Consider the following 254270-nt stretch of genomic DNA (forward strand, 5'->3'; position numbering starts at 1 on the left):
AAGATTTCACGTTTTTAGTTACTGTAAGCAACACTCTTATAGCCCTAAATGCAGGGTTCAGTTTCAATTATTATAACCCGTGTGAAGAGGAATCGCTTTTTTCATCGGCAGCGGTAGCGACAGTCAACCACAAACGTTCGACTGAATATTGTCAGCTTCGATTAGAAAGTCGTCCTTCTGAGAGCGACATTAATCGTTTGCAGCGTCTAAAATCAGTGTCCTTTCAGTTATTTTATCTCATCCCGTGCCTTTTCTGGAATTTTCAAACCAGTACAAATAGTTGATATAAACTTACCAATGAAAAAAGGTTTCCCATTATAATAGGAATTCTAAATATTTCTGCGAATATAAACTTTTTGTTTTATTATACTTTATAAAGAGGTAAATGAACTTTCTACATCAAAGAGTATCATGAAATATGAAAATATACAGATAGTCATATTTGATTTACTAAAGTTGCAAAAGAAGAAGACGTACGTGACTAGACGAAGAATAAGAAACAAAAATAGAACTAGAGACTATCACAATGCTTAAAATTTTACTGTAGAAATAAAATATATTAAACACACATTCCATTATTCACAGGTATTACTTCATTTAATGAATATCAACAATTCAATGGCGACTAGATGTTTGCAATGTTTACAAAAACAAACTAACTTTGTACAATGTTTCTCCCTTTTTTTCTGATTTCCATTTATTTTATCGACTTAAATTATGGGTCTCTGGAATGGTTACCACACAGGAAAAATGCGTACTTCAATTTTATTGTCTTTAAAGAAATTTCGAAATGTTTCTATATTCAAAGATGTTGTTAACAAATTGAACAGATTTAACACTTCCTATAACTTACAACGCTGACAGATTTTTCTCTATACTAATATATGCTTCGAGACTCACTCAGAGTTGTATCTAAATTAGCCGAAACTTTCGTAGGGTCTGCGATGAGTTGCCCCAAAAAACTGTCCCTAAAAATCTAATACTATCATTATTTACAACAAAGTGTACCTATTTTTTTCATTATGCTTTTGTATATTTAATGAATGACCGTAATTTAATCGGGCCATAATATTGGTTTATCCCATGTAATTATTAAGATTGCTTTTGGAGTCTTTCTTTCTTTTAGAGTTTGTGTGTTTGTTTATCTTCAAAATTAAGTGCTCTAGATCGGTGACTCCTGTATATTTCCGCTTCATCGCTACCAAAAAGTGAGCAGGGCAAACAATATAATGCATTTTTTTATAAGAATAATAACAACTATTTTTGGCATGAATCTCTTGGAAAATTATCTTGTGTAATTTTTTCTCCTACCTAAATATTTATGATTTCCTATAATAATAGGCTAGCTGAATGACGAGTGGGACCCAGATGAAGAAATTAAAACAAGAATAGAGATAGCCAGGAGCACGTTTTTAAAATTAAAGCCGCTTCTCCCAAGTAATGACCTTAACCTGAGAACACGCTGGAGAATAACACAATGCTATGTTTTAACTACCCTACATTATGACGTTGAGAGCTGGACTTTGAAGGTCTTCAGCATGCGTAAGGTTGAAGCTTTTGAAATATGGCTCTTTAGACGGATCCTTAAAATACCATGGACGGATCGGGTGACCAACGACGAATGAACAGAGAACGAGAACTATTAACCCATTGTAAAGAGAAGGAAAGCTTCTTACTTTGGCTACATTTTTAGAAATCAAAAATATGTCTTGTCACAGCTCATCATGAAGGGAAGATAGAAGGCAGGTGCCGCCTGGGTAGAAAAAGATTTTCATGGTTGAAAAAGATCGTGAGGAATTCCAAAGTATGATTGCCAACCTTCATTAGAATGAAGTAGGCACTGGAAGATGAACAAGTTTACAAAATTTTTATTCCCTGACCATAAGTTATAAATGATTGTTTATTTAGTAAAACGATTATTTCAAATAAAGGTTATCGATTTTTTAATTATAACATATGCAGTTGTTTCTTCACAAACAAATTGCAACTGTTTGTATTCCAAATGGCTCTATATATATAGTTCATAGCTTTTGAATCATTTTCATCCCTGATTTCTTTATAATTTACCATTTTCGCTCGTATTGCAGCTTCATCACATATTTTTAATTTTAAAAATAACATAAGATGCTTTTTCGACATGCTAAATCCTTGATAACGCTCCCCAAAAATTCTTAAATTTTGAAGAGGGCCCTCCCCCTGTTCCTCACTCATACTTCTCTAGTTATCAGAGAAAATATTCAAGTGTGAGTGCAGAAAATTAGTCTTCTATTACATTTTTACCCCTATCAGTTACTTTTTAATTAGTATACTTTCTGTCTCTGATGACGATAACTTGGATATGGAAACACGGCGCAGATAATGTAATTATGATTGTTGGTGTAGTGGTATATGAGAAAAATCGTACGAATTACTAGAAATGGAATTCCAACATCACTTTCATTCTCATTTTCTAATATATTTTGATTAGAATTATTGGGACAAGTTGGATTCAGAAGATCTTTTGATCATCATCATTATGCCGTTGAATCTCTTGGATTATGAATAGCGCTTTGCGCGTCTACCAATCCTTCTATTGGAGTGGATTATTCCCTTATTCTTTCATGTTTTTGCATTTTACTTTCCAGCCTACCTTTTCTAGGACTCTTCCTCAATGTGGTTTCTCTACGTATCTATCTCTTGGCAGGTATCCATTGTGTTATCCTTCTCACCATTTCTGTAGGTATTTGTTCTCATGATGTGTCCTACCCAATTTTGCCTTTATGCTTTGATATACCTTATTAATGTTTTAAATATTTTTATTTGGTTCTTTTTACCGGTATCTTTGTTTTTGAATTATTTTCCATTTTTTCGAATTGTTCGATATTCATTTCGCATTATCTCTCTTATTCTTTATTGTGTGTGCTAGTCTAGTGCTAGTCCTAGATAATTGAAAGAGGATAGAGTTTCAAATGCGTATTTCTGTGTTCTGACTTGACCTATCCCTCTTTCGTTTTATCTCGCTATATTTATGTATTTGATTGTCTCTAGGTTTATTTCTGGCCTCTATTATTTCTTCTCTTGTATTAGCCAATATTTTTACATCATCTGCGTGTGCTACTGCTCTTATTACGTTCACTAAAATCATACTGAACAGGGTTGGAGAGATAGAGTCGCCTTGTTTGATCTCTTTGTCCATATTTATTTTTTCTGTCCTTGCTCCCAGATGACTGACTTTGGCTTTATTGCTTTGTAATATAATTTCTGTTAATATATTCAATTTTCTGAGTTTATTTGGTGTTTCAAAACATTTTTTGTCTATTAATTAAGTCAAACGGGCTTCAAAAATAAATAAACATTATGTGTTACCATGTTTTTTTTTGACTATTTGATCCATTGTGTAGATCATCTGGTCTGAACCCATCTAGGCAGATTGTCTCGATGAGTTGATGTATTTGTCTTTTTATTTGTTTTCCTTCATATTTTAACAGCTCAACCTCTATTCCATCTTTTCCAAGGGCCTTCCCATCTCGCAGATTTTCCTTTTTCTTTTTCTATCTCAGTTTTGTTTTTTCCTCTTATTTTTTTGTCATGTCTGAATGTCTGTCCACTGTTACATGTTTTTACGTCTTTGATGTTTTAGAGATCTTCATAAAATTGTCTCATATTTGTTTCACGTCCGTTTTGGTTTATCTTTTCTAATTTATATTTAACCATGTTAAATTTCCTGTTTCTTCTCCTCTCTTAATCTCTTCTGAATTGTTCTTCTCTTTTATCGATCCGTCTAATTCTTGCCTTGTTTATTTGTTTTCTAGCTTCTTCACACTCTTCGTCGTACCATTCTTCATTCATATTATTGCACGTTTTCTTTGTTAATACTTGTTCTGCGCTTTTTACTTTCTTATTTTGTAGTTTTTCCATTGGTTTTCTATATTCTATCTATTATAATCTCATTTTATATAGGTAATCCAAAATAATGAACGAACAAACTTTTAAAAAATCTATGGGGTTTCTTCTCTTCACCTGTCATCTGAGAAAAAAAAATTATTTGGCTGAAGCAAACAAATAATAATAATAACGTGATGAAGTATTTCTGATACTTTTTAGTTTATGTAAGGTAGTTTCACACATTTATAAACATTTGCTTCGGGGTAAATAAAAAATGACAAAATCTGTAAGTAGTGTTATCTAAATGTGTTACAAATGAAATTGTTATGTAACGTTTCATGTGCAGTAAGATTGCTTTGAATTCTTTGCAAGAATATATGATTTTCATGAAAGAATAACATCTTTCATAACCATTTCATATGTTTGTGGAGCAAATTAAAGTTTTGTTTGACTCAATAAAACGGAATTATTGAAAATAAAACCATAAAATATTCATCGCTCACTATAATAATCCAATTGATTCTCCATCAAATACTATCGTTCAATACACTAGCCTGTATCTTGAGGGAAATTTCAGTTAAGTTATAAAAATGATATAGAAAAGATTCCAGTTCTTATCGATACTATGTTGCATTGACCTACATTTTTAGACGATATCGCTCTATCAACGTTGAAGGCTAATAGCTTGAAATTTCATGTCTTTATTTAAAGTTTAAAGGATATAATATTGACTGAACTTTATCATCATGTTTTCACAATCACAGAAAACAAAAGTAAAATATAATGACTATAATCACGAATATATACAAACGTAGCAAGGAAAGAACGAGGTCATGCACACACTATGCGAAAATAAATAGTGTTTGATTCCCTTCACAAATAATTAAAAGAAATGGGATTTTATGTACAAAACCATTAAAGATGGGAAATGAATAATTTTCGACTTGAAGATATTAAAAAAGTTAGAATATATATTGGACTTGAAATCTATATATTGACTCTGACTAATTTAACTGTTGTAAACAAAATTCTACTAACAAAATTATTATTGAGACAACCAAAGTTATATTTTATATTTCTGCTATATAGACACCTAATTTCTATAAATTTTTGAAATAGTTGAGATTTCACGTGGATCAAAAGTATAAATACGCATATCTATTCACATGCTAAGTAGATAGTATGTTTTCAAGAGGAAACAAAGCTGTCTGGTAAGGAATCAAGAGAATGATTGATGACATAGCTCATAAGAGAGTTTGGAAAACAATAACTGGTGACCTGAAATACAAATAAAAACCAAAAAATAACAACCAGATTAATATGAGCTCGATTCAAAATATGGGATGTCATTATACAACATCAATTATAAAAAGTAATAATCCAAGGTGTTAATCAATAAAATTTGTTCGACCAATATTGCAGTTAATAATTTGTTTATTCGTTAATATTCAAGTAGGGTTTTATTGAGTTGACATTGTTGTGACCGGCAATTTTTATCAGCTTTGCTTTTGTACACTACTTTTGGACAATCGACCAATGGCGGTCGATCTATTGGGGCTGATAACTACTTATTAATTATGCAGTTTAACCCCCTCAATTCCGACCACCTTGAAATTTTAATATTTTGTATATGCTGAACAAGAAGAACTTTAATATATTTTCCGAGCTTTCGACTAATTATGTATTCATCTTCTGTGAAATAAATAATTTGATTTTTGATATCATTAATGCTTGTATAAATTTTTAAAATCATAGAATTTAAAATTCAATATTCAAATTGACGTTGAAATATTCTAATATTTCTATCAAGGTTAATATATTTCCACGCAATATATTTATACACCTTTACCATATATAAAATCAGTTACACGTAAACTTTCTGGAATCTTTAAACAACACAATAATAAAATAGCATACAGTCAAACACTTAATATTCAATCTATTTTTACTAACGAAAGAGATAAAACACCAATCAATAAATTGCCTAACATAGTATATGAAATACCTTGTTTAAATTGTGACAAAAAGTAAAGTGGTCAGTCGGAAAGGTCACTGATCAGTCGGATAATTTCCCACAAGAGTGATAGCAGATTATATCCTGATAGATGTTCATTAGCGACTTATGTCTATCATGAAGGACACAATATGAATTATGAATCTGCCAAAATTTTGACAACTGAAAAAAACTACAAAAAACGTTTATTTTTAGAAACAACATATATGGCCCAAAATTATCAATACATTAGTTAAAAAAACTGATTCAAATAATCTTAGTGTAATTTTTGCACATTTTTTAGAATTTGAAAAAACAAATTCTATAAAAATTCAACGCCATTAACAACCAATTAAACTCACCTAACCTATAAATTTCAACTTCAACTATAACGACCTAATCTATAAAATTTATTGTCTTTTATATTTTAGCCAATGAATATTCAACTACATTCATAACGACCTAACCTAATGAAATTTAATGTTATCCATAAATTTACCAATCAATAATGAACATCATTCACTACAACTTATCCTTATCTAACCTATAAAAATTCAACGTCATTCATAATCTAACCAATTAAAAATTAATGAAAACGTGGCAACGAAACACCAAAGTGGACTAACTTTAATATATTTTTTCGCGCATTCGAATACTTATGTATTCATCGTCTGGAAAATAATTAATTAAGATTTTCGGTGGTTTTGGACAGTATAAATAGGATTAAAAATTCAATATTCAAATTGATGTTGATAGAAATATTGATTGATTGAAATATTGATTCAAAAGTTTCTTAACACCCCCTCCCGCCCCTACTCGCAACTCCCTTCTGAATTTTTTGCATTGGAAAATAAAATAAAGACATTGACTTAATTTTAAGGTAAATATATTCATTTATTCCTTTAAAAAATTAAATAGAAATCTAACCTAACTAGTCAAATAATCCTTTTCCCCCCGTCCCTACTCACAACTTCTTTTTGCATTAGACATTCATAAAGTATAAGTAACACGCTACTAAAATTTTATATTTTTCAACCTAAAAATACTGATGTTTCTGCGCCCAACATACACACACACACACACGCGCGCGCGCGCTTGTAAAATTAATTTTTATATTTGAGCCTCTTTTTGACATCAATTTTTCAAATAATCTGGACTAACGTTCTTATAATTTTCTATTAAAATGACCCACCTTGGCAAGTCTTGTTGAATGCAGGGTTATATTCTCGATTTGTACATAACCATCGTAGTTATACAAAAGAAGTCAGTCAAGAAAGCAGTATCTTCCCCACCTCGCCAAGCTAATTCTACCGCGGCTGTGTGATTGAATTCCCATTGCAGCCCTTAGGGATGTTTTCATTTCATAACTTTAACGTTTTCGTTCTTTCTACAGAACTTAAGGATGTCGAACTTTGTTTCCTTTTACATTTGATTGCAGTTTTCGTCGTACAGATTGACGGAGAGATCGCGCTTTTTGAAATACAATACTTTTGAATGGATTAATAATAACTTTTATTTCTTTATAATATTATCCTTGTAAAAGTTTACTTGATAGATTCCACATAGTTTTGACCGTAGTTTCTTTAAACTCTGCACCATCTTTTATTCTCCTGCTCACAGCCCAATCCTTTAAAATCAATGCCAATTCTTCCGCCGTTAGACAACTCTAAAGAACTTACAAGAATACTGAGGCCTCATATTGAGTATAGAAGCCGAAAATAATGGTAGAGAAAAAAGATGTTGATAGAGGTAATCAATTGTTATCAAAACTTTGAGTAAAAATTTATATATATTTATGTTTGGAGTAATAATCGTTACAGCAAAATATATTTCATACATTAATTATCCATTTACTCTATATAAAATGCCACAAGTATTCTCATTGGATTTGAATTGCTACGTGTCAGCTATTATCACCTAGGATCAATTGTGAAAACAGCTTGAAAAACTTGAAATCTTCCATAACATTTAAATTAGAATATTTTTTGTCGAGCTTCAAATTAATTGCTGTAGACATCGTTAAATGATTTCAATACAGACGAAGAGTTTCAAATTCTCTTTCGATTACATTGCGGAAGTCTAGAAGGGTGTGCGGTCTTTTTGAAGGCCCTACAGGAAGATGAAATCACAGGTTATCAGATCACATGAGCGTGCTGGCCACTCAAGGAATCCTCATCTACCTATTCATTGTCCAAAATAAACATTGAATTACACATAACTCGCAATGCACGATGCTCCATCCTGCATGAAATGACGGATGTTCGCCAATGTTGGATCAATGTTCATTTGTTCAAATTTACAAGCATTTCTGAATCATTTTTGTCCATGATGTGACCCTCAAAGAAGTATGGACCCACAAAACCTTCCGCAAGTATACTTGCCCGATTTTTCGAGAGCATTGCTTTGCTGTATATTGCTTTTATTAGGAAAATTTCAAATCTCAAATCTCCTTTCCTAATTCTTGGAGTTTTAGTAAGTTTATGGAATGTTATTTACTGTTTATTCGGTCATTACTAAAATTTCCACAAGTGAATTTCTGTTTCTACCACATTTATATTTATTGTTACAAATTTAGACAAAGTCCGCTAATCCGATTTATCCCGACGCTTCCATTTACAGAGACTTGATTTTTTTATTTTTCTTTTCCAATAACTTGGTTGTATTCGAAATGAATGTTTTCTTATATTCCCTAGTTAAACGTTGGCAAGAATTCGTTAAATTGATCACTATAATTGAATTAACAGGAATGTTTGTGAACATGTTATTGATTTTTGCAGTTCTTCATAAATGTCAGTCTATAGAACAAAGAAATAAGACCACAATTTACTAAAATAAGATAAGAAATTTATGTGACTAATCCGTAGATTTGCTGCAAAATGAGTCACTTAATGCTTAATAAATATACTGTTTTTTTCCAATCTATACAAATTTTCAAAATAGAAAATGTTTCAGTAAAACAATTAGTTAATTGATAAGTTGACTTTATAAATGTCGATATTTCACTTGTACTTAGTTACCGAATATACTGCTTACTACAACTACACCAACACACAATTATACGATGAAACTGCTTACCTTTGTCTTTTAAAGCAGGGTCTACACCATGCTGGGGTAGGCCGGGAGGGCTGACCCGGGCGGCCTAAGCCGTGTCGATCCCAACCCGCATAAAGTAGGTACAGATCAAAGGAAGCCGAGCCGAAATCCAAAATCTTCTTTGACGTCTTTTTGGGGGCTGATTTAAAGCGAGTATCACCACAGCCATCGCTGATATAGCGACGTCATATTCGGTAATCATTTTGAAAACACTAACACTTTAAGGACACTCTAAAAAAACTTCTAAAAACTACTCTTCAACGAAATCACCAGTCTTGGTGTTGAAACTATAATGTAGGTAGAAATAACCCGATCGGTTTCGTTTTCGGTGGGGACGTCGTGCCGGCCCAAGCGTACCCACCCGGCTTAGCCCACCCGGGTCAACCCGCCCGGCCTACCGCGGCATAGTGTGGACCCTGCTTAACAGATTACATCAAGGAAGTGGACAGCGTAAGGCTTATTACTACCCAACATTCCAAGTACATTTTTCTGTCGATATGTCATAATATATGTAGACCATTATATCCCAGAAACAAAAATACAGTCAACACAATGGATTTTCTCATACTCACAAGCAAACAAAAATCGGATCTTTAGCAAATAAGATCTTATACAAAATGCTTTAATTGCGTTTTAATGTTCCATTAGTAATTGTTGCAGAACTAAGTAACAATATAGAGAGAATTGCTTTTTTGTCAAAAAATTGTTACAATTTTTAGACAAAAGCTTGTAAAAACAAACATAAAAAAAATAATTAAAAATAAAATAGATGAAATAAAATTTCAATATACAGTATAAAAATAATTAGTAAACAAATCCATTAGAATAGAAGTCGTTTACAGAGTAGAAGGCACTTTCCAGTCAATATGCCCTCAGATTATTGCGGAATTCTGGATAAGATGATATCGATTTAATTTCAATTGGCAAGTGATTGTGCATTTTTTTTGTATTGTAATATATTGAGCCCTTAACTAATTCTGAACGTGGAGTAGGTAGGTAGAGGTCGTGCTCCACGTTACTAAGCGAATAGCCGTGCAACGACTTTTCTGAAATTGGAGAAGCGTGCTTACGAATTAGGAAAAGGAATTCAAAGATGAAAAGGAAGGAAGAGTCAGAATTTCTAATCTTTTAAAGAAGTCCCTACAGTGAGTCCTGATGTTGAGTCCGAGTAAATAAAACTTTGGTTTTAGAAACATTGAGACAGAGGTTAGAATTGCACCAGGATTTAAGGGTGATTAGGTCACTAGATTTAGTCCTATGAAGTGCCGTGAGATCAGGGCTGCTCCAAGAGAAGCTAGTGTCATCTGCCACTGATGACTAGATAGACGATGTCGTTTATAAATAGAAGAAACAAAATAGAGCCTAGTACTAAGCCTTGGGGCACTCCACATTCTATTGGTTTGCAAGATAACATCGTTGTGTCAACCCTTACAAGCTGACTTCTGTTGGTAAGGTATGACTTAAACCATGCGAGAGGTGTTTCCCTGAAATCGTAGTACTAGTATTTATTAGTTAAAATTTTAAAATTTAAACAGTCGAAGAAAAATCACAGAAAGTTATTGCAGTGGAGTGATGGCTGTTTAGGCTAGAGTAAACATTATTAAGAATTTTTTTAACCAATCTTTCTATGTTCTTAGATAACGTGGGAAACAGTGCAATTGGGCGATAATTAAAGGCTTGTTTTTTATCTCCTCCTTTGTGCAGAGTTATAATTATAGCCCGTCTTAAGGCAATTGGGAAAGTGCTATTTTCAAATGAAACGTTAATTAAAGTGCCAAGGAAATTTATTGTGGACTCGAAAACTTTTTTAATGTAAGTCCATCATTTCCAGAGGACTATTAATTTTTGATGTCATTAATTGTACTGCGAACCTCTGTTGAAACTACGGGCCTAAAGAAGAAACTGTAAGCTAGCATTAGCATCAGGTAGATATGAAAGCGGATCATGAGAAGGAGTTATAGAATTTGATAATTGCCTCAGCCACTATATTCACCAGATCCTGCTTCTTCAGATTGATATTTATTTCCAAGCTTAAAAAAATGGCTTACCAGGAAAACGATGCCAGACAAATGAGGAGATGGCAGGGACAAACCCGTATTTTCGCGAATCACTCAAAGATTATGGTTCAGAAAATTGGTTGCTGGTTTAATGCGTTGAATGGAGATTATATCAAGTAACTTTTTTACTTAAAGTGGCTATTTCACTAAAACTTTCACGAATAAACTGAACGTTATTTCGTCAAATCTTTAACGACTAGATTAAAATATTTAAATACCAATAAGGACTAAATCTACAGGTTTTCACTTTGTTTTATGTTCGCCCTATTAATCTTACTGTTAATGATATTTCTAGAAATAGTAGAAGTACTGTCACTAACGCTGCCAATAACAAATTAAACGGATTGATAAATGAGTGAAAAATATTATTATTTACTGATGTTTGAATGAGAATATATTTGTACAATAATTTTAAGAAATTTTAAAGTCTAGAAAACGATACGCAGAAATTAACAATCAAGTATTTATCAATTTAAAAACACATGGAATCTGCGCCACGTGATTTGCGATTTCGTTATATTCTTTAAACTCTAATATTCCTCAAAATTTATTTATAGAGCTATATTTAAATATACTGTATCAAAAATGTGCATAACGGACACTGGATTGATGAGGTGATGAAAAATTCTATTATAGTTGTCAGCTAAATTGGAATAACAAGAAAAATACCAATTTATTCTGTTAAACTCAGTTACTTTATCTTTATAACTTTCTACCCTTCGTGTGTAAAACATGTAGGCTGGGCTTCTTTTTTCTTTATGTCTTTTTTCAATAATTATCTCAATTTCTTTCGATTCTTCGTTTGTGATAACATTTTATTTAGAATATTCTCTCCATTCTCACTTGATTTTGTCTATACGGGTCTTCCTTGGCCTTTATCTAGTTCGCTTCTTATTGTTTTGGCTTCGAATATTTTTTCTATCACTCTTTCCTCTTAAAAATTCCGAAAGATCTTAGTAGGTTTCATTTTTAATATTTGTCCATTTATTTCTTTCTTCATATGGTAAAATTGGATCTCCTCCTCAATTTTATGGAGGAATTCCATTGCTGTATCTTTTTTCTTATGTTTTTCGCTGGTCCATCACGTAGAAATGGGTGTAATTTCCCTTTATATTTTTAGGTATTTCATTTTCACCTATTAATGATGTTTCGATCGAATTAAATAATTTTCCTGCGCTTGTTGTCCTTTCTGTGATTTCTTTGTCTAATTTTCAATATCCCACTATCTTTTAACCTAGATTGTCAAAGTTTTAGTTTTCTTTTTCCTATTTTGATATAATGCATTTTTGCTTCCGCGCTTCTGATAGTTGCCTTGGTTTTATTGATAAATATGTTCATACTTTATTTTAGACGTTTGGTTGTACAATTTGAGATTGAGATTTGAGATTCCTATAACTTTTTTTATTGCTTTATCTTCTATATGCCTTAACTGCTTCATGTGGTTTTGTCTTACACCATACATATTCTTGATGTTTCATGTTTACATTATGATTTTTGATGTTGAACAAAATTGTAATGATTTCGTTAGATTTTGATCAATTCCTCTCTGTTCTAATATCATTCATAGATCTCCTCTATTTATTGTATCAGAGGCTTTTGTAGATCAATGAAATTTTTTTTCTTGTTGTTTATCCGATGTTTGTCTCATTATTAATATTACCTCTATTGGGTAGAAATCTGATTGTCTTCTAGAGTACCATTTAATTTCTCCTTTAATCTTTTTTTGTGATACTCAAAAATGGCTTTGTGACTCCTTTTCAGTATAGTGATTAAAAGATTCCTGTTTGAAAACTTTAGGGAACTGTCGTAATTTTCATTATATTATTCATTAGATGTTGTGAGTACTTTAAAGTATAGTATTTTTATCATTTCCTCTTTTAGGTATTGTTCTATTTTCTGTTTTTCTTTACTTTCGTCTTCTCTATTAAAAAGATTTTTGAAGTATTCTCGCCACATTTTCATAAATTAGCCTTTCTTTTTCTTTTGCTCTTTTCACTTTGTATTTTCCATATTTTTCTTGTCTTTTTAATTTAAAAATCTTTTCTGATCTATATTTTGGTTTCCAGCTGCCGTCTTTCAACTTTTGTTGTTTCACAGTATGCTGAACTCACTAGTGCAAGTATATTGCACTGGATAATTAAAATAATTATTCTATATTAGATAAGAGAATCGTTTTCTAAAATCTTCTGTCGAGCACACCAATAATTTTCTTTTATTACTAAATTTTAAATAGCTCGTGTTCGGTTCATCAGACATAGTTGCAAAAATACAAGATACAGTAATTTGTTCTTCAAGTTGCATGCCTGAAGTGCGCATGAAGTGAAACAGATACCCGAGACGCTCATTTAAACGAACAAATTCAGCGTCGCAGTGTTCCCAAACCAACGCAACAGTTGCTGTTGAATTCGCGAATCTCTTCCTTCTAACGCGGAACGAAAAATTTTGAATATTTAAAAGTTCTTAAGACAATCATTTTGTTGGATAGAGAATTGTTTTTTTGGGATATTTTACTATATTTTTATGTAAGTTCATGCATGAACTGTTATTTATGTAATTATACCATGTTATAAATATAGGAAATCGGGTATTTAATAAAAAATATTTTTTTATGCCGCAAATAAAAAGCATGCAAAAAATTCAACGTCACATTAAATAGATAAAATTGAGGTTACGGCAAATGGCAAACTTTCTATATTTTATGGATTTAAATCGTTTTTAATAGGTATGATGCTATAAAAATTGGATTCCACTTAAACTCCAATTATATTCGACACAAAATCCACAATGGCTCTACAAATGAATTCAGAACGATGTTTGTCGTATTACACTGACTAAATTTGTGTGTTGTGTTGCTCCAGCAATATTAATTCAATAAAGCGATTATAAAATCATAACTATTGAAACGGAAATGATTTTGTTCTTTATTACGTATGTGGTGCAAAATAAACTTTCATTATCAAATTCACTATTAAAATATTTGATTTGATTATTTCGAGAATTAGTACCTATTAGACCTGTAATTGAGATTATAAATATCCAATCCACCTGTTGTTATCACCTCAGTTGTACAAATTCAATGGCTGTAATAATGTTTGTCCTCCTTATTTTTGTCATTATCTTGTATCGTTAGTTTCCCAATTTTATTACTATTAGTATAATGAGAGAGAAGAAATGATTATTCTTCACTCAAATATATACTTTTAAGTCTTATACATTCATATATATATATATATATATATATATATATATATATATATATATATATATATATATATGTTGAAGTTTAATTCACTAAATCACTAAAACTTTCCGGGATCATTATTATTAAAGACGAATTCTGTTTATAGTGAATAACATTCACTGCATGCATATTCAATGTGCACCATAGGAAGAACTCATAAATGATGGACTTTCTCTAGATACTTTAACAGGCGTTAATAACTAAACAGACTGATATTTATATAGAATGTGCAATAAAGCTCTTTAAGCTTCTGGTGAAACCTATGGGTACAAGGCTCCGTCTAAATGCTGGTTGTTTTAGGAATTCAATACCATCAAAGTCTGCGATCTTATTCACACTATGTGGTTTAACGTTTCTTGTTGTAAGAGAACCAGCTTTAGGTTAACTAAATCAGGATATTTCTCCAAAATAACCTCATACATTGACATCAGCTGTCCTCAATATACCTCAGATAGCTTGATGATTAGAAATAATCTCGAAGTACATTAAACCTTAATAATTCCACCAGATACAACACAACATTTTCCTTTCGAATAGACCTCTCTTTGCGACCGGTTTTGGTAATTGTATGTAGTACGAATACTTATTTATTGATTCATCAGTTCTCCAAGAAATGTTTGATTCTGTTTTCATACCTCCTTTAAGTATTTTCAATAAATAATTACAATTCATGATAATTTTCTTCAGAATGTCTGTTTATGGTGAATGACATGTACAACGATCTAAAAACTTACAAATCTCTTATACTATAAATTTTATCCAATTAAGCAAATAGTTTCTGTTGAAAAATCGATTGAAAAATTCATGTTTGCTACCTATAGATTGTAAAGATTGTCCCTGTAAATGTTATGTATTGTTACCCATTAACTAGTGACTCCCGGAATATCCTGTTTATTCTGTTGAAATACTTTGATAATTTTTATTTTATAGTTTTCAATTGAGAATTTCTCGTATTGTGAATGATCAAAATCCTTTTGTCTCCGATCGTTATAAAGAAAATAATCGAAAAGTATACATTACAAATAGCAACCATCTATACGTATGCTATAAATATTGTTATTTTTGTCTTATTATCGTTGTTTCAAACTCTATTTGCTGAACCAACAACAGAGCGAAAATGTTATTTGATCTTCATCCAACGTACTCCCATTTTGGCGTTTATATAATAAAAATGATTTCATGCGAATTAATTCAGCTGTAGCTGAATTATTTACTAAATTTGCATACTAGATGGCAAACTGAATTAGAGCCATTTTTCTAGACAACTGTTCCATTTCCAGATTCTCTTTTTTTTGGAAAATATTCAAGCCGAACATATGCATGAAGTTGAAATCATGAGTTTTTCCGGAAAATAAAAATGTAGATATTGTTATTTTAGACCGTGAAAACTCACCAGAACTTTTGTTGTTTCAACCATCACCGTCACGTTCTAAATGTTAGTATAGTTTCAGATTATGACAGAATCAACAATGTTTCAAGTTTATTTAGATCATTATTACAGATACTTTACTTTTTTTGATCTCTATTTCAATGCGACATTTATAGATATGTAAGAATACTTTCAATTCAATTATATTTCTCCCATACTTGGAATGCCATCTACGCGTAATACCTATGTTTTAAGACATTCATTCGAGGTTTCTATAGTTTTAACATAATTCGGTATCTTTCCAACTTCATGCTAATATTATTATACGATTCTTGGTGATTCTTATAATTTATTTGTGTCAACTTATATATTTTCGTAGTATAAACAACAAGATATACGACCAGAGAAAAGTACCAGAGGAATGGAAAGTAAGCATAACGATCCCCGTCTTTAAAAAAGGGGAAAAGAAAGACCCAAATAATTATAGAGGGATCAGACTCCTAAGCACGACTTCAAAATTACTAACAAAAATTATTGCAGAAGAAATCTCAAGTAGCGGCATGAGCGAAGAACAACAGGGATTTAGAAAAAATAGATCAACCATAGACGCTATATTCATCTTAAGACAGATTGCCGAAAAGGCCATAGAGTACAATAAAACCGCGTTTATGTGCTTCATAGACTTAACAAAAGCATTTGACAGAGTGAGATTACATGACGTCATTGAGCTACTAAAAAAACGAGGCGTAAACCAAAGGACAATAGACATCATTAGGGACAAGAACAACGGAAATAGCACATATGTAAGAGTAAACAACGAACTCTCCAGTAAAATGCCAGTATCAACAGGGATCAGACAAGGAGATAGTCTCAGCCCAATACTCTTCAACATTATAATGGACGAAATCATAAAAGAAGTCAAAACGGCAGGCAGAGGATACAGAATGGGAAAACATTAGTTTAAGATAGTTTGCTACGCTGATGACGCGGTTGTGATATCTGAAGATGAGGATAATCTGCAAAAACTGCTACACAGATTTGAAACAGTTGCAGGAGAATTCAATATGATCATATCGAAACAAAAGACACAATCCTTGACAATAGCGAGAGAATCAAGAAGATGCAAACTAGCAATTTATAATAAAAGTGTAGAACAGGTTATGTCTTTTAAATATTTAGGGGTTAACATCACGAGCAATAGGAACTTGAAACAAGAAGTCAAAACGCAAACAACAGCAGCATCTAGGATATCAGGATTCCTTCGAACCGTGATATGGAGGAATAAATTTTTAAGTATCGAAAGCAAAACACGGATATATAAAACTTGTGTCAGACCAGTAATGACATACGCCATAGAAATGAGGGCGGAGACTGCAACTACTAAACGGATTCTTAGAACAACCGAGATGAAGACATTACGCTCAATCACAGGGAAAACACTAAGAGACAGAATAAGGAGCAATGAAATCAGAAGAATATGTGACGTTCCGGATATAGTGAGATGGGCCAGAACTAGAAGAAGAGCATGGAGAGATCATGTCAATAGAATGAACAACGATCGACTGGCGAAAATCGCAAAGGAAGAGAGACCCAATACAAGTAGACCGCCTGGAAGACCACCAAAGCGCTGGTATGAGAGCTGGTCCTCGCAGTCACAACTTAGGCTGCCTCTTTGAAAACACAGTCTTAAAATAAGAAGAAGAAGAAGAAGAAGAAGAAGAAAAGAAGAAGAAGTAGTATAAATGTGGCCAAAATAAACAACAAAAAGTACTAACTCTAATATATCCCAAGCTTTCGTATACTTATGTATTCATCGTCTGGGAATCAATTAGTATAAAATTACAGTGTGATAAAATTTGTAATATCTTTCAAAAAACATTCGTTCATCTTTTCGTCATTCATTGTATTCTGTATTAGCTGTAGTATATTGTATTTTCTTAACTTTCTAATCTCCTTGTCGTGGATGATATTCTGTTATATCTAGCTGACAAAAAATTGTTTTTTAAATAATTTTTGATTCTCTTGTCCGTTGCTCTTGAAAATAAATTTTCCATAGTTCAGGTGATTTATGGAATATTTTTTCAATGGATTCTAAAATTTGTGTTCAAAGCAAGCATTAACTTTTTTCCTTCGATTACCTTAACTTAACTAACAAACAGTTCTGCTTTTGAATTCCGAAATCTCGATGTAAACATTGTTTTTGGAAGAAAAACAAATAAGAAAGAGCTTGAATGAACAATAATTTAAGTATAACAAAAAGTGGATAGTGTGAAAAAGTCAGTTGTGTGCATATGGGTTTGTTTAAGGAAGAAACAGAAATATGTGGCTGCTAAGTGATGAAATATCAACGGTAAAATAATAAACTAACAAAATAAATTTAATTTACAATACTACAATATTCCGTCGATGGGTTTCCAAACGATGAATTACTGAATTCGTGGGTAGGCTGACACTCATACATTCCTTCTCATCCGGTTAACTTCTCACAGGAGATCCTCTTAAGTGCGTACTACCAAATCCTATTTTATAGACTTTTCCTATAAAAAGTTAGAGCATTGGATGGATCTGCCAGTATAAGAGAATTTGACACAAAACTGTATTGGTATACATTGTACAGTTTCTCTTGATTGATTAATATCGTTGTGTTGTGCTCATGTTTTTCTATCTTTTTGATTATATATAGTCTTAGTTGTTGTTAATTTTCCAAACTGACTTTCAATATATGTTGTGTATAACATTATGAATCTATTAATGTAATGTAATTGTTTTCAAAATCTCATAAAGACTTGAAGCGTTTCATAAGGTGGTTGCTAGCTACAAACAATACTAAATTTATTGCAAGGGATTTATTATGCAGTTGAAATGATCAAATCAACAAAAATTATATATTAGAATATATTTGAAAATATATATTTACATCAAGCTTTAAACTCTACTTGCTTACATTTTAAGAGAATAAGGAAATATGTGCTTTCACAATAACTTGAATACTTTTATCCTGATAACCATATAATTCATAAATTTCCAAATTTTTTCATCACTGTTCTGATTTTATTAACTACTTCCAAATGATTCAAATGACGTGCAATTGATACCATTCATATTGGCCAGTATTTTATGGAGGATGTCATATTAGTAGTTCAGGTCCAGAGAAGTCGACTTAAATTTGTTAAAAAAAATAACATTTTCGCGAACCAACAACTCTTTCACTAAGAATAGAATGGTCTACCTAATCAAATCTTCTGACGTACACAAATTACTCGAAATTGCTTCACTTTGGAGTAAAATATGAGCAACGTGATAATAAATAATCTTTCATATAAACTTCATCTTATAAGATGAAAAAAATGTGAGTAGTTTCTCAAGTTTGGAAATAATTATAAGAACAACGGATCGAAAAAATTAATGTGTCAAGAATATAAAAAATTTCATAGGATGACTACAGTCTACAGCTATAATTCGTGATGTCACAAAATTGGATTGTGTGGGTTGATGAAAGTAAACCATCGAATTATTTGTGTCCTTTATCTTGCCTTGCCTCGCTCGGCTTCTGATCATTATCGGTTATTCGTCGAAGTCAAAAAATGATATATGAACACAATGCTCTCCTCGGAAGATAGCACTAGTATTAGGATATAAACTTTGAACTTCAGTTAACTTCGTCGAAGCATCGTTACTATGTAGATTTTTCATTTCAGCCCTCAAAGTACACACTTTTTTTAGACTCAACCTTAAAACTCTTTTGCTAATATACTATATATTGTATTTTTGATTGTTCTTATAAGCTTGCTTGTTTGAAATCACATTCTAAAGTGAAGTGTGACTAGGAAATATGGTTGTTTCATAGATAAAAATTAGTTGAATGAGTGCTTGATTATCCCCATCCTTTTCACTTGTTTGTATGGAAGAAAAACTAAAATATAAATCTTCTGCACCTCAACACCCAACAAACGAATTGACGGCTATGGGGATATTTTATAGTTAGATAGGAACAAATCCTGAGCAGCTGTGCATTAATCAGATTACTTCTACCCCATTCCAGAATGTATTCAAGTCGTTATTGATGGTGATGATCTGGAATTTCTGGAACCGTTGGCGATATTCATACTGAAAATACTGTTCACACCACCACTACACTAACACTAACAATTATACCGTATCAACTCTGAAGATGATAACTTGGTTGTCGAAACGCGCGTCAGACAGTATAATTCGTATTATATATATAATACAAATCGTACCATTTTAATTTATTTAGAAATTGGTTATGCCAAACCCTGTCAAAAGCCTTCGATATGTGCAGAGCGATTTCTCTTGATTCCCCATATTTCTCTATAGCTTCAGTCTATACGTTGGTGGCATAGACTAGGAAGTCCCCGGTTGATCTATGCTTACGGAAGCCGTACTGATGGTCGCTGATGATGTTAGCAGACTCAAGATATCTCATAACTCACACTTCTATCCCTACCAATAGTACACTCCTACTACTTGTTAAAGAAAACCTACCAATATCATCGATTCTGTTCCAAAATATGCGCCATCATCAAGAGTTTGTACAGCTGGAAACTATATTTTAGATGGTCCATCTTTGGCACTCTATAAACTCAATGTTTTTGTTCTTACATTCCGAATTGTTCATATTTCTATTCAGGTAAGATGATATAAAACAATTAGTATAAAATGCATAAAATATTTGAAAGGTTATCAGCTGGAAATTTATAAATTCATAATGGTTTTTGAGGAAAAATTATTATTCATATGTTGTGTAATAATGTTACTTGTAGTTTGAATGTTATTCATGAGTGTATTTATGCAGTCAAGGAGTCAAAGGAATATTGATTAAAACATTATATGCGGCAAGGTGAAATAATATACAGAAGTTAATTATTTTGCAGAATACTAATTTAATATGCTGCAGCTCTGCTGTAACTATATGTGTTGAATAGAATGAAGTTTATAAGTATATTCATATAGTCGACTTGCAACTGAATGGTAATATTACCAAATAATGTTGATACTGTTTGCAATAACAACTCTAATTCAAGCATAACATACGATGTTAACTATAAGTAAAAAGAAAGTTTTCAGATAATTATATCGATTTATTTCTTGACAAGGTGACATACATCTATTTGATGGTCCATTTTTTCATTGTTTTGACGTGAACTTCTCCTTCTCCCAAATCAAGTCTAGTGGACCCGGCGTTCAATTGACATCCCCACAAAGTGATACATCGCCATTAAAATTGGTTGTCTGGTACCATCTTGTTGGAACAACATTTCATTAGACACCGTCACTTCTGATCGTTCATTTTATATTAGGCTTATTGTCTATGCTTTAACTGATCAGTAAGTTTGGTTAATTGAACCTTGTAAGCGTTTAAATTCAAGCTTCTATTCAAAATCATCCAATTGTTCAGTACGACATGAATCGAAGTCCTTCTATCTTCTAACGCGATTGTCTTCCGCTGAACGAAATGAACAAGCATGCTTGGCTGAACTCACATCTCTTAAAGACCCGGTTTGTTGAAATTTGCGTAGAAAATCTCCCGATTGTGGATACATTTGATCGATTACTGTGACGAAAAAATTCGCGTGGTACAAGAAATACGTTTTAATTTGGACAATTGCTGCTTCAATTGTGTCCTTTCATGTTTGAAGATTTCAAAAAATAGAACAAAGAAATGTTAAATGAAATTGGACAAGAAACTCGTTGTTAAAGTATGAATAATAATTAAAATTTGCATTTTCTTCCTTTCTTACATGTTATAATTCAGATATTAGGGATATTTAAGATGGCGGGCATAATTAAGTTCCATCAATTTTGTTTTATTTCCTCTGGGAACTCTTTAACTATTTATTAAAACTAAACATTAATTGATAATATAAATCGTAAATATGTAACAGTAGTAATTGCAAGTTTGACGTTACCGATTCATTCTATTGAATTTTGTTTTGGATGCTTTTCATAGCCAAACATTCCGTCAATAATATTACCCTGCGGCTTGACGTAATAAACGCTTTTACTGATACAGTTTAATTTCAAATATAAAGCCAGTAACCTACGCTATTTCTCATTTAAACGTTCATAAAAAAGTGACTATTTTTAATATAGACCAATAAGAAACAATTTAATTATGTGAGTCGAACCCAAGCGACGATAAGTAGAAGGTATTAACAAATTTTAAATGGGCGAAAGGAAGATTCCATTTACTGATCAGTATAAATTGTTTCCAAAGCCGCTTATTTTGGAACAACGTTATAAAAATTTTGTTACTTTACGTTAAGCTGCTCTAAGAGGCTTGAAGTAAAAAGAGCCTGATGGAATACAATCTAAATTTCGATTCAATTGCCTGTCAGAGGCGGTACATTAACAATTCAAAATATAAAAATATGAAAGTTACAATTGACCGGATTCAAGAATTCCAACAGTTTCAATTATATAGGGACAACAATTAACAATAATAGTGATAAAAGGCTTCCCAATGAAAGCGGAATAGTAGGTTGGAACAAATTATTGGAATCGAGGGTACACCAGAAATAGGCAAAGATACAAGTATACAGAACATTAATTAGATTATTAGTAACATAAAGTTGGAAAATTAAGTAATAAAGAGATAGGGAAAGCTTGTTATGAGACACAACTCATCATATACAGAAACAAAGAAAATTAGCTGGGGTATATAGATGAAAAAGTAGTATGTCAATAAAGTTCTTTTGAAAGAAAGATGGGAAGGGTAAAAGCACCGACGGAATTGTAGGTGGTAAGAGGTAGAAATAATGAATTTGAATAGAAATAAGTGATGAAGGATAGAAGTAAAACGCATAGAAGATTAATTGTAATTGTAATTTTTTTAAACTAGTACGTGAAGTATGGAAAGATAACGGAAAAACAAACAGTACGGGAGATGAAATATATTGAAACATGTAGTGAAAAGAGGAAATAACTGAACATGTATGAATATTCACGAAGAATGGATGAGAACATATTGGAGAAAAAGGAGGAAAAAATGAATAGGACCATCTTATGTGAAGTTGAGATCGCTATAGGAGAAACAAATTTGACTTTTCATTCAAAAAACAATTGATTTGTACGTCAATTAAAAAGCTAAGAAAAGTAGAAGTCACTATAGGTTAATTTACCGTATATTCTAAAGTAATATAGAGAGAAATATTGAATTAATTGGATATATTATTTCAATGAAACATTTGCTATGGTTACGGCAAGTGCAGATAAATTGAAAATGCTCGTGATGTTGAAAATGACAGATTAATTCCGCAATGGTGATTACTTTGTCATTTGGCAAAATGTTAACATAAATGCGACATTTTTAATGCTAATATGAAGAGTACTATTTTCATTGTTAGGTAAATATCAATTTTGTTTCAAAATAATGACATAGTGGAAAGTGATTTCAGAAAAAAAAATAAGTTATAGCAAAGACAAATCCGTATTTTGCATCAAAATTCTAAAGGTTATTTTCTGTATAGTTTACAAATAGTGGAAACTAATTGTAGGTAGGACCTTAGAGAAGATTATACTGAAATATAATAAAGCTTGAAAATATAATGAAACTTTGTCGATAAAATTGTACAAATTAACTTAACTATCACTCCTCTATTGTGGGATCCCACTTTTTATATGATTTTGCGATGTTCCAAATCATGATAGAATCTTCTGTGTCTAGGTACAGTTATCTTTTACTTTCAAATACATCTGGAACAATAATTCAAAGTTAACTCACTAGAAGGAGCCACCTACATAGATAACGTAGATACGGCTGTGTCACAATATGTTTTTGCGCAGAACTTGAATAGAAGCGACCGCATTTATTGAAGAAAACAGTTTTGTTCCAAATACATTACCATTTTTCACCTCATCCGCCATATTTACATGATTTCTTTCCCTCCCTTCTTGTTACCAAACGTGAGAAAAGATTCGATAAAAAAAGTATTTCAGACTAATTTAGAGATTATACGTGTATTTTGCTTAACTTCAGTGAGACTATATCTTGGATATTTTGAAACTGAGCTGAGTATTGAGTGAAAGGTAATTATATTGAAAAATAACTTTTTGATTGACTTTTTTGTTAAACTACCCTCGTATACATATCGTGCGATTACGACTGTTTAATAAATAGTTTCGCAAGGTCAGCCTTTTTTATAAAAAAATCAATTAAACACAGAAAAACAGAGAACAGAGTCACGTATCGATATGAATAAATTCATAAGACTTTGAATACCGTTTATTACAGTATTATCCCATAACATAACACAAATATTCTCAACGAAATATCTTGAAGTTATAAAGAAAAGAGTGACATGAAATTAAAAGTCTTCAAAGAATTCCGTAATAGGATAGAAATGAGATAAAATGGTATCGTCAAAGGATGTCAGCTCCTTTACGGAATATTTTTTTATAAATATCTTATTTGAGTTTTATATTCTGTTTTACCATTGTATGAAATTTATGTAATTCCGTATAAATTGACTACAGAATGTTTACGCTTCCCTTCCTGGGTATAATAATGATTTCATACTAGGATTCATGGAAGGAGCAAATGTGACTTTATTGAGATAAAATTAATAAGAAAAGATCAAACAAGATCATTTTCTGTGATATAAATCATTTCCAGTTTTTGTATGAAGCTTTTTGTACTTTGCATATTACGATGACAAATCCAGAAAGTATTAAGCTGCTCTTTGGTTCATGAAAATGTTTTTTAATATATATAAAATATAGAAGTTAAATATAACAAATAAATAAAAAACTGAAAGAACTGTGAAACCTTGTATTTCTTTTCAATCTCTTTATACTTTTTCGAAACTTAGAGCATTATTTTTCACTCTCTTATGTTATTTTGCTTTTGTCACTTTTCTTATTAGTCTCATTTTGTTTGCTATCGGTTCCCATTTGAACTTATCTATAATTATCTCATTTCTTACCTTGTCCATCCTCGTTTTTTCTTTTATTTTCATTAGTTGCTTCATCGCTGCTGTTATTATTCCACACTGTTTTACTTTGTTCATTATTCAGACTCCACTTTCATATGGTCAGTACTATTTGAAACGAAATATATTTCATTAGCACTTCTTACTCTGTTCGCTATATCAATGTTTGAATTTTTATTATTTCTGCTAATGCAGTTATTTGTATTTTATTGATGACTTTTTAATCTATCTTTTAAATATTCACATGTCTGCCCTATGTAAATTTATTCAAATTGAGGTTCACAAGCCAAGAATATTACTATTTGATTGTGTGTATGAAATCAAAATAGACATTTCCGATTATTAATGAAACAGTATTAAGATAAACGTTTTTGAGTAGCTCTAAGTTCAAAGTAAACAAAGAGATTATCGATTCGATAAAAGTATTCGGCTAATTGAGGTGATCGAATGCTAAATAAATTCAAATTTCCCATCAATCACCGCCTAGTAATCTAGATTATAATTATACGAGAATAGACAACCAAAATTTCAGCACATACATTATCGAAGATAATCAACAACCTATTCGATATATGTTTGTTTTTAAGCAGCATATAATTCAAATAGAAATTTAGAGAAAATATATTCTGTCAGTTATTAGTCCAAAACGACAGAGTGCACTGTTAGTGATAAAGAAGATACCATCGATTAAAAAAAAAATAAATACAATCGAAGAGGGAGAATACAGCATAGTGAGATTGAGAGAAGAATTTAGGTAAGAAGAAAATATACCAAACAATATAGCGATTAGTTCATTCAAGTACAACAGCTAAATTCTCACAAATATTTGATTAAACAAACAGTTTAGAATTGAAAAGGGGAACTTTTTGATCCACAGGATTTATTAGAAGTCGACCAACAAACGTACTTCGAACAGCACATAATACTGACAAAGTAGCAGAAGAATATTAGATGACCCAAATAAGACTAGAATAACAAATCAGTCAATTGATGCTCTAACAAGTGAATACATTCCATAACCATCCATGGTTTCTATTAGAGTAATATGAAACAAAACGATCACTGCCTCAAGATGCATAAGACCTCAAAGCTCCATCAGCGGCCTCAGGTTTGAGAGAAGCACAAGGCATCTAACCAGAAGCTAGGGCCCCACTTGAATATCCGCAATAGCGCACCTAAAATGAAAAACCTCAAGAAAAGTCGAACTTCAATGGCATAACAACCAGTATGCAGGTGTCCGAAACATGATTTTTATAAATATTTAAAAAAGAAGCGAGTTTTTTTCACAAAAGTTATAACTTTCACAAGAAGATTTATTTAAAAATGGAGAACATGTTTGCAATTTGTGACTTGAGTTGCATGAAGTACAAGTCACTGTATACGACTCGAAGGACTAAAAGTACGATCCGGTGTTGTGGACCTTTCAGTATGATAGTTTCTATGATATGAATAGAAATCTTCCTATTCTATACAATTTTTAATTCAGTGCGAAATTCAAATGTCTGCTCAAATACATACTAAATATATTGAAAAAAAAAACCTCTTCTAGATCCTTCAACTTTGAAGTAAGTACCATAATCAAATCAATCCCCTTATTTCTCTATAATTACGTATCATTAACCTTATTATCATATTATTACTTGATTAACGGAATAGAAAGATTTGAAAGTAAACTATTTGCCATCGTGAGTTCCTTCTATTAAACGCAGTTAATTCCCACGGGAAAGCAATGAACTGCGAAAGCGAGATCTTCCAAAAGCAAAATGTAATAAGATTTCCTTGGGAGCCGTTGTTGTTCGATTTTCTTAACGCTTCAACTTGGGAATTTGAGTGTATCTCCAGTAAGCCAGAGAAATCGTGTGAAGCTGGATCACATTTTATTATTAAAGATCAGTTCTAATGATATCTATAAAAGTATCTTGTGAAAGTTGTAATATTATAATATCAATATAAATTCAAGATGGATACAAAATATGGTTCCTGAAGTACCCGGCCTAACCTAAATATGGCGGTAGCTGCTTGAAAAATACTATTGCTTTGAAAAGTACACAATTTATACAGCATATGTTTCAAGTTTGAAGACGCCACGTTGATAAGTATTTGTTTGGCAGCCATGAATAGTGAACGTTTTCAGTGAATTTGTAAACATGAAAAAAATGGTCATCGCTATGTGATAAAATACTTTTATTTGAAAGGCCTTAGTCCAACAAATATAGAAGCTGAATTAGATTCTATTCTGGGTGGGAGTGATAAATAGTAAAATATTGGGAGCACAAGAATCGTTTTGTGGGCCTTGACTCTCTCAATAACGAACCTCCATAGCATTTTGTTCCTTGACTAGGAGCACCATCCCGTAATTCGTATATTTCGGATATCAACCGTGATACTGTCTTATCATCTAATTTTTGGCCTCCCTATTCTTCTCGTCTTCTATTCTTCAATATTTACCACTCTCTTGGCATTCGGGAGTGTTATAAATACGTTAATTATGTCCAAACCATTTTCTTTGAAATCCCCTTGTTCGTCAGTAAGCTGAGATTTGAATAGTAGACCCAGTTTATATGAATGCTGTGCAGTTTGTTATCTATTAAATTAAAAAGTTACTTGACGATTGTTACTTCCATAAAGGTTCTGTTTTCTATTGCAAGGTCTAATATGGTTCAAGTTTTATCCACTGAAGTCCATTAAATAAGAGTCATCTCCCTCTAGTTTCTGTTATATTTCTACGAATGACACCATCAGTTTAGTTTAGATTCTTGATATCATTGCAATGTCATCAGCATATGTTGATTTGTTAGATATTGTATATTGTCGGGGCTTATTTCATATTTTTCGTATATTTCGTTAATTATATGAAATTTTTCATGAATGTAGCGTTAACTTTCTCAACACTTGGTTATCTAAATGCAGCAATAAATAGGTGATTCACCCTAGCAGTTAAATTAACTAACCCAAAGATCTCTGTGAGCCAGACATTATTTCATAACTTAATATCATAAATTTCAAATTGTTCTGGTCGTAGCAACATTCTCCAGTAACTTCAAAACCACAATAATTTCATACTTGTGTATTATTTGAAGTGGTAATTACTACAATTAACACAAGAGAGGAAGATAAGGTTAGCATCTAGACTCATAAAATATGAGTTAATGCAGAAATAATGGATATTCATAATCTAGCATGCAATTAAAATTACCGGCGAATACTTAGGAGAGGAAGAGGAGTACATTATACTTAAAACGAGATAAGCTTTCTCGGACCATTAATCTTATAAACGATTATCCCAGTTTCAAAAATTGGCGAACATTGATATGAATGAAGTGAATAGGATTGAATTCATATAAAATTGTATAAAACTTTTAGGTATGTGTCAAGTCGATTGTAATGTGAGCGAGAGCAGATCTTTACATCTACAAGGTATATTCACAATTTAAGTTCAGATTCAATATCACCGGCAGTTGCTGCTGCTATTGCAGTTCCGATCATTCACGGAATTTACTTTGACTCAAGTAAAAGAAATGTTCCACTTTTAGATCGCTGCTGCCCACGTGTTCTTTATAATCTCAGTTTTAATGGAAAATACCACTGCTCGTGAAATCAGATCTATGATTCGTCTTCTAAATGCAAAGAAATTTAAATTAAGTAGAATTTATCGGAGGACAAATTACAACGAGTAATTCAATGAATATAAAATAAGTCAAATAGTTCAATGGAAAACATTATTAAGTGCCTGATCTCACACTGTGAACGTGAAACGAAAACTGGGCAGGCAAGTATTTGATTTCCTTCGGACATCAATTTTCCAATTCTGAACAAATATTGAATCCCATATCCAAAATCAATACCAACATTATTAAGCAGTAAATTTAAAAAGAAATAAAAGACTGTATAAACCACTATATGATATTGGCGGACGCTTACAAATCACCAGACGGAGTAGTAGCAACCATCCTTACCCTAAACACTTGCTTAAAATAAAATTCCACTTCTACATCCACTGCAGAAATATATGCAATACAACCTGCACTCATTCATATTGAGGAATCAAAGAAGTTTCCATCTCTAATATTAACAGATTCACTTAGCTCACTTCAGACCAACTCGTATACGAGGTCTGGCTATTACATAACGAGACTGGTTACGACAAAGGGTTTTATTATAAAACTATTCTACATTCGACTCCTCCCCTTAAATTTACTCCCCTCCTCTCGCCACACACCTTTCCATACGTTTTTACCATTGATCGAAGCGGTGCTGGAAGTCTTCTTTGGTGAGGGGCTTAGGAACTGTTTTTTGCTTTACCATCGACTCAAATCGGGTCCCTTGCAAAGCAGATTTTATTTTGGGAAATAAAAAAAAATCGCACGGTGCCAAATCTGGTGAAAACGGCTGGTGTTTGAGCACTGGAGTGCGCTTACTAGCCAAATAATGCCTCATAGATAGCGCGTTTTGGGCAGGTGCGTTGTCCTGGTGCAAAATCTTTCTCGCAGTGATGACAAAACTGACAAATAGTAAGACTGGTTGACAGTCTGACCCTCTGGAATCCATTCAGTCATCACCATTCCGTTAATATCGAAATGAACGATCAAAATTGCCTTGAATTTTGATTTGCTCTTTAGGCTCACACTAAAGCGCTAACACCAGTCAAAAACAAGCGCACGAGATAGAAAATTGTCCACATAGGCCTCTTGCTACAATTTGTAGCACTCAGTCGGAGTTTTTTTCAATTTAACGAGAAATTTGAGTCTGATATGTTGCTCCTGTTTTTCGTCACACATCGGCACGAGAAAAAATATGTTCATTTCAAACCGCTACTGCACAAATACTATAATAGTTACGGAAACTTGTGTTGAGACTTGTATAGACGAGATATCTAGATACCCCACCTGTCTAGGGCGCCCTCTAAGCGCGAAGTCGCGTATACTAACAACCCAATTACCTTACTGATCAAAGCAGAAATATCCGACTAACAAATTGAAGAAGCTACCATCGAAATTGTGTTTACATTCTGGTATGGAAGCAAATGAGGGGATAAACCAGCGACTAAAGTTTCTTTACATGACATGAAATGTGAAACTAGTTTTGAGTGCGTGGCAAAACATATAGAGTCCAACTCAAAACAATCAGTGAATCCTCGGCCCTAACCGACACCAAACATGCCACACCAAGAAGGAATGTCACACTAACGACTGGGTCATAGCAATTTTTTTTATATTTATTTACCAAATTTCTTTACAATCTATTTCTAAGTGGAACAATAAGTGAATCGCATGTGACTACAGAAAAATAACATGTAGAGTAGAACTCTAGCTCTAGCTGGATTCCATATGTCCACCAATAACTTATTCTCGATAAATAGTTGTTATTTTCTGCCAATTATCCAATATAGTTTACTAAGTTTATACCCCAAGCTATTTTTTTTTCAGTGAAGAGGTGTTTCCTCCAAGGAAGTCTACTATAGTATCTTCGCGAGGTCACGTGAATGGAGTTGAATACCATTGTTGTAGCCTGTCGAAATTTCCTTCAAGAATTTGTGATGCAGCTAGAGGATCTCGTTGTGGAGATAGTAAATCAGCATCATCGGCATATGATTTACTTCTCTGTTTGTTTTCTGATGTGGGTAAATCAGATGTATATTGAAAATATAGTAGCGGTTTCAAAATGCTACCAAGTAGAACACCTGCTTTGTGTAGATGAATCGAAAAATGGTAGCATTTCAATCCATAAAAGTCTTATAACACCAACTGAGATACCAAGATAATAAGAATGTTGGGAACGAACATATACTGAGTGTAAACAATATGAGGTCACAAGAGAGAAATACGACATTTCAGTGGATGCAGCGGACACTCACTACGTGAAATCATCAATATAGAAAACATAATTGGTGATTAGTGATTCGAAGGTTGATAAATATTTGTAAAATGTACTTTAACATAATGTGTATCTTCTGTCGTTAATAATAGTAGTTGAAGCGACTAGAAATAATAAACAAAGAAGACTCTACTATATTGAACTATTCTCATTTTAGAATGATATAATGCGGAAACAAAAACATAAGTTTTTACATAATGGTTTCTTTTTATAATTTCATCATCTCGAGATTGAAGACGTAATCGATAACATTGTCAGACATATTATTCATTCTATTCTATTCAAATAGCCATAAGCAACTACTGAATGAATAAAATGAAGATATATTGGAATATAAAGAATATATACATTTTTAAAAATAGGATAAATTTATATTTTTCTCTTTCGAAATATCCATTTGATAATATAGGGATGATTGAATATCGTATACTATCCATTTTATCTTTATTTGTCCAATTTTGCGACTTCTTTTGTCGATTGCTGAGCCGTTGCATACATACCCAGAATCTACGCTCAAAAGAGTAGGTAGTGATAAGACCAGAAAACCTTTTTTCTGTGTTGTATCGGATATCGAAAGTAGGTTGATAATAGAGAATGTCCTTAAAGAGGATTATTCGTATCAAAATAGCTTGACTTTAGAGGTTTTCATTTTATCAATAATTGATGAAAATTGTAAGACAGATTCTATTGAAATACATTGATTGTTTTAGAGGCTTGTTGTTTGAGCAAAAAGGTTATATTTCGCAATCCAACAATATTCTCAACGAACAAAGCAGCTTTAAAAAACTATTGCAACAGTTGGAATGAAATTTAAGAGATTAGGTGATTAAGTCAATATGTCGGTTGTTGATTATCCACTTCACAAATTTTACAAACACGAACTGTGTTGTGAGCACATGTACACGACATTTATTTTGGGAAACAATTATCATTTAATAATAAAAATGATTTAAAGAAGCTTCCTATGGAAAGTTGAATTATCTTCAATCAAAAAAGTTTCATGAGATAAAAGAAGGGAAATTGATCAGAGCCTCAACAGGACTTACAAGAAACTAATCTTTGTTGTCCATCAAGAAGCTTCCAAAGTAGTAAATTGATAATATTGTTGGTGAGGACGTGGAAGAGTTTTCAGATCAAGTTTATGTAAGTAAATACTAAAAATTCATCCTCTACAACTCTGCATATACAGAGGAAACGTTCTGATGCTTTAGTCTAACAACTTGGTGACATATATTGAAGTTGGTTTTGAAACTGTACCTATTTAAGATATAGTTAATCCAAGAATTGAAAATATATGATTAAATTTTAATTAATGAATTTTATGAACATTTCGGTCTTAGAAGAAGCCCATTATCAATGATATGGGCATATAGGCATATGAAATTTTTGAGTAGAGAATATGCTGTATTAAAACACCTGCATTTTCCCAAAGTTACGGTTTGGGTGACATTTTCTTAAAAGGACATAATTGGCTTGTACTTTTTTGAAGATGCATGCCGTGATTCAGTTGGTATCAACTTTGTAGAATATGTGAGAATGCTACTAGATTTTTTAAACCAAAGTTACATTATTGAGAAGGTTATGATATTAAAGCATGCAGCACATCCAACTAGAGTTAAAGAAATGTTCCCAAATAAATATCTTACCTAGAGGAGATATTCCATGGCTTCTACCTATACATCTCCATTTTTTTTCTAGAAATGAAACTCCCATCAAAGCAAAACATTCGTGAGGTAATGGTTGAGATAACTTGCGATATGTGTCAAAGAAAAACTCTCAGGGCCAGCTTTTCTTATTTTGTTTATTTTAGTTTGAATAAACATTTGTATGAGTACGCCCTGCTTTCATATTTCATAAACAAATGATATATAATGTCAAATACATTAGCTTTGTAGTAAAATCACTTTTTTATATTTCCCTTTCAGAATATTAACAATAGTTTGGTAATTTTATAGAAAGAAGATTGAATTTTATTCAAAATAGACATATAATAAAGATGTTGGACGAACCTAACCACCATGTAAAATAATTAGAATTCATTTGATTGTTTTTTAAATTCTTCGAAATTGGGTAGAAAAATATATTCTCTTTCAATATTCATTTATCGCTGTCAATTAATTTACATTCAGACCGTATTTATTTTTTAAGCTATCTCAGATTTTTTTTATTGAAATTCTGAAATACTCCACGAAACAAATCGTCCAAGAAAGATAAATGACTTGCAACCACTTTTTCGCTTTACATCCCTTAAACAAATTAGCAATTTGATTTTCATCAGAACTTCGGCGTATATCGTTAACGTTTTATTCATAAATAATAACGTCTTTCTAAGAAATATTTTTGACGTTTCGACTTTCTTTTCTCTTTTATATAAATATAACCTGATATTGACATCAAGATATATAAGTTAATAGATCATCTATCATATTAAAATCAAAACAAAATCTGTTTCAACTATACAAAGATTTTATCTCGTTAATTGTTCTTGTGAGATTCTCAATCAGAAGTCTACGGGACGCCCAAGATCAACAAGAACAGATGACACGATTCATTTCAATTAGAGCTTCAGTTCAACGTTATCCTGGCTATCGTCTCGCAGTAGATCAGCCGAACTTGTGGTATCTAGAATATCTTCGTCGAATGTTATCGAAAGATCTGAAATTACATCCGTATAAAATTCAACTTGTGTATACATTACAGCCAAATAATTTAATTTTGAGACGAGCTTTTGTTGGAATACTCCGACGATGCCCATTTTCACTCAAATGAGCATGTCAATAGACAGATTTGGGCTGCAGAGAACCCACGTTTGGGCGGCCATATCAGCGCACGGATTCATCGGACCCTATTTTTTTCAAAATCACTGTCACTGTAAATTCTGAACGATACATAGCCATACAAGATGGGGCGACATGTCATATTTCTAATGCCTCTTTGGCGGTCGTAAGCCAGATGTTTGCTGGGAAACTGATATCTCGCCGAGGTGACATTGCATTGCCGCCTAGTGCGGACCTAACACCAACGGATTTTTTTATGTGGTTATACCTGAAAACTAGAGTCTACTGCAATAACCCAACCATGCTATTCAGTCCAACAGCCGAGAAGAAATAGCAGCAATTCCCCGCGCAATACGGCAGCGAGTTTTTACCAAATTGAAATCTAGATTCGAGGAATGTTTGCAGCGCGATGGTGCACACTTGGATGATGTTCTTCTTAAGAAATGAGTTTCCCAGATGTATATTAAAAAAAAAAATAAAAATTGTATGTGGATTATATTCAGTTTTTTTATTATTAGTTTTTTAAATTCGCAAATCGTTCTGGCTATAATTTCATTCAGAATAACAAAATTTCAATATTGAGTGGAAAAACTATTGTAGTTATAGTCTATGTAAAAGCCCTTGTATTATCAATTGCTCAAGGTTAACAGTCATTTATTCTGACGATTATTACTCTTAAATTCAAGGCATCTTGTGTAATTTTAAAATTCTTTCGTGTCTAGCCTAGCCGGCTTGGATTGTGTTACGACCATTTAAATTGTTTTCATTAAACTTAATTCTACATCATTTCAGATCAGAAATATTTTTTTTCCAATTTATTAAAGCAACAATAAAATGTTCGTGATAATATCTGGTGAACTATTTCAAAAAATATGGTTTCTCAACGCCGTTGCCACTTTGCGGCGGGAAGGCATTTCCTTTAGGATAATTATACTGAAAAAATATTCATCGAAGAGCGAAGAAGACAGAGTTGTTGTTAATTTTTATCTTTTTTATAGCACAGCGATTGAATTGGAAAAGGAGAAATGGAAGCCGATCGATAAATGGCCTATTTACATTTTATAACCTCACGGTTGATGGGAACGTTTAAATTTTTATCGTTTCAAGAATAAATCTCCGTAACTGTCTCAGTTATATGGTCCAATTATTGTTCAATTCTGGATAATTGAGATTTTGAAATTAATTGTTTGTAAACGAGCTAATAAGAGTTTCGCCATATAGCCAATATTTTAATATGAATCAACTTCATTTTATTGGGAAAACAGAAAATTAACGTCTGAAATTGATTAGTGACTATTCTGCTCGTTTGAACTAATCTATTCACTTTTGAATAATAAATAGAAAGTACAGCATTTTTGCACAGAGTTACGTTTTAGCAATTGATTAGCAGATCCCAGACTCTCTACCAGACTACATAAGGGAACGCGAGTTCGATAGGGAAGAGGGTGCGCTATATCCCTTCGCTGTTACCTCGCTTCGTGTCGTTTTTTCAGGCACGAGTCCAAATACAATGAAGAGCGAGGCTAGACAATCAACCACACTCTCGTTATAGCTTCCTTATCGTTGACTTCTGCTAGGGGACTAGTTTTTTATCCTGGTGGAGTAGAGTAACGATTTGAACTCCACTTTTATGGAATTATTTCAAATGAAACCCCAAATTATCCTTATCACAGGATAAATATGAAACGAAAAAATTAAAAATTAGATAAGTACAACAATTATTTTTTCACTTCTTTCACGCAGCTCATAACCGAATAAATCGAGAGTGAGGAAGGCTAGCAATACTGCAACAACCCCTTGTAAAGACTCGTGTCTAGAGGTTCTAGATTCGGGCAATATATATAATCGGAGTACTGATTGAGGTTCGTATCTCTTTGGACTTGCAACGTCGAGGTTTCGTTGCATCTGTTATCTACAGAACGTTTTGGGAGTTGTTGGTGTAAATATCTAAATAATCAAAGAAGCTACCTTACTATCATGACACGTGTCTTTGTAATTGCGGTAGGAGTGCTAGCCATTCACACTCTCCATTTTTTTCAGTTGCATGCTACGTTTCTACAATCATTAAAATTGCTTGCTGTGCAACAGACAACATAAAAGTGCGCGAGTGCGAGAGTTTGTATGATGCATACTCTCACACTGGCATTCCCTCGAGTAGCTTAAAAATTTATCATTCAGTTAGACATATTAAATGAGTGAATAAATATTGAGAATGATTGAATTTTGATCGATCAGATCAAAGTTTTGCTATAAATAACATGTAATAAAGTGAATTATATTCTTTTATATGATCTTATTAAATTTGATTTTAGTTTCTATTAAGTAACAACCGAAATATTTTTCATATTGAAGGGAATTGATCAGTCGACGGATTTCGTCTAGATTCTTAGGCAGGCGTAAATAATGAAGTGACTGATTTAATTACATACTCAATACCTGATACTTAAGTTTGGATAAGAGATTGGTTTCTTAGAAAGTAATTTTGTTTTTATTATCACCAAGACAATATAAAAGAACAATTTTTTTTATTCAACTGACGTATTGGATGGAAAAAAACATTATTTTGTAATTTACAGTTACGATAATTACGTTTTTTAAAACAATTTACTAGTTACTGCATCGATTTGATTGAATTTGCATTCGAATTGATTATTTCATCACACCTGGAAATTTTTTCAAATTTCATATGTTGAAAGTATGTTTTCATTATACACTGAAAGTAGTAACGAATTCTTTATCTCGTGTTGTGAGTGTTATTTGAAAGAAATACGAAGAACGTATTATTACAAATTATTGTCGCGCCAACAAAAGATATCAAACATGGAAAATGTTCACAATTGATACTGTTCCACTATTCAAATATCTCTGTGAGCGGAAAATAATTTAATGCCGGCGACGATCTAACCGACGTTGTGGCTTTTCAGTTTTTCACCAAACTCTCATTGCTAGGTTTACGGAAAGCTTTTGTTCAAATCCTTGAAATATATGAGTCTTTTGTCGTAATATCAAACTTTATCCATGAAAGCATATTTCCGTATTCATAGGAATATGTAAAAATGAAAGAATTACATATTTAAATTGAGCAACTATCCGTTTCATGGTCGATATAACTTATAGCTATAAACCTTACATGTATATAAATTTTTATTGAACAAAATTAGGTTCATGGATGGAGAATGGCGAATGGTTATGTGTTTCTAAATCAATAGTAATAATACTAGATCCAAAGTAAGAATATGTGCCACTCGTTTTGGTACAATTTTCGCATTTTTGATTTAATTAGTGGCTTTCTCTCGTTGTATACTATCTGCACAGTCATTTTACTAATTACTGCTTGTCATGCATTGTTGTCAGCTTCCTAAAAACGAACACAAACTATTTCCACAATGCTACACATACGTTTCAATTGTGATAATTCGACTTAAAAATGCTGTTTGGCGTATGGGATAAAATTGCATAGTTATATGGATTGTTTTTATGTAATTAAGTGCAGAATTATACTCTTTCAGTGGAGACTCTGTATGTTTGAAGTAACTCATCAAGTGCTCTTTTGCATATTCAACTGCTATGCCGTCAGTGGTTTTGGATGCATCTGCATATGCATGGTGAAATGTGAAAACTTATCAAGACTAGGGGCAAATGTTTTCTTAATCAGGAGAGGAGTTTCTAATTGTTAAATTTGCACATTGAAATGCAGGAGTTCTAATTTTGTTACAAAGAAGATTGGTAGCAATGAGCTTAAATCATTAAATCTTTCACTTTTTATTAACAATTCAAACAAAGTAAAACGCATTCCTCTATAATTTGTAGTACAGAAAATAAACAAGTGATTTATTAAAGAGCAACTGAGAAACTTATTAGTCTTCAATAAACTTATGAGTACAACAGAAAAATCACTTTCACTTTTTTTTTCGAATGATATACGAATTTTCTCATACAACCGTTATCTTGAATAATTAATCTGCCCAAACTTTGTCATAATCGTAGGGAATTTCTAGAAATACGGGACTTTTCTGTATACCTGTATATACCTTCGTTGTAATTTAATTTTCTACTGGTTTTTTGGTTTTGTTCCTTTCTTTATCGAATAACCCTCAAGAAAAACGATACTTCTCAAATGGATATTGGTTTTATTTCCAACATAAAAAGTTTGAGTAATCAAAAAAGGTTTTACAACGTTGTTAACTCATTTTCAACAGATTGTCAATACCATCAAAAGGATAACACGTACAGACAATTTGGAAGGGATGCTCAAAAATTGCCCTTGTAGCCACCGAATCCAGAGGGAGTTATATTGATAATGTTTTTATGTTAGTCCCTTTTCTCAGAGCCACTAAAAAAGTTCATAACAAAATAGATTCCATGCTTTCAGATTTATTTTTAGAATTAGAATAGTTAATGTTATTTCTATTTTTTTACATAGGTATACATAAAAATGTATGATTTTTCCAGGTAATTTCCACGGAAAGAATAAATCGTAGCCATTTCCTTTTTATTAAATGTTGCATATGGTTAAGTTTTCTATACAATTTTTCTACATAACTTTTTCGTTGCTACTTTTTTCTTGCTTTCTCAATTCTTATCTTATTTGAATCCGTATCTAGCTAGGCTTTGCACGTTGTTTTTAATCTTCTGTTGATGTCCTGATTCCCAATCTGTTATTTTCCTTAGTGTTAATGTCTCCGTATCGTCCTAGTCTGCGTGCTATTAACAATGTCTTCATGTCTTCTCCATTATTCTCGCTATTCCATGATTCCATAATTCTTTCTCTGCTGTTTTAACTAGTCCGTAAATTTGTCTTTTCGACCCCTTCAATTTATTTCTTGTGTCTTATCATATTGGTGCTTTATGTTCTGTCATTTTTGTTGTGTTTTTTTTTTTAAAGAAATCGATTTAAATATTTTGTTCTATTTTTATGCAAACAAGGACAACTCTTTCGATAAAATTTTGTTTTTCTTTTCATGCTCGAATAAAATTCAATTCAATTAGTTTTATTTCTGGAAATTAGAACAATTTTTGTAAAATAAATCATTTTCATTAGTCTTTTATCCAAGTGAGGAATCCAATGTAAAATAGCCTCGGTAGATCAATAGTTCACGAACGCAGCTTACATCTTGTTCGGTAGATCTAATCGCTATAGAGATGTGAATAAAAAAGTAAATTTTTCTGAAAAAAACTCCACTTCCAAACTATATTTATTATTATATAGAGAGTTAATTACAAAATTTATTCTTAAATTCTTTATTGCTAAAATCTATAACAATCAGTCTTTAAAATTCATTTAAAATAGATGCTCATGATAACAATATTAAAAAATGCCTAAAGGTACAAAAATATGAACAAATGTTGGTACTTTCGAACCTAGTACCTACTTCTAATGATTAGCTGAAAATTCTGATATCGAGTAAACTCAAAATACTAAACTAAAGCAATATTGAGGACTAGCTATCAAAATATGAGATGATTAGTACATCTAGGAATTCAGAATTATAATTTGAAATAATTTATCTAACTTTGCATCATAAATTTCTAGCTTATTATCTATGAATTGCTTATTTTATCGATTGAAAAAGAGACAACAACCTTCCAGCTTATTATTTGTACAAATATATTGTTAACAAGCCGGACATGAAATCTATTTGAAACGGCACTGATAGGGATGGATGTTCAAGGTCGTAAATTAAAGCAAATAATCCAAGGGAAGAAGCATTGGACTAACTCAACCCTATCCATCCACCACATTAGAGTTGACCGAACCCTAGAGTATTTTTCATGCGTAACCACCTTAACTTAGTCCATTCTAAGGTTTCTACAAAGTATTACATCATTCATTTGTAATGAATAGAAAGTATCATGAATCTATACTTCAAAAATAATTTATAGCACACCATTCATTAGATTTCTAAGAAATTTTGAAATACATCTATTTTTGTTCTATTGTTAACATACAAGATGTTTCTAAATCCATGCGACAAAATTCAGGAGGTGATTGCTCGCATGAAATTAAAATGGGTCTTTCCTATAACAAAATTTCATCAACTCATACCTTTCCAGCTAGTGACTAAAATAGAGTTCTAATATTTTTCCAAAACTTTAAGTGAAACTAGAAATTTGAAATTCTGTAATTTTCGTACACACGCAAAGGATTAAGATCATTTCCAGTATCTAACATGAATCGTATTACATTTTACCTACTACCAATATTGAATATCAAATATTACGATACTAATATGAGCTTCGTAATGAGATAATTTACCGCACTAGTTGAATAAATTCATGAATAAAAAATTAAACCTCATTTATTATAATAATTAAACACAACACCTGTATGTTTATTCCAGCTGACGTGGAGGCAATTGAAGAATTGTAGTTTTCAATTTCAATTGAATTTTTTGTAGAAACGATTTCTCCTCCTATTATTTTAGTAAGTAACTATATTTTTTTTGTTTTCTAAGGATGTTTCTACATATCCTTCAGTGACACTAGTGAATTTCCATCCACCATGTCTCTTCAAAATTTGCATATCAACACCAGCATCAGCAAGTAGGGATGCTGATGATCTAAAACAGTGACCTGTATATTGTGATGGATTTGGTAGCTCCAGAAACGTTGCTATTTCTTTTGGAATGCGCCCAAAAGTATTGATACCAATTGGTTGAGAAAAACATTTTCCATTTTTATATAAAATAAAAAACCGGTCATGGACTATATTTTGAGGTCGAAGTCGAACATATTTTCGGACGTTATTCAAGCAGTCAAAACCAACGATACTTCTTTTAGTAATAGCTAATTCTCTTTGAATTTTAGTTTTAGTATTCGGTATTTTGTTCGTTATGAACGTTATTTCGTCAACTACATCACCAATATTTAACTTCATCAATTCTTCTCTTCGGCAGGCGCAGAACACACACACGATTAAGGAAACCTATAAAAATAATATGCCGCATGACAATGTCACCATATTTATGTATAATCTCACCTCCATCATCAAGAATTGATCATCATTGGCTTCTTTAAAAAATCTGTGTATATTTTCCTTTGAAAATATACTAGATTTTTTCGGCTTGTGACCACTTTTCCGCTCCAAAAAAGCCAATAGCTGTGAATATTTACTTATGTCTACATTTTTCTTCACAGATATCATTGTTCTCAGCATACTATAATGCCTTTTCTTTTTCAGTTTTCCCTGCAAAATCAGCTATAAAATTTTCTCCGATATATCACGGACTTTTTTTGAACTACACCAGTCTTCGAATCGCTTATATTCTTTTTCGTAACTATTGCGGGATTTAGCGGGTACTAGGGTTTGTATTGTGTTATTTGCAGCAAGTTCTAAATCAGAATTCACACTTTCATAGTCGGAACTCATGTCGATACAATTATACCAAACTGAATTGAACGCGTCAAAATTGACAGTTCGCAAAATAAATCAACAATGAGCGCAACGCTTGCTTGTTACATGATTCTAATATCATTAATTTCAGGAATATTGACTAATTTGGAGTAAATAATTCACATTATTGGTAGTAGGTAAAAAAATGTACAATATTCGTATCGTAAATTCATATTACGATACTCAATGGGTTATTATGACAAATTTCCCATCTCATTTCGTAATATGAAACTTTACGACACTTATATCTTAAATATCTATCACATCGTTACTGTTTTCTTCTCAATTTATTAAAAAAAATATAAATAATAGTATTTTTCACTTAACTTTATAAAACTTCATCTTTCTTATACAAAATTAATAATTTTGTCTAAAAAAAAAAACAAAAAATATGAAAACTAAAATGAAATGTAGGGTAATGTGTAGGTGTAGGGTAATGTTCCGAGGACCCAGGACGGTCCAACCTAACTGTAAAATATATTTAAATACGGTTCCTTGGTCTCAGGGACTGGATGGAATGGGTTCCTCCTAGTGAATACAATTAGGGTGTTCCATACATCCATACAAAAAGGATCTATTCTCTTGTATAACGAACTGCGATTGTTTCCAAATTTTATGGTGAACACACTATTAATTACTACTACCTCACTAACACTCATATTGAGCTGTCAGATGCGTGTTTATATAATAAAATTATAGTCTTCAGATATAGAAATTAAACATGAACATTCTCTTTACTGACTCCACATCTTCATTGATTCTTCATAAGACTTCACAATACTTCCAAGTGATTTATTTTCTGGATAAAATTTTCCATTTTGTAGAATCTATAATGCTACATGTTAAGTTATACACTTATTTTAATGAAAATAAATTTCGTCATTCTTTTACTACATTTCATTTCTATATTTGGATTAATTTGAAATTCCCTTTACAGGATGCTGGCAACGTATGTAGAATCTCACTAGTAAAACAAGCAGTTCACAAAGAACGCGTTTAAAATCCTGCGCATTCCTTTCTCTCTAGTTTTAATTATAAAGTCACGCTATTTATTCCTACTTGTACCATATATCAGTGCCTCTGTTCTATTTTTTACATAAATGTTTCCATTTCCCGTGAAATTATAAAATTTCACATCCATTCTCATAATTTTTTCTTCCATTTTTTTTTCATTATATCCCGAGAGTGAATTTTTTAAATTTCGAGTTTCTTATTATTACAATGAAAAGCGTTTTGGTATGTTTAATATATATTTTAATCTCCTGAACTCCTTATGTGATCCACGATATGTACGAAGACCAAGATTGATGTTTTAATCATATCATTTCATGCTGTCACATAATTTATACTTATACTCTGGGTTTCTTCGAACTCTAGTCTACATAATTCGTCTGAAGTTAATCGCATTTCTCTTCAAGCTGTCCTCTTGTCTGTATATTGATCTCTGATTTCTAAAACGATTTTGTACGAGGTGTTTCATAAAAAATTAAGTGTTGATGTAATAATAAAATGTAATGAGAATAAAAAACGTTTTGGACCGTTTTTTATTTCGTCTATCTTTATCGTCGTAAATCGTCTATTTAAACGAACAGATTTGTCCATTTTGCAATTTCATTTTAGCTTTTGAGATCGAATCACGTCACGAGCCTTTATTATCCTAAAATCACTTTAAAATCATTCATACCAGTCATAAAAAGTCTACTACATTATTACTATAGAGAGATTTTAATATTTTATAAGCATCTTTTTAAAACTCAATGTTAATATCCTGTTCAATATTCATGTTTCACTAGAGACACGATCTCACTGAAACTCGTGTAGTAACAGATGACCCAAATTTGTCGGTATTTGTCTCGAATCATGAAGGCATCCAATATATAGGTTGAAATAAACACAAGAAATTGTATTATAAAAATGCAATCGCTGATTTTTTTATCAAACTCAAGTCAGATAATATTATTTCTGACTTCTGTGCTTCAGTAAATGGAGAGTCCCGTAATTCCCTAATTTGTCCCGCTGTTTGTCCCGTATTTCCACGAGTAACAGAAATAAAAAAAAATAAATGAAAAGTTACATAAAATGTTTTAGTAAACATTTTATTATCCCGCAATAAAGAACCAACCCCATCACGCCACGTATTTTAAAAAGCTTTTTCTTTTATAATATAGTAAATTTAGGCTATCAGTATTGCTGTTGGACTCTTTATACATACAATGAATCATGAAAAAAAAAAAGAAAAAGTTGTAGCACCGAAGATATGCTAAAGAAAAAGTTGTGCGTATTCAGGGAGGAGAGAGTTAAAGGCTTAAACCATGTACAGGTAATGTTCACAAGGCCTCATGCAAATATTGCTATTGCTCATGGAGGTCGTAGTGATGTTACTCAACATTCACAAAGTGGAGAACATAAAAGAAATAAAGTTACTGCCACTTCCAGTTCTAAACTATATGATGACTCAAAAGTGACCACCAAAGTTTTTTGCGGAGGAACTGAAGCTATTGTAAAAAATGTACTGGGCCCAATGTATACAAAATCTGTAGTTAATGATTTATTTTTTTTCTATTTTAACAGACTCATCGAAGAAAGGAAATAGGAAGCTGCACCAAACTACTTGACTTCACATAAACACCTCATTAAAAATCTGATACTATTATAGATTGTGCTAAGACTTTACAAAACATAATCTAAGTTTAAGCTTTTTCTGCTAATACTACAAATGCAAACATGGGTAAGAACCAGTCAGCATTCACTTTGTTGAAAGATAAAAATCCAAACTTGTTGAAAGCAGGCTGTTTATGCCATGTTATTGATACGTTAGAAGTTGACGTTGAAGCAGTAGTCCTAAAAATGTATTAACATTTTTCTTCATGCGCTGTTCGGCGAGATTCTTTGAAAGATATTTGAATATATTGATGAAGAGTACAACTATAAGGATCTTTTTAGGCATGTTATTACTCGTACAAAGTGGTTTAGTTTGGCACCTGCTGTTGGTAGAGTTATTAGAAACTGGTCAGCTTTGATGGCATATTTCTTTTCAGAAAAGAACAATGTTCCATAAATAGAAAAATGTTTTTTTTGTCAGAAGAAACTCTATTGAAGTAAATGAACTTACTATAGTTCTACACTTTATTAGTAATGTGTCCGTGGTCTTTGAAGCTACCAGCAGAATACTGCTAAATGGACTAATGACAGCAGGTGAAATTTTTGATTTAATGGTTAATTTGGTTAAGTACGTAGAAAGCAAGGTAAATGATAGGTTTTATTGGTCCTTTGTATAAAAAACGTATAAAATAGTTTGATTTTTCTGAAGAAAATTCTACATCATAAGACCAATGAGCTTAAGTCATGATTTGATTTTCATGATTTAATTAGAATTGTGCATCAGCTTCATATTGAAAATGACATAGTAGACAATATATTAGAAATTTTTGATTGTAACGGATGTCCTTAAATATTTAACACAACAGAAAGAAATCGATGTTACCTCTGAGAAAAACATATTCTTAACTTCACTTGAAGTGAACGGATATTAGAAACAGCTGCACATCTGAACTTATCTAGACGGAGCTAATTGTAGCAATTAATTTTTTGATGAGAGCTGTTCGGATTATTTTGAAATATTAGAGTTAACAAGAACAAACAAAAAAATTATTGAAGCAGTGCAATCTAACAACAAATATCAATTTAATGTATACCACAAAGTGAAGTTATATAGCTATATTACTATTATATTGTTTTTTCAATTACAAAGAAAAGAAAATGAGTAAAAGCTATTTTCATACTCTCTAAGTTGTGTCCTTTTTACCGAACTTAAATTTGAATTATGAAAAAGCTTTCGCTTAAAAAATTTTCTATTTAAAAAAGAAAACAGTTGATTCAAACCAAACTTTCGTTTATTTATTATTATATTTTAATAATTTGAATAGAATTTGGTTAAATAATACTTACTTTATTAATATTAAGGTCCAGATAATACATTTTAGGAAAATGCGTTTAAAAGGTTTTTTTACAGCCTTATGTTTCTTTATTTCTATGAAGATTTTACCACTCTTGCTTTTCGAGAGGGGAGGGTAGATTGTCCCGTATTCAGCAACCAAGAATCTGGCAATGTGTAGGCATGTCTTCAAATGTTTGTTTCCGTATGATTTGCATAACTGTACCAAATTATAGTGAAATTAGATCCAGAAAAACCTGTATATTTGTCAAAGTTAGACAATGGGAAATTTTTTTGCAAAATTTGTTTCCATAAATACAAATTGAATGAGCTATTTCGAAATCACATAATTATTCACAAAGAAACAATGTAATTTATGTATATTGATGCTTTTAATTTCTTAAATCCAACACAGCTGGAATTAATGGAATTTTTGTTTTGAAATCTTGTTACCCTTATCGCGAGCTGGTGTTATAGGCTACTTAGAATTTATGATTCAAATATACTTTGAAAGTTATGCTTTTATATATTTTCTAATCATCATATCACGATCCCTATATTATTGAATACAGTCATGTAATAAATATTTAATTGTAATGATATTGAAAATGAATTAATTGGACTTCTTCTGAGTTTTTATAAAAAAAGAGAATGAACTTTGTGACTAATATCAGTAGTCGAATTTTCAAACAAAGACAACTAAATATGGTAAAAATACTTACACATTTGGAATTTGATAATTTTCAATATCTAGCCTCTTCAGGGGAGACAATCGAAATTTTTCAAATTTCTCTATTTTCCTTGGATTGCATATTTTGCTATTTTTCACGATCGAGATAAGCACTCATCTCAATATCCATTCTTCAACTTTAATATCATCTGCGATATAAATATTTATACTTCTACTTGTAGCTTATTAACTTCTACAATTCACACTTCCTCGGAAAGTTGTTACCATTCTTTGCAAGGATATAATAATATTAGAAATTGAAAAATATATTTATACAGTCTTCGAAAGATATTCTCGTTACATACATGAATATTTGTTTAGGAAGAATATTCTTTGTACAAAACATAAAAGAAAACTTTCAATCTCTTTGGTTAACAAGATAATTCGTTATTCAAGGAATTTATTTTGCATGAATAAGTATATAAAACCATTAATTTTTATAAGAATTAAAAGTCGTATTGAAAACTAAACTCCTTTCTTTATAAAACTTTTTAATTAATCTTCGCGTCTTCAATAACTGATGTGATACCAAATTAGATAAAATACTATACCTGGAGAATATTTCTACTACGTTCTCTATGTTATCTTAAGTTCTATGAATCATTTAATAATGTAGAGAGTGATAAAACCAGCTTAGTTAGCTGTACAGGACAATCAAAAAGGTTTGGCCTAGTCCTGTGTATCAACCTATTAAATACCGGTACCAAAAATGGTGACATTAAAACCAGTTTTTTTTTTGGAAATAGTTTGTTCACTTACAGTTCTACATAAAATTAAATGAGAACAAATTATTTGTCTTATATTTTTAGAAGAGTCTTATGCGAAGATTCACGAAATGTAAAATTATTTTGTGTGATATGGTTCAAAACATTCTACGTACAACGTAACATTACATTTAAAGCAAAATACCTCTGTACTGCCACCTTCTATGATTATTTCTGCATGGAATCCAGAGATTTTTTTCTTCGTAACCAATGTCTGCAGCATGCGCTTTCCGTTCTGTATAATTGCTGTTGATTTTTAAATATGGCACAGCAACTAATTATTGCTCCATATCCACGCATTGGTAACAGCCATATCTATTATACCAATAAATATTGGCCAGCACCAGTTTTTCCTTGGAAGTGAATTACATATTTTCCCAATGAACAATCTTGATGATCAACTCCTCCCATATGCTGGCAGATTTATTTCTCCTTTCCTAGGACTACTCCAACGACTAGCTCGTCCCAGTGGCTCAATATCGTCGTGGTTCGTAGCCATGATGTATACTTTGATTGTCAAATTTATAATTATAAGAATCGAGTGCTTCTTTTCTTAATAGTTTTGAAGATTTTAGTGAGCACATTTTTGCATAGTTCTCGCGTATTGTACCCGAAGCCCCAAATTTTTAAAATGTATTGGCAATTCTTGATTGGAAAAAAATTATTAAAGTACACATCGAAGTACTCTTTCCAGAGAAATTATAGTTGTAATCACTAGAGCTGCAAAGTGCCCAAAATTTGTAGCCAAATCTAATCGGCTTACCATGATGAAATGTTTCAATCTACTCGTTTTATGGCCATTATATTTAACAATCATTACATCAATGTAGAATAAACTCCCCACTGTTGATAGACTTTGTTGATGTTTTGGATTAGAGGACGCAGTTTGAAATATTTATTTTCAGAGTCTACGTAATCGTCATTGGTAAAATGTAAGACTCATTTTATCTATAACTAGGTATTTCTTGACATTGCTTTGTTCACAAATGCTAAGCCTAGATCTCCATCAATTTCAATTCAATATCAAAATTGAAGTCGTTTTTCACACTATTTGCATAGTGGATAGTTTCGGAGCGAACATGTTGACGAAAATCATCGTCTAAAATTTGTTTTAATAGTTGAAGCGGTTTAAACTTAGCTTCACTTAAAGTTTTTCATATAACTTTTCAACCTCAGTTTGCCCAGACTCAATAGTTCGTAACATGTTTTTTTAAACAGGAATTTTTTTATCCATTTTGGTTCAACTTTTGTTAGTTTTCTTGTTCTTCTACCATAACTAGTAATAAATAATCTTCACCAGCTTCATTTTCTGGTCTCTAGTTTTCAGCTTTTTCAGCTTTAGCTTCATTCGACTCTTGAGAATGTACGTGCATATCCAAAGTACCAGAAATATCATTTGTATCCACCAGACCTACAGACCAGACTCACAAAATCAGGTTAGGTTAGGTGGAACCACAACCACGTCTACCGAATCTATATTTCCCATATTCCGCCAAAACAATTCTAAGAAATTTTTTTTTCGCCATTATCTACGTCAAGTTACAGGTCAAAAAGAGCCTTTTTATATTCTATGATTTGAACTTACCTTAAGAAATTAACCGATGAAACATAACCACCAATAAATAGAGACAAATCTCACTTGTCAAAAGAAAAGAGTTGAGCGCACGCTTGGATAAATTTCGCTGAGGATCCTGGTTACCTAAATATATGACATCTAGTTTTATCAAAGAAACCAAGATTTATTAACATTCTATTGAATAAAATAGCTATGGAGTAATCCTCTTATAAAGAATCTGTTCATGGCGTAAAACTGGTATTGCGAATCTATTTGGCAAAAATGCAATGTATTAATGTGAAAAATTACGCAATAATTTGCAGATTTTTTTAAATAATAACTTCAAGAAAGAGTATAAATTAGTTGTTCTATTTATTTGACATTGATATGTCATGGGTTGAGTATTGCGTAGCCGTATCATAAGATTTTTTACTATAAGTACCAATAAAAGTGATAAAATTTGTTTTATTTCTATTTCTGTAATCTCTTTCCGACAAATCCGACAAATTTCACCAAAAATACGATATTAGGTTTTTCCATATAGTAGGTTCAAGTCTATTCTTACCAGTTTAGTTGAAGCTTGCAACGTGGAGTGTACAATCCACTGTGAATTCTAGTGTAATTATTAATGGTATAATGCAATGTAATCGTCAGAAAAAGGGTTCTTCCAGTTAATGCAACAAATAAATATTTAATTGTTAACACTTGCAGACAAACATTCATGTAAAAGTATTGATGATACAGTGGAATTAGTAGGTAGTACGATTGGTGTTGGTATTCTACGAATTACACATTTAGTAAATTACTTAGGTAAATATATGGGTTCTTCTTTAGAAAGAATTTCCGATGGTAGACACTCTATGGAAACTCTTGAAAGAAAAATCATTCCAGAAAGTATATGTTGATAGAAAGAAATTGTAATATGGAGGAGAAATAGTAGAAACGAAAGTAGAAATATATTCTATTTATATAAAACACAAATCAATGAAGTACAAGCATTAAATATATATTGGCTTTATGGAACTGTTAGTTTTTTTAGATAATTCATCTACTCATCTACTGTTTCAAATCTACCAAAAGGAAAAGGGCGCAGATCAATAATAGCTCATATCAGTAGATCATACGGTTTTGTTAAAGGTGTTTTATTGACTTTTGAATCTACTCGTTCCTTTGACTATCATGAGGAAATGAATGCTGATATTTTTCAAGTATGGTTCGCACAATTAATATATCTTCTTCCTCAGAAATATATAATATAATGGGTAATGCAAGTTACCACTCGAGAATTTTAGATAAATTTCCCATTACCAAGTGGTTAAAAAAATTACAGAATTAGTAAGTTCAAAAAATATTGAGTTACGTCCCGGTTCAGTGAGAGAAGAACTGTATTCTTCGTATTTCTTTTATAAATAGAAATAGAAAAAATATGAAATTGGTGAGATTGCAGAAAATCGTAAAATGACGGTGGTTATATCTCCACCATATCATTGTGAAATAAACCCGATTGAACTGGTATAGACACAGTTGAAAGGAAAAGATTTCTAGAAAAAATAATTGTTTTTGAATGAGTGAAGTTGAACATCTGTCTGAAAATGTGGAATTTCGACAATATACTGATGAAATGATCCCACTCATTGTGATTATAGGTTGCAGCGGTTAATTTTCTGATTTCGATTCTAATTTGGATTTGTGAAAAGTAGCTTCACTTATAATGAGTTATATCAAGTTTTCATATTGAAATTATTCTTTATGAGGCGTGAGGTTGTGCAATAATCACCCTTTGGAAAGGTTTAACTTGATCTATCAACTAAAAGAAGTGATACGCCTATGGATTACGAATGCTTCTTCATTTTATTACTCTCTCATTCATACAAATAGACTATAAGAACGGGGCATCAATCAAATGACACTTAATTAATTGGTTAAAAGAGGTCTAAAGGAACCAGCAGCTACTATATACAATATGTAGTGTAGTGGAATCTTGTTTAGTCTTCATAATATCATTCAATGGAATGTTTGGACAAATTATTGAATGTATTTTTAATTTCCATTTACATTTCCATTTTACATACAATCGTTCGTTCTTATATTAAATTGATAAAAGCTATCAAAATTTACACAAATCCAGATTTATAGCGGAAATATATGAAGTTAATGGTTTCTTGAAAAATAAGAGTCGATTGCAAATAACATTCTTGAGGAAAACAATTTACTGTGAACGATATAGTTCAACACAAAGTTAATACTTACTGAACTGAATCAGCATCTGATAATTTCATGGCTTGAAACAAAGTTTCAGTCGATTTGCTTTAGGTTTCGGAACACTGATTAAACAAGTAAATTGCAAATCTCCTTTCTTCTACAATTTCTAATCCTGACACGTTTCTTGATGATTACCAGAACGTTGATCAAAAATCGATTGTCCGGAATAATTAACAAAGGAACTAGAAATTGTAATTTGATTCGATGTTATGTAGTAGCTCTGATTAAATTTGTATGTCACATATTTTTTGAAGATTAGATTGCCTGCTCATGTTCACACATTAAATTTTTAAATATACTGAGAGTAGGAGATTCTAAATTCCTTTTCCGCAATATTAGATTACCAAGTTTACAATCTACACCTAAAAGGAAAGTTATGAATTTATATGAAAATTTTAACATCTAGATAAAGGTAACATATTATTTTCGTTCTGCAAAGCGGAGAGACCTCCATGAGAGGCAACACTTATTTGTCATAATGTTTGTTTTACTAATTATCCATACTTTTTAATGATGAATCATTATTGTTTCAATAAAAATGATAATTACAGAGTATTTTATTCAATTTATCTATTTATTTTGACTTTCCAGATATACTATAATGTTTGGAGTAGGCCTTACTAGTACAATCTGGAGTGTGCGTACTTATATCAGGATCAATAGTTTATGGTTTATCTCATCGAGCTTAGGACAAATTAGTTTGGACAAGGCTATACTAGTTAATCCTATCGTGTATAGGAAAAACTAGTTAAGCTTAGTCAAATCTAGTTTGTCCTGAGGTCATCAGGTTTAACCGGTAACATAAATAAGTTTTCACTTCATTATTTTTTAATTTTCTTCATAACGTTTATCCTTTTTAGATTAAATGATTTCAATAGTTTTGGATTCCATTCAACTAAATTATCTGGCACTAGTAGCTTTTTAAGCAGACGTACAGCAATGTATTTGTCTAAAATTCGCCTGATTAAACTCAAACTATGTTTTAGTGTGGTTTCTGACGAAGTTTATTTGACTTTAATAGACGTCCAAACGGCTGATTTACAATTTAAATGGACTCTCCTGATTTTATATTGATGTTTGTGTTTTCTTTGCATTGATAAAAAGTTAGTTTCAAATTTCATCATAATTTGATGTCTCATTAATATATATTTTTCTCTATATCCTATATTTTCATGTGCTATTATATCATTCTTATAATATTATGTTCACTCAATATGATATGAATGAAAATACACTGAAAAATATATACCCCACAAAAATTATCTCATCACCCATTACTTTTTAAATATTTTAAATAGGTTGCCTGTTTTTCAAATTTTATGATTATTACGAATAAAAACGCCAATAGATACGCCTTTTGCCATTCATTTTTATCAGTTTAATCTACACAGGACGAAAAGTTTGATTTAAGAAACATAGAAATTATCAAAAAAATTGTACAAAGCATCTATACAAAAAAATGAACGGTGCTTAAGCTAAAACCAGTTATTGAATTTCTAATAGCGTGTGTTGCCGCCCCTCGCTCTAATTACAGCTTCCATTCGTCTTGGAAGGCTTCTAAACAGGTTCTGGACATACCCTTGCGGAATGTTTTCCCAGAAGTTAAAAAGAAAATTTTGAAGATCATGTAGTGTTCATATTGGTGCCGAATGTTGCTGAATTTGCCATTCTAGATGGTCCCGACATGCTCTATTGGGTTAAGGTCCGAGCTACGTGCAGGCCAATTCAGTGGGTATCTCGACCTTTTCTAAGTACTGCCGAACTACATAGAGCACCACATGGGGCTCTAGGATATTGGATATGTACCAGTCAGCATTTAGTCTTCCATCTTTCACTAATACTAACTTCGTGCGACCCTTGAAAGAAATTCCTCCCCAAACAATGATAGAGCCACCACCAAAGCTTTCAGTTTGACAAAAATTAACCTGATCGTGCCCGTTCACTACGTCGCCTATATACTGGTACACTCCTATCTGATGATTACAGACAAAATCTTGATTCATCCGTGAATAAAATATTGGACCAATCTTGAATATTCCAATTTGCGTGTTTTCGAGCAAATTCCAATCTTGCTACTCAGTTCTCTGGTAAGACGTGGACTTCTAGCTGGCACTCTAACTCCTATACCTGCTTTTCTCAGCCTATTTCGAACTGTTTGTAGGTTTATTCGGACATTACGAGCAGCTAACAGATCTGTTTGCAGCCTTCGAGCGGTGGTATGCCTAATTCTTAACGCCGTTAACCTCAAATAACGATGATCTACTACCGAAGTTACCCTTCCGCGGCCTTGTCCGGGTCTTCTGGTTAGCTGCTCTGTTTCTTGGTAGCGAATAACAACTCTGGATATGGTGCTTTGTTGAATTGAACATCTTGTATGAGCGCCATGATTCTAGCGGCTTCTTCATTCGTCACGTCTTGTTAAATGTTGAGGCACATCCATTATTAACAAAATAAATTTTAATTTTCACTATACAATAACACAATTTGCTTGGAAAATTCTCGATCTCAATGCATTCTCCAAGACAGAAATGATTTACTCGAGCATTTTTGCTTTCAAAAAAATTTGTAAGAAATTATGATAATTTTTCACCCATGATAAGAAACCAGAAATATCTATTGAGTTGATGCATATACAGATTGTCCCAAAAAACTAAAATTAAGTATTAAAAATACCCTAAAATATCAGTGATGCGATAATTTTTGTGGGGTGGTTATTTTTCTGTGTGTATTTTGGTACAATTGGTAGTATAATTTGAAATAATGCATGCTAATGATGACAAGGTCGGTACAGTATATTTTGAGGATATAGGTACTGAAATGTATGAATGTTTGTCTTAGAGAAATTAAATCTTTAATAATTGAAAAATCCGATCTTAAGTAAAATTTTTATATATGAATCTAGTTCTTTTTCAATGCTATAAAGTTTGTACGGCCATCTGTAACATTTTCGACCAATGTTAATGATACTTCACGTTATTCTTCTCAAAATATCAAAATAGACGTTCACGTATGCGAAAATATTCTCATCTAATATTTATACTTTATACATTTGAATCTTTATCACTATACATTTCACTTTCAGATGTATCATATATTCTCCACACTCCTTTGGATGTTATTATTTTCAAAGAAATTTGTACCTCACATAATAATATCTCTCTCCTCTTTAAAAGTAGGTACTATTATTTTTTTAGCTATTTACATCCCATGTTATAGATACTCAGGTTTAGGCCTTTCTGTATATTATTTGAAAAATAATATAAGCAGTTAATCTTTTATGTTACTATAGTATCAAAAAATTACTATTGATCAATTTATAGCATGATTATACTGAGCAAATCATTTCTTACATTTTTACATTTGAGACAAAGATAAGGAAGTTATGAATAATGAAAGAGAACAAACAAAAACGTATGCTGATTTATAAGAATACGTTCACAAAAAGATCTAATTTCTTACAACCTGGATGAATGGAAAAGCTAAGAAAACGTTTTTAATATAAAATCATCCACAGGTGAATGAATACACAGCTAGAAATTTTTTATAGGAATTTATATGAAATCGTTTACATATCAAACCAACTCAAATATTCACTAAAAACTATTTAATTTAAGTTTTGAAATATTAGAGAAAAGCTTGAGACATCAAAAATAATAACATTAATTAGGTACCTTTAAATAAAAAATTTTTTGAATTACCAATTCCTCCACTTCAGCCTTTATCTATTTATTAGAACTATGTGGTATATTTTCAGGACAAACAGTGTGTGAATAGGGATGAGAATAATAACTATAAACTTAATGAAAGTATTAATTCTACAAGAGTCGGGTAGTAAACCAAGCAACCTTTTTTGTTATTAGTACCCATAGGAAGTGCCCATGAATTCTAATTTTATAGTTCCGCTTTATCTAGAATTTTTTGTCAAAAAATTAGCATATTTCGAAGCATATCTAAGAAAGCAGCTATTCAGCTTTTACGATTCAGATATTTTGTAAAATAATAGGGAGATTATCCTATTAAGTAAAGTTAATTATAATAATTTAAGTATTACGCTCTGAAAACATGATAGTTCGTGTGTTTGTTCTTAGCTGTTTCTTTGAAATTTGATAAAACCAAATACATCGAAACATTTAATAAATTTTTAAAAATTTCCAGCTTTTAGTTTCATTTCGTAGATTCTCAATATAATTATAATAAATTATCAGAATTTCATTGGAATTCGACCATAGATTCCAACAAACTGTTTCCTTTCTTTGACTTCAGCATACAATCTTTCAATAACTGAAGAATGGTATACGAACTTAATTCATACAGTTGCATAGATTTTGATGCAATAAATTGGGAAGTGAGTAGATGACGTAGAAATGATACTATGACATAAAAAAAGTTCTCATATGACCACTCCTTTCTGAGTTCTGAGTTCTAGACATTTAAAGGTGCCAAATCAGAGCTTGTATTCAAGTATATTATCTAAAATATACTTTCTAATATTATGAATTTTTTATGGATGATTAATGCCCAATAGTTAACAGTCTGTAACTTTTAGAGTGACAACCTTGTACAATCTAAAGAAACAAAATGAATTTTTAATAGAATTTTCAATAAAAATGTACTCTATGTTTAACTCGATAAAATTTATGTACATATGTATATTTTTAAACACAAGGAATGAAACGATCGATAGAATAAACTTCCATTGTGATGCCATAAAGCAGAATTTTGGAATACCCTTCCAAGTTCAAACTCCGGAAGTGTGTGGAAGTGCAAGGCGCTCACACTGAATATTTATTATAATTTTTTTTCTGTTTTTATTTGATGAGTTGTAGGCTAACTAAATTTTCCTCTCCACATTTCAATTTTTTCCTCATGTACACGATGTTTGACAGTATGCAGTTCAATGTTTGTTTATGTTTTAATACCTCTTGTAAGTATTTTCAATAAATAATCACAATTTATGATAATATTCCACAGAATGTCTCTTTATGGTGAATGGTTTTGTCAACATGTACCATAAATTCGTCGAGTTAAATAAAGAGCACTTTTTTGTTGATAAATTAAATAAAAATTAATTTTTGCTTTATGTTTTACGGGTTGTCCCTGGCCTTCGAATAGTAGTGCAGTGCAATTATTTCAAATACACTACATGGACATACGTGAACATTTATTGAAAATGCATAATATATAATTCAGAAAATACACTTAAATAAGTTCTGAGTTCGCAACTTCAAATGCCTATAACTCAAAAACGAGGGGTTGTATGAGTTTTTTTTTCATGTAACACAATTAATTTAACGACATATACTCACTACCAAATTTTTGTCCCATATATTAGCTTCGTACTTATGAGGAATAGTCTTGTAACTAGAGCATTTTATTTTCAATAAATAAGCATACATTTCCTTGATTTTCATTTATTTTGCGTTCATGATACCACTCGAGTAAACATCCGAGTTTGTATCTCTATTCAACAAGTTTTGTTCATTAAGAGACTTTCGTTTTCGATAGCGGCAATATTCAAGGATGAAGAAATGTGGATAATAACTATATAATAAGAAGGCCTCAATTTATGTATCAGTTTTTTAAATTTCAGGGTAAACGGAAAAGAGTTGTTCTCTATTTAAGGACGCTTTTTATTCAAAGCAAAAATATTATAAAGATTTTATTGTTATGAACAATAGTTCATGACTTGTGCCGTGAAGCCAATCCTGTCCGGTTGTAATGGAATTCTAAAGTTTCACGCATTTACGACGCTTTGATGATTGTTTTATCACAGCAGATATTCGTTTGTCAGTTTATTTTCTAGAATCTTTGAGAAATTCGTTTTGGGTATGTAAAGGATTTTGTTTAGCGAAGTTAGTTTATAATAAATAGTCATAGTGAAAGGAACGAAATAGAAAAGTAACTAATTAATTATTGTAGAAATGAGTTAGTTCTAGTTTTGGTGCTTAAATAAAATAAGTAAGGAAAAGATAGTGCTTAAAAATTCACCCCACTGATAGAAATAGTATAAAAAAAGAAGAAAAACATTGAATTGTGATTAAATATTTCTCTAAGTAAAATTCATACATTTTCATGAAATAAAGTTTGCTTAATATTTTTACTCTGAAAAAAAAAGTTTCAAGGTCTGATCCATCGCGTCAAACTTCCTTAAAACACTTATGATCCTTCTTTCATGAGTTTTTATTTATAGCTTTTCATATGTCCATGTTCTGTGGATATACATTAGATACATAAGTAACAACTTGATGGAATTTACCAATTAATCATCCAGTTTCTTGTTGAGTTTACCTTACAGTATCTTTTATTTCATTTAAAATAATGCATATATACTTATAAATTAAATTCAATATTGTTATGCTTTCATTTAAAGTTATATTAATTCTCTTTCGATTAACATTGTTGAACTATAACCCAAAACTGTAAATGAAGTACTAAAGCCAAATATACATACCTTTGTTTCCGTTTAATTCCAGAATCTACTAGAACTATTAATTACCTCAACTATACGCAAGAACAACAAACTAAAAACTTAATTAACTTGATAACTTGCTGTCATACACGGAGATGTTGGTTTAACAATTTAATACCAAACAGCAGTTCACCCTTTATATTATATATATTGTATAGTGTATAGTGACCCTTTCACCGCACAATGCATATCAAACCTGACCCCGTAATATAGACATATGAATAATGGATTGTCAACCCTCAAATGAGCTAACGACTTTAATGTAACTAATATGTTTGACTAATTATGGAACTGCCCTTCGTGCGTATGATCCATGAACTGAATTTATATAAATAAGAGACAGAATAACTGTTATAATTATATAAGTACCTTATAGATTTTGAGTCTTATTCGACATGTGACTTATATTAACTCGTGGCCATAAATAACGCACCACCCTTTATTTTAATATCAAAACCTAAAATGTTAATCTTTTTTTCAACCACAAAAAGTTAGTGTCTTGAATGTTATCGATTAAATGTAGCAAAATTTCTTTTCAGCAAAACTATTTTTGTGGTTTCTTAAAATTTTAATTTCATGCATATTTTGTTGTTTCTTTTATTCTATTGTTGTACCAACTTGTGGACAGCAATAATTTAAGTCAATCAAGGTGTGTTAAAGTCAAGACTAGTTAAACAAAATATGAATAGACTTAGGCAGTTAAGTGAACGCGAAACTGAAAGAATAGCCGAGTTAGTTGGGAGGGAAAAAGTTATTATGTAGTGGCAAATCTGTTTTGCGTACACCACACAACCATTGGCAGATTGTTGCAAAGATTTCGAGACACCGCTTCACATTCTAGGAGGCCTAAACCAGGACGTCCTTCAGTTTTAACTCCTCGAGATGACCGTTTTTTGCAATTAAATTCATTAAGAAATCGGTCAAAGACAAGTGTCGAGCTCAACAGCCTTTTACGAGAATCCCGAAATGTAAATATCTCTGATAGATCAATAAGACGACACCTTCAGAATGCTGGCCTCCACAGCAGAAGAGCTCTTCAGGCACCTTTCCTAACCAGGCAGTATCGTGTTGCTAGACTAAGATTTGCAAGGCAGCATTAAGATTGGAATTTAAAAAATTGGTGCCAAGTTTTATTTACTGATAAGACAAGAATCAGTCTAAGAGGTCCAGATGGACGTAATCAAATTCGAAGACAGCGAGGAGAAAGATTTTGTGGCGCAGTCTTGTATTATTCCCAGGGAGCCGTTCCAAGAAGGGTCTATCATGTTTTAGGGAGGAATTTGTTTTGATGCCCGCACAGAATTAGTGTCTCTTCCTAGACCCGTCCTTGATGCAGAAAGTTACATAAATGACATTCTTGAAAATCACGTCGTTCTTTTTGGGCCATTTATTGGTGATAATTCCCGTTAAATGTATAATAATGCTAGACAGCACGTTGCGGCAGATGTTCTGGATAACCTAAACGAAGTAGGAATTCCTAGCCTGGACTGGCCATCAAGAAGTCCAGATATGAATCCTATCGAGCATATCTGGGATATTTTAAAAAGCCGCATTCGTCGTCGAAATCCATTTCCTCACAATTTAAATGAGCTTGAGCAAGCGACATTAGAGGAGTGGGAGGGAAATGTTAGAGCACCTAATTGAAAGCATACCTAGGAGAATGTTAGCAGCAATTTCATCCAGAGGCGGAAATACACGCTACTAGTATTTTAAAAGAAGGAACATTATTGTTTAGAATGCAAGTTTTATTTTTAAGAAAATTTCGTTTTATTGCATTGTTTCTATTTTTATTTTTCCGCTCATCAAAAATCACTCAAAATTACTACAAATTCCTTATTATTGCGTCAAAATGATTAAAAAGAAGTTGAACAATAGATATATTAATTTAAAATCATTAAAAAAATTATTCTCAAAAATCCGGGTGGTGCGTTATTTTTGACCACGAGTATGTGTACGTCTACTTCATACATCTGAGTTAAATTATGATAATAGAAATGATGTTACGACTAATACTCATAAAGTAGAATCTTTTCAAAACTAAAACAAATTAAAGTTTCCAAAAAATATTTACTGTTCTCTATTGATAATATTATTTGCAGAAGATTAAATAATTTCATAATAACGGTTCCTGATATACAACTAAAACAAAAAATATAGTTTTTAGATAAATGTCTTTCCGAATTCCAGTTTTGATCATTTAAATTTAGTACTAGCTGTCCCCCGTCCGCTACGCGTGGCGTAAAATATAGATAGAGCTATTAAATTTTGTTATAAGTAGAATATAAACGGATTTTACCAAATTCTCGCACGCGGATGATAAATTAGAATCTTATAAATTAATGATTTCACAAAAAAAGAATAACACAGTTTTCTGCATCACCCATGAGATGCGATAGGATGTGTCCCCTTTGTTTAACATGGCGGGATCCTCTGTAGGCTTATACCATGGACGCCAGCATTAATACCATTGTTTGGAATAATTCTTTTATATCTAATATATAGCATGGGCTCAAATCTTTTCAATACTTCTCAATTTATTTTCTTACTCAGGGATCCCGCATGGACCAATGTATTTTTGCATATAACTTAAAAAATAAATAATAAGTTAAGTTATTTTGACTTTCTATCGACAAATTATACTCATGATTCATTTATAAGTGAATATCAAATATTACAGTGAAACTAGATTTCTTTTTTGCTTTAACATGATTTTATTGTAATAACTTTAAAAAATGGTAAATACAATTTTCATAGATTTAACTTCATAATTGAGTTGAGATTATTTGTAATTGCCTGGCAGGCGGAATTTGATTGAATTTGTTTTTAGTCCTGAAAATAATATTTGTATATAACCAAGTTTCAATTTTATAGCAGCTACAGATTTGAAGTAAGAGATTTCTTTTATACTTAACGCCCTCGCGTTGTGTTGGTGTTATTTCGTAAAATTTGTTTTTGGGAAATTTTATTATTTCAAAACGAATATCTTAACCAAGTCTTTAATCTATAAGAGCTATAAAATAAAAACATGAATTTTTTTAATCCAACTCCCCCGCAATTCCTTCATATGGTTCAGGAGATATCGTGATTACTACAAAAATGGGATTATTGCTTATGGAGTTATTCTTGAAAAAACCAGTCTTCTATTTTCTCGATATGACAAACATTTTTCCTTTTCAAATTTAGCAATTTTTAGTAGTTGGAATTTTGTAGAGTTTCTATTTTCAACCAACTAAAAATTTCATGTTTCGTTAAAGAATTAGAAAGCTGCTTTACTAAAAATATATTATGGTAAGGTGAATTATCTATTATTTATAATGAGTTTCCTTGATATGGTTAGAAGTTGATAATATATTGAATTTTTACTAAAATTTTTTCTTTAATCTTTTTGTTCTATTGCTAATGACAAATGGCTGCATTGAGTTTAGACCTTTTTCTGTGATTAGAAGCACCAACTGAGTATATATAATCGGCGTTTATACTATGTGCATGTATTAATTTTTATTTTTTCAATATACACACATACACACACATCTGCTTAAATCAATTAGCTAAGAATTTCGGTGTGTTGAATTCGATTATTTTGAAAAACATTAGATTAATCAAATTCAAAATTCAATATTCAAATTGACGCTTAGAACAAATATTTATTTGAATTTATTCTAGTTACTATGAAAATCGTTATTAATTTCCATTCATTATATTATGGGAGACATTAAATTCTTTATAGTTTAGATAAGAGTAGGTTTTTGTGAATGATGTTGACTATTGATTTGTTAGTTTATAAAAGAAATTAAATTCTTATAGGCTACGTCGTTATGAGTGGAGATGACACATTTATTGATTCGATTATGAATGACATTAAATTAGGCCGTTATTAGTGAAGTTCAATTTAGTAGGTTCGGTAAGGTTAATAGGCTAGTTGACAAAATTCGGAAATTAGTTTAAGACTATAACTTAGCAACTATTTCACCACAAAAATATATTATTTTAAGAAAAATAGCTTTTTTATGTTAGTATTTTGAATTTTTAGAAATGAACTTGAAATTGACTGCAAAAAAGGCCAACATGTCATGGCGTCTTGAATGACGTTACACCTCACGAAACATCTGTGTTTGTTAATGACAGTCAATTGTGTTTTTTTATAAATAATGAATTCCTCGAATAATGAATTATAACTACTGTATAGTGCCCCAATGTGGAAGTACAACGATAAAAACGTCAGAAAAATTATTCATATACGTTCCAAACAATAAAGGAATACAAAGAAAGTGGTTAAAAATGACAAAGAGGCGATATGCTCTTACTTTATCAACTAATTCCACAAAATATTTCTGTGAAGATCACTTTGATGTATCAAATAAAGCTTGATGTATCTATTTATAATTGTATAGTGAGAATGAATTTTGAAAAATCTACCATAATATACCACACATAGCATATAAAACGTTATGATATAATTAAGTTAAAGTTATTGAAACTATTGTATTCGCTAACATCAAAATCAGTTAAGTATTTTCATTCCACAGTGGGTAAATTCGACTCTCTGACTGGTAACTGCTAATTAAATAAGACTTTGTTTGTTCTTCACATAATACCTAAATATAAGTTTTAACACTGCGGACTTCCAATGAACAAAAGTAGTTGTTTATTGCAAAAAAATTGTAAAGCACAACGGCGTTAATTTGGCTCAAATTACTGCAGTTTGCTTTGTTACATCCTGATTCCATGGCAAATTATACCTGTCTTTCAAGATTAAACTAATAAACTTTATACGAAAATGACAGCTAGAACATAGCGTTTCGTGAGGTGTGACGTCACGCTTTTCTAAAAATTTTATTAATCTTTTATTATTTTTGTAGAAAATTTGTTTTTACTAATTATCATGGTTAATCATTAGAAACTCAAAGCCATCCAATTTATTCTTACTGGAAACAAACCTATTGGTTGCCGATGGCGTTGAATTTCTCCTACAAAATTGATCAAATTAATAAAGATGTGCATATATTAATCCACTAAGAATAGACGATTTTTTTATTTGTCAAAACTGGCAAATTTATAATTTGCCCTTTATAAATGTCGCTAATGAACACCTATCAGGATATACTTTGCTATCGCTTTTGTGAGAGATTATCCGATTGGTGAGTGACCTCTTCGACTGACCACTTTACTATTTATCATAATTTAAACAAGGAATTTCATATACTATGCAAGGCGATTTATTGGTTGGTGTTTCATCTTTTATTTTAGTAACAATAGATTAAATATTAAGAGTTTGACTGTACCACAATATCATATCAATCAATAATATCTCAATATTGTGTTATTCAAAGATTCTAGAAATCTTAGGAGTAACTAATTTTATATATGGTGAGGTGCATATATAGGTGAGACAGAAATAGATATCGGTACGATGTCAAAGTCAGTGTCATTTCTTTTATACATAATTCGTTTAAAAGATATGAAAATTTTCAATATTAATGTCCCGAGTGCATGTCAAATTGTCGATAATTTAATTTTCTCGAGTGCGCGAATGCGCACGAGAGGAAATTATGAGACAATTTGACATGCACGAGAGGGCATTTTGGCAGACTATTTCCTGAGAAAAATTTAATTTAAAATAAACAATAATTGTTCCTTTTCTTAAAATATAAAATTAAAACCAAATGATGTTTATTAATCCTAGACGAAAATTTGGCACTAGTGCAAATTATCGATAATTTGCACTAGTGCAGTATTATCGCTGAAATTTGATCGTTGCTAGGTAAACATAAAATATTACAGCTTTTTGGTTGGCTTAAATTTTTCGAAGGAAATAGTCAGTTAATTAAAATTTTATTATCTTCGTTTCTAATAAATCTAGTGTCAGGAAAGGGTAACGATTTTTCAATATTCTCCTCTTCTTCTTCTCGCCTATCTTCACATAGGCATCGAAATCGAAAACGTGGACAATGACAAAACTTCATGGAAACGTCCTATCGACTTTCGAAGTCAAAGGACATACTTGACAGTGGATAAAGCAATAGAGACACGGTGACAGCTATTAAAGTGGAACGAACCAGGTATGCCGTACATGTGTACATACCACATGAATTAGCCTACCTGAAAATATTATGACAACCAATACGAAGATGAAGATGAAAGTCTAAAATGGAAACAAGAATCAACAAAAGGATGTTAGTGCAGGATGAAATTTGAAAAAGTCGAGGCTCATATATAGTAAATTGAATAGAAATTGATTTCCTCTTATACTTCTTTCTCATTCTCTATTCAGGGATCTTGAATTTTTAATGATATGATTCCATTTAGACTCGGAAAATGTTTGACTGATTCGAGTTCAAGAATAATTAAAATTTAAATGAATGCATTTTTGAAAAAATAGCTGAAATAACTGTTAACATTTCATCTATTACCCTCTAATTTCATAATGCTTCCGATTGTCATCGGTTAATAATTTTATTATAAAGGTTTGTTCTTCCGAAAGCGAAATAATTCATAATTTATATAAAAAAAGCACTCAACACATGTTGAATCTACTAAAATTTGTGATAACGAATACACAGGACAACCCTACATCGAGAAATATACAAGGATGATCCCCATCGCCAAATGCAGATTTTCAGAATTTTCAGACCATCTTTTTATTTAAGTTGATTACTTCAAGATGACATCGCCATATATTAATTGATCAATAAATTTTCAAAACGATCTGATACTTCTTGGAAACTGTCCGAAACCTCCAAAGAAATACGGAAAGTTGTCGAATTATTGAGAAATTACTTACAAATACACCATGAAAGTAATGCAGGAGACGTAGTAGCAATTTAAGTGTTAAGAAATTTGATATACTATTTTTTATCCAACTAGTAAGATCAGTTTTATCCTTTAGTGCGTTCTAAGCTTCCGTCTATGTAGTCTGAAAGCTTTCTGGTGAAATAAAAACTTTTAAACAACTTCCGAAAGTTATATTCGTTGATAAATATTCGAAAATTCTTCTTGTAATGATCTTCCTTTCAATTGAAACTTAACTACAAGCTGTGAAAGAGTATTCATTAGAGATCGAGGGATAGGTAGTGATATCGCTTTGGATGTGTTCAGGCTCGATTGATCCTGTTTGTATATTTCAATTGAACTTTTTTAATCATAAAATATTATTTTTTTCACGTATAGTATCACAAAAGCGAAACAAATGTCATAATTGATCATATTTTTCTTCAAGTTAACAGAAAATTTGTTGCAATACTGTATATTATTGATCGAGGAAATGATTCTATTGTGGGTATGAAACAGTTTTTTTTTCATTTTTTATTTGATCCTGAGCTAGCTTATCGTGCGGTATGTAGTTGTCATGGGGGTCACGATATAATTTTTCCTCCACGCCTTTCTTTCTTCCGTTTGCTCTTTTATTCCTCCCTGTTCTATGCCCTTTATTCCTTTTATCACAGCAACTTCTACTATATTTTCAATGCATGCTTTTCTTGTTCTGCATCCATAATTTTTACCTGCTGTTCTGTATTCCAATGTAATGATTTTTCCGTTGCATTTAATAATTTACCCACTTCTCCTATTTTTTATTTATTTCCTGCTGGTCTTTCATATTATAGTAATTTATTTCAAAATTATAAAGTTGCCATACTCGAATTAAAAACTATTGTTTGAAATGTTGTTTACAAAGTGTAATGGATTGATTCAAAAAGTTTCTAAATGTATGTGTTCCATCGCATATGAATAATATAATTAAATTATGTCTATTCGCATATTTCAAATATTTCACCAATAAACTAATAGTTATAATGTGGTTTTCTGATCATTACATTATTCCATATAATATTTCAAAATATCGAAAAAAGTAATTTACATAACAAGTTCGACGGTATTACTTTTTGGGAAGTTCGAAAAAACATTTTCCCGTCATGTTATCTACATAAAAAAAGTGAAGCACATTTCTTCATGAAGCAATGGTTGCTTCGTTATATTTTACTTATCAGATCACGACACTTTCATTTTAAACACTATTGTCTATGAATACGAAAAATCATGTGTTAAAATCCTGTCAACCCTGTCAACCTTTTTTATATAAGAAAATGAATATTTAATAAAACGAAACCTTTTCCAATATCCTTTCGCATCAAATAAAAAATATCTACTTCGAGTATCACGAAGGATTATTCGTTTTTCATTGTTTGGGTCGAATGAGTAAAAGTCGAATGAGATCCTTATCCGCTATTGGGATTACGTACCTATATATTAATTAACTGTAATCTTACAGGGATGGTTTCATTGTCAGAAAGATTTGATTTGGTAGTATGTAGTTTGTAGTATTTTATATAATACTCTAGGAGTTTTAGTCAGTACAGTAACTGTAATTTAGTTTTGTTCAGTGTTTTTGTGAGGAAGTAAACTAAATTCTAATGAACACGCCCAATTATCGGCGTTGAAAGTTTTAATTGGGCTACTTTGTCTAGCTCAGCTTTAAAATTTTACCCTATTGCCATATCCAATCAGTGGCAACTCGTAATAATATATTCTAATATTTTCATAAAAATTTGCCTTGTTATTGAGTTATATTAAAGCAATGCGTAAAATTGATAATACGTACAACAAACATTTTCGGAAAAATCTGTGCTTAGACCGTTGTGAGACAGGTTTCTTTAACCCTACTCGAGCGGGTAATGGTGCTAAGCTACCATCTATGAGAAATGCATGAACGCTTCTAAGGCCGTATCCTTTCTGGTCAAAGAGATCAACTATATCTCTTGTAGTTCGGAGAGGTGAAAACTGAAAACAATTTGAGTTTTTATGAGATATCATCTGTGGACGACGGTGGGATCGATCTTTGCTATGTACGACACGATCTTTGAATAGACGAATATGAGACAATCATTTCGATGTTAGAGCTTGGAATGGTCTCTAGACGATGTACGTAAATGGTGTACATAATAAAATATATGAGTATAGAATGTGCCATTCACCATCGAATATCAAAAACTGTTTCTTCGAATGAAACTGTTATGAAAAGTTGCATGAGTAAATTTATTCCATATACTTTTTCCGTTGTAATGGGATTAAGCTTCTCAAATAAAAAGAATGTATTTTAAGAATTGATGAATAAATTTGATTTCGTATAATTAAAGGAATTAAAACGTGGAGCTACTCAGAAAGATTATCAACTCAAATCATTTTTTGAATTATTTTATTGTTATAGCTCTTATAACTGAGAGAAAAGCGAAATGAATTCTAATGATAGTAAATTATTGCAACAGACTTGGGAGTCATTAAGAAACATGTGCTTCACGTAACGAAATTTTAAAAGATCTGGAAATAATAGAAGTACAATGAACAGGATGCTGCAAAATTTAATGAGAGAATCGTGAAAGATGCTCCAAAATCAGGACGTCCAGGAATAACTACTCTGTGATTCACACACTATATAAGCTAGAGGATCTGGGAACAGTACGTTTTGTTTCTCTGTTTCAAGAGTATTCCCAATAATTTTGGCCCACTGTCAGAATAATAGAAATTTGACCAAATTACACACTACTCCAAATAAGTGATATACAAAAAGGTAGAGAGAAATTATCAGAATTTTTCCCTGCTCTACAATGGTTAACTAAGCCACTCATCAGTCAAACATCACAACAAAAAGCTCTACAACGTTAAAGTTAAGAATTATAAATAAGAATTGTCGACAGGTATGATTATAGAAAAAGCTTCAGCGTCCTCTCATATATGGAAGGTCAATTTTCAAACTAGATATGTTAAAGTAAAGATTTTGTAAAAACAAAAATTATCTGCCTATTTCTGCCCGTGAAAGCATGTAGAGTGATACCAAATTTGACGTATTTCTTCTACAAAGTCATCCTGAACTTAACGAGGAAAAAATTTTTTTCAATGCTGACAACTCCAAGCAAGCTTCATTTCAATATAAAAAAGATAGAGTAAATGGGAAACGAGGGGATGGAAAGGAGTATATTTGCACCAGACCCAGAAAAATTCAGCTCTTCTCAAAAGAAACAGCAGAGATAATCATTGACAAATACTCGTACTACATGCAATCCATGATGCATAAAACTATTGTTATTTGGTGCTGAAATAGTCCAGAAGTTGATTCTCCCAGTTGGAATATTGTCGGATGAGGCACAGGAAAGTAGAACTTAGACTTTCAGGATCAGACACTCGCAGAAAATATCTCGTACATGAGCCTGGAACCAGAGAAAAAGCACCTGGAAATCAGTGATGTAGTTAAGGGACTGTTAGTCCAATTTCCTTGAATTTGAAATCGTTCAAAGTGAACAACTTTGTCACTGAATTTTCAATTGTAAGCATCATTTAATTTCAATATACATTTCAAATATCAACTTGTTGCAACTTTCATATTAACTACCTATCATAAAATTTTCATGAATTCTTATCTTGCCAATAGTAATTCAATTCCTCATCAGTTCATTAATTTTCTTGAAAATTCCAATTAAAACAGTTCAACTTGATGAATTTTTTACTCTGAGTCTATTGAGATTTATTCGAAGCTCAACTTCACAAAATATTAGGAGACAGACGTTTGAAATATTTTTTTTATGACAATCCAAACACCAAAGTATTTTCAAGCGAAGCAGTTTTGTTTAAGAGATTTAGTAAATCGTTACAATTATCGCTACTGGACAAACCACACCCAGCGTCTTAAAAAATTAATGTTTGGGTAGGAATAGTCGGGGAAAGATTAATTGGTACTTATTTCTTTCGTTAAAATTCTGCTGGCATTTCTTTATATGGCGGTGTTTCCGGACCTAATTGCGCTATTTTCTAATGCAACTGATAGGAAAACCCGGCCACCTAGTTCATCTGATCATAACCCTCTCGACTTTTTTCTAAAATAGACTTACGTAACCGGAGAACTTAAAAGATTTAATAGATGAAATGAATCGTAAGTCTCCACATATGACGGTTTATTTGTTTGACTCATGTCAAAAGACGTGAAATAAAATGAATAGTTTCATGTGTTTCCACATGATCATTGTACGTTCTATGAATTTTGTACATTACTCAATAATAATCTTAATCAGTAATACTCGTGACGTTACATATCTTCCATATATAGTGAAGAAAATAAAAAGTAATAAGAATCTTAAATTGGGGCGCTCCTGCGATTGCAAGTATTCCTTGGGGCTTCCTTCATATACACTCGGTTAAAATGCATTAAAGTTTCCAAACTGCAGCGGAAATTATAATTTCTAATTCTATTTATAGAATCTGTAGGACCAATTCAGAGAATCAAAATCAAATTTACATTTTATGACATTTTTAAGTATTGGAGAGTAGTTTGGAAAGAAATATGCTTTTGTGGGTCATTTAGCGAACTCGTAATAAGAAAAAAAGTTTCTGAAGTTTCTTCTTTATGTTTACATCAAATATTACTTATGCGGGAGTCGAAACTTTCGATTGTTATGTTAAGTATAAGAACTTAAACTTTGTATTACTGAAATTTGCATTTTCGTGCTTGTAAATCAAGAAAAAAATATATTCAAATCCAAGTTGTTACTCCTATCCGTGATATATAAATTGGAAATTAACCCAGTGATGGGAAAATAATACAAAACAATTGCGTGGTTGTGAAAAGCACGATCAAGATTAATGTCTCCCCGAGTTTCTATTTAAAAAACCACTCATCATAAAAGTGTTACTTCGAGAAAAAAAAATCACCTTGCAAAGTTTCTCATGATTAAATATTTCGGCCTATTCTTATTTCTTTAAAAATTCGAGGCACACAAAGCATAAAATGATAATATTAATGATGTTCTTGACGTTAAATTATTTCGAAACATAGGTTTTTTGGAAGTACACCATTTTGGTAGGAGATACCAGACATGTTAATTATTCAAACGTTGTACACTTCTCGAATTCTTTGTTCTGTACTCTTTTTTTCTAATTTATATTTCACGCAGATGGGATCCAATTATTTGTTCACTTTCTATAGCTTTTAAAACCATGAATAATTGCATAACATCTGAATTTCAGCTGAATTTTCCAATTGATATAGGTTGAACAAAAGGTCATTAATTTACCAAAGAGATATTTAGTTAAGGTAGACATTAGATTATACATTTATTATGACAAGATAAGAGAATGAATAGACAACATGGAAGTGTGAAGGAAAATAAATAAACCAAAAGAATTTTCGAAAAATAAGAGCGGAATAATGCAAATAAAGAGCAAAGATGAGCATTTGAATGAATATTGTTACAAATGATAAGAAAATAGATTCAAAGCTAAAAAAAATCTTCCACATATTTGAGGGAATCATCTGGAAGATATTGACAGTGAAAATTGGGATGGCGACATCAAATAGAAGTAGAATAAACGGAAATTCTACTGGTTTGATACTTGAGAAAAAAATTTCAAAATAAGATTACTCAGCTTGGAAAAGAGGGAAAGATAACTGAATCGGTCCGTGAAGAATATTTTATGGAGACATATTTGCAAAATGTTGAATGAAGAACATGTATTTGCATTCTAAACTTGCCCTAAGTTTTCTTATTACGAAAAATCAATATATGAACTAGGCTAATCAAGTCAAATATCCGAGGATAAATTAATAGACTACCTAACAGAATTATTCAAAAGAGAAGGTAATAATTAGAAAACCTACATATCACACACAAGGACGTGGGGGTTACCAATCAATCCCTGATGACCTTATAGAATAGAAAATATTCCGGACAGGATAGACTCCATATTGAACTAATGAAGTATGGTGGGCAACATCTCAAACAAGTACTAATATGACAAACGAATACAATTATACTTATGCTGGACAAACAAGATAGAAAAAAATCGACTAACTACAGGGGATTAAATCTGCTGGATACAACCATAAAACTCGTCGACAAAATTATTAATAACAAAATTAACTCGCTCGCAACACTAGGAGACGAGCACTGAGGATTGAGATCAGGAGGATCCTACGTAGATGCAGTAGATGCAGTACGTGTGTGACACAATCCTGTGCTATGCCGATGACGCCTTGAAAAGTGCCGAAAATGAAGATGATCTTCGAAGATAAATAAATACGTTCGAGCTCTTAACAAAATAGTACAATATGACTCTCTCGATTGAGAACAGCCTATGCATTACAATACCAAAAGAGCCCATTCAATGAAAATTAGGACTTGAAGGACAAATAATATAACAAAGACGTAGAAGGGCAGTACAAGTAGCCAGAGCAAATGATGCTGCTGGATGTCTTTAAAACGTCATATGGTGTAAGATAAAAGACAAAGGCCTCATTTACAAAGCAACATTTGGACCTATAATACATTGGAAACTAGGCCAGAATCATCAGAAACGAAACAACACAGACGATCGTGTGGCATAGATAATATCAATGAATGGGTACTACAGCGTAAAAACAATGGAACCATCATATAATTTGAATGACAAACGGAGTAGTAGTCGAAATGAAAAGCGAGAATGAGGAGAGATATCGAAGAAGGAAGAAGCGATAGATCTGTTATGGAAGAAAGGAAAAGAAGAAGCATAAAATTTGTGTATTAGTTCTATTGTTTAATGATTATCACGTCACTAAGAACTTAAACATGACTGGCTACGAAACTGACGTTGAAAAAATCTTAGTTTACATTAATCGTATCTTTTTTATATTAAATTTGGTTATACTGCTACAAAAAATGTAGATAAACTATCAATAATAATGTATGAAATTCAAAAAAAAAATCTACGAGACGGGAATATGGGTTGAATCATCCTTTTCGATCGATCCCTTCGGCAGCAAAATTTTTATATACTTATCGTAGTGTCATAAATAATAAAAATTATAGTATCATATAACATCTTAAAGGAGTTCTTTAAACTTTGCTTTTAAAGTATATGAATAAGATTCATTTTCACGTGGAAATTATACCGATGATTTTAATTAATTATTGTGACTCCATTGAGTAGAGTATCATGAAAAAAACATACATCTATTTCAATAAGTGTTTTAAGATTGAGAAGAGTTTAAATATTTCAAAATTCTAATCGAAATCGTATCGCGAGATGATTATCGATATATAAAATGGCAGAAGATATGAGAAGGTGAAGAATTTACAATGTTGCATATATTTAGTGATTCGTTTATTATAATAACTTATTAGTATCGCTCTCTTTTTGTTAAGCATCTTAGCTTCTAATGAATTTATGAGTAGGTAAACTGAATGATCAACTTATCGTTTGTATGTTTATATTCTTTCAAATTGAATTTCTGTCACCAATAATAGGAATATAAACCAACAAATAAATATAAATCTATAACAAGATAAGACACTTTCATTATAAACATATTACATTCCCCTATTTGTATTGAGATAATTAATTAAATACTTGCTCTTTGACATATTATGCTTCTACAAGGGTTGAAATCGATTTCACTGTATAAGGATCTTCGGAAATTTCGAATAGAATCATACTGTAGTGAATTTCTTCTGCTTTGGTATCCCTTGGAAATTTCGCAATTTAGCTAGAGGAAATGAACTTTGAGAATCATCTAGAATAACTATAAATGTTAGTAACGAAGCTAGTGGTTTATTTTTATTTTCAAGGCCCGAGAAATTTCTGTGTCAGCGGAACAATTGGGAGCTATAATATCACTTACGTATTGAGAATAGGAACCAACCAGTTTAATTGATAATTTGAAGCTCGGTAAACTATAATCTTGAGTTCTAATATCTAATTAAGTCGTTGATAATGCTTTCATATAAAAAACATTCGATAAGCTATGAAATGGAATTCAGCGAGATGAGGAGAATTCCTAACTATTCATTCATCTCCATCGATAACATTAAAATTTTATCTTTGGAATGAAATAGTGTCTTCATCAGGCTTTTCAAATTGTACTTGTTTTAGAGTTATGCATTACCCATTATCATTGGCATTATGTTATGAGGTAAGTAAGAATGAGTCCAGTCTTTGTTATGTGGCGAATAAAACAAAAAGTTATTGATGTAAGGTATTTAGGATCAACATTTGACCAAACACAAAGTTAACCGGACAACTCGACTGACATTTTTGTCAAAGCCATAGAAAACACGTTGTATCCGTACAATTTGACGAAAAAGGCAAAGAATCCATAAATATGAAACACCCATTATAAGATAATAGAAAAGCTTATGATGAAACTAATGAAGGTTTTGTTTTAGTAGCTTTAATTTGAATAGATGCAGATGCCAAAATGTTGCTAAGAAGTCAAAGCGTAATTACAACGTAATGAGTAGAGTACATTGTTTACAAAGAAATTATTGAGCAAATAGAAAAGCTGACAAAACAAGACGACTGCAGCTAGGTTTGTCTCTATGAAACTTTCACTACAAAAGGTATTTTGTATCTTCATTTTGTAATTAGAGCAGGAAGGTAATATTTTAAAAAAGTGAATGTTTGGCGTGTCGTGTCTTACGAGCTAGGAACATCCTTTAAATACACATTACAGCATTATAGCCGCCCTGCTCATTCTTCACAGAAGATTCATGTTTGGGTAAACCAAATAGTTCATCAAGTATGTATTCCAAATGATGGTGAAGATAAGTTGCTTTTTGATAATTCCGAAAACGTATTGAAAATGCGCATCGCCTAACCTCTACTGTGAGGTTTTAAACTTATTCAAATATCACTAATTAATGTTATGCCAATAATCATAAGCTGACTGTATCTATGTTTTTTATTACAATAAAGATTGGAAATTATAATGCTTAACTTATCTCGAAATTTGATGGATAACGTTGATTGTAAACTTGATTGTAAGCTTTCCTTGATAACTCTATTTATTAATTTCCACAAAAAAGGTACTCTAGTCTTCAGAAAATGTGACTTTCCAAATTTATACACCATTTATAATGAGTGTAAGAATCGGTTTTTCAGAACACACTGTAAAAAAATTAAAAACTAGTAGACTACATAATATATGTAACATTATTGAGACAGTGAATTATGTTCAATATTTTTCTTATTTTTTCCTAATCTCGTAATGCTGAGATATCCGATGTCTGTTTTTGGATGATCAATTTAACAACGTTGACAAACATCAGCAATATTTTTTAACACAAATTGACTTATTTGTCACGTAGCTATTTTCAACGGAAAAAGATTTCCACAAACTCATTCATATCTATCAAGATTTCAGTCATTTGAAAGCAGTTTTCGCAAGAGATAAAAGTTGAATTTTCATAATAATACGCTAGGGACATACAAATAAACTTGTAAGAATCGTTTGTATGCATGAAACGGCTTGAAAAAGTTTTAATTGCTTTTATACGTTTTTGCTCAATCTTTGCAGACAGGATAATATCACTGCTTAGTTAAAATTAGCAGAAAAAAAACACTTTTCCTCTTGAAATCATGGTAAATAATTGACTCGTCTAATACAGCTGAACTATTGCGTTGTATTATTGATAGAACACAATTTTATAAATTTAATCACCACATTTATTTCATAGAAGAATCACAATATGTTTCTAAGCATAAAAATAAATGGATAAAAGGTGTTGATAGGAAAATTATTTGTGGTTTCGTTATTTAGTTCATATAAATAGTCGAGAGAAAGTATCACAAAAATGTATGAATAACGATGTTAACATTACATCATTTTTCATAATTTTTTTGTATTTTAATATCTAATATTGGGGATAAGAGACTTTACTTACTTCTATATTTATTTAATTACAAAACATAGACTTACACACTGAACTATTCACTAACACAACTAAGCTATTCACCAATACTTACCTTACTAATCCATTTAAGTACACCGTTTGGTTTAGTTTTCACTATCAGGATTTGTTCACTATGAACTCAAATTGTTTTATTCAATCAGTCCGCATGTTAGAAACATTTTATAAAAAATTCCTATTCCAGAATCTTCGATTTCCTGGAAATCTCTACCGTACACAAACAAGAAGGCCTTCTCAGAAATTGTAATTATAAAAACTGTCCATACATAATGTGAACAGGGTACAAAAAATTCACCTAGCGTAAATAGGCAGACCTAGTAAATACAACAAAATGACCCGGCGGACACATTGGGAATCTGATGGTTTCCAAATTCATAGGTACCCATGAAGAAGTTCGACTATAATCTATCTATATTTACAAGTCTCAACTCAGATCTGACAAAAATTCAATTACCTATAATACCCCTTTGGCCCTCGGCTTCGAGATCATTCACTATTTCTATCCATTTTTTCCCATTGTTGACCCCATTTTGACATTCCTTCACTTCCATTATTCCCAAATCTTTTCTAACATCTTCTAAATCCTTTTTTTCTTGGTCATCCTCTTCTATCATATATCATCATCATCGTTTGCACTACACATTCTTTAATAATATTTAATTCCATCGTAAATCTTAATTATTTTGCCGATTTTTGGTACAATCTAATTTGAAATTTTCGCGATACATCTTTCGATTATAATATATTTAATACCTGTTGCTCTACTGCTGTTTTGATTCATAAAATAATTTCTTCATGATTTGCAATCATTTGTAATTAGTCTACTTCTTGTTTTGTCCATGAAATTGTAACATCTTCTTTTTTGTCTTAATCGTGAAAATGAATTGAGTTGAAAACATTGTAGTTATGTTATCAATTGAAGATAATACTCCTGACCTCATATCATTAATATAAGAAACTTGCGCGATACAGAATGAAATGAAGAGCGAACTCGATTGATTCGTGAGTAAACAAAAACCCTTTATGCTGTTTTATTAAAATTTGTCTAGCGAATACTTAATCCTTTTCAACAAATTTTCGGTATTATTGAAGAAAATGGCGTATTGTTGACTTCAAATAAAACATTAAGGGAACTTTTAGAAATATAAAGGAAACTTTGAAGGATCAATGTTTAAAAAGAGCTTCTGTTTATTTAAGGATTCTTCATTGAAGAAGAATCGTTGCACATTCAATTCTATTCAATGATTGTTTTTTAATTTTTTGTAGTTAGGGAAATTTTCCCTATTCAATTATAATATAAAAAGAACAGCTCAAGAATGGTATTGATGAGAAATCAATATTACTTTGATCAGGAATAAGAGTTTGAGAAAATTGAAAATGAATAGAATAATAATATAGTAGACAGAAACGTCGATTACTAGGTAATGACATTACTTCAATATTCTAATTATTTGGGTTTTATTTGTTATTTTTTTTCATAATATCCATAAAATTATTAAAAATATTCCTATCCCTCCATTTTTATTTTTTTGTTTTATTTAGACTGTAAAATATGAAGATCATACTTTACAATTATTTTTCAACTAATGCAAATTGTTTTTATTTGTATTTGGAAATGAACAAAATAAAATACCGGACTTACTAGATTTCTTTTTATTCAGAAAAGTATCGTAAAATTTTATAGAAATCAAGGACAATTACAGTTTGTATTCAAAATATTCAGCAATTTTCGTTAAAATAAGTGATACGAAGCTATGTCTTTCTTAGTTGAAAAACCCATCAAGTGAAATTTCTTTAAATTGAGTAACAAAAAAGTATTAATGCAAATATTAGACTGGAAAATAAATGAGTACCAGCTCAATTCGAATTAGATAGGAAAAGAAAACAGAAAACCTAGAAGATGTTGATGATGGTAACGGAATCAGGCAGATAGATCTATCAAAAATGATGAAACACAAAAACCTAAAGATGAAAACGTAAAGATTAAATAGGAATCACTTATCTCTTACCATAAAAAACTCACAACTGGTAGAGAAACAGACTACTTTGTCTGGATAGCCATTACAAACCCAAAAAGCAGATATTACCAGTGCCTTCGATCAGACATGGTAATATAAGCGAAAGATAACTAAGAAAAAACAGAGTCTGGTTCAAACCCAATAAAATAAATGTCAATAATAGCTTTAGTGGAGTTAACAACCATGATCAATAGAATATGGGTTAGTAATTCCAAAAGAAGTATCAGTGAAACGTAAATCCCAACAATTCACCAAAATGTCAACCAATACAAATGCTCCGATTCATATCGAAATTATTTGAAAAATGAATACTTTGAAAGAAAACTAAAAACTTATCCCAAATTTTCAGTTTGGCTTTTGGCAAAAAAAATCTACAATAAGGTAAATCGTGACACCAATTTAAGAGAATCTGCATTAGAAGTGAAGTGAAGTAAAATATTCCACAGTATTTTTGGATGTGATCCAGTGACAGAGTTTAGCATGAAGACTATGCGTAAGCTAAACAAGATATTGCCCAATCAATATCCTGAAATACTGACATCGTATGTTTCACATAGCAAGGAACTTATTTAGGGTCTATTTTCTATTCCTTGTTCACCAGTGGATATTCCAGATATAGGAGAAAACGTATATAATAGCTATATTCGTAGATAACACTAAATAAAAATAAATCAATGCCAAAAGGGGAAAATTCCACTAATCTAGTTATTAAATGAACTTTAGATTGTGAAATCACACTGAAAGAATAAAAATCTGAAGATCTAACGAATTAGGGAAATTAACTGAAAAGTATTGAGCCCCTTACTGATAGAAAAAATTATGAAATAATCAGGTGTATCTTTGGATGTTGAACTCATAAGAAAGAGCATGTTTTAAAGAAAAATATTGAAATATATTATTACTTAATATTTTAATATTTAATCGGTTAATAAATCCTGTGTGACTTTATGGAATCCAACTGTGGTGATGTATAAACATCAATATTAAGAACAAATTTGTTCAAAACAAATCTTCAGAGAAATTTAGATAAAGAGGAAATAAGGAGATTATTTGGTAAGCACGCTGCCCGAATACATCTTCAGAGGAAGAACTATGGAGACTTTCTCTCGGGTTCGTTATTTCTTTTTTCACATGACAAATAATGTTCAATCATCATCACTTCAAATTCATTTCTCTCCATATTCACTCAACATCGATTTATTTTCCTTCATATGAGTAGAAAAACCAAAATATCTGTCAGATTCACATAAAATTTTGAAGATGTCAGAAATATGAAGAAAATTAAAAATATAAACACCATGTTGAATGTATTACTGAAAAAGTTACTAATTTTTTGAAATATCCTCGTATTTGGAAATTTCTTTGACCTAACTTCCATTACATCAGAATTATATAAGAGAAAGGAATCAATTCAAATACTAACAAACACGTTTCATGAATCACCCTACGTATGTTTCGCTTCCAGCAGAATTTATGAATCAACTAGAACAATTGAGCACGTTCGGAGTTATTGTAAAGACACCTTTACCTGGGTAATAACATATCAGGTAGCAAGATCTATGGTGGGTTTTTATAAAACTAAATGGAAATAAGATGACAGTCTAGAATGTTTTTTTCTATTGTATCTTGTTTGGGAAACTTCCCACGGTTTCCAACTATTCTGCGACTACCGCAAAAAATGAATGGATCTAACGGACGAGCTGGAATTCTGCCAAAACATTCTTGATTAACGAAACTATGGAAAAACTAAAGAGAAAAAAGTTATAGAAAGTTGGGCTAATTGAGAATAGTCTCAATCTGTATTTATATTTATTTCTTGTTAATTCAAACTCCCATTTCGATTACCAAATATAAGTAGAAATCAAGTAAGCGATTAAAAAAATCAAGTTTATATGAGAAAATATTTCCAGTTGAATATTCTCAGATAGAATGATTACAACTATTAAAAACAGGACAAGCTCGAAATAGATGGTGCTTAGAACTAAATCAGGTTTAATATTATTATTCGAAATGAATAGTTAAAAATGAATACATTGTTCTGAAAAAAACTACACTAGGTAATCAATTGCACCATAAGTATAGGAAAAACAGAGTTCATTGATCTCAGTGATTGTTCAGGAAAAATAATCAGAAACATAATGATACACTTAATATTATTGACAACGCAAGAAAATGAAACATTTCAGTTATTATAATGAGTAATTCATATTCAAAATAACATTATCATGCAGATACGATTTCTGTATATTCTGTTCATTATTTTCTATTTATTATTTCATAATAAATAACTAAATTGTAGGTAATAATGTGTATACATTTAAGGGGTCGATTTATCATTGTGAAGCTGATTTCATCATAGATCTTATGTCTTGGTAAAACCAAGTTACATCTATTCACTATTGTATTGACATTGCATTCCGAAATTAGGTTTAGAAAAAACTTATATAAACTATAAATTGTATATAGTCTATAAAGAAAAAATTAGTTCACTTTTCCCAAGAATATCTTCCCGTTGATTTGAACAGGAAATATCTAAGATATAACAACCTTGAATACAGTGCAGATAGAAGTTCATTAAAACGTGAAAATAGTGTTGAAAACTGCTCTGATGAAAGGAATAATAATCATAAAGTTTCAGTACAATTCCACATCTATTGACATTTCGACACTAGATCCCATTGGTAGGCTTCGACGGAACAGGCTTCAGCGGAGGACACCGCTAGATAAGTAGACTTCGCTGTGATCAACCCCATAGAATCACAATAATTTCATTTACTCAAACAACAACACTCGTTTTGCTGCCACTTGGGGAGCAAGAAAGCTGATTCCCCTGCCAAACTGGGATTAGTAAAACCATAAACCGCTAAGAAGTCTGCTCCCAAGACATCCTCCACGAGAATAGATGGAAACACCTTGCATGAGACAAGGTAAGGTACATATCAGATTAGAAACTATGATCAGCTGATAGGTTGATTCATTTGTCTATGGTTTTTTGAACTTCCTACTTCCTAAATGGCTGCCTACTATTAATTCCCATGAACAGCATCATTAATATTTGATTAAAATTTTCCGTTTCTATACTTTTCAGCAATTCAGCATAAAAATAGGTTATCGGTTTTAAATTTAGGTGTAAAATCCGTAAATAGTTGATAACTGCTCAATAACAATTATTAAACATCTAGATTCTATTATACAACTAAGTAAAAATCATCATTCAATAAAAAAGTGATAAAAATCAAAAGTTCTTGTAGATCATGTTTCAAATTTGAAATTTCGACCGAAAATTGACCGTGACGTTCGGAAATTGCAATCGAAATCTCATTCTGGGCTAGGGTCCGCAATTAACTGATCTATCTGACCCCAGGCTATAGTATCCGAAAAGTCCTATAGATGGGTCTGTTGAATGTCTTAACAATGCCGTTGGTACATGAATGATAAAGAACTGCAAACTACGTGTTAAGTTTAAGCCCATGGGCAAACCTTACAATTTATTTAGACTAAAACCAAGGTATATGATTACCTTTCCTAAGAACCTTAGCTTTCGGTAACGGTTTATTAGGAGGCATATGTGAGTAACTGTTCTTGACCACCCACTGTCTTAACCATTGGGTATCCTACGGGTATGTCCAGAACAAGATGTTGACAATATGAAAGGTGAAGATACTGATTAGAAAAGCAAAAAGATACTTGAAAATAGAGTAGTAAATTGAAATGATTCGAAACCTAAGTTCTAGTGAATAAACGATTAATATTGAGAAAAAAGGGACTGAAGAGCTAATTCAACTGAAACAACACATACCTGCCTGTCGTTGAAATAATTATATTTTATACCTATTACTATATTTGACATATAAGTAATCTTCAATATGAAATATATGAAATTTTTTTGCTTCTACTATTTAGAACTTAGAAATATGACATGTGATGTTATTACAGATGATAATTTGTTAGTTAGAATTCTTGTGACATACGGTAAAACCCATTATTTATATTAAAAATGTCATATTTGTATCGAGGTCGGTTGCTAAATACATCTATTTATTCAACCTTTCTAGTCAATATAATATAATAAAAATAATTATCAAATTAACTTTTGTTAGAAATACATGCTTCCGTTTTTCACATTATAACAGCGACTAGTTATTAAATAAACTCAGATTATTTTACTCCAGTACTGAAAACATGTTGGGTAACAAATTTTTTGACAAAATAATTTTTGTAATTCTGTGGTGTACAACAGGGAATCCGGTTGCAGTGAAAAGTAAGTCCTACGGGAATTTTATTAAAGCAACTCGTTGTTAGAAAATACTGTCAAAACATCACTTCCAACGATTTGTTTATGAAATATAATGAAATTTTCATTTCTTAGTTTTAAGAAAATAGGACAACCCTGAAGTATTTCTTTGGTTTAGTTAAATCAGAATTTATAGCTGAATTTTACGGAAATATTTCGGATATAAAAAAATCAAATAACGCATTTGAACGTGATTGTTTGGAACATTGTGTTCCAATGAAAATATGCAAACTAAGCTGTTAAGGAAAGTGCCTCTTTGATCATTCAGCTTACAAATCGACTCGTCTCCTTCATACTTAAACAGAATATATTACGTGCTTTTTACATTATCTTAGCATAAATTCAAGTATAATCAAAGCAGAAAAGGAAATAATTTCACTCTACTTTTTTAAAATGATATACTCACCGCCATTAGCAGTGATACACTCAGGAGAAGTAATTTCTTGACCCTGATATCAACGTTTTATTGTTGACTTTGTTCAATAGTTGTCAGAGAATACCAGATTAGAAAAGTTCGCAAGTTTGGGGATTTCAAAATCATCATCATGGTAACAACAGGGACAAACAGATGCGTACCACCAATGGTGCATTCCACCTAGCACTCACGACAATCATGTTCACGTCCACGGTCTTTCTTGTTCCAGTTAGCCCAGATCGTAATATTCGTAAATCCAAGTGGAATATATTATGAAACCTTTTGAGCGTTGGGGTCAATAATAACAAAAAATAAAACAAAAAACTTGAGAATTACAATTTGTAAGTCATTGAATTTTTGAGTTGAGGATTAAACTAAATTACATGGTGGTCCGTCGAAAGTACTTATAATATCCCTTTCTGCATCTAATAATGAGATAGATTCACATAAACCCATCATGGATCATCGTGAGTGTTAGTAATAACATTAATGACCCTAATGATGGTAGTCCCCATGTGGAACGCCCAAAAGAGTATTTGAGATGATGGGATCACTTAGTGAAATAGATCATAAGTATTAAATTTTTGTAAAAATTTGCGGCTGATTATTTTAGAAAAGAGCTTAGTCCTGCTTATCATATCTCCTCATTTTAATCTTTGGCCTCTTCCCATTCCATCTATGATTACAGCTTCCAATAACTGCAGACCACTGTGTGGTTGACCGTTTTATAAAGAGTTATGGAAGCGATGTGATATTGGGTTTAATACTGAAAGGTATGTGTACAAGACTATTTGAGAAATGGTTTGGTCGATATTTGAAGTAGCCCCTAGTTACCATATTCAAAATCTGGTGAACATATGTGGGATATGATGAAGAGAAGATGGTTCAATTTTGCATCTTTCTACATAAATAGTTAATTCTCGGAGATTTATACTATATCCTTTTGTTGATAAGTATAGGTATAAGTCAGATTGTGATCACATTTTTTTTGGCACATATTAATGAAATATCATCATCCTATTTAAGAAGGTTATGACAATACCAAGAAATCATTACTTATGGGTATTTGTGACAATGTATGTCACTGAGTATATTATTATCCAGGGGAGCGTTCTAATGCTACATTTTGAATCGATTCTTGGTTGTATAGAGGCGTATTTGCTCTATATAAGTATATAAAAGAATTAGTGCATGAAAATGTTTGTAGGTAATTGTGTTGTCCGAAACCTGTCCTGATATCAGATAACATATAAAAGATTAGATAGTTTGATATGTGAAAAAAGCCATAAAAAACGCTATAGATTCATTTACTTCTACCTAGATATGTCATGACGATACCTATAAATAATAAAAAATTCATATCAAAGCAAAAATATTGTTGTTTAGTACATTGCTTGACTTCATTCGAACTAATTTTCAAATTATAAAAAATTACCAATTATATCATCACAATTGCAAAGAAGAAGAGCTTGTTATTAAGAGTATTGATAATGCAGAGAATTTCAACTAAGATCAACGACACGAAAATTTTTACTGAGTAGCATAACAAAAAAAATATTATTCATTAGATCATTATTGCATCTTCTTCGAACTAATTTATAAACCGTAAAATATACAGGGTGTTCCGGGACTTGATCCAGAAAATTCGGGAGTGAGTAGATGACGTGAAAATAATGGTGTGACGTAAAAAACTTTATTATACGACCTCTTGCTTCTGAGTTATAGGCCCTATATCAAAACTTATATTTAAATATAATATTTTCTAAATTATACATTCGAACATTTTGAATTTTCAATCGATGATTACGTATGTCCATTTAGTCTGCTCGACTGAATAAAAAATAATTCTAACTTTTACAGGGACAAGCTGTACAATCTCAAGATAGCATAAATGAGTTTTTGAATCGATTTTTAAACAAAAAGGTACTCTTTGTTTAACTTGATAAATTTGTTTGCCATAAAAAGACATTCTGCAAAAAATTATTATAAATTTCAATTATTTACTTAAAATACTTATAGGAAGGTATTAGAACACAATCAAACATATCTAATTGAACTACAGATTGTCGAACATCATTTTACTTGCAAAAATGGAAATGTACAACACCCTGTTTATGCATAGCAACACAACTGCCTCAAATTACAAATAATTGCAATGCTCAATGATTCATTTTAACTGCTGTTTCTCTAGGGTACATATAAAAAATTTTTGAAATTTTTCAATTGTGAAACACACTATTCAAAACAACAAATTTCATATTATATTTGGGTCTATTTATAGAATATACAATTATTTTCCTAAAATTAAATTTTAGAAGCAAGTATTATAACAACTGAGGGGGATACGCCAAATAACCAACAGTGGTCTCTTCCTTTCTTTGATAATAATTTCGGACTTATCTCTAATGGAGCAGCAATAACACCATCGCCTCCACGAGTATCAATTGTATCAACACCACCACCAACACTATCGACAATTATCGGTAGGACAAATAGTATTAATATAGCTCCTCCTTTTGTTTCTAATAGTAATATGACTCAACCTAATTCACAATTACCTCCAGTACCTATTATCAACCCTACGGCTACTTCACCAGAAATAATAGAGAAACCAACAACAATCCATCCGATTGCGCTTGTCGTTGATCCAAATTATATGCTCAAATATTTGTCAGTTGTACCTACAATTACTTCAATTAGTGAAAAATCTTTCAATGCACCACCTCCTAACAAATCTTCATCTTTTGTTGTCGATCCATCGTATTTTCTCAATTTTACTACTGGGATTTACCCTCTAGTATCCACTACAGTTACTTCTAGTACTACGGTAGTTTCTACTACTACAATTCCAATAAAATCAAATACTACAACTGAAGTTACTGAAACTACAATAATTCCCGTCAACGTTTCAACTACGGTTTCTAGTACTGTAGCTACTACTATATCGTCTACTGTTTCATTGAATGAAACAACTTCATCTTCATTAAATAATACATCTTCAAATCCATTGTGTACTAGTACTTCTTCGTATAGGCCCCTTGGTCTCGATTGTGACTATAAATCAACAGAAGTCGTTACCACTGAAAGTACTTCTGACAATTTTCAAATAGAAGTTCCCGCTGTAATTAAATTTGATTTGAATATAACATCTATACCGAATTATATAGTGAATTTAACCCCTGTTACCCAGAGTGACTTAGATATAATAGAAATAATCAGTTCCTCATCTAATAAGTTAGTATCTTCAATAGAAACCTCCTCAACTTCTGCAAGTACTGTTAATATCGATCTATCTGACACGGAACTTAATATAGGATGGAGGAGTTCGTCGGTATTACCAACATTTGCAACTGCTCCGCCCCCACGGAACAAAATATCTCAAAAAAGTGAGTATTTTTTTGTTGAATAAAACATACATCGATACTAGAATATCACTGGGGAATTTACAGTGCGGAAAAGCCAAATTCAAACGATATATCAATCAAAGGGTATTTAATGTTCAAGTTTGATGTATTACGAGATTTTTTCGAGACAGGTGTGCCAGAAGACATAATAAATTCATTATTTGGCTTTTCCATAATGTTTGAATATATCTTCGAAAGAATTATTGATGATAAATACTAGGTAATGCAATTTGGAGATACTGACTTTTTTAAGATGTATGAGACAACCAACTTTGGGAAATATTATATTCATAGGAATCAAATTAGTTTGATTCAGGTGTTGATATTTTACAAAGCCACTTTTTTTGAATTCGTAACATATCAAGTAAATTCTTTTTTACGTATGTTGTTAGATTGAAGCTTAATTTGATGTAGTATAGGTTATGTTGATAGGCAACTGAACGTTCGTATTTAGTTATTTAATTCCAAAATCTCGCGTTCGATTCCTTCTTCGTTATTCAGTCATATAATAGAATACATATCTCAGTTTCAATATTGGAATAGTATGTTAAGATCTAAAGAGAAATCACTGAATTCAATAGAGAAATTTAATATAATATAGACAAAAATTTTCTATGAATGAAAAGTAAGGCTAGAATTTCGGCATTTTATACTAAATTGTGTTCGTGATTCAGTTAATATGTAAATGAATGAATGAATTGTATATAGTTGTAATGATATCAATCTATAATTTATGATATTTGTAGTGTTTCGAAGGAAGAGACTTACAGCTATCGACAATTTTTTACAGTGAGAATGTGTAATATTGAAGTAAATTTTAATGGTACATGTAATTAACATATCGACCTTCGCTATGATCATGTATATGAAAACTGACAGAAAAATTAATTATAATCAAATTAATGAAAATAGAATGTCATGCTGGCATCTCCGAAAAGAATAATAAGTGAAGTGAGACTGGATGAATATTTGAGAGAGATTCATGAAAAAACTGGGGGAAAAAATTGATAAATAAACATTTGAATTCAGAATTTTGATTATCGTAACTAATGGAAATAGAACTGTGAGCTAAAATTTTTTGATAAACGTAGTAATGAGTAGATAAATCGTCTGTTTAACTGAACTTTTATATGTAAAATATGCTATAGAGAAGTCGATAAATAAGATATTTGCTGAAAGGTATGAGAATAGACTAGACAGTCTATAAAATAAAGGGTTAAAATAAAATTAAGCCCAGTTTAACATAATTTGTTATCAATAGTTATCAATGTAATTATATTATCCATCTACCTACATATGTGATCTTAAAGATCATAAAGATCTAATAAACTCATAAATCAAAGTTTAATAAATCCAATTCTGAAAGAGTAGATCATTAACCTACAAAATATTGCGAATCCTTTTAGATTACAGGTATACCAACTACCAATTACTATATACCAACATATATTCCTATTATATTGTATTTGTGGTGAAATATCAACATTTCTTTCAAAATTTGTATTTACTTATATGTTTACATCACATTAATTAAGTTGTGAGATACGAGAATTATCCAAATACTGTGATTAATAGTTGAATTTCCAAAAGTAGGGGACCCTATCTACCGCATAATTTAATTATTCCTTCATATATAGGGTCAAACAATAGTTAGATGACTTGGTAGTGAACACCGAAACAAAGAACGTCCTTTTTCTTCTTCATCGTAAGTAGGACTTGTATTGTGTTTGCATCAATGGTTGCCTAGTTGCAGCTGGAAAACCAGCTTTCACACTAACTTGTATGTAACGGGATGTATTCGGTTTTTCTTCCTTTGCAATCTTTGCCAACCTGTAATCTGACATTCTATCCACGTGGTCTCTTCATTCTTCTCGTCGATTTCTCGCCCATCTCACTACATCCTGGATGTCACATATCTCCCTTATTTCATCATTTCTCTTGTGTAAGTTAGAATTTGTGAAAAGTTTGGTGATAATCATACTGAATACACTGTTTACACATCACTACACCAACACTCATAATTACATTATCTGACTGGCATTTCGATAACCAAGTTATCGTCTTCAGATGTTGAAGGTAAACTGTTTTTTATTCAGCGGATTTCTTGAGATTTTGGTGTATAGTCCTGTTTCGATTAAGTTGTGGAGTCATCACAACTAAGTTGGAATTTCTGGAACCTGGTGATATTTATACTGAATACACTGTTTGCACCACCACTACACCAACACTAACAATTACACTGTATGACGCGCGTCGTGGTGTAGTGGTGGTGAAAACAGTGTATTCAATATTTCTCTTGTGGTGTCCCGCTAATGATCTCAACGTTCGCATATCATTAGTTCTTAAAAGACGATTAGTTATGGTAGTTTCTGCTCTGGTCTCATACAGATCTTGTATATTCCGACTTTGCTCCTGGTAGCCGTCTTATAACATATTCCAAGTAAATGTTAATAATTATTGATGAAATATATTAATAACTGCTCAATATGAAAATTGTACTTCTTGAATATGAATATTTATCTATGTTTTCAAGTTTTTTCGAAATTTCTAATTGTTTGTTCAAAGTTCATTGATCTACAGAATGTGCTGAATACTATAGCACTGGAAGAAGAGCTACCAGAACATCGAAAGTACAAGTTTTTATTATTAATGGTGAAATTTCTAAACAAAAAGAGTTTCCTCATATGGTAAGTTTCAACTTTTTTGTATGAAAATAAAAAAAAATAATATAAAAATATGCAGAAAAGCTAGAAGCTTCATTTAACAGAGTTAATTTAAGAAAATTGAAATTTTTAATAAACAATTTGGAAAGTCCAACATTTTCACTAAAATGGATCTAAGTTTTGATTGAAATTTTAAGGCAGCTTTGGGTTATGGTGCAAAGAATGACAATCAGTGGTTGTGCGGAGGAAGTTTGATAAGTGAAAACTACGTTGTAACAGCAGCTCATTGTTTATCAACTAAATCTTTGTAAGTATACTATTTCCAGTTGAGGTGGCTGAGTTTAAGTTGTAATTCATGTATTTTTGATGCAATTTCTAGCTCTTGCTTGATCATTATTTCTAAATAATGGTAGCAGCAAAGTGAATCTGAAGCACATGTTTTTGTTCTCAGTGTCTGGTGCGAGAAGAGAAGAATTTGAAAACTTGGAATTTTGATTTGATAATAACGTCCTCATTTATTTGATATTTTTGTAATATTTGCTCTAGATCTAAAACATTCAATTGTAGCTTTAGACCAAAATTGGAGAGTATGATTGATCAGCGGGTACAAGCCAATCAAATGAATACATCGTAGTGGAGAGGTCATGTCGCATATGATATTACGTCTCGACAAAAAAATTTATTTTTTTTTGCCTCAACATCTCTGAACAATGCTTTAACCAATCAATTCTTTATTCAAAAAGAGGCTATTTCATCATCGAATACTCACGTGAAGTTATGTGGATCCTCACATCTAATATTTGATGTCTACTATATCTTTTTAATATCACTTTGAGGTTCTCTATCACAATTTTTGTGGTATAACTACCTCTTTCGAAAATTTTCTGTGATGGATTTCCTCACAATTAGTGGTGGCTCATGTTTAGCAATGTTTCCATCAAAGTTTACCTTGTACAAGGCTTATCGTCTCTAATTTTATCGGCTTCTGTACTGAAACTATGGATCCGTTGCCATTGCCACACAAAATAAAATATGAACCAGGTTTTCACTATATTTGACTAATCCAATTTTTTGTTTTCGCAGAAAATTAGCATTTTTCAATTTCCAAAAAAATTATGAATAGCTTACACAAATTCAAAACTTCCATTAATTTAACCGTGTTGAGAGACTGTTCACTAAAGTAACGTATTCTTCGGGCCTCACATCTCATTTAGAAGAGTCTAGGATCTACTATTGGAAATGTCGCTTTAGTCATGTCTGCAAAGAGCTAATTTCAATGCCACACAAAATTATATAAGATACAATTTTCACGATATATACCTATTCTTCGACATATTTTTATCATGCCTAGATTGAAACAATGAGCAGAATTTAAATCAGCCATAATATAGGTTGATTTTAATAGCGCATAAAGTTTCCATTTTCCAGAACGACTTAGAACTCCCTCCTAACCGTCTCCAACCTTCCATATGATCATGCTCCAATTGATCAATATATTCATTGTATCTCGAGACGCATTTGGCGAGGCATTTTCTTTATCGATAAGGTGTTCCAAAATTACTAAAAAAATTTTATCTCTTCGTCCAGCAGATGACGTAAGAGTGTGGAATATAATCCTTCTGTATATTATGTAGAGTCGGTATTTTCTGCTATCCTCCACTGAGGCTCAAAATTTTCTCAATTTTCTTCTCCAAAACACAATGCGATCATTGTTACATAGCAATCAGTAAATTTTTCAAAAATTTACGCACTAAACCACTCACAATATTGATTGAATCAATACTGGCGATAGTGACGGCGAATATAATACATATTGAGACATAGTCAGAGAAACGCGCTGCAGCACAGAGCAGGGTAGTTTTTTTGTTTCGTATTCGCTGGAGCGCGCGCAAATTGTGGTACGAGACAGAACAAAACAGCCCAGCGCTTGGACTGTCTCGTACTTGTGACCTAGGCACAGAAACTGTGTTAGATTGTTCACCAGCAATGGTATATGCTAGAATTTGATATTGGATCAAGAAATTTGAATTGGTGCGTGCTAATTCGGTTTTTATGATACCAGTGATAGTAAATATATGATAACTAAATACAAGCAATACATCTTCGAGAAAACAACCTGAATTTGTTGATGTTGATGGACTTTGTGTGGTTAGAAAAAAATATTTCCCTTTATAATCACAATAGCTCACATTGCTTTCCAATATACGAAAACCTAATCGAATATCGGACATGAGCCGGATCTGTTTTCGAGAGGCATCATCGGCATCGGATTGGAAGTATATATGATATATTATAAGTGTCCCAGCCTTAACGTTCTCCAAAAGATGAGTGTGATGTGATAAAAATATATGATAATTTTCAGAAAATGTCATTTAAATTACGAATTTATATATTTTTTTTATTTCTTTGATGTAGCGCTTATGCAAAAATCTCTTCTGCCCAAATAATATTTTCAAGCGAAGTCTTTGCTTCTGCGGCATGTGTCGGTTCAAATAGAATGTTTGATGAACACACGGAAATCTTTCTTTTTCATTGTAACTACTAAAGGAAAAGAAATAAAAATTTGACAGCTTTTCTTTTGAATGATGGTAGTTGAAATTTTAGTTTTAAAATTTCCTCATTTTATTCGTATTTGAAATCCCTGTTTTCAATTTCATTTAAATCGGTTTTTCTCATTATAGTAGACCCATATTTTGGAATAATCTCGACTAAAACAGAGAGCTTTATATCTACTGTAAAAACCAAACTCAATAGGTTTCTTTGGAATGATAACTGCTGTTAATATTTACTAATGTACCTTCGAATAATCCTTATATCAAACTTCGTCATAAGATTTGTACAACTTGTAGATTCTTCCATCCTCGTCAACGAATAAAATGTAATATATTCTATTTTATCTATCTCTAATAGCCTTTTTGTAGTTGTGAAAGTAAATAAGGATATTAGAGACTCATATAATCCCAAGTATCCCATTGAAAAGTGATAAATTACTAGAAAGATATATTACAGAGTTTGGAATGAATAATGAATCAATATTCGTACCTAAACGCGCTTTGCTACAGGACAAGTCAATATCTGTGATGATTGATTTAATTTTATATCAGATACAATATGAAGTGATAACATGATGTGCTCTCTTGTTCACCCTGAACAATGTGTCGTAAAATTCGTCGTCTTAAATCGTAAATCTTGTCATAAAAACATGAGCCACAAAGAATGAGTCGTTTATATCGTTATTAAATTCATTATGTTTCTAATCTAGTACAGTCTTTATTCAAAAAGAATGCAATTTATTGTTTAGGAATATGAATTCTGTTATATTTTTCGCTCCTTTTCTAAGTGTTCTGGTTATCAATGAAATCTCCACTCAATCCTTTTATTCCCAGGATATCGAGCGATTTGTAAATATATGAAAATCTCCTTTTCTTTCAAGGCTTCTGACTTGTTGACAGTGAGGCGCTCAAATCATTCTATTGAAGAAAAAAATCGTGATATTTGATAATAAATTCAACTTTTGAGACTACTGAATTTACTCTTAAATAGTATTATTTGATCAAATTTTTATTTTTACTATTCGTAATAGTCCATACAACGAATTTCGAAAGATATATAGATGAAAATGTTTGAAATCGAATATTTGAATTAATAACGTTGAGCTATGAAGTTTGAAGGTTCAATTTTCCGGTGAAATTTTGGAAACTATGCGTACTTAGTCGAAGTTTCCAATGTTTAGTATTGTCTCTTAAAAGTATGTGACATTGGAGGAAATTTACTTTTTTCACCATTTAACTTTATAAATATGTATCTAACGAGTTAATGCTATCCAGACCGTTGCAGAACATTAAACTCTTGTATATGTACTTATATGTATAAGTACGATATGTACTTTAGCCACACAAACACGCTCCGGTATTCCCATAAAGTAATCTTGTTTACGATAAGTCTCACACACTTCATGGTAAATCGAAAGGCTTTCGATTGGTTAAGAAATGGCCGATAAACGGTGACGCAATTATTTATTCTTTTGCCAACTGATTCCTTTATGACATCGGGCTCGAACTCCATGAAGATATCAAATGCCTTAACGTACTGGTCAACACTAATCTGAAGACGACTGGAGAAGTGTCGACGCTCCCTACTCAGAGAATCAGCCAGAACGATCTAAAAAATTGTATGTCGACGCGTCCCACTCAGAGAATCAGCCAGAACGATCTAAAAAATTGTATGTCGACGCTTCCCACTCATAGATCAGCAAAACAATCTAAAAAATTGTATGTCGACGCTTCCCACTCAGAAAATCACTCAGAATGATCTTAAAAATTGTATGTCGACGCTTCCTACTCAGAGACTCAGCCAGAACGATCTAAAAAATTGTATGTCGACGCTCTCCACTCAGAGACTCAGCCAGAACGATCTAAAAAATTGTATGTCGACGCTCTCCACTCAGAGACTTAGCCAGAACGATCCAAAAAATTGTATGTCGACGCTTCCCACTCAGAGAAGCAGCCAGAACGATCTAAAAAATGTATAGTGACTCAATTACACGTATAGATCTAAACTCTTGTGCATGTGAAAGAATTTAATTTGTATGATTTAATATGTATGATTGATGAGAAAATGTTTGTGATTGAAGGAAATGTGGAGAAAGGTAGAATCTACCGTTGTTTTCAAAACATTTTTATTGGAAAGTAGTCTTGAAGGAGGCCGCATTTTCACAATTCTTTTCTATTTAATTTTTCTTGTGAGAAATATGATGTATTTTTGAATGGTAACAACAGTTTTTGTGTTAATTGTATTTGGCTGGAGGTAAAATTTTGCTTTTGTTGGACTCCTTATTTCAGAGGTCCCGTTCAATACGTTAGACTAGGAACAACAACTTTACAGACCGAAACCTTACAATCTGAAGATTATAATGTGATTCAGAGAATTCCATATCCAAGTTATGTAGAAGGTCGCCAATATGATGATATTGCTCTTCTTCGCCTGGATAGATCAGTAGAGTTTTCCGACTATATAGCTCCTATATGCCTTCATTCATCAACTGTTCCAGACGGCGTTAAATTAACAGCGACTGGGTGGGGAAGAACTACTCCTACTGGAAATACTACAGAAGAGTTAAGAAAAGTAGAGCTGGACATTATTTCTTTTTATGTTTGTCAAAAAGCTTATAGTGTAGCATCAAAGGAGGAGCTACCATATGGTATTGTGGAAAATTCGCAAATTTGCGCTGGATCTTCTGACGGATCTAAAGATACATGTCAGGTATTTACTCATATTAAGAAACATAATGAATAAAATCAATTGTATAAGATTGAATGATAACTTCTAATACAATAAAGTATCGGAAAACTTTTTGAATAAAAAGGTAATACATGGATAGCGATTAGGTTTTTTATTGAGGAAGGAAATTTTGAGAAATTTCTTTTTCAAAATCAAAGACTGATACAAATTTTGATAACGTAAGACTATAAAACACTGTCAGAAGTTTATATGTATATAACTAATAAAACCTTCTGATTTTATGAGACATAAAACGGAATATAAACTTTATATGATGAAAATAAATAGAAATACTGAGGCAACATACTCGTATTAAGTGATCCAAATTCAATAGAACTGCCTAATCTGGAATCAAATGTAGTGCACACAAACTTTCTTGAAGCGTTTAAATCTATACACCTGATAATTCAAATATAAATTTACTTTTTAGGGTGATTCCGGTGGGCCACTTTCTTTAGTACGAGAAGGAAGATTGTATTTGGTGGGAATTACTTCATTTGGAATTGGTTGTGCTAAGCCTGGAATTCCTGGGGTATATACTAGAGTTTCACATTACGTACCTTGGTTAGAACAAACAGTTTGGGGGCAATGATGAATTTTGTGGTCCTTTCACTTGGATAGCTCATTTTCATTTATTATTGTGAATAGAAAGTCTAATTTGACAAAATATTGGTCTACAATTATGGTTAATTTGTTGTAATAATAAAAATAATCGAATTCTATTTGCATTAATACATGATTTTGGTATTTTTTTCATATTTGGTGTGAGTCTGAAGAATAAGCCATAAAATTGTCGAATTATTATAACTTATTTCATCTCCTAATGCAGAAATACTACCCTTATCCGAAGTAATTTTTTTAACGAAGTGAAAAATGCATATTAATGTCCAGGAAATATGGACCAATCATTCTACTTGCGTAATTGGGTTTGTAGTTGCAGAAGCTGACGGACCTTACAAGGTATCCTATGAATCTTGAGAATTTTGATACTTGTACGTGTACTTCACTACACTAGTTATCAGCTTATCTTCTATTTGATAGTATAGATAGTAAAGAAAAAACATATTCACCAACTGAATTGATTTTACTTTGATACAGAAAAATGTCTGTCTATCCACCATAATTTCGAAAATCAATACTTCGAATATGTATTCCGCCGTTTTTCAAAGGGGAAAACAACTACTTTCCTGGCTAATGCCTCGACGAATTTTGAATTACAACCTATATGAAGAGCATGTTGTAAATCAACCTTTTGGTCGATATTAACATTCCCAATAACTCGTAATTGCCTAGAGACACTTTGATGATTCCAAAAGAAAATAAGTCCATCATGAAATATACCACAACAACTTAACCAGTTAGTACAGCAACAATATAAACGCAACAATGAATGAAGTTATTTCTCTGTACTCATTTTGCAGTAATGGTTTCCTGCAGCTCGTGCTGAAAATTAATCTATGTGAATTATAACAAACATTCTCAATTCATAACCATGTCATTCAATTCTTTGATAGTTATTAGTACCTTTCGTTTCATGTAAGAATAAACTATTTTTGGGTTTGTTAAAATAAGAAAACAAAAATTCTATTATTTTATCAGTTTAATTCCTAGATTTCCTACATTCTTAACTTAAAAATTCACAATTATATAATAGAAAGAAATTCTAAAGTTAAATACTACTTATCCTACATTCTTTCGCCTTTCATCCGTGGTACAAAAGGATTGTCCCGATCGTAAAATAAAGTTGGTAACCTATGCACCGTCATCTGATTATCGATCCAGTTCCTGAATTCTGTAATATCTACGTAAACGCCTGGTATATTCTTTTGGGCACATCCAATTCCCCAAGCAGCCACACCTACAACAAGAGTGAAATCTAGAACTTATGTGCTCTTATGCTCTATGTCTTAAAGGATCATTTTCAATGGGATGAATAGGCTCTAATTACTTGTTTCTAGACTCATTCTGCTTAGCTACACTTGAGATACCTAAATTCTATTGTAAAGATCGTCATCAAGCTTGGACGATTTTAAAACAAGTAATAGTAACATAGTAATTAATAATGACGGAGAATTCTCCATTTTGATATGATATCATACTCCTCCATTAAATACATCGTTGCCGATCGAGTAAATAAGCAACCTAACCTTAAATTAGTGCTAACGTGCAGTTTGTTTGTTAGTGGCTTTTGCATTATCCATATTTGTAAGGAAATCATTTTTTGCAAGAATGGAGGCTGCTCAGCATTTAGTTTATAAGCATACTTTGGAAAAAAAAATAATTACGTTGATTGGTAATCATTTTACCACCGTCTCAACTACTGAGCAATATTTAAATATTTAAAGTCAAGTAAAGGATAATAAGAGAAAGAACCAATGTAATGAAAAACTGAGCTACCAAAATTATAGACGTCTAAATAGGTTTGGAATTATAAAGATAGATTACAAAGAAAGAAAATCTTATTGCGAAACGTAACAACGATGCTTCATTAAGGTATTATTACTTGTCAAAAAAGAAGATTACGTATGGAAAAAAAAATTGCTAAAAGGCGTCATTGAATAGTATGGCTATTTCGGCATCTGGCGTGTCTAGTATGGACCTATGGTGATATGTCCAATTATTTCGGCCGCGGGCCGAATTCGCCTTGTGCCTCCAACATAACCAACAAAAAAGTATAACATACCTGCAAAGTAGTATCTCTCTGGGTCATCATTCCATGGACAAACTAATGGACTACCACCGTCGCCGTTACACGCATCTTTACCCTCTTCACCTCCAGCACACATGAAGCTGTGGTGTAGTTCGAAGAATTGCCCAAGTCTAGTATTTCTTAGTAATTCTTGACATTTAGATTTGTCGATATAAGGAAGGTCGACCTTCTTCAAAATACCTTGATACACTCCTTTTTTTCCATATTTATTCTTACCCCAGCCTGTGAAGTAGCACCGATTTTGAGAAGTGTGTTGGTAACTTTGAGGTGGCAAACAAATTGTGTCGATGTTTTTAGTCAAATTAACAGCTTGTCTGAGTTTAAGGAAAGCAATATCGTTGAATAAGGCTCTTGCGTAGTAGTTTTCATGAAGTGTGATTGATTCTACTTCTACTTCTTGAACTGGATACACTTCAATTTTTTTGAGGATGTCCCATTCACCTGCACGAACTTTCCATCTAAACAAATTATTTCATTGTAATAGAAACTTTCATATACTGTCATATATCAATTTAATATTTGCTCCTCTCGCAATTTTGGCAGATGAGAATTTTGCTAATCAGTCAGAATTGGAATCCATTCATATAACGTGTAGAGTGAATAATAACTAAGAAATACTGTGTGTGAAGTATCACATATTACTAATTACCTCTTAGTCATGTCAGCTACACAATGAGCTGCTGTAATAACTGCTTGTGGATGAATCAAAGCACCGCCACAAACAGGTCTATCGTTAGGGGCATTGGGTTGTGTATGTATCGAGACCATCCAAGGAAATTCAGCATATTGAGCCTCGTTATCTTTAGTACCTGTAATTTGAAACTCCACTCCGTGTACTCTTCGATAACCACATCCTCTGGGGTCGGTAGTTTCCGTAGGAGATGTATTTGGATTCGTAGTAAAACGGTTATCCGTAACCGATTGCTTTTTACAGCAGACAAGAAGAGCATTACCACATGGTCCGTCATTTAACCTGCAAATTTCAATTAGAACAAATGAAAGAACAAGATGATCCTATATATGAACGCGATTGGAAATTATTATTATTTTGAGATTAAGGAGGTTTTGGGTGGGTTCTTAGTCATCACAACAGTAACAAAGTGATGTGAAAACTTTTTATGAATTGGAAAATAATAGATATTGATGATAAATACCATCAAAAGCATAAAAATGCTTTTGAGAACTAGATTATACAAACTCGAATTGATTTTACCAAATAAACAGTAAAATAAAAGTTGGTGGAATGTAAAAGTTGTTTTCAATTAATCCAAAATACGAAACAAGTTTCCAACACCCGGAAATTCATAAAGTATTTTTCATTAAACATTATTTTTATGTGAGGAATTTTGCATAATCCATATAGGATACTATCAGATTATATCAAATATCAAAAAACAGAATTCACTTCTATAATTTGAAGAATTATTGTGAGAGAAAATTCATCGGGCTTTGGGTATGTCATTAAATTTATATCTTTTTCCGTTTTAAGCACCCATTTTTCATGAGAACATTTTGTAACTTGTAGAATGTATAGAAATTGGCGTCAATATTGTACGACGCTTGTTTTGAAATACATTAGGGACGGAAGCGTTATTGTCTAGCGAAGAAGAATGGATATAAGTGAAGAAGACAACTCATACAGAATTTTCAATTACTGCAATATACATTCGCTTATAATTATTGACCCATCAATTGTGGATAAACTGAATATTGTAATATCCACATAATGATATTTGACGAAGCTGTGAAATGTTTGGTGTATCTACACGTTTATAAATAAATGAAAGGCTTTGATGACATAAATTATTTCTCGCAGATAAAGTCAAATCAAGTCGTGACGATTCTAATTCTGCTCTCCAGTAATAGAAGGAAAATTTCCCAAAGAATCAATTAATGAGACAGGTAACATAGCAGAAATCAAAAACCTCCAAAAGAAGTGACAATCAAAATAAGTGGGAAGTATTAAAAATGAACTAGATAGATTAAATGTATAATGAGCACAAGAAGAGAAATGATTAGGATGAGGAGTTTCAAATACTCATGTATCATTATTAGTGAAAAAAATGAGGTCGAAAAACATTAGTGACCAGAAAAAAATTAGAAATAGAGCATACTGAAAAATGAAAAAGCAACTGATATAAGAGAGAACAGCGTCAAGTGAACAAATCAAGCTAAATATTTACGAAGCAGCCATTAAACTTTGTTAGAAATGAGAAAACTGATAAGATAATGGAAATATAAGGAGGAAATGACAAGTATAAATTTGGCAGCAACCTATAATAGGTAAAGAATTGGAGATCGATGGAAAATAGATCAAAAGGACTTCCAATAATAAGGTAGGAAGAACGAAAAAAAGACAAATACTCGTAAATTTAATAATCAAGTCATTAGACACAAGATCAGCAAAAGTAGAACATGGAAGAAGCTATGAACCACAAAAATCTTTAGAAAAATGGAGGAGACGAGGAACTATCAGAAGGCAATTAAGTCAAGCATTTTGCAAACATTTACAAATTAGTTTACAGCTTATTCTGAAACAATAATAAATTTTAATTTGAATTTGGCATGGATTCTACTGTAAATTATATTTTCAATTTCTAGACAATCTCCATTTCCTTTCCTTATTAACTGTTTCCTTATATCTCTCGTTTGTGTGTGAATTTTTGTCGAAACGTGTGAACTATCGGAAGCTTTGCCCACAATGGGTATTGAAAAAAAAATAGAATATGATCATAAAATCAAGCGTATAGATAATAATTCACTTTCACAAGACTTTTCTGGATCACATATTGACAAGCAATAAAGGATAGTTTATGGAATAGCGAGTTCTAAATCGATCAAGAAAATTAAGTTGAAATAAACCTCTTCAGTATGAAAAATGATTTGTATCATGCTTTGTGATAATTATTGACCTAACTTAAGTGTCACTAGACGTTATGAAAACTTTGCAATGTTATTCAAAATAAAAGGTGTCGTTGTATACTACTAATGCCTGTCAACTTGCAGGTTATCTAGCCCGAGAGCATTTGGTTGAGAACAGTTCCATCGAGAGATCAGTAACTACCACATGCTCTTTTATTTGAGGACGATAACTGCCTCAATAATTAATGAAAATTATGCTGGATATTAGATTGAAGTAATATTCCGTTAAAGCCTGTCGTTTCATTTTGTCAATTTCCAAATGGTACTTGAATTATGCCCCTCTTTTCTGAGTACGGTTTTAGGTATAAAAGCTTGTTCTTTTTTATCTCTTCAAGACTCAGTGTTGCAAAGAAATGTGGTAGGCTTTAAATCATTTCAATTCTGTTTTTAAAGTATGGCACACTATTGCGTTTCGTTCTGCTGGAATATAAAATTCTCTCCAGAGTTCAAAAATTCTTCCATCGTGGATAATACACTCTCTCATTTCCTCTCATTTCTTCTACAAAGGACACTACTTCTATTGTCACTTATAAAGACTTCAAAATTAGACTTACCACTCCCTTTCACAGTTTTATTTATATAGGCGATGAAGGTTTTCTTTGGCCCAAATAAAACTATACGTATCACACAAATTAGTTTTCCAAAATTCCTACCTCATAAACTTGTACAAAGAGAATCCGAACATGTGGATATTGAGGTTTCTGCAGCAGTATTTTATAATGATCTCAACTGGCCATAATTAGTATACATTTTTAGTTTCATTATTCTTTTGAAGGCTGTTCTGTCTTTATAGGTGGTTTTTCTTTTATTTCTTTCACATTATATCTTAATATGTTTAATAATTCTATAATTTCAGTTTCTTCTAGTTTTGTCATCAATTATTTGCCCTTTGCCATTTTTCATTTAATTAAATTAGCTACAGCATAAAATTATGATATTCGCTGCCCTCGATATGGCATAACAATAAATTTATTCAAATTATGATTTTTATATATTGAGAATATATCCCACCTCTACCAAAATTAGAGAATATCTTTTATTGTCATGTAAATAGTTACTATTGCAGTATCTTTATCAGTTGCAAATTAAAATTAGAATTAATTTCAAATGCCTATTTTTCAACAGTTTTTCTTTTCGACTTATGACTATTTGAGCTGAGTGAATGAGACAGAAATTGTTAGTTGACGAATTTTGTTTTTAACTTACTTCAATCACCTTCACCTGTATGTATGCTACATTGTTTCTTTCCAACAAACTTCTTCAGAATCTATTTAGTTCATTAACTTGAAATGATTAGATTGCATCAAAATTAGGTAGGTTAATCAATAATTAATAGTAATTCAATAGAATTTGATTAACATCAAAATCTTTCATTTATAATAGAATAAGAAATAATGAGATAATTATAAAAATTCTATCTGGCTTAAATGATGTTAACAAACTTTTTTATTGTGAAACTTCAGCCAGAATTTGAACTTACAAACTTTGTATAAAAATTTTGCTCCAATTTTCTTGTATTGCTTACGGAAAAGTGAAAAAAATTTGGTAGAGAAAAATCAGAAACACATTTCGATATCAAATTAAAGAGAGCTCTTGAGGTTTTCTAAATTGTATTCATAATTAAGTATATGTTATCCAAAGTCGTTATTCAAAATATCTTGTACAAATTTCAACTCAATTATGTAAGCTTCTGTTTTCAATTGAAATAGAATAGCATTACCTTCTTTAACGTGTTCGGATTGAAGTTAAAAATTTTGGTAATGTGAATATTGAATTAAAACAGTCATCGTTATTGATCGAAATATTCATCTAATATTTTAAATACTAAAGTTCAATAATTATTATGAATCATTGACACTGGTATGAACTAACCTGATATCAATTATATTAACCCCATTAGTATTCAGTTTTCCATCGCGACATTGAAAAAAAGGTACGCAAAAATATGGACACTCCGTAACTCCACTGGGCATTTCATAAGGATTTTTCGGTGTAGAATCATCGTTAATAGGCTGGAGTGATACTGTAGTAGAAGTTTGTTTATCTTCGGAATGAAATTCGTCCAGTATTTGATTGACTTCTTGTTCTAATTGTCCATTACAAACACGTAGCACGAAAAAATTTAAAAAAAGAATGAGAAATCTTGTGGTCATTTCTATTCACTTAAATAATGTATCTCATATAAAGCTAACTAGCAGCTTGTCTGACTTCTTGTATACTAAACGTTAAAAACAAAATTTAATGTAAACGGGTTTCACAAACTGGTATCAAGAAACTAATGACCATGGTATATCTCTTATTAATGATGTTATGGGAATGCATATCAAATTTTAATTAAGAGAAAGAGACTAGATTCAACAGTTTTCGTGTTTTACTGTTATTAATTTTTAATTAATTTATTTCTATTATTGTCTATTAAAAACCTCTAATCCGAAAAGTTATGATATTGTAATAACCCGACATTGTTCTATACTAAGAAAAATATAAAATATCGCATCACTATCACTAATTTACAAAGGTTTTGATTACCAGCTGAAAATTATCGATTATAGTTGACTTAGGTTACACTTACACAAAAGGAAAGATGAAAATGTTCTTAGTAAGAACAAATATGGTTTCTCTTATTTCAGATCAACAGTAATCTCCTACTATTATATTGGTCTCAAAATCCCTGATAGAATTCTTCAAAAATTCTTTCTCCATTTATCATTCTTCATAAGTTGTCAGAGAAAAATCATACGTACAGGAAAAAGCCAAAGACAAATCGTATCCTGTCTGTTATTTTCCAATAACTCACCCACAGCCTCTCATAATTTTGTACGTTTTTCCATTGGCAGATAAAAGACTTTCAAACCAATGATTTTTTTTAACTTTACGAGAACCAATGAATATCTCTTCTTCTAGTTTTACTTCTACGATCTTTATATCTGAATATTTATTGGTTCGATTATGAATGACATCATATTTTATAAGTTAGGTCATTATGAATGGAGTTCTTTTCACAAAATCTCAAAGATATGCATAGATTAGTCTAAGATTATTTAAATCAGTTTGATGCATTGATCATTTTTAGCAATATATATTGTTTATAGACGTTTTTTGTAGTTTCTCTCAGTTGTCAAAACTAGAGCAAATTCATAATTCATATTGTATCATTCATAGTAGACATGTGTCGCTAATAAGCATCTGTCAGGATATAAACTGCTATCACTCTTGTGAGAGGTTATCCGATCGGTGAGTGACCTCTTCGAATGACCAATGTATTTTTTGTTACAATTTAAACCAGGAATTTCATATTCTATGTTAGGTGATTTACTTATAGGTGTTTTATCTTGTATTTTAATGAAAATAGAACGTTATCTTAATATTGTGTTGTTTAGGGGTAACTGATTTTATTTATGTATTATACAGTGCTTTTCAGATAAAAGTATCCACCTTTAATAACTTTTGTAATACTGGTATTTAGAAAAAATCCAAAAACACGTCAATTTATGCTGGAAGGGGCAAGCATTATGGCTTATTTAAACTTACTGGAAAAGCCACCCCCTCACCCCTAGCAGCATCCCCTTTATTTTTTTAAATTACTTTTCATATTTTTTATGTAAAATTTGGATACTCCTCTTTGAACTGATTTCAAAAATGTATAATACTTGTAGGTTTAAGTGGTTAGTTTATGAGATAAACAATTTTTCTTTTAAGAGCACAAATTTTTTACAAATTATTTACTTTCACCTTATTTGCCTGTACTAAAATGGGTTGTAAAACAGTTCAAACTCTTTAATCTTTTTAATTGTGCTATTTATTCTACTTAAAAAATCCAAACAACAAAAAACTCTACTTTTTATTAAAATTTGACATTGTCAACTAGAATTTGTAGTCACTATTGATAGTGTAATTTGATACATTATTTATTTTGTTTCTCTGAAATGGTTTACTCTTTGCAAGAAAGAATTGAAATTGTAGGTTTATACTACCAAAATAATAATTGTGCAAGAGCTGCTGCTAGAATATTTAACGAATTACATGACGAAAGACATGCAACTCATAAGTATGTAATTCAACTGATGGAGAAATTTACCACAACAGGGTCTGTTTGCAATAAAGTGCATAAGCGAGAGGGACTCGTAAATAACGAAGCAATCCAAGTGGCAATTTTAGGGCAAGTCAGCTTAGAGGCTCAACAACCCCAATCGTTGTCAACAATAAGTAGAGCGATCGGTGTTTCATCTTCTACAGTTTTCCGAGTTCTACATAAATTCAAGTACCACCATTACAAAGTTAAGTTGGTGCACGAGTTGAATGAAGATGATTTTTATCGTCGTCTAGAGCTTTGCGAATCAATGACGCAAATTATCAATAACCATCCACAATTGTTAAACAATATTTGCTTTTCTGATGAATGCTCATGGTCATTAAATGGCTTAGTAAGTAGGCATAATTGTAGATATTGGGCTGAAAGTGATCCACATATTATGCGTGAATTCCATACACAACATCCCCAAAAGTTAAACGTTTGGTGTGGTATCCTAGGTGACCACATTGTTGGACCTTTCTTCATCAACGGAAATTTAAATGGTGAATCATATCTTGAGTTACTCAGGAAAGGGGTTGACCCACGTATTACAACAATAATAGAAAATGATGATAACCTTTCCGAAGATTTACTGGTATTTCAACAAGACGGAGCTCCCCCACACTATGCTATGCCTGTCCGACAATTTTTAAACGAAACATTCCCCGCTCGTTGGATAGGTAGAAGGGGGCAGATGATGGAGTGGCCACCTAGGTCACCGGATTTAACACCCCTAGACTTATTTTTATGGGGGTTTTTAAAAACAAAAGTTTGCTACCCAACCAGAATCTTTGGATGATTTACGAGAGAGGATAGAAAATGAATGTCGACAATTAAATCCAGCCGTATTAAGCAATGTCAGAGAGGCATTTCAAAATAGATTATACCATTGTATGGAAGTGAATGGTACTCATTTTGAACACTTATTGTAACTTCACAATAAATAGCACAGTTAAAAAGATTAAAGAGTTTGAACTGTTGTACAACCCATTTTAGTACAGGCAAATAAGGTGAAAGTAAATAATACGTAAAATTTGTGCTCTTAAAAGAAAAATTGTTTATCTCATAAACTAACCACTTTAACCTACAAGTATTATACATTTTTGAAATCAGCTCAAAGAGGAGTATCCAAATTTTACATAAAAAATATGAAAAGTAATTTAAAAAAATAAAGGGGATGCTGCTAGGGGTGAGGAGGTGGCTTTTCCAGTAAGTTCAAATAAGCCATAATGCTTGCCCCTTCCAACATAAATTGACGTGTTTTTGGATTTTTTCTAAATACCAGTATTACAAATGTTATTAAAGGTGGATACTTTTATCTGAAAAGCACTGTATATAATACATAATGTTTTTGAAATATTTATATTCAAATCCTATTTTACATATTCGTCGTCCAATTTTCTCAGCATATAATCTGCATCGTCCTCGTCGCAAATTATAACTTGGTCGTCTGCGAAACGTTGTTAGTAAGTTGTTATGAACTTATCCTTAAATAATGTTGGTGATAAACTGCACCCTTGTCTCAAATCTTTCGAATAATAGAATGGTTTGGATACGGTACTTCCTACTCCCTCCTAAAGGGCATCCACTAACGACACTAATATTTTCTGTTATTTTCCCATACACAGAAGAAAAAAGAATATTTGGCGAATCCACCTTTAACGTACACATTGATTCACAGCTTTCTCTACAATGTACTGCGTGTTCCTTAGGTTTAGACAGTTTCTTATTCCCGTTTCGCAATAAAACAACTTTAAGACTGAATTTCGAAGAAGCAACCGATTAATTTCATTCTGTTTCATTATAGTTTTGATTCTTTGCTTCAAATGTCCTGGGACGGTTGGAAACCAAATCCAAGAAGTAATGCTTCAGTTTTGCAGGGATTCCAAGAATCAAATTTTATGTTCTATAGTTTTCAATTAAAGTTTTATTACGCACAGTAATATGTTTTATATTTCCATATAAAACAAGTAAGTAAACTGTTTTATTTTGGATATACTGTATACATGAACTTTGGCTCTTCCAAAGACACACTGTATACTTAAATCTAGTCGTAGCACCAAACATTGTCAATCTACTACTGGAAAAAATGATAGTTTTAATAAAAGAATAGAATAATGTTTTTTAACAAATTGAAGGCATTCTGGGAGTCGTTGGAGCCGCACTCATTCTCAAGGATTGAATTTAGTTTGGTCTCCAAAAAAGTATCTCAAAAATGGAATGAAAATATAGAAATATTTTGTCATGCGACTAACACATTTAACTAAAAATTAACTGGTCGTACGAGTTCCATTAGAGATTTTTGATTCTCTTATCTAATACTATGTTATGACACGCATGAAAATGTGTTACAAAGAAGCTTGATATAATAACAAAAGGAGGTGAATAGTCAGTTAATTGAAAAATTAATGATGCAAAACGTAGTTTTTCACATCTCCGAATCATCTAACAATACGTTTTATAATAAAACCGTCTGTTCCATAAACAACAAGGGAAAAAAACAAACGAATTCAAGTACTCTCAAAGTTCAGAGTTGTGTTTATCCCATTTGTCTTGCTAAAAACCGGCTTCAACCGTTTTAAGTATTACAAATTTACATAGTGAAGTGTTTTGATGAAAGTAAATTCATATACCGCTTCAAGTCAATAACATTCAATTCAGAAATTGGTAGATTGCTTTTGAATACATAATTGACAGACAAAAGTACCTAATTCCATTCTATATCAAAACTGGTTATATTTGAATCAAATAATTAATTAAATACTTCAAATCAATAACAAATCTTACTGTGAGGGTCAAACAACGAATTAATTATAATATCAAAAAAAGGTTATTCCAAACGTGAAAAAAATTGACAAAGAACTTGAACAAGTTAATAGAAAATACTGGGGAGCTTGAGAATAGTAAAATGGAGCGGAAGATATTTTAAAAGGGATGTGAGTCGAAAAAATATTTGAATATATTGAAAGTAACAATGGAGCATATACAGTAAGACTCACAAAACTATCATTTGAATTCTACGGTGTTCTAAAAAGACATGTAAAGTTCTGTATTTGCATAGGATTTATATAAAATCTCAAATTAAATAGAAATGAGAAACTTCAGGAGAAACATAAACTGAAATACTGATTATAAAATAAAATGGCTGAATAAATTAAACCAGAGAGGCAGTTATTTATAATATCGAATCGTCGATATAATAAAAAGCAACGCGGATGCTTGGAAAATAGATATATACTGCTGCAAAATTAGCAGTAAACGTATATTTATTATCAAATATGGAAAAACAACACCTAAAAAAATGTATATAAGCAGAGGTACATGACAATAATGTTCAAGGGGGACAATTTCTAGGCAAATAGAAATTGGGGTTGAGTGTTACATCATTTTAAAGCTTATTTAACTTCATAATCTGAATTGGTGAAGTTTTTTTAATGTTTCTGGTATAATATAATAAAATGGGAAAAGGAATCTGAGTCAAGCGAACTTAGCTTTCATTCTATTGATCCTCTTGGACTAAGCTATCTGTCAGAAAATATATCATTAACTAGAGGACTTCTCAGAAACTATGATCAGGTTAACACGATCGTGATCTGAATGTACGGAAACTAACGACACGTTAATTGTTCTTCGGACCCGTTAGATCCGTGGGTAAATACGATCATCTAACTGGTTTCATTTGCCTATAGTTTTATGGAATCGGAAAATTATTTATTCTCCTCACATAGTTGCCTAATATTAATTTTCATGAGGATCGCTATTGATAAGTTACTGAGGTTTGTGGTTTCCACTTTTTCGGCATTTCATCAATAAAATAGCTGATTAGTATAAACCTTTCGTGCAAAATTTGTATGAGGGAGTAAATCTTTGATAACTGCTCTATAACAATCATTAAACATCTAGAATCTATTACACAACTAAATAAATATCATGGAAGAAACAAAAAAGTTATAGAAATCAAAAGTTCTTCTAACTTGTAAATTTGGAATTTTTACCGAAAATTGAACGCTACTTTCAGAAATTGTTATTTGAATCTCGTTCTGGAATCTACAGGCAGCTGAAGATTGATCCACCTTAACCCGTGTTATCGTTTCCAAGAAGTCGTTTCGAAGTGAATCTCAATCATGTTAGTAAAAATTTTTGGAATATATTTAATTCGGGATCACCACTTAGATTTTTCTCAAAGAATAGCGGTCCAATAATACTATTTCGAGTTATATCAGTCCAAACGCTCATTTTATTTGAAATCTGTGTACAACTTGTGATTTCACGTGTTTTTAATATGCCCATGAAATCTTAATACAAAAATTTCTAGTTTCGTTTTTTTTTTTACTTCGTTATCATTTTTCGTTTTTTATGTCACATGTATGGTCACAGATCGTGTTCCGATCGTGTAGTCGGCTACAGGACGCGTGTCGGCTGGAATTTGTAATAGTATTTTAGAGTTTTTGCAGTGTTTGTTTTTTTTACTGAATTCGCAATAATGTCAGGTATAAAACCGGAATAGGTCATTGAAGCAGTCAGGAAGTATCCAGTACTGTATGACCAAACCAACCAGCAGTACCGAAATGCCATCTACAAAGACATTATCTAGAAAAAAGTTGCGAAGGAATCAAATGTCAAACGTATAATACAGATTAGAATATTGTCCTTACTTATAAAATAAAGGCATAAATATTGGTGAAATCTTCATTTCATATAGGACATGAGAGCTCGTCCCCTACGATCCCACAACGATCCTTTCTTTGCTAGTGTGTCCCGATCTTTAAATATGTAGGTAAACCAATATTTTATTTCGTTGCCTTGTTATTTCCATTGTTATATCTTTTGTTTTAAACTTTATATCGTTACCGTTTTTGTTGATATAAAAGTTTTCAACTAACGTATCAAATGTTGCATTCTAAATAATACCCTAGGCAACAGGAACTAAATTAGAACTCTACAAATACAATATTCTACTTTTCAAGGAAGACATTATAATTTAACAAAGTTTAATTCAAATCTCCGTCAAAAACCAGATCGACCGGATACATTAACTGATTCCGGGACATATTTATGATACAAGTTAGTATTCAGTTATTTATCATTTTCATATCATTCATAATAATTGAACATAATTTCGATTATTTCGTGAAGTATAAACAGTATTTGAACAATAATGAACGCTTATGTCAAGATGTCTAGAATAATGAATAGAAAAAAATTTTAAAATGTGTAGAATTCTATATATGGATTATTTTTTCCACTTTATAACTACAAAAAAATTACCGTCTTTCTAATAATACTAATCACTTTTTTATAACAAGATCTCAGTTCATACAAACGATATCTAGTACTTAGAACTTATTTACATATTGCAAGTGATTTATCGCGAAAGGCAAACTGTGTTAGAGTAAAAATATATTAAATTGACATTGAAAATAATACTTAATTTAATTGGTATAGGTATTTTGGAAAAGTTGTACTGCAATCAGGCTGCGATATTATTAAATATGAACTTTCTATTAAACGATATATTCGCTGCAACAAAAGTTCAAAAGTTTTCCATGTTCCACAATTCCGGATATGCCCCACCAAACAAATAAAAGAGACTTCTCCAGATGTAAACCCGGCTTTGGAGTGGGAATGCGTTTGGAGAGAGCCACTGCCTTATTCATTATAAAATCAGAAAAAGAGTCACTTTTTATCTCCAACTATTCGTTAAAGCGAGACGATGCATATAATTGATTGGTTAATTTTGTCATTGGTCGACTAAGGTTGCTTAGAAATGTTTGTCGATTGTATGACATTAATTTGCTTTAATTTCTGCTTATAGCTGATTATTTCATCCCAAATTTCAGAAAAGTCTCATAATCAATTATTCATAGTCAACAAAAATTATTATTGCTAATATACTCATGAAATACTCCTTTTCGAGATATCTCGGCAATCCATAATACATATTTCCAGCATTTATACCATTATGAATCGGATTACATTTCACATTTTTACTGTGTTTCACTCAATCTATTAAAAAAGAATATGAATGGTGTTTATATTTTCCCTGCAGCCGAAGTCAGGGCTGCTAATTGAGCCCCCGTATAATGTAACAGGAATATTGAAATAATACTCCTTTTGGGAGTGCGTAAAAATTACAGAATTTCAAGTTACTCAATTTTAGTCACCACCTTTTAAGGGCGAAGTCCTAGAATTGGGTGGGTTGAAGAAATTTTGTTATAGGAAAGACCCTGTATATTGAAAATAGTTGAAAAATGAATGTGATAATAAGGAATAGAGACAGCATAAATAAATGGACAATTGATAAGATGGAATTGAGAATAAGAACACTAACATTTATAGGGTTGAAAGCTTGTATACTTTTGACAGGCAATTTCTGAAAAGCTACATCAACTGAATACGTTCTTTCCTCTGTTTTTTGGTCAATAATTGATGTAAAATATGGATCTATCTGAATAGAAGGAAGCAACCAATATTAAGTGTGTTTCAAACAACTAGAAATGTTATAGCATTAATGAAACCATCGCTTTTTCGACCAATTAGACATAATATGTTATTAAAATTTGAGTTTATGGATAATTATCACGAAGCACTATAATAATGATAGGAGAAAATATAATTTGAATATTTTTCTTTGATTTTTGTGTTGCTTTAAATATAAACTCAATGTTTTAAATAAACAAAGGTCAAACTGATTGCATAATAAATGTATAAACAATCATACATCAGTAGTGAATAGATGTTCCTAGCAACCATCCTCAATTTAATAATAAATAATCTTTAATACTTAATTCATTTATTATTCTTTGGTTCATGTTCAGTAGTTAACCGTCCTGTTGTACGATGTGAGTTGTTATAAAATGAACGGTCTCAACTATTTGTTTAATTTGTGATGTGGTTTATTATAAGAAACTTTCAACTTTTGGAGGTAACTAATTCCCTGGCAGCATAGGTGAATACATTTATATGATAATGAATATGTTGTTTTGGTTATAGATGGGTTTTTTCAACTAATACATTTATCTCTAAAGATTTTAATGTAAACGTGATTTTTTGTTTTTCCGCAAAAATTATAGTGAAAGTCAAAGTCTGTATAATGGAATAGACGATCATGATTTTATGAAATTCTTCACTTCATTCTATAATTATTGATTGACACAGTAGAAATTACCGGTTAGAGAAAAATTATTATTTTCACTGTATTATTCATCATAATTGAATAAATATTTTTTCTATTGAAACCAAATGTTGAATATTCATAGGACTTTTTGTATTTTTATTCAATCAAGTTGTGATATAGAACAATATATAAATGTCAATAGTGAGGTAGTTTTGATTTTGGAGCATATTATTTTAATATAGGTAATTACTTTCCCCGAAGGAAAAAACACTATAGTCTAAGAGCTTGTCGCCACTTCAACTAAGGTACTTCTACAAGGCTGAAACTTTTTCAATATATTTAATATATTCAAACTAGGAAAATAAACTTGCCAGATGAATTGCTAAGTTGCAAATATCTGCAAAATGTTTCTAACAAAAAACAACTTTTCATATAAATGATGGTTTTCTGGAAAGCTTTTGACCTAACAAAGAAATCAGACCTTTTTTTTTGGTTCTCGACAGATAACCGACCTGTCATCATGACGATGTAATGATTTTATCACGTCTAAGAAAATGAGATTATTCTGCACGGAGTAGATACTTCAGACACACTTTCGAGTGCCTAAAACTTCACTTTAAGTACCACTTACCAATAAACACTAGCGCGTAAAGAAACATACTTTGAGTAGTAGTGCATTAAAAAAATTATTTTAAGGTCTCCATAGCGTTGTGGTTTGAGTATAAGGCTTACATGCGGGAGGTCCCAGATTCAAGTCGCGATCATTTCATTTGTTTTCCACTTATGTAGTAATAATTATTTTTAGATGGAATCTATGCATGCCGAAAAGGACAAATTTAGTTATTGCACAAAGTGCACCTTTAATATTAGTATTGTTACTAGTTGAATTCGTTAATTGTTGTATTAATTTGTTCTAGTCTTGATTAGAATGTTCAAAATATTAATAAATATATAATATATTTTATGAGGAATCAATAAAAGAGTTATAGTTTCTTATAATAAAATATAAAACTTACTCTACGCAATAGTGCGTGAAGAAAATTACCACTAAACACTAGTAGAAAAAATATTGTATGCTGTTCGCGTGTAAATGTCTTTGACATATGTCGTAAAAAGGATACTCTACTCATGTGTTACATAAATGACTATTTTGGCTCTTGATGTTTACAAAATCTATGTATTAAGCTGATGTGACGTACAACTGCGCCAACACATCGAAAATATCGAGTTAATTGTTAAGTATCATTCATTACTTGAGATTATTGAGTTTCTAAGATGTTTGAATTTTATGCTATCTTAGTTTTATCTTCTGATTGGATCGGAATTAAGTAAAAATAAGAAGTTTATAGATTTCATTCATATTTTACAAAAACCATATAAACTCCTTTGAATAAACGCACTTCAAATATTGAAAAAAAAAAAAAAACATTTTTCTTTCCAAATACCTCTTCTTTTTTCCTTTGCAGTCATTTTTCTGTTTGTAATCGTCAATTTTAACGTAAACTGCCGACGATTACTCCGCCCAGACAGATTTTTCTTAATTCTAAATTCGACGACCGTGCATAAATTAGTATATTTTTTTCAGTTTTAACGACTAAATCTGCTTACAGAAGAGTTATCTAATTATTCTTTCCAACAATTTCACAGGAAACTTTTAGTTAGAAGCATTTTTTATCTTTATTGAGGAGGTATGCTAAAAGCTACTCGTTTGCTTCATCAAAGGATTCAACAAAAAATAAAAATTCGTACTACATAATGACACGAGCTGATGTTTTGTTTTCCAGCTTAAAACGATCTGCTACAAATTAAAAATTACTATCAAGGGATAAAGTAGAGTGACAAACTTAATCATTTGGGTATAAATTTAGATCGCTTATAAACGATATAGTTTAAGAATTTTATTTAGTATTCGAGAAAATTCAATTTACCTAGGTACGAAGTGTGGCTGTTAAGTAACGAGATTAGCGCTGCTATAGAATAAGATGCGCGAAATGTTGACGACTGCTAGCTGTTTAGTCTAAAGCCTACTCTTTCGAATGCGATATCTACCATGTCTGTATACTGCTGGTTTTTGTTTTACGGGAAAAATGTGAATGTGATGTGAAATTTCATATGAAACTTGGAGAAATTGCAACTGAAATTATGATTTATTAAAACATGTATATGGCAATGAGTTTTTATGCCGTTCACGTGTTTTTTAGTGGCTTAAGCGCTTTCAAGATGGCCGAGAAGATGTTGATTCAAGTTCGAGTCGTTCTTCCACGCCAAAAACGGGTGAAGCTATGGAAACGGTCAGTAATCTTGTTCTTTTCATAGCTGAATCTATAGGAATTAACAAAGAACGTGTGTGGTGTATTTTATATCAAAAATTTAACATGCGAAAAGTGTGTACAAAACTGGTGCCTGAAATTCCCAAATTTGAATAACAATAAGTTCACAAAAGTATTTGTATTTCCACTTTAAATGCGATTATTTGAAAATATAATAACGCGTGACGAAAGTTGTGAAAGAGAAAGCAGCGTGCGTCCTAAAGGAACTTATAGAAAAAGACTGGACTGTTCACTGAATATTCGTGTAGACCAATGTTGTGGTAGAGGAGGGGTATATATTAGTGATAATAGAGTAATTCAAGTACCTAATATCAAAATAAACTGTTTAATAAGATCACCAATATTGTTATTCAATAGCCACACCTCCAATTGATATTGCGACTTTCTGCTACCGAAGCATATCTTTTATTTTCAATGACGATCATAGGGTAATCAAGAAGTTCTATGAAATTTTGTACCCTGGATTTCTCCAAGACACTTTATCATCCTTTCCTGATAGTCACGCTGCAACCATACAAAAGTGGAGTTTATTAATTTCTGGACAGGATTTGATTCCTTTATTTGTCTTACTAGGATTTTCTCTACAATTGAGCGACTTTATGATATTATCCATATGAGGCAGCATCAAATGTATTCGCAAAGAAGTCACTTCCCAAGCATCTGGGTATATCAGTGCATCTATTTGTCATATTGTAGTTCTTGTATTTAAATTCAACATTCTTTCAACGACGGATCGATTCCACGTAGCCCAACAATCTGACTTCTCTTAGTCACTTAGGTAGAGCAACTGACCTGTGCAAAGTACTTGAAGTCTTTTCCTAGACACATAAATTTTAAAATCAAAACCATTCTTGCTAATGATTGAATCACCTCAATAACAATCAAAATAATTAACAAATAAACCTAAAAATTGGATTTGTTTTCATTTTGTGGTGTTTGGGTTTTTTTTGCCGAACTGTATATTCACGTGTCCCATACATTGTTTCCCAGAAACGATGTTTATTACTTCAAATATCTAGTGCGGTCATAACTGTAAATAAGTAGTAAAATTTGTCTAGTTCATATAATTTCGTTGGCGTAAAATTAGTAACATAATTATCCTTATTAAAATATGTATGGCGTGTAATTTCAGAGACGGAATAATTTCTGAATGGACACTAAATCAACAAACATAATAGTTATTTATGCAACAAGTGAGTAAAGTAATACTTTTTTTTTACGAGTAGGAAGGTTTGACCAATGGCAATTCCTACGAGTGAAAAAAAGTTACTTTACTTACGAGATTCATACAAAAAATTTTTCTACGTCCGTAGACTTATAATAATTCGACAAAACTTTTAACAATTTTTATTTTGTAATCGTAATAATAAATGTATTGAGAGAATTATTAATTTGAAGTGAAGAGGAAGTTACATTACTATTGGTACTTGAAATTAACGAGTTCAAAGGAATAACATCGTCTATAGTTGTATTAGTACTTATTGGATTGTTGGTAGGATCCTAGGAACATTTACAATGTTGATTGAAGTCGAACTAGTTGTTCCCGTTAAAATTTTCACTGCGGATTCCATTTTATTTTTTATTGAATCGTCTACGTTACCGTCCGCAACTGTGCTTCTTCAGTTGAATTATATCACCACCGGAATCTACTATTAGAGACTCCGAAGAGCGTCGAAATGCCCATGGTAGTTTTTTGTATTGGGTCAATTAGTTAATTGAAATGAATTTTTGAAAAATAATTGATACCTACAGCTTGGGTTTCGCATTTTCCGTTTCTATTCTGCAAAAAGATATGATCTATTTTGACATTTGTGGGTCGTAGTTTTTTATATTTTTTATGAATATTTATCAAGTTGTCAGATATTTCACCAATAAATCAGTAAATCGATGTTGAACTTGAGTTTTTGTATTAAGTACAGTGATAATTAAAACATTTCCGGTATTATTAATATCGTTACACTTCATTTCATATAATTCCTCCCTCCGCAGAGCTCTTGCGATTCCGAATATTAAAGCAACCTGGAAGATACAAATACTGCTTACATTAAAATTTTTTGCTGTCATACCTTATCCATGAGATAATGATCGTCTGGAGCTTGCAACAGAAATTTATTAATTTCTTCATAGGCAAATGTTTTAGATTTCTTCGGTCTATATCCATCTGATTTATTTTTCAAATCTGCAATGAGTTTCGAGTATTTACTTATGTCTACGTCGTTATTTACTATTAGGATGCCTTTCAATTTTGAATAAGTCGACCAAAGTGTTGAAGACTTCCACATTTTGGATTTAGTTTCAAAGTAAGCTAGTAACATTCTTTTTGTGAAGCTGTTTATGCCTTTTTTAGTACGCCAATCCATAAAAAAATATTTTCCTTTAAATAATGTTCCCTGGATTTCTCAGTGAGAAGATTCATAGTTGTTGCAGCTGCTGATTCAACATCTTCTGGTGGGCAGTTTAAACTTTCTTCACTATGACTCTCATCACTAATAATAATACTACACTCCTTTTAGACACAAATAGGACTTTCTTGAACGAATATCAAGAAATAAAAGTGTGACAGTTTATCGAAGAAACGAATTAACATGAGAAAGAAAGCGTTCACAGCCCACTATTTTGATAAAATCATTTTAAAACTGCGTTAAAAAATGACACGTTGCGGCACTTTTTTTAACGAAAAATCGTGAAAAAATGAACCACTACGGTACTTTTTTTCACGTTTTTTGACAGATCCAGAAAGTACATCCTTTATGAATGCAAATGAATGAAAAAAAAGTGAATATTATAACGGACTTAAAAAAATAATATTTAATAATATGACACACTTTATATAATATAGAAATACAATAATTTGTTATCATATTTTTTCTGAGATTCTCGTAGATTTTTTTATCTGGATCAAATCCGGTGCCTAATAATTTCGTTCGATATATATTTCAATTTAATGGAAAAAATCATACGTTTTCATTTTATATGCTTCGACTCCTTTTTAGGCTACTATCTCCTTGCCAACCTGTAACCAGTTTTATCATGGCAAATGACACCCATTGAGAAATATATCTTCTTCTTTTCGTTTCTTGTTATTTATGGCTTCATTTGCCTTTACAGTGATTTTTTGTGTATATGAATGATGTTATTATATCAAATTTACACAGTATTGTTGAAGCGACATTGAAAAATTATATTGAAGGCTGAGCGTTTTAGGTACTGAAAGGTTGGATCATAAAATGTTCTTAAAAAATTTGATGAAATTTCAGACGTGGCCTACTCTAATAAGATATTTGGAGATGATATTGTGATAAAAGAATATTTATTTTTGAAATATTTGTACTTGATACTCACAAAATCAATATGAATGTCTTCAACTTAAGTTTTATCTTTTTATTGGAAATTAGTTATTGCAAAAGGTAAAAATATTGACATGTCGATTTATCTCGGTCTTCACCCATTTCATAATTATATCAATCAATAGATCATCTACAACAGGAATATTGAGTTTGTTCCAAAGTTGTCATATCTCAGAAACAAGTATTAACCGTTGATTCAATTATTCATGAATGGTTTGAAACTTATGAAGAAGAATTATGTTTCTCTCATTGCTGTTTTCATCATTGACAGCTTTCTCGTTAGTTATTGCCGATTTTTCCTCATTTTGATGACCTTTTAATCTTTTTTCTGAATACTTAGATCTCCATCTTATGTTAATAGCACCTGAATTATTATAAGGTACTTGATATATAATATGTTTTCTTTTCGTTGTAATATATATATATATATATATATATATATATATATATATATATATATATATATATATATATATATATATATAATATACGGTATCTAATACTTTTGTAGATTTTTTTAGTAGGAACTACATAGTTGGAAGTCCCTAATTGACTGCTTGGCATATTCCACCTAGTTAAGTCTGAGAAGGGCACAAACTAGACCTTAATGAGTCGCATTAGGACAACCACATCACCTTAAGGATTAGGAAATTCAGGGGAAAAAATTCTTTCAAATAGAATCAGTCAACATTATCAAAATACAAAGCTGATAATATTATTGCTTAGAAAAAATATATTGTGTTCTAATGAAACAACAGAAACCGATCATATCTATCATAATATAGACATCAAACTCATATAGTATATCTATAATCCTGAAAAGAAATCCTTTCGCAGATACATACTTTCAATTTAGATCACACGTATTATTTTAGCAAATAGAAGTAACGCACACTGTGTAGATATTTCTAAAGTGATTACTCTAGTGATTTGTTGAAGCAAAATTTCTCTCGAAATTGATATTTACTTTTATCTAAATTCACATTTAGAGACACTTCATGTGGTAGTTTCCTTTGCACTTACTTGACAGCTATATTTTCCACCACGTTTTATAGCTGCTCAGAGATATTGATCAATGATTCTTTTTTCCTTTTAAGACATCCGAATAACTTCCAACAACTTTTCGTTTTCAACTATTTTCCAATAAATAGGTATAGTGAAGTGAAAAATGATGAATAATTTTTACATTTAACTGGAGGAAGATATTCATACGGATTTACGTGTTTCACAATAATGATAATTATTCCATAAATATAAAATTTCCAGCCAGTCACTCAATTTTTTCTCTTATCTAATTATTCGAAGGTTCAGTTCAATGTTTCTTTTTTTTCCTAAAATTGTTGGAATAATTTATCATATAGCTACTCTTATCGTACAGTTTATAAAATATTTTAGGGTTGCCTGACGGCACGTAATTATAAGTTTCTCAATGTTAAAAATGTTTTCGAGATTAAACATTATGACTATGAAATATAATGATATTTTTCAGTATTTCCGAATATTCTTTCCATAAATACATGTATTCCTATGATATATTGATGTTTTAATTCAGCAGAACTAACATGTTTCATAAAGTTTAACTCTCATGATGAACTTCCTCCAGAACTTTAGAATAAAAAGCCATCAACTGATTTCTTATTCGATACTTACCTTTACATACGAGTAAACACATTCTTTTTTATCATTTGAATAGTTTTGTATTAACTCATGAAGTTTGGTTCTCCTGTCATCTAATATAAATAAAATTATTATATTTAATTTGAATGTGATAAATTAAGTTATTTAAATAATTCATCGATCAATCATTGTGACAAATTACCAATTACCACACAATACTAAATATTCACTTTTGATGTTACCTTTTTACCGCCCGGATAACTTGTATCGTTCTTGTATTCAATGTTCAGGTAACTGTTTTATTGTAAGATCTTGCTATGGTTTTGCAATATATCCAGAATCCAGAACATTGTGTAACTTCTATGTCTAGTTACAGTTGACTTATTTTTCCAGAAACTTCAAGCACAATAGCCCAATATTCCAATAATAGATGGAGCCATTCACTATAGGCTCGATAGAACTGACTAAATTTTCTTATCTATCTATTACAAAATCAGTTGAAGGATTGAATGTGAAACATATCAAATTTGAATGAATTGAAGTTCTATTGTAACAATAAACAGGAGCTTTGGGATAAATTAGAGGCCTTTCTGATTAGTTTAAGGGTCACAATAATATGAAAAAAATCAGAAAACAATGTTTTCAGTGAGTGATAAGATTGAATAACCAATTATCTTACACAATATATTATTTAATTTGATCTATTATATTTGACTTTTCTAAGAACATTAATTCTGATCTCATTATGTAATTTTTGTATATTTTATCATTATCGTTAATATCATTACAGCTACATAAGTGTGTGCGGGTTTGATAAGCTAAGAAAAAATCATTTTGTGTGTTTGGATTAAGACTACTCATTGAAAGATGTAGGCTGTGTAAAAGTTTTTCAAAACTTTTGTAACTTTGTTTGTTATGGACAATTTTTTCCATCGAAAATACTAATAATGTTATTACAATACTTTACTTAACTATGTATGCGAGATTTTCATATTTTGTTCTGTTCTCTATATTGGTTTTTCTGATGTGCATGGCAAATAATAGGTTAATCGGGATCGTTAACCTTCTAATAGATCTGTCGTCCGCAATTTACAACTAACAGAGGCCGATGTCCTTTGGAAAGCTAATCAGTCACTTTGACTTTAACCTTTTAATGTCAGCAAAAATTGATATCTTTTCTGCATTTCTATTATTATACGTTGATGATAATTCTTTGTGGCTATAATCTGGTCCTGAATCGCGTACATTAATCACTGCATTCAGTTGTCCTTTTTCAAGCTATCAAGCTTATAATCTCTGCCATATACCACGGTAATTATTACATATCTTGTGTCGCTTTCTAACTTTCTATTTATAGATACTGTTGTTGTGCAGTTCTAAGTATTGTAATGTTTCCATACATTTCTTTGACAGCCATGTCCAAATGTGAGTGTGTTTTCGTTTCAGTAGTTATAACCCAAGGACATTAATAATTGTTCGCAAAAATTTTATAACAGATTTCGAAAGGTGATCGCTTGGAAACAGACCCAAGCCGTAGGCCGTAAGTTGCTTATAAGTAACAATTATTGATACTCAAGGGCTACTCAGATAGTCAATATTTTTTGCAAATTATAGAAAAAATACAGAGAAACAGTAATTTATTCGAAGGTGCAATTAACAACAATAGAATTAGAAAAGTTATGTAAAGATCCAGACGTGTTAGTTTCTGGAAGTGATGTAGATGTATAGGCGTGCTGTTCATAATTTGATTATGATTTTTTTTCCAAGATTTAATAAGGGTTTTATTGAGCTAATATTGTTGTGACCCGTGATTTTTATGCGCTCTTACTTTTGTACACCAATTTTGAACAATCGACGAATCGTGGTCGATCTGTTGGGGTGATAAGCAACTTTTTTTCCTTGCTATTCGAGCCAATCGCTTTGCCAGACGATTTTGTCAAATTCCAAATCGTATTTCCTCCAATTATTATCATATCATTAATCATTTTTGGATTTTCAGTGACGATTTATTCTTGGTAATAATGTGTTGATTTTGATATTTGAGCCCTTTGTTGATATCAAGTTTTTATATAATCTGACGAGACAAACGTTGCTATCGTTGCTTTCTATTGGAAATTTGCTTACAGTACATTATTGAACCACCTTGCGAGCCATATACTGTATCTGATGGATCGCACACTTTCAGTCGACAATCATCCAGTACGAGTGCTAATTTTCTTCAACATTTTTGTCGTAACCTCATTTGATTGACTACCCAATATTTTACTGTTAATTAACGAAGGAGCAGTCTCACTTAGAGTAGAATCTAGTGTAGCTTTTATATTGGTTAGGCTAACACCTTTTAAATGAAAGTATTGTATCACTTAACGATGATCAATTTTTTCCATGTTCACAAATTTACAGAAAACTTTAAACAAATAGCTGTATAGATTGTGTACTCTCTAAATCAGTGGTATTTTTCAAACAACTACCAACCAAACAACTCTCTAGACCAGGTAATACTTGGATCATTTTCGTATTTACTTAAGGTTAAATAGAAACAAATAAATTTAGTGAGGGCATCTCATTCGTCGTTTTTTAATTATTCTGCCACACATAGTTTTTTTCTGTTTACTGACATTACTGAAAGAACTTTAAGTTTCAACCTAAATAACCACTTTTCCGAGAATCTACACTCACATCTTCGTAGCTACTTGAAGCAAATAACTTCATATATCAATTAATTTTATAGTGATCGCAAACTATAAATTTTCTAACGTTATTTCACCACAAAGTATCTTCTAAATTACAAGATCTCATGCAAATGCCAAAGATATTATCCTGTCTAATATAATCACTTTGTGATAAACTTCCAAATAAACGATTTGTCATTTGATAGTCTCTAATTTTCCTCGAACAACTGACTTATCTGAACTTGAAGCTATTAGGTAAATTAATTAGTGACCTATTTGTGAGAAATACTATACACACGTATAGAAGTGTAGTTTATCAGTGTACTCAATTGATTGTTTATAGATTCTACTGTTAAATCCTTTAAGAATTAACGTTTGATCTTATATTTCAGTTCAGCTATCTTGTACTCCAGAAGGCAAGGAAATATATGAATTTTATTCTGATAATTTAGGTGTAGAAGATGATTGAAGAATATATATAATTGTCAAGTTTTCTTTGGCACATAATGTATTTTTTGCATATTTGTTATAGTAACTTTAGACAGAAAAAACCATGGGTTTACAAATGAGTGTGTTTATAAATGGGAATAGTATAGTATGCAATAAGTGGAGAAAGTTCAAATTATTGTCAGTCTTAAGAAAAGTACGTTCTCCACATGTTGTACAATATACTTTTTCTTCAACTACACAAATTTGAGAATTTGAGTAAAGAAGCTTGGTATTCATTTTTACGGTTAGTATATCTAAACGAACTAATCTGTTAAATATTTCGTTTCAAATTATAGTTGATTTTATATATAGACTGTAGAAGTTGATGGTCGTTTGATATTTTTATTTTAATATGAAGTTCGACAATTTCAATAGAGCAGAATATTGTATTAGCATTAATTTTATTATTATTAGAGTCATTGACGTATCTTTTACCACAGTACGGAATTACCAGAGTGATTTAATGTTTATTTCACTTTAATTGTTAGCGAAGAACGTCTGAAGCAGTGACCTGTATATAAATGGAATGGTTTTTTAATTTGAAAAAACTTTCAATAGTGTTTGAAATCCTACCGAATTCGTTGAAACCAATTACGTATATAATAGGTACATTTTATATAACAATTTCGATAGATTATCGTCGCCTATTTGGTTCTATTTGTTTTTCAGGATATTCCAAAAATGTGACGGTGAAGTAGGACACGATTTTCTGACATTCCTGTCCACTTTCTCCCACAACAACGCAATCGGGTTGAGGTTGACGGCCAAATATTTCTATGCTCTCTTCCCTTCCAATTCTTTCAAATCCTTTTTGCACAGATTCGAGGAATGCTTGAAATAGTTGTTATTTTGGTGATAGATAAATTTTGTTCCAATCAGGCGCTGACCAAAACGTACTACGTTTTCCTTCAATATTTTTTACAGTCCTTTCTCCAAAACATCCACAAACCATCACCAAGTTTCATAACATCATACGGATCTGATATCCGTTTTTCCTTTGACTTCCTCTTACATCCAAAAACCTCAAACTTCGACTCATGACTCCATAAAACTGTCTCCTATTCTTCATGCGTCCAATTTTTATGTTTTTTGGTCTACTGCAACCTCTAAATTTCTCTTTATTACCACCCTTCAAAAAATGCCAGCTTTTCTCAATTTCTCATTCAAGCTAGAAATACTGAGATCCTCCTAAGCTGTTATCTCTGGGCCGTGAGTCGTCGATCACGTTTACTGATCAATACAAAACGTTTATTCTCAGCGGTTGTGGTATTCCGACTCCGCTCTGGAGGTTTTCTATCGCCAAAGCTGCTAGTGGCATATTTTTTCACGTTGTAGTCCACTGTACGTCGAAGTATTTTTAATTATGTATCAATTGTATGGTTTACTTATTTTAAAATTCACAAATCTGAGTATGCGACAACAAAAACAATCCGTATACGAACTTCTCAAAAAGATGTCTAGTCCAAAAGATATAAACAACATCACGTTCTTACATCTCTTGCATCTCACAGGTCTAACTGGGACTAAACTAGAATCATAAATAGGAAGAAATAATTCACAATTAGAGAGTAATAAACAAATCAACCGATTCTGAAAGTTTTTACTTGTTGCACTCACCGACAAAATATAAAAATGCACTAGTATAAAGTAAACATATAACAGACACTATTATTTTTGGTTTATAAGACATCGTTTCGACCTTCGCTCGACAATAAGAAAAAGAAATTGAATTTAATGATTGACTTATGAGATGGCTAATGACTTTTGACCGGTAGTGTATATTATGAAATTTTGTTGTTATCGTAAACGTTTTTGGGTCTTATTTTTGTGTTATTTTTAACAGTGATGCTGAATTTTGGAGTGCAAGAGACTAAATGAATATCTTTGACAATTAGAACCATCTTAAGTCTCGATTTTTCTGGAACGAGAGGGATTGATAGATCACCCCTAAAGTCTGAGCATCCCTAATGCCAAAGAAAGAAAGTAGTAGATAAGAAATGATGTCCTTTAATCTAAAAAACAAACTAAACTGAAAATTCACAAACAACAGAAAAATTTGAACAAAAAGCTTGTGGTTCCGTGCAAATCATTATAAAAGATAATTTGTGTTTGATTTGTATGAAATTGAAAAGTCATATTCATGCAGATCCATGCTCAATTGCCAAAATAACTACAGAAGAACATCGGTCAATGGCTATGATACTAAGGCTAAATCAAAAGTTCAGTTCTAAATTATAATTATCTTGCTCTTAAAAATACTGTTAATATTCATTAATGAGGCTGTAACTATCGCTTTCTTTTATTGCGACTGCAAATTGCAATAAGAGATTGTTGAAAGTAGAACATATATTAACATATTATTTGGCAAACATCTTTATCTCATAGTTTCCAAAATATATTTTATAAAAGAAACATTCGCATTATTTGTCATTTTATAAAACAGGACTTGGTTGGTTGATACATACATAAGTTTAGAGTCTTAAGGTAGCTTGACATGATGGAAGACAACGTGCAAGATATTGCATGCAAAGTATTGCAAGTTCAATGTATTGCATAGATAAATATTTTATTTAATATTTGTGTGCGGTTTAAAAATGAAAATAATAGAACTAGGTAAAGTAAACAAGAAAAAAGTGGTCAGTTCATCACTAGCTTTAATTATAACTCCTGCTACTTTGCTTTTGGAGTGTGATAGATAGAAAAAATTATTAATCAAACTCCTAGCCTCAAATTTCATTTAATATTTTGTACCTAGCTTAACAATGAAAGTAAAGTTGTACGAAAGTTAGCTGATCTGTTGGGCCAAAAGATTTCTCCCTAGAACTGCAACTATTGCACACAAAGAAATGACATCAAACCAATAAAGCTGCAAGTGGGATATCTTGCATGAAACAATTAGCTCAACTTCATCTGCACATGCTTTTGATCAAGAAATATTGCGTCTTGCTTTGCATTGCACGTTGTCTTGCATCATTTCAAGCAGCCTTTATTGAATTTTTATTAGTGACAGCCATGATGCAATGACTCGAGACATGCGACGTGCAATATTCGTCTATGCAAAGCGGCCTTTAATTTTTAGACTTAGCGAGAAAAATGTGTGTGATAACAACCTTTTCATGGTTATTTTCTGACGATTTGCCGTGATTTTCAGGACTTTTTTCTCATTAGTAATATAAAGATTTCAAGACAGCCGTCTAAAGAATGATAAAACAAAATAAAATAGTCATTTATATCAAGCAAATAATGAAAACACCACCACAATAATTCTACAAGAATTTGAACTAATATAATAAAGATTGCGTCTCAGACTGAAAAAAAAATTATTCTCACAGCTACATAAATAACTGACAGTTGAAAATAATAAAGAAACGATAAGTTCGGATGGGAGTGAGCGAACATAAATTTTTCAAGTTGACTCGATGGCCTCATTTGTTTTTTTATTAATACACAGAACGTGCATCGAAGCTATTTTTATGTCGTTTGAGCAAACTACGGTTTTATTAATATATACGGGGTTGAACCAATGATTAATTTGAAGTTATATCTAGGTGATCGACTTTTTATCCAGACTTACCTAAAATCGTTATAAAATGTAATTCTGACGGTACTTGACTAGTACAGATTCAGGGTTTTGCTTTATTTCTGTCCATTTTAAATAATTATTTGGTGGTATTCGTATAATTTCGTTTATCACACTTGTTGACGGCTGCTTGATTTTGGCGTATTTACCAAATGAAGTTCAATACTTCATTTTTATCCTAATAGCATTACTTAGAGAAAACAGCAGTCTATGCTTCGAATAGTTTATTTAGTGGAATGTTTTGAAGTGAATGAGTTGAGGGTTTCAAAATTGAGAAACAATTGTGTTGAGGCAAATGCTTGGCACAAATATTATTGTAGTTAATATTATCAAAAATTACAAATTATTAGCTTAGCCGAACTAACATTAATGATGCCCAATGTCAAGAGGGTGTCACAAAATTGAAAAAGTACTGAAAGTTTTGATGGAAATCCGCGAAGTCAAATTATTCATCGTACGTTAGGACTTGTTTACATCAATGGTTGCTTAGCTGCAGTTGGGGTAATGAAGAACAGCTTTTATACCATCCTGGTGATCAGGATGTATTCGGTTTTTCTTCCTTTGCAATCTTTACCAACCAGTCATCTGAAATTTTGTCCACGGAGTCTCTCTATTTTCTCATGCCGATTTCTCACACTTCTCACTACATCCTGTTTTTAAAAGCCGCTTAGTTGTGGTGTTCTCTGCTCTGGCTATCTGCCAGAAATATTCTACATAAATCTAAATGAGAATTTCAGTCTGAAGAATAATTGATTATTCAAAGCGATGTTTGGAGATGCTTAGTTTAGACAAACTACCGAAAAGGGCAAGTCTAGAAAAATGAACATTAATTAACAGTAACTATAAAAGTGTATTTTAAAATTTTTTTAGAAGAAAATCACTAAACAACGGCCCTATTGTATTTCTATTGAAATTCAATGGATTGCTTCTGTACCTGCCTTATTCTTCCGGTGAGTCTATTCTTCAATAAATTATAGTATGAAAACATTAAACAACGCACTTTCAGCAATAGGCAAACTGAAAAGTAGAAAATAAATCTCAGCATAAGAATAAAATATTGATGATAAAACTAATTTCAATATGGAATACTGTGTGCTTTGTATGATATTTTTAAACTAACTATGAGTTTCATAACCAATAGATCTGAGTCTGGAGTGATCCCCCAGTCCTAGGGATGCCCAACTTATTTTTTCGATTGATGAAAATTAATTGAAAAGGACTTCCCTTCCCATCATTCTATTTCTTTCCCATTTTCTTGATAAAATCAAAATGACTCAATACGATAAGTTGGACGGTAGTGTTTCTCGGTGGGTCTTTTATATTGGTGACCGAAATATAAATTCACCAATAGATTCAGGACTCGATGTATAATTTTAACTAGATTCATTCCGATGCTCAGAGTTAAATGCAAAATGTCACAGAAAATACCCCACTAGCTTTATTTACCTACAAGTATATAATAAAAAGGGGCTTTAAGAATCCTGGTGAATCTAATGAGTATAATCAGATATCTTGATGAAATTATTGCACTGTCGTCAGTCTTTGAGAAGTGTGGGGAGTTTGAATTGAATCTAATCGTAAAAAATAAGCCAAAAAATCAGTTACAAGCAATCAAACTTAAGATACTAATAAAAGCATGTAGAAATGATTCAAAGAAATATTAATTAATCCGGTTTCCGAAGGACATGCTATATTTGTTCCAAAATTTAATTGTTTGGAATTTACTATTCTGATATATATGATGTGTATATTTCACCCTTAAGTAATTGAACTAATAATACAAAATCACCTATAACTTGCAAGTTCTCGGTAATTCCAGCAATTCCGCATCTTCCTCGACTTTCATTCTCTTTGTATATAGTTCGTTCTAGATCATATTTAGTTTACACCACATCACAAATCAAATATTCATCTGTTTTATTTTGTTCACTGGAATTTCGCCTCTCCTATATAGAGCTTGTTCAAGTAATTGTTTATTATTATTGCATACATTATGAAGAATTGTTGTAATTGTTATTTGTAGATACAATTCTTATTGACTTTATCTAATTAATCAGCCAGGATGTACCTGCACTTAACGGTGTTTTTCCTAAATCCATCGAATTCTAGCTTATTACTATTTTTAATTACTAAAGTATCTAAAAATGGTAACTGTCCATTATTTTCCATTCAATATATGAATTTCGTAGATGGATATTTTGAATTAAATTCCAAAATGCATTTTTCTACGTTTGCCATAGCAATAATTTGCAATATACACGGTATAAGAACAATAAATTGTATTCTTAATTGTAGCAATTTCAATTTTTGATTGAGCTCTAGTTGTTACATTTGAAATATATCCAATTTTCGAGAACTATTCTCACAAAATCTTGCTACGTCCCGGTAAGCACATAATGGCAGTTTTAATATTGGATATCACATCAACCTCACCAGTATGCGTAACCTCATGTCGTAGTTTAGAGCATGACAAAACCAATTTGTGTGACGGATAGGATTTTTCCAGTCTCTCGCTCCAGCTTTTAGTGTTATATATCGTTATATCTCCATGATAGGTACAGAAAATGTTAATTAAGGTACATTTCTATCACAACAAAACTTATTGTGAGAAGTAATGCAATTTATTACATTCAAAAGCCAATTGAGTGGAAAATACGTCTTATGAACATGTCACGAACAAGCAAACCTATGTGAAAGGTGAGGATATGAATTAAAGGGAAATGAAATTAGGAATATTATTTGATGTTACAATAAGTAGAACTGAAAAGCACCGACTTTCCAAACAATAATTCGTGGAATTTCAATCTAAAATTCCACTGTCATTATAGTAAATTGAATTTTCAGTCAGTTTTAGATTCGTATCATCAATTTATCACATTACGTTTATTATGAACAGGGATTTATTCAAATAACTTGAATCTAGAAATCATAAATTTAAGTAAAATTTGAATACTTATCTTCAGTCGATAATTCAATAGAAACATCGCTTCTATAAGTTACGTATAGTTTTTAGAGTTGTTTTTGTTTCAAAAATCATTATTTCGGAATACTCATTTCTTCCAATTGCCTTATCCTTCAAAAGTGACGCTAGTAAATCGCTGATCACTTCCCAATTCAGCCCCAATATTGCATTTTCTAGTTGAAACGGTAAAGAAAATGTATTTTTCTGTGGTTGGAATGATTCAACTCATCCATTAATTCGATTTCCTTTTCGAATAAATATTAGCATCTTGATGAATTAGATTCCATAAACATGAAGATAATGCATTCAAGACGTATCTTGTAATTCATTCAAGCCCAAAGAGGCGTCGCACACATAATGGATCTTGGATAAATTGTTAATTTTTAAGCCTCATTTGTACATCAAGAAGTGGAATTTGGCTCTTTGTAATCAATTATTTCACACAAATAATTCTATTATCTTTCATTTTATCTCAACCGAATGGCAAACTCAAAACTGTCCTCATCAGCAACATCATCTGTAATTTTCCCAATTATCCGGATGAAATTGAGAATACATACAATGGAAATAACTTGAGGAGAGTCTCACGTTGGAACGTAATTTGTAACCTTGAAAATTTCAGTTGGAAACTCTTCTTCAGTTAGTGGTATTCAGTTGAAGTATATACTACTTGAACAAAAATTATATACCAAACACCACTAATCAATTATGTGGTGATAATAATTCTAGGAGGCTGAAGTATTCTCTATCCGTATTCATGATTACGCGAAAAATGAATTTATTTGTTACAATTAGACCTTACTGGATGTAAAACTGAATTTCAACCATCTACAATTTTATTCTCTTTCCAAGACGGCAACATTATTCTGATAACGTATTTTCCAACTAACAATTAAAGTTTTTCGTTATCCTAATTACTCACAGAAGCATAATACTCAAGAGAATCAATAAATAAACTAACGAAGAACATTTCTAATTCTTCATCTGATGTGAAATGTTATTGTTTCACTTCTAATTCCACGCTGACGTAAAAGTTTTTCTAAAGAATGAGTCGGTTTGAAATTGAAAGACGGTGTGCTATAACCGTTTCGTATATTCTCAGTTTGCTCGTTCATTACCCTTGCCTCGAACTTTGGAGTGAATCAAGGATTTATTGTACTCATTGTATAATATAGTAGCAACCTCCAGATATTTAAGACTTTCAGTTGCTCCAAGTTACAAATTACTCAATTGGTCTGTGTTTTGTATCGGTACAGTCGATCAATGAATATAAATATTACTTGTGGCAAAACATAAACCAAGATAAAAACTTATCAATATTAATGATTACTCGGTTCCGCTGCATCATAAAGAATCAATAGAAAAGTACATGACATGGAGAATGTTATTTCATTATTTAGAATATTAATAACATTGAAAATTTTTGCTATTATCGTTGCTATTAAATATAAATTTACATATAAGTCGTGCAATTTATTACGAAAAATCATAATATATTCTCAGAATTGGTTCTATGAATTTTATAAAACAGTGGAAACAGAGAATGATTATCTTTTTTAGAAGACTGGTCACAGCAATTCAAAAACTACTAAATTTGCAAATTTGGAAAAATAGCTTCGGGAGTTTTTGCAGTGTACTTTTGAAAATACTCATACTTTGTTTTATAGTTTTGTGAAGCTCAAAGACTTCAAGGATACAATAAAGTTTTACGTAAAAAACTATTATGGGTTGGCCAGAAAGTAATTTCGGTTTTGTATTATGAAATAAAGCCCTTTTGTTAACAGAGAATAGTTTTCAATCAATTACGAGTATATATTTTCCACTTTGCTCAATGACCTTTTGCCATCTTTCTGGTCCTCATCAGCAAAAAACTGAATCAGGTGTGATTGAATCATCGTCATTTGAAAAGTTTGACCATTCAAAGAATTCTGCAATCTTTAAAATAAATGGTAATCAGATGGTACCAGATAAGGACTGTATGGCAGAGGTGGCATTACTTTTCAGCTAAGCTCCAGTAGCTTCCCACGGATTGCAGAAGATGCTTGAGACGTTGCATTATCTTAGTGGAACACTAAACCTGAAAATTCTGGCCGTTTCACATCAGAATTGATCGTTTGGTTTATTGGAAGCAGCTCAAAAAACACAAAACTTTTTTGATCCCACTAAACTGACAGCATGAGCGTTATTTGTTATTTTTAAGCTTTTGATGTGGTTTGTGCTGGTTCATCGTGTTTGCTCCATGATCGTTTTCGAACTATGTAACTGTACAGGATCCATTTTTCGCCGCCAGTGATGATTCTTTTCAAGAAAGGGTAGGTTTCATTTCTTTTAAGGTGCATATCGCAAATGTTGATTCTTTGTGTTGAATGAATTTCTTCCAAGTCGTGAGGTACCCAAGCTTCTTAACTAGCCCAAGACATTTTAAGTGTTTTCCTGTTGTTCCATGTGATACATGTCACCTTTTCCCAACCTTTCGACTATCTTCTCCAATTATGACTTTGATTTGGTCATCATCAACTTCAGTAGGTCGACCAGAAGGTTACCGAGGGAAAAATCTCCAAATCGGAATTTCTCATACCAATTTTAACTATAACTGTAACTATTAAGCACCTTAATACAGGATATATGTGTAAAAATCTCATTTTTAGAATATTCATAGTTCCAAGATCCATATTACCAGATAGGATGATTCCTGAGAAAATTATGAATTTCATTGCAAATATAATATTTTTCAATTACTTTTCTATTTATATCTAAGTATCTACGTACAATACGCAATGAGCTTATCTCCGTCTATATACTTTCTCGAAGTTTTATTTTCCATGATGTGAATTGTTTTCCATTTCTAATTCCATAATACCCCAGATAAATATTAAGCATTTGCTGTCAAGGTTTTTAAATATGAATTCCAAAATAATTGAATAAAAACATTGTAGATTTTTTAAGCGTTACATAGTTCTTTTCTTTCTTGTGAATGTTCACTTTAAACCTCTATTCAATTATGTTCGATTTTGGATATCAAGAAAGCATTTTATAGAGTTACTTCAATATGACACACACATGGGAAATAGATTCAGATCTTCTATTGAATTTTTTATTCTCAATTTCAAAGGCAATTGTTTCGTAAATTACATCAGTAAGCTTCAAGCATTATTTAGATTTAGAAATGATATAAAACATTTGTATTATCTCGGAGAAAATATGACGTTATCAGATTTTTTCGAGATAGTTCAAACATAATTTCGTAATGCATTTTCCATGTTTGACTTGAAGTAATAAAGAAGCATTTACAATGATTGAGTTATTTCTGAATCGTCACTTCAGCGATATCAAAGTGAAACCGGAAAGTAATGCAACTTCTAACTAAGTTTTTGGATTCGATAAATAATGTAATTGCCTTCATTATCACAAAAATTTGTCACCTGGTGTTTAAATTTTTAATTCCAGACCGATGAAAATCAAATGATGTTTAAATAAATTATCTCGTGATGTCAATTTAAATATCACTAAAAAATTTAGAGAATGAAAATCTGAAACAGTGCCTCTCACTCCAATTAATCGATATCGTAATTTCATGCAGCTTTTTTGTTGACAATCTACAAATACTTATCGATTCAAGATTGGTTCACTCCATCTTGACTGAAAAATTTTACTAACAGTTTATTCCAACACTTCAAAATAAATAATTCCTCATACAAGCAACCCAATATTTGGAAGGGCCTTTTTGGGATATAAACCAGGGTTCGCAGTACTTCGTGGTGATTTATTTGGAGAAAGCCACTGCCTTTTTCATATTGAATTATCATATCAGATCCATTTTCTGTTTACATCAATCAAATGGCAAAAAAACTATTACGGATGATGCTAGATTTGTTTTGTTCGGGTAGATTATGGTGGACCTAATTGTTCTTTTATGGTCGACTGATGTTGTAAAAAGTTTTTTAGAGTTTCTTGTTATCTGACATGGATCTGTATCCACTTCTGCCTTCAGCAACTCATTTTCAAATGTTGTTGGTCTTCTTGATAAATAGAGTCATACACATCGAATCTACCGAATCTAAACTTAAAGCACAATATTTATACGTTTAATGCGTTTGAATAAATACCTCAAATGCTTTTGTTGACATTTAAATAGATTTACATTAAGAGGAGGTAATTAGAATAAGTCTGTAGAGAGTGGGAGGAAAATTGAACGAGAAGAGTTGATAAAAAATGAAGTTAAACTGCTATTATTTCGTTCCGTTGAGAAACTGATCAATTATTACCTATTTATGATTTATGAATTTATGATACGAGTGAAATTAGTATAACAAAGAATAATATAAAAAAATATGACCTAGAAAAACAATGTAAATGGAACTTGTTACTTATTTCAGATCCTCAAAAAACTCTAATTAGTTAATATCGTAGTTATTCATTATCATTTTCTGGAATCGAGATAAAACAGAAATTTTCTAGTTGGAAAAAGATTTAGAAATTTTCATTATATAAATTAAGGAGATTGGGTTTTAGCTGAGCGTAGAAGGTTGTCGGTCTTATTTACTTTTTAAAGTTGTTTAGAAAGGCTCTGAGTTAATTGGTTTGGGTTTGTTTTGCTTCCGAATCAAAGCAGGTTTGCTCAGAATTATTTAAGAACCACTCCGTTCACTCAGTAAGCTTTTTTATTCATCGAGCTTTCTAGAAAATTAGTATATAGGAAATTTGTATCACCAATTAGAATTATTCATTGTTATTATTAATCAAACATAATGTGATATACCATTTCAATCTAAAATTGAATGTGCAAAAAAGATTATACCAGGGCGTTTTATCGAAAGGATGATTTTTAACAGGTTGACCATACTGAACACACTGTTCAAACTACCACTACACAAACACTCACAATTAAACTGTCTTCAGTTATCAAGTTATAGTTTTCAGTTCACCTTCCATTTCAACTTAGATGGAGAGCACATATTAATTTTAGACATGCTAATTCTGGTAGTTATTAGAAAAAGCATTGAGGAAACATGTAGAAAAAAAATGATGTAATAGCTTATCATTGTTTTTCATGTTGAAAAACAAATTTACAATAATATTAACCTGAAACCGTATTATAATAAAATAATAATTAAGAAAAAAACAAAAAACCCGCCTGCATGGATAACTACAATTAAAAATCAACTGAAAAGACTGAAACAAGATGAAAATTCAATGATAAGGTATTTTGAAAAAAAAATGATTAGGTACTTAAAACCAGAAACATAAATTGAAATAGTACCAAACCAATGTACCTGCATATTGTACACTTCTAAATGTACAATATGCGGGGACATTGGTTTGGTACTGTTTCAATTTATGTTTCTGGTTTTAAGTACCTAATCATTATTTTTTTTAAAATACCTTATCATTGAATTTCCATCTTGTTTCAGTCTTTTCAGTAGATTTTTAATTGTAGTTATCCATGCAGGCGGGTTTTTTGTGTTTTTTAATTATTATTTTATTTATGTCTTTTTAGTTAAGATTACGTAACCGGATTAATTCCTTGAATGAGTTTGTGTCATGTGGTTGATTAAGCAATTTGTTAGGGTCAAGAGAACTAATAGCAAGTCCGGAGAGAGTCTTCACTCTGCTCAAAGCAACGTAAGCTTGACCTTTTGCAAATAAGTTTCTACTTAAATCTACAACTGCTTGGTCTAAAGTTGTGCCCTGTAATTTACGCACCGTCACTGCCCAGCATAAAATTAAGGGTAGCATTCGTCGCTCGATCTTGTCTTTACCACGTGAAGTATCAAATTCTGTAGCACAAGGCTCTATCCGGACTCCAATACCAGGTCGGTTCCCTGTTATATTTGGGTCATCGAACTCCACAAATACTGCTTGTGGCAGTTCTCCCGGCTCCAACTGCTCTCTGCGTAGTGCTGGCCAATCTATACGTTGGATAACACCCATAGCACCGTTAACCAGCCCATGGTTAACATTGATGTTCCGTCGTAGCATGGCTCGAGAGCCTACACCTAATTTGAGTTGGTTTGGTATACCACCTGTTTTATTGGGATCTTCAGGTAAGTATTCCTCTCGTAGTTTTTGACCATATGTTTTAGGATCCAATGATATGTCTACAGCACTAACGGTGTATACTTTTGTGAGCTTTTCTAACTTTTCTGTCATATTCGCGTTATATGCATCAACCAGTCTAGTTGTTAGGAAAATTCTGACAGCTTCTCCATCGTCAAATGGCCCTATCCAATACCAGTACCTAACTAGAATTTATATAACGCTCCCTCGGGAAGTAAAATTCAAAACTAAACCTAACCTAACTCGATAAGTATTTACATTTTACAACTTAAGCTAATTCACGAACGAAACGAATGCGAATAAAATACAAAACTAAATACAAGGTCTTAGTGAACCTATAATAATTTATTATGATATTGTAACTTTCTACCAAATAATGAATATATTTAAATCGCACAAGACAATTATAATTATAGTAACAACGTAGGTCCGTCCTCGTAGTAAATATATTAGTCTTAGATCACAAGAGTCACAACTATACCGTGTTTTAAAAACCTAGTGGCTTCATCTACCAGAATTGTTTGTTGTGCGCTGACCGATGCTCCATAATAAGTAATATTAAGAAAACACAACGATACCGCGTTTAAAATACCTAGTGGTGTCATCTATCCGCACAGGTCTGAATTATTTTAATTAGCTATTTCTTATCGTTCCATTTAATATCAAAACTGCAAATTATATACATATTTACAATCAGTGTTTAAAATCCCTCATTTTGATACCAACTCGATATGCTTGGTAGTAAAATTTTTTTACCTCACAACATGGCGTCCAAAATCCGCCATTTTGGTTTTTTTTAAATGTCTCATATCTAAGAACACTTGGGCTCATGAAACGAATCTAACGATACCTTAAATGTGAAAATCCGTTTAGCAGTTCTGGAGATATAAGGTAATAAAGAATATTACATACATACAAGATACGAGTTAAAAACATAACCCTTCCTGGCAGTCGGGTAAAAATAGTTATTAATGGCTATTTGAATAAAAATGAAGCAACTATCGTAGAATTTCTAACGAAAGAATTGCAATATATTGCATGAAAACATTACATATGAAAAAGCTAACTCAAAGTTATGTGTCCTGATGTTTGATGCTGATCCAAAGCTTATTCGCAATAAAACTAGAATGATTGTTCGCATATCGTATTAAAAGTACTTTCTTCGTCAATATGTCACGGATGAATAAACTTGGGTAAACTATTCTATCACAGTATCAAAAATATTGTCCAAACAAGTTACTTTATTCGTAATGGCAGATACAAACGCATATTAGAACAGTTACAACGTTATATAAAACAGTAATTTGAAACTATATTATATTTTTTAACAAATCCCACCTCACATGCAGTTATTTGAAAAATTATAACGAGAAGTATATGGCGTGTACTTTTGGTATAAGTTGAAGATATGCCGAAAAACTTTGAGAGATCCATACTACAGAGACTATACTTCATTGATATAACCACGTATCAAAAATGTTATTCATTTTCAGAAAGAAAATCGAAAATATTAACATAATCTAATATAACCTAACTAAAAGTGGTACAGTGGATAGTGAAACATGTTGTAGCTTGGGAGAACTGGTTTCAAAGCCAAGATAGGAAAGAATATTTTTAATAAAAACTCAATATCAACTATGATATTGCGATAGCAGTGGCAGCGTCATCGTCGTAGATTGAGTTGTGAGAATCGAAAATTCATAATAACTAAGAGGAATTTTTTCTAATAAAATTTGAGTGCATGGACGGTTATGGTTAATTTCACAGTACATTTTATACTATTAAAATTTGGGAGGGTTTTTTATTGAATGATAAATATCTCTGTATTTGTGTGCGTTTACGAATTTCACCCATTCCACCCAGTTGTTATTTCCAGGATGTAAATATGTTAATCAAGCTTCACCTATGTCAAAAAAGTTCAACAAACCGAAATAATTGTGAAATAAAAAGTATACTGCATCTCCAATTTGTTTATACAACATAGAAAATGTACTGGACGAGTAGTTGATTATAAAAAAATTTGGTACAAAAGCTACAAAAAAAAAAATAACCATAACGGTTTCCCATACATGTAAATCATGGGAATTAATAAAACCGTCACGTATGAAACCGGCTTCATCAGTAAAAAATACTTTTCTAACAAATGTATTATCAAATCGTTGTTTATCTAGAAACCAACCAGCGTAGGTCAGTCTTGCTGGGTAAGTCTTCCACGGCACGCACTTTCTGAATATAAAAGGAGTAAAGAACTTCCTCCTGGATTTCTGATTTCGCAACTTTAAAGGTCTATAACTCAGTAACGAGGAGTCGTATGAGAAAATTTTTGTCACTTCCGAATTTTCTACATCAAGCCCCGGAAAACCCTGTATAGGTTACTACCTTGGTTATCAATTTTAGTGTGAACAGTAAGGAGATAATTATAGAGCATCAAGTAATCCAGTGCAATGGCAGAAGGTTAAAGTTGTAATAAAATGGTCAATATGGTTAGAGGTTTGAGATTATATTTGAAGTTCAAACTATGTACGCTATACAATCAGACCAATAATTCATATATTCAATTAAAAGTTTTCTCCACATAAACTCGACAAACGCAACTCAACTTAAGGGAAACGAGAAACTGAAATTTCTGATCTCACTTTTCGTAACTCACAATGAGAGTCCCCATAATTAATTTATATTTGCGAGTTTCTCAATATAATTTAAGGTCATTTCTGTCAGAATAATAACCCGAGGAGTTATTATATTTTTCAATTAATTGAATGAACAAGAAAATCGGGAGGAGAACTAAATTTAGCTAGAGATGGGAAACAATGAGTAGTCCACTTCTTTTTGCAACTGAAACTAAAGGCATGTTTTCTAATGAAGTCACTTTTTGAAATTTATTGAAATAAGGGTATATGATAAAGTAATTCAATTTTTTTATAAGAACAAACAATTTCTATAATAATTTTTTACCAATAGTGAGGTATTTGTCTTATCCTTTTGCTTATAACCTTCAGATAATTCTGAAATCTGTATTGACATCACGGCTCCACTTAAATCATTTTGAGATCGTCGTCCTTGTCACTCAACGTTCCGGTTTCGACTTGTCGATGGTCGCTCTTCTCATGAACTGATTTTTCATCAAAAGGAAAGTGAAAGCATACATCTTCGTTAAAATTTATAGTGACCAAAGTGAGTAAACGATGTTTGTATCATGAGTGGGTAACTTTTTGTGTACCGATTACGGTTCATTTCTCAGACGCAGAAGTTCTTCATTTCAGTTCTAGAATCTACATTTAACAATAGAGCTGTTTATAATGATAATTTAAACCAAATAAGGTTTAAATGTACTGTGTTATATAAACGAATTATCATTTTCTGTGTTTGGAAAATGAAAAAACTGAGTTTTTTCAATACTTTTGTTCACAATCCGGTATTTCAACTATTGAACATAAAAAAGGTGCTCAGTTCTATAATTCGTGCCCACCTTCATTCAGTGTAATCACAGCATTAGAACTCACTACCTTTGTTACAATTTTGATTCTAAATTATGAATGAGTAATTATTCTAATATATATATATATATATATATATATATATATATATATATATATATATACTTAAATTGAAGGTTATTTTAGTTATGTCAAATTTTTATTTCGATAGGTTTTGTAGAATGTTTGGAATGTTAGCTTGTAAGCCGAAGATCCACCTATGATATGATCGTTCGGTATGAAATACTGAGAGAAACTCCATGAAATTGATCAATTGAATCGTAAAGCATCTATTTGATCTTATTTGATCTTTCAGTCAATTTGTGAAACTCTCGTTGCAGATTTCCTTAAGGGTAATTACTTATGAAACATACTTATATGTTGACTTATAAGCAGGTGTCCTTACAACTGGTTTTGGATAAAATGCACTTCTTAGATGAATGATATTTAAACCTGAACTCTAAAAAAGTATCAAAAAGTTATTGTAATATTCAGTTTTTCATTTTTCTACATTCGTTTGTGTATTTTTTATTTTGATACTCTATTTTGTCACTTTGGTGAAAGTAATTGAACAAAATGGGAAATATTGATGTCAAAATTAATATTTTTTGCACAAATAAATTCTTTTGAGACTTGATATTAAGCCTCTACATATGAGATATATGTCACATGTGGAGGATTTATTTTATTTTATACCTAATTTTACCTAATACTACCTAAATTTACTAATAAGATTCAATAAAATTGTTTTTAGAAATAATGCGAAATTAATTATATTTGTATGCTTATTACCTGAAATTTTGTAAAGTTTGAAGAGTAATTCTATTTTTTCTATGACCATATATCTTTTTAATAAAACAATCGATTTCCTAACAATGTGAAAGTTGAATCTAATTTATTTAACTGATCCATGAAAAGGAAAGGACAATTGGGACGTTTAGCTAAAAATGATTTTGTGCCAGTGTAGAGACTTCATATCAGAATTTAAACAACAATAAAATATGTACACTATATTAAAAAAATATCATATTTTTTCTGGACAAATTCACTCAAATTTGTCTTATGATATCAAAACATGAAGTAGTTTAATGAACGGCATTTTTTCACACTCATATCTCTTGGGGTTATATGCTATTCAAGTTTCGAATGAATACAATATACCGTTCATCAAAGACTATTATGTTTGACACTACTGTTACAAAGGACTCCAGATAAAATAATAGCCTCAATACTTGAAATTTCACGTTTCTGCAAACAACGACTGTTTTTATTTGCATTTATTTCCAGATAAAATGTTCCACAACGAAATGTATTGATAGAAAGGAAACATTGTTTATAAAAGAGAAAATGTGACAATGAATATAATTTGGGTTTCATCCCATTGAAAATATTTCTTAAAAAAATGATACAGAGTTGTTCAATGCAATTATGCTGTTGTATAATCATTGAAATCACCAAGATGATGCTAGTTATTGCTTGCAAGTGAATCAGTGCAATATAGATCTCCGAAAGTGTGCAGAATCCATAGCCTTGGTATTCATATATCGGATTATGGATCTATGTATAGGTCTTTCAAGATGAGTCAAATCCAACAAAAGTTGTTCGCGCACGAAGCACTCCGAAGTAAATGATTACCACCGTTCCATTGGAGCAACGTAGAACGGTCAATTCTAAATGGTATAATCATTGACATAGAAATCGCAACACCAAGATAATGATAGTCATTGCTTGCAAGTGAATCAGTGCAATATTCATCTAGATCTCCAAAAGTGTGCAGAATCCACAACCTTGGTATTCATATATCGGATTATCAATTGGTGCCCATTTTTAAATCTGTACAAAAATCCATGTATGTCTTTGATCAAACCATAACTCGACATATGGGTGATATTCAATTGCAAAACCTAAAAGTCGCACGTCCGTAGCTAACAATCATTCTACTGTCTACATTCTATACATACTATCTACTGATTGATTACTGCTGTCAGTACACAAATATACTGGATGATGCGCGTTTTGAAAGCCACGAAAGAACAATGATCTTCGATACGAGGATCTATATTCCTGTTTAATTCAATGAGAAAAACAAATAAATTTCTTGAAATTCAACCTCTAAAAGTGAATAGGTGGATATAGGTGTCCATTTTGTGCTTGGGCTAGAAATTTGAAAAATAATGAATTCGTTACTAGGATTTTTCCTAATGGGTTAAAAGTCCTCCAATTTCCCTTAACGCGTTTCTTCTGATTACTAAAGATCATTTCCTTCAAATTCATTACCATTTTATGACTCAAATAAATTCATCAGTTCAGAATAGATGGATGTCAGAATCTCAAGTGAAAAAAGCATAAAATTTTCAGAAATATTGAATAATATAAGAAAACATTCTATAAAATCCAACTATGTTATTATTTATGATAATTATACAAAACTACACGAGCGAAGCCACTCCTAGTTAGGAATAAATACACATATTGTCGTGTGATAAGATTTATAACATAATACTACTCTTCTCGTTCGTGAGAAGCAAAAAATGATCAATCCCTACCGCTTACATTTTGATAACATCAAATATTCCACCTTCAGCATCCCCTTCTTGAAATTTCTTAGAAACACAAGGTAGATGGCATTGTTCATTAATATAGTATTTATCTTCTATACTGCTCTTCAAATTTAGTTAAGGAATTCGTACTAAATAATTTTTTGAATGTATGTGCAGATATTCAAAAAGATATTGAAGGTTGAAAGTAACAGGTGAAGTTTCCTTATCCATCATATTATAAGTAGTACTTCCTAGGGCTGGTGTACTTGTATTATTGTTAGCATTCCGTATTGTGCAGTTCAGTATTAGTTTTGGTGACAGGTATCTTGACTAAAAGAAATCCGTTGTACTTTTCTATATCTGCTATTCTTATGAAATCTAAATTTGGTGAAAAGAAATGAATGATTTGGCTCTCCTTTCAAAAAAGTTATTTCGTCGCTTTCTAGTCAGTAGTTTTTGAACCGGCATTTCAGGTAACCTTGTGGATGAATTTGATGTTCAGATGATAATATCAGATGATATTATGGTGCCCATTCTTAGGTAAGTTTGAGTTAACAAAATACACGAAAATCACAAATGTGAGAGAGAATTTCTAAAATTCTTGTATTTAGTTTTCAAGGTATCAGATGCTTGAGAGTAATTACTTTTATTATTTCTCAATATTTTCCATAATTTATGTAAAAGTAGTAGGCACAAGTATTTGATCTAACGTATAAATCAAAAAGTTTATAATACGCAAATAAGTAAAATTCAATGGCAATCATATGAAGTTCAATGCGTTTCTCAATCCATGTCTTCAGAGCATTAGGCACTCGATGTATATATCGTCATCTTCTAAGTTTGTCCAGCACATGCTTAATTGGTGATAAATCTGGAAATTCTGGGGAAAAGGAGTGAGATGTAATGCGCAATTTGGTGAAAATACTCCAAGGTTTGTCTGGATATAGCAATATCTTCTAGAAAAGTTCAATTTTGATGAAGAATCGAAAGAATTCTCAATATTTTTTGAATGTTTCTTTGATATCAAGACCGATTTTATCCGAGGAAAGATGGAAAACTTTGATATCAAGGTGAAATCCAGTTGATGAGTTGATAAAAAAATGTCACATTGTTTCTATTAGAAATTGAAAATTATAACACTGCCAGAGTGCGTCAATTGTTTTAATAGCTTTCCAGGTTTCGGATCAATTTTGTGGTTCGTTGTGTGGAATACATTATGGAGAGGGGTGGAAATGTCGCCAATATGCAATTTATTCATGATTGTGTATCCTTTCAACCGGAAAGTTGAGTGTAGCTTTAACTGACAACACTATTTCCCTAGCATTCGTTTGGTATGATACGATATCTCGTAAATTTGAAAAGCTTTACTAAATATTGATAGCGCAGAAATTTCATCAGAACAAAAAATATTTGGAGAGCTGCTACTTAAATTTTGAGATGTGATAACACTGTTGTGGATATGTCAAATTTGCCATTGCCATCATGAAGTATGAAGTTTTAAATGGTTAACTTGCTCAGAATGTGTTGCTATGTGAATGGTTTATAGATACTTACAACATTCGTCCTGATCAAAAAATTGAATTGAATCACGAACATTTTCGTTCGAATATTTTCTAAGACTTTCGACGTGGATGAAACCAACAGGGGTGTGCGAATCAACTCGCTTTTTTTATATTAATGGAGCACCATGTCGAGCCATAGTTTTTCGCTGATTTTCTGAATCAAATCGTTGTCGTACTTCAATACCGGATGATTTTCGTGAAGGTCGTTCAAAATCGGCTGTGCGTAAACTGATATTGCATAATTATTTGGTTGTCAAAAAGATTTGTTCGATCTTGACAGACGACGAATTATGGATCTATGTATAGGTCTCTCAATAAAAGTCAAATGCAACAAAAGTTGTTCGGGTACGAAGTACTCCGAAGTAAATGATCACCAGCGTTCCATTGGAGCAACGTGGAACGGTCAATTCTAAATGGTACATCTGCATTTGTTTGCCAAAAAACTGATCGCAGAAGACGGATCATTCTCCACAACGAAAATGCGACCTACTACACAACAGTTCAAAAAAAACATTTGGGAACAGTCAAAACATCGAATTCATAGATCCTCCACTGTGCTGTCTTTGGTGGCTCCCAGTGATTTCTTCCTATTCCTGAAGGTCACAAATAAATCGCGAGGTCAGTTTTTCTATAACTGAAGAAGCGGTTGATGCGTTCAAAGATCCTCAATCAGAATGGAAAAAATGCTTTAACAATTAGTTCAAACACATGCAAAATTGAATTGAAGAACAATGAAGAATATTTTGAAAAACAATGATGCCGTAACCAATTACAAATATTTGTTTTGATTCTTTTATCTCAAAACTCAAGTAAAAACCTCTCGTACATATAACAGAACTCGAATGAATTCATTCCAGCACAAAGTTCTTCTTTCGCTTATATACAAAATATATAAGTTGAGGATAGATGTGAGATTTCACGTAATTTTCCAATGCTTTCGTAAAATGGGATTCATGTTGTCGCTCTCAAACTATAAAATTTAAATGAATTGTGAAACAATATTCAGTTTTCGAACTAAATGAAATCTAATGTTTACGATATAAAATTCTGTTCAATGTTCATCAATTTAAACGGTTTGCTTTAAACTTGTTGTAAACCTACTTTCAAATTACTATCAAAGAATTTTGACCTCCTTCTCATCTTATAATATTTGATAGAAATCGTTTACTTTCACAAAATTCCAAAACGTACAAAGATTTAAGTGATGAAAAAAATAAAATAAAATGCGAAACTCTGATTGAAAGCTATTCGTTCATCAGATTAGATTGAATTTTGACGCAGTCAAATTGTAATGCTCAGAATACGAATGGATACTTTATTTGATAAGTCGATAACATTTAACATCTGTTTTTAAACTGACATCGGTATAGTGAAAATGGATAACATTTGGTTGTCAGTTTCGTATTGACTACGTTCTCAAATATATATATATATATATATATATATATATATATATATATATATATATATATATATATATATATATATATATATATATATTTGTTAGTTAATCGAGCCTATTTTCTCCAAGTTATCTATGTATTTATATGAGTCTGTAGCTGGTAATATTTTGATCATATTCATTATGATAACAAATTCTCAAATATTTCATTCAAAACTACTTGTGTAGTAGAAAGAAAAGAAAATTTTCTCCATTTGTGGTATTAACTTCATTGTATTTATGTATGACCACTACTCACGTTTGGTTACATCATTAATAACTTAATTTGCCATTGTCCCACATGTCTTTTAGAACTCATTTTTGTTTCAATTAATCACAAAAATTTCTGTTCCTCTTCACAAAATCTTTGGAACAAGACGTGCACTTTCAAGGGTTCATCACTTACTTTATTTTTATCATCAAAAAAGGAGGAGAAAATAATTTTTTGACAGGTACAATAAATAGCCTAGAATGCACAAATAAATGTCTTAATTCACATTTTTGGAGTTATCCAAGAATATAAATCTATTGTTGCACACTGAATTCGTCCTGCAGAAAGGTTTTAAATTGATTTCCGAATAAGTAAATTTAGGACGTATATGGTCTTCATGCACTTCACTTCTAAAGGCAACTTTTCTTTTTTGGTATTCTTATTAGGTACTCTTTCTAGTATTACCATCATCCTTTTGTGATTGTCTTTGATTACAAATCAATAAGTTGACTTCAAAAGAAGTTTGCTGTTCCAAATGCTTTGCCTGTTATTTTTTCATTGATTAGAGTGTAATTTATGCAAATCTGATAGAGATCTATGAAGTCTTAAAGCTTTCGAATAACACTATATTTGGTTCACATAAAACTTCAAGTAATTTAACAACAACCTAAAGCACAATTCAAATAATTCCTGGAAAGAACAAGCTTCTATTTATATCTTGGTAATAAAATTAGTTGTTTCAAAACAAAATACGATTTTAGAGATTCAATCCTATAAATGAAGAAAATTATAATTCAACAAATCCAAATTTTCAGACAGAGATTAGATATGTTGCGAACAACATAGTAACTTATTATTCAGAGGAGACATGGGTCAATGTTGAACATACAGCAGGAAAAGTTAACTTTGGAGGTTCCACAACAGGTTTCCAAATACAAGTAGTGGATTTCCGAAGTAATGTAAAATGATCTTTACAACTATAAAAACTTCACGACACCGTTTCGAACTAGAATTCAATTTTGTTTTGCAACTTGTTGAAGAACAGTCTATTTTTGTATCAAATAACAATTTGTACCATAGTCCCTGAAGTGAAGATATTCTCAGTACAATCAAAGCAAACTTAATGTGATAACTATCGACTAACAACATTCCTGGCTACGGAATATAAGAGACTGATGTGGCGTTCAAGGTGCGGCAATAATTATTTAACATACAAAAGAGAGGTGCCTTCAGATAATAGATTAGAAGTTTTGGACAAGAAAACACTTACACGCTGCAAAATGTATGGTACTTGAAGAAGAAGAAGAATTCAACTATATCAAACGCATAGCAATCAATAAATTAGCGATGGAATGGAACTGTTATTTTAGTTTCATAATTGCAGTATCATCGCGCATTTCAGCACACGAAAAGATTTTCGTGGATCGTCATAATAAAAATCAAGTCTTATAGATTAAGTTACAAGATGTAGAAATATGAGAAAATTAGATTTTCTACTAGATGTGATGTCGTGAATCAAATTGAGAACGATGAAAGTGAGAACGATAGTCTTATTGATGAAATTTGAATCATTACGTCACTATTGTTACAGACAAGCTCACGAAAAAGGTCGTCAGGATGGCCTTGTATAGCTACAATGAAATTTTAAAATTCGGCGAATTCGCGGCGCCATTCATTGGTGTTTTTATAAATGGTGGATGCGCCTTTGAAGAAGTTTTATTAGTTTATTACAGTAATTTTATTAAATAATTTATAATAAAATCTATGTATTTATTTCTTGTGTTACTTTTTATTCTAGAACTTTGTAGAACTATATTTGTGGTACATAAATAAGTTTATGTAGCACAGTTGGTTACTTTTAAATAAATAGTCGTATTGAAAAGAACGAATTAGTGAAAGTAGTTGCAGAAATTAATTAAGTGATATATATATATATATATATATATATATATATATATATATATATATATATATAAATTATCATAAGTTAAGTGTATTGTATAGTGTGTAAATAAATTAAGAGCGTTAGTGTCAGTGTGTATTAATTTAACCCACAAATAGAAATCGTATAAATGAATTAGTAAAACGTTACATTATAAATATCTCATATTTGTGAAATATCGGACATAGAAGAATGTTTTCTTGTGCTTAATAATTTATTTCAAATCAAGAATATAAATGGCTAGGAAGGACGAAGTTTTTGATAGCGTTCCGTGGATATACCAATTTGGTTTAATAGAGATTGTTACAGATCATTATTTTCATTATCGTATTTCTAAAATACGTCAATGAACGTTTCTAGTGACTTGCAGTGTTAATGAAAACAAGAAAATCAATTTATGGTTAAATAACATTCAACATGCAAAAATATTCTCATCATCCCATTCATTGAACATAAATTCACTCAAGTGTCATAAGTAATATCATTTGATTCTATTGAAGGATAAGAAAACAATTATATCTCTTGGTTTATCAACAAAATGATATACGATTTCCTACTTGTTGCTTTCTTTATAATGATTTATCTATTTGTACTAAAGTAGAAATAGTATCAACAAGTATTTTCTATCAACTTTTATGGAGGAGTACATCATGACATTTGGAAGCTATCTAAATAATAATTTGAAAATCCCACATCAGTACATGTAGTTCATGTAAATAGTTTGCTTTGAAGATAAATCTATATAATGATTTCATTCGATTGTGATTCGATTATGAAACTTTCGGTTCCTTGAGTTAGTCATTGAATTGATTAAAGCTAGAGACATCAATTTAATGAAATAGTAGTTCAGGCAAAATAGGATTCAACCCGAAATTTAAATCGGTGCTTCTGATTTTCCAGATTTTCAGAGGTTTCCAGTTACTGAATGAACCTAGCAGGAAATTTTGGATCTCAAAAAGATTTTTAATATCTCGTAAATATCTCGTAAAGTGAAAGGAATTCGAAAAAGACTGTATCGACAAAAATGTAGAGCACAAAATTTTGTACAAAAAAGGTCTGCAGTCATTTTTTCGTTGGAGCCACTATTTCTGAGTGAATTTCCCCTCAATTCCGAAAGCCGGAGCATCCGCTCGTAAATTTCCGCCAGTTGGAATTTAACCCAATTTACGTTCCAGACGTACATGAGAACTCCTTTAACTCTTAAATAACTACTTCGTTTTTGAAAAATCAAAATGCATCATGATCTATAAGATATCTACTTTCTTCTCGGGTGAGCTAGTATATTTTTAGACTTACATCATATAAACAAGCTAATCCAACGAGAGATTTATCGTTCGTGTTATTATCAAAATTTTCATGTATATAAAACACATGAAGTACTTCTTGGTTTCACATGAACTAACTTTCATGTACACTATCTTCTTTCTCGGTTGATTTTTAATCAAATATTGAATAGTTCTCCTTTCACAGAAGTGTGGCTACTCATTTTGTGCTCTGCAGCTTTGGCTCCGGCACTTTTTTTCGAATTCTACATAGTTTTCAAGATTTAAAATATTTTTGAACGTTCAAATTCATTTCATAATGGAAATTTTGAGATTAGGAAAAAATTGAGAACTTTTTAATGCCGAATGTTGTGCTCCACATTTTTTATCCCGGCAGTTTGTGTCGAAATTCTCATATTTTTTGAGTTATCGGCAATTCAAAATCTTTTTAAGTACATTAATCCATTTTACGTTGAAAATTTTGAGATAAGGAAAAAATTCTTGGAGACTAATCTGTGAAGGATTTTGCGCCGTACATTTTTTGCCTCAGCACTTTTTAGCGAATTCCTCCTAGTTTTGGAGTTATTCGGGATTAAAAAATTTATGAGTGTATAGACCCAATTTAAGGTCAAAATTTCTGAGGTAATGAACAAATATTTGGGATAATTTTCTGTAGAGAATTTTGTAACTCACATTCGAATACCTCATAGTTTAAAAATTTTTTGTCAGTAACAAAATTTCGAAAACTAGTGCTTGTAATTTTTTTAACAGTTTTATTTAGTATCAAACAATCTGAAAAATCAAAACAGCCTATCATCACTTCCCAGAAAAAATGCATAGTATTTCACATTTTCCAACATTTAGATTTCGAAAACGAATATCAACATGTCACTGCGATAATTAATTCCACAGAAAATATCCTTCCGCTCTCTTTGCCTCCTTTTAAAACGGAAGGAAAAATTTCAAATATACTCACTGATGATTAAAGGGCTTATAAAGTTCTGAAGTCGTTTTAATGCTCTTATCTTGAACGTGAATTTAATCATAATTCATAGATAATCATATATCTCCACTGCCAACTGTCAAGGAAAATCATTACAATGGGAGGAAAAAAATTTTTCTCATGGTGCGACACATAAAATGCATTTATGAAATATTGGAGTTTTTAGGTCGTATACAATTCTAGGGAAGCCCAAGGGGTTGAATGGGGATTTACTAGAGCGTGGGGACCTAGTGCATTGAGAAGATTAGGTGATAAAGATAAAAAAATGTCATGTAACGCATATCATTCAGGTGAGGGAAGTTATTGATATCATATAATTCCCATGTGACCCTCATTGCAAAGTTATATTAGACTGTTAACAGCATTGAGTAGTGGTAAGTAGGAGGCGGTCCAACCAACCTGGGAAGTTAATTAGGAGTAACATAACCTTAAAGTTTAACAGTTTCTTCTCTGTCAGTTCTTTTGAAAAAAAATATTCTCAAACCATGGATAATTTAATTCAAAAACTTTTCTACTGTCATCATTTTTCATAAAACTTCATTTCCAAGGTTAACTAAAAACATTATTTCAGCAATGTTATTCAAAGTAACAAAAAAGTCAAGAAATGCTATGAACTTATTATATTGGATGGATATTTCATTGGTTTTTCCTTAGAGAACTGTAAAAGTGTGCAAGAATATTGGAGGTGGTTTTCCAGTTCTGTGGTTCCTCATAGAGAAACGTTTTGTACTGTTAGAAAATGGGCTTGGGAAACAAGAAATGTTTTTGGTATGTATCGAGAACGTCCTGTTCAAATGGGTAAGCAAGAACTTATTTTGGATACCATTAAGGATTATGGCATATTAGCAACAGAAATTCTATCTAAACAAAGTGACATATGAAGATCATCTATATCCTGAACTATTAGATGAAATTCAGTTTATCCATATCATGCGTAAAATGTGGAAGAATTGATACTTTAAGATTTGGTTCAGCGAGCGAATTTCTGTCGATTTATTTTACACATATTCATTTTCGAATAATGAAGCTCGTGGAGGTATTACAAATAGACATAACTTTTAAGAGTTTTTGGGTGAAAATCTCCATTTATAACGTAAGTTTAAGATCAATGTTCGATTATTTGATTGAAATAGGTTTTTTTCCAATCCTACTTTTTCAAAATACTCATCCCGTTTCAATCAACGATTTGCCATTATAATTGAGATTGGAAAATTGTTTTATGCATGATAGAGTAACACGTCATTGACGTAGGAGACTCATTGAACCTCCAATATCTAAATAAGTGAATTGGATAGGGAATTAATTGTCCTCAAATTAGCTTCAATGGAGAATTACAATCCCGAGAAGAATCCTGGAATCGTATTATATCTAACTAAAAAAATGATCATTAGCTTCTGGCTAGAAGCGAAAAATACTTTTGTGTCCAAGATAAAATAGTGATAATTATCAACAATTTCCCCAAATTATACAAATTCATGTTTATCTACAATATTATTAATTTGCTTTCCCATTAAATTATTTTTATTGAAAATTATTCTTCAATTTGTTAAATATTTAATAAAATGTATAACTAACTTTGTGTGCCAAAATTTCTTTGAATGACCTGAAATTACAAGTGTAAGAATTAAGGATAACAGCTGTGAATTTTTGAGGCTAGTTAACCCCTAATTAATTCCCTAGAATGGTTCGGTTACCTTTCATGAAATAACACCACCATTGCCGTCGTTGAATCTGTAAAATTCTTAGTGTTTGTTGTGGACAATTCCTTGAAATGGATGTTACATATTTCCGCCTTATCTAAAAAATTGAGTTCCTCTTATTTTGCGCTGAGATCAGTTCCCAAAGAACTGAACATCCACCTCCTTAACAGTTTATTACGCCCTTATTGAGTCGCATCTCCGATATGGTACGATTCAATTCTAGCGAATCTACAAACTACAGAAGAGTGCTGTTAGATATTCACTCGGTCCAAACAGTAGGGCATACTGCAAGACTTCTTCAAGAGATTAAAAATTCTGACTATTCCTTCCTTATTCATATTTGAATTCTTTTGCCTCTAATACGTAAGCACACTTATCCAATTTCAGAAAAATCGTTGCACGGCTATCCACTTAGGAGCACGGAGCACGACCTTTACCTATCTACTCCACGTCCAGAATTAGTTAAATGCTCAATATTTTACAATGCAAAGTTATTTTTATGTTTGTTTTTCAGTTTTTACAAGCTTTTGTCTACAAATTGTAACAATTTTTTGACAATAAAGCATTTCCCTCTTTCTCTTTCTTCTTATAACTAACATTATCCAATGCAGTCAACAGTTTATTACATTGTACCAAATTCAGTATTTTAAAGTAAAAAAGTTTGTCGAAATTGCCCCAAATCTTCATATTTTCGTCTCCTCTATATACCTCGATTTTGTGTCGGTTCTTATGGGAGGCACCTTGTATATCACCGTTAATAATAAGAATAAATCCAAAAATTTGCTGAAATTTTTGAAATGCGAACATAAGGGTGAATCATCATGATTCTTGAAATCGGAACTTTCCATTTATCAGAAGAGTAGTTTCAACTTTCACCTTTCGGCTATAGAATATTCACAAACCCGGCTTCACAATCAAAGGAAATATCAATCATTTCGAATGAATCATGTATATGAACTTTTGATAGAAATAGATATCTGGCTCTTAATGGACTCCTATCACAGTATTCATCAGATTTAATATACCATATACTCAAGACTCAAGAATGATGAGCAAATTTAGAATCGAATAGTTTAGTTTATATGCAGAAATTTATCAACACAATCTGTCGATAACAAATTTTGTATTCTGTGTTTAGAATCAACCATAGAACTGCTAACAAAAATTAATACTAGTGAAGCATTTATTATGAAATTCACGGCAACAATGTCTTGTGATATTAGGTAAATACACTATTAAAAAAATAATGAATGCGCAATTAGCGGACACGCCATAACTTTTACTCATCGGCTAAAAGTGGAGAATGCGCCTGAAGACCACCTTTAAATAATAAATAATTAAAGGAAAGAAAAAATTTGTGTTTACTGACTTACTGACATTATGATCGTATTTTATTTTGTATTGACCATTGGCTGACTGTAATGAGATGCTAGAGAGATAAACACCGACAGTTATTGATAGAAACGATATTCAAACAAACCAAAATAGAATAAAGTATGTTTGTATGAAATAGAATAAACTGAAACCCAACGATCTAGTGGGATAAATTTACCTGATGCTTCGATTATATATCAATTCATTATGCAGCATTAATTACTTGAGGCTTATTATTGAATATCCAGAGTGAATTATATCCTATCAATATCCTATTAATCGCAAAAATAATAGAATCTAAAGGTACTGAGTATGATAGATACAGAAACAGAACTGATAAAAACATCATATGTAGGTCAAATACTGAGAAAATTAGCAAGTGATTGAAGAATGTGACATGATAATATATAAAATATTTAAATGGAAAGTAAGTAAGGAGAGTCGAACTCTTGTATCAATCATCGTATCCAAAATAAAATTATTGAGGGAGAAATATATAATAGATGACACCCTGTATATTATTAGTCTCAATAATTTCGTTCAATACACAAAACAAAATGATTTCTAGTGAAAAAGTCTCCCACAAAAATGTGTATGTTGTTTGTATTTATTCCACACTATACAGGGTGTCCCACGACGGGTTAAAACTATCTGTATATGACAAAATACTTATAGTGAAATCATGAATATTTTTACGTTTGGGTTTCCGGTTATCCGGAAATCGACTGTAAATTCGTTATTTCAAATAAAACACCCTGTATATCAATACATTGAAATCTACGTGAAATTTCAGTAGACTTTTTCGAAAAAATGCATACTTTTCGAGTTATTAATTTTTTTTGTAATAAATTTTACATCTGCAGACCCTTATAAATTATTTTTGTTTCCTTTGCTCTAAACAAGGTCACACGTATTTGAATCTATGTTGAAAATTTTTTATTTAATCCAGGATGCCTATAAAGAGTGTTCAAAGTTTAACTTCATAAATATCTAATTTCTCTATTGTTTTTCTGCATTCTGCATTGATACAAACACTAAGAAATAAAAATGTATATTTCTTCATCTTGTCAAGGTCTGTAAAAATTAAATCAAATTGTACTTACTAATCCTATTCCAACTTTAGTCGTTTTCTAGATATTTGAGGCTTTGAATTATTATTGTATTTTTTAACAAGTTAAAATGACACTTATTCAACTATCACTAGTGATTTGTTGATACTTTCGAAAATCTTCGAAATGGCTCGTTCTCAATTTAACAACGAATAGAAAAATTTAGACCATCTCCAAAAATGTACAGACTATATTTAATATCTGGATAACAATAAGAATTAGATACAGAAAATATACATGAATTTGCCTTATTCTGTACTCCTAAATGCATTAATATAGAAAAAAACTGGGTGGTTCTCTATAAAAAATTAACAAGTTTGAAAATTATTAAGTTTAACTTTGAACACTTTTTATACACACCCTGCATAAAATGGAAAATTTTTAAAAAAGATTCAAATACGTCCGATCTCACTAAGAGAGAAAGAACAGAAACAATTTTTATATCTTTAAGGGTATCTTCGGAAAAAAATGATTTATATGTTTCTTCAACCGTCCAATTTTTAAGAAAAAAATTAAATTGAAGCTCGTATATATGCATTTTTCGAAAAAACATTTCATACAAAATTATACTGAAATTTCACGTAGATTTCGAAAATGTATTAATATACAAAATGTTCTATTCAAAATAACAAAGTTACAGTCGACAGAACCAAAAGTAGGCCATCTTTGAACATATTTTAGATCGTATCCGAAAACTCAAACGTAGAAGTTTTCATGTTTTTACTATGAGTATTTTGCACATATTTTACAGATAGTTTTAACTCGTCGTGGGACACCTTGTATATGTTATCCTGATGAAATAAGAAAAATAAGAAAACAAGCAAGCACCATATTGATTCTTTATTTTATGCGGAAAATTCTTCCGAACATGGAAATCAATGGAAAAAAACATTATTGCTTCGGGCTCACGGAGAAATATATTCAAAAATACGAACGAAACCAAATATTCAGCAAAAGTTTCGTATTACTGAAATTCTGAATATCGATTTTAATAAATTATTCCCGTTCCAAAATACCTAAATATTTATATATTTATATCTTTTTCAGATCCTGTCACAACTGCAAACATCTTCAACTCCAAGTTAATATGATTGCAGCTTCCTAACATTCGAATTTACGAGACGTTTCGTATCCTGTAAATTAATATGAACACCTCATTACTTGAAGATGAAATATTCAGGACCAATCTCACTATAGATCAGTGCAAAGCAAAGTATGCTACTGAAACTCAGAATTTATCGGAAACTCAGCCCCAACGATTTTGTAAAGTCATATCGGATAGTGTTTTGTGTTGGCCACCTACTCCTTATAACAGCACTGCTACAATTAGATGTTTTTCTGAGTTATTCAATATCAAGTATGATGACACACGTAAGTATATGGTTTAGTTTCTAATATGTTCAAATTATTATCATCTGTCTTTCGAAATAATCATAGATATTCATATGTTTTGTAACTTCTTATTTATTTCATGTTTTTGTTACTAAAAAGTCTTAGGTCTTCTATGTTTGAAAATTAGTTTTTGAAACAGTAAATAATATGACTTGACATTAACAACATAATATACAAAATAAATTATCGAAATATTTTATAGAACTAAAATCTAAAACATTCAAAAACATGTATACATATAATAAACATTTAAGTATTCATAAAACGAAATAAAAGGTGATGAATACAATAAAAAAACTGCATAACAAACCATGAAATATCAAAAATACCTGGAACGGGATGGAATTCAAAAAACATACAATAAAATTGGATTTTGGAGTAGAAATTTCAATAATAAAAAAGACCTGACCAATTTGTATATCTGTTTTATGAATTTCATCGATTTACTAATTAATTTTTGCCATTTATTTTTGAGATATGAATAACGAAGAAAATAGATGCGAATTTTGATATTAATGTTATAGGGTATCTATTGATCAATATAATTATACAATTTGTTAATATCAAATCACATTTTGATAAAGATCGAAATAGGTTAGAACGTCAAAATTTTCATTTGTTTGGAAAACTAAATTCCAAACAGTGAACACATCAAATTAAGAGGATTTAGCAGAAGAGTTATTTAGATATATATCTATCGAATAAACTAAAAATATTGGAAATAATAAGGAGAAGGGAATAACATCAACAATTCAAAATTATACACCGGCGTGCAAAAAATTGAGGTCACTTTTAAATTTTCATGTTCTTTGAAATTTTACGTTTTCAGTATTCGCAAACGTTGTACTCTATACTAAAGAAAAATGCATTTTTTTTCTTGATTTATTGATTTATTCTGGAAAAGCAACAAATTAACATTTTGGGCGAAATTAAACATTTTGTTATTAGGGAAGATATGGAACTTGCATTGATGACTGCTTGAAGTCGGCCCGGCATACTTTGAATTTAGTTGCGGATCACATTCTAGTCGATGTTATCCCATTCCTGCAACAGCAATCTTCTCAGCTCCTGGGCAGTTCTTGGTACTGGTGTGTGTCTGCAGATCAGTTGTCCTAGCTCGTCTCAGACATCTTCTATGGGATTCATGTTTGTGCAAATTTCCTCCATTCACTCATATTATGAACAAGGTCCCTTGCTTCTTTCCAGTTTATTGTTCGTTCATTCATTATTTCTGTTATAACCGTATCCCACGTTGTTCTTGGTGTACCTCTTTTTCCGTTTTCCCCCATTTTTGCTTTCCATATTCGTTCTTCATTCATTCGTTGTATCCCCACCATTTTAGTTGTCATTCCTTATATAAGCTAATGTAGGTTGTTTACATCTATGTTTTCTATTTTGATTTTTTTTGTGAATTACAAATAAGATCACACAATATTGAAATGAGACTCTGAATACCAGTTTCTTAACTCCAACAAAAATACTCGTTAATCAAATCGATCATCGAAGTCAAGGTCAATGTTTTCTTCGATTGTGAAGGTATAGTGCGATCAAAGATCGTTCTGTTTACTGTGAACTGGATCTTGAAAGGTGTGAGTTTACTAAAGCCCTTAGACAATATTCTTGGCGTTAGGAAGGTCGCGACAAAGCAGATGAAAGCCAACACTAGAAAAGCCTTCCAGTAATACGTCCAGTTAATCGATACAATGTATGTATGAATGCATTGTTAGATAAAAACATCATTTTGAATCGAGTCAAAATAATATCACTTCTCCATGGTCACATATCATGGTCAATGAACTAACAATTCCTTCTCACATATTCTTATAGTCTAAAGGTATAATCATGTTTAACGACATATTGAAACTATCAAAATAAATAACATAAATTTCCCGCTGCTCATATTAGATTATTTTCAATATTAACAATGATGTTGAACTTAAAGAGATACGATGTATTTGAAATTCGTTCAATCTCATAAAAAATTATCCAAACGCACACCTTTATAGTAAGGATATTATTGAAATATTTCTATACCTAACGAGAAGCCTCGTTTATTATAATTTATATGGGGTAAATATAAATGAGATTAATAAATTCTTACCGCATTCAAAAGGAACTGCACAATGAATTAGGCTTTTAGCTAATGCTCTGATAAAACATTCTGTGTTTGCCATGCTATTTAATTTTCTACTTACCTTAGAGCATACGGTAGTCCAAGTTCTGCTCGGTTATCTGTATGGCCTTCGGGCACTAAAGTTGAATACAATTTTAATTTTCAGATTTCCTGGAAAGCGGAACGAATTTTCTTTTACAAAATATGAATTCAAATTAGATAATTTCAATATTTTAATTGAAAATCACGTAAAAATGAAGAATCTGGGTAATGGAAAAATATTATGAGGTCTTCTCAATTATTTCCAATTTCTTCCTAGCAATTTTATTTCTATTGAAAACGTTCAAATACATTAAACAAATAGCTCATGTGATTTAGTGCTAGAAAAGTCCTCCAAGGAGTTTGATCATGAAATTTTCCACAAGCATTCAATATAAAAAGAAAGATACTGAAGCTTTTGATGAAACTTTCACTATCATCAGATTTATAAAATCGCAGAGAATATGATGTATAAAACGAAGGAAAAATAATAGTTAAAAAAATAACAAAATGGAAGTCTGTGGATAGTGGAGTAATACCCAAGACAGAAAAAAATGGGGAAAAATAACGGAAAAACCAAAACATGAAGGAAACTAGTTTGAAAAAAAAGAAGAATGAATGGAACGTGGATTGACTCATTACAAGAAACGACTCAAAGAGCTCTTATTCTTAATGAAAATACTATATATATACAAACCAATGTCATATCTTGGAATGAGTTATATCCAATTTTGCTAAAAATATGAACAATATTCAATTTAAATGTATTGAAAGGCGAGAAAAATGATTAGGATTACTCTAAAAAAGAAGTGTTCCTTTTTTTCCACTGTCTGTTAAGAATATCATCTCGTTGTCAACCCAGTTACAACTCAAGCATGAAATTTCAATTTAAATTCTGTATCGAACAACGTTGTTTTATTTTTTTTTAGTGTGACTGAAATATCTGGATAAGGCGTGCTCTTTTACATTCTGATAGAAAGAATTTTCATTTCTTCCAATAATATTGTATATCCCTCAATTAAAACTTATATTTCGATTTTTTTCAATTTTTATCAAGTACTGAATCTTGGAAAAGGGCGTTATTTGATAACAAAATATATATGTTATTTGTACACAAAATATCCCGTTTTTGTGTAACCTGTTTCCCAAATAGTACAATCACCTACAAATTCACTTAAACTTATTGTTACGATTTCATCTTGTTCCTGGAGTCAATCCTGCTTGGATATAGAAGAATTCTAAAATTCGGCTTCGATGAGATACCTGGAATTCATTTGATTTTTGATTTTATAGCAAGCAATTGTTTCTTGAATAATTTTTAGGAAGGTCTATTTATTCATTTGGTTTGTTTTTCTAAATCTTTGGGGAGTATTCTTTGGATATATAAAGAGTTTATGTTCAGTATATGATAAATAGTTGTAGTGAACAGACCGAATTAGTAAAGTAATTTAAGTAAATTAGCAGGTAAACAGTTTACCTTCAGTCTCTGAATACGATGGTTATCGAAACTCGCGTCAAACAGTGTAATTGTGAGTGTTGGTGGTGTAAAGAGTGTATTCATAATGAATATCGCTAACGGCTCTAGAAATTCCAACTTACCTAGACTTTTTGATATGTTTATTTTTATAAATTGTGTCTTCTATTCTAAAATTAGTTTTTTTTATAATTTTTGAAAGAGATAAAAATTTGTCGTTTCTAGCTGTTGCGTTCTTTATCAAAATATTTCAAATGAAAATAATCTCTCTGTAATTTCTTAAGGAATATGATTTTGTGAAGATCCATGAAGATTCATGATATATCTGCCAGGTATAGTCACTTATCGCTTCTATTCTATCAACTCGGGAGTGAACAATGAATTTTTATGTCTGGAAAGCTGAGAAACATTTTTTATTGAATATATTCCTCAGAACCTAATCACATTCAGTTTTATTATCCAACTATTGTTAAGTATACACTCACAGTTAATAGCTATTTAGTTAAAAGGTCATATAATATTGTTTATTGAATGTTCCCGTAGATTTTGTAATGAATGACAGCTCATTTTTGTCTCTAACGTACATCACAGACAGGAAGTCAATAAAGGAGCTCCGAAGCCCATTACAAAGCGAAGTTGTTATGAAAATAGCAACACCATTTCTGCTTATTGACTTTGAATGAAACACTATGACATAATACCCTAAAAGTTACATGGTGTGGCGAAGATGAATCTTTACAATTTCTATATTTCTTAAAAGAAATTTATGTTTGTTTCTACCAAAATTACTCCGAAACCTATGCAATTATTCTGCATCTCTTATTGAGAAGCTTTCAAGAACCGGCGACATTGTTAGCAAGTTATCTATTCGGATATTTTGCTTTTTATTTGACAATAAATTTGCATGATTCGATAAGCTCATTCCAACATCTACCGAGGTAACTAGAACATATTCAAAGTGAATCGATTCTGAAAGTTCGTACCTACATCAATTTCAATGTGTCCTCTCAAAACTTCATGAACTTTCTCGTTCATTTTGAAACTACTGTTTAACGGTTAAACAGTTTCTATTTACCAATGACACCTAAAGCTTTTGTTAACATATTTTGTGCCTTTGCCATAACTTTTTTAACTCGTCTACATTACATCAGAAAATTCTCATCTAATATGTAACTCTGTTACAACCATAAACTGAACAAATCACTTCAACTAAATTTATATAATTTAGTTTGTTGCCATGTTTCAAACATCTATTAACAAATCTTAAAATACGATAGTGATCAGTTTACTCTAACTGTCGGCATGCTATTAAAAATGATTCACAATTTTTGAGAATACTTTAGAGTTCTATAGATTTTTATTTGGGGAAATATTTGCTCAAATTATGCATAAGCATTAAAGTCTAGTCGTTCATCAGAACGATGGTTGACCGTCTAAGTGTAGTTGAATTTTTTTCGATTCATTGAGATTTTTGCATTTTGACTTGTGGAATTCTGTTCCGCTACAGGTTTTACAGAATATTTTTTCATTGTTGTGAGCAAGCTTTCCGTCTGGAAATTAATCAAACTCGAATTACCCTTTGGCATTTTGAACTTCTCAGAAACAATATTTGTAGCGAAAAATTCAACGTTCAAATTGATAAACTATCGGTCACTGATGACGTGGTGAGGTGATGGATTAATTATTAAACAAAATTGCAAACATCAACCCCTATCGTATCTATTAAGAAAATAGATATAAACCCCTAATTAACTACCTGCATTATTCTACTCGATTAAACCGGAAAGAGGCGCTAACTAGACAATAATGGGTTGCATTAGGTGAATTATGAAATTCAGGTGAAAATCTATTCATTCCATCAAAAATTCTTCCAAATATGTATATATTTATAGAAATGTGCATAAAACTGACAAACTGTCCAAATTGGCATATGGATTTAGCATAGAATATAAGTTTAATTACTCTAGACTTCACCAACATTTCAATATGTCCAACTTAATTTTGATTAAAAATGAACGTGAGTTGCTTCTCAAATCATCGATTCATTCAATATCATTACATTGTCCAAGTGTCAAACTCCGGAAATCAATTTTTTCACTAGCCACACTCTATTTCCATATCACCATTAATTCCCGTGGTTGCACTTGGGATGCATTTTGAAATAAAAAAAAACTCATTAGAATCTCTAGCTCACACATCTCAACAGAATAATGAGATTACTGTTATATTTCTGCATTTTTTCATCTACTAGAAAGGCGGATTGCTTTTGAATCTCGAAACCGACATAAAATATGGATGTGCTTCCAGCTAAGTGGTGAAACAAAAACAAATTGTTTGTACTTCAACAATTTCAACAGACAGTTAGTGACTTATCAATGTCATCTAATGTAATACATACTCCACGTTTTTGCTCTCGAAGGAATAAAAAGATAAAATACTAAAAAGCGTCCATATAAAAATTCTGAAAAAAAATATTTCATGAAATAAGTCAACTTTTCTAACAACATACTAACTGTTTAAAGTGATAAATACGTTAAGGGAGAATCAAAACCGCAAAATGAAATTGAGAAGACCACGATTTTATATTTAAAGAGGAAAGTAACCAAAGGTGAGCTAACATTCTGTTTTTGTCCCAAAAATAAAAATCAATTCAAAAATTAACAGGCTTCATAATACATTTAAAGAAAGATTTAAATTTAAAATTCTGATTAAATTAAATCTCGCGTTTCATAATTGTCATTTAGTCTAATTGTTTATTTAATTTAAGTTCTAAGGTAAAGTCGGAAATGATTTACTCCAGCACATTGAAGTTTCCTTTAGCGGTAAACGTAAGTTGGGAAAAAATGGCACAATTACTATATATCATGCTTCATCAAGTTCGAGCTCAAGCTAATCCGAAGAGGAAAATATTGTTCGGAGACAACATAGAAAAATCTTCTTGGAAATATACGTGCTCAATTTTCACTAACATCTTTATATATCTTCACCTCATCAATCAATAAAAGTATCCCCAAAATTAGTATTATGAATTCTTTTTGCATTCATTGTTAATAACGAACTTGGATTAGAAAAATATTATAATTGAGAATAAATCATGTGAAACCTTTAATAGTTATTATTACAAAGTAAAAAAACAATTGTTGGATAAAACGTTTTTAACGTCTTTAAGGAGCCTTTACTCGAGAAACCATATTACAAATCGGTTATGGGACCATTTCAATCTCAAGGAACCTTCAGTTGAAGTGCCAGCTAGGGTGAGATTATGACACCGGTTTAAACACTGGGTTCTTCAGTATCGCAGCAAGAAAGGGAGACATAATAGATTCTTTGGATCGCATAGTATACAAGACCCCAAATCTATATATACATACATATCTTCTTAATATCGAATTAAATTGCAAAATAGACGTAACATATCTAAGAGATGTTCAAATATACACATACTTATAATATTTTGTAAGAAATTGTTCATTTTATAAGATCTGAAATTTCTAATATGAATAGCTCAAAGAAATTACTCAGTTTACAAAAATCACAGTTCTTCTGCTGCGTTTTCGGAAAAAAAATCCTGACAAAACATACCCGCTGCACCGGCAGACTCAGGAGCTTCTCTTCCTATGGAGTATCTGGTTAACTATCTGATCAAACTCGATATCTTCTTCACCTTCATTTTCTTCAGTGTTCCTGGTCTTGTTTTTCTAATTTCTTATTTTACTTTTCTTTTGTTTGTGTTAATTTTTTTCGTCTCATTTGTTTCAATAAGGTCATTTCTACACGACGACGAAGTTATAACTAAGGCCACAGTATATCATAAAGAGTTCTAGACCTATACTGCTGCAATCAATCCCGGAAGATGAATGTTCATTGTCATATGTTTGTTTATGTCCAGTTCCTGAAGTAGATTCTTCTGTTTGAGTGTCAGGTCTCAATGGAGGAGCATTTTATGTTTTAGGTCTAGTCCATATTTAGGACCCTATTCAAGGCCCATATTCGAATATCTTCACCAACATCAACTTGATCGTGCACTTTACAAATCATGTATAACAAACAATAAATCATCTGAAATTCATAAAATTGAACTAATACTCTACAATAAAACACAGTTACAGTATTTAGATCTTTTCTAAGGTTGCAACACAAGTATGGCCGACAACTCGCACCCGACTGACTGGAAAAAATTAATAAGATGTTAAAGCGAATGAATATGATAGACGTTTGTACCCCAGATCAACGCCTATAGCGTCTTTTGATTGTTGATTGTTGAGAATTGAACTAGTCCATATCAAAACCCCAACTCCCATTTAGTTACTCCCGTCAAGATGTGTCATGTTTTACTACTAGTAGTGTAGTTATATATAAGAGATAATAGACACACGGAAAACTTGAAGTTTAAGTTGATTGTAGCAATTTCAGACAGGTAATTGCTAGTGAAATGAGAAAAGTTGAACCATCTATCTCGAGTTGGAAAATCTTCAGCAATTTATATATTTTATTTTATTAATATTAGACGTAAAAATTTTTATTTCGCATTATCTCGTAATGACCACCCCGCTCTATCGTATTTTGATATTAATGAAAATCAATTGATTGCATGGGAAATATAATATCATTAATTATTTAGTACATCATTGAATTCGACGCAACTATAGTTGCAATTTAATTAAGTGAAAGATAGAATCACAGAATTTCGGAGAGCACTAATGCTATTGGGACGTAAAATATGTTTATTTCGAAATATGAATGAAGCCCCTGGTTTCTCAACAATGAAGCTATTCATGATCTTTGTGTATAGTCTACGCGTGAACAATTCGGATGATTCACAATGGGAATATTAAAATCTAGTATGGCAACATTGTGAAAAGTATTACTTTAGAAAGAGACATCAAAATTCATTTAATATGTATTCTTCATTAATAATTCCATATGAATGGATCAATAAAACAATTTGAATATCTAGAGATTTGTTGTTTATGATATATTTCATTGCTTAATACGGCGTTATACGAGGGCTACTAGTTGAGATAGACAAATAACAAATATTAATAATTTGATACGGTTTTATTGTTTTTCAATATATTCTCCATTAAGATCAATAAACTTTTGCATGTGATCCAATTGTCGAAGCATTTTTTCCATTCCGAATGAGGTACCTCCAAAACATGTGGTTTGAACACATCAACCGCTTCTTCAGGTGTAAAAAAACTTTGAACTCGCAATTTATTCTTGATCTGCGGTAATAAGATTATTTTTGTGGAGAATGATTCGTGTTCTGGTTTCCCTAATTGTTTCAAAGACTTCTCGCCAAGAAATACTGGTGTACCATTCTGAATTGACCGTCCCCCTTTGCTTTAATGGAACATTGGTATCATGTTCAGTTATGCCGAAAAAACAGGCGATCATTTGCGTCGAAGTGCTTCGTACGAATAACTTTTGATGGATTTGGATGGTCTTGAAAGACCCATACAATCGACTGTTGTTTAGTTTTGTGTCCATATGCATGGATCCATGATTAGTCGTTTATCACGATCTTATAGACTTCCTTTGCTCCAATCGACATGAGCTTTTTTGTGTATGTGAGTGAAACTAATACCCAAGTATGCCTCAATCTTACGGTACAACACATGAAGATCTTGCAACATCAGCTCACGCAAAATATCAATGTTTTATAGCACAACAGCCGTTTTTGATCGAACTTCACGAAACGTATCCTATAGCGGAGTACGACCGCGATTGAGAAAGCACTGTAGCTCGAGATGGTGCTTCATCATCAAAATTCGAAGATAATTAATCGGCTCGCTGCACTTGGTTTAATCCACTTAGTCAACAAATTCATCGCGCGAAAATGTTCACGCTTCAATTCCATTATTAACCATGATGAATGTTTAAAGTTTCTGTAAGCAACTCAAATAACGGAGTACGATCACTATTAAAAATATCAAACTTTATGGTAACAATGTCAGATTTGCCATAATCACATCAGTGTTGCCATATCTCAAAACTTAAGTAGCAGTGGAAGCTAAATTTTTTGACAAAATTCATTTAATACAAAATCTATGATGATAATCATTTGACTTTAATCTAGAACATTGAATCATCATAATAAATAGAGAAAAACGGAACGAAACCAAATCAAATTACTACTAACTATATTATATTGCCTTTTAGACTAAGTACTGCACGTAATGGTCTTGGCATACTATCAATTAACGTTTGGCAGTGAAGTGGTATAAACCTGGAACGATTCTTTTGGGACTTGTTATGAGCTTTTTCTTCATTTAACGTATCGATGTTTTAATCGGTGAGAAATCTGGTCCTCTAGAAAACAATTTTACGAGTGGAACATCTTTTCAATAATATCTAATTTTTCAATTTCTCAGCAGTACGAAAAGTGATACCATTAATAGAATGTATGTTTTCAATTTGAGATGTTAAGCACATTAAGGGAGTCATCAGCATTCGAAATACATTTCACGAAGTGTGTTTCAATTTATTAGCTGGTATGGATACCATATCAAAAAAGAAAACTTCACTTTTTATTGAAGCTAATCGTTTAGAAACAGTTTTCATAACACGACTCCCATTTTTTCAACGCATATCAGATGATGAAAGTCTATTCAAACTATGAAATAATGATTCGACTACCGATCAAAAAAAACTTTCTAGGCTCCAGAATCCAGCTTTTTGGACGTTAAAGCTGCGTCATTCCATATATACAATACGTTGTTCGAATATGTAGTATGCCAATTTTGAACACTGTTAAGTTGCTTTTGGAATAATATGGCTTTGTATGATTTCATAATGTTTCTAATGGCATATCTTGACTTATTAGCATTTTCAGCAACTTAAATATGAATCAAATAAAACTGTGCCATTTTCAATAAGTTCAGACAACAACATCAATGCTTCAAAAAAGAAACAAAATTGGATTCTTTGGATCATTGAATATTTTTATTCATTTTACAATATCCACTTTTATTTCTAGTAAACAGAAACTGATCAATCAACTCAATTTATAAGGGGACATTAAACGAAAAAAAGAAATTGTAATATCATGTTTTGAGTAGTTGGGTTAACTTCTTTGTGCCATACAGAAGACATTTATCTACTATTTTATACGAGGATTGCAACTCAAGTTTTGAAATATGGTAACACTCATGTGAATATGTCAAAACTGACAGTGCCACAATTGAGTTTGACACTTTTAATGATGAACATGCTGTCGTACTGTTCACCATTACTAATTTTGAATTGGAGCATTTTAGTGGCTCTGCTGATGAGATATTAGTATTAATATCCATAGTTGCAAGGTATAATTGCACAGTAAATATCATGCAAGCTTTCTTGGGTAGTCTATCATATGAGCGGCCACTAAAGGAACTAAATTTTGTAATGAAAAATCCAGCTGGCTATTATATTATAATCGTTTTTATATGGACAAGGAATCTGGCTTGAGAGAGCTGGACGAATTGTGATTCTGTACACATTTTGAATCTTCTAAAATTGATGTAAATATCTCTTTTTTTTGCCATCATTAACAGATCTAGCAAGGAATTGAGTCTTGATATGAAACAAGATCTCTTTGTATATGTCATGAAAGGCATACGTATTTTCTGGAAATATTTGATGCATAGATTTTGTTTTCAAAAATTATATTTGAAATGGCTTACAAATTAAATTTCTTCTCCCATAATTTCATTATACGACAATATGAAATCAGTGTGATGATTCATTTATCTATTAACACCTATAATTGTTTTTCATTTTTTCAGAAAACGCAACAAGAGAATGTCTTTGGAACGGTACGTGGTCTAAATCCAATTATTCAGCTTGCAGAGAAATCATTGCGTTACCTGCAGATGTTGAGACACAGACAACAATCTACTTTATTGGATATACGTTAAGTCTGGTAACTCTAGCTATAGCGATGACTATATTCACATATTTCAAGTAAGTCCATATATAACAATCACATTGGTTTTATTCCTCTTGACAATTTTCATGTCTAATGTATTAAATACATTAAAAATGTTTAACCTCTATCACAAAGTAAGGTACGCCTGCAAATGAATCTTTCTTCAGGTCTGTATGGCCTCACTTCGGTTAGTAATAAGTTGTGTATTTTGTTGCTGTGTATTATTCAATCCAAATCTTTTGCTTTAGCAATCTGAATAAACTTTTTCTAAATGAAAGTAAATTAGTTATTCCTTTTTCCCATCTTCACTTTCTGCTTCATATTTCACGAAACCGCATCCTTTCATTTACACGACGATTGCTCAATAGCGGCTAATTATATACGTTTTCTTGCTAGTGTCTGGTGGAAAGTTTTATTTGTAAATCTCATTTTTATTGGAAATTGTTGTATATTAAAAAAAAAACGTAGTACTGAACTATTATTTCATTGTTGCACAGTGATTGTGTTAATAACATAGGAAACAAATTAAATTCATTCTTCTTTTATAATTTGTAATGTTTCCTCAAGAATCTTCCAAGACGATTTACCAGAAAAATATCTCAGATTTGTTACTGAATGATTCATATTTATTTCGACGAAATCATTAGTCTGAGTGATTAAATTAATATAGTATTATATTCGACGACAGAAGGCTTTTATTGATTGAGAAGAAGAGAAAAACGCTGGGCGTCATTTGTGACGTATTTCCTCGTACTCGTTATAAAAAATGAGGAAAACCAAAAATTAATGGAAGTAGTGATATCTGTATTGTTCCAAAATTTTGATTCTCCCTTCATCATAAAATCACTCTTTCTCTGCATGGGTTTTATAATGGCAACGCTGTCGAAAAAGAGTAAAACGAAGCATATCCATGCTTCAGACTATTTGTTTCATGATAACACGTGCTCTTCGAGTAGACAGAATAAATAACCGATACAAGTTATCGCTTTTTTTGTTACATCGTTTATTGGATCATGAAATAATGTTGGCCTAATTTCAACAACAATTTTCGAACTCGTCGCTACCAAATCGTTCAACAGTATGAAGGAGTGACACCCGTGATTTCTTTCTGTGGGTCTTCTCAGGGACCACGTTTGCAAGACCGAACCGCAATTGAAGAAAAATTCGAAACTCCCAGCAGGCAGCTTGATATACTTCGCCGGACCTGCCTATCCGTTGAGAAACGTAGCCTTAAATGCATTGATGGGCATCAATTTCAACATTTACAGAAACCGTTTTCGAATTCCGTTAGCACGTAAAACTTAAAAATTAAAATTTTGTTAGCTACCCTAAGCGGTTGCATTGATTCGAAAATAATTATATAAATCAAATCTCAAAGGAATTTATTATAAATTGTCGTTATTTGCATACTTTAATAAATATGCCAATATTATTTGATTAATTATATAAATTAGTTCACACTAAATAAATTACTAGCTTTTAGCTGCGGCTTAGCTCGCATAGAAGGCACTAAATAAGAGAAAGAGATCATTACAATGGAAATGACTCCATATGATTGAAAGCAAAAGTTATACTTTCTTACTTAAAAATTAAGTTTTTAAGAGCTCTTCTGGTTCACCAGATAATTGAAGTGAAACTTTACCGCAAGAACAGCACATTCTAACAGTTTCATCTCTCCATTTGAAAGCATTACAATAGTGACATTATATATTGAGCCAATAACAATCAAAAGATGATTATTTAATGCCTAAGGATTAGTCAGTATTTGATAGTACTAGGTTTCAATATGATCCTTCAATAACAATCAAAGAATGATTGCGATATTAAATTGAAGGATTATATCGAAACCTAGTACCATTAAATACCGACTAATCGTTAAGCATGAAATTTCGACGACGCGTGATCTGAATTTCTACATTATGAATTATTCTTGTCTGCTATTGTTCTGGCGTTTCTATCTCTCTTCTAGCTGCCTGCAGCGTAGCTTGTCTTGTCTAGAACAGAGTAAGAATGAAAACCAAAGAGTAAGATATAAAATAATGAATAGCATGTAATCAGAAAAATGACACCTACCACAAAAGTTCAAATAGTTCTATAATGCATATAAAATAACAATAAATAAAGAAAAATTCCTGAAACTATAGTCAATTGCATTGGATATTGACGTGACAGTCGGTATTACAGTATTCAGGTCTAGAACTTCATTACTGGAATGCTAGATGGCGTTGAAGAAGTTATATTTTGAGATTTTTTGACAAATAATCGTGTTATATTTCGAAAAAAATAATTTTTTTTATAAAAAGTATCCTATGTTATTTCTAATACCTCCAAGAATATGTGTACAAAGTTTTATGATGATGGGTTAAGTAGTTTTCGCGTGAAAGCGTAACAAACAAACTTACATTCACATTTATAATATTAGGTAAGGATCTTATATTATTCTAAAGTTTTTCCTCTTATTAATTTTGCTGAAACTAATTTCGAACCATGTATGTAACGAGTGTATTGAATATATATTTTAAAGTAGACTTACGTTCAAATTGAGGATGAAAAACATGAAATAAAATATAATTTAAATTTCCGGATATTGTTCACAAAGATAGTTAATATTATCTAACCCCAATATCCACCTAAAACCGAATTGAGGATAATTCTATTTCCTCGACAACCTTCATAACCTTCATAAGTTTGGATTAATTCCAAGAAGCACTTCAATTTCCTTTATCTGGACGAAGCTCATTGCACACTTAAGAGAAATTGTTGCACCAAGAATAAAAGAAAGTAAATTGACTGCAGTCGCTACAGTTATTGTTTCTGAGAATAGTTCATTGATAAAAGTTTAAAAATATACGATATTTATTAACAATAATACTTCAAAATATCAATCGTAGTGAGCACAAGTGAAAAGGCTGGTGAAAAAAGAAAACAATATCCTAAAATAAACATTGATCAATGACTTCAGTTCGATACTATTATTTGTTAATATTCAAGGATGGTCTGAGAAGTACCTGGCTCAAGAGAGAAAATACGAAAATTTTGAAAAAAAAAATATATTTATTTTTCTGCTTTTGGCTCCACACACTTTCCCAGCGACGTTCAATAGGTTAGATGAATCGCTGAATCTGGCGAATAGGGTGCATAAAGTAACAATGCAAACTTAAATTCATTAATTTGAGCCATGTGTGAGCTGGTGCATTGTCTTGATGAAACAACACTTTCTTCTTAGCCAATTGCGGCCGTTTTTGCTTTATTTCTTCTTTCAAACGTTGAAATAAATTTGCAAAATACTCGTCGTTGATATTTGTTCCATTTTCAAGATATTGAAAGGAAATTATCCCACGGGTATCCAAATATTTGTTGTTTTGATCGTTCTTTTGTTTCGGGTGTGAAGTGATGAACCAACGTTTCATCCCTGCTTATGAAAACATGGCTTTATTTTTGTAAAACATTGTCAAACCCTCGATGGAAATATCTCAACCACGCTGTTTTTGTTGCATTTCGAGCGGCATCCATCTTGCGCACAGCTTTCTCATGGTCAAATTACCAAGCCATACCTACTATGTCAACTAGCTCGCACACGTTGAGTCGACGATCATCCAGTACCGATTTGCTGATTTTATTTAGCATTTTTGGGGTCGTCAACTCATTTGGTCAACCACTGCGATGCTGGTCTTCGAAAATCGTACGGCCTCGTTTGAACTCTGCTCCCCAATATTTTACTATTGATAACGGAGGACCACTCTCAACCAGAGTAGGATCCAGTTCGACTTTTATATTGATTCAGTTAAGGCATTCCAAATAATAATATTGTATCACATAACGATGATCAATTTTTTCCAAGCTTACAAATTCACTGGAAACGTTCACTATTGATGGCTTCCAAACAAATACTAAACAACGTGACGTCTTCAAACTTGAAATATATACTGTATGAATTGTGTACTTTCTAATACATTAACTGCCGCCATCTTTAGGTCAGGATACTTCTGGGACTATCCTCATAAGCAGATTCAGTACCTAAAAAGCTCTTATGAAAAATAAATATGGAAATATCAATTTATGTATGTAAAAATGCAATGAAATTCATAGTTCCGAATTTTCTTCTCGACATCAATTATGTGATAGACGGTTACAGTCGTCAATTCCCTCTTTCCCAGCCATACTCGAGTACTAGATCAGTCGCTCTGTATCAATCAATTAAATATTCAATATTTCAATTATTCAATATCCAAATGTTTCATATATAAAAATGTTATATTGTACAAAAGTTAAAGAAATTAATCAACCTTATCACGTAAATGAGAATTTTATTGTTATTTTCTCAATGTCGTGAACTGTACTTTTTCTATGGATGTATTGTTTGAACTTTTTTGTGTGCGAAACGAGGTTCAAAATTAAGATGCATATCAGTTACTTATTCTACTCACTCATATTTCGATTATAAGTGTAATTAGTAGTTATATAATAATTATTATATTCAAGCTCCAGTGTCGCTGGAAGCCGAATCAATTCTGCAGCACTTTTCAAAATTCTGTCAGTTTCAAAGTAATCGATATCTGATTCAACAACAATTCACCTTGTCTTGCATTCTTTTACCCGTAAAGTTCCTACACAATTGACCTAACTCAGAAAAATAATCAATCTCTCGCAAAATCTGTTTCTTATTATCAAACCCCTCTGCCAAGCAAGCTCCAGGAATTAATGTTTCGCTATCGTGTTATAGCATGTGGTTGGTTTCATGCAGAATTCTAGCTCTACTGCTCAGTAGCAAAACCCCTATGCCATCAAGTTCGAATTTCTGAGATGTTCCCTGTTTCTAAGTAGTGGAAAAAGTTCAGACAAGAATGTGAAAAACCAACTGATAATCGAAAATTATTCGTTAAGTCAATATTTTATTAGATGCTGACTGTAGTAGAGTTTATTGCCAGTCGAAGGTGAGTCTTCCCCATCTCCAGATATTAATGGTGCATTGGTCGTTGGTGCTGATCAATAAGGTGATTATAGTGACCATTTTAAGTGGTTTATCTTCGAAATTTAGTCGAAAGCTTCATTTTTCAAGTCTATTGTGAATAATCGTTCTAGTTCCAGTCGTCGAGTTATTTCAACTCAATTAGTTCACTATTATATAACATCAGTTTCCATCACAGGCGATCTGTGTCAGTCACAACAATACTTAAGGATTATCCACGACGCATCATACGAAAGTTTTAGATATTAGTTCATCAATAAACGAAATCATTCTCAAAATCACTGATTCAATTCGCGTTTGAATTTGTTCATTGAATATTCTAAGTATGTTATTAACTGATAGGCTAGAGTAGTATTTGAAACTTTTCAGTGTGAGTGGATTTTAGTTGAATGTTAATGAGGAAAGTTGAGTAACAAATGCAGAAATGTCACAAGTTTTGAAATTACTTCCCCCACAAAACTAGAGGAGATAATAGAATTGAGTTTCATACCTGGAATAGATGTTTTATAAAATTCATTATTTTCAAGAAAATTTCGATTTTTGTTTATTTAGTAAGAATAAGTTTCACTTTCTTTGACTAGTTATTAACAAATTAAACTGAAATAATGAAAGTAGATGATATGGTTACTGAAAAACGATCGCTTAAAGAGAGATAAACACTAAAAACTAAAATTCCATATCCAAATTCTCAGTCCCGACTTCGAAATTCACAAATCAATTATTACAATTTTCTACATGCATCAATTCCAAGTCGCCTGAGGAAGAAATAGTTTTCTTGGATCAATATAATGTGTTCACAAATTTTTTCGAAAGTTCGCTGATATGATTTTTATTAACATTGAAGACAATAGAAAATCCACGGTGAATATAGACGACGATATTACCGAGAGAAGGAATAAGGGAATTAAAACTGAATTTTTAATACGCTGATTGTCACCATGAGCCCATTACTGCTTTTCCTCAATCATTGGCTTGCAAACATTTATAGGAGCTGATACTGTGAAAAATAGGTGAAAAAAAATTATTACATAACTGGAAATTGCGTGGATATATATATTGATTAATAAATATGATGCATTAATATTTCAAATCCAATTTCAAAATTTCATTATGAGAGGAATTAATTGTCGAAAATTAGCCCACTAAATGGACAGGGCAGTCAGTTCTGTTCGGGTATAATAGAAGAGTTTAAAGTTTGGAGAATGCGTCAGTTCTCTAAAATCTATTGATATTCGTTTTTCACATGTTTTTGTATATACAGCGAATAAATTCACCCAATCGTTAGAAAAAGGTCAAGAAAATAAGAAAACTAATCCACTATAACGGTTTTTGAACTAATTATTGAAATATATTTTTCAGCCTTATCTTCATCATCATCTACTATTTGATTTATTGTCGAAGACAAGCTTTATCAAGATTTACGACAAAAAGTTCATTGCAGTAAATGATGGTTTCTCAATTCACTTCATTTTAAATATTAAATTGAAAACAGTCTTAGAAGAATTTATAACTTTTAGGAAAAACTCACTTTTCTATTCACGTCACCATACTGACAATAGGATTGTAAGCTGAGTTTACGAATCATTAGTCTTCCAAAGATATTTTACATTTGGAAGTTATTTATTTGACAAAAAACCTTCAAAAAATATGTGAAATTGAAGTAGATTCACTATTATATACTAGCATACATCTAAAATAGAACATATACTCGTAGATATCAAGTTAATTAATTTATACAATCTTATAAAAGTTTCACCAATTTTTTGAATGAATCAAATGTTCTTATCAGAAGCGAGAAATCAAGGAGATAAATGAACAAGCAGACAGTTAGACAAGTTAATTGAGTTAAAAAGAGTGTGGTAAGACATGATGAAAACATGAGGATAGAAGACTTAACGAACAATATAGAATAATTTAATGAAAAATATAAGTTACAATAAACAGAGGACATTTGGAAGAATGTTTACCCTGTACAGAGCGAAACAATCTAAATGAATATTGAAATGGTCTCTATGAATTGAATTGAGCTATCGGGCGTAATTACATACAGTATAAAATTAAGATCAATTTTGGTTAAACAAAAAGTCACTGCATTATTGTTTCATTCTATATTAGAATATTACTACTAGTTTAATATCAAGATGCTTATTCCAATTATTCCGGATATTTCAGAATAAGAAATTGTATGTGAAAAAACTAATTTTACACTTATTCAAATGCAATTGGTTGATTCAATCCATATTGATTGATTTATTCGTTGGTATCACTAGGATTTAGATGATATGAACAATACTCTATTATATCGATTTCATCATGTTTTTCATCGTATCCATAAATAAAGATTACAGTATTATTATACAAACAGATTTGTTGGAAATTATTACTTCAACTGTAGCAATCAACGTAATTCGTAAATTTATGTAACAATGTGTTTGTTAATAATCAGCGAATTCGTTTGATTTCCTTACATTTTGCTCGCATGGCTACTTCCTCGTTTATTTGCGTATATTGGTTCATATTGAGTAGTTTTCAACTTAGTTATATATGCATTGGTCTATGTTATTACATCAGGTAATCGATTGGAGGAATGTTATATTCATTTGGTCCCAAGGGAATATCTTTGTAATTTGATAAGATCATGAAAAATTGCTATTAATAACAACGTTCTTTGGTAATTCATAAAAAAGTATTATATCCACTAACTAGCTATAATTTTTCTAAGGCGACAGACACTATACGAGTATGGTTCCAGAAGTCTTTGACCCAGTAATGAAATCATAGAAATTCTGAAAAAAAAAAAATATATTTATTTCTCAACGTAATCTTCATTTACCGCCATTCACTTCCCCCAGCGATGTTCAAGTTCTATACCCTTATGTAATGAGAATCGTCAAGCTCAATCTTTGACCACTGAGCCATTTTTTTCAAGTCTGGGAACAGAAAATGATGCGATGGGCCAAATCTGGTGAAAGAGGCGTATGAGGTAGCACTTCAAACTCCAATTTATTAAGTTTGGCCACTGCAATACCAGATGGGTGAGCTGATGCATTGATGAAACACTTTCTTCTTAGTCAAATACTGTTTTTGCTTGATTCTTGGCTAAAACGTTGAAATTAGTTTGTATATTACTCGCCGTAGGAAGTCTTTCCTTTTTCAAGTTAATCAATGAAAATTATCTATCCAATTACCCGATGGAAACGTCTTCACCACGCTGTTTCTGTTCCATTGTGAGCAAACGCAGCACACATCTTGCGCACAACTTTCTCATGTCCAAATTTTTAGTTAATCTGCGATGTTCCGCACTTTTTGAAATGCCTAATATGCCTGTCGACTGTATTCAGTCGACCACTGCATTGCTGGTTTTCGCAGGTCGTACGGCCTGGTTTAAATTATGCCACCCAATATTTTACTACTGATGACGAAGGAACAGTCTCACCTACAGTAGAATAGCTTTCATATAGGTTGGGCTAATGTCTTTTAATAAATGTATTGTATCATATATCGATGATCAATTTTTTCCATGTTTACAAATTAACTGAAAACGTTCACTATTTAAGACTGTCAAACAAATACTAAGTACGTGGCACCTTCCAACTTCAAACATATGCTATATAGATTGTATGCTTTCTAATTCAGTGGTATTTTCAAGTAACTACTGCCATCTCTAGGTCAGGTCAGGTACTGGGACCATCCTGGTATTTCAAAATAGTTTTATCCAAAAAACTAAGATTGCACATATGGTGTATTATGTTTATCAATAACAAATAACAAAAAACATGTTTAATTATGTATGAACTTCGATTTCGATACTTATGATGCCATTCAAAAATCGTCAATGGGTTACCAATAGTTCAACTTCGTATGTCAAAATTGTAATTTTCACATTGTCCGTTGATTTTCCCCGTGACTCACTGTTAGCTATTTCTAAAGTTTAGTTGTAAACGACGATGCCAACAGCATCTCATCTTGCCACTTAACAAACTTGAAATGAAATTGATTTATGTGGTCATTCAATTCTGAAATACATTAGAACCTTCGAAGTTTGCAACTGCACACTTCAAAGGCAAGTTTAAATTATTATCAGTTGAATTATCACATGGATGTTGGAGAGATTTCATATTACAGGTATGCATAATGACTCAAAAATATTGAGAAAATTTGTTGTCATAATGAAAAATAAATTTAATAATCTTTTTCATCCTATATTGTAAACAACACATTTTGACACTGTTTTAAAGAACCTAAAAGTACCAAAAAAGTATCGGTTGTCCTTGTTAATAATGCACTTTGAATTAACTTACCACACATAGGAAATACTTATAATTTTGTATACCATTAATATAAAACTATCACAGAATTATAACAATTGAGTCATATCAAGTGATGAAGATGATAGATATTGATAGTATAATTATTAGTACTTAGAACATTGTTGTGTTTTGTGAATCATATATTGGTTGACAAATTGCAGTACTACGATTCTAGGGGAACACCTCTCGCAGATTTTAAGTCATATCTTAGCAACATAAGTTAGTTTGTAAAGGTTAATCTAACGGTATCTTCTAGAAATTCAATAAAAGTTGGACGGCTCAAGGCTCAGTACTAGGCCCTATATTGATTCTTCTGTCCATTAACGACCTTGCCTATCTATACATCAGCGGTGAAATATATCTCGTTGCAGACGATAAATCATCGTACGATTCTTATCTTGTGTACCGCAACGTTTCTAAAACTAAAGTCTTGTCATATAAAAATATTGAAATTATTGTCTCTTCGTACCATAATTATATTTGGATTTGTAAGCACGTTTTTCCTATTTCTCCTACAACCACGTTCAGAAATTAGTTGCAGGCTAAATAATTTACTATTTGAAACAATGCACAATCATTTACCAATTGAAATCAAATCTAAAATATCTTTTCCCTCATTCCATTTGAAAGTATATTAATTGGAAAGTATTATCAAACGCTGGTTTGATAATAATATTGATTTTCAATACAGTTTTTCATATATTTTAGGATTGTCGTAAATCTAATTTTCTTACCTGGTTTATTAAATTTGTTCTATTTTGACAATGTGACATGTATATTACCTATAAAAATGTCGGCAATGTACATTTTAGAAAGTATTATCTTATTAATTATATTTTAGTGTGTATATATTATATTCAAATTTTATTTTGTGTTTTCATTTAGTTGTTTGTTGTGTTTGTTTTGTAGTTATACACAAGCTTATATACACGAAAAATTGTTTACAATGTTTTAGCAATGAAGCTAATTTAGAGAAATGTTTTTTCGTTTTCTGTTAATTTATGTGAAATTTTTTGACTCTCTATTTCTGTTCTGTTACTTGTAGTACGGGAAATTTCTGGCTCCGTTATATGGTATGAAATGTTATTTGCAAACTAGCTGGGGTTCTCTTCCTAGTTCCTCTGCCGATAATTCTATATCCATTTGGCTGTTATACAAATCAATAATTCCAATTTCTGTCAATTTTTTATACCAAACTGTCAACTTAAGGTTGTTGATGAAATGACAACGGTTATAATGCTATCTAAACCAGTAAAAGCTATCCAGAACTTCAAGAAAAGAATGTCGAATCAATGAATATAAATCAAAGCCTACAAGATGTGATAACATTTACTTGTGTTAAACTTTATTGCCGGTAAAATCGTTCTCGACTTGTAAATAAAACTTACATTCCCTGTAGTATAACCAATTTTTATACCTATTTTCGTAAATCGAAATACATAATTGGTGATCACAACAAACAAATGCCGATATAATAGTAAATTATATTTCTATATTCCAATAAATCCACGTATCTTTAAAAACAGTATTTTGTTGGTATTATATATTGCATGGAAACGTTCTCAATTTCCTGTTAGGAGAGATTAATTACATCACATGGTTATTTGTAGTTTATTTTACAGGTATTTGCTTTCAAAAGGTGGTAAACAGACCGTTGCTCTTTACAACTATTTCCATTAGTATTATAATTAATTTGAGATTGAAAATATACACTGCAGGCATATCTTCAATATTTGTTATTATGCCAAATATATTTCTAGAATTCTAATGATTGTTGACTTTATATAAAACAAATCATGACGACATTCCTATTATCTGACATACACATACCCATAAAAGAGATGGAAAAAAAGATCATTAGTAAGTATACTTCAATTGCGAGTATACGTATCAATTGCTCCGAGTAATAAATTTGTAAAATCAAAACTCACTTCGCTGAAGTTAACAGTGATACTGCAATTGATAAGAAATTTGAACAAGAATGCGAGCTTCAACGCCTTCAAGGAGTCACGACAGATTTATAGGATTAAGTGCAATGTCGTGTTTGGTTGACTTTTGGAATGAAATACAAATTTGGGGTTGAGGAGCTGTAGAAGTGAATGTGATCTAAATACCAAATAAGAAATAAAGAGAAATAATACCAAATGGTACAAAGATTGTCCCAATCCAGCAAACCAAATCAAACACTTGGATAGCTTTTGCAAAACAATATTTTTCAGAAATATATGCAACTATAAATGTATTAAGTTCAACTTGGAGAGGAATTATCGCAAATAGAAGATTACCATCTTATCAAATAGTTAAGCAACTGTTAGAACTTTGAGCTACAATGTCATAAGATCCAAGCTGATTTGGGAATGTTGGACTTGTGAAATGCATCAAGAAAAAAGAAGTTAAGTTCAGGTATTTTCCAAGTACTTCTGAGGAATATGCTATAGAGCAATGTAGAGTTTGAGGCAGAAAAATATTATTATTACCACAAATGGTCGACTGACTATCAATTTATGTGAGAACATTTTGTTAATAGTTATAGGATATTCAAAGCACACCTGAAGATTATCAAATCTCCAACCATATTCTCTAAAGGGCTAGGAGACTACGGAATCATAAAAAATTATACCAAGGAGCATATCGAATAGAAGATAACGATGTTTTGGCTAGTGTCATCCGATGTTTCCAGCTTCTGGAATTGTAATAATAGATTACTCCCAGTGCCACAGCAAAGGGGTCACGATAGGATCTATATACACACTATTCCAAGTTATTTCTTCTGGAATCTGTTCTCAATAAATAAAAAACAAGTTACTAAATTTCCATTCAATTCATTTGAATATTGTACAAAAATATAATATGTCACCGAATAATCTCACAATCAATGTGTCGTATTTGAGATTTTTCTGCTGTTGTTTATAAATCACTTTTGAATTGGTACAGTTATTTTGAATATTTTTTAATGAAATTTAGAACTTTCATTCAGTATACTATGAGCTGATTACTATTTATTCTGTACTTCATAACCATGTAAATAATTCACCGAAAGATATTTATTTATTTTTTCAGGGAACTACGCTGTTTACGTAACACAATACACATGAATCTGATGTTATCGTACATACTCACGTACTGCATGTGGATTGTTACTCTAATATCGGTAAGTGACATTTTCACTATTCCACACAGTAATTATTCTTCCATACTAGGTAAATTACAAACAAAAAATGTGTTATTTCAATAGTTGCTTCAACAGAAAGTATAGAGAAGAGAGAATCGATTCACTCCAATTAAAATCGGTTGATGAAGTCATCAGTAAATGGATCAGATTGCCGACTAGCGTAGTAGACTCAGTTGTTTGTGTGAAATACAATATATAAAATTCTTATTTAGCTAATCAATCTGGAAACATTTTCAAAAATCATCGTAACGATTTGTCTTAGCAGAAAAACAATTGGATCGAGCAGGTTAATAAATTGTAGTTATGAATGGTTTTCTCTTGGTTTTGGAAAATACGATTCCCGCTAGAAATATTTTACAACAAAGTATATCTAACAAAAACTGGAGCAGTATCGTTTCCGAAAGATAGGCTTAATATACAAGACCAAAGGAATCAGGTTTTTCACACAAAAGTTTCATCAATATTCTATTATCACCCTTCAATTACCAAACTTAGAATATGATATTTGGCTTAAAATTTAGTCGTGTTGTCGACTTTTAAATGGTTAATGGTTAATAATTGTTCCAATTATTTTTTCTGCAATTTCAAATGCTCTATTTCCAACTTATAAAGTATTTCAGATATTTCCAAGCCAGTTTTGTCAAAATATCATAAATTGACCGTTCGTTGATTGGAAGAAAATGACGAGCACTTCAAGAAATATATCAATCAACAACTTTGCATTTTTCATGTCTTTACGTTGACTTTAGATATACTATAAGACCAGGAACCAGCAGTAAAGTAAAAAACTTTTGTTATTCAACGCCGATTTTCATGAAACTTCATGTTCAAGCTCTACTTACCTCTTTATTCCAAATCTACCCTGTGCCAAACCGGGCTTTTTATATTTTAGAGGTGTCGTAAGAAATAGTTAAGAATTTAAAAATCCTCAATTGTAGCATCTATTTCAGTAAAATAGAGTTTAAATGTATTATTCGTGAATCTTTTGACATTCTCAAACACGTTTATGATCAATTAGATTCCTAAAACTACTCCAAATCATCCCCTAATCGTGTGAAAGAATGATCTCAATGATTCTTTTATAATTGAAAATTATTAAAAAAAGTTTTTATATTGTTGAGAATATTTCATCAGTATTTTTAAGAAGTGTTGCTTTTTAAATATTTCAACCCTTATGAAACCCACTTTCAATGACCAAAAATTTCAAAATTGCAGTTGAAATTTTTTTCAGAAATAATAAACCTAACCTAACCTAACCTAAAAATATTTTTGAAATTAAATAATTTTTCATTTCGAAAATATAATATGAAAAAAAAAGCAGTTGGTTCTTCGACAATAACTCGCTCAATTTTCAAGAGAGAAACTTTTATAAAAAAAGTATTTTTTGTAAGGGATTTCAAGTACTCAAACGTCATATTGATTGAAGCTTTTTTCAAAGCCCGGTTTTGAAAAGGGTGCAGCTCAAAGGGGTTGCATAAGCCACATTTGGTAAGTGAATGCAAACTTTGAACTAATGTATATCATTCAATTTTTATAATACATGATTTTAAAAAAGCTCAAAGTGATTGGTAAAAAAACCCTAGAACTAATATCTGAAACTTTTTCTCATAGCATGAATAGTTTTTGGTTTATTAAAGACGAATTCATTATTTTTCAAGATTACGGAAATAGAATGTTCAATTTGATCAATTATTTTTTCTAAAACAATAATACATAAATAAAGTTACTTACAAGTTGATTACGATTAATTTCAATTAGGGTGGTAATGGCGAGAGTATAATTATTACATTTAAAAAAAAAAGGGAATAGAAGAAACCTTATTTATGTTATAAATAAGTCAACTTTTTTTGCGAAAGAATTTTGACAGTGCTCATTTTAAAGATCCTTTAAAAAAGATCTCTCGCATTTTTTTCCGAATGTTTCTATCAATTTCAAGTTATTTGAGGTTAAATGTTTTCAATTAAGGGGTTCCCAAAAAATAACCATCCTTCAATGAGCAATAACTCCGTTATTATTAAATTTACAGAGGTCCTTAGAAATCTAATCTCTTTGTTTTTTCAGCTACATTTTTGTTTTCAATTATTTTGCTGAAAAATGGAAACTTTTTAAGTTATTATATACTATATATATATACTATATACTATATACACTATATATACTCTTATATACTATATAAGAGAAAAACATTGTACAATAAAAGTTATTTAGAATTAGTCAATCTATCGAACTACGAGATTATTTTGATGAAATAAATTTTCATCTCCAAGAAGTGGCTTTCGCCCCCGGGCAAAAGCACCGTTCGGCACAGGGTAGATTTTAAAGAAGGTTGTAAATACTACTTTAATACGAATTTTCAAGGAAATCGACCTCGATTATCAAAATTCCGCGAGAAATCGGCTGGTACCTGGCCTATATAGCTGATATGTTCCACAATTAACTCTAACATAAATCAGCGTTTATAGTCAATAGTCAACCTTAGTGATTGATATTTTATCTTCGTTTCTACTATTCGTTGTTGTAAGAATACATTATTTTCATTCTTGGTAGAAATTCAAACTAAATCAAAACGACTAGAATTTTATTCATTACGTTGGAGCTCTTTAGAAATCTCATTCATATTCCATGAATCAAGTCCCTTTTCCACTCATCATTCTCGTCTCTTGCTTAAATTTCACATCGAATTTATTTTGTCCAAGAGAAATATCTCCAGTTCTAGCCTGCCTTACTAGATTTCCTATTTTCTATACTTAATATTGTATTACAAAATATTTTTAATGATAATTCTAGGTCTAATTTCTTTATGTCTTAAGCTACTTTCGATGTCTTATAATTGATGAAAACCAACATTTAATAAAACAATCAGTAAAAAAGGGAACCATTGTTGAGAGAGTGTGAGAGATATTTGTATCGAAGTTAATAAAGAACAAAATACTCAACATATGTAAACGTGATTCAACAAAATAGTTTGCTGATAGAATTCAAAATTATACAAATCTTTGTTTTCCAATCATGCTTGTTTGTTTCAGTTGAATTTTGGAGGTAGCATTCTATGTATATTCATCGTAACATTACTTCACTATTTCCACATCACAACTTTCTTCTGGATGTTTGTTGAAGGTAAGAATAAAAACATTAAAAGGCATTGCTGACATTCTGTAAACATTTTTGTTAACATTATTATTTCTTATCTTATACTAATTAAATCTGACAAACACGATTCAACAAACTCAATAATCATTACACGGTTCATACAGAGTGGAACAGCCAGTGGAACACCAATTTCACATTTTACGACGTGGAAATGTCATACTTCTACAACTTCCAAATTTACAAATTTTGTAATATTGTGATTTCATTCTCTTAGCTTCCTTCTAATTGTAGAGTTTTTTTCTTATACCATTATCCAATGTGGAATCAAACAACATAGTAAAGTAGTTTTTGATAAACTATATTTTTCGTTTTGTGGTGCGTAATTAAATAAAGATGACGGTTTTGCGACGCGTGAACACGCGACGAATAATTGTCTATGCGCAAAATAGGGAAACTCCAAGTTGATTCCACAAACTTCCAACGACTATCCTTGCGACTTATTTATTGTCATCGCAAAGGCCAGACATACCGGAAATTGTAAACGTTTAAAAGCAAATGGTGAATCCTTTAGAATCATCGGTACAGGAGGGATCAAGACATTCTCATCTGTATTTTCCCTTTATGATTGTTGCCTCGATGACGTTATTCATTACACCACACATTCACAGCCAGTCTTGTTCTATTGTACAGTCGAAGTTGATTAATGTAACGCAGCATGATCTTGCTTTTAACTGCAAATTGTGAAGTGGTAATCTAGGTGATGAATTCAAATGGGAATAGTTGACTACGTCATCCTGGTTCATAATGGGTTGACTGATTTGAAGGATACCAACTGTCCCGACAATTCTGAATGGTCATATTGAGATCTTCGACATCTTCATTTCTCATTGCTAATATCGCTCGTTCACACGTTGAATAAGCTCTTTTTTTGAGTCCGTGATGTGACAGAAATCGGTGGGTAATGTGATGAATCCGGTCGAGGTGTCCACTGCGACTTTATTATATCCAATGACTAACAACTGCTTCGCAGATATATATGCAGTTTTCAAAGGATCACTGAACTAAAGAAACTTCGCGCGCACATATTAGTTGGTTGTCAAATGTCAAATATTATCGTTGCGTCCAGAAATTTTATTTGTGACAAAACATGAAGGAAAAACAAAACTATTGTTTCCAATTAATTTCGATCATTTTCATATTTATTCACCTTTTTAACCTTCTCTGAATTTCCACAAATATTTCAAGACCAAAATTAGCCAAATCGGTCCAGCCGTTCTAGAGTTTTAGCGTTATTTATGTGTACAAGAATACATGTTTCTCCTTACTGTATCTAAGTTACGTAGTATTTTTTAGCTTTAGTACATCTTTTGTTACTTCAGTCACATCAGTTTTCGACCACAAAATATGTAGACATAATTTTTGTTTATGCTAGATAATAGCAAAGGAAATTGCCTGATCGTCGAACTTACAGCCATCTAACATTTCGGTCAGTTTTTAATTATTTGTTAGAAAACAGTACTTTTCCCAGTCGAAGAACAGAACGTCATATAAATGAAGCGCAGGAAGATGATATTGACGCTACTATGAACGCTAAAATAAGAACTAGAGAACTAGTTAATAGCTAGTTAATCAAAAGTAAGTAGAGTCTTACAAAAAAATCATCGATATCCATATCATAATCGAATGGTTCAGCGAGTGTATCATGCAGATGGAACCCACGGGTTGGAATTTTGTATATGGATTCACAATCTGTACGATGATTTTCACTATTTACAGATGAAGCGCAATTTATGAGAGATATTATAAATAAAAATAGCCATGCTATTCGACAATGTAGTTACCAGCTGAGTTTATCGGTTAACGTGGATTGGTGTCTTAAATTACCAATCAATAGATCCTCACTTTTTTAGTGGTGCTTGACAACGTGAATGTTGTTATCCGAGGGATGAATTTGCAGCATGATGAACCATCCCGCACGTTTTACTGGCAATGAAAAAACATCTATACAATGTATAAGTCAACAGGTGGATAGAACAACATGAAGGTCCTATTTCATGGCCTTCACGTTCTCCTGATTCTCATATTTCAGGATGATTGAAGCATATAGTTTACACAGTGAATATTAATAATCAACAATAAACAAAAATGTGTAGAGTCTGCTAAGTTCCCTTTCAAGAATCTAATATAAATTATTTTTATTCCGTTGCAATTATTGTATTTTTTTACTTCTTATTTATACGTCTCAACTACATAATTTTAGTTATTGTTCTCAAATTATGGCTCGTTATTATTATTACTGTTTTTTGTTGTTTGGTGTTTGTTGTTATTGAATAGATATTGTATAAGGCAACAGGTGGAGAGGACGACGTGAAAATCCTATTTTGTGGCCTTCAAGCTCTTCTGATTTCAATCCCATATTTGTGGATGATTGAAGCAAATAGTTTACACAGTGAATATTGATAATTAACAAAAAACAAAAATGTGTAGAGGCTGCTAAGTTCCCTTTCAAGAATCTACTACAAATTATGTTTATTCTGTTGCAATTATTGTATTTTTTTCAGTTTTTATTTATACGTCTCAATTACATAATTTTATTTTGTTCTCAAATTTTGGCTCGTTATTATTATTACTGTTTTTTGTTATTTGGTGTTTGTTGTTATTGAAAATTAGAAACAGTTCATCATTGTAGTAAAAAACTCGAAATTCAATACATTTATCATTTGTTCGGTTATACCTCGAAAAAGTTATAACAAGATAATATAAACAGACTGTAAATTTCGATAATACGTATAAATTCCGTATTTGAATTCACTTAGACGACTTTACGAAATTGCGTTACGCTGTCACCTCTTATTAGTGACATCAAAGGCATGCATAGGTACATATTAGATTCTACTTTAAATATACCCACACGCAATTTATCAACCGAGACAGCTGTCGGCAATGATTACGGAATATATTAATTCTCTCATTATTGATTGAATCCAACATCTTTTAAACATATACCCATTCCTTGACTCAACCGTATTATTAAATAAATTGAAATTTCGCTACAGAATCTACTTAGAAATACATTTTAGTGAGTATAGAGTTGTATTAAGGTATCAAAAACTTATTTTAAATAGACTACATGACTGTTCTAAAATAATCAACTCCTCTTGCTGGCTAGCAAATACAGTACAATTTATCCTTTTTTGGTCGTAAATTTCCTCAAAAATTATTTTATATTCTCATCTCCTCCCTCACCAAAAAGCAACTGATCGACATAAATATTCAAGAAATGTATCAACTCAGTCACGGAATATCAATAACAAATCAGACGTTATAAATTTATTGTGCGGCAATTTTTGAATCAAAATTCGAATGAATAAACATTGAGTGGAAGTGATTGTAGGAACGGGATATAAAGAGTTGATGGATTAAATTAATTTACAAAACGGAGAATGAAGATAAATTAACTAGTGATTGTTCTAGAAATAATGGAAATTGAAACAATAGGGAATGTGATAAACATCATAAAATAAAACGAATAATGACATAACACAATAGGAAAAAAAATGTGGATACCTCTAAAAGATATTACATTTTTCTCGTTACTTTGTTTCGTTGTTAGTTTGTTTGTGAGTAAATTCACAATTTTAATATGGTATACTTTGACCCCTTTCAACTATAATGAATACTTATTTCAAATGAATGAATTTTTCTGTTATCAATAAACTATTTTTATAAATAAGCTCCCTCTCTCAATTAATTGAAATAAGATTAATTTTACTTAGATATCTTCCTTATCCACTAAATTTTCTTTTGACTCCTTAAAAACTATTTTATAGCGAACAATAACAGCATGCATTGAAGTTTTATGTATGACTGTCAAAAATGCAAAGAAGCAAATAATTCTGGAGTGCTTGTACAACCAATAATCATCCGTTCGAGGTGCTTTAGGAGACGTCAATAACAAAGCACGAAGATCATTTTTATATTACCTGATATTTCAATTTGCATAGTGGATAATTTCCTTGTAAACTGTAATTCTGTTTGTATTATGACAAGAATTATTCATCATCAAAGATTAACTGCCAATATCTCGTAAAAGAATATTCGAAAATCAATTTTTGTTTGGTGTTATTGCTTAGGTATATATGTTACAATGAGAATGGAGAATAGAAGGAAAAAACCATTATACAAATGAATGATTGAGTCTTACACACATTGTTAAAAACGGACACTGATTCCTTGATTTGAATAAAATCAATTTTGGAAATTTCAACTACATTTTCTAAGAAAATAAAAATCAAAATAATAATCTACAGAGAAATGAAATCCCTAATACAATTTTTGGGGAATTATATAGATTCACTTAACGTTAAAGTTGTAAACTGTATCTAATGCTTGTAGCATTCTCCTGAGGGAAATGGTGTAGAGGGCACTTCATAACATTCGCGATTGTAATTAGAAAAACGTAGAACATTCCATGTCCCAAGTCTGTTATAAGGTCTTTTTATGAGTACAAAGTCTGTAACCTACAAAAAAAACACAAATACCAAAACAATTCTTGAGAAATACTCGTCTATTATTATTTTGCTTTAGAATAATAGTATACAGGTGTCAATTCAAATTAATGAATCGTTGATATGAAATGGTAACCCTTTCACTATTATCTTTATAAAGTGTGTAAGTTTGAACTACCAAATAGAAACTTCCCCACTCTAATTGAGAAAAATTATAGTTATCAAAAACATCAGACTATTCAACAATATTCTAGATATGACTTAATTCATTTTGGATATTTCCAATGACGAAATTAATCTATTCTCATTTCTCATTCTTCCTTTCTCAATACATGGTTGGTTTGGACACTATCTGGGTATCTTGGTGGCAACTTAAGAGCTCCCAATCTTATCTATTTGCGTGGAAATATAGCTTGAGAGACCCTCGAACAGGACTCGCGAAAGGAATAGCTGCGAGATGTGTCTAATGACTCCTCGAGACATTAACATATACCGAGCTAAGAATAAATATTGAAGAATTAATTATTTTCGTAAGACTTCCAAATTTGGTACTCCGTTTATAGTTTTAGCAAAGAAGATTGGTCATTCATCACACCAGAGAAAGATATATTTATCTGGTAATACCATAATTAGTTCATGAAGTTGCAGTATCATCTTCCCATAATTCCTAAAGAATTGAAGTTGGAAATCATGAGATACCATATGATATATACGTCAGTATTTTCTAGAGTAGTACATCCACCACTTATTTGACAATTAGTTCCAACTCAAATGGATGTAACCAGAGTAGTCACTTTTTATTGGCCAAATGTGGCAGCTATTTCTTTAATTTGGCATCGAATCGGCCCAATAATTCGGAATTTTATTGCCATTTGACCTTTTTGTTCTTCTTTAGGTATTTGATGTAATCATAGCATGTGAATTCCAGAAAACTGTGGCCATGACCTTTCATTCAATTATACTATGTTTCGACTATTCCTCGATCTCTAATGTGTAGGTACCAGTAGATTCATATTTCGTCGACTATCACGAAACAATGCGCAGATTCCTTCAGCGTTCCCCCAATACAAGATTGTAGACTTTTGTTATGTTATCTTTTGGTGCATCTTGACATGGCTTATGAAATCACGATGAAATTTCTTAAGCGAATTTTCGATGGTCATTATTGAAGGAGAAGTATCAACATACATATCAACATAATATCCAGACGCTCTTTGCAAAAAATAAGATTGACTGACAGACATTGATATTTTGCAGCATAACTACGAATCCGATTCAGGGATAATTTGGATATTAGCTTTCCACGAGAATATACTACACAATTATGAATTGTTCTTGAAGTACGTTTTTTTATATATAATTAGGTACCAAAAAGTAATTTGTAGTAATTTCTACCACCGATATTATCAATAAACTTTCTAATACAACTAATGTCAGAAATATTAAAGCTCATAAAACAAAGTGCGTAAAGTGCGTTCTTTAAATTATGCTCATATTGCTTGCTAACTCTTCATTCTATAACAGAAATAATGAGTACGTCACTGATCTAAGAGTATATCATCGAAAACAATTAATTCCCGAGAGGCGGTTACCTCGTTGATTACAGAACCTCCCCATACACAATGTTTCTAACTAAGTGTTTGTATGCTACTTCGGATAACATTTCTATTTGTAGCATTTCTGTCTTCAAGATTTATTTTTTTATTGTCCAGCCCATACGAATGAGGAACTTGTAAAATATATTATAAGATCATGTGAAAATTATTTTTAATGAAAAAAAATGCTTTTTAAACAGCTAACGCACTTTGACTCTATCCAAAGTCATCGTTTTTATTCATGTTAAAGACCCGGTGTTTCATTAATAGGAAATGATCAAGATTTGTTTCTCTGATTTTGTTTCTAAGAATAGTAGGTGTGTTATCATTTTTATCGATTGTAGTTTTAAGAAAGCTAGCTACTGTTTGGTAGAACTCCCATAAAGAAGCACACCATTAGTTGCAATTTATCAGGATATTGTACATATGCAATAATATAGTGATCTACAGAACGTTTGTCCTTCCACCACTTTTTATATATACCGTGTGTGCCATCATTAGAAAGAAATTTAGATCGAGCACTCAGGCATGATGGATGTCAATTATTTTTTGGATATTGTGTTTAGTTTCCTTCTATGAAGGGATCTGCACTTTAAATTGATCAATTGTTTCGTAAAAATAACTTTGTCTGAATACTACATCCAAATTCTATTATTTTGATGTAATATTGAAAATAATGTGCTGGGGAAATTTAACGGAATCTATTGACGATATTGAAAAATGTAAAATTTATCATAATTTTATTTCTCTTCTTTAGGAAAAAGATAAGCGTGTTCAATAATTCGCTAAAAATCTAATTCTTATACTTCTGAATATCGTGCTGGACTATATTTTGTGGCCCATTCTTCATATTTCAGTATACAAAGATTTCATACAATCATTGGATAATAAATATTAAATAACAAATTGACTTGGATAACAATTGTTGGTTTCCAAATATTCAATGAAATGTTTTGCATTATTTTGTCGTATTCACTGGATGATAATGTCCAATTTATGTCAATTTCCCTAAAGAATCCAATTCCATTACTTTTATAGAGCATTGATGCGAAATAAAGTACTGGCTTTAGTCAAACGATTTAAAATTTCAATTTTAACCGAGTGAACATAATTAGTAATTAATGCTGGTGTTTTTCCAGGTCTCTACCTTTATATTCTGGTCGTGGAAACGCTCACTAGGGAGAATTTCAAATTGAGAGTATACGCCTTTATAGGATGGGGTGAGTTTTGCTTAAAGTTCGAAGATTAAAGTTCTGTTTAAGAAATTAGATCTTTTAGAATGGTACCTACTGATAAATAGAGTTTTCAAGAAGTAATAACTAGAAATAAATTAAGTTTCAAATTTCCCACAGTTGAAAAGAAATTTTTTCCTCATGAGTTTTAGTAGGTGTTCCCTTTTATACATAAATATACAATGGTATACATTGAATCGTTCAAATTAAGCTCTTTTGGTTTGAAGGAGAGTAGCTCAAATTATATCACTACCAACTACAAGTTATTACATTTACATTTATCTGTCCCTATCATATACTCATTTTATATACTCTACAATCTGATCTTTCCAGCTACTGTACAGTTTACCTGGAAATATTTCCTCTTTATATTTCATTATGAAATCTTGTTCATCCCTTATCCGTTACCATAATACTTTTAATATTCATTATATGCTTCATAGCACGTTTGAATCCACTCTCTTATCTTATTTATTGTGTAATTATTGTATCCAAGTACTCAAAGATATCGAATATTTTAATTAATTTGTCTTTACATGCTCTTGATGCTAAACATACTTTTATTAAACTGTCTTCTGTTGTTTATTCTTGATAAAATTCTCCTATTACTTTAGAAAGTATCTCCAAAATTCGGTTTACTATTGATATATTTGAATCATTAGCATATGATATCGTCAAATATAATTCTATACATATTAAAAGTCCTTATTATGCCATCTACTTCCATGAAGAACAATGCCGCTGAGAGCAATTATTTGTTCTTACTTATCCCAGGGTATCATCAATTTCCATTCCAAGTATTATTTTTTCTGTATACGTCCAAAACATTTTTTTTTATAATTCAAAATTACTCCGTTTTGTCTCTAGTACCTCAATGAGATTTTACATATTGTTTTTTGGTTTCGGTAATTTTTAGTTCTTATGCATATTCTATTCTTTTTTGTAAAATTAACACCATGAATCTTATTCAGATGGATAATCACACGATTGAATATTGGTGCTTGCTGAATGACCAGCTGTTTCTGTTCCAAGGTTATTTATTTAAAAAACTAGAAGAAACAATATTTGTATAGTTGTTCAAATACATTAATTTTATTTTATATTTAGCTGCTTCATGGGTTGTATTATCTTTCTAGTTCCATTTAAATCTTTCAATTACAATGTTATTGTTTGGGTTTTCTATGTTATTCTCGTCTATGTTTAATATTGATGCTATTCGTATTATCTATTCCACCTCTTTCAACTGGTTTGAAGGTTTTCACCATAACGATTGTTTTTTTGCAGTTGCTAGTCGCTGTTCTATTGTTTACTATCACTATCATTGGATACTCCATTTCTTGTTTCCTGTAAATATCTAAAAATATGCAGATAGCTGCAAATTCGCATTTTAATTATTCCTGTTGATTTCATTATTCCCTGGAATTCTTTGTCCACAATCATGACTCCGTCAATGGATACAATTTTCAAACATTTATTTTATTAATTGTGATGAATGGAAACCTTTTTTATGGATCATAAAATCTCCCTATTCAATTCATTTTATTTAAGTTAAATTTAGTAATAAAAACCTCAACTGTTTTCGCCACATTAGTTTTAACGTCTTTTTTATGTGATACGAAAAAAATTAGAGTAATTGTGGGCTTCGCGTTTAATATTATAAATCTATTACACAATTCACTTATAACAAGAATTTTCCAAATACTTCATTTTACATTTGGATGTATTGGTAAAAATTCCTTGTACCAATTTCTTCGATTTCCAATTACGTAGCCTCATTCCATTGCCAATCTTTCCCTTCAGCTGTTTCTTTTCCATTTTTCTATGTTGTTTCTACGTTCTTATTCCTGTTCCACTTGATTGTTTCGCCAACAGATCTTTCCTCCGAATTGTCTTCTACTAACACCAAGATGCATAATACAAGAGCTGGTCTGAAAGTAGCTAGACTGTTTTTTTCCTGCGGACATGTAGACAAGAGGCAATCTGCTTGCATACGGTTGGAGAAGATTGGAAACACCAGAAAAATCGTCAGTCAGCTCACTGCTGTTAAAGAGAGCAGATCACTTTTACTGTTAATGCTTGTCTAAACGCCACGTTACGTTTCATCATGAAGCGATTACTGGAGGCAATGAGATTCATGATATGAATACGTAGACCTACGGTTATGCTGTCATGGCTAGAGTGGTTGTTTTTAGTGGCAGTATCGAGAAGGTAGGGAAAGAGTGGAAGACGAAGACCGCTTTGGACTCCCTGTTATCATAAAGATCAACGAAAATGTGTCGCCAGTGAAAAATTTATTAGTATTAGTAGGATGAATATCAGAGTTATTGCTGATGAATTGAGCATTCCTCAAACACAAGTTTTTGAGATCAGATAGAAAACTTAGCTATGAGGAAAGTTATCTTTCAGGATCTTCTTGGTTATACCAGACTTTTTCTAGTCCCAAGAATAAAATAGACGCTCGGGAGAGGAGGTCCAATAGACCGAGGCGCAGGAGCCGAACAACATTCCGGTTCAAACGTTTCTGGAGGAGTACGTAAACTGAAAACTTGTTGGCAGGAATGTATAGTTGCGGGAGAGTGCTATGTGTAAAATTCTAATGGTTTTTACTGTTTGAATCCTACTTTCAGAACAGACACGATATATAGATGTCGTTATTGTTTCAGAATTTTTTTTTGGTAAGTTGATAGTTTTGATTTTAATTTCTCTTCATCATTTCGGTTTTATATCTGTTGATAGAAGGATCGTAGCTGAGATAATATAAGCATCATAAGTTGAATTAGTAATTTCTTGGGCAATTGATTCCTAATTAATTGAATAATATCAATTAAAAGAACTGGCCTTTCTTGGACTCAATAAAAAGCAATTGTTTCTGTTCTCAATAATATTTTAGTGTTAAATATACTTTTCCAATGAATTTTTCGATTCTAGCGCCATTTATAGATTTAGTAACTCTGCACCAATATACATTTGTCTAATTGTCAATTAACTCTAACAATTCATTCAAACCCATCTAAAAATATCTATTATATTTTTTCCAGGAATGCCGATGATTTTTGTACTGATATGGGCTTCGGTCAAATCTGTTATTCCTGCTAATGATGACCTCGCGAATACTGTAAGTATACATATGAATTTTTGCATATAGACTGTCGCTAATCGAGTCGGAGAAAATCGATTGTTCATATCGCTGCCTTGCTTAGTTCCTCCAAAACTGCCTTTATATCAGTTTCTAGCGTTATAATTCATGGCGTTTTTTGTTTATCGTGGATAACGTTATTACTATAGTTCACTAACACAACTGAACCTACAGAGCTGCGTCCAAAGTTCGCTAAGTACTGACATACTATAAGGAATTTCGAAATTGATTCGTTAGCTTCAAACTCTATCCTTATCATGCAGCAGCTATCTCTTTAACGTCCCAATAGACCTCCAATTAATAGTTATCTCTGCATTAACTAAGAAATACGAGAAACAAATGTCCTCTATTCTTATTTTGTGCTCGCAGAACTGGATTTTCAAAACAAATATTAGGATTTTACTGTAAAGACTGACTGCTAGTATTCTAAGTTTCCAAGGTCGATTTTTGACATCCCACACCTAATTTTATTATTTGTTCTCCTCTTCGAAACATATATCAAATAGGAGAACGTGCAGATTACTTTAATTACTTTTAATTGTCTTTTTTTTAAATTGAATAATATGTAGTTATCAGCTTATTCGCAATTCTCAACTTTACATTATCACACAACACAGGGCATCCGTAAAATAAAAAAATATATTAGAGAAGGTCAATGAAAACAACAAACAGATCAAAACCCAATTGGGGTTTACCAAACTATCTCCAATACTAACAGGAATTTGACAAGGTGACAGTCTGAGCCAAACTAGTAAGTTTCTGGAGGATACTAAATGGGACGAAGATCAATAAAAATATTGTTCTATACCGACGACGCCAGGAAGACCTGCAGCGTTTGCAATATCAGTTCCAAGCAATAGTGGAAAACCTTAATATGTAGGTATCTGTAGAGAAAATAGAATCAATGATAATAGTAAAAGAACCTATAAGATGTAAACTAGTTGTGAACAACAACTCCATTCTCCACTATAACCAATGTACATACTTAGCAGTCAAGATCACATGCGACAGAAAGTTACAATAAGAGATCCGAACCTAAGTAAATAAAGACTCAAGAATTTCTGGCTACCTGGGGGACCTCATATGGAAAACCCAATATAAGTCCATCGATAGTAAAGTCGAGAGGACACAAAATCACGAACATGCAGCGATGAAAACATTGAGAACTTTTGAAGGAGTGAGCCAAATAGATCAAATAAGGAGCAAAACTATAAAAGAAGATCTGAGAATTCAGGTCATAGTACTAATCACGAGATCGAGATTATGTCCATAGAATGATGGGATATCGATGGGCTAAATGTGCAAAGGTTGAAAAACATACTTTAAGGAGACTCCCGGCCAACTTCCCAGTAAATGACTCGAAAGCTGGATATCTACTTCTCATGAGGCTGAATGGTGGAAGCAACAAGACTGAGTCTCAAGAAAATAAAAAGAAAAAGAAAAAAACATTATCTGCATAACAAAACGTTTTTTGTTCGAAAATATGATCACTTCCTAATATAAGTATAAACCGTTTTTTTATGAGTGAATTCATTTATTTAATTGCTGATAATGTTATATAGTTTCGAAAAGTTCATGGAATGAAATATTCATATCAAGTATAGACTAGTATTGAAAGGTTTATCATTTTAATTGCCAAAGTAAATACAGATGAGGTTAATTTTGACGTAGTGCGCGCTGATTGGTTAGCACTCCAAGGCGTTGACCGTATTAAGTTAAGTTGAAAATACTCTTTATATAACCAATTATATCTAAAAATGGTGAAAAAATTCAATTTTCATTACTTCAAAAGACGTCTATGCGATCGTGAGAGAGTACGATTCATAAATCTATCAATATTAACCCAAAACTGAATCGACTGTATGGGTCTCTCAAGACGAGCAAATCCAACAAAAGTTGTTCTCGCACGAAGTACTTCGAAGTAAATGGTCGGAATAACTAGACATCTCATCATTGTTTCATTAAAGCAACGTGCAACGGTAAATTCTGCATAATACACCATCTTTCATTTGCCAGAAGTGTTCGAAAAAAATCAGAGGAACCAATCGAAGAAGACGAATCATTTTCCACCATGACAATACCAGCTCTCGCCACATCAGTTCAAACGGTTTTTGAACAGTCAAAACATCAAATTGATAGGTCTTTTGCCATACAGTCCTTTCTTGGTACTCTAGGATTACTGCTTATTCCCGCAGATCGAAAATAAATTACCAGGTCGTTTTTCTACACCTGAAGAAGTAGTTGATACATTTAATTCACATGTTTTGGAGGTACCTCAATCGAAATGGTGTAAATGCTTCGACAATTGGCTCTATTGCAAGCAGAAGTGTTTTTAATGAAGAATATTTTGGAAAACGATGATAGCTTGATTTGATTTAATAAATATAAGCTTAAAATATAAGATTAACACATATTTTAATCTTCTGCTTATTTTTTTGGGATTTTTAAACTACTTACTACGACTACAAAGAAACTAAAATGTCCATAGATATTTAATCTGAAACTGTTGCAATTTTGAAATATTTTTCATGGAATAACTCAGATTAAGCTTGTCAATTTTTTGTCGACGTTTATCACACGAAGCTGAAATTCTATTTCTAGTGTTATTACTTTACAAAATAGCAAAACTCATATACTTGTAGCTGGAATTCCAATATACATGTTCGGAGTTGATATGTAGTAGATATGACTTCTTTTATCAACTTCCGATTCAATTAAAAACAAATGACAATTAAAATCTACTGTACATATGCAACATATCTTATATCATTTTCAAATGAATGTATTCCGAACCAAGTTTCACAATTACACCTTAAAACAAAAAAAATTTACTAGAGTCATCAAATAATACAGTGTACAAAATTTTGTAATTAACAATAGAATATAGTTGAATCTGCAAAATATTTGATATACAATGCAAGAGAGGTAATAAATTCTTTTATAAAAGATCCTTCAGGAGTGATACGAGTGGGCAGAAGGAGAGTTTAGAGAGTGGTTTAGAAATTCAACCTATAAAAAAAATCACCTGTTCTGATATGCTGTAGATAAAATGGAAATTAACATTTGGAAAGGACAGGCATTCTAAGAAAAACTATTCAATCAGACGAACTTTTCAGCCATTCACTTATTAACTTATTGATGTATGTTTGAAAAAAATTATAACAGTGATAATCTTAAATTAAATTAACAGAAGATAATTGTTGGTATACACTTAATTTTTCAAACAATAGTTCATAGTCGAGAAATAAATGAATCATTCAGTATTATGTCACCTCTACAGTCTTAAACAAACTTCACACCCTTTAACTAGTTTTTCTTCGAGTGACAAAAAAGTTTCAAGGCAAAGTTTGTGAACCGTTTTCTTTTGTTACTTAGCTTTACGAGCCTACTTTTAGGGTGAAAGTGTGAGGAATTTGCGAGAGCCGAATGAAATCACACCAAATTGAATATGAGGAGAAAGCTCGAAGCCAGAGAACTTCAGAACTCCCAAAATGATTTTCAAGAGTTTTCTGGGAACAAAATACTTTTTATAAAAAGAGCTTGAACACTAATATCCATTTATCATTATTTGTTGGAAAGATTCACATGAAACGATATAAAAATTCACAATAATTCACATAATTTCTAAAATGCCATTTCAAAGTGTCTCTTATTTGGGTCTCTTATAAGGGTAGTATGAATATTTTACATCACATGTATCATTCCTCATATTACAAAATTTCCCGAGTCGACCCTCTTTGGAAAATTTAACCTTACAAGATGGTAAGTAGAAATGTTTTTTTTTGTCAAATTTGAATGCTGATAGAATAAAACATTACTTCAAATTCCATGCAATAACAAAGATCTAGTTACAAGTATTTTTTCACCACTACCTTTATATTATAAAAGGGTTCCTGATATCAGTAACCCTCACCTGAGTTATGAGATTTCTTTCCAGAATTTAGCTTTTTAAAACAAGAATATATCATATTATAGTAAGCTAATCTCGGTGAAATATTTTTCCAATCTGATAATTCATGATGTAATTATTTCGTCATACTACTTTAAAAGCTCAAACGTAAAGTAGGAGAAGATCTGAGTTATACAGCTGTTTCAAAAATTCATAAATGTCGGAAGTCAATATTGAGCTGAAACGCTTTCAGTTAATTAAAATTTAATACAGCTCCTTCACCTTTGTAACAGGATGTGCTAGATTACGATATAGTTTTTGCATATTAGATAATTAATTCCACTTCAAAACAGGTGTAGCCGAATAATTTGAAACTGTTTTATGAACCACAGATTATAGTATAATAGAATATTATTCGCGATATTATCAGCAAATAATGACGGCTATTATTCCTGTAATTTATCGGGAAGTAAAATAGTCATTACTAGCAAATCAAATACTATATTTCATTTATAACTATGAAGAAAACTGGATTTTCTCTGCCCATCATATCATAAATCATGTCAGTTGTGATGAATTGTGATATTGTTAACTTGTATGATATAGTTAACACTGTTAATTAATCCAAAACAAAAACTTTGGAGAAAAATATTTTACAACGTAATTTCCTTTTAACTACATACACTTTTCTCGGATAAGTCAATAAGTTCGATATCCTTTTCATACTAAGAATTGTCAAGCTCCTCAAAATAGCCATCAGCTGTCGTCATCATCTCTTCATTTTTAAAAAATCTTTAACAGAAAATAATCCGATAGAATTAAATCTCGTAAATATGCCACATAAGGTGTCCAAAATTTAATGCATTAATTTTGGCCATTGTAATAACGGATGTGTGTACTGATGCATTAACTTAATGAAACACCAATTTCTTCTCAGTTAAATGCGGTCATTTGTGCTTCATTTCTTCGTTCAAACGTTACAATGAGTTCCCATATTACTCGCCGTAGATATTTTTCCCTTTTTCAAGATAGTCAAAGAGCGCAATTAAAATAATCCGACGCAATGACATTGTCTGCTGATGGAACGGTCTCTGACTTCTTTGGCCGGTTCTCCCTTTTCAGTCCATTGCTTTGATTGTTCTCTGGGGAACATTGCCCAAAACTAGATAGAAACATCTTCCCCATTCTGAGCAAACGCGGCACCCATCTTGCGCACAATTTTCTCATGTTCAAATTTTTAGTTAATATGCGATATACCGCACTTATTGGAATGCCTACAAGGTCTGCTAGCTCGTACATTTTCAGTCGACGATCATCCAGTACCGCTTTGTGGATTTTCTCCAGCATTTCTAGAGTCGTCACCTCATTTGGTAGAACACTACGATTCTGGTCGTCGCAGGTCGTACGGCCTCGCTTAAACTCCTCTACTTAATATTTTACTATTAATAACGAAGGAGTAGTTTGACACAGAGTGGAATCTAGTTCAGCTAGTTCCATGTTAACAAATTCACTGAAAACGTTTACTACTGATGGCTGCCAAACAAATACTAAACAACGTGGTGTCTTCAAACTTGAAACATATGCTGTTTAGAGTATTTCATAAACTGGATTTTTTAAGCAATCTCTATCTCCCTTATCTCTAGGTCATGCCAGGTATTTCTGGTATTTCTCATAAAATTCCGAACTTAGGTAATAAAAAATTATTAGAAAATTTTTCAATAAATTAATTTGTGGTCTACAGGATGAACTTTTGAAACTTTTGAAACGATTTAAAAGAAAATTTGACATGAAGTGCTCGTGGCTTTCCTTGTTTCTATAAATTTCGCAGAAATCATTAGAATGAACTATCTAGATAGCTTTGTATTAGTGGCAGGTGTATTGATTAGAAGAAGTCTCTTTTAATTTTCTTTTTAATGGATGGTCCCATTCAACCCATGATTATTGCAACCTGTAGAAAACTACTAAAATATTTTTAAATTTCATTTTCGACGTAACTTGAGTACTTGCTGCTGTTTCTTAAAGAAATTAACTTAGTTCCTCTGATATAAAGCCTTGATTTTTTTTGACAATGCCATTCGTACAGGTCCTTCAGAAATGGTTGCAGTAGTGATGTAGTTTTTGTTTAAGATAGCAAAATACACATTTTCTGTTTAATATGGATTTGATGGTATGCGACGAAAACATTAATCCGCTAGGAAGCTCGAAAACGCTGATTTTTTCAGGGTTTGAGCTATGACTTAACTGAAAAGTTTTTTCTGAACTCTATTCTTACATCTCATCATGCAAACTTTCCATCGTTTGAAACAGTGCTGAAAGTCTTCTTTTATCAGTTTCTTCAGAACCGTTTATGATGATGATTATCTCATCATTTCATGATCTATTATATTGATTATTCATCAATTCCTTCAAATGAAATGATGTGTAATCGGTGATATATTGTATAATATTATCGATTTCCTTCATGTTGTCATCTGCTATTGATGCAGAAGTCAACTCGGGTGATAACCATCTAAAAGGTCTTCTATGACTCATAATTCATATGAAATTATCAGAAGTTTTTGCAGAAAATTAACATGCGCGTTTGTCTCAATAATGATACGTGTAACTTCTAAACAATATATTCATATACCTGTATAATCAAACAAAAAGATTTTAATGGTGAATTTGAAGGAATATCTTTGTTGTTATAATTGGTCATCTCCCCAGGAAAACAAAGTTTTAATGTTTGTAATATCTATATTGTCATTAGTATTATACACAAATCCCATCCTTATTAGACGTAATAGGAGGACCTTATGGCAGACAGGAATGAATCATGTTAGTTCAATTTTTTTTGGAAAAATGTTTAAAATATCCATAAATAAACTTTTGTGTGTATAATCTATTAATTTTTTTATTTCTGCTGTGATTAAACGATAATGATTGCTAATTATAGCAGTCCCTTGAAATATAAAATTTGCCGTTAATAAATGAATTGTATCGTCAAAATGTTTTTAAAGAAAAATATTGTTACTATATGTGAATATTCCATTTTTCCACCATTTAGGTATTCAGGATTAATGGAGAATACATTATACATAGAGAGTTTTCTGTCTGCTCATCTCATAGGGATGTATTATAAAAAATAACATGTTTCTAAATTTTCTAGTAATATGTAAAATTTATAAGATGTGGTGTACGTGTTGAGGGTTTCAATTTTGAATGAAAAATACATGAGTAGGAGGTACGTCTTTAGTGTGCTTTAGTGAGAGAAACATTTGAATGTATTTGACGCTGATACAAGCATTTCATGCAAACTAGAACTCTTGATTAAGTTTGATGGAAGTTTTTTTTAAACAATGTATGTCGTGATATATCGTGACGTCTCCAATGAATTTTCACCTATTACGGACGTCAGAATGAATTAAAATTTCTCAAAAACGTGGGAACAATATTATTGAAAAATTTGCTTATAGTATATAACGGAATGGATAATAGCATTTCATTTTCCAGTTTTAGATAAGGGAATTAAAATTTCTTACTATTGAACTTACATTCCAAGAGGTGGGAAATCATTTTGTATTATATTGAGAAAACAGCATGAATGATTTTTTTGAATGGCCATTCAGTTAGTGGACGTGAGGCTATGAAGTTTTATCAAGGCAAAGTCTATTGGCCTTCATGCACTGGAATACTGCTATTGAAGTTTGGTTTTCCAGAGGATTTCCCTTCGGAAATCAATTCCATGTGAATCATCTTGTTTAGACAAACAGCGGTTAAACTGCTGGAGTCTTCCTGCCCATCTACTGAGTACACTGAAACAGTGAGAGATTTAATGTCCACCACGGCGTTCTGCACGCAAACATGCGTCTGATTTTGTACTTTCTGATCAATCTGTGAGAAAAATTGGCTGCGAAGACCTACATTTATATCCATTCAAATTGGTAATTGTACAGAAACTCTACAGAAACAGAAAGTCACTACAATTCCATTAGGCACACGTGTGTTTCTTATGGATGTAGTTGTTTTTGTTTTTTATTAATGTAACTCGTTCCTATTTTTGCGGTTCCACTGATAAACAAAATATGCGCTATTATGCTGACTTGAATCTACCAGGATTGTATAAAAAGCTTCTACATCCACTTTAAGTCAGAGGGGTGTGCAATTTTTTCAGCTTCTATTATTGGTCACTAATCCTTTGAAGGAAATGTCGCAGTGTCAATGAGTTCGGGCCAGTATTCAAACATGTTACGGAATTTTTTTTACTGCTAGACGAGTTGATCTTGAAGAACTTTGGTTCCAACAAGATAGTGCAATTAGCACAGTATAAATGACTCCTTTGAGGCAACACTTCCCAGAGGCCTCACAAAAACTCTATTTCTGTTTTTTTCCTTGTGATTTTTTTCATGATTTGGAGAATAAAATCTAAGAAAAAATTGGAAGCGTCATGAAAATCGCCATAATTCTGTATTCTCAATATATTGAGAATAAGGAACGACACCCTATATAATTTGTGAACCTACATAAAAAAGCCAGAGTGAACGGACTGATTCATAGAGCGAGGAAAATTTATCTCAAGCTTTCTCAATAGACCAATAATGTTTACCTGTACAGCAAGGAACAGTCAGGATTACAGAAATTGGAATTTAGGGTAGTATAGCTAGAAATTTGATACTGGGAAAGTTTTCAAATGGTGCATATAATATTTTCGTTAGTTTAATTAACTAAATATCGAATCAGTCATAATAAAACGAAATTTTGTATAGTGTTGGTTTGTATGGATATAATGGGGAAACTCATTTGCATACCATAAAATATACATTATGGTTAACATCCATTTAGATTTGGAAATACAATCTCATTATTTTGTAAATCGGTAACTGAATTTGAATCGAAACCATTGTTGGACAGATGGAATTTGTTTTAATTTCGGTTCTATTAAAAAAACATCAGTCTGCAACATCTACTCAAATTCAATTAAATCCTGATAGCACATTCCAGTCAATTACAAGCTCATTAGGACATATTGGACAGAGTGTTTGTGATCGTTCGAAAAGACATTGACAGAAAAAGCAATTCGAAATAAAAATAATAAATGAACAGCCTTCAACTCGAAAACTATTTTAAAATGTAGTAATGGCGAATGGAATGGTGTCATGAATGATACATTTTGATAAAAAGCTCAAAAATGTTATGCTTGAAATATGTTTTCCTAGTTATAACCCAGGACACAAACAAATCAAGTCAGAAAGACGGCGAGATGAGAAGAAAAAAGAGAGTAATGAATTTGAAAGAGATAGAAAAAGAAGGTTAATTGAAAAAAAATACTTATCAATTAAATATATCTGGAGACAGCTTCAAAAGGCTTTGGTAGAAGCAGCGCACTTTTGTATATAGAAGCAAAAGCAGAAATATGAAGAAAATATAGCTTGATGAGTGCAAGGTAGCATTTAATGATAAAAATGGCAAACCGCATCTGCAGAACTCTAAAAAAACACTTGAAAGAAAAAGACAAATCATTATTACTATAAACAGAGGAATTTCTTTAGAGAAACGAAGTAAGGGTAAGATATGATGACAAAAGCTAATTATTGTAAATACAAAGAAGACCAGGAGTCACAAAGGATAAACTAGACAGATGGGCAGGGTATTCTAAGAAAATATACAGGAAGTACCGGGAGATAATGGGAATCGAAATGATGGAAAACTAACTTAAAAACGAACTGATGAAGGGTCAGAGAAAATGAGATCCTCTCAAAAATAGGATATGAAAAATGGTAGTAGAGTTATCGCCGATTTGATAAGAAATAGGCTAGGGAAGTATGCATATAATTGAAGAATGCCATGAAGGTTTTAGAGCAAGGCGATCAACAGCTGAAGTTGTTGCGAAAAATTCGGAAAATAATGCTGTGTCTTAAAAAAATGCCCGTACCCCTCATCTCTGAGTTATAGACCGTTAAAATTGCCAAATCAGACCTTTTTTGATATATGGATTTTTAATGGATGATAACGTATGTCCATTTAGTGTGTTTGATGGAAAAAAAAATTCTACGCTACTATCTGAAGGCTAGTGGTGGCTCATACATAATAATTAACAATCTACAACTTTTACAAGGACAACCTGTACAATTTAAAGATAACAAAAATGGATTTTTCAATATCTTTTTAAGAAAAAAGTACTCTTTATTTGAGTCGATAAAATTTATGGCTTAGGAGATATATAGATTTCTAGATCGTTGCACATGCCAAAAAAACCGCTTAACATAAAGAAATATTATGAAAAAAATTATCATAAATTGTAATTATTCATTGAATATATTGAATTAAAACACAATAAAAAAATTTCTAATTGGGCTGCATACTGTCGAATATCTTGTTATTTACCTAAGAAAGAAATTTAAATCTAGAAAAATTTATTGGTTGGTTCAGGAACACCCTGTAGAACAGGACATAAAATGTATGCCTACATATTTACGATCTTTACGACTCAATACAAAAATTGACTTGTATGTGATGCGAGCGAAGTTTCATACATTTCAAATCATCATATGGAAACTTTGTTACAGTTTTTACCAATTTGCACGCAAACTGCTAAAAAAAGATGAACTCTGATGTATGTTAAAATGTTGAAACATCATTTAGAATGAAGTATCAGTAAACCGCCGTTTCTATCAACATAATCATGATCAGCCTAAAATCTATGTGTCTCTGGAAACATTGTTATATGTCTTTTATATCTTTGAATTTACTATGAAGGCAATAACGAAAATAACATCGTAACGTTCACTATTATCGCGATTGATATAACATAAGAGAATATTATTGACTGTTCCATCGTAGCTGCTTCATACTTTGATAAACTTTTCATTGTATCATCTCAGAAGTTGTATATTATTGCTATGTTAATACTATTCAAAAACTATGACACAAACAGTTGTCAGTTTTTGGGATATACATAAATGTGGTTGATCGAACTGTCTTTGCATCATTATCAGTGAAATAAAAATGAAAATTAGTTTTTGATAGCCCTATAAATTGATATCATCCAACAAAGCTTCGAGACTATTAATTATGAAACTCTTCACAATATATGACATCGTGTCTGACGGGCTCGGAAACTTGTTAGAGAGGATATCATTGAATGTCCGTCATCCACATTCAAGTAATACCACTCATTCCCATTAGGGAAATGCCTGTACTACCAATTGTTGCTAGTGTTAATATTCCGTATTGGATATTTTAATTGCTTGGACATTTTTTACACGAGATGTAATGATTTCCAAGCACTTAATTTTCATCGAAAACAGAGAAGTGGACGTGACTTGGATAGGTTGAAAATCACGTATCTAAAATTAAAAAAAATATTCAATTTGATTGAGAGTTTATTAGTAAATAAATAAAATAGAATACAAATATCCGAAATAACTGGTATATCGGAGTTTTCGAATGAAACTCAACAGCTTTATACAGCTGCAATCAACTCAATGTGTTAGCACGTGCTAAAAACTGTGCCTAATAAATATACTATCTTAATATGAACGCAAATTGTTGTACTTTTAATTGTGTGCGAGATTATTTTAAATGGTGTTTCTATATTCGACCGACAACGCTCTACCACAGAGAGATCTCAATAAATGATTCATTTTGATATAGGTACACAAATTTTTACGGAGCTTAGCTGCTGAGATATAAAGTGTTCAAAATTTTAAATCAAAAATTTCCCATAAATCAAGAATCCCTTAGAATTTTGTTTTCAAATTTGGTGACCGATATGATACTCAATGAAGAAATATTTTGACGTAAACAAAATTTGGAAAAATTTAACCAGTGGCGCAATTGAAGCAAATTATTTTTTGATTTTGCCTCTAAACAAAAATCTGCAAACACATAAGTAATTTACAAATAAATTAATTATTCATTTAATTTCGAATATTGATCAAGCGTAAGTAGTTCAAAACAAATAAAAATTATTCATAATCTCATTACAATAATAACAAAATTGTCAATGAAAATAAAAATAATAATTGCACAAATTAAATTTGAACCACTCTATATCACAACAATAACAAAATTGTTGGCTGTTTACGTGAAATTGAAATTATGAATAATTTTTGTTTCAAACTACTTACGCTTAATTATTATTCGATATTAAATGATTAATTAATTAATTTGTAAGTCACTTACGTGCTTGAAGACTTCTGTTTAGAGGCAAATGTCTAGAACACCGTCTTGCTCCAGTGGCGTAAAAAACAGAGGGGATCAAAGTGACAACTAAACCCAACAGCCCGCCACTGGTTCAATTGATCCAAAGTTTGTTTCTGTCCTAATATTACTTTATTAAGGAGCATATTGGTCACCAAATTTGAGAAAAGTTTAAAGGCATTCTTGATTCATGGCAAATTTTTAATTTTTATTTAAAATCTTGATATCTCAGCAGCTAGGGGTTCCTATATCGAAATGAATCAATTATTGTGATCTCTTTGTGGTAGAGCGTTGTCGGTCGAATATAGAAATACCATATATAATAACTAACAAATACTCGTTGCTACTAGTTCCAAAATAATAGAATGGCGAGAAAAAGTATGAATATGTAATATTTTTTCACGAAAATTATACTCGCTTGGAATAGTAACAGAAATTTAGAGTAATATCAAAAGTTATATGTGAGTTAGTCAAGAATTACTCACACTTTTCTTTATACAACTTCATTATACCAAAATTTATTTACAATATAAAAAATTATTCAATACAGTCTCCAGCTTTTAGCAATGCACATGATCTAGCAAGCCACAAGCCTTCATCGTAGAAAGTTTTCAGTTGGTTATCAATCCACTGCATCCCGAATGCCCTTGTCTAAGGCAAATTGCCGACATTTTAAAGCTGCCTTGACCGGCTCTAAACGATGAGAATCCGAGTAAGTTATATCTGAGCTGTACGGAGGATATTCCAGAGTCTCAAAGCCCAATTAATAGATGTTTCTATAGTACGATGGAACGTACTACTACCACTTATGGTAGTTCACCTTTGTGATATAATCTTATGGCAAAGCTAACGTACTTATGCTATATCTAGACTACTATTATTCCGAGCGCAATTGCATAAACTTTTCGCATGCGCTTGCAGTAGTCTTGCATCTTTATTCATAAAAGCTGGAGAACAAAAAGTAGTTTTCGATTTACCTCAGTATATCCACGTGTCATAAAGAAAGCTGGACAAAAAGATCCTTAAGAAATTATATCATAAACATATTTATAAAACAACAATTAAAAAGAACGGACCTTTTATTATTTGAATTATTGTATTTTTGACATTTTATCATCAATTTTTGACAAATTGCTCAGATGATAAGTAAGAATTTAAATGTCATTATATAGATGCCTTTTGAATAATTAATTAGGCATTGTAAAAGTTCCGCAAAATTTTAAATTTCTTAGCTAATGCTGACATTTGGTAATGTCATACTGTATCTGCGTATCTTTTCGGCTCATGGGAGGTAGTTTTTTTAAATCAATGGACCCTGAATATCATATTGCTTAGTGCTACCACTTACCCAAGAAATTTCTTCATCGGTGGATTGTTTTATCCTAGTTATCCGATTTTTGCCAGTTTATCACTTTGGTGGCTAGCTGTCGAAGCTTCTTTTGCAGTTTGACCTGGTAGTTTATTTCCATATAAGACGGTAGCGACATTAAATAATTGTAACATCAGTGCTTGCAACACAGTGAACAGTGTCATGAATTTTCCGATTAGTTGGGTTCACGAGGTATATTTGTCTAATGGAGTTTATTGATTTAAGAGAGTCGGTGCATATAGCTGATTGTTTGTCGTCAGGGGAAAGACAATTTAGAGCTTGGAGGATTGCATATAACTCTCCTGTGTAGACGTTAGCGAAGGATGGTAGATGATGTTGTTTAATTATTTGATGGAAATTGGTTACGGCACAACCTACGCTGGACTCTGATTTAGACATATGTGTATACATAATTGATTTAATAATATTTACCAATTATTGTTTCCATATATCGCTTTGTAATTCATGCTTGAACGGAAATTCAGGGTATATCAAAATTTATTTTCCTAATTCCTCCAATTGAAACGATTTTCTTATCAAAGAAATTTTAGTCGGCAAAAATTAATCAACGACCAAGTTCTGGTTCAGTAGTGTCTGATTGGATCAGAGGGAGTTTATATTCAAAACTTGGAATGGATGAAAATATAATAAAAAATAAAATGTCAATTTGAATATTGTTGTTTATAAGATGTGTTTCTAAGATGTCACAGTAACTGATTTGGTGATTGAAAATCAATAATTGAAAGGATTTGATTTCGTCGTAACTGATAAATTGACACCGGAAAGAAAAATCCAAGAAGTTTCATTTTAATTGTTTGTTTTTTATTAATATTGCTTTGCATTGAAAATATATTGGACACGTAGTTAGCATTGTCAACTTAGAATATTCCTATTCCAATAAAATGTTCTTTGACAATAATTAAAAAAAAAATAGAGGAGATAAGTCAACTTTATAACTCTATGGAGAATTTCAATACTGTACTATTATACAACGAAAAAATAATATCAAATATATTGAATTAGAATTAAAATCAAGCAAAAACCTTCGTGTTTTTGTACTGACAACTAAGTACTTGTACCACGATTAATATAATAGATAATTTTCTAGAAACCATGTTTAGAGACAAACCAATTTTACTATTGATTATGATTTTATATAATTAATACACCTATTAACAGGTGTGATGCTTCATGTCATCCTAATTTTGGTTAATATTGAAAAGAGAATATCAAGTTACATAAGTTGTATTTCTTAAATGTTTGAGGTTGTGGAAAAAAGTATAATATGCAAATTATCCAGGAAATTATTTTTCATTTGTTTGTTTGCTTGTTGCAAAAATTTTTATATTCGTGACAAAAATTGACTGTTTCCAAAAAGAATTGATTCTTTTTAAAACGCAATACGTACGTGAACGAAATAACATAGAGATTCAATATTCTAGTCACAAGAAAACTTTCTCAGTCGAACAGGGAAATTTATAGATAAAACGTTTAAGCAACAACTTCAAATCCTTTTTATGCTATTATCCAAAATAAAATCCAATGAATAAAATGAATTTTGTGCTTAAATCTGAAAAAGTCAGGTTCCAAAGAAATATGACATTGAAAAAATACAGTTTTCAAATATCACCGACGATTTGTTATTGAAAAAGAAACTTTTAAGAACTCATAATGATTAGATATAGTTATCTTTAATTATGGTCAAGAACAGGTTAGTCTTAGTCTTCCACGTGTGATCTTGATCTTAGTTTAGTATTGTAATAAGTGGTCTTGGTTTCGCAGGTTCCAGTTTTAATATTGCTCTTGCACCAAGACCTTGTACTTTCTTGGAAGATTTTGAAAATAGTTTTAAAAAGATTCAAAGTGAATTTGTGCTTAAGAAATAAGGAATGCAATGTTTATGGTATGAATATTATGAAAAGTTTCTAGAAATATGTCGCAGATTAACAACAGATCTAAATAAACGGTGCTTACGTGATTCTAGAATCATTTGTTAGAATACACATCATCTTCTCAAAATGTTTAACTTGTATGAGAGCTCTGTAAATAAAAAGAAGTTACTCCCTGATTTCTTAATATTACTACTTAAGACGGGAGCGTAAAATCTAAATCAACCATTTTCACATACTACTTCTGTTAATTACTATAACTGGTACTACACGATACGTCCAAAGTTTGCGCCATTATTCACGTTCCAACGTACGACTTAACATTGGACAAAGGCTGGAACCTTACTTGAACTTACCTAAGGAAATGAAAACATGGATAAGAAGTGATGAACAGCATACAACAGATATCTTCTTCTTCTTCTTACTTTAGGACTAGGTCCTGTATTTTCATCAAGGGTCTGCCAGGAGTAGTTGGGATGCTGAGGACCAGCTTTCAGACCACCTTATAGGTGGCGTCCAGGAGGTCGAGTTGTGTCTGGTTTCTTTTCCTTTGCAATTTCTGCTAACCGTTAATTTGGCATTCTGTCAACATGGTCTCTCCATTCTCTTCTGCGGCTCCTTGCCCATCTTACTACATCCTGAAGTCCCTTATTTCTTCATTTCTCTTCCGATCGAGTAACGTATGTCCTGTTATTGATCTCAGAGTTCGCATTTCTGTTGTTCTTAGGAGCCGTTTAGTGGTTGTGTTCTCCGCTCTAGTTTCTATGGCATATGTCATGACCGGCCTTACGCAAGTTTTATATATTCTAATTTTACATTTTGTGCTCATGTATTTATTTCACCAAATTAAATTTCTAAGATATCCTGATATTAATGCTGCCTTTGTTGTTTGTGCTTTTACTTCTTTCTTTAGATTTCTATCGCTTGTTATGTTTGTCCTAGACATTTGAAGGACATCACTTGTTCTACACTCTGTTCGTAGATCGCTAGTTTACATCTTCTCAGTTCTTTAGATATTGTAAGAGATTTTGTTTTTTTTTGTGGATATTGCATGTTGTACGTGTTCGCTATTTGCTGGAATTTATATAGGAACTTCTGTAGGTTATCTTCGTCTTCCGAGATGATTAGTACGTCATCAGAATAGTATATTATTTTTATCTCTTTGTCTCCCATTCGGTATCCTCTCCCGGCTTGCTTTACTTCGTTGATGATTTCGTCCATTATAATATTGAACAGGATTGGGCTTAGGCTATCTCCTTGTCTGATACCAATTGCCACAGGTATTTTATTGCCTAATTTGTTTGCCGTTCTCACAAAGATATAATTATCGGTGTTAAGTTTTTCTTATTCTCTTATCTCTCTTATTATATTGGGGTGAGCGTTCCTTTTTCTTAGTAGAGTTTTAACATCAGTTAAGCGTATCCTATCAAACGCTTGGGTGAGATCAATGAAGCACATAAACGCTGCCTTATTAAATTCTATGGCTTTTTCATTTGTTTGACGTATTATTAATATAGCATCTATAGCAGATATGTTGTTTTTGAAACCTTGCTGTTCTTCACATATCCCGGTAGACTTCTTCTGCTAAGATTTTAGTGAATAGTTTCAGAACCGTACTCATCAGGCTAATGCCTCGATAATTTTGGGGGTCGGTTTTTTCTCCCTTTTTGAAAATCGGTATCAGAATACTTTCTTTCCATTCAGATGGTACATTTTTGACCTCAAGTATTTTATTGAAGAGGGATTGTAGTTCATCATACAGTGTGTCGCCTCCATATTTGATCATTTCGTTTGTTATTTCGTCGATGCCTGGAGCTTTTCTGTTCTTTATCTTGGCTATCATTTGTTGTATTTTATGCAGGGAGAAAATCCTATTTTGTATTCCATTGATGTTTTCATCTTCGTAGGGTAATTCCTGTGCTGATACGTTAGCTTGTGTTGAACTATAAAGTTTTTAAAAAAGTCTTTCCCATTCGTCTGCCGTGATGTTTGTGTTTTGTATGTATTCGTTTATTGGTTTTCTCCTATCCCTCAGAAGATTCCACATTTTTTTCTGTCCCCCATATAAGTCATGTTCCATGTCATTCGAAAACTTCTCCCAGTGATCTCTTTTGATTTTTCGAATATTTTCGTTGACTCTATTTCTTACAGCTTTATAGTCATTATACGTTGTTGGATTGGATCTGTATTGCAGGTACGATTTCTTTTCTCTTCGGCTAGTATCTTGACTTTTTGTCTAAACCACGGTTTTGTATTTGTTCTTCTCCCTTTTTTTATAGTCCTTCTTCCACAGGCTTCTGCTGCTGCTTGTAGTATATTAGTTCTTAGTTTTGTCCATGCTGTTTAGATGTCATCTGTCTCTTGGATATTATTAGCAGCAATTTGCTTTCTTCTTCGATAGGTTTGTTACAAGAACGTTGGATGGTTGTTCGCATTTTTGCCATTACAAGCTGGTGGTTTGTTCCTGCATTTGCAGAAGTTAAAGATCTAGTGTCCTGTATTCTTGTCGGATGGATATTTTTATTTGTAATTACGTAATCTATAGTTGATTTATGTCCTCGTGTATTTTCGAATGTATATTTATGTTGTGGTTTATGTGGGTAGAAGGTGTTATTAATTCTTAGTTCATTGTGTATGCATAGCTGTATCATTTTTTCACCGGTCTCATTGATTGTTTCTTCGTTAAATCGATTTTTGATACCGGGAATAAGTTCAACGCCAATTCTTGCATTGAAATCCCCTAAGATTATCATTTCGTCGTTCGTTTCGATTGGGTATACCGTCTAAGACTGTTTGTAATGTCTGATAGAATATGTCTATATCCGCCTGTGTTTTGCTGTCGGGTGCGTAGATACTTATTATATGCTTTGGTCTTGATTTTTGTAGGTTGATCGTCGCCTGAAGTATTCTGTCGTTAACGTATATTATACTGCTGATTTGGTTCTCGTAGCTTTCGTGTAGCAGTAAGCCAAATCCTGATGTTGCTCTTTCATTTTTATTCTTGCCGCTGTATATTGCAATGTTTCCATATTTGCTGTTGCCTTTGCCATTCTTTTTAGTCTCTGAAAGGGCGCATATATCTAATTTGTGTCTTTTTATTTCGAGTAAAATTTCTTGGTCTTTATTATTAAATGATGTTACATTCCAGCATCCAATTCTAAGTAAAGTCGTTTTCCTTTTGCGCTTAATCCTTTTTCTCGCCAGGTTGTCATTATTTAATCCAGTCACATCCAAGGCTAAACTGTTGGATCTCTGAGCACTTTGTTTTTTTTTACCAAAGCAGGTCGTTAGCCTCACTTGGAACCCTCCTCTTTTACCCGGGCTTGGGACCGGCTATGAAACCACTGAGCTACTCAGTCCACCCACCGATATCACAGGCAGAGTTACAACAGATATAAATTGTTTTAAAATGCATAGATGATACTTTCAATTTTGCTTTTCCATATAAAACAAATTGCATTCACAAGCAAAAGGCCAAAAAGTGTGTGTAGTTTTACGACAAGAGTTAGTTCCATATTCGTTCCAATGTTGGGTATTTCTTTGACCAACTTCTCAAGGCCAACGTTCAAATTCCAACATTGGAAGTGAAACATTAGTCGAATGCCATGCTCCCTACGATCACACAATGCATTGGACACATCGTGTGGTGCCGGCTTAACACCAGCCAAATAACACATAGTTAGTGTGAAGAACAAGGAAAGTACGACTGTTGAACTCTTTATATTTTATAGGTACAAACAAAATCTATGATTATATAGATCCAACGTTTTTGCTTTTTCCATTTTATTATAGTTCTTTATGTAATTCATGAATCATAAATTGTGAATTTATTTATTTAAACTAATAAAAATTGAGAGAAAAACTGCACAATGGATCTTGGTCTTGCCTAAATTTTGCAATACTAGGCTTTCATCTTATATAAATCTTGCACTGCTCGATCTCAATCTTGCGGAACTAAAACTTTAGCTTTAGGTCTTATTCTTAATCTTACATTTCAATCAAGACTAAGACTGCAAGGCCAAAACCAGCTTTGCGCATCACTAAACATATCTATCCAATAAAGGTCTGCTGATATACTTGCATATGATTTGAGGAACAATAACCTAACTAACTACTCTAACCATTTGAAAATAAAAATCAATCTTGGAATAAAAGGTTTTCATGGATTCTGTACCCAAACATAACATACAGTATGGTGCAAATGAAAGGAATAAAGAATAAAACGAGCTATTCGTTAGGATACCTTTTTATTTTTGACGTCATCTATTTGAGCGTGATGACGTCATCGCTAGAATTTTTAAATGGAAATGTGGGTGTTGTAATATACTATTTGAAAGATCTTTTAAATACCCATTCAGCCATATCAATATGTACAGTAATTGAATTTTGTATTTGTTTAAAAAATTAATAAAATTCTATTATTAAAATAAATATTTAATATGTATTATTCATTAAATACAACGAACTATGAATTAAGTGCTCAAATTGTTGACCTTCAGCTAAAATACAATGAGAAAGACGTGCCGCGAATTCTTCTCGAACCTTCTTTATAACTTCCGGAGTTATTTGTGCAATCTCAATACGTATCCTTTCTTTGAGTCCATTGTTTATTTTGATACACTTTACTGTAGATTCATTCGAGAAAAGAACCTTTTTTAAAAACATCGGATCTCTGCTATTTTGTTCTATCAAAACTTCACAAAACTCAATTCGTCTATCAAAATCATCTTCCATAAACTCTTGTACTACACTTACTTTGTAGGGATGCCACTTTTCCTTCTTTAGCTTTCTAAGAACTGCTGAATGGTCCATGTCATTATCTAATGCTACTTGGCGTGAACTGGTATGGGGATTATCTTGAAAGGCTAACAGAACATCTAGTTGTTTGTTTTCTGATATTGGTTTTCTACTATCTTTAGGAAGGTCTTTCAAAAGACCCGTTTTTCTGAATTTCTTCTCAATTTTGCTTATAGTGGATTGTGAAATTGGTTCTCGCTTAGGGTATTTATTATCAAATAACGTACATACTTCTTTCTGCGTACGTGCTTTATCTCCACAACCAATCATTATTAGAATTTTTTCGTTCGCATTTGATATTATTTATTAAGAAATGTGTTGAAATTTCATAAATAATATTTGTGACAATACGCAAATAAACTACGGTACATATTGATATGGCTGAATAGGTATTTAGAAAACCTTTCAAATAATGTATTATAACACCCACATTTCCATTTAAAAATTTTAGCGATGACGTTATCACGCCCATATAGATGACATCAAAAATAAAAAGGTATCCTAACGAATAGCCCGTTTTAAAATAGAAATCGACGGGTTTCAGGATTCAGGAGTCGCCGGCTTACGAAATAACGAATTTATTCCTTTCATTTGCACCATACTGAATATGTTGCCTTATGCTAATCTTTTTTAGTTCATAAGTCTCGTCATATCTCAATCGACAACTATTATAGGAGATGTTATTTTGTTTAACGATTAATTTGTAGAGACATCATTAAATGTTTATTAATTTCTTATTTTTTTTCAGTGTCGTTGGTTTGAAAGCCACACTATCGACTGGATATTTCAGGCACCGACATTAGTTGTCCTGCTATTGAATCTGGTTTTCCTACTCTGCATCATGTGGGTCTTAATCACAAAACTCCGTTCTGCCAATACAGTAGAAACGCAGCAATATCACAAAGCAGCAAAAGCTCTTCTAGTCCTCATGCCTCTGTTGGGTATAACATATGTAATCACTATTTATGCACCGACTCCAGATAAGACTTCTATCAACGTATTCGAATGCACTAGAGCAGTTCTTTTATCAACGCAGGTGAGCTTAATACTTTGACATAATATGAATAACCACTCAGTACAAATAGTGAAGTACGGGTCGTTGCTAAGTTTTAATTAATATTATAACTCACCTGAATAGACAGTATAAGTATATGGTGGTTGCGAAAGGTGGAAATGAGTTAGGAGTTGTTGTTTTAAGTAGTTTGAATCGATGTGTGAATAGATAAAGCCCCGCGTTCTCCGCTGAATAAATTCGTTACAACATATCCCTTAAAATATCAATGCTATCTCCTGATAGAATATAACTTTGCATTTAGAGTGTCACTCAACTTGATTAAATCGTTGAGTCTCGCCCTATTGAGTAATTTTGTTTCAATTATGTTAACAAGAGGCTGAACGGGTTCAAACGATTTGAGGGTCGTTGTATTTCATTACAATTATGTAATTAAACTACTAAAAATAACATCCTCGTCGAGCATTTCTTTAATGATGAATATGAATGGTTGATTTCTTTAATTTCTTATTTCTCAGACCCTTTGATATATTGATACATCTAAATGTTCTTTATTTTCGGTCTCTCCTGTTTTAAAATTAGTTTTTATAATAATATTTTGATAAAGACTTGAAGAATAGTCCAAATGTCAAAGTTCTTTCTTTTTTTCATTCTTTCTTCCATTCAAAAATTATTGAAAAAATTAATTGTAAAACAGAAGAGACTTAAAATCAAGAACATTTAGATGCATTAAATGGTTGATTCCTTACTGAAAGTTTTCTTTCTTGGACTTGGAATCAAGTTAACGCATATGTGTCAACCTCCTGATAATAAAAATTGTTCTACAAGATATATGGGAAGTTCCACAACTGAAAATTCAATTCAAAAAATCTTAATCAATTTTCTACCCGTAGTAATATCACTATCTAGAGAGATCTGTTAATATCCTTCAATGAGCTTATTTATAAGTCAATTATGAGTTATTTATGAGACATCCTATATAAAATGGTAAATATAGAAGAAGTAATAATACAAATCCATCCATCCGTTGGCGATAAAGAGATGGTGGCAGTTGAAAAATAGCACCTTCGCAGTGGTCGACCAAATGAGGTGACGACTCCAGAAATGTTGAAGGAGGCATTTCAGAAAGTGCTAACTAGATTTTGAGATTTTATCAGGTTTATACCAGTTCCTACAGAATATCTATCAAAAACGATACGATTTTTTTCCATATTTACAAATTAACTGAAAAAGTTCCTAACCAGTGTGGCGTCTTCAAACATATGCTGTATACTAATATTTTTCAAGTAACTACCGCCATCTCTAGATCAGGCCAGGTACTTCTGGGAGCAAAGTCGTATGTATAATGTGAAAGATAAAGAAATTATTAAGACGCGAATTTCGCTCATATTTTTTCAAAAACTTATTCATGTATTAGATGAGAAAATGATTTGATATTTAAAAAACTGGATCAATCATCATTGGAAATTAGATTATAAACAGACAAGATTTACTTTTTAGAAATTGAGTAGGTACTGAGGATAATATTATTTCTATTTGATACCAAGTTTGAACATACTTTTCTCTTTGAAAATGGGGTATTTACAGGCTTATTCAACGATGGAAAATATAACCTCTTTAGTCCTTTTCATATATATGTTGCTTTTCTTAGCTCGTCGAAAACTATAATAGCACAATAAGAAGAGTGGGAAACAGTGTTAAGTTAAAATATTCAAAACTAGACGACCACAATTTTTTTCAAATTCTCTCAGGATTTACATATAAAAAGCTCATATTCGTCGTTATTATGTGAAATATGTGGGACTTCTTTTCAATACAACGACTGATTTCACAATTATGGATCCAATTTCGTGTTCGATAGCTACACTATGCTGGCATATATTTTTTTCAGAGGTTTACCCGTGGGAGATCGAGTCAAAATAGTAATTTTACTTCAGAAAATGGAGTAGCTTTGATGAAGTATGAATTGGAAATACTACGGAAACTTGGGATGAAATTTCTTGATAAACTTTTCTGAACAATTTTGTTAGCAGCTAATTTCCCCAACCGACATAAATTCAGGAAGGTTTCATAGGATTCGGGTCGTTTAATTTATTTTTTGATTAGAGAAACACTCTACAGTTTGAAGAGGTTATAGTTGATTCATTCTCTTCCTTGTTTATACTTTACGAGTTTGAAATATTCAGTTACTTTTATGCTGTTTCTGATTCTTAATTTGTTGTATTTATTCAATGAATAACATTTTAGTTGGAATTTTCGAAACCGTTTGTTTATGGTGTAATTGTGTGTAGTGATAGTAAGCACTCTAACCTATGAAATTTTTTTATGGCTTGACAACAAAGGCGTCGCAAAGGGGGGCAAGGGGCAGTTGCACCCCCTAGAAATCAAATGTAGCTAGCCGCAAAACGACCAAAGTCATAAGGCCGCATCGCATTACAAATTATAGTTTAATGTAGAATGAATTGAAATATTCAGAATAACATTAAGATTTTTACATCCGTTTTTAAAATCACGACTATATCAGATTTGTACGTTAGTTTTGTATAATTTTTGTCTAATCTGACAGACGACATTATGAAGGAAGCTGCTGTTGTTGCAGAGAAAGTCGGACTGGGGGAGGATATCACATCAATGCCTCGTATTATAAGGAAACAAAGTCATATAAGCAATCATTCAGCAGAAAGCCCTTCAGAATACTGGGAGAGGTCTTCAGTAATACCATACTTGGATTCAATTATCACCTCCCTTGAAGTACGTTTTGCTGAAGAAAACACACCATCATTCGCATTATCTAAAGTACATCCGGCGCAGATGCAAGAGATGACTGAAAATCTAAAACAAACTTGTGAATATATTGCCCAGTTTTATGATTTACCGAACATAAAGAATGAAATCGAACTTTGGCAAAAATTGTGGTACGATAGGCTTAATCTAACAAATCTAACAGTTGTTGATGTCGTGAAAGGAACAAATTCCTTCTTTCCCGAAACGGAAAAAGTATTAAAAATTCTGATCCCTTTACTATGCTCGACCTGTACAGTAGAGTGATCGTTTAGCAGCCTTAGAAGACAAAAAACATGGCTAAGAAGGGTTACCAAATGTGAACACATTTCATTATTAATTCACTAATACAAATTTCAAGAATGGAAGTGTACTTTCACCCTTATGCTGCGTTTTCACTTTCAGAAAAGAATCGATTGGTTTATTTGTTTATCACAGTGGTTACTTCCACAAATTATAACACTGATTATAACCAGTTATCACATTAGTAAAGACAAGCTGAAAAACAGAACAAGCCCAGAAACTGAACATAAGAATTTCAACGAAAATGAATGATAATTCTGCGTTAGATTTTTTTTGCACACATTATAGTTTTTGAATTGTCACTTCATTTTTAAAAATGAAAATATACACTAAAACCACTTTTGTTATGAGAGCAGTAATTAACCTGATTCGCAACCGCCAATTTGTATACAAGTTTTAACAAAAAAAAAACAGTTTACCAAAGCTTAATTGAACCTAATGCAGTTTACATTGTTTGTCTTAGTCATGGAACGTTCTTCACTACTTTTAATGGATAAAGATTCCGAAACGTGAAAGGTACGAAGCAATGTAGAAAAATTGTTTGATTGAAGTTCCATTCAACTTCTTAGAACTTTAATTAAAGCTACTACAGGAAAAGCTGTTTTGTCTTAATTGAGTTTACTTTTCATTCAAAAATAGAGTTTTAATGAAAATTCACCTGAAGTTTTTGCACGGAGGAGAACCATGCAACAATCGTTTAGTTTTAGTTTTCAATAAAAATATTTCATAAATTCATAAAGAAACGATATTCTCGAAAAGGAACTTAGCTCAGCTACACTCATACCTCGTTACTTTTTTCTAAAACAGTGATTCTCAACAATGTACTTAAGTAAATGAAGCAATAACTCAGTTTCTACTACTGCCCGAAAACGGATAGTTCAACGGATGGACATGTGGATTGGATTGATAAGTTTCAAGATTCATAATAGTGGAATTTGAAATCGAGCATATTGTTTCTTTTGTACGTTAAAAGAATTTAAACAATACAAATTCAATAGCTCAATGAGTTCAATTTCAACACCAACATATTGAATTCATCTTTTATAAATATATTTTTTAATTGGCACAAACGTTGCTTCCAAAAAAGGATTGGAGTTAATCTTCAACATGAAAGAAAGTATTGTAATATCAAATTTGAAATTCACTTTCAATTACTGAAATAATACTCATGAGGGATTTAGCCTGCTGAAATTGATCAATTTATGAAGACGAAAGGATAATATACGACAAAAGAAACAATTATAAGAACGAATGAGAACGGAAGCGGTTAGAAGAATGGATATTATTCTGTTTGAATTTCAACGTTATTCTTAATCGAAATGTACAATTCTGGAATTAATTCGTCAGACCAAGTTTATCCTGTGAACAAAGTAATATGTATGGGAATTATTTTTTATCTTGATGAATGTAATTATTACAGTAAATAAAACATCAATTTTCATTAATTTTTCAAAATTTATGAAGAATTCCAAAGCTTACCTGAATTTCATAACATTACAGGAATATGAGTTCAGCATTTGTTCAATCAACAGAACCCGCGTAGACCTGTCGGATTATTCACAAGAATTTTAGAATTACAAAAAAAATAAAGCGAAATGCAGTGAATAATTTGATAAAAATTAATTGATTGATTGATAGATACAGTGGAATTAAAGTACAATTAATATGACAAGACTTTGAAGATTGAATGATATGAAATATAAACCTATTAGTCGGAACAAAAAAATGTTTTCGAATGATAAAAGTAAATGTTTTATATCGAAAAATGATCTAGAAAAGGTTGAAAAGGTCTTTGAATTGTAGTTAATGGTTTTGAAAGACGGTCATTTATGACCCCAACAATTTCAATGTAATAACAATTCATAAAATTCGTCGAAACATTTATCTGTAGTGGAACTGGATAACTCTCGTAAACTTCTTCACATCCCATATATTACACATTTTTACTGCATGGTTTTGGGCCACATCTATTTTCATTTTGTCTTTAGACTGAAATCTTTCACATTTGGGCCTCATACACTGTATCATCAATAATTCCGCTGATTCCTCTTTTCCAATTAACTAATTCACATTTCATGGTCTGCTTTCCCCAACTGCTCCGAAATTTATCTAGGTTAGTTCATATATCCACTTCACCGAGGTAAGACGTTACAAAAATATAATGAGAAGCCTCAATCAGGATATTTTTTGTGTAAAAGATCAACAAATTTCAGCACAAAATATTCCACAATACCTCGACTTTCTATGGTCGTTTCTTTGTCTTTTCATCCTTTAAAAATGCATTCATTCTCAGCCGTATTTCCGCTATCATGTCCAGGAGAGTTATGTATATATCTTCTGGAAGAAATTGAGGACCATGTACGTCCAAATTGTCGACTTTCTCTAGCCGTTCAGCAACTGAGAGGCTTCTTTCTGAAAACGTCAGAATTATGAATAGTTCGATGGATGGTCGTTAATAACCCATCGAACACAAACGATTCATCAATCACGTATATCATACACAAATCAGATCAAATGAAGTCATATATTCACAAAAAATCAAACAAAGATATAAATATTAATATATGAACAAATAAATGACACGAAAGTTTCTAAACAATTATAGTTTGGAGAAATCGGTTCTTTTCATATTTACATTGGTAATTCGTACCATCTAGAAACTATAAAGCAAGTACTTCCTTCTCGACGGACGTAATTTCAGAGCCCTCTGCAAATGACACTGGTTAATGGATTCTTTTTCAGTCTGGAAATCAATAACGACCCATTGGGCAGTAATAGATCAATTTATATTTTAAATCGGCATTAATATCGAATTTGATTGACACAGCTATAGTTACATTAATAAATACATGTTTGAAAAAAACTTGGTTTTGCTAAATGTTTTAACAACAAAGTAAAATGGAAACTATCGATGATAGATTCCGTTCATAGCAAAATTTGATTCAGTAATAAATAAATAGTAGGAAAAACACCCATTTGGAATGCAAAAAAAAAGATTTTTCTCTGTAAATTTTGGTATAATTGATCTGAAATGATTTACATAATATATATTGATGATGAGTAAGTTTGAAAAAGTATATTTTGAAAATAAATGTGTCATATAAGAACTATAACTTTCTAGTTATGTATTGAATTAAGTTAAAAGTCATTGTCATTCACACTAAAGTACAATGTGACAAAGCTGAAATTATGAAAAAATTATTTTTAATTTAAAGCGTCCATGATTTACATTATAATTCAAACAGGACAAAATCAATTAGATATTCTTTACTTATGCAACTTCTGATTTAAGTTGATTTTAGAATAAAACTGTGTTAACAATTTCTCAAAAATTGCTGATTGAAGCAAACTTTCTATTGAAAGTAAGCTGTTGATTGTAATTGTTTTTATTACAAGTATGTTTGGAAGTTCATTTGGGAGTATATCAAGTGAAAAAAATTAACTCGACTCTCCTGAATGAAGGATAATCGATGCGATATGTTGCTGGTTTGTTAGGAAGACATCATTCCAGCATCGGTCGCATAGTGAAGCGACATAATGAAACGGGTTCGTACCATCGAAAATCAGGACCAGGGGGAAAACGTTGAACTAATCAAATTATTTTTTGAGACAATGTGCTCTGAGAAATAGGAGAATCACCAGCAATCTGCTAGAAAATGAATTATCCAATACTCGAAATATTGATATATCGTCCCTAACCGTTGGAAGACGTTTACATAAAGCAGGGTTAAGCAACAGAAAACCAGTCATAAAAGACTTGTTCACCAGATAACTAGAGCTAGCCTTAAAGCTTCAGATGAACGTGAGAGTAGATGGCGAAGACAAGGAGAAAGGTTTGTCAGCTATAATATCTCTCCTAAAGTGCCTTCTGGTGGTGGCTCTAAAATGTACTGAAATGTTCGTCATACACGTACGAATGAATGCCCAATATTACTTAGACAACATCATTGTCGAACATGTAATGCCTTTTGATCCGTTTGCTGGGCCTAATTTTTTATTGATGCACGATAACGCTTGTCCCACGTAGCGAACAGATTATTGGCTACTTACATGATGTCAACATCTATTTATTAGAGTGACCACCTTACAGTCCCGATAAGAATCCCATAGAACATCTGTTTCTAATCACAATCAACTCATATAGGTCGCTTTTGTTGAACACTTGATACCAAGCATGCTGCGACGCATGAATCCAGTGATAAGTAGATAAGGGCCTACGCGGCTAAGGTTGATATATGCGTTTATTCTCCATTAATTATTTTTTCTTCAATTTGTAATTGTAATTTGTAATTTAGTTGTATCTTGTGTAAATATTGTAAATATTTAGATTGTTAAAAGTGGTGCGTTAATTTTGTCTAGGAGTTTATTATGAAAATAGTAATAATGCGGACTCAGTTCCAGATGAAAATGTAAAATAAAAAAGGCAAACTCGACAAAATAATGATGATTCTATGAATAGTGTCTATTGAGTCATGAGGTTGAAAACACAAAACTACATTTAATTAAATTTGATAAATTTAAAAATCTCTTATCCTAGAAGAGATTCAATTCTCGTTTCTAAACATGAGATACAGAAAAGGGGAATAAATAAGATCTCGGGATAGATTAAGCTTAATAGCAGAGAATGTTAATTCTTGTTCTGAAATTTTACTTTGTTTTCACTATGTTTTCGGCTAGTCAAAATCCACTCGTTTTGACTCTGTGAGAGTCACAAAAGGAGTCGTTAATAGTCTTTCAGAAACTAATTTGAAAATATAAAACAAGGATTTTCATGGTTTTTACCAATTTTTACCCAAATTGTTTCTCAAGCCGTAATAATACGATTTTTCTCATTTTACAATCTAGTATTAAAACTTGTTCAATTCAATTTCTGAAGAAAATAGTTATAAATTAGTTGACAATTGATACTTTTAAGACCGTTATTTATATTTCTTGTATATCTGTTTCGTCAGTTCTTGTCAAGTGTGGGAAGCATAAGATGGATAAGTTTAAAAAAATTCTGCTCTAAATGCCTTATTGAAATAAAGAAAGATTTCATTCAAAAAATTTTCGAGAGATTTGGGAGTAGATACTTCAGGAATATCTCATATTATTGACCGAATGGAAGGCGATTGAGATTTTTAAACTGCCCATAATTTTATGAAATTTTGTAGTAATCGATCGTTTTGAAATGTTTCCCAATTAGTACTGACATCACTTCTATTCATTATATATTCAAAAATTAATTGTAGTCAAGCCATACATCAGTGAAAATCTGCTTTTATCAAAACATTTAAGTACATAATGAAATGTGTTACTTATAGAGCTTTAGTCTCAAAAGTCGTGAAAAAACGATTTTTGAACAATGTGTATTTTTTACGAGAAAATATAAATTTGAAAATTGGAATTTAGGATGGAAAAATAGTATGAGAGTAGAAACATACCTCATATGATTCATATACTAGATTTCTTTGATACGACCTCATTTCATAAAATTTTTGTACTCATATTTTAAATAGTGTATTTGGTAATATACATAAGATTAGAAAAAATATATCTAAAAAAACGTAACCTATAAAAGCTTTTTCGTTTCCAAATTGGTTGAAATATTAAAGAAGTTGGTATTGGGTCAAATGTTAGAGTATCTAACAAAGGTTAAAAGAAAATATCGAATGAAAAACTCACCAACTTTATTTACCATGTTAATGTTATTTCCATTTTGCAGAGGCAGCCTCTTTTATGGATCTCTAAAAAGGTACACTGAGAGTAATCTAATTTTCCGACTTATAAACTCAAGAGAAAACTTAATCAATGTTTCATGATATAATATATAGTGAACAACATTTTGTTGCTTAGCTTATAAACATAATTTTTACTATCTACGAGGTATTAATTTATCGAGTCTACTGAGATCCTGAGAATATCCACGATAATATATCCACTAAATATTTATGATTTTTATATTGAGAATGTATTTTCAGCATTTTTTCTAGCATTTTGTGTACGGTTTATATAATGTTAAAAAGTTTAATTTCAAATAGTTATTCGCTTATGATAACCGTGTATAGATACCGATAACCACATTTTATCAAAATATGATTGGTATCACTAATTTTAGTGTCATCAATAGGCATTACATCTCACAAATTCTGCTTATGAACTAGGAAATTGAAACTTGATCAATTTTAATTTTCATAAGAAGTGTATGACCACGTACAGATATAAAATTCAATGCCTCAATGCATTTTTAAACAAATCATTATTTTTTTATTTCGTTGTTACCAAAGTTCCATGAAATATCACTATAACGTTTATAAGTGTTCTGCCGGAAGCTTCAAATTAAATGGAAAAAGTTTGCATCGATCTGTTTGAGCCTAAATTCCTATTTTCCAATGTTTCTAGCTCGAAGCGGTCTTTATAAACATATATTGTAGAATATTGACTAGGTTATACACGTTGCTTTTTGTTTCCTACATACATATAGATATAGCTTATAAATTTATGGAACTTTATTTTGGATAAAAATTTCAAACATAATTTCTCACTACTTTCAACGAGAGCTCTCTTGCAAGCTCAAAGTTGGAAGACAGAAGTCAGTCGCTTGGGTCCAGATCTCTTGAAGACGTTGGGCTATCCACCAATTCAAAGTGCAATTTCTGAATTGTAGCTATGGCTATCGCTGAAGTATGGAAAGGTGCATGAAAGACTTATTTTTGTCATTCTTCAAAAGCAGCTGCCTTATAAAGCAAAAATCCGCAGTACTACTCTATGCTTCTATGCTATTGTACCTTTTTGAGGATATTCATTGAAAATTTCCCAAAACTATTTCAAAAATCAGTCGCCAACACTTCAACGGACATGTTTGTCCACTGCTTTGACTGTTTTTTCGTTTTGGTAATGTGTTTTGGTAATTGTTTCAAGGCCTGAGCTTAAACTAACGTGCTTCTGTTTCAAACTGAGCAAACGCGGCATCTTGAGAGCAAGCCAAATGAGGTCTGTTGATAACCTTAACACTTAACCGGAAAACTACATTTCTGGAGGACACGTATATTTCGTCTATATCACTTGCGTCATCTTCGGCTTCATCAAACCTCTGCATCACAGTTTTAATCATCATAGCACACTCTTTTACTATCCTATCATTCTTTATAATTTTAAAAATTCACAATAACAGAAAGGTAGCTAGGGATACACTGATTTAAATCTCAATTATCCATCTCAATTACATTACAAATCCGAAAATGGGAGATAAAAAAGCTGCCCAATCACTCAAGGATTATATAGCGTGACCGTGCCTTAGCTTACCATTTGCCACCTTTCCGGTTAAGGGTTATTCCGACAATCGTTTAGTATCATTTGGTGAATATCTGTACACAATGTCTAGCTCGATGTTCAATGTTTTCTATTTTCTATTATCAAACGAAAAGAAAACAACCAGAAGGGTGAAATTTTAGTGAGTCAATCAAGGCATATGCAATTAAACATCTGATATATTGATAAGTGCTCACGTCTCCTCTCTTAGTCCTCGTTCGCTTATCGATCGTTTTATTCTTTCCATCCATGTTATCCTTGGTCTTCCAGTCTCCAGTAAGTGCTTTTATTATTTGTTTTGTCTTGATTCTTCTCGATTTTATTTCGGCGTCATCGGTCCTTTGTTCATTAAAATTCACGCCTAAATAGATATAGCAATCACATTTTTTTATTGTTTCATTATTTTACAGAACAAGATCCGTGGTCTCTTTCACTAATGCACAGATTTTGTCTTTTCGTAAAATTGATTTTCCGTACTCTTCTTCAAGTTTACTCGCCATGTATTCAAGATCCTCTTTCTGATCATCGGTGAATTGTAAAGTGTGAAAGCAAGTATTGTCGTCAATCTCTGTGTCCATTCCTCTGCATTTTCCTTTCCACCTTTGTCAATTTTAAATCTCTGATGTTCTATTACCTATTTTTACACAAGATCTCATATCCGTATTTAGATTCTGAATGGTTTCTACAAGCGTATGATTTATAACTGTTTCTCGGAGTTCTTCCTCTAATTTCAAAGTGGATACGCTATCTTAAGATTTCAGAAGTCTAAGAACAATAGATGTGTTGCCTCATTTTTTTTAGTTTTTTCTCTATGACATGTTTCAGATATATATGAAATATCGTCAATTTGATCCAATTAGATTTCTTGAGTAATATCGGCCGTGTTTATAATGAAAGATCCGGATGATTCCGTTTTAACGTATGTATTCAATCTCATAGATTTTTCAATCTTTCAAACAAAAGGTTATCAAGTTCATATCATTCTAGAGCTCATAACACTTTTTCTATAGACCAATTTCTTATTTCACTTGTAATTATTAATTCTTTCATTTTATTGATGACATGAATGAAAAACAAAAGCCCGGAGACAATCAAAACATTGCAAAGTTTCTTCTTAACTTGTCATCTCGACGAATTTTCCAATTTCTCTTACACCGTTTGTCGCTGACAGTTCTGGTCGTACTCAATTCAACGAGAATTGGAAGCAATTTTTAGTCAGAAAACGACAACCCCCTACAGGATGCCATGTATGCGTGCTTATTATGAGGATAGAGTTTTTTGGAAGTAACTTGTTGAAAATATGTCAGGTTTCCTGAAATCGTTGGAAAAGAAAATAATATGAAGTTATATTTTCAATACAATATCATTTTATAAAGAGGTGTAATTTAAAGGGATTGGGAAGGAGACTATAGTAGAGATAATACAAAATTTGAAACGCAGCGAAACGAAAGACTTTGTTAGCTAAATCATAGAAAAATCAAAAGGGTTGTGAAAATTATTAGAAACCATAAATTTTTTATTAGTTCTTTCCTTTACTTACATTATATCGACCATTCTTATTGTGTTCCCAACCCCAACTTGACGAATTAACGATGATATGGTAAGAAGATGCAATCAATTTTAATCAATAATTTTGGATTCATTTGAACACTTCTTCGATAATTGTTCTGCTCAAACATCGTTTGAATTATCATCTGAAACATTCAGAAATTGACAAACTCACCAGGACATTCTCGAAATTAACAACGTGATTACAGTTAGAGCTCTGTAGCTTTCTAATTAACTAAGAAATGGACAGAGTAATTTAATCATCTCTATCCAAGATAGGGTTTTATTTAAATTTGGTACGGTAGTATTGAATAAGGAGTAACTTATATAATACTGGTGAATTAAGAAGATTAGTCACAAACTTTTGGGGAATTGAGGCATGGAGGTCATAAACAGTATGATGATTAAACCTGTTACGAACATTTTAATTGTTAGTGACAGGATAACTCTGGTAATCCTTTTACGGTACAAATATATAAAATAACTGAATGATTATGGCATCGAAAGAAATTGTAAAACAATGTTTTGAATCGTACGTATTTTCCACATTATATGGTTGAAATTTTTTCACAGCCACGTGGAAATAGTTATTAGTAGCCACGAAAAGTTTTAATTTCTATACTATGAAATAATGACGATGATAAAGGGTTGTCTTTGAAGAATAATAAAAGAATAACATTAGTGGCTTGATTTCGATTCTTGCAAATTATAGTAGCTGAAATATAGCAGTAAAATATTTTTTTGGGATAAGATGTTGCATTTTTCCTTTGCATATCATTCCATAACATCAATATTAGGCGTTCAGAAACTAATACGTCTTACTACATTCATTTATAATATAAAACTCTATAGTTCACCTATTGCTACAAGAATTTCAGTAGCCAAAGTGATTAATTCCTATTGCTCCATCACGACTGAATGAATTCACTTCGTTGTAGCTTGAATTTCTGCAAATGTATTGTGATAAGACTTTATACTGTTTTATACATAGTATTTTCTTGTCAATACTGAATTTTTACGAGTATACTAGCTGACTAGTTTTGCCATATACATTATTTCTAGGAAATATTTTTTTATAAGTGTGTGGGGACACAATTATAATTGAAAGAAGAATGAACTGATTAGTAAGTTGTGTAATGGTACAATTGGTGTTGTCTACGAAAACTTGTAAAATGATTTCAAACTCAAGAATGATCATTTGATGGCAAAAAAGTTATTGATTATCATTACTGCATAACCCGATCATTGCTCAAAATAATTCTCGTGTCGATTGCATTGACATTATTTTGTGCCGAAAACAAGTAGCAATTAACAGCCAAGGTTTTTCAAAACAAAATCCATATAGTTAACAAATCCAGAAGCAGTTTCCACAATCAAAATGCATTGTTGGAGATACCTTAGTTGGATTGTGAAGAGTATTTTGGGTAAGAAACAAATAAAAAAGTAGATTGATTTTAATGAAGAATATTTTCAATAATAAAGGACATAGTATTGAACATGATTCCTTCATTTTCTAATGTAGGGCTAGAAATCTGAATAGTACCTCTCACATTAAATACATAAGCTATATTCAATTCTCAATTATAATTTCACAAATATTTCCTACTTTCTTACTGACCTTTTCACCTGATATGTGTGGTGTCAGAGCATTCTATACTAAAAAATTTACTTTCTAGATACACACGTTCTTCGTATTCTGATTAATTCTTCATTCTTGTCACCTACAAAGAAATGCCTGACACGCCAGAGCTATTTAGAAGTGGATTAATGCGAAGCCTCTTTATATACTTCAGTATAGAATTTTTATCAAAATCTCGTGTACAATAGCAATTTATTCTAGATTGTATCCTAGGTATTTCAACGTCTTAGCTCCTATTGTAGGCTTTCTATAAGAATGAGATTTATTGTGATGATTGTAATTAATTTAATCAACAAAAAAATGTAGCAAAAACGAGTCTCCATCTATAACTTTCATAATTAAAGTTGTTTTATAGTTTTGGTTTTGATTGCGTATACATAAAATTGAGTGCTTCTTCTATTTGTATCATATCAATATAAGGATATGGAAAGTAGAAATATAAAATGTAATAATAAACAACCACAAAACACTTCCGAATGAAGTCGAGCATCTAAAACTTGTATTTCATCACTATAATATAGAAACTAGAAATCTAATATTCATCTAGTTTATTTGAAGATACGTTCAAATTATCTTCTCTCAGCATCGCCCATAGAGATCATTCTGTGAAATCTGTCCAACTTGTATAAAGTCGAAAAATGGTAAAATACGATGAAATCCTTTTTAGCAGATTCGCCTCATATGTATAAGTATTATACAATTTTGGAATCTTCTTCATAAAAATATATTTATGAACATATGAAGATATCCAATTTGAACGAAGATAATATGACTATGAATACTTATAATGAGTATACAAGCAGGTAGTTGCCCTATTCGAAAGTATCGTTTTACTATTAGTCGTGTAGTTGTTATTTGAGGTTTCCTTATATTTATCGCTTAAGTGAACCATAAAAGACAGTAACATATTGTCTTGATTTTTCGTTTGTTGAATCCAAAATTTAGACAAGAAATAAATTATAAAAAAAGTTGACATCTTTTAACGAAAGAATTGTTTAGTCATCTGCTTATTTCCCTAGTTTTGTAGTAGCGGCACAGTGAAAGTGGAAATACTGTAATGGATGAGTTAATTCAATTTGCATGTACATCAGAAGATAGGCAGTTTTTTATGACAGATACAAATTAATCTTACGATTAAACGACATTTTACATTTAACCTAATTTAGTAAGTACTCTACTGTCCTAAGTATTCCCAATGGTTCACTTGAGAAATTAGTATATTATATTATAAGGATTAAAAGTGCATATTTTTTTACGAGCAATATTTGCAGTTGCGAGGCGGAGCGCAGCGCAGCCGAGTGAAAGCAAAATTGCATATCAGGGATTCATGGATTGGTGTAAAGAAAAAAATGCGCAAAACTATGCGGAGAGTGTTCTTATGGTGTATTTCTCAAATTTAACGAAGACCGTCAAGCCATCCACTCTTTGGTAACAGTATTGAATGTTGCGATCCACACTGGATATCAAAAATGGTGTGGATATTAGTAAATATTCAAAATTACGAGGATTTTTAAAAAGGCAAAGTGATGGAAATACCTAAAAAGTCTAGGGTTTTTACAAAGGAGGAAGTGGATCGGTTCCTGGTGGTAAAAATTTTGCAGACAAAAAACAAGAAACCTCGTTTGTTTACCATTATAGGCGATAATTATTTGCCTTTAATTCGAAAATTTCGAAAATATGCTGCACTACGGCCATCAAATATACAGGAACGTCGTTTATTTTTGAAGTATGTTAATGGGAAGTGTCAAAGAATGGTTCTTGGTATTCAAAAAATTAGTGCCGTGCCGCTAGAAATGCAAAATTTTTGAGGTTACAATATTGGAAGGAGTATACTGCACATTCGCTAAGAAAAACATCTGCTACACTTCTTATTGATGTTGGCGGTGACATCACTTCACGTATCAACAAAGAGAATACTGCCAGAAAAATATTGCAGCCTGACAAAGAAGGTACAAGTACCTGTTCAGATATTTCCTCGAATGTTTCATCAACAGTTGTGAAGAATATTTTGAGTTGTTCTAACATTAATGAAAATCTTTTGAATTGGTAGTGATAATTTCAGTGGTGCTTTGAATTTTGGCAATAATTGTTCCAATTGTACATTCAATATAACTATAAATAACAAATAAATACCTATATATAGTTGCCCAATTTGTTTGTTTTACTAAGATTGTAAGAGACAATGTTTTTTCTTCAAATTTCAATTAGAAAGCTCAAATGCAAATACTTTTAGTCCTAAGATTAAAAGTAGCGTTTTTAATCTTAGGATTAAAAGTGTTGCTAAGTAACGAGCAAATTTTTGTACGGTAAGGGAATTGATGGCTTTTGCATCCGAAAATAGTACAAAAATGTCAACATTTTTTGATGGATGGAGAAAATAGAGGTTTATGCACACTTCACTATTGTACCTACTAACTATTGAACTGGGTTAAAACTGTTAATATTCACACAAGTTCGAAAGGCTTGGTGAGTTTGAGCTTGCGGAGTGTGTCTTGATTATCGAGAAGTTCCAACATTTCGTTATTTATGTTATTTATGGAATCATTCTTCGTGACCTTCAGCAATAGTTTTCTCTTCTATGACTATTTTTATATGAAGTTCTAAGTGCAGATCTCTATTGCTGACATATTACGGGGCGTTAACTATATTCCATAGTATTCGGTTTTCAACTCTTTGATGGCAAGCATAATTACTTTCACCTTAATTACCCCATTGTTGTATACCTAAACCCATACTGGTTTGAGTAATTGTTTGTATACTAGCACCTTATTTTTAATAATAAGATGCGAGCTTCTTCCTAATAAGCAATAGAGTTTTTACATGTTCCTGGCCCTAGTTTATATGGGCAGATTTTACCTCATTGATTTTCCACGTCAGTAGATTTTTTTCCATGTCAGTAGTTTTGAAAATATTATCTAGGTAAGAGGCAAATGCATTCGCCTTTTTAGAATCATCACGTACCCAATAACTGGCGAATCTTGTAACTTTACAAAAATTTTGAGACACACAATGAACCCGCCATTAACTGTTAATTCAATTTCTGCACATTGTATCATGATTGAAATACAGAAATTTTATTGTTTCTCCGTACCACTAACCCTCTTCCGGTAAAAATTACTTTTTTCTAACTTTGTATGAGAATTATTGTTTAGTAGCAATAATTCTTAAGTTTATTACTGAAATTACTCTCGTTGATTGGAAATGGGAGAGCATTTCATTATAATGAACAATAAGCTGAGAATTGTAGGGTCTAGTGACCCTATTATTATATGAAACTTCTACTTCAGTGATATATCTCGCTACTTATATTCCTTTGGGCAGTTTTTGCAATAAAGAACTGAGTATCATAGAATGAATTGTTATTAATTATCCATCATTCTTTACGAATTGATCAATAAAAGAGAAAAAGAAGATATTTACGGGAAATTAATTTCGTATTGGATTTTGGAAAATAATCTCATAATCTACTTCATATTCTCCACATAATTCTAGAAGAAACCTACATAATGTGTTAAATAAGTTATAGCGGATTTCATAGGTTCACAATTGATTTTTTGCTGAAACAATGTTTTGTAAGAAAGTAATTTTCCAAACATTACGTCAGTACATCAACGGTTTTCATCTCAAGAAGTGAAATATATCTATACTTATCATAAAATAACTGTAACTTCTTAGATCGCTGAAAATCTGCTAATTGTTTACGAAGATGGTTGAAATATGAACCGAAATTTTTGAATAAACGCGCGAAAAATTTAATATCGTGAAAGTGGCAGCACTAGATGTTAGACTAATATGTTACGTTATCTGTTAGATAAGTTAAATCCGCGGAAATTTTTTGAAAATTACTGCAGCAATTCGAAGATAAATGCCTCTCCATGACTCAAATGTATGAATTTCTTTCCGAAAAGGCCAACGTGTAACTGATAATAACGTCAGCGCTAAAGAAAAACTCATTTTGGAAGAACGACTGAACGCGACATGGCTGAAGAATTGGACATCAGCTTAGGTAGTATTGAGCAAATAGTTCATGAAAAGCTGGGAAAGTTCAGCCAGATGAGTGCAAGACATGTGAATTTTCAGCACAAATTCACACGCTTGGAAGTTTGCTCGCTTCTCCCGCAGCAGTATAAAGAGAAACAAAAAAATTATTCACCACAGACACCATGCGACTATTACTTATTTGGTTCATTGTGAGTTTGACGTAAACTAACTAGAAAAACTATAATAAATTTCAGCTCGGTGACTCAATAATAAAATTTCGGTTTATATTTGAACCGACCTCGTACAATTGTTATGGGAAGGCTATAAATCTTATATTATGCAAAAAATTGAGGAATACAATAGTTATTTTGAATTCTCTGTATCTGGATATTTTTAAAAATGAATTTTCAAAGATAATTTCGTATAGTTCTCCTTTGAATGTTTATAGAATCTTACATAATAAATATGTGTAATATCAAAAATAGTATCTACAAAAATATAACCAATGAAAAAATCTAAAAATACGCATCCAATAATCACATAATGAAAGCCGAATTAAAGCGATCAATACATAGAGTTAATGAGAATTCAATCATTCAATCAGTTCTTCTCTATTAATTGAGTTATCACTTTCAATTCAATAAAGAGTTCTTCATACCTTCTGAGGAATTTCGATAAGTTGTTATTAGAAAAAGCACCCATTGTAGCAGACACGCTCAATTGAATTGGGTGGGAAAATCCAGAGCATTAATTGCCTCACATTGACATTGTTTTGTGATGGGAGAAAGTGAAACCTAGTTGCTTCACCTTATACAACCACTATATAGTGAATAAATAATCAACCGTGCACTTAACGAAACTATATCAGTTCTTTCATTTGTAATGATTACTTTCTATAATATTACTAAACCATCTGTTTACTTCTTTATTTTTTCCAAACGTGATATTAGTCCTGGCTGCCTAACTACTCGTATACGTTCACTATCAGATGAATTTTAAATCTGGATTTAGTCAGAAAAAAAACTGTCGACAATTGATCTCCAGACTAATTTATGCCAAATGATGAAGGTTTCCTGATATGTTCATTAACTTTATGCAAACGTCCTCTTATTATTTGGATTTCAATCGTTTCCGTGCCTAAATATTTCTGACTTACACTATTTGTGTCACAATATTTTGATATTTGCCTTCTTTATTCATACTATTTCTAACGGTGGGGTGAATTTATAAATACTCTCATTGTCTTACTTGATTTATTTGAACACTGTACTGGACTTAAATAACTCATATGATAATTAACTTATCACAACCTGTATAATTAATTATTCACTACTTTATAAATACTTTTGAAGTTTACTTAAATTCACTGATTACTTTTCTATTTCGTTTCGTTCACTATGACTTTTTAATATAAAGCAAACTCTCGTTGTTGAATAAGTTAGAATTTATATCAAAATGAATGAAAGGCGCCGACAAACATTAAGCGATTTGGTGTTTTCGCCAAATTTTAGATTTCCAATAAAACCAGATAGAACCTGCTTCACGGCCGATTTCGTATCAATATCTTTGCCCGACTGGGCTAATAACACTTTGAATTGTACTATTTCAATTTTAGTAGAAAATGAATGCATATTACTTTTAAGAACAGTTCGGAAAACCTCTTTCTACTCTTATTTTTTTACTTGAAAATGATTAAATCACTTGTTCATAAATAGCAACTCAATTATGTCTTCTATAGTGTATATACATTCTCTATGATGATTACGATAATCAATTTGTACGCTTGATGATGAAAAAAAATTCGTGTTAAAAGTCATTCAGCTATTTAAAATAATTATTAATTCCAGGGATTCACTGTTGCTTTATTCTACTGTTTTCTGAACACTGAAGTTCAAAATACTCTTCGACATCATTTCGAAAATTGGAAAACAAGAAGATCATTGGGACCAAGAAGTCTTCGATCTGGGAGTAGGAGTAAAGACTGGTCACCAAGATCAAGAACTGAAAGTATTAGGTGAGAAAATATTAATTTCTTTCAAAAGAGTATTGAATTTCTTCTAATTTCAACATTCGACAAGTGTATACGAAACCACTGCCTAAAATCCTCAAATTTGAAGAACAAGAAGTCCTCAAAAAAATTTGTATTGACAATTTAAAATAAATCAAAATGATATATGTAGTAGCCAAGCATTTTATTCTAATTATTTTGTTTGAGAAAGCAATCGACAGTGTTTCTATGGTTAACTTTTACTTTGGGTAGGATATCTCCAGGTCCTACTTTCTGTGCTTTTAACTGATATAAATCATTGTCCCACTCTGTCTTTTTTAGTAGTAATTATATAATTGAGATTGTAAAGTGATAAATATTTTTCAGAACTCTAAATTGTGAATAAAGATTATGCAAGCTGCAATATTCGAAAACACAAAGTAAAAAAATTAGTCGACGAAAAAAGCATCCCCAATTATATTTTCGATGGCCGAAAATATGTTATTAAAAACTTTATTATCTCAAAATTAACAATTAATTTCACAAGCGAATTAACTATAATTTATTGAATGAACTATATATTCAAGAACGATACATATATTCATTAAAAAGTTATTCACAACATTCATATTCATAATAAAATAAATGTGGACAAAGAGTTTATGATATTTGATCCTATTGCGTTTTATTTAAATAATCTTCTGGAATTTTCTCCATGTAACTCCCCTTAAGCAAACCAAACGTTTTTTGCGTTCGATGAACTTTTCTGACTCTAGAAATTACATGAATCAACCAAGAAATTTTTATTTCCCTAATTACTGAAGATCAAGAAACAGGAACAATTTATTATGCTCGATTTTGTTATAACGTTCTCGAAAAATTTTTTGCAATTCCACTGAATTTAGAATTATGAGTAATATAATATATTATGGAGATGCACTTTTCAGATATATTCAGTGTTGTTTTGGAAGAGATATCATAATTTAATTAATCAAAATGTAGGCAAAAAGACTGAAGGCTAATTCATAAACATGATTTTCCGTTTGCCGTTGCCGTAAACGTTTGCTGTTACAAAATTGAAAATATTGATTCATAGTTGCCGTTTAACATCGCCGTCTTCCATTGGTGATTGTTGGTGATTTTCCATAATATCGTCCATACATATCGGATTACAAACAAACACACAAAAAATATCAGGAAAACAAAAAGCAGTATACACGTCAAGAAGAATAACAAAATTTTTAGGTTAACGGCAGCAAGTTTATGAATAGGGTCAATAGACGTCAAACAGCAAACGTCACCCGTTAACGGCAACGTCAAGTTTATGAATGAAAACTTGCATCTGTAATAACCTAATTTAATTTAACATCAAATGAAATTATTAAAAAGTTGTGTTGGCGTATGTATGCACAAATTTAATCATTATTTTCTTCAGGTTATATAGTCAGCCAACGAATATATATCACAAAAGAGAATCTTGCACTTCGGAACTTACAACTACGACTGTAGTAACTGTCAACGGGGGAGGAACAAGGCCGACAAACGGAACCCCTAAAACAAGAAGCCCGTTTTTGTATCCACCCAGGCCTAGTTACGGAGGAAGTGTGTGAACTTTAAGAAGAAATACTATGTAATTTCTTTTCCGTTCAAAAATATGCAACAGGTGGACCAGTTAATAAAAAAATATGGTTTATTTTGAAAAATATTCAAATTAAATGTTGAAATATAATTTTATAAATCTATATTTAAATGAGATTTCGGTTGTAAGACATACTTAAATGAAAAGAAAAATAATGGAAATTTGAAACGAAAGAATAAAATTTCTTCTGTTTTCTTGATGTAATTAACAGAATTTAGTACGAACGTAATGAGAGAATATATTTATGTAGCCACCGAGTTTGCTAATTAAATTTTTTTATACTCCTCAAATGATTAAAGTTATAATTTGAAATTACACATTATTACGAACTACCCTTTCTATGATACTGTACTGTGTGGTAATAAACTAACTTGCCATTAACTGTTGGGTTATTTATGATCTATCAAATTACGATTACAACTGACGGGACACTTTACAGCTATTGGAAAAAAAAAAATAGATTACAAATTACATTTCTTCTTCTTATTGGTAGATTCCAAATTTATCATCAATCAATCATCATCATCAATCAATTTGTCAATATTCTATTTGTCATTCACAGTATACACTACCGGGTCTGAAGTTGCTCACACTATAATCCATTCATTACATTTTAAAATAATATACAATTATCTCATTAATATTGTCAAACAAAGGTCGAAACAGTGTCTTACAAACTAATAATAGTGTCCGTTATATGTTTACTTCATACGAGTGCATTTTAGTCGGTGTTTATGATTGTAGTTTAGTCCCAGTTAGTCCTATGAGACGCAAGAACGTGCAGTGACTTAGACTTTTTGGATTAAGATATCTGTTTGTGAATTTTGTATATGGAATGTTTTCGTTCCCGCAAATTTAGAGTCGTAAGTTCTAAATGAGTAAAACCAAGAAACAAATGGTTGAAACTCGAATATTAATCGCAATTCCTTAGTCGATACAAAAGTAACTGTATTGTTGCAGATGCATTAAAAATACCTCGACGTACCGTGGATTACAACGCGAGTTTTGGCGATAGAAAACATGTAGGACGGCCATGAACAACCAAAGTCGTTAAAGATAAACGTATTGTTTTGATTTGAGTGTTTGTGCGCGGGTCAAAGGATGTTAGATCCATATTTAAATCCGATTGTAAGACACGAAGGCTCGGTGATATTTTGAAGGAAAGATGCCTGGAGACCTGGTGAAAATTGAAGGAATTTTGAGGAAAGACGACTATAAAAAATGTTGAAGTAGAATGTAGAGCTTTCTTGTTCGGCAATAAATATATCTTCCAGAATGATAACGATCCCAATCATTCCTCGAAGCTGTGCAAGTAATATTTGAAATAATTGGGAAAGAAGAATGTACTAAAAGTAATGATTTGGGCACCAGAGTCGCCCGACCTCAACAAGATTAAGTTGCTGTAGGACAAATTGGAGAGGGAATTCAAAATACAGTATCCTCCTTCTATTTCTTCTTTGGAATATCCTGAATAATGAATGGAATGCCAAAAAATTATATATCGAAATAATAAAAGCAAACCGAGGTTACATCGATGAATCAAAATAAAAGCGAATAATAATAAATATGTAACAATTACAGACTTTTAACCTGTAGTGTATTTTCAAACTAGTATTTATAAAGAACCTTATTCTTGTTTATAATGTTGCAGACGGATGCTGCATTGACATCATGTTATAATTAATAGATGCACTAAAATTTTTTACATAGCTGACTATGTAAATGATAGATAAATCCTAAAAATACCCAAATCAATAAAACAGCTGAAATTAAAATAAAAATTCCTATTCAACGACTGTAGTTTTGGAATGATTACATTTATGCATTCTTAACTGTTGTACGAGAATTTGAAATTTAATATTTTTTGAGGATGAAAATATATATTAAAAAATAACTGTTAAAAAATCTGTTAATGAGTTGGAAGTGCCAATTTAGATAATCGATTAACAGATGTTCTAAATTAATTGTGACAACTTTTAATCCACATATCTTCTTTATGAACAAAAATCAAAGGAACTTTTTGAATTCACTCTATAATTTAACCAGCACAAATTTTTGAAATAACTAATAGATGTTGCTACCTCATAATTTTTTTCAATTTATTGATCAGAACGTGTATTTCCAATTTTCATGACCAGATCTATGATTAGATCAACTCAATTAATTTTTTAAACAAATGTAACTGCAAGTTTTTCCATCTCTCTTGAAGTTTCTTGTTTTAATATTTGAAAATAACGCTTATCGGTAAATCCAATGTGAAATGAATTTCAATCCGGAAGTTAAAGAATTTACTTTAAAAAATTCTGATTGTAAAACTAAATTTCCGAAAAACGTTTCGTTTCTCCAACAGAAATAGAGAAAACAAATAGAAATTGAACGAAAATGTTCAAGATATATTTCAATAAGGAAAGTATCTGCGATTTCAAAATGAAATATTCAAAAGTATGTTGCGTTTTGAAATAAAACTAGTTAGCAACATGAAATAGCACTTCACTGGTAGAAACTCTATGAAACAAAATAAAAAAAAAGAATATTGTAACCTTTAAACTCAACATAAAAAAAATTTTACCTGTATTCCAGTGTCTCCTATCCGTTTTTAAACTTTAAATATTAATTAGTACACCCAGTATGATGATTACTATTATTATTAATATCAGAGAAAGTGCTATTTTTTAATTTCTCAGAGTTTTTGTAATAAACTTCCCGAAAAGTCATCGGTGAACTTATTTATTTTGACCATAACGTATTTACATCAGAAGCTTGGTAAATTGAGATGAATATTTATGAGTCAATGTTATTTCAGCTTTGACGATACTCAGCCTGGACAGGCGATTAATTAGAAAAAATAAACAGGCGGTTAATAAAAGACAGATATTTGCAAATATAACTTTTGAAAATAAATAAAATCTGTTTTTCTTCTATCCTAAAATATGTAATAGTGAGAAAACAATGTATCACATTTTCTATTATCTGATAATATATTCATAAAATCAAATGGATTCCTATCCTATCAAGTTCCAATTTTGTTGATTTATCTATGAATAAATAATGTAATGGATTTTATTGTATTCCATTTTAAATTCATTTATTAGCATCCATTTTGTAGGAGTGTTGAATACAAAAAATAAATCTGTCTAACAATCAATCAATACTCTGAGAATTATAAATATCAGCTTGAAAAGTGAAACAGTTGTGAGAGTTGTTTCCCCTCTCATGTTTATTGATTTAATCATGATTGTGATAATTATTATTAATTGAGCCCATATAAAACAGAAGTTCATTCTACTATCTTCGATTCTATGTATAATTATAAATTTCTTCAAAACTCGTATCTACATGTTCCGAAAAAACTAAAGCGATGTTGATAATATGTTTTCTAAGCATCATTATCCATTTGCAATGCTTTTTCAACTATGTCATTTGAATGTTATAATACAAGGAGAAAAATAACAGAAAATCAGAAGACTTGAAACAGATTTAATAAAAATATTGAATTTTCAATCTGTGCAATTAAAAAATATTCGAGATGTAATATGGTTTCTTCTATTTTAGCGTGACTGATAAAATTAAACAACTAATCAACTCTTCGGGAGTAGCGTCAATTTCTTCCCTAATTATTATAATCATTTCCTGAGAAGTGAACTGTTATTTCGATCTCTGCTTTTCTATTCTGTATCTTTGCTGACCAATCTGATTCTTGCGCAGTTGATTATTTTCAAACACACCATATTGTCCAACATTATCGTCCGTAAAGCTTCTAATTATATTTTAGTTATTGTAAAAATCTTTGGTACTACCTATATGGATAAGTCTTTTTTCATTTTCACGAATTATACCTTACCAAAATATTTTGGTACTTTTTGGAGAGGAGCAGCTTCTCTAGCTAGGTAGATTTAATCGCGTTGCACGTTATTTTCCGTGTATACTCTGTACTTGTTAATTGGAACCTGGATGTTTCTTCTCTTCAGGGAAAACTAATTTATAAGCTGTATATTTCACGTATGGCAACTATATGTTTTCTATAGAGTCAAGACACCATGGGAGATCTAAATTTTCAATTGTTGTAACTCTTCAATTAAATTATATATAATAAAAGTTGGGGCTACGTTGTACAAAATCCACTACGACGTGAGCCAATTTTGCTTTTTGTTACTAATTATTAGATAATCTGTGTATGCACAATGTTTTCAAAATTCGGTGAAATGACGTTGATGAGAAATAGTTATTTAAAATTGGAGAAATATTTAGATTAATAAAATTTTGTTTCGGAATTTAGAACTGACAAATTTGATCAAATGATGTGCTAAAAGCATTTTTCAAAATATGGTTTTTAGATGAATTTTGTATTGTCTTGTACGAGGGAGGTCAAAGAATTTTGCTAGGTGTAAATCATGAAATTAGTACTGTTCTGCTGATATTTCAAATTCATTACTCCGTAAATGATTCATCGTTCTGCTATATATCTATCTTTCTTTTTCTTCTCTACTCTATAGCTTGAGTTCAGTAAATACAAGAAATTTATAGACATTACATCGAAAAAGTATTGTTCGAATATATAAGATCTTGAAATTAATTAGCTCATTTTCATCTATAATGTAAATATATCAGAATTGTATCGAAAAATAACGCATGCATTTAAGTTCATTCATTTTATCATCATCAAAACATTTCAATCTAAGAATTGTACATCATGGACTCCTTTTGTGTTATTGAAAGTCTTTTCTCCCATATTTTTTTTCCTAAATATGAGATACTTCTTCATTTACTTTTACATCTTTGAGTGAGGCTTATAACAAATAGTTTTGAAGTTCTACTACAAAAAGTCACACAGCTATAAATTCGGTGAACGTGTAGACCAATGGAGCTTCTATTACACAAACGTAAAATCATGGTTTAGGAAACATATAACATACTTTTTAGGGTTGCAGCTGTCTCATGGAACTGTGTTTTGCCGTGTTGATCACACCAGCTTGTAACTGCAAAAATTTACGTAGTATTTCTACAAATGTTGATTGTTACACCACCTTCTTCAAAAAAATTGGATAAAAAAAGTATCAATTACTACAATCAGATTGTAGCTAAAGATATGTGCAGTAATTTATGATGCAATTCCTGTCGGCTGTTGAATAAAAGAAGGTTTCATCATTATCATTATGTTTTTATCTACATTATAGAAAATAAAATTTTCAATGTTTTGACTATTTCTTTACAAATGTGATATATTGCATAGAGTTTAATCGTCTTTATTGTATCATATGAAAAAATGAATCTTAATGTTAAATTTATTAAATGTAAAGGTAAAATTATTTATTAAATAGTATTACTCAAAATATATCTGAATTATTTCAGAATTATTGTAATTTACTACCTATCCATTGTCTGTTTATGTGGAAAGATGAATTTTAATAAAAAATAAGTCCAAGACTATTTGTTTTCCTAGTTTCCTCACATAATTTCAATGTTCCACTAATTGTTTTTTTCTGAAAGTACAATAAAAAAGCATAAATTTTGCACACAGGTATTTTTAAATAAATTTTCATGATTGAAGGGGTAGTGTTTTTGAAAAAATAACCGTACCAAATGAAGAAGCGTGATATTCTGCATTAGGAATGATGTTTTAGATTCTCAAAATGTTTTTTCTTGGTTGAATAAATTTTTTATTGAGATTCTAGCGTGAAAGCACGCGAGATTGATTATTATAAATTTTACACGTCTTTTTCTTGCTCAGCTTATGCGTGTTTGAAAAATCCCAAAAAATTATACAAAATTTCAAAGTACTTTAAAAAATTTTTAATTAACCAGAGATAGTTCCTTCTCCTACGCGGTCAAACCTCATAATGGATTCTTTTATTATCTGCTTTAAGGTGCCAATTACTACAACTATGCAGAATTTAAGTTCATATTCTCGCAATTCCAGCTCGGAGTAATTTTTGATTCCAAGTAACTGGACTTTAATTTTATCCTGTTACTTTTAAGTCTTTATGAGTTTGCTATAAATTTATAGAGCGTCACCTACTTGTCAGTAGCTGAAATTGCTTAACGTATACAAATAGGAATTCTCAAATCAATAATTATAAAAAAATTTGACCAAAAATTATAACAATTCATTATAAAATTATATTGTTATTCATTACATTATTACATTACATTATATTCATAAAACAAATTCATTGCACATTTTTAACTAGATCATTCAGATTAATTGTTTTCTCATGAGACTGGGAAGTTAAACCTGACGTCTGTAGGCACAAACTTTTGATGGTTTTTGGATTTGTTCCTTCTAGGTCACGTAATACTATATGTCCCAGTTTCAAAACCGTTTGATCTTCTTTTACAGGTCTGCTTCTGTGGTACCTCAATTTTCGTCATTTTTAGACCGATTCTTAAACAGAACTTTTTGCTATAATACGTTTAAAAAATAACGAAAATCACAAAAATAGAGAAAATCCTACCAAAATCAATAAAAACACATGAAAAAACTAAACATCATCAAACACCTTTCCAGATTCTATTGCTGTTTACCGCTATAGAAGCCAAATTCATCGCCATCTAGTGACACGTAAGAGAATAGGGTCAAAGTAAAATTGGGATAAAATAGTTAAGAGGAAAAGGGTATTAGAAAAAAAGGGGTAGTTGATTCTTAAATTTTACAAAGCACATGTTTAAAATGGAGAAAATAATATTTGGAAGCCTTCAGCTCAATTAATACAGAATCTGAGCTAGGAAATGCTCCTGGTGAACATGTTCCTTCGTTTCCATTAGTAGGATACTGGACATTATAGTTTAAATGAAGCCAAACGAGAATACAAGACGAACAGTGATCGACTAAATTATGCGTGGTACTCGATGATCGATAACTGAAAGTGTAGGCGTTAGCAGATATAGTGAGCATTTTAAAAAGTATTGTGTATGAAATATTATCTGAAAGTTTGGTTATTTGAAAGATATTTGCATGACGGGTGACGAATTTGCTGATACTTGGACAAAAATGATGAATATGAGGATGTGATATGAGATGATCTGGCGATAATGACGAGAAGTGCGAGAAGTCTAAAAGAAACATTCTTGAAGATGGAGGAAGAAGCTAGTAAAAGGGGACTACAGGAGGAATATAGAGATAGGGAAATATATATTCGAGGGGTTAACAATTTTAAATACTTGGGAGTAACAGTTACTCAAAGGATCCGTGCAGGCTACCGAGCATATCATAAATTGCGTTTTCTAATACTATGCAGTAGACGTACTGAAATGAAAATCTACAAAACAGCAGTGAGGCCAACAGTAACCTATGGAGGAGAAACGATGAATCTAACAAAAGCTGATGAAGAAATAGTGAATACCTTCGATAGAAATATGATAAGAAGAATATATGGGCCAAAAAGGTTGAGTCACGTACAATATAGAATCATAGAGAAATCTTAAATGAAGAGACTATCACCAGATATATAGAATCGTAGCGAATACAATGGTTAGAATACAGGAAAGGGATGAAAAATAATAGTGAAGAACACAATGGAAACCTTTAGGAAACCGGCCCAACCTAACCAAAAAACCAATATGTAAGTGGAAAGGACAGGAAAATGTGGAAAAAGATAGCGGAAAAAACCAAAACAAACAATGATCTTTATTTTAAAAAAGAAAATGGTTAGAATGATTATTGACTCGCCACAATAAAGGAGTCAAAGATCTCTTTATTGAGTGGTTACTATTCCGATTAGAATGTATAATCAAATATATAATATGAGGATATTTTATTTGGATATTCGCACTATTTCATATACATGGGTAAAATATGAGTATTTCACTACACACCTGAGATAGATAAGCAATCATTAGAATGGATTGAAGAGAAAGAACGGGCTACAGATAAGACAAATGATAGTTTCATTTACAGGCCACAATATTCCAAACTTATATTCAAGAAACCAAGCAAAAATGGCCGTATTCATGAGAAAAATTAAGTTTTATCGACTTTGTTATGAAGCTTCTTCGACAGGATTAGCCTTTTTGCCATTATTTTTTATTTCCGCACTCGAAAAAAGACTCAACTGTAGAATATTCTTCAATGATGAAGAGGTGTCTTAGACAGTTGATGAGTATTTTCATAGACAAATCAGATTCGATTACAAGAAAGACTCTTGAATAAATTTAACATGACTAGTAAAAGTGTATAACACTGAAAGAAGATTGTGGTTAGAAATAAATATATTTTTCGAATAGTGAACTTCTTAATTAAATATGCAGTATATGAAAATGTGTAAATGTCGCTTGACAAGATGCAATACACCGTGCAATGCAATGCAAGATGCAATATTTCTTGATCAAAAGTTCATTTGATTGTTTTATGTAAGATCTTGACATTATCGGTTTTGTGCCAATTTTCTGGCGTGCAAGTTACAATCTAGTTACTTTTGGGTTAACAGATCAGCTGACTCTCGTAAAACTTTACTTTGTTATTTTAATTGTCAAATGCGTACAAAATATTAGATTAAATTTGAGTTTGGGAATTTGTTTACTTTTACTGTTTACAGAGACTTGAATGTAATTTCTTGCACGTTGTATTGCATGATGTGAAGCGGCCTAAAGAGAACCAATCCAATTTTGTATACTCGTATGATTCAGTTTGAAATTAGTTGAATTAGTTGACTGAATTAGAAAAATTCACTCACACTATTACACCCTTTTCAAAAGACTACTAACAAAATAAGTAACGAATCATAAGAAATGTAATCGTTCTAATCCTGGGTTTCCTTCAGAATTTATTTAGTATATGACTACAATAGAAAGTTTTGATAGAAATATGTTATTATATGTAAATATTCAAGTAGATTGAAACCAAATGTATTTCAAATATATTCGAACAAGAGAACTGGGTTAACATAACTTCAGTTTTAACGATCAATATTGCTGGAAATCTGAATAACCTGTTAGACCGTCTAGCTTAATTTGATATGGATAGCCACAAATTGAAATTTGAATTATTTAAAATCTGCGGGTATCTTGTTATCGATTCAACATTGTGAACTTTCGCCATCTATAAGATAGTAGAACAACTAATTGAAGATTCGCATATTTCTACGATTATACCGGCTTACAAAAATAATTACATAAAACTCAGTTAGGATTTTGGAAAATAGATGACACTTAAAGCGAGAAACGAATCATATTCTGCAAATCTGGGAAATGCTTAGTTTAAAAAAAGTATATTTGTTTATTATTTTTTAAAATACACATGAAACACTAATATGAATAGTAAGAAAGAAAGAAAATTAATCAAAATTATAATTAATAACATAAAAATGAATGAGAAACACATTAACTCAATCTTGTATTCTATTTTTCTTTATTGACACCTGCCGAAGCATATCGCATATAGTACCGATAAAAATCCTCAATGTTATTAGTCAAATTTATTGGAAATCAAAGGTATATAAATGAAATTATTCTTAATCATATGGTATATATTTTGTATCCAATCTAAAAGATTTAATATTAAGCCTCAAAAGTATATATTTGTGCAAAAAATAGTCATCAACACATGAATATTACAATCTTTATTTTAATCAATTATTTTCCCTAATATAAGCTTTTTAAATGAAAAATATTGAGTTTTAGAAGAATCTCAGGTGTCTATGTACTTCAAATCAAAATTAAGAAGCTTGTTTCCAAAAATTTTCAAATCTAAATGATAATTTTCAGGAATCAACTTTTTTTGTTCTTGAAAGAGATGTTTTATTTATTCTGCAAATCGCACATAACTTAAATCAATTTTACAAAGAAAAACTATTTGAATTTGGTATATTTTGGGACAAAATTGGTATAAAGTAAGTTTTGGAATATATAATAGGATATTTATTTTGTTAATTAATAATAATATAAAATGCTTAATTTGAATCTTCACTGTTGGATATTTTACAATGCGTTTTTTGTAATATAATATTCGTATCCCATTTTTTAACAGGATGACATCTGTTTCTTTTTAATGTTATTTAAACATGAGATGTCTTTTAAGCTTTTCTCAATGCTTGCAAGTTTCATACCTCTCGTATGGACTCTGTGCTCTCAAGTGAGGGAGGTGAGCTATAAAAAAGGGCTAGACCAATCTTTAGAGCTGTGCAATCGATGACTACACGTCTCGCCTCTGTTATTTGATGTTTTGAGTAAGTTACTGCCAGCTCATCCATTTGAAGTTTTGTGAAACAGTATATAAAAGATCAAACTCACGGGGAAATATGATACTCTCTCTTTTATAAGTTTTTTTCAAGAATGTAAATTATCTGATCGGTGGAATGTATGAATTACCACTTTCTGGATAAAACCATTCAATGTTGAGTTTGTACTTTAATGTCAAAACAATTACAATCAAAAATAATGTGTATTTCGCACTTTACGAAAAGATAACCAAATGGTTTTTATATTCCTAACAATAATTATAGTTTTTAAGAAATGCGTTTCGACGTGTATTATTTGAAATTGATAACTTGCCCAATTATATTGATTAATGGATTACCTACAACATGGATATCAATGCAACTAAAAAATTGCATTGACAGCTTTTACTTATTTTTGAAACCAACAACTGAGAACCAACATAAATAAATCGTTGTGGTTAAAACAGATTTTTATTATGATATTCATATAGAATATCTGACAGCTAGGTAGTCACTGTTATTAAAACAATTGATATCATACTGTTCTCATAAAAGAAAATTCACAGGTTTTTGTCACAAAATGTTATCGAAGTGGAAAAGTTTTGAGTTTGTTAAACCACAGTAACCACACCGGTCAAAAATATAAGACATCTGGTTAATTTGTTTTCACATAAGAGTATATCAAATAGTCTGTCAGAAATTGCTCACTTCTATATCATTATCAACATCTTTCATGAACGAAATTGAAATAATACCCGACTACATGACAACTTTGTGAAACGTATTTTCCTGAAAATATCGATAAAATAATATAGAAGTCGAAACGTTAAATTATTGTAACTGATTTCGAAGAAATATGTCTCCGTCGCAGATCAATATACTGAAAACATCTGATTGACAGTCGGAATGAAAAAGATTTTCATCAAAAATAGAACTAAATTCATGGAAATACAATCAGAAATTTTCAACTAAAACTGGAAGTACTGTACATCTTGTTATGATATTTTAGATTTATTGTATAAAATTTGAAAAATTTTCGAAAAAATCGTTACAATTTCAAATTAATTAATATAAAATAAAAATTTGGCCTACTCGTAATGATAATTATAAAACAATACTGTTGTCTGACTCCGAACTAAATATTGAAATATGCCAGTCTATAGTTGATTATAGAAAGGATGTTGGCGACGAAATTAGCGAGACTGTTGAAACAAAGTCAACTTGAGCAGGTGTTTTAAATAATATTTAAGAGAAAACAAAGACATGATTATAGTTGACAAGATCGATTAACAAAATGATAAGATCCAGAAGAATAGAGTGGGTAGGGTTCAAATGAAAAATTATGGAATATACGCAGGATCAAAAATATATAGTGGTAATATAACATCGAAGAGAGGGAAAAGGAAGGAAGAGGTAATAATAAAATTCAAGAAGAGAAAACTAAGGGAAATTATGGGAAAGATAAGAAAGGAAATCACTTCCAGGCTAACGTTTTAAACGGTATATTGTAGTATTTGATCCATTGCATATACTGAATATTCAATATAAGAAACTTTCAATTTTTTTTCAAAAAATCTTTCGATGAAAGAGGTTTTTGAAGAAAAATAGACACTAACTGTTCAGATTGATTCGATACTTGTATCCAGAAGAACATATACGATTGAGATTAAGAAGGATGTTAATAAATCTATTAATTGTAAGGATATACCAAGAGGGCAGTTCTGTTTGGATCCGATGGGAAACTTTAGGCGTTATCTTCATGACATGATCAGAATCATCCACTGGGCCCATTGGATTTGTTGCATTGTGTACAATTCTTTTTTTGTATTCGAATTTTCATTATAATTTGCATTCTCAGAATCGATTGTAATAGTTTTAGTGCTCAAGTCGGTTTTGCTAACTGTAAATTGAAAAAATTTAAATTTCAAAAAATTTTAAAGTTAATTTTATTCGCTATTGATCATTATATTTTCCTTTCATTCTTGTTGATGCTTTCTCGTGTATCTTGAACTAAATCACTCTGCATTACGGCAATGTTTATATTATTTTATTTCAATAACTATGTTGGTTGCAGTTAAATATTTCAAATAAACCTCTAGTTACTATAGATGTTCAATATCGTTGTTTCCTGGTCATTTATAATGTTAGAAGTCGTTTGTTTGACACATCGAAACGAAAAGACATCAATAATTTCTCTGATCCTGAATGCTTGGTTTAACATCACTCTAAGAATGAATGTTGTTATATAATCCTCCCATGTAATTTCTTCCTTTTTAATTCAGTCATATGAATCATATTTTCATACATACATTCATCAATTTACGAGTAATGCTTGATTCTGAAGAAACTATTCATACTGATAACTTTGAACTAGTGTTTTTTTAGTAAAGAATAACGTTCTAGAATTCCTTACACGCAATAATCTCAAGCGAATGTAAAATCTTAGATGGAAGGTTCATTATAAAAGTCGGAATGAGGTGGATATGTTTCTAGAGAGTGAATGCATGTAGTAAAACTTTATTCCAAATTATTGTTTTATGCTTGGAAGGCGAGAACTGTTACTATGGTAACAAATACATAGAAAATTAATATCATAGTAACGTGACAAATATACATGTTTTTATTTTGAATTGTGATGTTTCTATAAATATTTCTATATAACATACAAGAAGCAAATTTCTAATTCTGCTTAACTGTTCATTTCTTTGTAGTTTTCTACTTTGTAAGGTATTTTTGGAAACTATTATTCCCACAACGTTTTTGAAGTTCATGATAAACTTTTTCTTCTGTTCAGTAGCAACCATCTTACGTATTTATTATCGGATTTCTAAACAAATCTAAAAATTTTGGTCATCACAAATTGCCTTTTGAAAAGAACAGTCCAATAATAACACTGTCGCCATTAATGTATTTTCAAATAGTAATAATAAGACCTAAGCTGAATAACTTAAATCACTACTTTGAAAAAACTATTTGTTGAGCAAAACATAATTAACTAACTCAATAATCTGACTAGCGTAAAATATAAAATTGATGCTCATGATATTTTATGCGTGTGAATTCTAAAAACGATAACCTATTGTTGAATTTTTATAAAAAATTATTTAGAAATAATTAAACTCTCAGATGAGAAAGTAAAATGAACGCAGACAAAAATATATTAAGGTCTCCCATCAAAGGGTCTAGCAACCGTTTAAATTTTGAAACAACACGACTACCCTCGAGTTTAAAACAAATTATTGTCCTTTGTTTTACTTCTCTTCTAACATTTTCGGGTAATAAAACCAATAAACCAATTTTTACGTAATTAGACTGTGTTTCCACAAACAACCACTGCGCAAATCAAATACTTTCTGGCAAACCTAATTAGAAGTTGTAAGTATCCCAGTCATGTATCAGACGGTACTGGGTCGGAGAATAAGCACCTGGTGCACAAATCCCTGTCTCTACATTAGCGTGTATTATTACACCGAATTAGGGAAATTTAAAATGTTGATACTGGTTAATTATCTAAGTTAATTACTTTACTTGATAACTTTAGTTGAAACTGCTCTACTATTCTGTGCTCGGAAGGATTGATTATTAAGATTGTGAAGAAAATATAGTTTGTAGTGCAATAGATCCATATATTTTTTATCCTATTAAGACAAATTTATTGGAATCCTTTGACCTTGTCATTAAGTATCACATAGTTATTTTGTTTACAAAGAAATATTGATTAGTTTGATATTGTTTTTAAATACAGTTTTGTTGTCTTTATTGATGAATAACTTGAACGACAATTTCGTGAAAATAACAACATATTACACACATCTTCAAAAGACTTGGCCTTCCTTGTGGACTTTTTAGTTTGCATATATATTATAAATTTTTAAATTTACGTTTTTAAATTTTGTGCACCTGTTTCATGAAACTAGAAACAAAATTATTTTCGTTCGTAAATATATGAAATTGTGTAAAAGAAATCAGATCTAACGATTTAACTTGACAGCGAAATAATTCCAATTTTATTGAAAATGCCGGGTAATATGATTTTTGAGTTTGATTCAGCAAGAATAGAAACTTTACATAAAGAAAATTTATCTAATCCCCACATTGCCCTTCATCTGAATATATCACTTTGGTGAGGCGGCCCTTTTCCAGGAAACTGGTAGCGTTGCGCGAAAGACCGGTAACGGGTCATCCCAGAGTTACATCAGATAGGGAAGACCCTTAAATAGCTAATTTTATCCGAAGAAACCGATTTAGAATGGTAAAGATCGTTCGAAGTCACTTTTTGTTAACATACCGAAGGGTAGTTTCCAGCAGTACCATCAGAAGAATGGGCTGGAGAGCGGGTTATTCAACAATGGTGTATCGTTCTTTTTTATGCAGCAAATTTCATTATTTATATGATCATGCCAGACTACATTGCACGGAATTGGTACAAAACATCCTAGAGGAAAAAGATATACAAAGAATTGGCCAGCAAATTCACTAGACATGCATTACGTAAATTTAAAATTTTTCTCCTGTCATATATTGGTCTCACATTGAAGAATAAGATTGAGCACATGTTATGAATTTAAAAATATTTTTTTATTAAATAACCAGGGATGGCCAAGACTTTTGGAGATATGAGTCTATTCTGTATATCTTCAACTAAATTTATATTGTAATCCAATTGAATTACGTTGAAATCTGAGGATCAATTAGTGTCATTTATGGATATTAAGTATTCCAAATTTTCTTATTTCCTTGACTCGTTCTACCTGTAAATACTTTCTCAGTCGGTTTTCTTTACGTTACCATTTTAGGTATTCAGAATGTTGAACATATTTTTCGGAATTATCTTTTTTATCGTCTCAATTATTGCTTCTGCATTTTATTGTCGCAATACTTTTTCTTCGCGCAACTTCTATCAATTGGTATCCTGATCGTTACTAAGAACTGGTTAACTGGTTGCTCTATAAATCTTCACAGGATTTTTTCAACTTTTGTTTCACAGTTATCAATCAGATTAACCCAAATAATTCAATAATATACTGTTAATAATTGAATTTAGATCCTTTTACCAAGAACAAACCAAATTATAAATGATACAATGATTTATGCTAGATCACTAGAGTGTAATTAGCTTTATTGAATTAACCCTCCACCACTGTCCGTTCAACCACGAAATCTGCTTACTTATTCAAAATAGAGAGCTGTACACAGTTTACATGTATAATAAGACAAGCTACCAATTTGGCAATTATGCTAGAAAATTACTAATTGTGCAAGCAGAAAAATAGGATTAATTAAATGTTATGGATGTTGATAATGAATTATCTACAAAAAAATACAAAAACGGAAATGAATCGATGTTATGCCACTATTTAATCATTGTATTTATCTATGAATATAACATTGTACGTCATCGATTTAGTGCTTAATATTCTTATAACGCTTTTAATGTTCATTATTGCCAAAATAACATTTATATATGCACAAATTATTTTATTAACTCATTGCCAATTCTCTATTTTCTTCTATCTGTCGAGACAAGTACGTCGAACTAATAATTTTAGCTTTAAGAATAGATAAAAATCGGCCAAAGTTATAAGAGTATTGGATTTAATTTTTCCAAATTGTAGTTATTCCTTTTTGTTTGTTTATTGCATCCTAATAAATCAAAACCTTTCACAATTCTTATTATATTATATTAACCAGTATTGCAATTGACTGATTTTAGCGTGTATTCTTAAATTCAGGTATATCATACAACAATTTTTTGGAAGGAGAAAATTTGATCAATTAAATGACTCTCTCTTAAACTTGGAGTACGTTTCTTATTTAATATTTTCTCGACTTGAGTGACATTAAGTATAGTTAAAGACACCGATCATTGTCTGATGGACAAGAAACTTTCCGGAATGACTCAAACGTATTTAAACGCAGTTTTTTATTAATTTTCACTTCTAAAAACCTCTGGAAAATATCGTTGTTCAATAATTACAGCCGTGTTGAGATGCCTGTTTATATTGATCTTGAACTTCTGTAGCTTGTAGAGCTCGGGAAAGCCATTCCACAGGCTTGCACTTTTCCAAATAAATGATTGTGTAGGCGAACTCGGTATTGAGTCGAGCATCTTAGAAGCCTTACTCCAAATATGCGAGCATTATTCTGAAGATGGATGACTATGGGTCTTGTAGAGGATTAGAAGCAGTTGCGGGGTATATAGCTTTTTGGTCTCAAAGAGGACTTCAAGTTTTTGTGAAGCTGTCTACATCGGCTACGTTACTATGACAGGACATATTACTTCAAACCTTAACACTCAACAAGCGAATTTGCGATGATGGTAATATGTTATGTTATGTTCAGAGTATAGTATCAACTATATATAAAAACCAATCACATAAACCTGGGAGTGATCACAGTACAAGAGGATATCCAAAAGAGGATCATCGAACATCCTAAAAGCATATAAACTTAGCCAAATCCATTACTACAGCAATTGTTAAGACAATAAATTGGTCAATAGATCTTGTATGAAGTATAGGTTCACATCCAATGGATGTAAACCACGTTATTGCAGATTCTAAATTATCTAGCACTCGCGAACAAGTTAACTTAAATATTCCGATTGTTAAAAAAAGTTTGTTATGGAAAAATCATAATTGGTGACGTTTTTCGTTGAAAATAAAGGAATTTTCAGAACAAACATTGTGAGAGTAATCCATGAATTTAAAACATTTCAGCACATTGTAATACTTTATATTATATTACAAAAAATTATATTTTTTAGAAAATAAGTTAGTAATCCCAAGCACACATGACCGAATCAGGAGATTAAGCTGGATTTATAAACTCTTACGTTCACGCCCGCGCTCTTGCTCATGTTCGAGCTTGAGTTCGCGTTAGAAACTATTTTAAAACTTATAAATTTCTTTTGTCACTGGGAATTTAATTGACGGGTACTACTTTGACAAATTAGACCAATTAGACCAAGTTTCAGCATTTTTGAAATTAGTTAATGTTGTTTCCATTCTAGTTATGGTTGAATTTGGTACACGTGGATACCTGTTTTCATTCACTGAGCGCTAGAACGCGAGGGTCGAACATCTTGGGCATCTTACAGCCAGCGCGAACTCTTTGTGAACTGGAAAGCGAGCACGGGCATTTGTGTTTATAAATCCGTAATCTGTTTAATTTACGTTAGATGCGAACTAGGAGTTTAGCGAGGGCGTGAGCGCTTATAATTGACCTTTGGAGTGGACGTTGAAAATGTATCTGCTGTGTGACAATGTGTTATCGTAAAGAAGCTCTAATTTTTAAATATTGATCGACTCAAGTAGTGTAAGTGTAACATTTTTTGTGTACTAGTGTATGTTGTTCAAGATAAATTCCTTGGTTACTAAATTATTAGTAACAAAGTAATTAGTGTAATAATTGTTGTGCAATAAAGTAATAAATTGACTTCTGAACCTTTACCCAAAAAACATTACAATAGTATGAAATTTAATACCAAATCAATATTACTAAGTTTTTCTAATTGAATATATATCAGTACGTCCAGAATATTTTGTTTGTCTGAATTGTGGTGAAAAGTTTTCCAATAAGAACTATGGTATTTGTTACCCTTCATAAAGGAACAGATAGGGACTCCTATATCAGCACGGGTCTAATACAGACGTATAAGATAGATTTATGATCATTGCTTCTAGCTAACGCTGAGTTGTATTTCTTCTAGTCGTTCAGCAGGACAGGATCCAGTTTACAATTCTGATTAAGATAAATTTTCACAGAAATAATTCTATTTCGAAAATGTGACTATATGAAATTATGATTTCAATTATTGTATTAGAAAATGTGATAAATAAAACAATTCCTTAGAAAAATCACAGAACGTTGTTGCATTGGAGTGATGGTTGTTTAGGCTGGAGTAAACATTATTTAAGAGAAAGAATATAGAATCATTTGTGCATTTTTTACTCAAAAACGTGGTGAGTAGTAGATATTTTATATTTAAACTCAAAGGATTAGAGCCTTTTTTGACGAATTTTTTATAACATAGGAATAAGTGCGATTGAATACAGAGATTTACTATTAATATTTTCAAAATTGAATAACATATTAGAATTTGAATTCAGTTCTACTAAGAGCAAATTAAGGAAGTATGATTTAAGCTGAGTGAGCCCCTGAAAAGAATATTTTTGGTATACGATAACATGGACTGTCGATTCAGGAAGACTTATTATCTTTTATTTGTCGCATTCTGGATCCCTCTCAAAAATTAATCGAAATACCTGTACGAAGGTGAATTGAAATACTTGAAGTTGAACAAAACCGGTGATTGGATTATATGAAATACTCGAGAAAAATAGATTATTGACCAATGACGACAACGTACCAGGAAGTCCAAATAAAAATCGGCAGTTGATAAAAGCATCACACGATAACCGCGAAATAGTTATGATAATTTTCTTGGTAAATTATTTTATTTTAATTAAAAACGGAAAAGCCATAATGTTATAACATAATGTTTTTTGTAAATGAGTGGATTATTTCTAATTTGGTCTAAGTTACACACCCCAAATGTTTTGTTACTCATCTAATGTTGAGAATCTAGTTTTTTCCCGTGACAGTAGCACGTTTATTTGAAAACTCCCAATCTCTTTCACACCTGAAACCTCCAAAAGAGCACATCTAGAAAATATATGCCAAAATGGTAAAAGTTAAAAAAAGTTACAGATTTTCTAGAAAAAGTTGAGAATTCCAGGATTCCAATATTATTTGTACATCATATAGATACTTTTTAAAAACGTTACAAAAAGATTATGGAAATAAACAAGATATTCTATGAAAAATAAACGGTTCTCTTATTCATCAAACGTCATGAATTGCCCATCACGAGCATTCCCTCATGTTATTAATTATAATATCTTCACTTTTAAGTTTCTAAAGGAATCTTTTAAGTTGCTTTAAATGAATTATTATTAGGATCAGTGTATTAGTACATCTTAGTATCACTACTATCTCACTCTTTAACTTTCAATCTAACAACCATAGGATGTAAGCCGCAATCATAAACCATTGAGTTATGGAAGCTATTTTATATTTAAAAACTCATTGGCATTAAATCGTTATAAATTAATTTTAATTACTATCAAAGAATGAATAAGTGGAAAAGCACATTTTGTGAATTCATTGAAGAAAGGAGAAAAATTATTACGAATCACGAATATAGATAACAACCCTACAAAGAACAAAAATAAAAGTGTACGTGTTCTAAACGCCGCTTGATATGATGTAAGGCAACGTATCAGAAATTGTATGCAATTTCTTGGAAGACCAAGATATAACATAGACTAATATTTCACGCTGCTTCTCATTACGCTAGTCTCTTGAGAATAAAAATTCCATATGAAACAGTAAAGAATTTCCTAACCTCAAATTTCATTTTATATATTTGTGGGTGGTTTAAAAATGAAGCTAATAATAGTAGGTACATTAAATAAGAAAAAGTGATCATGTTGCCGCCTTGCTTTTGGAGTCTGATGGGTAGAGAGGAGCACCCAGGCGTTGGAAAGTCAAGCCATAGCTAGATAGAACAAGGGGAGTTTAGTTGGATGGATGAAGAAACATTCGAGAAACTCTTAAGGAAAATAAAACATAAAATAACTAGGAATCCTTGACGAGAAACGTAATAATAGCAGATCAGAAGACCATTTTCTCCTAGAATTACAACTTAAGGCCGCTTAACAATGTTTATGAAATTGTGTGCAATTTATTGCAAGTTCAATATGAATAATGAATATTGCATTTTATTTAATATTTGTATGCGGTTTAAAACTGAAAATAGCAACAAAAACTAAGTAAAATAAAGAATGTATGACTAGCAATAATTATAAATTCTGCTACTTTGCTTTTGGAGTGTGATGGACAGAGAAGAGTATCAGTTAAAATTCTAACCTCAAATTTCATTTAATATTTTGTGCCTAGCTTAATAATAAATCTGAAGCACAGTTTTACGAAAGTCAGCTTATCTGTTCAGCCAAAAGTAACTAGATAATGTTGCTAGTGCGAGATCTTGAATTAAAAAATCAGCTGAACTTCATCTGGGCATGCCTCTGATGAAGAAGTATTTCGTCTTTATACATAATATTGAATGAGTCGTCTAAATTCAACACATTTGTTATAAGATTCACGAAGAAGTACAAATGAGCAAGAATATTCACCTTTTCAATAAATGTTTGATGTATAATTTAACAAAACTATCCCACTCTCAAGTAACTACTCATCAATATTGAGTACTATACTTTTATATTAATTTTTATTGTTTCGCGCAAATAGAGTAATTCCAGCAATCACATCTGTCATACAAATACTCAGTAGTTAAGTGATTTCACATTAATAATTTATATAATTTTACAATTCAAATTGATTTGTATAGTAAGGAATAAATTAATTTTACCAAAGCTTGTAGGTATGGTTTTAATGGTATTCATGTATTAACTACTAATACCTATGTATAGTAGGAAGAGGATACAGCAGATGCTTGGAAACATACGTAGAAGTGTTAAGATGAATTAAGCATTGATTGATAAATGTGGTAGTGCAATTAACTGGTAAATCTTCTCAACACGTCTTTGTAGATCATATACAGAGAAATACGTTAGAATAATTAATCACAGTTAGCGCTAAGAATTTGGATTAAAAATAATTGAAGAACAAGTCATGATGAAAAGGAATAAAATGGAAAAGTCTCGATGTTAATATCATGCAATGTTGTTATGTGTGTGGAAGTAGGATTGGTTTCAGAAAAAGGCTATATGATATAATTTATGGATCGGTCAAAAAACGTGAAAAAAATCACCGTAGAGGTTCATTTTTTTACGCTATTGCGTTACAAAATCGGTTACGTGCGTTTATTAACGCAATAATAAGATTGTTTTATCGAAATACTGGGCTATGATTGCTCTCTTTCTCATGTCAATTCGTTTCTCCGATAAACAGTCACACTTTTATTTCTTTATATTCGTTCAAGAAAATCCGTTTTCTGTCTAATTAAAAGGAGTGTAGTATTATTATTGGTGATGTAGAGATATAATGAAGAAAGTTTATCCTCCACACCAGAAGATGTTGTTGAATCGACAACTGCAGCGACTACGAATCTTCTCCATGAGAAATCTAGAGAGCAGTATTTGAAGGAATATAATTCTTTTATGGAGTGGCGTACTAAAAAAGGCATAAACAGCTTCACAGAAAGAGTGTTACTACCTATACTAAATCGAAAATGTAAAAGTCTTCAATACTTTGGTAGACTTATTCAAAACTGAAAGGCACCCTAATGGTAAATAACGACGTAGGACATCAATAAATACTCGAAACTCGCATATTCAGAAAATTAATCGGTTGGCTATTATAGACCAAAAAAAATATAAAACATTTGCCCGTGAAAAATTAATAAGTTTCTCTTGCAAGCTCCAGACGATCTACGAATGTAAGCTTAGATATTATTTTTAACATCTCTCAGGCTTCAATATTCGGAAAAACAGGAGCTCTGCAGAGGGAGGAATTATATAAAATGAAGTGTAACGATATTAATAATACTGGAGATGTTTTAATAATCACAGTAGCTGATATAAAAACTCATGATCAACGTCGATTTACTGTTATTGGTGAAATATCTGATAATAGATTGAACTTGGTAAACATTTATAAAAAAATATAAAAACCAACGACCCACAAGTAACAAAATATATCATTCCTTTTTGCAGTATAGAAATGAAAATGCGAAACCCAATTTGTAGGTATCAATATCTTTTCAAAAAATCCCTGGCTTATTGCAACATATTTGAATTTACCTAATCTAAAAAACTACACTGGACATACATTTCGATCCTATTCGGCGTCTTTATTAGCGGATTGCGGTAGTGATATAATTCAACTAAAGAAGCACGGTGGGTGGGTTGCAGAGGGTTACGTGGACGACTCAATAAAAAACAAAATTAATTCCGCAGTGAAAATTTTAACAACAACTAGTTCGACTTAAAGCATCATTGTAAATGTTCACGATCCAATAAGTACTAATACAACTATAGAGGATGTTATTTCTTTGAACTCGTCAAATGTTGCCAATTCAAGTGCCAATAGTTATGTAACTTCTTCTTCACTTCAAATTAATAATGCTCACAGCAGTACTTTTAATATTACTATTATAAAATAAAAATTGATAAAAGTTTGTCGAATTTTTTTAAGTCTACGGACTTAAATTTTGTATGAAAATCGTCAGTAAAGTAACTTTTCTTCACTCGTAGTAATTACTCGTGTGAAAAAGTATTCTCACTTTTTGCATAAATAACTGTTTTTATTTTGAAAATCAGTTCATGATTATAAATTTTTATTGGAGATCATTCGAAAGCTTGTAAAACTGATTTTGAGTCCGTCATTATAGCAACAGTTTAAACTTGATTTAGTAGGTACCATAATAAGTATTTTTGTATTGCCAACGATTCGGAAGAGTTAACTCAAAAAAATGTTTGCAATTCTAAATTTTCTAACATGATTCATATTTGAAACAAAAAATGCTGCTCATGTTCCATCGTCCCATTTGGACCCATCTGTAAATATTTTAGTTACATTGTCTACGAAATCATTCAGTATGGTTGTATTAAGTTATTTAATCCATGTCGAATGTTTATATCCAGTGACATTCATCAAAAACTGATAAATGAACAAAACCCCTTGTAACCTGAAAATATGCAGTTGCTGGGTGATTCTGCATCCCAAATAATGAGAAATCTACTAACGTCGTATAGAGACAATGGTCAGTTAAAAAACATTTCGGTGATTGAAAGACAAAGACGTTCAAAATATTTAGATATAGGAGATTCAGATTAACAAAAATTATTGGGGCTGGTTATGTTCTTCACAATTAACTCAATGAACCACAAGCAGTATTTTATAGTCGTCTATTTAGGATCTAGTATGTCCTCATCTACTTCATGCCACCTTGATGATACAAATGCATCTTTAATTCCAACCAATAACCACAAAAAATAAATAACAACAATCATTATATAGGTAATAACATTTGAAAAGAAGAATATGATTTTTAACGAAAAGATGAGTTTTTTCAACAAAACTAAATAGTTTGACCCAAGACTTGATCAAACAAGTCTCTCAAAAATTCACTCAAGTACCTCAGAAAAATAAGAATTTAAAAAAATTTCAGAAAATTTCAATGGTAAGAGTATGACAAGCCACCCCGCGACAATCATCATGAAACTCTATACATAGACTATTGATGATACGAGAAATCGATTTATCATATCTATTTTATGCGGAAACATTTACTTCCGGAGATACCGGAGGTGGCCATTATCTCAGGAAGGCTAACAGATATCGAACCATGGATAACTTTGTTGGATAGATCTTATCAAGATCTATCTGTGTGTGAAAAATCTTGGCGCATACGCAGAAGATTTCTGTGGAAAAAGTATTCAAATGCATTATTTTCATGAAAAATCAATAAATAAAATAAATAACTAAATAAATCGATTTCCCGTTATTTCAATAGTCTATGTTCTCGTATAGAGAGTTTCATGATGATCGTTATGGGGTGGCTTATCATATTTGTGCCATTTCACTAATTAATTGAGACGAGAAGATTACACTTTACAGAAGCCTCACCATATTGTTCCTAAGGGTCTCTACATATTGTAAAATTAAAGTAAACTTCCTCATGACTTACCCTGCATGCAATACTATACGTAGTTATTATAAAACAGCGTCTGTTACAATATATTATATCTCATACATCCCTTTATTCACAAAAAAAAACAATTGAAATGAATCTATTTCGTTTGTATTTGTTCTCATACCAGCAACTGCATTTGACTAATTAACAGGAATGTCACATGGGAGCACACACTATATATTCATCAAAGGAATAGAGCTCCGAATTTGTTTTTGTTATCCTCTGAGGTTGGCAGCGCTGCTCTTTACCCACATAAAAGACTTGCATTCAATGCCGATGCTATTTATCGATTCCGTATATCTGTAAAATTGAGTATTGTGATATCAGGTTCTGTTCGTCTGCTCATATCATACGACAGAGAAATTCAATAAATTTAAGAAGCTTTTGTAGTTTATATATCAGTCGAATATGGAGTATAATTAGGTAAGGAAATCGATAAGATGATATACAAGTTTAAATTAAAACTTTATCATAATGACTGCATCTTCATTTTTATACAGATAAGATAACTCCAATATAAAATGTATCATTTAAAAATGACTGTTTTG

General features: G+C 31.4%; 4 protein-coding genes across 8 annotated transcripts; 2 read left to right on the forward strand and 2 right to left on the reverse strand.

Annotated features, from left to right (window-relative positions):
• Nucleotides 1-13351: 13351 nt before the first annotated feature.
• Nucleotides 13352-230231, forward strand: LOC130442977 (diuretic hormone receptor-like). 5 transcript variants are annotated; one of them, XM_056777419.1, is made up of 10 exons: nt 13352-13529; nt 149649-149972; nt 161389-161566; nt 173871-173961; nt 177009-177099; nt 184315-184395; nt 187446-187522; nt 208417-208704; nt 228070-228236; nt 229645-230231. In XM_056777419.1, the coding sequence occupies exons 2-10, from the start codon at nt 149747-149749 to the stop codon at nt 229817-229819; spliced, it is 1374 nt and encodes a 457-aa protein (XP_056633397.1). In that variant the 5' UTR covers nt 13352-13529; nt 149649-149746; the 3' UTR covers nt 229820-230231. The 5 variants fall into 5 exon arrangements, with proteins under 5 accessions (XP_056633397.1, XP_056633405.1, XP_056633381.1 ...); XM_056777427.1 differs by lacking the exon at nt 13352-13529 and adding an exon at nt 30246-30455; XM_056777403.1 differs by lacking the exon at nt 13352-13529 and adding an exon at nt 107535-107759.
• LOC130440531 (serine protease snake-like) lies at nt 79233-91698 on the forward strand. Its single transcript, XM_056773804.1, has 7 exons — nt 79233-79311; nt 82075-82242; nt 83011-83145; nt 85744-85850; nt 86024-86133; nt 90668-91088; nt 91537-91698. The coding sequence occupies exons 1-7, from the start codon at nt 79233-79235 to the stop codon at nt 91696-91698; spliced, it is 1182 nt and encodes a 393-aa protein (XP_056629782.1).
• Nucleotides 92689-98962, reverse strand: LOC130443005 (phenoloxidase-activating factor 2-like). The gene is made up of 4 exons (XM_056777444.1): nt 98611-98962; nt 94466-94789; nt 93790-94274; nt 92689-92964 (listed from the first exon to the last, which is right to left on the reverse strand). Exons 1-4 carry the CDS (start codon nt 98889-98891, stop codon nt 92792-92794), a joined length of 1263 nt encoding a protein of 420 aa, XP_056633422.1. The 5' UTR covers nt 98892-98962; the 3' UTR covers nt 92689-92791.
• Nucleotides 130418-131074, reverse strand: LOC130440618 (ATP-dependent DNA helicase PIF1-like). The gene has a single exon (XM_056773909.1). The coding sequence runs from the start codon at nt 131072-131074 to the stop codon at nt 130418-130420; it is 657 nt and encodes a 218-aa protein (XP_056629887.1).
• Nucleotides 230232-254270: the final 24039 nt, after the last annotated feature.

The sequence above is a fragment of the Diorhabda sublineata genome, chromosome 1, assembly GCF_026230105.1.
Source record: "Diorhabda sublineata isolate icDioSubl1.1 chromosome 1, icDioSubl1.1, whole genome shotgun sequence".
In the NCBI taxonomy this organism is placed as follows: Eukaryota; Metazoa; Arthropoda; class Insecta; order Coleoptera; family Chrysomelidae; genus Diorhabda; species Diorhabda sublineata.

Excerpts from the sequence above, each read along its gene's own strand:
- LOC130440531 (XM_056773804.1), top strand. The coding sequence starts at position 79,233 with ATGTTGGGTAACAAATTTTTTGACAAAATAATTTTTGTAATTCTGTGG. Across the intron at positions 79,312-82,074 it reads GAATCCGGTTGCAGTGAAAA|AAGCAAGTATTATAACAACT; the intron begins GTAAGTCCTACG and ends ATTAAATTTTAG. Across the intron at positions 82,243-83,010 it reads AACACTATCGACAATTATCG|AAACCTCCTCAACTTCTGCA; the intron begins GTAGGACAAATA and ends TATCTTCAATAG.
- LOC130443005 (XM_056777444.1), bottom strand. The coding sequence starts at position 98,891 with ATGACCACAAGATTTCTCATTCTTTTTTTAAATTTTTTCGTGCTACGT. Across the intron at positions 94,790-98,610 it reads GTTAATATAATTGATATCAG|GTTAAATGACGGACCATGTG; the intron begins GTTAGTTCATAC and ends TGAAATTTGCAG. Across the intron at positions 92,965-93,789 it reads AGAGAGATACTACTTTGCAG|GTGTGGCTGCTTGGGGAATT; the intron begins GTATGTTATACT and ends CTCTTGTTGTAG.
- LOC130440618 (XM_056773909.1), bottom strand. The coding sequence starts at position 131,074 with ATGACAGAAAAGTTAGAAAAGCTCACAAAAGTATACACCGTTAGTGCT.
- LOC130442977 (XM_056777419.1), top strand. The coding sequence starts at position 149,747 with ATGAACACCTCATTACTTGAAGATGAAATATTCAGGACCAATCTCACT. Across the intron at positions 161,567-173,870 it reads ACTATATTCACATATTTCAA|GGAACTACGCTGTTTACGTA; the intron begins GTAAGTCCATAT and ends TTATTTTTTCAG. Across the intron at positions 187,523-208,416 it reads ATGATGACCTCGCGAATACT|TGTCGTTGGTTTGAAAGCCA; the intron begins GTAAGTATACAT and ends ATTTTTTTTCAG.